We start from the raw sequence: 214183 nt of genomic DNA, 5'->3' as shown, positions 1-214183 counted from the left end.
CTCTGGGGGGAAAAAAGGCTGCAAATCTTTGCTCTTTTGAGCACTATCTTAAATCTGTCTCTCAAGTTATTGACTCATCGACCAGCGGAAATAATTTCTCCAGTTTATCTTGTCATCCCCCCACCGCCCCTTTTTAAAAGGTTTGATCAATTCTCCTCTCAATGTTCTTCATTCTATGGAATTAATTCTTCCAGTCTCTCTTCAAACATAAAACCGCTCAGCTTTGGTAGTATCCCGGTCAATTTTCTCTGCTCCATTCTTCTGTGGCCTTGGGGTGTCTAAAACTGATATAGAAAAAAAGGGATTTTATAAATTTGGTCGAGTAGCAATCTTTGTATTTGAAAACATAATAATAAAAATCCTCGCATTTGATTTGTGCCTTTGTGCCTTATGACTATGCCAAGATGTCTCAACAACAACAACAAGATTACATTTGTATAGTGCCTATCATGTCGGGAGGACGTCAAAGTTCTCAAAAGAGCAAAGGGAGAGGTTTGCAGCCTCCCCCCCCCCCCCCCAGAGACTTGTTAGAATAAAAGTAATGCTGAACCTAGAACAGTGTCATATTATCTTTTAAAAGGGAATCAGTTAATAATAAATGTTGCATTTGACATAATTGGAGTTGAGGTACAGACCAGCCATGATCTCAAAGCGCTTCACAAGAGAAACTGGATCAATTGTGCATTTTTTGAGCGAAAATGAAGTGAATTCAAGTCAAGCAATTGTCCACTGAGAATCACCTCTTAAGATGTAAAAGTATTGAATTGGGATTAGGTTGGATTCCTTGGAGTGTGCACCAGCATAGCCTCAAAGAACTCACAGGCCTCCTCCTTTGCTGTAATTTCTAAGCATTTGTGTCTGATCGAGTCCATTGATTTCTGCCTCATTTTGTCACTCCAGCAATACATGGCGTGACATTTTTTTCAACAAGAGAAATAAAATTGATCTGTTTTTTGACCCAGTTCATTTTGTTTTGTGTGCGACAAGATCAATAAAATGTTCTACATTTCCCATGATACACATCAATTCAGTTTTGAAAGGGAAATCAAAGAAGTCTTGGTGCCCGGCAATCAAATCAGCCCGCAGGGAACACCATGTTAATGGTGAGTAAACTCTGTATTAGTTTGGGTTCTCAGGCTCTGTGCCAAAGCCAATTTTGTACCAAAAATTTGGCATGCTTTGCCGACATGAAAACAAATTTCAATTATAATTTTCAACTTAAGTGCATTTTGAATCCAATTACATTTCTTATTCATGAACAAAATGTGAATTTTATGATGCAAAGACTTTTTTATTTCCATTGAAAGCCTTTTGATGCTCAAGTTGAAAATCCTTTGATAATGTTTCGCTGATAGTGAAAATTATTCATCAGCTCAGTTAAATTGGTTGATAATTAAAACAGAATTTGCCTCACGATCATTAAACTTGTACAACAAACTTCCTGGGTGTCTTCTAAGGGTGGGCCGAGGCCTGGAGTTTAACAATCTTAGCCTTAAGGTTGTTTTCCTAAAATTTCAGCTTCTCTAGAATTTTGGAAAAGTCTTAAATTCACTCTTAATTTTGAGGTTGGTTTCATTTTTTAAATATTTTAAAAATGTAATTGAACTACATTTAATTTAATCTGAGAACATAAGTAATGCTGGACAAAATAAGACCAAGGTCCATCTACTTTGCCTTCCACCTTCCTGGCGGTTGCAGGCAGATATGTCCCAACCTACCTATATACTATATCTCACAATGTTATTTCCTAAAAGAAAACTATCATATTGGAAGATTTGCTCGTTGCAGAGCCTGATTAAAGGGAAAGAAGCAGATCGTTGCTAGCCTTGCAAGCTAGGTTGAAATGGGGGGTTGTTTTTCTGAAGTGTTACTAGGACCCTCCTGTTCCATATATAGACTAATGGCTCTGTGTAAATTTCGCCCACAAAATATATAGTCACTACACTTTACAGTATAGTCTGTGAAGTGCTTTGAGACGTCTCGAACGACGTGATGCAAATGCAAGGATTATAATTATAAAATGACTGCTGGGTTCACCTACAAAAATACACAGCCAGTGAATGCTGTTAAGAGACATCCTCCTGATGTAAAAGCCACTGTATATCAATTCCTATTTTTGCTTGTGATCTGCCTCGACAGACTCGGTTGGCCGCAAGTTAATTAAATTTGCAGAAGACACTGAGTTTGGACAACTGTGGAATCTAAGGAGGCAGCCAAGATCTTAAAAATAGAACGTGACATGGTGTGCCCTTGCTCTGATCACTGGAAAATGAAGTTCAATACAAGCATTTACAAGGTACTGTACACATTAAAGTCCCGAGAGCTTATCACTCCCAAGGAAAAGGGCTCAGTGACGAGTTATGCGGAGTGGTGAGATAGACATATGGATAAATATATAAATAAATGCAGTTGAGATATTGACAACATGATGAGTTAAGTGGTAGTGACAAGTTAAGCCAGGGTGGAGTTGTCAGGAATTTTCTGCACAGGGTGTAAATACAGAAGACATGTGCCACATGGGATCATACATTCCCATAAATACTTCTTCCCAATTCCTTTCCCTTAAAGAAAAAAATGTTTGAACCCTTCTGCTTAGAGGGCTCACTATACTGCTATTAAAGTCTTCCAGGATCAAACTCTTCCCTTCACAAGCTGCAGATCATCCAAATCTCTGCAGCTCGTGTACTCTCACGCACCAGGCTCCGTGACCCCATCACTCCCACCCTCGCCCGACTCCACTGGCTCCCCATCCCCCAGAGGATCGAGTTCAAGATCCTCGTCCTCACCTTCAAGGCCATCCATGGCCTCGCCCCCTCCTACCTCTCTGACCTGCTGACTCCCTACCAACCTGCCCGTTCCCTCCATTCATCGGGCTCCGGGCTGCTCCATGTCTCCCGCCCGACCCGTTCTACCATCGGTGGCCGGGCTTTCAGCCTCTCTGCCCCCACACTCTAGAACTCCATCCCGTGATCCCTTTGCCTCGCTTCCTCCCTCGCCTCCTTCAAGGCCGGTCTCAAGACCCTTCTCTTCAATCGTGCCTTTGGTCTCCCTCCCACCTCTCTGCCTTCCCTCACCCCTACACCACCCCTCTCCCATACTCGGGCCCCGACACCTGACTGTTCAGCACTTTGGGACATCCTCCCGACGTGAAAGGCGCTCTATAAGTGTAATTTTGTTGTTGTTGTTGTTGTTGTTCATAGTTTGGTAATAATCCTGCTAGTTGATATAGTGCCTTATCTCATTGTTGGGACGTCTCAAAACACTTCACTATAAAGTATCGTGACTATATATTTGTAGGCAAACACAGCAGCCAATTTGTGCACAGCAGTGTCCTACACACAGCCATGAGGTGAGTGACCAAACCGGGGGGAATTGTTGGCTGGGGCACTGATACTTGCTAGATGCACAATTTCTGAATCTTCTACTCTATAGATTCGAATACTATGTTACAAAAGGATGCTCAATTTACTAGTACTTTGCCAAGAAAGGTGACTTGCATTGCTGATACTGCAAAAGATTTGACGCATAAGCAGAATTATTAATTTAGATTCATATGAGGTTTCATTGAAATATTTAGTCTGTGCTATCGCACAGATTTTTAGTTGATTGAAACATTCCCAGAACAAACGCAAATTGATTCTGTGGTTTGATGTATTATTTGTTATCGCAAATAACTTCACCTTTTCTTTCCATTCTTCATATTTCGCTGCAAGCATATGAAATATAATGCCAGAGCACAGGAGACTCAGGATGATTGAGTTTGTCTTCACCAGCGTGGGGCAATCATCTCCAGGCTATAATTGTAATAATCCTTACTTTTGAAAGCGCCTCCAATGCCAAAAAGGTCACAGTGGAGCACCGCACAGGGACTTGCCGTTAAGTGGAGTAACTATCTATTTGTAGGCAAACGCAGCAGCCAATTTGCACACACCAAGTTCCCAGAAAAAAAATCATGAAGTAAATAACCAATTAATCAAGAGGATTGTTGCTCAGGGCACCAGGCCTCTTTTCAAATACTGTAATAAGCACTTTAACGTCCAATTAACCTCCTGAATAGAATAATAATATTCTAATAATCCTTCCATTTGAAATGGCACCTTTCACGCCTTCGATACGTCTCAAAGTGAATTGACTGTATATTTGTGGATGGAAAATGGCGGTCAATTGCGCACAGCAGCGTCCCACAAAGATCGGACCTCGGTTTAACGTTGCCCACCTCTTGCAGAGAATCTCTTGCCCCCTCGCAGCCTCAGCACAATGCTAAGTGGAGTAACTATCTATTTGTAGGCAAAGGCAGCAGCCAATTTGCACACAGCAAGTTCCCAGAAAAAAAATCATGAAGTAAATAACCAATTAATCAAGAGGATTAGGAATTCCCTCAACTGCAATATGCCCCAACGGTGGTGACCTATTGCGTGCAGCAGAACAAGATATTGACCAAATTAAGTCAGTATCGTCTTCCGTTGCATTCAGTGTTCGGGGTGGTTGATTTGACTGAAATCCAGTGCCTGGAATCACAACACAGCCTCACAATGCTCCATTAACAGCACAAAGCTGTCCCTCCCTTCCCTCCCCTCACCCTGACCATTTCCCCCCAATGCTCGGGTCCTGACCCAACTGTACAGCGCCTTGGGACGTCCTCCCGACGTGAAAGGCGCTCAATAAATGGAATCTTGTTGTTGTTATCTCAAAGGAGGTGAGTCAGGAATGGGTTACTCCAGTCACATTATTATAGTATTGAACAATAAGAAATTATTGATGCAATAAATATCACATCTATTGTGTTATGGAATGGCACTAATTTCACCCTATTGTATCTAATATCGCTACCCCCTTCCTTCCTTTCTTCTTTTCTATTTTCTTTCTTTCATTTTGCCCACAAAAGTGGAGTCCTGTAGCTCAGTGGTTAGACTCCACACACATGCCTCTGTTTACGTAGCAGTAAGTAGGAACCTGGTTGTTAGTCGATTGGTGGAATGTTTTTCCGGGAATAATAATTCCTTCAAAATAAAAATAATTTGGTCGCTCAAACCACGACTGCCTGTGGGACACTGCTGCGTGCAATTGGCTGTTGCGTTTCGCCCACAAAATATACAGTCAATTCGCTTTATTCTGTGAAGCGCTTTGAGGCGTCTCGAAGATGTGATAAGGCACTGTATCAAATGCAAGGATTATTATTTTATTTATTTGGTTTCTTTTCTTTCTTTGTCTCTCTCTCTCTCTCCCTCCCTCCCTTCTGGATGTTTTACAGTCAGGAATATTTAATTGTCAATCCAGCCTTACCTTCAGCATGTATAAGTTGCTGTTATTTTGTCATATTTAAGATAGGTTCCAATTAGCAGCTCAGTACAGTTGACATTAAGGAACAAAGAATGGAAATAAAGATAATTACCATCACGGAGTGATATCCAGTTAGAGAACCGAATTGCAAATTTGTATGTTTTAACTAAACTTCAAACGCTGCCTTACCCTTTTGTTATTTTCATTCATGTCGAACTTCTGTAAAGTGTTGCTGACATTTTCATCTATCTTTCCATTTGTTGTCTAAAAAGGTTGCTGTTTCCTGAAACAATGACAAGTGCAAAGATAAAAATAATTTCAATTATGCTTTCAGATCTTGTCTATTGTATGATATTGAAATTCTATAATACATGCGTAAGAGCTGATTTCAAGGAGTCACGCTTAAACAGTGGAGCAAACTGTAGCTTTCATCTCCTCATTCGTGCGTTTGTTAAGAATTTAGTACCCATTTATTTTGTTAATCCCCAACAACCTTAGTTTGGGCTAAAGCTACGGTCTGCGTTCGATTTAATTGTATTGATTGTCCACTGTTTTTAAGATATGAATAATATTTCCAAGCATGCTGCAGCTTGGAGCTGAAAAAGTTAAAGAAGTGACTTAAGTGGGATTCAATGTTGATTTGACTGCAAAATCATTTTACAAAGCACATAAAGTACATTGAACTGTTCTGTATTCTCAGCACAAAATAATTGATCACATTTGTTGCCAGCAATCTGCGAAGGTGTTATTCTTTCAGTTGCCTGCAAAACAAATATGGTGTTCACTGATTACTTGTAATAATAGACTTAAAACCCACGCCTTATATTTCTGAACACTCAAAAGACTAATAATAATAATCCTTGCATTCGATATAGTACCCTATCACGTCTTCTCGACTGAATTGACTGTATATTATAAACCAGCAGAGGGGAAATATCTGGAATATCAACGTACGAATTCTGTTAGCTTCCTTCTTTTCCTACGTTTGTGTGTCTGTATGGAGGCCAGCAATAACAACAACTTAGATTTATATAGCGCCCTCCACGCCGGACGTCGACTCAGAGCGCTTTACAGTTTAGGATCCCGGGACCGAGCCAGCAGCAGCGTCACGTCACAAGATCACAAGAGAGGTTAAGATGAAGACAGCCCTTCAGCTAATTTCATCTCATCTGTCCAGAAATCCCATCCTACTGTCAACGTCCTACTGAGTTCCAGAACTGGTCAGATGGGTGACCTTGACTGCAAACTCGGATGCACACCCTTCTCTGTCCAGCATCTCGGGATGTCCTTCCGATGTGAATGGTGCTATATAATGCAATGTGTTGTTGTTCTTGTCATTGTTGATGCGTCTCTGAGACACCACCTTGTGTGGAAGATGCTATATAAGTGCAAGTTGTTGTTGTTACCTGAAAGCATTGTTCTGAGTTTGCTTTCTCAATCCCATTTAAAATCTTGTATATCTCTATAAGGTTCCCTCTGCGACAACTCCTTTCAAGACTGAAAGAGCAAAGCAGCTCAGAGATTTTTAACCCAGTGCACCTGCACACTGCAGCATTTCAGCTAACCAATGCTGAGATGCTGTACATTATATAGTAAATAATAATAACAATCCTTGCATTTGATATGGAGCCTTATCGAGCTCTCTGGGACCCTATCCTGCGTGACAGGCGCAAGATAAATGCAAAATGTTGTTAGTGTTATCATGTCGTTGAGACATCTCAAAGTGCTTCACAGGATTTTACTAATATAAAGCATAGTCGCTGTTTATCTGTGTACAAACATTGTTACTTATACGACCAGTGTTTATTTTCTCTGGAAGTCCCTGCCTCAATCTGTCTGCCTCTCCCTCCTTGCCTATCTTTAAATCCCAACTTTAGACCTACCTTTTTGACCACATCCACCCCTTTGATAAATTACACGGTTTTACACATTTAATTAGAACCAATATTAAAAAGTCTCAAAGTGCTTCCCAGGGAATTGATGTAAAGTGTAATGTCTGTTTATTTGTGGATAAATGTAATGGAAATATGACTATTGTCTTGATGGCTGGTTTACAGAATATAAGATAAATGTTTATATTTTATATCAGTTTGGTCAATAAGCCCACAAAGTACATAATATCATGTTTATTTTCCAAAAAAAACTTTGCAAAACAACATTACATTTGCAAAACAACAATACATGAAGTATTTATTCTTGAACATTAAAACTTAAATTCTGTTTGTAGTAGTTTTTGTAACCATCGCACTGCATGAAATGGATACATGTGAGAAATACAGCACAGTGACACTAACATACAGCTGTTCATCATTATATTGAACAATGATTTAATAAGGCATTTTATGATCTCAAAAAATATTCAGAAACACTGAACATGAAAATAATGCTCATACAACACATTTGAATTTGCCTTTCAATATTTTCAGCAATAATAAATATTAATAATAATCCTTGTGTTTCATATAACACTTTTACAGGTCAGGAGGATGTCTTAAAGCACTTCACAGGATATCCTTAAAGACTGTGTATTTTGATTACTTGATGGATAAAACTTTGGCAACATGTCTTTTTCTCTAAACCTACAATACCCACAAATATATCTGACGAGAAAATGGAACTCTATTTATAATTTTACAGGGTGTTTTTTTTACAATTTTGTTTTGCTGTGCTTTTAACCTCATTCTGTGACACAATTTTAGATGTTTCAAGGCATTACGCCTGAGGTGTGGCAATTTTATAATCATCTTGTCTACGTTTAAAAAAAATTAAAATAACAAAGGACAGCAGATCTTCAGAATCCATAATTGTCTGAGTGGTACTCACTAAAGTCTCATTCACAGTAAGGGGCGAAATAATTAATTTGATTAGAGTGTCCACTGGAAATACAGAACCAGCTGCAGTGTCAAATTTGTTTTGCTCCCATCTTACAAATTGAACATTTTGGACAGTTTCAAAGAGAATTAGCGCCACTGGATCTTTGTATTTTGTGGAAAAAAAACAAGCAGTTTAACCTTGAATCAAACAATAGACAGACGAGTCAAGTCGAGGACAGACAGAAACAGAACGAGAGAGAAAAGCAACCGTGACAAAGAAAACCTGTGTTTTAAAGGAAACTATTCTGAAACCTGGAACTTGGTAAACTTTGGTGCTCGTTTTATTTGTTTTTCATTCTATCTTTAACTTAATTCCTTTACACCCTGGGTTGCATGTAGTATTCCCTCTTCACAAAATGTATTGATTAGCATGTCGGAATGTCTCAAAGTGAGTTTTCTGTGCAGCGTAGTGACTGTGTATTTGCTGGACAACCTGGCAGCCGATTTGCACACAACAACGTTCCACAAACAGCCATGAAGCGAATGACAAATTTTAACTGTGGGTCAGGGCACTGAGAGGAACTTCTCTTTTCCGATAGTGTTGCAGAATCTTTAAGGTCCGTGTGAATGAAGATAGGCAAATGGGGACCTCAGTTTAATGTCTCATCCAAAGGACTGCACCTCGGACATTGTAGCTCTCCCCCCACCCGGTGCAGCACTGGACTATCCGTTTGGACCATGAGCTCAAAGTTGCTGATGATAAAACTGTTCCTCTCGAGTCTTACCTTAGACGCTGTCGGTCCTGGGGATGTGGCTGAGCGTCATGGACTCGGTGCGGGAAAGCGAACGGCGCGAGGTGTGGTGCAAACGTTGATTCCTCGGGTGGAAGGAGCCACCGATCGCCACTCCTCTCTGTCGGTTCTTCAGGTACTCCTTGTAGTTCTTGGTCAGCAGGGTGTAGAGGAAAGGGTTGATGCAGCTGTTGCTGTAAGTCAGGCAGGTCATCAGGTAGTTGATGTGACCTTGTGTCCTCTGGCTCATGGAGAGAGGCGGGTGGTAGAGCTGGATGAGTTGCCATACCCAGAAGGGCAGGAAACAAGCCCAGAAGACCAGCACAATGGTGAAGATCATGTAGAGCACTTTGTGGTTGGGGGATCTCTTGGTTTGGTTATTGTTTAAGGCAGTGGCCTGTGAGACCCAATAGGTCCTGGCCAGCCTGATGTACAGGTAACCTATCACAATGCCGGGGGCTAGGATACTGGTGGAGAACAGCACGCTCAGGTAGATCTTATTGTTCTCCAAACTCCAGGCGGGGAGGCAAATAATTTTGTCCTGGACGCGTTGCAGTTTGATGATGATGATCATGGGGGTGGCGAGGAGCAAGGAGCAGAGCCAGAGGAGACCCGCGATGGCCTTGCGGTAACCTTTGGGTCTCTTGACCGTGTCCAGCGGCCGGACTACGGCCAAGTACCGCTCGGTGCTCATGACAGTCAGCGTGAAGATGCTGGCGTGCATGGTCAACAGGTCCACGCTGAACAACAGCCGGCAGCCCAGGTCTCCAAAGTACCAGCCCTTGGCGAAGTAGGTGCAGACCACGAAGGGGATGGTGCAGAGGTACAGCAGGTCAGCCAGAGCCAGGCTGGTGATGTAGACGTACATGGAGGCGGTGGACCGCATGGAGTGACACATCATCACCAAAGTGTGGACATTGCCGGTCACCCCGGTGACCAGCATCGCCGATAAAACTGTCCCGATAGCGTAGGTGACCAGCAACTCATCCACTGACCTGCCCCCAGTCGTCAGCTCCGTCAACGAGTCATTATTGATGGTGTTGCTGCTGCTGTTGGTCCCCATCAATGCGACTCCTGTAGCCATCGCTGCCTCTTCAGTGGCAACAAGCTGATGAAGTCTCAATTGATCATTTAGCCTTTTTACACCGTCTCTCCTCCGCTCGCCTCTCCCGGACTAAGCGGTTTCAGCTCCTTCCTTGGAAAAGGGAGAGAGGGGAAGAGAGAAGGAGGGAGAGAGGTGGGGGGGGAAGGAGGGAGAGAATGAGAGGGAGAGAGAGGAGGGGAGTAAGAGAGAGAGGGGGGATGGAGGAGAGAGGGAGGGAGGAGAGAGAGAGAGAGGGATGGACGAGAGAGAGAGGGGGAGGAAGGCAGGAGGGAGGGAGGAGAGAGAGGGAGGGAGGAGAGAGAGGGGGAGGGAGGGAGGGAGGAGAGAGAGGGGGAGGGAGGCAGGAGGGAGAGAGAGGGGGGGAGGGAGGCAGGAGACAGGGAGGGAGGAGAGAGAGAAACTTCAAACCTTGTCAAATCCAAACCAATTTGCAAACTCTCCAGTTTCTCAGCTGAACTGGTTTGTGCCTTTTTTTTTGTTGGTGGTTGGTGTGTTATCGCCTTGAGATGGATGGTGTCTTTATTACTGTCTCCTCTTCCTTCCTCACCAAGGACTAAAGCAAAGATTTATCTTCTTCCTGGGGGGGGGGGAGTTAAAAAAAAAAACGGGAGAGAGAGGAGAGAGGATGGGGAGGAATCTTGTCAATCCAAGTTGCCAATTCCAACTCTCCCAATTTTGCTGCTGAACTTGTGCTGTTCGATGGGATATGGACTGCTCTGCTCTGGTCTCTGGTCACTGCTCTGGTCACCTCTCTGGTCTCTGGTCACTGCTCTGGTCACCTCTCTGGTCTCTGGTCCAGCTGCTCAGTTGGTTTAGGTGAGTGACTTTTATTGCCCTTCAGTTGGAGATGATGAACAGCGACAGATTGTGAAGCACTCTCTGGACCAGATGATGGAGGAAGCAGAGGCTGTGTGTTGTCCCACCTGCCCATCCCTGTGTGTTGTGTTGTGTGTGTTGTGGCCCCACAGCTATTTATGCTGTCGCTGACGTCCACTTTGATGTCTTTCTTCAGCCTCTGACTCTCTCAGATTGATGGGCATTTTGCAAATACAGTATATAACCCAATTCCCTCACTGTTCACTCGATTCGCATCCGACCCCCACCCCCTTTCTGAGTAATGTGGTGCTAACAGCTGATTTAGATTTAAATGAGTTAAGGTCGGGCTCTGACCACACTGCACTATCCACTAACCCAGAGAAGGCTTTACTCTCGTGTTCCACTGTTGTTGCTTCGTTCAGACCTCTTTTTAAATAAAAAAAAATCTAAATCTGTTGTAACTATGCAATTCCCGTTTACCCGAATTCTGATCCCAAAATAGGATCGTTTGTTGCTGTCTTGTTGCCCTGCACCAGTTAGTCACTGAGAGCATCTGCAGGACTGATGCTCTGCATCAAGCAATCACACAGACTGAGTTCCGCTTAATTAACTTCCCATCATCAGTAAATTACTGATTGATATGTATTGATATCTCTTTTGTATTATAATAATAATAATCGTCATCATCCTCGCATTTGATACAGCGCCTTATCACGCCGTTGAGACGTCTCCGAGCGCTTCACAGTAAAGTGGATTGACTGCGTATTTTGTGGGCGAAACACGGCAGCCAATTGCGCACAGCAGCGTCCCCACAAACAGTCGTGGATTGAGTGAGCGGCTTTGGAGCAGTGGGGGCACTTCAATAGGAACTAATAATAATCCTTGCATTTAATGTAGCACCTTATCACATTGAAATGTTTCAAAGTGTTCAACAGAATATTTTTTCCCTGTGATGTGTAGTGACTGTGTACTTGTAGGTGAAGACAGCAATCAATTTGTGCACAGAAACATCTCACCAACAGTGAAGGAGCTTTTTCTGAATCTGAGTCTATGAAGAAGGCTTGACAGAGAACGTTAAAGGTAATACCAAATACTTCTTTGACTTTTAATTGTTATGTAGTGAAAACATATCAAAGAAATGTTCTTTTCGACTGAAGGATCTGAATATCGTTCCACACTTCCTTTAAACATTCAGGTTGAAAAATTACATCTCAGAGGGACCTCATAGAAAATACACAATCAATCCACTTTACAATCCACTGTGAAGCACTTTGAGATGTCTCAATTAGGTCATAAGGCTCTATATCAAATGTAATGATTATGATTAAAATTATTAATATTGCATAAGACTCTCAATGGGACTGAGAAAATCAAACCTGATTGATATCTACAATTATGCTATCATCAGAACAACAGGAAATAGGTTCATGAATGTGAAGGACAATTTCAGGGCAGACCCTAGGAAGTATGTCTTTACATAGAGAGTAACTAACGGCTGGAAAGGGTTACGAAAAGCTGGTTTAGCCCAGTGCACTGAACTTCACAGTATACTCTGTGAAGTGCTTTGAGACATCTCGAAGATGTTATAAGGCGCTATATCAAATGCAAAGATTATTATTAATTATGCAAGCATTATAGGATTATTAATTCAGTTACGTCCCCAAGGAAAGGCAAGTGGCCATTCTGGAAGTATGACTTTAAACGGATATAAATGGCTTTTTCATTCAAACCATGACGCATTGATGATAGGTTCCCACATGTGTCAGACACCCCCCCAAAAAAATCATTAAAACCTTCTGATCTTGTGAAATTGTTTGCAGGAACTGGTGTCAACAGTCAAAAACTGCAGAGTATCAGTGCTCTCTGCTGGTAATAAAGCGGCACTGAAGGCAATTGTGGTACCTTTGCCTACCCTCTTTCACCTGAATAGATGCTGTGATGGAATAGGAGATTTGGGGTTGACAAATATCCTCGTTTTTGTTTCCTTTGTATTTTTTACACTCGACGATGTTAATCCTGGGGAATTTAAAGCACTCGCATGATACTGCCGCACTAGAGACTTTTCAACCCTAACTTCATAAGAACACCAATGAAACCATTTCACCAATTCCCGCACCAGCCATCCTCATTGCCTCTGTCGCTGAGATTGTGAATTCAGTACCAAATTGCGGGAAGCTCTGCGCCCACGAGTGGAGTCAGACTATTCAAATACTTTCGGTACAGGATTGTGGGAGCCAACAATCAAGATAATTCCACCCAGCAAACTGATCTGAGAGATTATTGTTTGCCTCTGCTGTCTTTCAAAGTTAGGAGACAGTGTGATATTGTGTAAATCAGGAAAACCTGTCAGTTATTTGCTACAAGTTTTGGTTTTGTGTCCCATTTTTGTTGTTGCTGCTCACTTGTAACTCTCACTTGCAACAACTAAATCTCCTCAGTTTCACATGCTTTGCTAACAGTCGGACATTTTTAATGCAATGCGCTGTGACACTGTTTCGTGGTAATCATAAGTATCGGGTTGATCCCAGTTCTGGTCATTGTAGGAGATTCAGCCTGATATATAATTAAGTCCACAAGTTAAAGACCATCTTATTTTCTCTTAGGCCCGGGGAATGTTCTGGAAAAACAGCGTGTCTACTAAATATGAGAATTGGATATGTGAACTCAGAGCAAACATCAGTTGAGAGGACTGATTACCCTTTGTGGAAATATCCGTTTCATGTCACTTCTTATATTGATTTTTTAATTTTTTAAATCTATTTATTGCTTTGTTCTTATATTCCTTTGAACATTATTCTCAGCACTTACTTTCTAGCTTGAATATCAGTTTGATTCACGAACAAGTAACAAAGCACCAACTCACCAATCAATAAAAGTATATAAATGTAAATTTGTATTGTACTAAGTAATACTTACATTTTATACAGTATCTTATTTCATCAAAATTATTTCAAGCGCTTGATAATATGCATTACTTTGAAGTGTGGCGCTGGTTTTGTAGCCAATGACAAATTAATTTACACAAACACCAAACAACAGTGAGAATAATCATTTTGCCGAATTTTGATTCAAAGAAAATATTAAGAATTCTCCATTTCAATACAGTGTCTTGTCAGGTCAGGAGTACGTCTCAAAATCCCTCATAGGATTTAATGTAAAGGTGCAGTGATTGTATATTTTATAGGCAATTGCAGCAGCCAATTTGTGTGCAACAATGTCTCACAAATAGCAATGGAGTGAATAACCAATTTTATTTGGGGGATTGTTGGCCAGTATACCCTCACTGACACCTCTTCTCCTCTCACCCTTCTCCACAACACCCTCTCCTCCACACTCGATACTCTTGTCCCCATCACCTCCTGCACTGTCTCCTACTCCCGCTCCTCCCCCTGGTTCACCACCCACCTCCGCTCACTGAAAAGCCGGGTACGGGCCGCTGAACGCACCTGCGTCAAATCTGGCCTAACGGTCCACCGACAAATCTGGCTGGACCTCCTCAAAATCTACTGCTCCACTCTAGCCTCGGCCAAGTCGTCCTTCTACTCCAGGATAATCCTGGAGGCGAAGAACAACCCCAGGCTACTGTTTTACCACATCCCGACTCCTCCGTCCCCCCCGCCACCCCGCGCAGGTCATCTCCTCCAACCTTCACTGCGAGGAGATGCTGGATTTCCTTGAATCCAAAATCAAGGGAATTCGCTCCGCGGTCACTTCCCCTCCAACATCCACCCACCCCCACCCCTCCCTCCCACACTCCGACTCCTACCCATCCTCCCCTACACACTTTCGTACCCGTTTCCCCACCCTCTGTCACCAAACTCATCCTATCCCTGAAACCCACCACCTGCTCCCTTGACCCCATCCCCACTCCACTCCTTATCTCCCAGCTCCACCTCCTTGCCCCACATATCACAGACATCGTCAACCTGTCCCTCTCCTCTGGCTCTGTTCCCATTCCCTTAAAAACTGCCACCATCACTCCCACCTTGAAAAAACCCTCCCTTGATGCGTCGCAGCTATCAAGCTACCGGCCCATCTCCAACCTCCCCTTCCTGTCCAAGGTCCTGGAACGAGTTGTCGCCTCCCAGCTGCGCTCTTTCCTCTCCACCCATTCATTATTCGAACCCCTTCAGTCGGGTTTCCGTGCTGCCCATAGCACAGAAACTGCCCTGGTCAAGGTCACCAATGACATCCTGACCATCTGTGACCAGGGCTCCCTCTGCCTCCTCGTCCTCCTCGACCTATCGGCAGCATTCGATACGGTCGACCACGCTATCCTCCTCCACCGCTTGTCCTCCCACCTCAACCTTCAAAGCCCTGTCCTTGAGTGGTTTAGGTCGTACCTCTCCCACCGGCTTCACTTTGTTTCCACGAATGGCTTTTCCTCCACCCCCCGCACTGTCTCGTGCAGCGTCCCTCAGGGCTCTGTCCTCGGTCCCCTCCTCTTCACCCTCTATATGCTCCCCCTGTGGTGACATCATCCGCAGACATGGGGTTAACTTCCACATGTATGCGGATGACACCCAACTCTACCTTTCCTCCTCTACCCTCAACTCCACGACCACCGATGTCCTGACAGCTGCCTGTCCGACATCGAGTCCTGGACGAGAGACAACTTTCTTCAGCTCAACGTGCGTAAAACTGAGGCCCTCCTGATTGGCTCACGTCAGCGCCTCCGCACCTCAGGCGCTGACAGCATCAGCATCCAAGGCTGCACTCTCCACCTCTCAAAGCCATCAGGAACCTCGGGGTTCTCTTCGACCCTGAGCTGTCCTTTCTTCCTCATATCCGCACCACAACTGGCACCGCCTTCCATCACCTCCGGAATATCGCCAGACTACGGCACTACCTCACCCCTCACGCTGCTGAAACTCTGGTCCACGCCTTTATCACCTCAAGGCTGGACTATGGGAACTCTCTCCTCGCCGGCCTTCCCGGCACCTCCCTCCACACTGCAGGTCATTCAGAACTCTGCAGCTCGTGTACTGTCCCGCACCAGGCTTCGCGACCACATCACTCCCACCCTCGCTCGCCTCCACTGGCTCCCCATCCCCCAGAGGATCGAATTCAAGATCCTCATCCTTACCTACAAGGCCATTCACGGCCTCGCTCCCTCCTACCTCTCCGACCTACTATCCCCCTACCTACCTGCCCATACCCTCCGTTCCTCTGGCTCCGGTCTGCTCCACATCCCCCGCCCCAACTGCCCTACCATCGGTGGCCTTCAGCCTCTCAGCCCCGAGGCTCTGGAACTCTATCCCCCAGTGCCTTTGCCGCCTCCTCCCTTTCCTCCTTCAAGGCCGGTCTCAAGACCTTTCTCTTTGACCGTGCCTTCAGATCCCCTCTCAACTCTCTACCCGCTCCCTCCCTTCCCTCCCCTCACCCTGACCAGTTCCCCACTGCTCGGGTCCTGACCCAACTGTACAGCGCCTTGGGACGTCCTCCCGACGTGAAAGGCGCTCTATAAATGGAATCTTGTTGTTGTTATACCAGAGAAACTCCCTTCTCTTTTCGAATATTGCCAGGGGATCTTACTGTCCAGATGAACAGTTTAACGCCTCATCTGAAGGACAGCACCTATGACAATGCAGCACTCCCACAGTATGCGATTGCAAACCCGGGACTGTCCAGCAGCTTGGGACATCCCCCTGACGCGAAAGGCGCTATATAAATGTAAATTCATATTGTATTGAAGTGTCAGTCTACACTGTATGTAGTTTGTAGTAACGCTGTAGTTTCAGCGCCTTGGGACGTCCTCCTGACGTGAAAGGCGCTCTATAAATGGAATCTTGTTGTTGTTGTTGTATGAGTTCAAAGCCCCACGGCCAGGACCCAAAGAGAGAGAGATGCCCTGTGACCCTTTCTTGGCTCCACAAGGTACCTGGAGATATTGTACTCAATAACAATCGAGTACAGGAAACAAGTTCAGAATTCATTTTCCTGGATAGAGTTACAGACCTTGAAGCAACTTGGAAGAGAACCTCACAGGCAGGAGAAACTTCATCTCTGGACTTCTGTGCAGGCTTTGATGCAAGTGATTTGATGTTGAGCTTCAAGTGCAGGAACTCTTGTGTTCCTGCTATAAGCGCAGACATCTGGCTTACGCAAATCACTTCATTTATATCTTTGTTATAATTTACTTCTGTTTTTATTAAACACGGTGAATCGCTAACACAGTCCCTGTTATGTTTGGAGAAAGTCAAATGAAGGGTAGCATGTGGTAAGACAGTTTATTATATTATTACAATAAGTGCAATAGAAATTTTCTATCAGATTTACAAAGCCCTATGCTGTTGAAAGGGCAGTGTTGAACTGGACAAGGCAAGGCCTTACTGGTTAAACAAGTTTAGATTTTGCAATGACTAGACAATTTTCACTGAACAGAGCAAATCCACATTCTGGATATCAACAGTAAGTTAGCTATCAGTCAGTTGAGATATGTTCTTGTCTGAGAAGTTCCCAGTGTGTGTTTTCAGAGCAGGTGAACACAAATCTTATTACAGCAGTACCAGTGAACTTAATACACACACACACACACACAGAAAATGAAGTAAAGCATCACAATACTGAAGGAGGCTGCTCATATAAAAGATATTCCAGACAGGTTAAAATATAAATACATTAAAGTAATACCGTGTCTGCACATAGGATATCCTTCGAGGACTGTGATAGCATTTTGATCACACAGCATGAAATATGAAATTAAAATGCATCCAAGTGAAGTAATGGTGTGCGGTTTAGTACATTTCAATCACCAGGGGAGTAATAAGACAATGCCCCTGGAGTGAGGGGGGGGTTAAAATGCCCCTGGGGTGAGGGGAGGGGGGGTTATTCTTCGCTCATTGACAGACTGGGAGAATCCACCTCAAATTCAACACCCAAAGACACATGTTAGGGATTGAAAGACAAGTGGAACAAAAATGATCAGTGACTTCAATTGAAATGGACAAAGAGACGTAGAAACATGACAACCAGGGAAAAATGGAAGAATATTCCTTAACTCGCCAATCATATTCCCAAATTACTGCACATTCCCCAAATCTATCAATCCTGATATCTCACAATGCTCCTTATATACCATTTGTTCCAAGTTTCAACAACTGAACAGACAGAATGTCTCACTGTTGAGTGAGCAGTTTTCTTATGAGTGGTTATGGATCAAGAGTGAAAAAAATCGCATGACGTTTACAATCAGACGTGATAAGGGACTGCGTCAAATGTTTGTTTTGTAAGTCAGCAACTGTTGGCGAGAGCATAAGCTGTTTATAAAAGAAGACAGACAGCGTGTGACCAGGAACTGCACAGAAGGTTGTCGCCCAGGGAGAAAGACAATTATTTGTGGCCCCCATAGAGCAAAATGTGACTTAAAACCTCATAGAATACAGTTACTCTTCATACTCATAGAATGCAAAGTTACTCTTCACACCCACATTCAACAGAGCTTTTCTCTTCTTAACTTGATTCAGATGCACCTGAAAGCTTTTCAGACATTCCGCATGGATTAATAGACATTAACACCATATATAAAAACATGTCAGTGTGAGGCATGGCACATGCTTCTGACCCAATCTACAGTCAGATGGCGAGTCCTAGAATTGATGAGAGAGAGCGATCTCTCTGTTGGTAATAACAAAGCCCGCTAGATGCTGAAGAGGGCCACTCGGCCCTTCAAGCCACCTGTACATAAGAGCCGTGGAATATGTGATATGTAAGAAAGAGCACAGTCACCCTGTTGTCCGTACATATGTTCCCGAGAAAGGCCAGAATTGAGGGCACCCATTTGCATGTTGAGAGGGAGATGAAGTTCATGGCAATGCAAACATTGAGCAACACGCTTCAGGAAAAACAAAATGATTCCAGAGCCTCATAGTGATCTCCACGCAGACCAGAAAACATCAATGAATAAATCACGGCACATCGAGCGGTGGTGAAGAGCAGAGCACAGATGGGAGCAGCCACACACATCATAGTAATTTCAACCATCTGCTACCATAATGATTTGGCAACTGTTACCATGTGTGAGCTGACAATAAACTGAAAGCCACAAAGTGATGACTAGCTTTGTAGCTCTCTCAATGATGTAGTTTAGCAAAGCAAATCTGCAGCAGTCGGTCCAAAGATTCCAGGCTCCATGGAATCAGGCTTCATAGAAGTTCCTCTCTACCTGTTTGGTGACCGTGCCACTTGACATCATTGTCCTCGTCATGACCTCTTTTGTGACGTGTTGGGTGACAGTACTTCCACTCTCCATTCTTTGTGTGGTAATACTCATTTCATCTGGAATTCATTCAAGGCAATTAGATCTAATAAATAATAATAATAATCCTTGCATTTGATATAGCGCTTTTCACGTCAGGAGGACGTCCCAAAGCGCTTCACAGAACACACTGTAAAGTGAATTGACTGTATATTTGTGGGCGAACGCGGCAGCCAATTGCGCACAGCAGTGTCCCACAAACAGTCGTAGATTGAAAATGACCAATTTAATTATTGTTTTTGGTTTTTTGGAGGGATTATTATTAGGCTCTGACAGATAATAAATAATAATAATCCTTGCATTTGATATAATGCCTTATCCTTCAAAAAATAAGAATAATAAATTGGTCACTTGGATCCATGAATGTTTGTGAGACTCTGCTGTGCACAATTGGCTGCCCATAAGATATAAAGTCAATTCACTTTACAGTATATTCTGTTAAGCGTTTGAGGCATATAAAGACGTGATAAGGCGCTATATGAAATGCAAAGATTATTATTATCACGCTGTTGAAACATCTCAAAGCGCTTCACAGAATATACTGTAAAGTGAATTGACTGTACATTTTTATGGGTGCAATATGAAAACATTTACATTGACTAATAATGGTGACAGTGGCAAGGGGATGCCCTTACCCTGGCACAAACTCAAAATATTGGAGAGATGAATATAAACAGGAAATACTGCCCTCAGAAAACAGAGTTGAATTTGGGTTTGTGGTTTCTATGAACCAAACAGAGAAATTCCAACACTTGGTTGTGACAATGCAGCTCGTTTTGAAAATTTCATGTCAAGACTTCCAGTTGGAAAACAACTGTTGAGGTGACACATTCAGAATTGCCCAGAACTCCTTATAGGCCCCAAGGTGTATGTATCTCAGATTCCTGTTAGGGTTGGGGTGGTTGATGTGCAAAGGAGCCAGGTTACATAAGAGAAGCACATCCACAGTGCCAAATTTAAAAACAACCAGAAGATTTGGGAAATAAATGCTGGGTACACACTGCCCCATTCTGACATAGATACTGTGGAATTATTGGTGTGGGCTGAATTTCAATGAGAGACTTACCTGAGAAGAAGGGGTCGAATGTGGTGTGCATCATACTGGTCTGTACGTTCATACCTCCAGGATACCCATCATGTCTCATTACCATCTCCTTTGTGTACTCTGTCATGTTACCTAGTAATCAGAGATGAAGCCGTCATAAGACATAAAGAGTGGAATGTGGAAATGCCATTCGAAACATCAGCCTTATTCTTTCCCCAGACATGCACTGTCTGCCCCATTCAGATCTCTACTCAACACATTCAGTCATCTGCTGAGGAATATTCGCGAATGTTTCTTCTTCCTACCTCCTCCGCCCAACTCACTGCGCCCCACCAGAGTGTATATACAGTATTTAATCATATTCCCCACATTACTTATCCCCGTCTGACTGGCGTCTTTGACGTGATTTTCTGACAATTCTAAACTAACAGTTCAGAAAGCATCGTGTTTCATGCAGCATTTGATCCACTCTATCAATATCTGTCCTCATAATCTTTAATCCCATTCTATTCCCACCGAGTGCTTTCACCTAAGGGGTCCACGGTCCTTACAGATGAAAAGTACTGATGATAAACCAGGATTTGCTCAGTGACTGCACTCGTTTCTCGATGTGAAATTGATTTAATCTCAAGCCCGTCCTCTTCGACCGCACCTTCAGTTACCCATCTACCCACCTTGCCCTCTACCCCAATCCCCATGGCGGGTCAAAATCCCTGATTGTCCAGCGCCTTGGGATGTTCTCCTGATGTAAAAAAGGGCTCTACAAATGTAATTTGTTGTTGTGTTTCAGAGGTCACCAGGGCAGAATAATAAAGTTCTTCTATCTCCTCACAATGTACAATAAAATTATCTTTTGTAAATCACATGTCTGATGTCAACTAATATAGCATTTGGATGCTTCAATTTTATTAAAAATGTTTTATGAGGTTTAAGATATTCGGTTCCATATTGGAAATGTACTCATTGAAGGTTGCAATTGATTTCAGTGTTGGTCTCGGGGCCGATCCCCAACATGTCTCTCCTCCTGGATCTCTCTCTCTCTCTGTCTATCTCTGCTTCTCCTCCCACATCTTTCTCTTCCCCCATGTCTCTCTCTCTCTCTCTCCCCATGGCTGTCTACCTCTTCCCTAGATGCTTCACAGAACTATTTTAATTTTTGACCTCTGTGACTCATTCAAAGTATAAAATAGTCATTGATTGACAGCTGGACCCAATGCTTGTAAGATGACTACAAAGAGTTCATTGCTCCTCCTTTACTCTTTGTTACTGCAATGTCTCTGTGACCCATTCCATGTTGCAGTTTAATTGCACTCACCTCCATCCTGAGACTCAATGGTGATGATGCCCTCTCGCTCAGGGCCGTACCCTTGAGTTGTCTTTGCTTGTACTTTGAACTTGTAGGGAATGTTTTCACTCAGGTGAGGAACCGTCAGCGTCATCTCTGCATCATCTCCCTCCACATTGTAGGTGTTGGTCTCACCTAACGAAAGAATTGCATACTGATGTCAATGATGGACTACACAGACCTCAGTACTCTGGTTTCTAACAGCTGATAATAAAAATGATAATAATAATTTGGACACTCAATCCACGACTGTTTGCAATGCGACACTGCTGTGCGCAATTGGCTGCCGCATTTCGCCCACAAAATATGCAGTCAATTCACTTTGCAGTATATTCTGTGAAGCTCTTTGAGATGTCTCGAAGCTGTGATAAGGTGCTCTATCAAATGCAAGCATTATTATTATATTGTTTCTGTAGTGCAATAAGAACAGTGAGCACAGGAATTTGCCACTGGAAGCAGAGTAAAACGGACACAGAGAGCCAAGTAGGGCATAGAGCAGGAACACATAGACTGTCATTAAAGCACCACACTGGGGTGTAAGTGTGTTTATAACACCGGTGTCCTATGAACTCAGAGTTACCGGACAGGCTGGCTTCCTACACACATGTCTATCTTGCAGGAAGCTGGATGGTCATTGAGCCAGATACTGCTTGCTCAATAATAATACTTGCATTTGATATAGTGTCTTATCATGTCGTCGAGGCATCTCAAAGCGCTTCACAGAATATGCTGTAAAATGGACTGCATTTTGTGAGCAGCCAAGTGTTTGTAGTGCTAGAAATGCTCATGAGAGAGTAAGAAAGGTTGTGGCTGACTGATCGGCTTCCTGTGTTCTCAATGCATTTGCCAGCATCAAGTTTTGTTCCTTTCAAGCCCAACTTCGATTGCTTATCTGCCTTGACCACCTCTATCAGACCTTTGCAGGACATGATGTAGAGTGAAAGCAAATGATGATGCGAGATTGCTTTGGAACCTACCTTCTCCATCCATTGGTTCACATGTCACTAAGTAACCCAAGATGGCCCCATTTGGTTTACGCGGTTTCTCCCAGCTCAGCTTCAGTACCTCGGAGTTGAGAGCTGTAAACACCAGCGGCCCTGGAGCACTGGGTGTGCTCAGTGTGAAGGGAGAGCCTGCAAGCAAGGTCAACCAACGAGAACTTAGCAAAGATTCATAGAAACATAGAAACAGGAGTAGGTTATTCGGCCCTCGAACCTGTTCCGACATTTTATAAGAACATGGCTGATCTGTACTTCAAGTCCAGTTACCCGCCCTTGGTCCATGTCCCTTGATACCCTGATCTAACAAATATCCATCTATCTCCGTCTTGAAAAGCCTTTTGGGGGAGGTTTTCAACATAAATGGGGAGGGGAGTTTGAAATTGGCTCACTGAGAAATCAGGAGATTGGCTGCATAGCTCTGTCCAACGCTAGGCATAATTACCTGGCACTGGGCTGAGTGGGCTCATGGGATCGACCTTGGATTCGATGGTGATGACGCCTTCTCGCTCCGGGCCCCACCCGTTCTCACTCATTGCCTTCACCTTAAACATGTAGGAGTGGTTGGGCAGAAGATCATTGATGATCATGGCGTTTTCACTGGATTCTGCGACATCAATGGATTTTGATTCACCTGGAGCAAGAGAAGAAACTCAAGTCAATATAATGAGAAGACCAAACCACCAGCTGTATAAATGCCATCTCTTTCTCTCTGTCTAACTCTCTCTGGATCTCAAGGGCTCACAAAACGTTTAAGAAAGCCATTTGGTCCAATTGTCTTCGCTTCACCAGTCAGTGTGGTGTGAGAGCTCAGGGACACTACCCCACGTGGCGGGTGCTGTATAAATGCAAGTTGTTGTTGAATGTGGGGGAACCTTTGTTGCCCAATAAACTAGGTGGAGTCATATCCAGGTTTGGGAGAGGAGGGAAGGCATTTTCTGCTGTGATGTTTTGTGGAAAATCAGGCCCTCTCACCCACCAAATGTTGTTATAAAAAATAAGAAGCAGAGAATCGTCTCCTAGGTGTACGAGTCAGACTGTAAATGCTGTGATTGTTTTTTTAAGGTCAGCCGGGTTTCTGTGCCCAGAAACTATCACCATACTTAAGAGTTTCCATATAATAATAATAATAATCCTTGCATTTGATATAGCGCCTTATCACATCTTCGAAAGCGCTTCACAGAATATACTTATACAGTGAATTGACTGTATATTTTGTGGAAACTTTCCTGGGATTAGGTTGTGATTTTGAGAGAGCTAATATTCCATGCTGTTATTGCAGGCAGGATCAATGCAATGAGAATAGATACTGACCTCCTTGGAGTGACTGATAGGTGACACGGTAGCCGTGTACCTCCTTGTCACACTGAGGCTTCTGCCAGCTTACTTTCAGGGAGGTTGGTCCCAGAGCAGAAAACACCAGGCGTGTTGGGGTATCTGGGACTCCAGGGGACAATCGATTGTCTGAAATGAATGAATGAAATGGAGAATTATTGCACATAAGACTTTTTCGGCTGTGTTCATTGCAAAAGATTGACAGTAAAACACGCAGTGCACAAAGGTTTGTCATTGATGCTTTTGGATCTGGAACAATGGTCCTTTTTCTAACTCCAGTCAAAAGCAATGCAAAAGGCCTTTACCCTCTGCTGAGATCAGAAATCCTGGATTAAAGGTTGACCTGAAACTATTCAGCACAAATGAGCACAGTGCTAGAGTAACTAGCTGGAGCCTGGAAGCTCTCTGGATGTCACTGTACTTTCTGGCAAATGCCTTTAATAATAAGACAGAAATCTAATTTTCAATGAGTTACAATGCAACGGAGCAACTGAAAACAACACAACAGCAAAGATTTAACACTCTTGAGGCATTTGTTCGCTTACTGACTCTGTACTAATGGTAAGGTACAATTCCAGGCATTTTCTAACAATAGTTTAAACTTCCCCTACAGATTTATGGAAAAGTTGGTTACTACTGTGGGAAAGTAAAAGGACTAAATCACGTGAAGTACAGAGTGTCTAGACTATGATAAGATTAGAGTTGTTTTTAAGCAACAGTGTAGATAATTAGAGCAGAACCAGTGTCCTTGTACTGTCTGCAAATTGTATAATCAAGCTTGTGATGACTGAATGTTGCTTGTCAATCAACAGCAAGAATTGTTTTGAGACATGAAGATGATCACAAATAATCATGTATATAAACTAATGGGACTGCCCCATTGGTAGAGGGAGAGTACTGACTCTTCTGAGAGACGTGCTATTGTATTGCCTCTCGCTTTCCCTCTCCTTGCTGCAAGTATTTGAATAAACTATATTTCTGAGCTAACTCTGTTTGTGAGTGTTCGTTTAATCCTAGCTATAGCGACTACATCCTGGGTTTGACACTACCAGCAATGTTTATGCCTTTCCCAACGAGTCGTTCAACGCAATAGTTTTGCTCAAGATGTGTTGCTTATGTGTGATTGTCCGAGCAAACGAGGTTCTGCTAAATGTATTGGAAGAGGACTAACCCTGGAGAACCATCTCCAGGTTCTCAAGTGCCTCATTCACGTCCTCAGACTCAGTGCGAGTTCTCCCTCCAACCATTTTCTGTCTGACCGTGTAGTTAACTCCCTCGTTCCCATACATCGACATTCCTGCATAAACAAACATCTCTCAGGAATTCAGGAAAATGGAACTGGGGCAATCAGTTGCTTTTACTAGTGAATTGCTATATTTGACCTCAAATGACATGGGGCACTGGGAGGAGGGTGAAGGCAAAGCCTAGGATCTGGTTGATCAGATAACCTGTCAATATTAAGGAAAAACTAGTTCTACAAGCAGATTCAAAGACAGAGTCCAGAGATTAAGTGCAAAAGAACAAAGATCTGAATCCACAACGTTACAGAGTATAGGCACTGTACAGCGTCAAACTGGAATCTCAGTGACATGGGGACCTGTGTAGAGTGAGAAATGAAACCTTAAGCACTGTACTGTCTAAAAATCATCCCTGATATCTTCCTGGTCTGTATCATGGCTCATTGTCATATCATATCATAGAGAGCTCAGACTACAATCCTGAGAGTCATCGTGGAGCTCAACTGGAAGAAGTTTCAACTGATATCCACCTGTTTATCTAAGAATCACAATAAAAATTATAAAGTGGTTGTATCGGCCACACATTCACGAACTACATTTCAAGCCGCTACTGACCTGATCCTGATTTGGTGGTGGTGAGAGTATCTAACGTTAAGGAGGTTCCACCCATCACCCTGCTCTGACCCGTTGTCATGGAGCTGAATTGATTGTAGGATGTCGTGGTGTTCTTGGTGAGGGTATTGCTGGCACTGCCAGAATAGCTCATGTCCCATCTTCCATTCATCTGCATGTCTCCTGGAGAGGCAATAATGAATGTCATCTCCAAAGAGTACAGCAAACTCGTCCACACTGAATCATTCACCTTGTTCTGGGCACTTGCAACACTCATACCAAGGACGCCAGTGAATATGCAAGGATACACTCTGCATTACATTCATTCCAGTAATGGCCACCATTCATCCCATGTCTGGACAATTGCATATTCAACAAATCATAGACCCAAGCACCATTCAACCCAGTGCCAGGTGAGTAAAAAACATAGTATGGGTACCAGTGCTATTCTTTCCTGAGCTGGACACCAGGAATGTGCAACCCAGCATATAAGTATAACAAGCACACCAGCAACGTTAAGCACACTTATGAGCAGCAGCAGCAATTTTAGGAAAAACGGAGTTGTCCCCCCCCAACATATACAGTCATCCACAAAATATACAGTCGATCCACTTTACTATATATTCTGTGAAGCGTTTTGAGATGTCTCAATGACGTGATAAGGTGCTACATCAAATGCAAGGATTATTATCATTAACAATATAATCTATATTATAAACATGCATCTCATGAGTCTGCACATTCAGGACTGGGTTCACTATTTTCCTGCACAGCAGGGAGTAAGGGTACCTTTGGTCCAAATGGTAGACAATGTTAGACAATGTTTTCTTTGGAGAAGAAAGAGCGACACAGTTTGTCTGAAAATAAGAATATTTAGGAGTAGGAAGAGCCCATTAGCCTGAGCGAAGTGAAGCCTTTATGATGCTGGACAGGCTGGAAAGTAGATAGTGAAGACTGAAGGATTAGTATACGATTGGTCCATTGTTATCTCCTGGGACTTTGTACATTTAGTAGGCTGATATATCAGGTCAGTGTGCCACACACATTGTGTCACACACCTCCGGACAAAGAAAGAAGAAACAAATGAATCAGGGAGAGACAACCTTTCCATCCCAGAAACTCTGTAGCTCATGATTCATTCAAATGGACCACTTTAGCCCATTTTGCAAAAGAGGTGGAGTGAAAATAAGGCACAAACATTCCTGCTCTAGTTGATTCCTACCCCCCTCGGATGTTCTGTGATAGGTTATGCACTGCTTGCTGACTGATTTGACTGGAGGGTATGTGGCCAGGAAGGGTATGTTACTCAGCCCATTGAAGAGATTCAGACAGTTAGTGAGACAATCATTGCGAGATCTTCACCTTGATGTGGCTGGGTTGCGTTCCTCTTCGAGGTGTCTGAATATTCAGATGGGGCGGTGTCTTCAGAAAGGAAGCTCTCTATATCTGAGGAAGCACGTGTCAGCGAAGAGCTGGTGGAGAGACGGGGAATGACTTCCACTGGCAGCTTCCACGTTACCATCCGCCCATCGAAATCATCACCCAACAGTTGGATATGCTTCCATTTGGAGCCTTTCAGAACAATTTAATGACTCACGTTGGTATTTGTGCCAACAAAGAGGTTGACAAAAAGTGAAGGATCTTCACTCTTCCTGGTTCCATGCCACCTCTAAGCCTATCTTTAAATGGCATGTAGCAAATTACAACTCAAACTAGAGGACTTCCCCTAAGGGGAACAGTGCAAGCACACAAGTCAGCTAAATCCTATCATACAACTTTAGATAATAATAAATAATAATATTCCTTGCAATTGATATCACGTCTTCGAGGCATCACAAAGCGCTTCACATAATATATTGTAAAGTGAATTGACGGCATATTTCATTGGCGAAACGGACCATAGATGGTCAATGACAGGGGTAGAGCTGAGCGATATTGACTGGGATGGTTTTGACTTAAGGGGGATAAATCTGTTGAGGATTAATGGGCATCCTTCAAAAACATTATGAAGCACAAGTATACAAGAAGAGCAGAGGGAGACTAATGCAGATGCTGTGAAACTGTTCAATTGCAAAATTAAAATAGATTAAAGAAAACCAAAGGATTAAGAAACACATCACGTTTATGTTGTACAATGTTCTGGTCAGGCTGCACTTAAGAGTATTGGTTACAGTCTGGTCACAGCATCATAAGCCCAGGCTTCCAAGGCAACACAGAGGAACGCTGAACCAAGTGGTAGAGGTTGAGCTGTGACTGATGAACAACTCAACAAAATAGGGCTCTTCACCATTGGAAAGAGATGTCACAAAGCAGATCCTATAAATCTATATATCAGATATTATAGAATAGTAAACCCAAAACAAGACTTTCAAGGCTGTAAAATACCCACTCAGAGTAGTGAAAGATAATTTTATAGCCAATACTAGTATGTATTTCTTCACACAGAGAGGTAAGTGCTTTGGGAGATGCTACACGGCATGAGAGGCGCTATATAAGTGCAAGTTGTTGTTGTAAATGGTAGTTGGTGAGAATTAGCAGGAAAGATGTTTGACTCGACCTTCAGTGCAATGTACTGCAATGTAAACATGGTAGGGTTGGTATTCTAGAAGATAAGATGGGTTGAGTGGCTTCTTCGACTGATTCATGTGACTTTGTAACCAATGAATGGGGCTGCACTTGTGCGTCAAACGCACACACACGCGCACATCATCACAGACACACACACAACACCATGCCATTAATGAGAATTCAACAGTCATAGTAATCACTTTTCAGACGTACATGTATCCAATACTTGCTACAACTCTAGACAGTGGTCATTTTATTAACAACATAGGTTACTAAAGTATAATGGGAGTAACTGCAGCCTATTTTCCAGAGTGCTCTATTGATCTATAAACACAGATGATAATCATCAAACTTGTACTCAATCAAATGTCACAGCTGCCAAATCATATTTTTTTTAAATTTGTAAATGGAATGAAACCATGTGCTTAATTATTCAGTCAGGAAACAGCTCAATGGGCTCAAGTCTGCATTTTCTCAAATCAAGCCAATCAGAAAGTGCTTTAGTGACAGGATTGTAATGAAGACAGATGTTCAAACTGAAAGTTTCAATCTCTGACTCATTTATCAAAAGATTTCTCCTGGAACTGGGGTCATCTAAGACTTGCACATGGAACGTTTGTTACAAACAACCCAGTCTAACTATTGAGAGGCAGGAGCTTTAAGTAAGTTCTCTCAATGAGTTCTGCTAGTGTAATAATAATAATGCTTGCATTTGATATAATGCCTTATCATGTCATCGAGACATCTCAAAGTGCTTCACAGGATACCCTGTAAAGTGGATTGATTTTGTATTCTGTGGGCGAAACGCAGCAGCCACTTTTGCCTACAGCAATGTCCCACCAACAGCCATGGAGCGAGTGACCACTTTTACTTGACAGAATTGTTGACAAGGAACTCCCTTCTCTTTTCAAATAGTGCCATGGGATCTTTAACGGTCACCTGAACAGAGTGAAGCGACCTTGGTTTAATGTCTCCTCCGAAGGATGGCACCTCCGACAATCCAACTCCATCCCCCCCAAGCACTGCAGCGGAGTGTCAGCTTAGACTCTGTGAGTACAAGCTCTGATGTGAGGCTTCAACCCACAATCTTCTGACTCAGAGGTGAGAATGATACCACTGAGCCAGGCTAACACAGGTGTAGCAACTGCCCTGCGTGAAACTGGGCCAGCATGGTGTCAGATTGTCTGTTACGTGAGTTATGATTTCAGTTGGAGCAGTGGTAACACCTGGGTTAGCAAAACAAAAGCTACTAGAAATCTCCAGGTGGGACTATGCATTGTGAGTTATGCTTTGATGTCAGATGAAGGCAGAACCAAACTCAGACCACAATGCTCCCCACATAACCTGGCAACACTTAACAATGAAGAATGGCCAGTCTGTAGGTGGAGAAAGTACCACACCTTGAGGTAGAGTTCCCGAGAGAGGAGAGGAAAAGAAAACACTTTGAAGGTGATAAATGTTCTTCATGCTTGGTGAGCTTTTAACCTTCTCGTTTTCGGGGTGGAAATGGGCTTAAAGAGTCGTGCCTCAAAAATGGCGAGATTGTCCACTAATAATAATAATCCTTGCATTTGATATAGTGCCTTATCAAGTCTTTGGGATGTCTCAAAGCGCTTCACAGGATATACGGTAAAGGGAATTGACTGTATATTGTATATATTGTGGGCAAAAATATGCAGTGAAATATACTAGACATGAGATGGTGTATTCTGATGTGATATATGTTGCCAGGACCGGTGCTCGCTGACAAAGAGGGGAAACAAAGTGTTTCTCAACTATTTCATTTCAAGCAGCCGATCGATATCCATTTAGAATAAGAGCTGCTGAAACAAAGCACTGATGTGCTATAAGGTGCAGGTGCGTCAGGTGTGAGCCAGTCAGGAATATGTAATACCGTACCTGCTTCAGAGGAAATGCTCGGTCTTCCACTCCTAGGCGATCGCAAGACATCACTGCTGTACATCAGGTAATTCTCATACTCATCGTGGGCTTCAGCGTCGATGATGGGCACATCAGGGATGATGGGGACTGCAGGAGACAGATGGATGAACTGAGCAACGTGACAAGGAATTGAAATGATTTATTGCAATCCTTTTTCCGCTGGGAGCTTCCAAATAATGTTAGCTTTGAAAATTCACCAATCAGTGTAGACATGATGGTGTATTACGGATCTGCCTGGCTCAAGAGTGGACTTTGAAGGTATTGATTTGATCCTCTGGAGCAGTCTCACTAGTATAATCCCTGAGCCAAGCAGATCCACAATGCTCTGTGAGACTGCTGGTAACAGACTAGCTCAATAACAGGACTTGGATGAAACATCAGTCCTTGGAGCCTGGCATGCTTTCTACCAGGCTCCTGTTAAACTCACAAAGCAAAGACGTAATGGGCAAGCTGGTCATAGCTGGACAGGCAGCGAGAATCTTGCCAGTGCTCTGTTGTGCAGGGTTCAGCGAGCTCCTATCTACGTTCAAATAAATGAAAACAAGTGTGTGATTTCCATTCATGGCACGTTACTCACTGGACATTGGTCGCTTTGGTTGGGTTGATAGGTTCATGGTGGCTTCTCGTTCTGGTCCCCAGCCGGCTCCATTCTTCGCCCGAACTGTGTAGCAATACGGCTGGTCTTTGTTCAGATTCTCGATGAGTATCATACGCTTCTTTGGATTGTTTATCATCACCGTCTTTCTGTGGCCTTTGGGTACTGTCGGGCAGAGAGCACAACTATTAAAACAAATTGATTCTCGTAGCCTTGCCATTGATCCAGAAAAACAAAAGAAAGGAAAACAGAACCTTCTGTGTCATAACAGCAACAAAATTACATGTGTATATCACCTTTCACGTTGGGAGGACGTCCCAAGGCGCTGGACAGTCAGTGTTTCAGACCCGAGCTGGGGTTTGAGATAACGAGGGTGGAGGGCAGGGGGGTGATCGAAACTGCGGTTGAAGAGGAGGATCTTGAGATGGGTCTTGAAGGAGGCAAAGGAGTGGGCAAGACTGAGAGACTGCGGGATGTAGTTCCAGAGGGTGGGGCAGAGTGACTGAAGGCTCACTCGCCCCCCAAAAGTGGGGCAGGCGGGGACGTGAAGCAGGCCAGAGCCCGCTGAGCAGAGGGAGTGAGCAGGTTGGTAGGAGGTTAGGAAGTCACAGACGTAGGGGGAGCAAGGCCATGGAGGGCTTTGAAAGTGAGGACCAGGAACTTGAACTGTATCCTCTGTGGGATGGGAAGCCAGTGAAGTCAGGTGAGAATGGGGTTGATAGGGTCACGGAGCCTGGTACGGGCTGCAGAGTTCTGGATGGATGGAGGAGTTGGGGAGGCCGACAAGCAGGGAGTTTGCATAATCAAACCTGGATGTTATGAATGCGTGTATGAGAATTTTGGCAGCCTGCGGTGTGAGACAGTGGTAGAGCCAGGTAATGTTGCGGAGGTGGGGGAAGGCAGAGTGGATCATGGCACGGATGTGGGGTAGAAAGAATAGTTGAGGGTCAAGACGCCAAGGTTCCAGACTTGCTTAGGAAGGTAGAGTGTGCATCCTTGGATGGTGATGCTGTCAGCGCCTGAGGTGTGGAGGTCAGGATTTGCCAGACAGAATTCACATCCATTAGCGTGCCCATTCAGTTAAGTGCACTAACCATTCAGTATAAAGCACAGACCAAACCACACTGTCAATAACAGGGTGTGAGAGAGTGTGAAAGGAGGGACTGACTGAGTGAGTTTGTGTGGTGGTTTGAGTGAGGTTTGTGTGAGTGTGATGCATGTGTTTGCATGCTGGTAAAACATTTGCAGAAGTGTTTTCACTTAGCAAGATATACTTACTGTTCTCATCAGTCACCATTGTGTAGGTCACTTCATAATCAGTGATTTCCCCATTGGATTCTGAAGGCTCTGCCCAGCTCACTTGTGTGACGGTTGGCGAAATGACATTGAAGGCCAGTCGACCAGGTTCATTTGGAACTAAATAGAGGAGATTAAATACCAGAGGTTGATATTGGTCCACACTGTGCTGCCATTGCACTGATCACAATTATCCCCATATTTTTTGCTGTGTTAATGAATTAAACTCCTTTAAACTTAAGTTATATTGTGTACTTATGCCCATCAAATAAATGCAAATATTGTTCGAAATGACTTACGATCCTCTGGTGTACGACACTGAATGATTTCGGAGCAGGGACCATTACCCAGAGAGTTGTAAGAGCACACGTTCATCTCATAGTCACAGTAAGGGTAAAGGTTGGTGAGTTCAGCGTAAGTATTTTTTGTATCTATGACTTCTGTTCTGTTCTCATCACTTTCGATCCAATACTTGACCTGAACAAAAAAAAAGTGAAAATCAGGTTAATTTCTTCCATTGTCGCAGAGCTAATCATCCTTTTTAGGTTGTATTTGATGCAATGCAATTCCTTTGCCAAAAGAGCTGGTTAAAGCCCTTGTTGGAAAAGGATAGGAAGTTGTATGGACATAATTGGTGAAAGCCCTTTCAGAAGAATATGGGAAAAGAACAGGGGAATGTTCTGATATGGGAGCCAGCCCCATTAACTGTATGATCGGCAACAAGATGTCCTGAGACATTTAAGTGCACTGAGACGCCATCCGGCCTGAAGGCCGCTATATAAATGCAAGTTATTGTTGTTGTTTTTCATAAGCAACAAAATGTGATTCTTATTTGGAGAGAGAAGGCCAGTCCTGGTGAGAGGTCAATTATAAGAGATTGAGAATTAGTTTGCTGGTGCCTAATGCCATTTTCTGTTCCTAAAATCTTCATGTTCCATGATGATCAAATCCTTCACAGTACATTGCTAATTCTTGTGTAGGGCTAGGAGTACAGAATGTGGAAAAGAATGTGGAATTCATCATTGCTGAAAATGCTCAATATTCTTGCATATTTCTCAATACCACTTCGGGACCAAAGAACATTTATGTAGAACTGTCCTTCGGGAGATTGAATGGGTGGGATAAGAATCCGCAATTGGGTAGATTCTACATGACGTATGGAGGGAAGAGGCTTGATTGACCAAATAATAATAAATAATAATCCTTGTATTTGATATAGTGCTTTATCATGTCTTCGAGACGTCTCAAAGCTCTTCACAGAATATACTGTAAAATGAATTGACTGTATATTTTGTGAGCGAAACACGGCAGCCAATTGCACACAGCAGTGTCCCACAAACAGTCGTGGATTGAGCGACCAATTTATTATTTTTCTTTTGGATGGAATTATGATGGACCAAACAACCTTTTTCTTATTCTCACCAGGTTTCCTCGCGTTGTTTCGAGCTGTTGCATTGCAAGTTTTCAAACTGTGGGAATATTCCAGTTTTAAACTGTGGAAAATTGAATGCGACCCATGATTTGCATTAACAATTGCCTGAGAGATCGGGCAGCATCATATGAGCTGGGCTGAGGAGTGACCAGTCTGATCTTGATCATGCAGTGTGTTCTAACTAGTCACCAGCAGCACTGCTGACTGTCAATCCATGCGGCTTGCAGCCTTAATAATAATAACAACAATAATAATAAGCCTTACCTTATATCCTAATGCCTTTCCGGGAGGCGGAGTCCAATTTACACGGATTGCCTTGCTGTTGATTGCCTGAGCTTTTACATTGAGAGGTGGGACGTTGATGGGAACCACAGATTGGCCAAGCAATGTGTCTGCTCTTGCTGTAATATTAGACACAGGGATACATTGATAACAGATTCTTTACTGAACAACCTTCCCCCTCCCTGTCCTTTCTCATATATGCACATAAACATACACACTCATGTACACACCCGTGACGCACCCATACACACATGCACACCCTCGACAGGGAGCTCTGTTATTGGAGACTATTAAATACCACATTTTTCTGCGTTCAACCGCTGGAAAAAGGTGATTTATTGTAAAGCACGGCCTAAGTGTCAGTCAAAATACTACTTTATTTTCAATCAATACAATCACTATCCATATGTGTGCATATGCACTGCACCAGAATATGTGTGTGTGCATCAGTGTAATTGTATGTCCTGGCATGAGTGTATATTTCCATCTGGCCTTATATTTGTGTATCTGGTTATGTATCGGTGTACAAGAGAGTGTTTCTCAGCGTCTGGTTATGCTTCATACGATGTGTATGTTTTATAGAGTAGGAGATGATCCTCTTCGTGGGTGTGTGTGAGAGTGCGCATGTGTGTGTGTGCGCATGTCTGTATACATGCATGTGTGTGTAGATAAAGGAAAGGGAGGTGGGAGACTGTGTGTTGAATAGAGCAAGGATGTAGCTCGTAAAAAGGAAGAGTGGGTAGGAGGTTAAATTAGAGTTTCAGAGACATAGAAAAGGAAGGTTCAGATAATCGCTGAATAATAAAATAAGAGGAAAATATGAATAGGCTCAATGGAGATAGAGACTGGAGGTGTAGGAAGGATCCATCATCTATCAGACATTTATTTTCTTGTATCTGTTGCTTCAAAGTGTTGCTTCAATATTGTTTCAAAGTGACTTACGTTCCTCTGGTGTATGGCACCGGATGACTTCTGAGCGAGGCCCAGAACCCGAAGCGTTGTAAGCGAGAACGTCCATCTCATAGTCAGTGTCTGGATTGAGGTTGGTGAGCTCAGTGTAAGGAGTTTTCGTATCTACGACCTGAGGGGAACTCTCATTCCCTTCAACCCAATACTTGACCTGAAAAAAAGGAAAGAAAACGAGGTTAATATCTCTCTCTTTTGCCTGCGCATTTAATCTACCTGCTTACATTATAGTTGATTGAGTATCTATGAATTCCTTTGCAAAAAGACCATGATAAATATCATCTCTTAGGAATGGGACTGAAGGTTACATTGCTATGAGCAGCATTGAGATCAATAGCTGGCTAAGACTTAATCTTAGGCAAAGTATTATTGGCCTTGAGAGAGTACAGATAAGTGACCGTGATGAAACCAGGTATTAGGAATCTAAGTGATGAAGAAAGGAAATTTGGGTTTGTTCTCTTTAGAAAACAGGACACTGAATTTTTTTTAAAAAACGCAGAGTTGTTACGGTCTGGAATGCAATGCCTGAAAGAGTGGTGCAAGCAGTGTCCTAGCAATTTTCAAGATGATATAGTTGGACCCCGAAACAACACTTCAAATGACACGTCCATAAGATTCATTGTTTTCGATTTTAAGATTGTGTGATTTTTTTTTCTTAAAACGTTCTTAAATTTGGTCACTCAATGCATGAATGTTTGTGGGACGCTGCTGTGCTCCATTGGATGCCGAGTTTCACCCACAAAATACACAGTCAATCCACTTTACAACAACAAAATTACATTTGTATAACGCCATTCACATCGGGAGGAGGTCCCAAGGCATTGACTTTACAGCATATTCTGTGAAGTTCTTTGAGACATCTCGACAACAAGATAAGGTGCTATATCAAATGCAAGGATTATTATTATTATTATCCATCCTCATATCCCGTAAGCCGTACCTTGTATCCTGTTGGCTTGCCAGGAGGTGGGGTCCAATTTACACGGATTCTCTTGCTGTCGATTGGTTGAGCTTTTGCGTTGAGTGGCGGAGAGTTGATGGAAATCATAGCTTGCTGGTTTGGCATTTTTGCTGCCCTCTCTGCAATATTAGATGCATTAATAAAAGACTTGATTTTTACCCTTGTCTCTAACTCTTACTAAGTTGTGGAATTAATAACAGATGCACAGTTGAGAGTAAAAGTCACCGTTCTAAACTTACCATTGTCATCAGCGATCGTGATGGTGGTGCGAGGATATTCCCCGAGCTTCGCTCCATTTCTGGGGTTGTACAGTTCCATGATGAATTGTTTGATCTGTTGGTTTCCGAGGAGGGAGTCGACCTCTGTCAGTTCAAGGAGTTTGACAGGAACCTCTTTGCGAGTCTCTTTAGGGAGGAATGTGAGCTCGTTCTCTGTATAAATGTAATCCTGCAAAGAAAATGTCACATAGTAGCACAGGCTAAACTGGGACATAATCACTACCAACTCAAATGCACTCGCGCACACACAAACACACACACAACCACTCCCAACCCTCAAACAACAACAAATTACATTTGTCTAGTGCCTTTCACATCGGGAGAATGTCCCAAGGAGCTCCCAACCCACACACAATCCCTACACACAAATCTGAACAGCAACATTTTCCAGCACACTATTATTCTCCCATAAATTACAACCCCTTCTGCCATGCCCTCCCCCACCCACCCACCCACACACACTCACTGCAGTGTGACACACTCAGTGTGAACGCTTTGGCATTCACCAACCTTTTCGCATAGTACCTTTCACCTTAAAGAACAGCTCAAAGCATTTTGACAAACGTAGGGCTTGAAAACACCAACACCGAGCAGGAAAATTATAGATTTAAAGATATTGACTGAAGGCATGGTCATAGAGATAGGTTTTTTACAAGGTTCTTGAAGTCAAAGGAGAATAGAATGAAGGTTAAGTGATTTTAATAGAGGATTCTAGAGGACAGGGTTGTAGTGTTTGCTGTGTCCGCTGCGAGAGGCAGAGAGACGTACTGTGCCATCTTTAGCGGTGAGGTCTCGTGTTCTGTAGGAGACCTGAGTCCGCACGTCTTCCATTATCTGCCGGAGGAGTGGGATGTTGGCCACCTTGTCCAGTCGACGGTACGTATAATTTGGCTTCAAGAACGAGACAATGCTTTTGGCTGTGGGGGAGAGAAAATCAGATTTTAGAATTTCTATAGTATTACACCTCTTTAAAACTAGAATAGTGAGATTCACTCTACAGCCTTAAAATTGGATCTATAGATCTAGTATTCAAAGGAAGGACATATACCTTTGACTATCCTCCTTTGGGGAAGTAAGTAAGATCTCTTTTTGTAGGGATCTCTAGGCATAGGGCGACTGGAATTTCAGACCCCAGGAAATGATAGAAAATTGGGAGAGGATTGTGGAGAGGGGAGATTCTGAGGACAACAATCAATGTACAAACATCAGGGAACAAGAGGCTGGAGAGCTGGAGACTGGCCTATACTATGAATGGGTCCTGGGTAGGCGGGACTCGCGCAGGTTTATGTGAAGCAGGGCGGAAGCTGAAATTGAGAGTAGAGGTCACAGACATGCGCACACAGACAGAGAAGGGGAGATTACCGTCTTCCTTGATGATCGTGATGTCAACAAAGCGCTTGCCGATCTCAGCAGTTCCCTCTGGAACATCCACCGCCTCCACCCGCAACTGCTTCTCATCATCGTCCTCTTCCTTGGTGAAGAGTGGAACACGGACATCCACAGTTTCAACATCTTCCTGGAACTCCACGAGCCCATAAGCTTCTGCCGAAGGAGGGCAAGAGGAGAGGCCGAGTCAGGCACTTGGAGAGAAGCTCCGAGCATACCTGCCGATCAACCACTGCACCTTGTCACGGGTTTTAATACTCAAAACGAGAAGGGAGTTTCTCCCGGCGTCCTGTCCTGGCTAACAATCACCTCAGTGTAACTGGACTTTTACTTCAAGGTTGTTTGTGGGGCACTACTTCGTAGACTAAAATTTTGCCCACAAAACAGTCAATTTACCTTACAATATATTATAATAATAATAATCCTTGCATTTAATACAGCGCTTTTCACATCTTTTCGACGTCTCAAAGCGCTTCACTGAATAGACTGTAAAGTGAATTGATCTGTGAAATGCTTCAAGACGTCTCAACGACTTGACTTGATGAGGTGCTATATCAGATGCAACGATTATTATTATTATTGTGAAAACTGGGATGTTGCATTTGCCTACAAAATTCATTCCATTTATAATGAAATCCTTGCAAAGCGCTTCGAGATGTCACGGCAATGACATAAGGCGTTATATCAAATGCAAGTATTATTATCAGGAGCCGGTGCCGTATGAAGGCAACGCCATTTCCTCAGTTACATTCCGCTGCCACTGACAAACGCAAAGACACAGTGGGAAGCGGCGGGAATTCATGTCCTCACACCCACATCCCAGAGATTCCAGGATGTTCCGAGAACCCAGCGAGACAACAACATAATTGTTGAGACCACTCATTTCGGTGCTTTCGAAAAACCTGGGACCTCACCTCGATCAGAGGCCACTGTATAATATCCAGGCATGACTTTCATGTCACCGAACTTTGATAGGTTGACGTGCTTCTCGGTCATTCTCAAAATGTCCGGCTCGGCAGAGCGCGGGCCGCTAACTGTGTGTCAACAATGGTTAAGTTCTGCCTGTGACGGAGAAACAAGGAGCCAGTGAGAGTGGGGAACACAAGTGTCAAGAGAAGGCTAGAGAAGCTGGGCTGGTTCTCCTTAGAGCAGAGAGGGTTAAGGGGAGATTTTATAGAGGTGCTCAAAATTCTGAGGGGTTTTGATAGAGTAGTTAGGGAGAAACTGTTTCCACTGGTGGGTGGGTCAGTAACAGGAGGAACCAGATTTAAGATAATTGGCAATAGAACCAGAGGGGAGATGAGAATTTTTTTTTGATGCAGAAAGTTGTTATGGTCTGGAATGCACTGCCTGAAAGGGTGGTGGACACAGATTCAATAACAACTTTCAAAAGAGAATTGGATAGATACTTGAAAAGGAAAAAAAATGCAAGGATATGGGGAAACCGGGGAGTGGTACTGATTGGGTAACTCTTCCAAAGAGTCTGCACAGGTACGATGGGCCGAATGGCTTCCTTCTGTACTGTAATATTCCACGATTCTAAAAAGTGCTGAGTTTGGGAGGGGTGGAGGCAAAGCTGTTGCAAGTGGGGGGTGGGGTGGGGAGCGGAGAGATTGGTTCAGAGGGACAATATGGCTGGACAATAAAATGCTCTGGGATGTTACCGTACGTGTGGGGCTCTATATAAACGCAAGCTTTTGTTAGTTTGGGAAGCAGCGAGACTGGTTCGGGGGTAGTGAGGGAGTGGCAAGGCTAGTGAGTAAGTAGTAAACACCCACCTCTTTCCTGAATTTGGTTGAAGTCTGAAAGAAAAAAAGATTAAAAATGTAATTGTTTAAGATCGGATCAAATCTCAACAAGGGTTGCAACAAAGCAAGAGAAACTCCAGCATGTCAGTGAGGGTTCACTGCAGCTCGAGGAGTCACAAGAGAGGTAGCAAAAACGAGAGAAGGAGAGTTAGTGAGGGAGAGAAAGAGGAAGCGAGAGAGAGGGAGAGAAAAAATTGAGAGATGGGAAGAAAGGAGAAACGGATGAAGGTGAAAGAAAAAGGGGAGAGAAAACAGAGGGAGAACATATTTATGTCGTGAGCGGGTTTACCTGAACCTGGTTTTCTGCACGGGCTGTATGCCTGGGATTTTCTGATACACATCATTAAGCTGCAGAGAAACAGCACAAAGCAGGTGAGCATTTCACCCAGAAACGTTACACGCTCTGCAGATCTCCCATGTACCTACACACGTCATGCTGTGGGATTGATTGGGTAGCTCTTCCAAAGAGCTGGCACAGGCAAAATGGGCCAAATGGCTTCTTCTGTGCTGTAATGCTGGATTCGATAGGGAGAGACACTAATTCAACTGGCAGGGAACCCGAGGACACTGATTTAAAATAGTTGTTAAAAGAAACAGAGGGGAGGTGAGGAGACATTTTTTTTTTACACAGCGAGTTGTTTAGTTCTGGAATGCATTGCCTGAAACGGTGGCGGAAGCTGATTCGATAACAACTTTTAAGAGAGAAGTAGATAATTATTTGGGGAGGACAAGTTTGCAGGGAGAGTGCGGGGGGCGGGGCGGGGTTGGGATTGATTTGAATAGCTCTTTTCAAAGAGCTGGCACAGACACGATGGGCCTAATGGCCTCCTTCTGTGCTGTATGATTCTATGATTCTATGCTGTAATGTCCACATACAGCGCTGTAACTCCCACATATCTGCTGTGCGCACTTGGCTGCCGTGTTTCACCCACAAAATATATAGTCAATTCGCTTTACAGTATATTCTGTGAAGCACTTTGAGACGTCTTGAAGAAGTGATAAGGTGCTGTATCAAATGCAAAGAATATTGTCATTATACCTAGCCCATGGTGGAACTTACATGTATACATACTGAGCTGGAAATAACCCCCACTGTGAATAATAATAATCCTTCCAGACGTCTCAAAGCGCCTCACAGAATATACAGTAAAGTGAATTTACTATATGTTTAGTGGGCGAAACTCGGCAGCCAATTGTGCACAACTGTGTCCCACAAACAGTCATGGATTGAGTGACCTAATTTTGATTGATTGAGTGAGTGAGTGATTGATTGATTATTACCCCTGGAAAAGCAATCCACCAATGGGCTAACAACCGGCTTCCTATTTACTGCTAGGTAAACAGAGCCGTGCAGAGTAAGGACACATGCCCAATGTTTCGCTGGGAATTGAACATAAGTCCTCTCGCTTGCGAGGCGAGTGCACTAACCACTGAGCTACAGGACTAAATCATCCGTTTACACAGGGACTTACATTCTCCTCCACACTTTTCCGCAGCAGGTCGTGGTCCATCGAGTCCGGTTTCTTCAGACTCTCACTGAAGTGTCGGGCCATTCGTAGTGATAGGTTGTACAGGACTGGAATGAGAAATATCACAGGAGGCATTGACTCACACAAATCACCATCAAATTAGCTGGATGCTATAGTCAGTGAGCAGTCAGTGAAAGAGTTTCAATGAGTGATAACAAAATAATCTGAGGTATAACGACACGAATATCACTCTAAAGTTGTCCACAAATTCTGTAGATTTGTTTCCACTCATTACAGCGGCTTCTCCTCGGCTAGCTTTGTAAGGATCCTCTCGGAGTGCTATTAACATTAATGTGCTCTCCACATAAAACAACTTTGCAAAATCAGCAGTGAGAACCTCTCCATCCATAATGACTTCCTGTGCACCTGCCCAACTGGACGTCATTCAGCTGTGTTTCAAGCCGCTCCATACCCTCGTTCCCTATCTATCTGAACTGCTTACCCCCCACTCCATCACCCGCTGTCTCCGCTTGGCTGGCTCCGATCTCCTATTCGTCCCTCGTCCCCTCTGCTCCACCATTGGTGGACTTGCCTTCAGCCACTACGCCTCAAAACTCTGGAACACTCTCCCTCAAGCCCTCCGCCTTGCCCCCTTCATCCCCTAAAGACCTTCCTCTTTGATCATGCCACTCCCTCTCCCCCTGGCTCAGTGTCAGACTCAGTGCCACTGTGCAGCGCTCTGGGACATTATATCAACGTACGTTGTTGATGTTGATTCATTGGCAGACAGTGGAGCTATTTGTGAAACCCCCTGAAGGTTTTCCTGTAAACCACTGAATATTCATCCATCCCTACATTCCACTGACCCCTTTTCTGCACATCATTGTCTTCCCTGCCCACTCTTCCTTCTCCATAAATCCTCACCATGTTAAAATCATTGCACTGTTGCTTACTCCAGCTTATTCTTCCCAGATGCTCAGGACTGTTAAACTACCTTCCCAAGTCTCCACTTCTTACTACAACTATCTTGACTTTAAATCTCAAGCTCAGCGTCATAGACCTACAACTTTTTTTTAATCTTGTTCCAGCTCTGCTCAATCTTGCTGATAAGGCGCTGTATCAAATGCAAAGGTTAACCTTCATTATGGTTTTCATTGCTTCCTCAAGATTACTCAATAAAATATAAAAGTAATCTATTGCAGTAGGGCATGGAAATCTTGCATCATCAGTAACTGAGAGAATAGCAACTTGCTATTTGCACATTAAATAGCTTTAGTGTCATACATCATTGAAACTGCACTGTACGGAAATGATGATTCAATCATAATTCTATCTGACACTGGTCTGATAGAATAGATGGTCTGACCCAACTGTGCAGCGCCTTGGGACGTCCTCCTGACGTGAAAGGCGCTTTATAAATGGAATCTTGTTGTTGTTGTCTCTGTAACTTACCAGTATCTTTAGGGTTGGGAGGTGGTGCGGAGAGAGGCATTGGTCGATGTACATTGTCTGTCACCTTCCACTTCACAACATCTCTTCCGTTCAGTTTGTTAGTCCGAACCATTGGTGTATCCACCGAATCAGACGTGAGCATGCTCTGACGCAACATGTAGTGGTCTTCCTTGAATCCAACCATTGTACCTGCAAAAAGGGAGAGCAGAACAGACACCTCTTAACGCCTATTAATAACCTGCCTCCAGACATAATTGGGAAACAAATAAAATACAATCACAAAGCCCGGGTTTGTTGAGTTTGCTGATTTCACTCAGATTGACAACATTAGGGTTTTAAGAGGGCTGGAAAATATCATGGTTCCTAATCACTATCTGATGAGATAACCTAACTACCGTAAAGTCTGCGTGTGTAGATATTGGGTGACATAGGATCAGGTTCAATTGTGATATTTTCTCCTTTGGTCAAATCAACTCACTCACTGCCCCGGGCTTACACATGAGAAATAATCACTTGAACAAGGTACTGGAGAGATCAGCCAATGCCAAAGGAACCTAATGAGAGCCCAATCTACAACTCACAGGAGAGGAGGGAAGAAATTTGGAGTTACATATAAATACATAGATGTTGTTACCTAGAAACAGAAGTAGGCTATTCAGCCCCTCGAGCTTGTTCTGCCATCTTATAAGATCACGGCTGATCTATACCACAAGTCCAGTTACCCGCCCTTTGCGCCATATCCTTTAATACCCTGACTTAACAAATATTTATCTACCTCCATCTTGAAAATGTTATTTTTGGGTGCATCCCCCCCCACCTAAAAATAAAATCAAGGATCTTCCCATTAGCAGAAAGTCTTCTTCAACAAGTGATTACTTTCAGGGCAATCAATCAATCGTAATATTTTACACAGATCCTAATATATTACCTTGCTTACAGCATGGCAGCATTGCACAGCATGGCAACCTTGCACAGAATGCCTGTCAAGAGAAATAATCATCAGTTGCCTTTATCAAAATTAGTCTGAAATAGACTAAAGTTTTTGAACATTAAACCTCAACATTTTTATGTTTTAATCTGTCTGAATGTATCCATAGAGACTGAGTTGCTAATTTGATGAGAGTCTACAGGGAGTACAATCCCAAATCTAAAGAAAGTTCCCAATATTTAATAATCCAAATGAAACACAATCCAAAATAATCTCCAATCGCCTAATAATTCACATACACAGCTTCCAACTAGAGATGACAAGAATATGATTGATTGATGGTAGGGTGGGTGTTCTGGGACGCTACCCTATGTGATGGGTGCTATATAAATACAAGTTGTTGTTCTGAAGTGATGAGATCAGATGGACCAAAGGGCCTTTTCCATCCAGACCAATCTTGTGATTATGTGATCATGCACTGGTCTAGTGTCACAATCATCTTACCCTGAGGGATTTCACTAATTGTTATTTGCACAATTTCCCTATGACTGAAAGTGTACTTACCTGACAACAAGCACAATACTTCCAACAGAGGAGGCCCAGGAGAAACGGCAAGAGTATTAGACCTATGATAAGTGGGATGAGCCAGAGGAAGCCACCTGGGGGACATTCTGAGAGAGGTGAAGAAGACAATTAGCACAGGCACTGCGTACAGCACCAAACCTGTTCCTGCAGACAGTCCTGTTGATGCATTATAACATCTAATTGCAATCTGCATCATCATCTCTTGTTCATTTTATATATCAAACTGTCAATGGCTTGTCAAACTTTCTCCTTCTCAATCTTTCTTGACAAAGTAAAAAGAACTAATTCCAAACTCATCGTTAAAGATAAAGGTAAAAGATAAATGAAATGCCAGAAATCTCACTTTCCTGAGCTCTGATTTCCCACTCACCTTTCTTGTCTAGCACCTGGATCTCAATCGTCTCGTTTCTGCCCGGATTACTTTTCACGGTGTAATGATACATGCAGTCATCCTCTTCATCTCGAAAACTGCAGTGATCATCTACCAGTTCATCTGCAGGAAGAAAAACCTTTCAGAAAGTGCGAATACAGTTCATTCCGATTTCCTCTGAAGAATCAAAAGTTCCACCATCCATAAAATTCAGGCCATGCAAACCTCCATCACCCGAATCTTCATCCACACCAAACTCTGTATATCTATCACCCCAGTCCTCACCAGGCTCCACCACCTTTCTGTCTCTTAAATGGACTGTTCTCAAGATACCCTCACCTACAAATACCTTCATGCCCTAACATCTATCTATCTCTCTGATCTCCTCCTACCCCACTTCTCTACTCACCCTTACAATTGTCTACCTTGGATTTGCTGTGCATCCAGGGAATTATTTAAATCTTTAAATCAATCTTTCCCCCCATGAAAATGCTCTGCTGCCTGTGGCCTGATAATTCTCATAGTGTAGCCTTGACCAATGCCTAAATATTTAAGGGTTTTGAAAGACTTTTAAATTCAAAAAAACACTTTCCAAATTAATAATGATCATTGGATTTGATATAGCATCTTATCACATTGTTGAAATGTCTCAATGTGCTTCGCAGGATTTTAATTTGTATTTATATGACTGCATGTATTTGTATACAAACAATTTGCACACAGAAATGTCCCATAAACAGTCACAAAGTGAAAGACCAATTTTATCTGGTTGATTGTTGTCCAGGATACCGGGAAAAATTCCCTTCTCTTTCCAGGTAATGAGATTTTGAATGTCCAACTGAACAAGCAATACATTAAGACTAAATTCCAAATTTTCTAAAATTCTGCACAATCATAAATTTGGAGACAACGGAAATTACTGATAGCATCACTAAGACTATAACTTTGGAACTTTGGGACCTTCTTGGATTGCACAGGTCAACTGTACACTGAGCCACAGTGCGAGCACTTACAAAATAGCTGACACTGCCTCCGTCTGAACTGACCTTTTTTCAATTCTTCCACCATTACAACCTCATTGGGACACTGGTCACATTCTTTTCCTTTCTTCTCCCCAGTCTTCCAGGCTTTGCACTGAACGCAGGTACGGATATCCTCACAGAGCCCCAGCAAACGCTAAAAAAAAGACAATAACATTAATCAATCAATCATACTCGATTTTGATATAGTGCCTCATCAGTCACACAGTCGAGAGTCTCAAAGCACTTCACAGGATTTCACTATGAAAGGTAGTAACTGTATTTGTACACAAATACAGCAGCCAATTTACACACAGCAATATCCTACAAACAACTGTGAAGTGAACGATCAATATTTTTTTATTTGGGGGGGTTTTGGCCAGGAGAAACTCCCTTCTGTTCAAATAGTTGGTGGGATCTAAGGTCCAGCTGAACAGCAGACGAGTCTTGACTTTAATCCCCACCCCCCAGATCACTGCAATAGGATGGAGGAGCAGATTATGAGTTCAAACCCTTGATGTCTTAATCCCACAATGTTTTACCTCAGAGGCAAAAGCACTGTCAAACAAGCCAGACTGACACATCTCCATTGGAAATGAGTAATAATAATAATAACTGTGGAGTCCCGTATCTCAGGGGTCAGAGCACCAGCCTTGCAAGCGAGAGACCTGGGTTTGATTCCCAGCGAAACCTTGGGCAATTTTCCTTACTCTACACTCCTAATAATAATTCTTCATGAAAAAAAAGCAATAACAATTTGGTCACTCAATCCATGACTGTTTGTGGTTCACTGCTGTGCGCAACTGGCTTCCCACAAATATACAGTCAATTCACAGTTAATAATAATCCATACACTTGATACAGCGCCTTATCACGTCTTTGAGACGTCTCAAAGTGCTTCACAGAATATACTGTAAAGTGAATTGACTGTATTTTGTGGGCGAAATGTAGCAGCCAATTGCACACAACCATGTCCCATGTCGTGGATTGAGTGACCAATTTATTACTTTTTTTGTTGAAGGAATTATAACCCCCAAAAAAGCGATCTGCCAATCGACTAACAACCAGGTTCCTACTTACTGCTCGGTAAACAGAAACGTGTGGAGTAAGGAAACGTGCTCTATGTTTCGCCCTGTTGAGAATCAAACCCAAGTCTCTCGCTTGCGAGGCGAGTGCTCTAACCACTGAGTTACAGAACTCCCAAGTAAACATTCATTCTGAGCATCTTCCTGTTTCTAGGAGCTAAATAGCAATCTGTGCGATTAATTCCACACTTTCCTGCATGTGTCATTGCTTACATAGAGGGTGATTAATGATCTGAGAAGAATCATCAGATCACAAGAGGAACAGAACATGGAAACAGGAAAAATGTCCTTAGACATTGTTTAGCTGCCTTTGCACTTACCAGAGTGTGAATAGACTCGCAGGTTTGACCTACATCCTTTTCATTACATTTACATCTTCCACATACACAAGCTCCTTTTCCATTACAGATTCCCTGGAACCAGGAAGAGCAGAGATTAGATATCACACACAGGCAGGCTAGTAACACAAAAGACAATCAAAACAGATTCAGATAATTGGGCAGAGAAAGGGATACAATTCAAAACTATAGCATTAACCCTGCACACTCATTTACACAACAGCTAAGTTTTCTGATTTAAAATCTAACCAGTTCACTTTCAAATAGTTCAGGTGCCCCAGGACTTGCTGTGCTATGCAGAATTGTTGTATGGGAATTCTACATCCCTATTCCGACCATGCAAAAATTCATTGTTAGAATTAAATTCAGCTCACACCTTCTCACGAGAATGTACCAGACTGAAAAAAATCCATTATTGATTTTCTGATCTTCTCCATTATCTAAAATCTCTTTTTCTGATTACTATTGCTTTTATGTCCACACAACTCCCACTGCCATCACATACCCATCTAATAATTCCCTCTTGGAACCCTATTCACCTCTACTGCCTCTCTGCGTCTCACTCTTTCTGTGGCTCTCTCTAACTGTTTCTCTCTTTTTTCACTGACTCTTTCTCTATATGTCTTTGATATGCTCTTTCTCTCTCTCTCTCTGACTTTTTTTCTCTCAATACTTCTAACTCTGACACTCTATGCCTCATCTCTGCACTGCACTGGAGCAAATTGTTGTATGGGAATGTGTTCCTGGAAACCTTTCATGTAACATTTTTTTTGCCAACATTAAAGTTCTGCATTGCAGACTGATGCAGATAAACATCAGTACAGAAACAGACCATTTCGCCAACTGGGTCTATCTGCTCTGGCTCTCGGAGCAATGGTTCATTCAATCTCACTGCCCGGCCTTACCCCCATACCCCTTCAAGCCTTCATCAATAGGAACAATCTCATGAAATTGAGAATTAAATAGTAGATAGAATGAATGCGAATGCCTATCTTTGCGCTGATTGTTAATATTGATGTCAATATTTCAGTCTTACCCCTTTGGAATCAATGCAGGTAGCAGTACTGATGGGACATTCACATGAATGGCCTTCCCAGCCACTTATACACTTGCATTTCCCTTCAGAACACCGACCGCGGTCTGTGGCAAAACAGAGACAGAAATGAGGTCCACATATGAGAGGAAGAAGGAAAGAAAGAGAGAAAGAGAATGTTTTTATCATCTTGAAACATCTGAACACACTTCAAAGATAATTACTGTCAATTGCATTGGCTTTATTCGTATTTTAGGATTTGCGCTTGGAAGGTTTCCACCAATAACCAGAGGTGAATGACAGTGAATCGCTTTTCAAATCGTATCATGGGATCTTTAAAGTCCACTTGAACAGGCTGAGGGGACCTTGCCTTAACACTTCATCTGAAAGACAGCCTTTCAAACAATGCAGCATTGCCTCAATATAGACCATGAACTCAAGTCCCAAATGTGGAGCTGAAACCCACAACCTTTTGAAGCTAATCTTGTTAGAAAGACCAAATATCTGAGCCTCAACTGAGGGTCAACTAAGCCATAGTCTTATCAAATCACTAGAACTCATGTGGCAATATCATTGGTAACATAATTCACCCACAAAATATACAGTCATTTCACTTTACAGTACATTCTGTGAAGTGCATTGAGACGTCTCAAAGACGTGATAAGGCTCTATATCAAATGTAAGGTTTATTATTATAATTCAGGGAATGGGTAGACAGAATGATGTTGTCAGAGAGGATAACACACTTGTTGAGGCTGAATCAGGAGAAATTCTGTAGAATCCTGTACTTAATTCTTGGTGTAAAATCAAAGCATGAGCACCATTTAGGTAACAGTGCCTATATGCTTCACAGCAGAGGCAAGCATCAAGGACATGATTATAGAAACTCACAGATATGCAGCAACTCAGCGCAAAATTCATCAGGCATTGATGTAATATGAGCAGCATATACCTAAACACCAATTAGATCTAAGCACTGGGGCTATCTGCAAATAATTCTCTTTGGCTTATTCCCTTTCATGCTGAATCTGTATATTATACTATATGTATTCTATGCTCTACTCTATAAAAATACTGCAGAAATATTTAATATTTTCGCCCATAAAACATAGTCAATTCACTTTACAGTATATTCTGTGAAGCGCTTTGAGATGTCTAGAAGACGTGATAAGGTCCAACATCAAATGCAAGGATTATTATTATCATTGGTATAACAACATGCTGTAACTGAAGAAGAATTGCAAGTAAAGGACAAATTTAAAAATATAAAAAATGTCTGTTGCTTCACTTACCATTACACATAAAGCCACCATGCCGTGGGCAGTTCAAGTTGCTGTGCTGACAGTATTTTCCGTCAAATATTTCCAGACTGTTCTCTGATTGATCACAGAAGCAAACCCCACAGTAGCATTTACCATTACCAGAGCAGGATTCGGTTGAGTTGCTGTCAGCATTAATACAGTCTTTACTGATATCCGTTGGCACTCCCGAACAGTTGCAGAATTCACCGTGCCTTTAAAGGAAACCAACAGTAGCAGCATCAATAAGACATAGCCATATCTCACAAAACACTTTATTTTATTCAGTTATAGTATGTTGATTGCAACACAGTACGATGGATGACAAATCTATGTTGACGCCAGAAATCTGTAAAGTCCTGAGGTACTAATAAATTAATAAATAACTCAATCCACGACTGTCTGTCTGTGGGACACTGCCTTGCACAATTGGCTGCCACTTTTCGCCCACAAAATATAGTCAATCCACTTTGCAGTATATTCTGTGAAGCGCTTTGAGAGGTCTCGAAAACATGATAAGGTGCTACATCAAAATGCAAGAATAATTATTATTACTTTGCTGGGAGCAGAGGCAAGGAAGCTTGAATCTGCAAGATGTTGCATGTTGCCAACGGGTGCTCAAAATCTTTTTTCATCCCTAACATCCCTCATCTCGATGAGCATAAAACTGACCAAAAATACGTTCATTATAATGAAAGCATAAGTATAGTGTTTTTGTGTTCCCTTACCAATTATCGTGGCACAAACAGTGTCCACAGCCATAGTCACCATTAAAATTACATTTGGCCGAGTTCTTCTCCGATTCCTGTGGATAAATGTAAAAGAGAGTTAGAACAAAGAGCAAGTCATAAAACATGAAAGTTGTGGTTAGATAACCTCAGTGAAAATTGGATTTTACCAGTTCACATTGACACTGATCACAGATCACGGAAGTCTTTATTTGCAGAGCACTTGTGAAGGTGCTGGGCTTGATGATTATTGTTCCTGCTTTGTCCTCCCATGGCCTCTTACACACATGTTCTCCATTAATGTTCTCCAGAGCTTTCAGCTTGACTTTAAAATTGCCCTGTTTTTTTTAAAAAAGTACAAAAATAACAATTTTTGACAGTGAAGTCAACATGTTGAAGTTCATTTCTGAAAATTCTTAAATTCAATCTTAATTTGGAAGATGATTTTCTGCATAAGTATACACTTATTTGAAAAATGCAGAAAGCTGGCTCCCAAATTAAAACTGAATTTGAAAATTTTTAGAAACTTCGCACCAACTTAAATTTAAGTTTAACATCTTAACTCTTAAGCTTAAGACCATGAGCAATTTCAGAGCTGTGTTTAAGATTGATATGCATTAAACTAACATTTCTAAAGTATTATTGGCTCTAGATAAATCGGTTCATTTAACACTTCAGAGCATTCAGAATTGTCAAATTCTTAAATACAGCCTTAACTTTGAGATTGGTTTCATGTTGTTCTTAAAATCAGTTAAGGTTGAATTTAAGAATTTGTCACATTCTGGACACTGAAATGTAATTTAAAATAATAATAACAATTTGATCACTCAATTCACGACTGTCTGTGGGACACTACTGTGCGCAATTGGCTGATGTGTTTCACCCCCAAAACACAGAGTCAAATCACTTTACAGTATATTCTGTGAAGCGCTTTGAGATATCTAGAAGACGTGATAAGGCACTATATCAAATGCAAGGATTATTATTATTTTAACAGAGTAAATCTAGACTCAGTATGAGTCTTTTATTCCTCATGAATATTACCCCAGCCGAATGATGGCCATTTTTTTGGCTCTTTGCCTCTCATCCTTACCACTTCCCCTGGGGGCACTTTGAAGGTGGATGATTGACTCTCAAGCTTGATGGATGACGAAGATGTGATTTCAGACTTAATTGTTTTGGGAACCCGTTGAGCTTGAATTTCCATCTTCGAGTGGATTTTCTGTAGCAGGCATACAAGAACAACTAACATTACAGGGAAGAGCAGATTGCAGGTCACATTGTACAATTAAATACCATAGTGCAGTCATCGACAGTCAGAGAACAATTACAATTGCCTGTGGTGCACATGGCAGAGGAGTTATTACCTCTGGTGGCAATGCTGGAAATATTGTGTGTCTCACCTTAAATGCACTCTTTAACAAGTCAATTATGTTGGATGAATCTTCCTGGAGCAGGCCAACATGAGACACAGGGAAATATTGGCTCAATTGCTGTGGAAAAGAAGATACACTTTAATATTAAATCAAACAAGGAACATTCCAGACTGCTCAGAAGATTGACTTTGGAGCAGAAGGCTTTGAGTTTGATGGGTTGATTTGCTACTCTTCACTTTTTTAGGTTAAAATATTTTTTTAGGGATGAGGGGAAGATTGCAGGTTCTCCATTGAACTGTACTGGCTCTGAGAAAATATACGCGATAAAAGCAGATAGCTCCACTCTCCAAGGCAGACTTGGTGATGCAGAGGAGATCTGAATCCTCGGTTTAAATTGTAATATTGGCAAAAGGATGTGTTAGTTGCAAAACCAGCAAGTATTTGGCTTTACCTCAGAAACTTGGACATCAATCTTACAAGTTTTTACTTTAATGGCACTGTAGTGCACTAAAGGAAGCTCCTTACACACAACAGGAGATTGGAGGGTTGGGCTGAGACACATAACCAATGTAATGTATTGAAACACATACCCAATGCAACCTCCATGCACATTACAGAGTCTAATAGTGACAAAGCCATGAGTATGTTACACATCTTTTGAAACAAGTCACAAAACGTAACATTGGAATATCAGAATCATGTCAAAAATACTGTACCTTATAGTAACTATAGGAATGGTTAGTAACAGCAAAGATCGGGATGATACTTTCTCTAGCCAGCAGCCGGATGAGGGTTGGGATTGATGGGTAATCTTGATCAGTATCATACGTGTATTTGCCACTACTGTCCAGATGACAGGCTTCGTCATTGCGTTTCAAGATCCCAGAGAGCACATTGGAGCCATCTGCCTCATAATGAAAGGCCGACTCCGTTGAGAACACTAGCAGGTGAGTGGTGTGGTCTCTCCAACCAATTTGATTCTGTAATGAAACACACCGTAAACTGCGTGTAGCGGAGCAGAAATAATTTCTTATTAAATAAGAAGACACGTTGATACACGGGATCAGGGCACAGATACCCCTCCTGTGCTATGAGGCCAGAAGGTACATTGTAGGAAGGTACAATCCCATAACACAAATTTGAAGGTCTAAACACAACAATAACTTGTATTTATATAGCGCCCTTCACGCAGGGTAGTATCCCAGAACGCTTGAATTCCAATAAGAATCACAAAGCATGGATCTTCCTTTTTTACAGCTACTCTTAGGGATACAAATGAAAAGAAATTCAAACAATCTAATTTCAGGACTATTTTCTTTAGCTGAGTTGCCTCCAAGGTGATGTATGTGGCAGTGGGATGTCAGAATCAAGTCAACCATCTGCGGCGGTGTCAGTAGTCTGGATCCTGAGGCAGGTAAGTCTGTAGCACTCCAGAGTAATGCTTATGGCAGACCAGCCTGTCTGACTCGTCAACAGGACTTAAATGGGTGGAGTGGATAGCTGAACAAGCTTGGGAAGCTGGTTAAGACAATGCTTTCAATGGCAAGCTATGTGGTTTTAGCTAGTTGAATTCCAGCAGAACACACACATTAGGGTGGCCAAGCATTGGCTCTCACCAACTTGCACCTCATACTCTCTGGAATACAGAGAGCAGAATACAATCTCTCCAAGGGACAGAGTCCTGCATTCTATTCCAAACATAGGAACATTTCTGAGGGTAGGTAGCATACACACGTGCAACTCCCAGTCTGGTTTGGAAACTCTTAAACATGGGGGTTTCCTCATGTATCAGACACCCATCTGACCAAAAAAAATTATACCCCACTCACCCTACATGCAGCAACCTGAAGGATTGCATCAAATCCACCTTCGGGTGCGTCAAGATTCCCAGAAATCCTCTCCTTCTCCAGTTTCTTAGTGAACTGGTCTGTATTTGGTGTCAATTGAATTACATTTATGAAAGAAAATGGGGGATCACTGTTGGGCCAAGGTTCCTTAAGCCTAGAAGAGATGAAAGTAATGGTTGTTATACATAATTACTCTTTATGTGGATACTATCACGCTTTGCACCAATTCTTGTTTAACATTCACACATGCAGTGGTCGCAGGAGAGTAATCAAAAGATCAAAGTCTCTAGCTTTATCCCAGTAATCGCAATGATTCAAGTTAAGGACTTTCCCTTCTGCATGGCATAGGACTTACCTAGAAAACTGAGCCATCATGAAGGGCACATGCACCCTCTTTTCACAGTTATCTAATTTGTTCTTCCACGAACTCACCTAAAATTAATTACCCTGCTCTGGGAAGTGAATAGCAAAATGTAATAAAGGATCAATTCCAGGAACTAATATTAACCCGGGAGTAATAATCCCTTAAAAAAACAAGAAAAATAATAATTTGGTCACTCAATCCATGACTGTTTGTGGGACACCTCTCCGCACAATTGCCTGCCACGTTTCACCCATAAAATATACAGTCAATTCACCTTACAGTATATTGTTTGAAGCGCTTTGAGACGTCTCAAAGACATGATAAGATGCTATATCAAATGCAAGGATCATTATTATCTGACTATACAGTTCTCCCTTCAGCACTGCATTGGAGCGTCAGCCTAGATTTTGAGCTCAAAGTCCTGATATAGGGTATGAACCACAACCCTGTGACTCAGGAGAGATTGCTAACAACTGAGACAGGCCGACATCATAGTTGTTTTAATTGACTATAAAGAGAGATTTATTTTGTGTATATTCATTGGGAAAACATCCTTGTCCCTGGGAGTATCTTGCATTCTTATTACTGCACAAGGTTAACAGTAGGTTCATTTATCGAGAGTGTGTTTCATTCTTGCGCTGTGTAGTTACAGGAGCTCTTTAATCAGTGTGAGAGATCCAGAACTGAGGAACTCTGCAGGCAAAAGTGATTGATAGCAACCTGTCACAAGCATGAATGAACACTGGGAGACCATTGTTACTGAGTTATCCTGCTCATTCCGTAGGTCTGTGACTCAGTGGGTTTATTTCATGGGAATGAGTGTAAGTGTTCAAGTCGGCCTGAATCACTCTGCCCTGTAACTTGCATTGTACTGTTCCAGATTATAATAAACCAAGTTCACAGTCTGAAATAAAAATATGCTTTTGTCAGTAATCTTACAGTAGGTGAAACAGGCAACCGCTGAAGTCGTATTATTATTATTATGTGCCTGTTTCATTCCTCTCCTAGCCACACCCTATTACATGGTAATCTATCTGCCCTTTATAAATAAATAACTCAATGTATAAAAAGGAACTGGTCCCAGAGACTGCACAAGTCCAGTTTAATGACTTGCTGTTAGAGCTGGCCTGAATGAATCCTGTTCACTATTTCACTTGGGTTCTCTCGATAGCAAGCCACCCCACCACCCATTTTTAAACAAAAAGATTATCATGTGCTGTTTAGCAGCTGTAGCTGAGCTTACATTCTCAGCTTACAAGGGGAAATCTCGCTTCTTCTGAACGGCGATTGATGACCACTCTTGGGATTAGGGTTAGCCCGAGGGTCTCATGTCAGTCTGTGGAACAGTCACTTTATCGACAAATTTCCCAAAGCCATCCTTACCTCGAGGGTCTCATGTCAGTCTGTGGAACAGTCACTTTATCAACAAATTTCCCAAAGCCAATCTGGTAGTTAGAGGACATGAAGGACAAAACGTCAGCTGCAAAAGATTGAGAGAAGCGAGCAAAATCAGAGAGAGCTCAATTACGTTGCTGAATCAAATTGAATCTGGATGATGACTTTTCACTGGGGCACCTGAGTTTGAATCAAGTCTGGATAAAAATGAGGGAGAGTCTCCTCGACCTGATTTTTGCTAAGTGTTACAAATAAAATCATCTTCAACTGTATCAACAATGGATACAAGTCCATAGTGCATAACGGACCTCAACTAATAACCCTATTCCACAGGATTTGGCTTGTAAACAACATTCAGCACAGTCTGCTCTTACCCAGTTTATTGCCCAGTTTTTTCAAGTTATCCAAGTCATCACTCATAGAGTTGGAGAAGTCCATAAGAAAATATAAATCTAAAGGAGCTCTCTTTGGGTGGAAGACCATCATGTTCAATGTCTTCTCATCGCCTGCCCGCAGATTTACAATGACCTCCTGTGGCGAGATCTGGGTTTCATTCAAGTTGATGTTAATACCCGTTTCCTGAGGAATGAAAAGACAAAAAGGTTTATTACCCAGTTGTATATCAGGAGCTGAAGTAATTGAGAGAAGTTCACCTTCTCAGAAGTTCATTTGGATTGTGAAAACGCCTCGATGAATACTTTAAGAATTGAAATTTAATAAGAATTTTTTTTTCACACAGAGTACAAAACCACTACTAACCAGAGAATGTCGATTGACATTAAATATATTTCTACTCTTCTCGATTGCTCAGTGGGTGAATGCACCATTTAATGTGGTCATGAACCATACAGATCAGATAGGTCCTAGGTTCAGTTCCTCGACTGTGTGAATCAACTGAATGCAGGGTGTTGGAGGTAGGGCTATAATTGGCTTCAGTGTTGGGTGAAGAACACTTAATGCCTTCTTGTGATGACAATTCTGTAACCAGCATCCAGGCTTACCCATGAAAATTGGCTAGTCCTTGGATGAAATACAAGAGAACACTGCTCTCATCCACAAAATTGTGTACATGGAGTCCTGTAGCTCAGTGGTTAGAGCACTCGCTTTGCAAGCGAGAGACCTGAGTTCAATTCCAGGCAGGGAGAAACCTTGGGCAGGATTCCTTACTCCACACAGAGCCTAATAATAATCCCTCCAAAACCAAAAACAATAATAAAATTGGTCATTTTTAATCTACGACTGTTTGTAGGACATTGCTGTGCGCAATTGGCTGCCGCGTTCACCCACAAATATACAGTCAATTCACTTTACAGTGTGTTCTGTGAAGCGCTTTGGGACGTCCTCCCGATGTGAAAAGCGCTATATCAAATGCAAGGATTATTATTATTATTATTATTACATTATGTTACTGCTTTCAGGAGAAAGGGGAGAAAAGAGAATGGAAGGGGGAGGAGAGGACTATTGTTAATATGTTTAATTCTCCAAGAAGGATACTTATAATGAGGTTTCCTCTTTGGGAAAATAAGCCTTGATAGTATGGCAACATCTTAATAGGTTATGGTGGTAAGACATCTTCTCATGAAGGGTGTTAAGAACTTAGCCCCCTTATATTATGTTTCCAGTGAAGAGGGTATGCTGCAGATTTTTTCAAGTAGCACTGATCTCTGGGCTCTTTTGAGGATATACTGTACCTTCACTATGTTAATCGAACTGTGCATTTGGACAATCTTTTTACAGTTTTGATCTTCCAGGTTTTTCTCAAGATCACATCTGAAGGAAGGAAATTTCTGTACAAAGAGAAGAGAATACTAATTACTCAACACCTCCTAAGGCAAATGACAATGTTCTTGGGAATATCAGAATTAATATCTGAATTAATTGGCACTGTTGTGACAGTTTACTCACCATGAAAGATATAGACCATGTATAATACTTTGAGCCCTTCAGCTTTATTTTAATCAGGTGCTCTTCTGAACTTTTCTCTTATGCTTCACTTAAACTACACATGTGCAGTCCTATTTGTTCTTGCTCATCATTGTGTTGAAATTAAAATTTATCTAAAAACTCTAACTAATCTAACGGGACTTGAACTCACATTATTCTAGGCTGACACTCCAATGTTGCATTGTTCGAGGTGATGTCCTCTGCATATAAACTTAATCTGACGTCCCGACTGCCTGTTTGAAGATCCATTCTAAAAGTACTATTCTAAAAGAGAAGGGATATTCTTCCAGTATCCTGGCCAACAATCCCCAAATAAAATTGGTCCTTCACTTCTAAATGGCCTGCCACGTTCGCCTACATATAAATACGCACTACCTCAAGACCGCAGATCTCCTCACCTTTCCCAGTCTTCTTTTCCTCCTAGATGCTTTTAAAATCGTGTCTTGCCATTTTCTAACTCTATTTTTTGATTTATCTCATCTTCTCTCCTATGATTTTTAATATTGGTGGTGTCCTGTATTATGTCTCAATAATAAATAATCCATAAGGGGTGTTATGATTTTATCCTGTAATATGAGAAAGTTGCAATTTTTGTAAGCCTTGAAGTGAGTTGAGCTTGTGAGGTATGTCATTTTAGAAGCTGTATGTTGTAATGATGTGAGAGCACAGCCATTACCTGTGGAACATGTGTCACATGGTCCTTGTATTATGGCTTTATTCCTAAGGGTATCTGGCTATAGTTTGTATGTAATTTCCCAGCGCCTTGGGATGTTCCTCCCGACGTGAAAGTCTCTATACAAATCTATATATTTTGTTTGTATATAACTTACCTCATCTGCACAGTAGGAACATTCCTTGGCTATTTGGATACATGCAGTACAATTCTTAGCTCGACTCGTCCAGCAACGATTGACTAAATATGAAAAGAAAATAGTGTGAAATTAGGAAAACACAAAACCAACCAACACAAAACAGGAAATCCAAACAGACACAGAAGAGGAATGACTATGGTGCAAATCCTCAACTGTTCAGCGCCTTGGGACTTCCTCCCAATGTGAAAGGCGCTACACAAATGTAATTTGTTTTGACTAAGATAGAGTGTAGGAAGTACTGCACAATCAGACATAGAATAGGGAGCAAAATGTAATTTGTTTTGACTAAGATAGAGAGTAGGAAGTACTGCACAATCAGACATAGAATAGGGAGCAAAACCAGATACAAATCAAGAAATACATTCAGTTATCAGGAGAGGCTAGAGAAGCTAGGATTATTCTGCTTGGAGCAGAGAAGGTTAAGAGGAGACTTAATAGAAGTTTTCAGAGGGGATTCAATAGGGTGAACAAGGAGAAACTATTTCCACTGGCGGGTGGGTCGGGAACCCGAGGACACCGATTTAAAATAGTTGTTAAAAAGAAACAGAGGGGAGGTGAGGCGAAATGTTTTCACACAGCGAGTTGCTCGGATCTGGAATGCTTTCCATAAAAGGGTGGTGGAAGCCGATTTCATAACAACTTTTAAGAGAGAAATAGATAATTATTTGGGGAGGACAAGTTGCAGGGCTATGAGGGAGAGAGCTGGGGAGTAGGATTGATTTTGAAGCTCTTTTCAAAGAACCGGCACAGGCACGATGGGCCGAATGACCCTTCTGTGCTGTATCATTCTATGATTCCATGATACATTCGGGTACAGATTGAGAAATATAATCCGATACAGGGAGGAAAATGAAAAATAATTTGAATTGCATTACCTATCTCTGTTCTTGTTTTGCAGACTCCATTACATTTATATAGCGTCTTTCATGTCAGGAGGACATCCCAAGGCACTGAACAGATAAGTGTTTGCACCTGAGTTAGGGGGGTTCCAGATGAGTGGAGGAGAGGGGGCGCCAACTTGGCAAGCATAAATTTAGTCCCTGTCTATGTTAAATAGTGAGCTATTTTCTCTGTTAGGTGTTAAAAAGATTAACGACCACCGAACAAATAGATAGAAAGATGAGGAATCTTACCACTCTGTCCCCGGCACACAGCTCCCAACAGGATAACTATCACCACTGAACACCATATCCTCCCGTGTTCCATCTCCTGGTTTAATAGATGAAGGAACTTGAGGTTATTCTTAGAGGTTAACCACAACAACGTGCATTCATATAGCGCCCCTCACCCAGAGAATTGAAACCCATCAGAGTTCCATGCATCCCACCTATACATAGAAATTCCGAAGATGTTTATTGTAAACCAATGCATACCAACTCATCTACCTCTCAACATTAACCAACTCATCTACCTCTCAACATTAACCAACTCATCTACCTCTCAACATTAACCAACTCATCTACCTCTCAACATTAACCAACTCATCTACCTCTCAACATTAACCAACTCATCTACCTCTCAACATTAACCAACTCATCTACCTCTCAGATTCACAAGCCATGACATTTCTTAGGGAGTTGAACTTTTTCTGGCTGGAAGTATGCCTTTAAACTGAACAAAAAAATCCCTATTACATAAACGTGGAGTGCCGATCTCTCTGCAGTGTTCTGAACCCTGGTGCTTTGCAGGAGCAAAATTCGTGCAGGATCCTTGAAGTCAGTAGAAAGCAGAAACTTTCAGCCGTTCCTGTCTGATTTTTGAATCCCTATCTCAGGGATAAAATGCCAGTGTAACAATCGACAGTGCCAACCTGTCCTCTTGCAGGTCAAGAATCTCTAGAGTACAAAACTGAACATCACTATAGAATTCATAACAGCCAGGGATCTGTATTGTGTTATACACAATACTTAATCTAATCAACATCTGCAGTAAACACAGTTAATTTTATTCTTGGAAATATAATTCCAACTGTTCAAGGTTCACTAGACTTAATATGTATTTAAGGGTTCTGAGATGCTACCCTACGTGGAGGGCGTTATATAAGTGGAAGTTGTTGTAATATATCTTTAATCATTCATCTCAACTAGAACTATTTTGAACTTACAGTCCAAGTGGAGTGCAAGTAGAGCAATGCATTGTCAGATGTGCTGTGTTTTGGATGAGAGTTTTTAAATTGAGATCTCGTCTACCTAGGATAGTAAAGATCTCATAGCATTATTCGAAAAGAGGAAGCAATTCCTCTTTAGAGCAATTCCTGTGAAGCATTTTGTGGTGTCTCAGCTACGTGATAAGACACCATATCAAATCCAAAGATTATTAACTTAATTAAACATATCTGACATGAGGCAATAAGATTGGAACTGATAAATTTGAATGAGTCATCATCATAAAGAACATTAGAAGGTCTCAAACCACAGAACACAGAATGATCTCAGAATACAAATAATGGCTAGATATCCAAAATCTCTGAATGAACTTGCATTTATTTTCGAATAGTGCCACAAGATCTTTAATATCCTAGGTAGACAAGATCTCAGTTTAAAAACTCATCCAAAGCACAGCACGGCTGACTATTTTGCATCCAGTAAAACGTCTCAAAGCCTTTCACAATAATTATTATTACATGAGGCAGATTTTATGAGGCAGATTTCTATCTAATCTACTAAATACTTAGAATATAACTGTTTTTCCTAGAACATAGATTAGCTCTCGTGACCTTGTCAAAGTTGGTGCTTGTTAATTGCTGTCGTGTTTCCAGTTGAAATATTGAAAGACAATAACAGCTCAAGTAGATATATCCCCTGCTATTCAGTCTGATCAGCGAGCGAATGAGAATTTTATGTTATCACAACGAAAACATTGTCAAAGTTGGTGTTTGTTAATTGCTGTCGTGTTCCCAGTTGAAATACGGAAAGACCCAATAACAGCTCAAGTAGATATATCCCCTGCTATTCAGTTTGATCAGTGAGCGAATGAGAATTTCTATGTTATCACAACAAAAACATTTCTCAGCTCTTTATTCTGGTCCAAAACAATCACTATTTCAAGATTGTGCTCAGCTGTTACCGCAAGAGATGGGCAAAACATTCACTCAGCCTTCAAATATTCTGTCCTCTTAGAAAAGTAGTCTACATGCTCCTTGTCTACGCTGGCACTTCAATGCAGGACTGGGGAAACCCTCCTATGAATGAGATTTTAAACCGAGGTCGCACCGGTCTGTTCAGGTAATAATAATTGATGTATGATATCTTATTGTGTCAGTGAGACGTCACAAAGTGCTTCACAGGATTTTACTGTGTAGTGACTATATTTGTAGGCAAATGGGGCAGGCAATTTACGTACAGCAATGTCCCACAAATAGCCATGAAGTGAATGACGGATTATATGTGTAGACTTTAAAGATTCCGTGCTCCTATTGCAAAAGAGAAGAGTTTCTTGTTTTGTCCACAAAATACAGTCAATTCGCTTTACAGTATATTCTGTGAAGCGCTTTGAGACGTCTGGAAGATGTGATTAAGCACTATTTCAAATGCAAGGATTATTGTTATTATTCTCCTCATGTTCTTACCAACAATCCCCGATAAAACTATTGGGCATTCACTTCATGGCTGCTTGTGGGACTTTGCTGTGTGAAAATTGGCTGCTGCGTTCACTGAGTCTTTACACTTCATTGCAAACTCTGTGAAGTGCCTTGAGAAGTTTGGACGTGAGAAAACGTTACATCAATTACAAGGAATATTACAGTATTAATCCTATTCACTGGCCCAAGTTTCAAATCTGTAAACCCTGATTCGAGATTCTCGAGGAATTGGATTTGAAAACCTATCCAGTTACACCTTGAGTGAGGAGCCCTACAGCACTATGACATTCTGCACAAGCTTTCTGAGAGGCTTATGTAAGGGGTTAAGAATAATGGAGATCAAAAGTCCTTTGTTTTCTTGCGAAGAAAGTCTTAACCTTTTCAGCGCTTTAAAAAAATCTTCCGAATTGAGATGCAACAGAGAGAGGGAGAGAGACCCAAACCTCCAGTTGCTGAATAATTATTAAGTGTTTGGACTGAAGTTGTTGAAAATGTTAGATTTTTGGGTGGGGGGAGGTTGGGGGTTGGGTAGGGGGAAAGGATCGTTGTCCTGTGCTTTAGCGGCCGAGGAATAGGAACGGTTTAACTGCAGACAACGTCTGCCTGAAATGCTTAAGTCTCCAGACAGAAGTTATTGCAAAACTTTGGCTTGGAATAACTTGGCGCGCAATACAATTTCAGAAGATATTTCCTCCCTCGCACCGGCTGCCCGCGTTTGAAAGCTGCAAAAAAAAAAAGCATTTGAAGAAAAAAGAAAGCTCAAGGTCAATAATCACGACTGTCAAAAGAAAGAGAGAGAGAAAAAAATATATATCACACAACATGAAAAGTTTAGAACAAACTGCTGTAAGTGTTTGTCAGCCTCAGGAAACCCCTCTGAACACAACAGGTCAACAGCCAACAACGACCCCTCATTCTCAAAGCTGCTGTGAATGCAAAACTACCTCGAAATACCTGATCTACATACAAGAACACGCACTTAACTTACTTACCCTCCACACAGACCGCTTTAGTTATGACCAAAAAAAACACACACATACACCCCCTCCCCACACACACCCCCTCCCCACACACACCCCCTCCCCACACACACACCCCCTCCCCACACACACACCCCCTCCCCACACACACACCCCCTCCCCACACACACACACCCCTTCCCCACACACACACCCCCTCCCCACACACACAACCCCTCCAACACCCCTCCCCACACACACAACCCCTCCACCACCCCTCCCCACACACACACCCCCTCCAACACCCCTCCCCACACACACCCCCTCCCCACACACACCCCCTCCCCACACACACCCCCTCCCCACACACACACCCCTCCCCACACACCCCCTCCCACACACCCCCTCCCCCACACACACCCTCCGCACACACACAACCCCTCCCCACACACACACCCCCTCCCCCCACACACCCCCTCCCCACACACACCCCCTCCCCACACACACGCCCCCTCCCCACACACACACACACACCATCCCCACACATACACACACCCCCTCCCCCCCCCACACACACACACCCTCCCCACACATACACACACCCTCTCCCCCCCCACACACCCCCCACACACACCCCCTCCCCACACACACCCCCTCCCCACACACACACACACATACCCCACACACCCCCTCCCCACACACACCCTCCCCACACACACCCCCTCCCCACACACACCACCCTCCCCACACACACCACCCTCCCCACACACACCACCCTCCCCACACACACCACCCTCCCCACACACACCCCCCTCCCCACACACACCCCCTCCCCACACACACACACCCCCTCCCCACACACACACCCCCTCCCCACACACACACACACACATACCCCACACACACCCCCTCCCCACACACACACCCCCTCCCCACACACCCCCTCCCCACACACACACATACCCCACACACACCCCTCCCCACACACACACATACCCCACACACACCCCCTCCCCACACACCCCCTCCCCACACACACACATACCCCACACACACCCCCTCCCCACACACACACCCCCTCCCCACACACCCCCTCCCCACACACACACACACATACCCCACACACACCCCCTCCCCACACATACACCCCCTCCCCCCCACACACCCCCTCCCCACACACACCCCCTCCCCACACACACCCCACAGTGGGGTTGAGGATACGCACCAATGCCTAAGAGGAGAGTTTCTAACCAAAGCAAAGTCCAAGTCTGTGTCTCATTGCAAATGACACTCAGAATCTTTTAAACACAACCCTCAGCCCTCAACCCTCAGCCCTCAGCCCTCAACCCTCAACCCTCAGCCCTCAACCCTCAACCCTCAGCCCTCAACCCTCAGCCCTCAACCCTCAACCCTCAGCCCTCAGCCCTCAACCCTCAGCCCTCAGCCCTCAACCCTCAGCCCTCAGCCCTCAGCCCTCAGCCCTCAACCCTCAACCCTCAGCCCTCAACCCTCAGCCCTCAACCCTCAACCCTCAGCCCTCAACCCTCCAGTTATCAGAGAGTCAGATTCCCTTCTGATCCACTCCATTTCCTCTCGAATATGACCTATTTCCCAGAGCCAAGTTTGACGACACTCGGCTCAGACTCGCAGTTCCCAGTGGGGGTGAACCTGACTTACCTTTTCTCCCAAACTTCGGTTCCTCCTCCGGACCAAACAGCAACTGCTCTCTCCCTCTCTCCCTCTCTCCCTCTTTCTTTCTTTCTTTCTTTTTTTCTCTCTTTCTTTCTTTTTTTTCTTCCTTTCTTTCCCTCTTCTGTCTCCCGTGTAGGTGCTGAGCGGATGGCTGAGCAGAGTTGGAGTGGCTGAGCTCTGGGGCTGATGAAGCTTTAGCTGTTCAGGTGTTAGTCACTGTGAGTAATTCTCGCATTCCTCCCTTATACCTGTACTGACACGACCGCGCCGCCCTCTCTCAGCTCAGGGCAGGGCAGGGCAGGGCAGGGCTGGCAGGGCAGGGCAGGGCAGGGCTGGGCAGGGCAGGCAGGGCTGGCAGGGCAGGGCTGGCAGGGCAAGGCTGGGCAGGGCAGGCAGGGCTGGCTGGCAGGGCTGGCAGGGCAGGGCAGGGCAGGGCTGGCAGGGCAGGGCTGGCAGGGCTGGGCAGGGCAGGGCTGGCAGCTCAGGGCAGGGCTGGCATGGCTGGGCAGGGCAGCTCAGGGCAGGGCTGGCAGGGCTGGCAGGGCTGGGCAGGGCAGGGCTGGCAGGGCAGGGCAGGGCTGGCAGTGCAGGGCTGGGCAGGGCAGGGCTGGGCAGGGCAGGGCTGGCAGGGCAGGGCAGGGCAGGGCTGGCAGGGCAGGGCAGGGCAGGGCTGGCAGGGCAGGGCAGGGCAGGGCAGGGCTGGCAGGGCTGGCAGGGCAGGGCAGGGCTGGCAGGGCAGGGCAGGGCAGGGCTGGCAGGGCAGGGCAGGGCAGGGCAGGGCTGGCAGGGCAGGGCAGGGCTGGGCTGGGCTGGCAGGGCACGGCAGGGCAGGGCTGGCAGGGCAGGGCAGGGCTGGCAGGGCAGGGCAGGGCAGGGCTGGCAGGGCAGGGCTGGGCTGGCAGGGCACGGCAGGGCAGGGCTGGCAGGGCAGGGCAGGGCTGGGCTGGGCAGGACAGGGCAGGTCTGGACAGGGCAGCTCAGGGCTGGGCAGGACAGGGCAGGGCTGGGCAGGGCAGCTCAGGGCAGGGCTGGCAGGGCAGGGCAGGGCTGGACAGGGCAGGTGTGGACAGGGCAGCTCAGGGCTGGGCAGGCAGCTCAGGGCTGGGCAGGTCTGGACAGGGCAGCTCAGGGCTGGGCAGGGCAGGGCAGGGCTGGCAGGGCAGGGCTGGCAGCTCAGGGCAGGGCTGGCAGGGCTGGCATGGCTGGGCAGGGCAGGGCAGGGCAGGGCTGGCAGGGCAGGGCTGGGCAGGGCAGGGCTGGGCAGCTCAGGGCAGGGCTGGCAGGGCAGCTCAAGGCTGGGCTGGGCAGGACAGGGCAGGTGTGGACAGGGCAGCTCAGGGCTGGGCAGGGCAGCTCAGGGCTGGGCAGGGCAGCTCAGGGCTGGGCAGGGCAGCTCAGGGCTGGGCAGGGCAGCTCAGGGCTGGGCAGGCAGCTCAGGGCTGGGCAGGTCTGGACAGGGCAGCTCAGGGCTGGGCAGGGCAGGGCAGCTAAGGGCAGGGCAGGGCAGCTCAGGGCTGTGCAGGACAGGGCTGGGCAGGGCAGCTCAGGGCTGGGCAGGGCAGGGCAGCTAAGGGCAGGGCAGCTCAGGGCTGTGCAGGACAGGGCTGGGCAGGGCAGCTCAGGGCTGGGCAGGGCAAGGCTGGGCATGGCAGGTCTGGGCATGGCAGGGCTGGGCATGGCAGGGCTGGGAAGGGGAAGGCTGGGCTGTGCGTGTGCAACGCCAGTCAATAAACCATTAAGACCCTCAAAAAAAAATGCAACTACAACACTCAATAACCCTCGTCACACAACCTCCTTTTAGGGGAAGCAACACAGCCACTCAGTGTGGAATTTAATACATCCCCCTCTACCCCCCCCCCCCCCCCCCACACACACACACACACACTTATTTAGAAGTTGTACAGTACAAAGTCTACCCTCAATCCACTTTACAGTTATGTCCTGCCAAGCGATTTGAGATGTCTCGACCATGCGATGAGGCGCTGTATCAAATGCAAGGATTATGATCACTGCAATTCAAACCAAATAGCACAGCGTCAAGTCAATACTAACACAACGGGCGCAGTGGTAGAGCAGAACTGCCACAGTTCGGTAATGTGCCAGCTCCCATAGCGATGAAAGCAAATAAACAACCCACCATCACAGTCATTACGCAACTCACGTAATAGACTGCTCCCCCCAACTCCACCTCCCACATCATGCAACAGCAAAACTTATTGGAACTGATTAACCCAGGAAACTGTTCCCCAAGCCACTCAGCGGCTAAACAACTCAATGCAAAAACTGTGAGGCTCTTCTGCTCCACTCAAGCCCTGAAGTTAGTGAATCTGTTGATTTGTTTGTTTGTGAAGCTGCTCCTTTTGGGAATTCATCCTCGTAGATGGAGTTTTAAGTATTTCGTTGGATTCTGCATTTACCATGTAGTTAAATAATGTAAACTAATCCTGAAATACTGTACAGGTAAGTGCATAGGGGCAAATTTACAATGGAAACAGGATAATGGTTAACCGAATCTTTGCTTCATGGCCCGATGGATGGTTAATAATCACCATAGGAGATGCACCATGAGTGATTTTGTGTTTGTTTCGCTCTTATAGAATCATAGAATCATAGAATCGTACAGCACAAAAAGAGGCCATTCGGCCCATCGAGTCTATGTCGACTCTTTGAATAGAGCAATTAATGTCAATCCCACTCCCCAGCCCTTTCCCCATAACTCTGCAAACCCGTCCTCCTCAAATACCCGTCCACCACGTTTTTAAAAGTAGTTATCGAATCGGCCTCGACCGCCCTTTCAGGCAATGCCTTCCAGATTCGAATAACTCGCTGCATGAAAAAAAAATTCTCACCTCCTCTCTGCTTCTTTCAGAGACTATTTTGAATCTGTGACCTTGAGTCATGGACACATCCACCAGTGGGAACAATTTTTCCCTTTCTAACCAAATCAAACCCCCTCATGATTTTAAAGAGCTTTATTAGGTCTCCTTGTAACCTTCTCTGCTCCAATGAGAATAATCCTCACCTCTCCAGCCTTTCCTCATCATCACGGTCCCTCATTCCTGGTACCATCCTCGTAAATCTCCTCTGTACCCTTTCCAATGCCTTAACATCCTTCCTATAGTGTGGTGCCCAGAACTGGGCGCAGTATTCTAACTGAGGCCTAACCAGTGTTTTATATCGGTTAATCATAACCTCCTGACTCTTGTACTCTATGCCCCTATTTATAAAGCCTAGTATCCCATATACCCTTTTTACAGCTTTATCTCCCTGTCCTGTCACCTTCAAGGATTCACTTACCTGCCCCCCCAGGTCTCTCTGTTCTTTCACCCCCCTAAGATTGTATTACCGCCTATATTGCCTCCCCTCATTCTTTCTATCAAAATGCATTGTCTCGCATTTCTCCACATTGAAACTCATCTGCCATGTGTCGCCCATTTTACCATTCTGTCTATGTCTTCCTGCAGTTGGCTACTATCCTTCTCACTGTTTACTACCCTAAGTAATTTTGTGTTGTCCGCAAACTTGGAAATGGTACTTACTATATCCAAGTCCAGATCATTTATGTATATTAAGAAGAGCAGTGGTCCTAATACCGATCCCTTGGGGACGCCACTGTACACTTCCCTCCAGTCAGAAAAGCAGCCGTTCACCACAACTCTCTGCTTTCTGTCTCCCATCCAGTTCTGGATCCATGCTGCCACTGTCCCTTTTATACCATGGGCTTCTATCTTTCTTACAAGTATTACAAGTCTTGCCAACCTGCGCCCAATACTTTCTGGAATTAGGTAAGCAGGATGTGTCCCTCCATGGAGAGAGTGTGCATTTCATTCCAAATCTCTGGGATTTCCATGTATAGAGGGGTAAATGGAAATCTCAGCTTGGTTTGGATATTCTTAAGCATAATGATGGGTGTTTCTGCATGTGTCAGACAACCCAGCTGACCAAAAAAAAGATTACACTCTTCCGTATTTCTCTTCAATACTTTGGTAACTCATTTGACATCACCGTGGTACAGTCTTCCCCTGTGCCTTTGAATCAGTGGCTTTGAAACCCTATGCCTTTTTCACACAAAGCGTAGTGGAAATCTGGAACTCTCTCTACCAACCATTCACAAACAGCAATATCATAGAATCATAGAATATTACAGCACAGGAGGCTATTCAGCCCATTGTGCTTGCGCCCGCACTTTGGAAGAGTTCTCCAATCAGTCTCACTACCCCGCTTTTTCCCCATTTTCTTGCAAATTTTTCCTTTTCAAGTACCTATCCAATTCCCTTTTGAAAGTTATTATTGAAAGTTGTTGTTACTGGCTCCGGTGTCCTTGTCCCCAGGGCCACCCACCCCACCATCAGTGGCAGTGCTTTCAGCCAATATGCCTCGAAGCTGTGGAACTCTCTCCCTCAATCCCTTGGCCTCACACCCCCCTCCCTAATTTCAGGTTGTGCTTGAAGACCTTCCTCTTTGACATGGCTTGGAATTGGGCTTTGACACTGTTAAGCGCTCCGAGACACTGTCTGGTGTAAAGGGTGCAATATAAATACAAGTTGTTGTTGAATCTGTTTCGAATTCCCTTCAGGCATTGCATTCCAGACCAAAGCAACTCTCCTCATCTCCCCTCTGGTTCTTTTGCCAATTATCTTAAATCCATGTCCTCTGGTTACCGACCCACCTACCAATGGAAACGGTTTCTCCATATCTACTGTATCAAAAACCCCTCATAATTTTGAACACCTCTATTAAATCTCACCTTAACTTTCTCTAAGGAGAACATTCACAGTTTCACTAGTCTCTCCACATAACTAAAGTCCCTCATCCCAAATACCATTCTGGTAAATTTCCTCTGGACCCTCTCCAAGGCCTTGATGTCCTTCCTATAGTGTGGTGCCCATAATTGGACACAATACTCCAACAATAATAATAATATTCCACAATTGATGTTACATACTTCGCTGGTGTAAATTGGCTAGCATGTTTGCCTACAAATACAGTCAATACACTTGATAGCAATTGCTTGAGCGATTTTGATGTTTGTAGCTAAATTAAAGTGATTTATTAAGTTTCAATGCAGAATTTCCTCAAATCTTTAAAATAGGTTATAGCAAAGACTGGTAAGAACTCATCATTTCAGCCCACAACATGTACTGGGAAGGATTCATTTAATATGATGTTGGAGTGCCCAGTACAAAGAACTTTTGGCCAGATGTGCCTTGGTTTCATGTATTTGCATGTTGTCCTGATAGAATTTCCTTCAGCTGTTTCCTTCACCCCTGCATTTTTTGCAGTGTTTGAGAGTCCTAGCAAGGGTGCTCATAGGAACGGAATAGCGGATGTATGGTTGTCCAACACGAGATGTCCAGGAATTCAAGACAAAATTACCGGTTAGCTGTGCAGCCAGTGCTGTTAAAAGATTACTATTGTTTCTGGAATAGAAATAAATGAAACAAGGATGAAGCTCGCCCTCAAATACAAGGGTGGCCGACACTGCCAAAGGCTGGCGTGCGGATGCTAAACCTCTGGATAGTCAGCATGTAATGCCTGGATATTGGACCAGTCAATATTTCCTGATGCATTCCATCATCTATTTCCCTAACAATGGATTTCTGTTTGTCTACTAAAGGGCTTCATAGCCTATGTGCAGTTTTATTGCAGGAATTCCAGGATCCACGAGTTTTGCTTTCTCTAACATCCCTTTGACTGCAGTTGCCAGTTACGAACCATTTCTCAGTAGCACTGCAGAGCCTCTGTGTAGGGTCACATTCAAGGTCATAGATGAAGTGATATATCAAATGCAACGATTATTATTTATTATAAATGTCTACTATTTTAGGTTGGACAGGATACTAAATATTAGATTCAGATAAGCATGGTTTATTTTTAATTGTACTTAGCATTCTGTGCCTTGGTTCAGAGATTGTGAAACCATTTTGTATCTGAAAATAAATAGAAAAGGAAAATGAAGGAAAATACTCCAAATCATGACCATTTCTTGACGTGAATAATTCTCGGGTTTCCAGTGTCTAATTTGCTGAGTTGTGTGTGTCCTTTTCCTCCTTGGTCACCCTTTTGCCTGCCTGCTGTTCCCAGCGTCTTTCTATCCAATATCATTAACTGTATCTCTCCTTTGTTCTACTCTCCACGTACAAAGGTCTCTAACTTGGAGTTTGCTAACTGCAGCAAAGTTTTCTTGCTACCCTCATGTTAAACACTGACAGCGCTTTTGCACAGCATCGCATTTCAGGGTTTGAAAGGGGAAAGAAGACCAAGGTCTAGCTGGTTCACCTTCCACCATCCTTTTTTCCTCCCTATACTAGGGCCATTGAGACCAATTGTAGAGCCCCAGAGAGCTACCCCAGCTAACGTCAGACCTCGATACAAAACGTGTGCATTAACGGTCCACACGATGGCCTGATGGATGAAGGCAGGTCATCGTGTGGACCGTTAATGCACACGTTATGATCTCAAATAAAAATGCTCTTTCAATCTTTTAATCAATTACAATCCAGTTTCTAAAGTTTTGTGTTTATAAGTTTGGTGCAAGTTTGAACTGGAGCTGGGAACCTGGCAACAGGATACATAATAGTAAATCATTTCACGTTGAAGGGAATCACAACCTAAGGTCACTAGTGGTTAGATGTCTCATTAAAAAAATTTAAATAATGAATATGAAATATTTTATTTCAGCTTTATGTAAACATGTAGAATAACAAACAACTGGAAAATCACTCCAGAGGATGTTTTGGAAACACATGATCCAGCTGCTCCCTCTACCGCCCTGGGCCACATCAGAAGGTGCTGTTCGGAGTCTCACAAGGCTGATTAGAGGCACAAAACACCTCAACCGTCACATTTTAGCACTCCAAAAATGGTTGACTGCTATTACCTGTAATAAATGAATCCTACCTGCACAAGTCATATTGTATGAAATTCCTGCATAGATCTTACTCTACACAATCACTGTATAAATCTGTTACTCTGCACAATTCATAATTAATGTACAAATTTGTTGCAGTATACTCGCTGCTAAGAGACAACTTTCAGTGGAGAAGAGGCAATGCATTTGGTCTCAGCATTTGGTCTTCCCTTGGGAGTTCTGAGAGCAATGGGCCTTACTGTTGTGTGGGATTCCTAGCTCCCACTCTACAAGCTGAGACAAGCTGATTGCTTGTGATGAGAGAGGTAAGTTCTTTCTGTCATTTTTTCAGTTGCTTCCATCGTTCTGAGATTTATACCAATGTGTTCAGCAGAGGCCAAAAATTACATTTGATCGTAGCCTTACAGCTTCAATATCGTGGAAAAAAAATCTTAAGATTGCACATACTGTTTAGTTCTGTGATCGCCTTTGTTTTGTACTTTATGTACATCGGCACTTTGGACAGGGGTGGCTTAAAAAAGCTAAACAAGACATTGCAAATACAGTTTGGGTTCAGCAATGCTGGAGCTGGCCATTAAAATCTAAGTACCCTGACCACAAAGTTCTAGGATCAATTTAAATTGCATGAAGTGAAAAAAAAATCATTTATTTCTGCTTACAAGCCGTTGCTAGCAACTACTGATTCAATATTATCCTGCTATTATGGTGCTTATGTGTGAGAACTCACTAACAGAAGAAACAGAAATGTACTGTAACAGAGAAACAGAAATCACCATTCACATGGTGTATGGGTCCAGTTTTCACACCTCAGTAACCCCCGCCGACAATGACCCCCTCCCCGTCGAAACCGCCTCAGATTTACAATGTGCCCATTTCAATGGCATCTCAGAGCAGCACATAGTGATGTGCTGGAAGCCACCTCCACAGCTCCCACCCCCAGAATTATTTTCGTTTCACAAGCAACTCTTCTGTGGGACAGTATCTTTCTTGATCCAGGCAATATACAACGTTCAGAAGCGGCCTCAGTTCATTGCTTCTGTGTACATCAGCGAGGATGCGTGAAGTTGGGAATGGCTGAAGATGAAAAGTGCTCCTGAGGTTTGAAGAGGTCGGCCCATTCCTCGGCAGCTCACTGCTTGGCTTTCTTCACGATGGTACCGACAGCAGATATGACTGTTGTTTTTGCCCCTGTTGCACTAGTAGTTACCGTGACTACCCCTGGCAATGTGGCTGTGGTGGTGATGATCGTCGGTTGTGCTATTGTGGTCACAGGCACCGCTGAGTCCCATTTGCTCTTCCTTTTTTGATTATCTGCGGAACAGGACACAGAGAGAGGGGAGATCAATAAGGACTCCTGACATTGGACCTCACATTGACACTGCATCTTCTTTCCAGAGAGAAAAGGGCAGCCCCCCTCTCTCAAGATCCTTCCCAGAGATAGGACGACACGCCCTAACCAGCTACCCCACCACCCAAATGTGAAACAACGCCACTTCTGCCTCCTCCCACCCACCCCCAAGAGTAGGCGACACTCCCAATCTTGAAGACGATTCCCTTCCCGAAAGCACACTACACCTTGCTGTCTGAGGTAGTGGGTACCCCTGACCACCGGACGTGTGGGCTGGAGGGGCTGAGGCTTTACCTGTCGCTGTGCTGCTCGCTGTGTTAGTGGTACCGGTGGCAGCACTAGTGCTTGTGCCAGTTTTTGTTCTTGTAACAAATTCAATCTAGAAAACACAACATATAAAGTAATAAAAACTCGAACAGAAATGGTCAATAGTCATTACAAACCACTTCCTGCACACAACGGTCTTGCCCCACCCACACCACACACACACACACACATTCACTCTCCTCAGACACATACACATCTGAAATACCCTCACACACACTTTAGGCACACACACTCATCCTCTTCACATATATTTCACACAAACACATAAATCATACACACACACACAGCTTTCATGGAGGATTAAGGAGGCAACCTCAAAGTGCTTCACAGTGGAGCATAAATCAATATTTATTTTAAACATTTACAGTATGTGTTGAACTTGGGTGTGTGGAGCAAGTGTTATTGTTGCCATCAATAATTTTACCCACCTTCGTCCTCTCCTTCTTGGCTTTCTCAATCTTGTCCATTTCTATCTTTTGTGCCTTGGCTGCAAACCGATAAGAAATCAGCAATTTACACGAGAGAAAAAGGACTAAAAACTGTGTTGAATAGACAGAGAGACACATAGAAACTGATAAAAAAAAGTCTCATTTCATGGCTGTTTGTGAGGCTTTACTGTGCGCAAATTGGCTGCTACGTTCACCCAACAAAATACGTAGTCAATCTATTTTATGGTATATCGAGTATCTATAATGATCATATATTTATTATCATGTGAAGTGGTTTGAGACATTGTGGTAAGTTGCTACATCAAATGCAAGGATTTTTATTATAAAAATTAAACTGGAGTGTGCAGTTCAGTATGCTCTGCTGTAGGAATTGTTCAAAGAAGTTTACCTAATGCTTCATAGTAGGAATCCTCCGACCAGCCATGGGGGTCGAACATATCCTGCAGGGAAATCCAAAGATATAAGACATCTGAATTATCCAACAAACGTGGCACATGTGTTGCATCCCCTTAGAGCTGCTGAAAGTAGGACAGATTTGTCATAAAGTTTGCTACATGATGCTTGGGTACATTCCCTTAACCACCAAGGGTATGATAGTTAATAAAATATCAGTGGTATGATATTTTCTATATAAACAGTTTTACTGGAGAGCAGTCTGAAAAGGAGAAGATTGAAGTGCACACTTACCTTGGGGTAATTGGTACCAAGTTCATCAATGCCACAAAACTGGATCAGTTTTTCATAAATGCTGAAAGAGAGAATAGTGAGCTGTTAAACCTTGCATCTTGGGATGTGTTATCTCATACAAGCGCATACCACATAGCCAACAGTACAGAGCAGGCACATAGCACTGCCCACTTACATCTTCTCCTTTTACCAGAACTGGAGGTCAGTGGCCCATTTCTCTCCCCCCAACCCCACCAACCAATCACAGTTAGAGAACCCGATGCTCTTACAAAGACAGAAAGTACAGACCTGGGGTTACGGAATTCCTTTTTGCGCTGAATGATATTATTCATGTCAAGTCCTTCATGCAGCTTTCTGTCATACAGCTTCTGAATCTTCTCCTATGGAAACAGAGTACAGGCTTGGGTACACATGCAGAAGGAACTAATAGTATTGATGGATGACAAAACACAGGTGGGGAATCCTAAATCTGTATCTTTCTGCAGGTAGGTGTGCCTCATGGTTGGTGTGCACTTTCCATCCATTCAGGGATCACGCATGCATTTTCTGACGGGGCCACCGGACAGGAGACAGGAACCCTGACCGATAACTCTCTCCTTAGCTCAGAGACGCTGAAGCCAATTGCAGGACATCTGCTGTAACTCAGGCCAAGATCAGTTAACTGATCTGGAATCAAAGATCCGGAATCAAACCTGGAGGTTTCCTGGTCTGTGCGACTCAGCCAGAGCCACATACTATCGAGAAATAGTATTTTTAAAAAAAATATTGAATATTGTAAGAAAAACAAAGTAGAAATTGCTCAACACTAAGGTAAGTCTAATCACAGGAAATCCTGGAGTATCCCTTTAATTTTTGTAATAGAGGCTACACCCCAGTTCCAACCCAGACGTAAAATGAGAAGAGCTGGCAAAGAGCCAACTGTGGGGCACGTCTGCACTTGGTAATCCCACACATAGTCAACATATACATTCCCTAAAGTTCTACAGGTGAATTCTCACCTCCAGACTGCTCCTCCACAGCTCTCACTGTCTCGAGGTGTGCTGAGATTAAGGGGGGCGGGGGGGGTGTGAGAGAGGTAGGGGTTGGAAGGTGGGGAAGTGGTTGAGAGAGGTGATCAGGTTGTGTCTGTATTTCCTTCTGTATTGGGATTTATGAAGGTTGGGTGCGTGTTGTGGGCAGGGATGTGTCTGTACAGTCCGTAGCAGTATGAGCTAGTCACACCTGGCTAACACATTCCTCACCGGTGCCCAATCCATTACTCAAGATAAATAATGCAGCCTCAGGCACTGGATGTGTCACTACAGGAGAAGCAGGCAACCACTAGACTTGTAAGAGCAGCATCACTCTCTCGCTAATAAGCAGAATTCTACTTGGAAAAGTGGGGAAAAGTACTATTAACACATACTCTGCAAACACCCAGTATATAAAATTAACAGAAGAATTTTTACCAGAATGCCGCTTTTCATTCTGTGAAGTTGGATTTTAAATTACGTGTTTAAATTTAGTTTTAGGCTCTTTGCTTTTTGTCTCAAGATCCAAATTCATTTTGCTGTTGAACTCGACACAGGGTTAACTCCTAGTTTATGCTGAGTTAGCTGAACTCGACTGTGGAGCACAATGATGTTAGTTCTCTGGACGGACTTCTACTATTGGTGATGGAAAATCTGTCGTGATATTCATTCCCAACTGTTATCCAGTGATTGCTGCATATAGCTGACTTAACAACTTACATTTACGTAGAGCCCTTTACGCAGAGTAACGTCTTGGAGCGCTTTAGACAGCGGCAGACACTGAGCAAGGTAGGGGAAAGCAGTGTAGGCACAGCTGAAGAGGCAGATTGATGGGCAGCCTTTGAATACAGATAGAGATTGGCGATGAGACGGATGGTTGAGAGGGGGAGTTCTCGACTTAGTGGCTGAATGCGTGGCCACCCACGGTGGGGCAGAGGAGGCAAGGAAGATGCAGGAGGCCCAAGTTTATTAAGCGGAGAGGAGAGCAGGAAAATGAGGCTGAAGAAGATAACAGAGGCAGAGGGGAGCAAGGCCTTAGCCTTATTTGTAAGGGAGGATGAGAATCATGCAGTTGATCCGCTAGGAGAAAGGGAGCCAATGAATGTGAAGGCCACGTGAGGCTAAAAATATGAGAGGCCGAGTTTTATTTGAGCTGGAGCTTGTGGATTTACAAAAGTCCAAAAGGAGGTCATTTAAACAGTCAAGCCTGGAAGTGATGAAGGCTTATTAGGAAGAGGCAATGCTTAGATTAAAGCCCATTCTACCTTTAAATATCTGACAATGCAAAGTAGCATTAAAGGGAGAGAAAGCGATGGAGAAGTAGGTTGGATAGCTACAGAGCTCATCCTCTCTTACAGCACCCTCGATCAGCCCTGGACTGGCCAAAGTGACTTGTACCTGCAAATGGTTGGAGCATCTTCCTGGAGGCTCGGGAGGGATTTTAATGTCATCTGGAGACATGTTTCTTACTTTCTCCGAAAAAGAAGCTATATAAAAGAAAATGTCCATCAGCACAATCATAGAATTATACAGCACAGAAGGAGGCCATTTCGCCCATCGTGTCTGTGCAGCGCAGCTCTTTGAAAAGAGCTATTCAAATCAATCCCAACCCCCCCGCACTCTCCCCATAGCCCTGCAAACCTGTCCTGCCCAAATAATTATCTACTTCTCTCTTAAAAGTTGTTATTGAATCGGCCTCCCCCACCCTTTCAGGCAATGCATTCCAGATCCCAACAACTCGCTGTGTGAAAAAACTTCTCCTCATTTCCCCTGTTTCTTTTAACAACTATTTTAAATCGATGTCCTCGGGTTACCGACCCACCCACCAGTCGAATTAGTTTCTCCTTGTTCATCCTATTGAATCCCTTCATAATTTTGAAAACTTCTATTAAGTCTCCTTTTAATCTTCTCTACTACAAGGAGAATAATCCTGGCGTCTCTGGCCTCTCCTGATAACTGAAGTCCCTCATTCTTGGTACCATCCTAATAAATCTCCTTTGCACCCTCTCCAATGCCTTGACATCCTTCCTAACGTGCGGTGCCCAGAACCGAACACAGTCTCTCGCTGAGGCCTAACCAGTGCTTTATAAAGGTTCATCATAACTTCCTGACTTTTGTATTCTATGACCTATTTATAAAGCCCAGTATCCCGGATGGCTTTTTAACAGCTTTATCCACCTGTGCTGCCACTTTCAAAGATTTACTTATATGAACCCCAGGTCTCTCTGTCCCTTCACCCCCTTTATGATCGTACCATCAGCTTATATTGCCTCTCCTCATTCTTCCTCCCAAAATGTATCACTTTGCATTTCTTCACATTAAACTTCACCTGCCACCTGTCTGCCCATTTTACCAGTCTGTCTATGTCCTCTTGCAGTCTGTTACTATCCTCCTCACTATTTATACGTTTCCTAGCTTAGTATCATCTGCAAACTTGGAAAATGTACTTCCTATACCCAAATCCAGGTCATTTATATAGACTAAAAAGAGTAGTGGTCCCAATACCAACTCTGGGGGACACTATTTAAAAAGGGTGGAAAGGGAAAGATGGGGAACTATAGGCCAGTTAGTCTCACATTAGTGATAGGAAAAAATTTAGAATCGTTGATTAAGGATGTGGTAGTGCGATATTTAGGGGAGCACAATATAATTAGGCCAAGTCAACACGGCTTTACAAAAGGAAAGTCATGTTTGACAAATCTCATAGAGTTTTTTGAGGATATTTCCAGTAAACTAGATAAGGGTGAATCAGTGGATGTGGTCTATTTGGACTTCCAGAAGGCATTCGATAAGGTGCCGCATAAAAGGTTAGTCCAAAAGGGCCCATGGAATTCGGGGGAGCATATTAACATGGATTGGGGAAATGGTTAATGGGTAGGAAACAAAGAGTAGGGATAAACGGGTCCTTTTCAGATTGGCGGGATGTGAAAAGTGGAGTTTTCAGTCAGAAAAACAACCGGTCACCACCACACTCTGCTTTCTGGCGCTTTAATTCCGTGGGCTTCTACTTTGCTTACAAGTCTCTTATGTGGCACTTTATCAAACACCTTTTGAACATCCATATCAACTACATCAGCTGCTCTACCTTCATCCACCCTCTCCGTTACTTCATCAAAAAAAATGAGTGCACAATGGATAGCAAACCCATCACCTGGCGCTATGTACCAGCCAGCAGCAACACTGGGCTTCCCCCCGCCCGATGTAAAAGGCGCTATACAAATGTAATTTTTTGATTGTATTGTATCTTCATTTCGCCCACAAAACATATAGTTATTCACTTTACAATATATTCTGTGAAGCACTTTTAGATGTCTAGAAGACCTGATAAGGAGCTATATCAAATGCAAAGATTATTATTAATATTATCTACAATGCTCCAAATATAAAACCTAACACCCACCCAGATCTGATCTTTACAAATGAACCCCACATCCCTTAGGTGATTCCACTTCCGCCCACCCCCCCACCTGCTGAGCGAGTCACTACATTACGCATGGAACAAGGCTCCACAATGACACGTCTTTTCATAGTTGTGGAAGTGATTACCGGAGGCACACTGGGCAATTATTGGATTTGAATGAAAAGCCCATGATAGACGTCCTCTCTGCTAACACTGATTGAATTGCTGATATCCTTGGGATGAATCGCTGGGCAAATAAGTAATTTCTCGGAAGAGCACCCATAATTTACTGAAGTGTAAAACATTTAAAACACTGGCATATTCGTGTCAATATCGGATCAGAAGAAGCACTTTTGATTCTCCTCTTGTACTTCTATCCAGCATTTCCTGGGGGAGTAAGTAATTAATGTGCATCATTTCCAATGTGTAATTAATCCTATGACTGTGCCTGGCTTGCCTAAGAACCGTGGTAAATTCTGAGCCCTACCTATTGTTGTGGAATACATACTGAAAAAACACAAATGAAGAGGGGAAGAATGTAGAATTTTCAATGAATTCCATTGATGAACAAAACAACTGATAAGTGTGCAATCAGCCATCTTCAAAAATAATATTTTGTGAAATAAATGCAGACACTATCAACAACAACTTATGATAAACCAAAAAATAAAGTGTTCTTCATATGGACAAATGTCTCAGACACCATCCTGTGCGAAGGGTGCTATGTCAATGCAAGTTGTTGTTGTGGTGGTTGTAAATTAGCTGAGGGTTATCACCGATCTACACCAGTCATCTTTACAAGGGTAAATTTGTATATAGAAACTCAAGAGGGTACACCTTTGTAACTCAAGTTATTTTAACAGACCACACATTAAGCTACATTTTTAATACAATTCTTAATCTGAAGATCACCCCAATGTGCTGAATTAGTTGTTAAATTACATGAACTTATCTGAGCATTCTTAAAAGGTTGTGTGTGGGTGTATGTCTCAAGTCCTTTATGACTGGTGAAATTGGTATCTCGGGATCTCCAATTCTACACATTTTTATGATCAGTGAAAGTAAGATAAATTAAACCACCTGTGTTTCACACATTCATACTTTTATGACTTCCTGATGATTAAGGTTTTATTCAAAGGTTTTGTTAATTGACTTTATTTCAACATGTATTTCCGAGATAAAGTTTTCTCTAGATTAGGGTAGTGGATTGTTCAGTCTTACAGCCTGTGCCAGATCTACAATGATTCCTCTATACAGACTGTAGATTCTACAGAAGAGGTCTTGCATGAAGTGCCATCAGCAATGTCCCCCTCGCCCACTAAATCTTTTGAGCCAAGCAGGTAACACAGGAAGCCAATAAAAGATTGCCTGCCTTCATCCTTCAGTGATTCACTCAACACTGTACAATGTTGATCAAAGTCACATTACCCCTGCTCCAGCCTTGATATTACTGTGGGCTGGATAGAGCACACAGCTCAGCCTGCCTTGTCTCACTATAAATGGAACACTTCCAGCAAAAGGCCGAAATGTTGAGTTTCAGTGTGGTTTAGGCAACAAAGAAGCAGTGTCTGAGCTTCTGTACAATACACTCCATCTCGCCCCAGGGGCACGTTTGGAACAGTGGGGCGTGACCTGGTAAAGATGAAGAAAAGGCAGATTAAATAGAGAATTCTGAGAGAGCCAGGCTGAAAACTGTACTCAAATATGCTGCAAAATCAAATCTAAATCATCAACATGTTTTGGGAAAGGGCAGAGAACAATGGAAGCTTCAGTGCATTGGCCTGAACTTTGATCCTGTTGAATGCTCAGACCTTGCAGTCACACTCTACACTGTAAATAATAACTGATTCAGCAATCAGTGTGCACTCGGACACTGAAATGCTCACACGCCACAGTCATTCGACTGATCTCTAATCAACCGGAGCTCTTTTCTTTGCTCATCTTAGTGTGGGCAGGAGACAGGACTCCACTGGTTTGCTGTGTATTAGGTATTCTGTTGAGTGCCACTCCCTGTAGCTTAACAGGCACTGCACACAAACTCAAACTCATATCCAAACTCAGAATAAGCTCACCTCCCCTCCACCTGCATAATAAGAATAGCCCCAGTGAGTGAGCGGCAGGCATCGTGTTCACCAGACTGTGGGAATTAACTGTACTAACTTACACTGTGATTGGATCTCTGCCAGGAACAATAGCTGCCTGAATAGAAGAAACCTTGAAAGGAACCGAATAAAAATACAGCAGCACAGTTGCAGACAAAAGCCTGGCATTTATATTGCCATGACAATGTGAATAAAGAGCTGTTCCCTGCTCGAAGGGGGCCATCCAATGCATCAAGCTCTTGCGTGCGCACACACACACACAGCAATAGATTCCAGCAGAGTTTACAACCTTTACCCACAGCAATAACACCAATAAACCACAGAGTGCAATCCGTTCAGATGGCCAAGTCACAGACGGGAGAAATTGCTGGAAGCTCAAAACTCACATCTCCAGCTGAATGGGCAGGGCTGTTCAACCACATATTTGGAACACTATGAGTACTCCAAGCAGTTAGAGCAGCATTATGAGTTTGGAAAAGCAGCAAACTTAGGCGAGAATACCAAGGTTGAGGAGGAGATAGCAAGAGAGGAGAAAGCAGCAAGAGGCAGTCAGCACTGCCTGGTCACTGTTACAGAACTGTAGGTACCTCAGGATAAATGTGTTGAACACTCTTCGGCCACCCTCCTGCTCTCTGTCCCCTCTGATAACACCCCAACACCCCCTGCTCGGATCCAAATCCCTGACTGTCCGGCGCCTTGGGACATCCTCCCCACATGAAAGGCGCTATACAAATGTAATTCTGTACTGTATTTATCCAAGCACTAGCTTAAACATTCTGACCACATGCAGCTTTTATTCACTTGTGCCCCAGAAGACTCAGATGGTCTTGGGTAAGATAAGGGGCTTTCCCTGGTCTGTGTTGAGTTATCTAACCACAGTTCGCTGCAATTGGTCTACTACAAGTGGCTTTACTGTGCTCACATATATTTTTGTTAATTGGGGGTGAAAGGAGAGAGGAAGTCATTAAGTCATGACTTTTGACCTCCCTTGCTAACCAGTAATCTTTACTGGAAAGTTCATACTCACATCTACATTAACTAGAAACTGGACTGAACTTAGATGCAATATCACTGTCTAGGCTGATATAAAGACGGGTGTGATACCAATGGTACAATATTCCAACAAGAGCTCTTGCTTTTAGGAAAGGAGCGAAGAGGCTGCTAATAATCAGTTAGTACTTGGCCAATGACACTAACTTTTATTGGGCTAAAGGGTTGTTGAAGTCGTCACTAAGAACCACACTCCCAAAGCTCAGTGTAATACATATGTCTGCTGCCCACTTGGACAGGCTGTTCAGGTATGTTGAGGAGGGATTGAAAAGCAACTCTCTTCTGGCTGGCATGGATAAGCAGGTTCCCCACGCTCTGCATGCCACGTTCCAGGTTAATAGAGGTCCTGGGTTCAAGCTTTTTAACACAAATACCGTATCAAAAAGATGTGGCAAACTGGCCAGTAAGCTCCAGCTACCAGTTTGTACTGCAACATATGCCTGACATTTCTACGTGGTGCCCATCAAACACTGGGCTCTCTGTCTCACCCACTACATTCATACACCAATAATACCAGACAGTCGAGTCCTTTTCTCCCCGGAATCCTTTTTGGCTATGTCTATCAGAGCAAGAATCTGTAAACAACATTCTACGTGCTAGATGTCTCACACAGACTGTGAGGCTTCTACGCAATGTAAAATGGGTTCTCGAGTCAAATGCAACAAGGTTATAAAAGTATGGCTTATTCACAATATAGCAACATCAGAAAAAGAATGAACTTACATTTTTATAGTCCTTTACATTGAAAAGTACTTTATAGTAATTAATAATAATCCTTGAGCAGAACATTATGGGTCTCTGAATTTGATATAGCTGCTATAACCCTTAAACATCTCAAAAGCACTACACAGCTAATTTGGTGGAATGACTTGTTTTTTGTAGGCGAATGAACCTCTTGGCTAGGGAACTGGGAGAAAATCCCTCCTCTTTTCCAAGTATGTCTTTAATGTCTACTTGAGGAACAAGCAGATAGGACCTTTGTGTAACATCTCAGCTGAAGGATCTCTTGACAATGCGCACTGCCACAGCACTGGACTGGAGTTTCATCCTAGAACCTCCCATCACCCACCCTTTCTGATTCAGGGGCAAAATGAAAAGGAGTCAAGCTGATATCAAAGATGGAATGCACCAGTACCAAGTCCTACGTTCAGCTACACACATGCGTGCATTTACATAATTTTGTAAAACCTTGTTCTCAATACAAGATGGTTGTTCTATAAACCAACATGTTCTTATACTGCACCCATGGTTGACCATAGTCTCTTCCTGATCACAGCTGACTTTGGTTTTGGCTATAAGAAAATTTCCTCCTCCGCCTCCCCAACTAAACTTCTTGATTTCTAAGGAATAGCCACATTACTTGAACCATCATTTTAACACCATTTCAATATTCAGCTAACCATTACCTGACTATACAGTGTATAGTTTGTGAAACGACATGTCAAGCGACTGCCAGGATGGTGGAAGGAAAACTAGATGGACTTCTTTTGCCTAGCAAATTCTTATGTTCTTATGATAAAATAATAATATGTTCAATTACTGATAACATCCAGAAAATATTTGGGTTGTTTTAATCAAGACATTACCTGTGGTTTAGCCACCATAGTGGCTGGGGGACTCAGCAATGTTTTGCAGGAACCATTGTTCACGCTAGGCCATCAACACAATGAAGTGGGTAAATCAAGCAGAAATAATCTGACAGGAACAGCAGCTAAAAACATTTAATTAGACGTAAGTGTGTGCAGTTAGAGAATAAGTCATCGACTTTAAGTCACTTGACTTTTCTGAATTCCCCGGTGTGCAAGTGAGTGCTTGCAGGTTTTGCAATACTTTTCCTTAAGACAGTTTAGCCCTTTACAAACTTTATATTTTGGAGGAATGATGCGAATGCAAAAATGGACAGTGTACATACCCAGAGGCAAATTCCTCAAAGAAAATAATTATATTTGGGCAGATTAAGCCTGTCTTTCATAACTGGTTGCTAGATCAACATTGTGTGCGTTGAACTTCTTTCTACAGAGCACTAACATTATTACAGGCGCACTCACCCTCTACCCCTGGCAGCTTCCCAACATCCAATCTTGCCAATTTCAACCTCAAACAGCTCTGAGGCATCACAAGGCTAAGCAATTCACTTCTCTGGTGACAGAGCAGATTAGCAACTTCCTGCCATCAGCATGTCTAACGCAGGTCACACAACAAAACTACAGAGGATATAGCTGCCACACCCATGTGAAAGACACGGACCCCAGATAGTGTTTTCACTGATGGTCCCCACCCTGACCGACTAACTACAGTAGGCTGAGTCATCGACAGGCTGCTACACAGCACCACGCTACAAGAATGTAAAGCTGCAAGGTACAAATTCAACTGTGTAACATAACAGGAAATGCTGCCGATAAGACTCCACATACATCAGGACACAGCTTTAGGAAAACCAAATCTGTGCAAATGAAGCCTGGAAAAAATTAGGGCCAGGTGAGCAAGAAGGGCCTCCAAGAGTGTGTTTTGGGCTACTGCTGGAGTTTAACCAGTTAAAACTGTGTAACTTCCCATTGTGAATGCTGTCTGGCAAGCTTATCACTGTTTGGCAAAGAGTGACATACAGTGCTGACGGTTGCAGCATAAGGACTCTAGAAGTGGTGCAGAGGAGATCAACGAATCTGATTCCGAGTATTAGAAGAACTAACTAAGAGCAACAATTAGACAATGAGAGAACGCGTCTCATTCTAGAGGTGCAAATTTTAAATGAAATTGAAAAAGTAAACCTAGAACAATACTTTAAGAATGCACCAAAATTGTAGAACAACAAGACTCAGGGCTAATCTTAGGATACCAGGAAGTTTTTCTTTACTCAGAGGATAATTAATGACTGTAACAGGATGCAAGAAAGTATAGTTGAGGATAAGATACTGAATGTATTATTTTGAAAAAAACACTTGAAAGCTGTGATCGGAGTATGGTAAGCAGTAACACCTTCCTAGTCATGTAAGTTTAGGGCAGAGCTTAAAGGTACACAGGAAAGGTACAAAGTGCATATCTGCACACAAACACACCCTCAAAAGCAGAAACGTTGCAAAGACGTTTACATTCTGCACACATCTGAGATGTTCCAGAGATTAGAAACATTTGAATCATTTGGAACTTTAGATAAGCATTGTTTATGATTGATCCAGAATACAAGAATCATATTTTGCACACTTGTCTGTGGCCAATTGTCATAATCCCTTCCTCCACTCCCGCTGAGATCAGCTCAAATCGGACAATAACATAACAACACGTAGGAGCAGAAGACCATTCGGCCCTTTGAGCCTGCCCCACCATTCAATCATGGTTGACCTTCTAATCTAACCCCAGCTAATAACATAACCCTGCCTTCTCCCCGTATCCCTTAATCCCTTTTGCAATAAGAAATCTATTTATCTGTCTTGAATATGTTCGCGGACTGAGCGTCAACAACCCTTTGGGGTAGTGAGTTCCATACATTCACTGCCCTTTGAGTGAAGAAGTTCTTCCTCAACTCAGTGCGAAAGGGCTGCCTCTGATTTTAAGGTTGTGACCCCTGGTTTTAGTTTCTCCAACCAGGGGAACAATCTCCCACTATCTACTCTATCTGCCCTTTGATGATCTTATAGGTTTCTATAAGATCCCCTCTAATTCTTCTATATTCCAGAGAATATAGGCCCAAATTGGTCAGCCTATCCTCGTAACTCATCCCCTTCATCTCTGGTACTGACCTAGTAAATCTACGTTGCACCCCCTCCAAGGCAAGTACATCCTTCCTTAAATAAGGAGACCAAAACTGCACCAGGGCCCTATATAGTTGCAGCAAGACTTCCCTACTCTTATACTCTAATCCTTTCATAATGAATGCTAACATACCGTTCGCCTTCCTAATTGCTGCTGCACCTGCAGACTAACTTTCTGCAGACATCACTGTCCCTCAACTGTACAAGCACAGATTATACAAGTATGGAATGGAAATACTCTTCCTGAAATAAGGAAGATTTCCCTCTGATTTGGGATCAAATACGTTGGACCTGTGTGCAGAATGTAAATTGAATTTGCATGTTGCAGCCATGTCCGTCCCTGTCCACCTTTTCCCCGCCATTTGTTACGTACCAACTAGCTCCTGAGGATTCTTCTTTTCCACATCAAGAATTTCCTGAAAGAAATGAAAACACTTCACAATCAGTGGACATACTGGATGGAGTCCATTCATCCAACAGTGCTATATGACACTGGGGAGAGATGCGCCCAGCAGTTTGTGATTGATATGGCTGTATTGGGATCGTGATAGAATGTATCTAATACTTGAGTGAGTGCAACAGCCTAAAATCATGTTTGCTGGCGCACAAAGTAATGTCGTTCACGTATTTTAATATACCAGAGCTTTTCATACGAAGATTTCCCTCTGATTTGGGATCAGAGGGAAAGATCAGGTTCAGAACAGGTGTGTGTGCCAAGAGATAATTGGAATAAGTCTGTGGCACATTACACAACCTACAATCTATATTGCCCACCAGGCAAGAATAACTAATGCAGGTTTGCGAAAAGGATTTAACCACTTTCACCTGGTAGCCCATTTATTAACCTTCCTCTCTAAATAATACTCTTCCCTCAAAACCCATTCATCAAGCTCCCCAACTCCATACACTGTTACGCCAATCATTTCAAAGGCAAGGAAAGTGCTCAAATTCCTCTAATCTTGGGTGCTTCTGCTCTGTGCATCAGATGTCATCCGAACACTCTCCCTGAGAAACACATCAAACATCACAATGAGGTTGTAGGGTACAGGGTTACACAGGTATTCTGTAGTTTTGCTCAATTTATATTTGAGGGCAAGAGAACTTTTTCAAAGTTCCTCAGGAGATGAAATGCTTTGGGTGGGGCCTATGGGAGGTCGGATTACATTCTGGCAACTGTGCTGGGTGAGGTTTTCTCATTCCATGTTTTCCTGCAATCTGACACTTTGAAAGATTGTGAGATATTGTTATTTCTACTTCTTTCCAAAAACCTTCCTCTCCCTAAATCGCTCTATCTTGCACCCTCCCTCTCTGCTTTGAAAATGCTTCTAAAATCCTAACTCTTTAGAGTATACCATCTGTCACCTCCCACTCCCACCTTCAACAACAACAACAAGATTCCACTTATAGAGCGCCTTTCACGTCAGGAGGACGTCCCAAGGCGCTGCACAGTTGGGTCATGACCCGAGCAGGGGGGAAATGGTCAGGGTGAGGGGAGGGAAGGGAGGGAGAGAGGAGGGGGGAAATGGTCAGGGTGAGGGGAGGGAAGGGAGGGAGCGAGGAGGAGGAAGAGAGTCGAGAGGGGAGCTGAAGGCACGGTCAAAGAGAAAGGTTTTGAGACCGGCCTTGAAGGAGGAAAGGGAGGAAGCAAGGCGAAGGCACTGGGGGATGGAGTTCCAGAGCCTGGGGGCTGAGAGGCTGAAGGCCCGACCACCGATAGTAGGGCGGTTGGGGCGGGGGACGTGGAGCAGACCGGAGCCAGAGGAACGGAGGGTACGGGCAGGTAGGTAGGGGGATAGTAGGTTGGAGAGGTAGGAGGGAGCAAGGCCGTGAATGGCCTTGTAGGTGAGGATGAGGATCTTGAAATCAATCCTCTGGGGGATGGGGAGCCAGTGGAGGCGAGCGAGGGTGGGAGTGATGTGGTCGCGAAGCCTGGTGCGGGACAGTACACGAGCTGCAGAGTTCTGAATGACCTGCAGCTTGTGGAGGGAGGTGGCGGGAAGGCCGGCGAGGAGAGAGTTCCCATAGTCCAGCCTTGAGGTGACAAAGGCGTGAACCAGGGTTTCAGCAGCGTGAGGGGTGAGGTAGTGCCGTAGTCTGGCGATATTCCGGAGGTGATGGAAGGCGGTGCCAGTTGTGGTGCGGATGTGAGGGAGAAAGGACAGCTCAGGGTCGAACAAAACGCCGAGGTTCCTGACTGGCTTTGAGAGGTGGAGAGTGCAGCCTTGGATGCTGATGGTGTCAGCGCCTGAGGTGCGGAGGCGCTGACGTGAGCCAATCAGGAGGGCCTCGGTTTTTCGCACGTTGAGCTGAAGAAAGTTGTCTCTCGTCCAGGACTCGATGTCGGACAGGCAGGCTGTCAGGACATCGGTGGTCGTGGAGTTGAGAGTAGAGGAGGAAAGGTAGAGTTGGGTGTCATCCGCATACATGTGGAAGTTAACCCCATGTTTGCGGATGATGTCACCAAGGGGGAGCATATAGAGGGTGAAGAGGAGGGGACCGAGGACAGAGCCCTGAGGGACACCACATGAGACAGTACGGGGGGTGGAGGAGAAGCCATTCGTTGAGACGAAGTGAAGACGGTGGGAAAGGTAAGAGCTAAACCATTCAAGGACAGTGCCTTGAAGGTTGAGGTGGGAGGACAAGCGGTGGAGTAGGATAGCGTGGTCGACCGTATCGAATGCTGCCGATAGGTCGAGGAGGACGAGGAGACAGAGGGAGCCCTGGTCACAGATGGTCAGGATATCATTGGTGACCTTGACCAGGGCAGTTTCTGTGCTATGAGCAGCACGGAAACCTGACTGAAGGGGTTCGAAAAGAGAATGGGTGGAGAGGAAAGAGCGCAGTTGGGAGGCGACAACTCTTTCCAAGACCTTGGAGAGAAAGGGGAGGTTGGAGATGGGCCGGTAGCTTGATAGCTGCGACGCATCAAGGGAGGGTTTTTTCAGGGTGGGCGTGATGATGGCAGTTTTTAATGGAATGGGGACAGAGCCAGAGGAGAGGGACAGGTTTATGATGTCAGTGATGTGTGGGGCAAGAAAATGGAGCTGGGAGATAAGGAGTGGAGTGGGGATGGGGTCAAGGGAGCAGGTGGTTGGTTTTAGGGATAGGATGAGTTCAGTGACAGAGGGTGGGGAAACGGGTACGAAGGTGTGTAGGGGAGGATGGGTAGGAGTCGGAGTGTGGGAGGGAAGGGGTGGGTGGTGGGTGGAAGTTGGAGGGGAAGTGACCGCGGAGCGGATTCCCTTGATCTTGGATTCAAGGAAATCCAGCATCTCCTCGCAGTGAAGGTTGGAGGAGATGACCTGCGCGGGGTGGCGGGGGGGACGGAGGAGTCGGGATGTGGTGGAAAACAGTAGCCTGGGGTTGTTCTTCGCCTCCAGGATTATCCTGGAGTAGAAGGACGACTTGGCCGAGGCTAGAGTGGAGCGGTAAATTTTGAGGAGGTCCAGCCAGATTTGTCGGTGGACCGTTAGGCCAGATTTGACAAAGGTGCGCTCAGCAGCCCGCACCTGGCATTTCAGTGAGCGGAGGTGGGTGGTGTACCAGGGGGAGGAGCGGGAGTAGGAGACAGTGCGGGAAGTGATGGGGGCAAGAGTATCGAGTGTGGAGGAGAGGATATTGTGGAGGAGGGAGAGAGGAGAAGAGGGGTCGGTGAGCCCAATCCTGTTTGGGCTCCCACTCAGTCTCATGAAACTTTTGAGATGTTTTCCTGTGTGAAAGGTTCTATATAAATACAAGTTTTTGCATAAATCATTATTGGGCTTTCAGAGGAGAGGATGGAAGCGCAGCAAAACTCAGACACTGAACAGCTGTGTAGAAACAAGTGATGAGTCACAAAATAATATAGTAATAATCCTTGCATTTGATATAGTGTCATATCACTTCTTCGAGATGTCTGAAAGCGCTTCACAGAATATACTGTGAAGTGAAATTAAATTAAATAATTTGTAGACGAAACGCGGCAGCCAACTGCGTAGCCAGTGTCCCACAAACAGTTGTGGATTAAACTGACCAATTTATTATTATTATTACTTAGGTTATGTACAACAACAAATTGCATTTCTACAGCGCCTTTTGTGTTCCGAGGATGTACCAAGGCACTGCTGAGGGTTTGCACTGGTATAAAGCGATAATCCATCAGGTGACGCCAAGTACAGCTCCACCTCCAAACTCATTTTGTTTAAAGAGTGTGTGCCTTACACCTTATTGAAATAGCTTTTGTAAACATCTGATTTAATTTCAGCAGCCATGCATGAAATTCCCCTCCTGCCAACTGTATATTGAATTATTACTGTTAATTCCTAGATATTTGCCTCCACGGGGATTTAAGAAGATTCTCAAGGATGCAATTAGATAAAGCTGACATCCAAATTGTACAGGGTGACCATAAAGTTATGATACGTTACAATGTCTAATAAGCCTTAAACAAATGAAGAAATAAAGTAATTATTCATTAAAATATAAATGATATCACAACATTTTGGGCACCCCGTATTTCTGAAATTGGGTAGACACCAAATTACCAATTGTATGGGTTGAACATCCTGACTAGGTCCTGCATAGGCTTGCTGCACAAAAAACTATACAGGAGGACTGCGTATGGTGGACTGCGTATTGCATTTCTAATTAATAAACTATATATACTTGTATATGCATTTCACTCACACTAACGTGAACTTTATTTCTGTATACCAAGTGTGACGAAAATGTGGAATGCAATGCCTCAAAAGACTGTAGAGGGAGAATTAATTATGAGATGTACAAAGATTTACTTGGGAGGTGAGGGGCTTGGACTAAAGTCAGGAAAATATATGAAAAGATCTGTCGTGGTGTGATAAGTTGGTGGAATAGGCTTGATAGGGTGAATGTCCCTCTCTTGTTCTTATGAGTGAAATAGTCCACCAGGAGAGCCCTATCTCATGGCATTTTGTCCAAATATGGAAGAAGGAAGAAAGCAGCTAAAATGGTGTTTCTGAATATGAAGTTCCTCAAATCAAGAATGTAACAGAAACAAAACCTCTCACATTGCAGCATAACAGACTAAAGACTCCTGGTTGTTAAGGCTATGTAATCTTATACAGTAACTGAGGGCAATTCAGGACATGTCCCATTACAGAAACACAAGAGGCAGAGGATTCTTGATCATAGATATCCTAATTTATATATATTTACATATTGCCTATCATTTGAATGAATATCTCATAGCGCTTCACACAACTGACTGGGAGCTGAAGCTGGGTGGGGCGAAAGGTGACCAAAAGTGCAGTTATAAAGAAGGCTTAACAACAACTTGAATTTTTATAGGACCCTTCATGTGGATAATGAAAGGTGGGTCGGGGGCAAGGTGGAGGGATACCAGGATGCAGTTCCAGAGTGCAGGGGCAAAATAACACAGTGGAGGAATTTGAACATCAGTCACTTATCTGCAGCCAAAAAATTCTTTTCACAACAACATATAGAGACTTGACTACAATCAGGAGCTAAGTGCCAATCACCAGAGTTATAGGAGCAGGCATTTGAAGGAGACGAGTGTTGTACTATTTGGGTTGTGCGTGATACTGTATTATCAGATTGTAAGACACGTTCCTGCTCGATCAGCACAGGAGACTTCACTCCACTTTTCAGCACTTTGAGATGAGCCCATTCACTTGCACGTCAATACTTGCACTTCAGTACGTTAGCACAGGAATGACAGAACAATTCAACACTGGACGGCACCTCATCCACTGCAGTGTTCAATCCAACTATAGCCCCATGCACCACACAACTGCCTTGGCGTCCGGCCATGGGGTTATGCCGTCCTGTTACTTCCAATTCCTGTCTGACAATTTGGGAGACATTCTATTGATAAAGTCAAAACACTTGAATTTTTCCTGAATGGAATCTTGGAACAGTTCATCTTGGAATGAACAATGCATTCTCTATAATCAGAAAGCTTCCCCCTCGAGGGAGTATGTAAGCAAAACTAGCAACAACAACTTGCATTTATATAGCGCCCTTCACGCAGGGTAGTGTCCTGGAGTGCTTCACAATGCCAGAGTCTGACAATCTGACAACGATTCAAGGGGAGAGGGAGTGGGGAAGTGACTGTAGGTCTGATCAAAAGGAAGGTCTTTAAGCGGGAAACTGATGGAGAGTGGGTACCTCTTGGAGATCAACTCCCACATCAATAATCCTTGAATTTGATACAACTTCTATAGAGTTGAGAACATTTGAAAGCCTGACTCAACTATTAGCACTCTTCCAAGAATCATTAGACTGTGGGCTTGAGTCACCTGTCGGGAATTTGAACTCACAGTTTAAGTGATATTCCAATACAATCCTGGGAGTGTGCCGAATTGTGAGAGTTCCCATCCCTTGGATGAGGCGTTAAACCGAGGTACAACCTTCTTGTTCAGGTGGATGTTAAAGATCCCATGGCACTATTCAAAAAGAGAAGGGAGGCTTTTCTAGTGTCCGAGCCAACAGTCCCCCAATAAAATGATTCATTTTATGACTGTTTGTGAGACATTGCTGTGAGAAAGTTAGCTGTTGCATTTGCCAACAAAATGGAGTCACTACACTTTGCAGCAAATCTCGTGAAGCTCTTTTGAGACATCCTCCTGACTTTTTTTTGACATAAAAGGTACTATATCAAGTGCTAGAATTGTTATTAAAGAAGTTGACACAGGTTATGTAAAGTATGGTAACTGTGAATTTGAAGTAGGAGTGCAATTGGTCCAGTATTCATAAAAATGGGCTGCTCTCATTGCTTCTCAGACTCCTGCTGGAAGGATGATCCATTGAAAGCATAGAGAATCCAGGACCTGGCACTCACTCTATTCACCTACAAAATACTCAGCCATTATACGTTAGAGTAAATACCGTGAAGCACTCAGAGAGGTCCTCCAAAGTGAAAGGCTGCTAGATCAAATGCAAGGATTAATCAACAGTTAAGAACAAATTTCTGGGAAGGGTGGTTGACACCGGGACATTGAGGTTATTTAAGATATAGCTTGATGTTGAAAAAGGAAGATAATAGGGTTGGTATTCTGAAGAAATTAGATCAAATAGATTTTATTCATCTGAACCTCTCTGATCTTGTGAGGTAAAGATAAATCTAACCTTGGGACCCAGTGAGTGACCTACCTCATCAAGAACAAACTAGTCTTTTATGGTAATCCTGAATGTTTGCTTTTTGAATCTAACTGTGCTGGATACCTTGACTTAATATACACTACCCTGTAAGTTACTGCAGCTGTTACCAGCCACACCTACAGCAACTATCTCCAGCATTGCCAACTCATGGCTGCAGGCAACGAGTTTTGTTTCAGCTTGTATGGATCCGGCAGGCAAGGAGAGGCTCACAGGGAATCATACACTCTGTACTTTTTAGGGATAAACATATATAGAACCAAACAACATTCACTGAAGAAAGTTCCCTACAAGACACATATATGCAGATTGGTCACTCACTGGATGCTGTGAGAAGAAATCTTTAATATGTCATTATACTTTGCAGTAAATCTTGTGAAGCTCTTTGAGGCATAGAATCATAGAATTATACAGCACAGAAGGTGGCTATTCGGCCCATCGTGTTTGTGCCGGCTCTTTGAAAAGAGCTATCCAATTCAACCCCACTCCCCCACTCTCTCCCCATAGCTCTGCAAACTTGTCCTGCCCAAATAGTTATCTACTTCTCTCTTAAAAGTTGTTACCAAATCGGCTTCCCCCACCCTTTCAGGCAATGCATTCCAGATCCAAACAATTCGCTGTGTGAAAACATTTCTCCTCACTGCCCCTGTTTCTTTTAACAACTATTTTAAATCAGTGTCCTCGGGTTACTGACCAGTGGAAATAGTTTCTCCTTGTTCACCCTATCGAATCCCCTCGTAATTTTGAAAACTTTTATTAAGTCTCCTCTTAACCTTCTCTGTTCCAAGGAGAATAATCCTAGCGTCTCTCGCCTCTCCTGATAACTGAAGTCCCTGATTTCTGGTATCATCCGGGTAAATCTCCTTTGCACCTTCTCCAATGACATCCTTTCTAAAGTGTGGGGCCCAGAACTGAACACAGTCTCTCGCTGAGGCCTAACCAGTGTTTTATAAAGGTGCATCATAACTTCCTGACTTTTGTATTCTATGCCCCTATTTATAAAGCCTAGTATCCCGGGTGCCCATGTTATCCGGACATGCTCCAGATTTATTTTTTTGACATTAAAGGTACTATTATCAAATGCAAGGCTTGTAATTAAAGAAGTTTACACAGGTTTTGCAAAGTATAGGAACTGTGAATTTGAAGTCACTGACTATTGTCCTATAGGAAGGGATTTTAATCCGTAGCTACAGCCACTCAAAATGAAGATTCACTGTTTGTCAAAGACACTTCCACCCTATATCTATCGTGCCTGGTGACTTACTATCTGTGCTGTTAAATAACATTGCTAGTTCTAGAGGTGCTGAAACCAACATGACAAAGTAGTTTTCTCAGTGCCTCCAGAGCAGCAAAATGAACACCGTCTCCCACAGAGCAATTGTTGTTTCTCCCCAGTCAAGGATGTAGCTGCAGAGATCAACATGGGATGTTTGAATCATAAATTTGTATCGACTTCACCAAACTTTTCAGGAAGTTCAGCTGCCACAAGCCTCAGGTCCACATTATCCTGGCAGAGGAGTGAGGTTGCAGAAGACCAAAGAAATAGGGAGGTGCTAGGGCGTAAAACAGATTATAGGTGATACTGATAAAGCTCAAAGAGCACAACAATAAAACTTCCTACATAAAATCAACACTAGTAATAAATTATTAACCTACTTAGATCAATTTAACCCTAACCCTAAGTGTGTAGTCCTGTAGCTCAGTGGTTAGAGCACTCGCTTTGCAAGTGAGAGACCGGAGTTCAATTCCAGGCAGAGGGCCAAACCTTGGGCAAGTTTCCTTACTCCACACAGAGCCTAATAATAATCCCTCCAAAACCAAAAACAATAATAAATTGGTCATTTTCAATCCACGACTGTTTGTGGGACATTGCTGTACGCAATTGGCTGCCACGTTCACCCACAAATATACAGTCAATTCACTTTACAGTACATTCTGAGAAGCATTTTGAGAAGTCTAGAAGATGCGCTATATCAAATGCAAGGGTTATTATAATTTGTTCCCCCCACATCATTCTAAGGTTCCAAACGGTGTCTCTCTCTCTCACACGTTTCTCCACACACACGCAGATACACTCTGTTTACATAGCAGTAAGTAGGAACCCGGTCGTTAATCGATTGGCGGATCACTTTCCTGGAGTAATAATCCCTCCAAAAATAAATAAAAGTTTGGTCACTCAATCCACGACTGTTTGTAGGACACTGCTGTGCACAATTTGCTGCTGTGTTTCACCCACAAAAATATACAGTCAATTCACTTTACAGTATATCCTGTGAAACGCTTTGAGACGTCTCAAAGGTGCTGTATAAAATGCAAGGATTATTATTATAAGAATATATAACTTTACAAGTGGCAATTGTATAAGAATGCCTCACACTTTACTGATATCTATTGAGGTGTGTGAGATTGAGTACTTTGTTGGTGACTCACTTTATGGCTGTTTGTGGGATGAAAGGTCCTAGATAAGATTGTGATAGCTGCCACTATCAACAGTACACAGACAGACGAGTTCTGCACCCTGAATCTACAGCGATTTGGCAATCCATTTCACCCAGAAGGATTGTATGAAGTCCAGATAACACTTTTCTAAAGTGCAGTAAACACTGCCACCTTGTGGAACAAACTGCTGAAATATAGAGTCCACTGGCATACAAACAAGAGTATTATTTTATACAGTAGTATCGCCTTATAACATGGTAGTTATAAGTGCACAAGATCCCAACCAGTTATAAGTTGGTGCAGTCATTGGTCAGTGTTTCTGCATTTACTGCATCTAGTCATGTGCCATTACCTCTTTCTGCACATTATACAACCTTCCTCAAACAACTGCTCAGCACTTTCCCAATGAACAAAATTACACAAGAAAAGTAAGGCTCAAAAGGATCACTTGAGCACTCAATTTCATTCCTCCAGTACAGTAACTCCTAGTGTGGCAACTAAATACATTTTGAACTCCACTGTTTTTGTTTCTATTACTTTGCATGGTAAATTATTCCAAATATGTATTAGCTTTGAGTAAAGTAAATTTAAAAGTCTGCAGCTGTCAAGATGTTTAATGGCCAACTAATGTCTATCCTCCTTGGGGGGCGGGGAGGAAAGCATGCACTTTGGGATTGAGCTGGCTTCAAGCTGACACAGTTGGCAATGAAATATCAGAATCAAATTGATCCTTGGTTGTGGTCTTGGCAGTCTGACCCTAGTTAGTAATTTTGTGGACCCTAGGTCCACACTACTGCAGGTAGTGATAATGGGCCAACCAGCCTGGTTCACCAACAGTACATGGAGTAGCTGGCCAGTGTCTGGGAGCTAGGATTGTTTGCTCTCAGTGATTGTTTAGATAAACCTCTCACAGTTCAATTACATTTGACATGTGTGCAGTTAATGGTCCATGTACAAAGTATAGGCTCAGAAAGACAGTAATCCAATATCTGAGCATCTGAAGACAATACTCAGTTGAAGAATTATAGAGATGTTCTAAAGATTGGCACAGTTTCTATACCTCGGTCCCTGAAACAATGCCTAAGAAGAATGAACACCAAATGTTTGCAAAGCATAAATAAACCTCAGCGAATTAGTCAATCTTAACGGAAGTTGAAGAACCTGAAAGATTGCCCGGATTCTCAATAAACAGTTGAACAATTCTGGCATTCGCGTGTTTTTTTTAAAATGCAGGGATATGATGCAAGAGACTAAATAAAACAAATCGTATACATGTATACAATGAAAGTGTAAATCTACAGGCAACTACATTGTGCTGATAATATTTAGTCTGAGAAAATGCAACGATTATTATTATTAAGAAAGACTGATTACTTGGTTTTAGATAGCAGGTTTCCTGTTTGTTCTTTCCTGTGGTTCCACTATATGCTTTATATGTTGCACATCAGCTGCACAAATGATCAAATACTGAACTCATTTGGAATGAATTTATAAGGACATGTTGCACTGTGTGATGAGATACCTCCTCAAATGCCGCTCAAAATTCTTTCTCAATTCTATTAGCCCACTTTAGGAACAGCAAGAGTACAGTCTTTTATTTACAATACCTGTTTCCCATTCTTTTCCACTACAATTGTAAAAAGAGCAGAAAGGGGTGAAAGAGAATTGATTGCAACTGCCCACTTTGCGTGCAAAGTATATTATGCACTTTCAGGACTGTTTGTGTGGCTCATTGGTTCTATGCTTGTTCCTGTGGTTTTGTTTCCAGCACTCTGGGATGTATTTCCGACGTAAATGGCGCTATACAAGTTTAATTATCGCACAGTGGTAGATTTGAATAGTACCTTTACGCCATCAATTTCCAGCAGCTCGGTTTCTGAATCTTCACCTTCCTAAAAGACAAAGAATTTTTACAAGGTTAGAGATCAGTTGATGGCCTGCAGTGAGTGTCTGACGGCTGAACTCTGCAGATCAGAATCACTCTCTCCAGACATAATGGCAGACAGTATGCGACTGAGCTTCACACTGTCTAAAACAATGCACATGCTTAGGTTCTAGCTTCATGAACACACCACCAACACCTTTTCATTCCCTTGCACATTACTTACCAGTTGGCTGCTGCTGTCATCATCTTCGTCTTCGTCCACCTCGTCCGTCTCCTCCAGCCGGCTGATATCGTCCTCTCCATATCCGGCTGACACCAGCCCTCCTTTCTCTTCTGCGAAAGAACAAACAGAACTATTCACTGCTCTCCAGACATATCTGGTCTGTGCAAGAAGCTTATCTGATCTCACCTTCAGAATATCATCTCCCTTCTTCCCATTACAGCAACAAGCTATTTTTAAATGAGTCAAATGAACTGAGAGGTTGTACCTATCAGGAAACGCTGAACATGCTTGGACTCTTTTCTCTTGAAAAGGAGGATAAGGGGTGACCTGATAGAGGTCTTTAAAATGATGAAAGGTTTTAATAGGTCAGACATAGGGAAGATGTTTCCACTTGTGTGGGGAGACCAAAACCAGGGGCCATCAATATAAAATAGTCACAATAGATCAAATAGGGAAGCTAGAAGAAATTTCTTCATAGAGAGTAGCAGGAATTTGGAACATGCTACCATGAGAAGTTGTTGAGGCAAATAGCATAGATGTATTTAAGGGAAAGCTAGATAGGTACATGAGGGAGAAAGGAATTGAAGGTTATGTTTGAAGGCTTAGTTGAGGAAGGGCAGGGGGAGGCTCCTGTGGAGCATATACACTGGCATAGACCAGTTGGGTCGAATGGCCTGTTTCTGTGCTGCATATTCTAATGTATTCTAAATGCCATTTTTCCTTTGTAATGTGAGATTCTCTTTTTAGGGACCCCGAACTGCTGCATTACAACATGGTTGGACTGTACATGGCACCACGAATGTCTTCCTATTTTTACTTCCTATATGCAGTACCTTCCAGTTATTCTATTGTATCTGCATTGAAGTTCATTTTACAGTATTCAACCGGATGCACACCTGGTCAAACTCCCTTTGTAAGAATTTTGTCTTGCTTCCCTTGATTACACAGGATCCCAAATCTTGGTATCACTTGCTTTAACTACATCGGTTGGAATTTCCAACCTGAAGTAACCTATGTGTACCGGGAACAGTACACTATTCTAAGGACTTGAGCCATCCACTCAATACGTTTGCCAACTTTGACCAAGCTTCCCATAAAACTTCCTCATTGTCTTCCCTTAACCAATTATTAATCTACACCATATTTTAACTTTGATGCCTAGATTGTCTAAATGTGGTACTTTCTCAAAAGTATTTTAGAAGTGTATCTACATTATGAGATATGGTTTTCGCCTCTGAGTCAGAAAGTTGTGGGTTCAAGCCTCACGTTGGGACTTTGAGCGCACAGTCTAGGCACTGTTGGAGGTGCAATCCTTCAGATGAGACGTTAAACCAAGGTCTCATCTGCCTGTACGGATGGATGAAAAAACCCCATAGCACCCCTTGAAAAGAGAAGGGAGTTTCTCCTTGCATTCTGGCCGACAAGACCTTCCTCTTCGACCCTGCCTACGATCACCAAATCCCTCCCCCTGTATCAGCATCAGGCTCCGCCACTGTTAAGTGCTCCGAGACACCGTCCGGCGTGAAGGGCGCCAAATAAGTGCAAGTTTTTGCTGTTGACAATCCCCCATGTAAAGATTGGTGATTCACTTCACGGCTGTTTGTCGAAGGCTGCTGTGTGAAAAGTGATTGCTGCGTTCAAGCTGCAAAACATAACAGTCACACCACTTTACAGGGCTACCCTGTGAAGCGCTTTGAGGTGCCTCATCGACATGAAAGGTACGATATAAAATGCAAGGGTCATCATCATCATCATCGTTATTATAATAATAATATTACGAAAGGCGATGAGGCAAAATCAATCCCCGAAGCCGCGTCATCAGATTATTTTCTCCCAACTTAACAACTCCTCTCCTCGCGGAGCGGAGCGACACCCTCCCACCTCGAGGCCCCGCGACACCAGGAGAGTGACCGTCAGCGACAGCAGGAAACCAGGCCAAGGCTTCCAGCAGAGCCTGAGCGCACCCGCCCCTTGCGGCCCCGGGGAGCCCAGCGAGGGGCCCGGAGAGCCGCCAAGTCATTTATTTCCGCTCAATGAATCATTGGTCCGTCCCCACTCCGGTCCCCCCCTACCTGGCTCGACGTCCGAGTCGGGCTCCGAATCGCCGGCATAGGCGGCGAGGGAGGACAAGACGTTCCGCTTCGCCGCCATCTTCCCGCGGGCGCACGCTGATGGCGTCGGAGGCTTGGCGCCGGGTGACGTCACGAGCGCGCCACATCGCCCCTTCCCCCCCCCCCTCCCTCCAGCGCGCGCGCGCGGGAATGACGCGGTTGGGAGGCGGTTGAGGCTGAGGCCCAGGCTGAGGCCTCGGAGCGGCGCCGAGCTGAGCTCCGCTCCCTCCCTCCCTCCCTCCCGGCCGGCCGGCATGTGTTTCCCCTTGGCCCCGGGCCCACGCGACAAGGTTCGCCGGGCACTGAGCGAAGTGTTCGGGTTTGAGTCTTTCCGGTCGGGCCCGCAGGAGAGTGCGGTTAGAGCCGTGTTTCGAGGTGAGGGCCGAGCGGGGCTCATGAGAACATAGGAACATAAGAATTAGAAGCAGGAGTCGGCCATTCGGCCCCTCGAGCCTGTGCCCCGCCATTCGATAAGCTGATCTTATATAATAATATATATAATAATAATAATAACAACACTATCAATCCTCGCCTTCGATACAGCGCCTTATCACGTCGTTGAGACGTCTCCGAGCGCTTCACAGAATATGTTATGAAGTGAATTGACTGTATGTTTTGTGGTCGGGGCAGGTCAGGTCGGGTCGGGGTGAACTTGCTTCTGTTCTCTTTGCAGGTGATAAGGACGTCTTTGTCTCCATGCCAACGGGAGCAGGGAAATCACTGTGCTACCAGTTACCGGCTGTGCTCGCCCCCGGCATTACTCTCGTCATCTCCCCGCTGATCGCGCTTATCCAGGTGCGCGTTTGACGTTCGGTTTGAGCTGGATATTTCTTACCTTCGCGGAATATAGCGGGAAGGGAATTGACTGCATATTATTCCGTGGGGCAGGTCAGGGTGCGCTTGCTCCTCTTGTTCTCTTTGCAGGCGATAAGGACGTCTTTTATCTCCACGTCAACAGGAGCAGGCACTGTGTGACTGGAGGAATTGTTGTTTGGTGGGCGGGTTGCGGGGGGATAAGCTACAGTGTGTTGTCATTTTCTGAATTATCTGGACAAAATTGTGTAGCCCCTGTCCATGCATGGCCTGTAGTTTACACGTAAAAAAAACTGGAGTGTAGATTTCTTTGGGGGTGGGAGGGCTAAGACATTCTGACTGTCAAAGCATTTGTGAGACAGAGTATATGGCACTTAGCAAGGTGTAAGACGTAATAATTGAGTGATTAAAAACAGAAATCGCTGGGAACACTCAGCAGGTCAGGCAGTATCTATGGAGAGAGGAAAGTGAGTTAATATTTCAGGTCGATGACCTTTTGTCTCACTTTCCTCTCTTCACAGATGTTGCCTGACTTGCTGAGTGTTCCCAGCGACTTCTGTTCTTTATTTCAGATTCCCAGCATCTGCAGTATTTTGCCCTTTGCTTAATAATTGTGTGTTTGCTTTTAGGACCAGATTGACCACTTGAGGGTCTTGAAGATTCAAGCATGCTCCCTGAATTCCAAGCTACCCGCTGAGCAACGAAAATCTATCTTGGTGGATCTAATGAGTGAAAAGCCTGCTACCAAACTGCTTTACATTACCCCGGAGATGGCTGCTGCGAACAGTATGCAGCCCATCATTACCTCCCTCCTGGCTCGTAAACTCATGTCTTACTTTGTTGTCGATGAAGCCCATTGTGTGTCACAGTGGGGCCACGACTTTCGTCCAGATTACTTGAAACTTGGGACCTTCCGGGTCAAGATTCTAGGTGTACCCTGTGTGTCTCTGACTGCCACAGCTACCCGTCAGGTACAAGAGGACATTGTGAGCTCTCTTAAACTAAAAGAGCCCATTGCAGTCTTCAAGACCCCCTGCTTCAGGGCTAATCTCTTTTATGATGTCTTGTACAAAGAGATCCTGAGCGACCCACATACAAATCTGAAGGAGTTCAGCCTGAAGGCTTTGGGAAAGATGAATAACAAAGGGGTGTGTAACAAGGTTATGTATGAGAATTTCTATGTGGTGTATAAACTTCAACTTTATAGCAGGTTTTGGATGAGAATGTCATTGGAAGATATTTGGAAAGTGTAGCCGTATAAGGGCTTCCGTCATCTTTTAAAATTTCCCAAATATGACCTTTACCAAATCTGTAACATTCGGTGCTGCAGTTGAAAGTGTCACAATCAGAAAGTGTGTTGTCTACAAGTAATTTCAGTGTTCTGGCTATTGCACTTGATAGGCACTGGAATCAGATGAGGATTCCCAGACATTTTTGTCCCCTTTTATCTGGGACATTTATACAACTGCATTCTGACCCAGATAAACTATAAATCTTTGATTTATCAGGCGATTGAATTCATTCCACAATCTGGTAAAATTGATATAATGACATGAATCGATTGTATATTAAAATAACTACTACTTCCATTTTACAGGTAATTTTAATTTGACCCACAAAAAATTGTGCGCAGTTGACCTCCGGGAATTGACGTTCTCACTCACTTTTAGAGTTCTGTAAGATTTTTTAGAGACAGTATCCCACTTACTTCCTTTTTTCCATATTGAAGACAGAGAAAGGCTACGCACCACAAAAATCCCAGCATTTGCCGTAATAGGAGGAATGTAAGGGATATTAGAAGGTCTTCACTCTGAGCACCCAAAGGGGGAAGTCAACTCAACTCACTTCAAATTTCTTTAACCCGTTACAATCCATAACTATGCCATAGAGCTTCCAGCCAATGAGGCAAACTGTACCCATAGCTTGAGAAATAAAATGTATGCTGTATTCAAAGCAATTCTTCTCAATATCAATTGGTGTTTCGCTCCACAAGGAAATTAAAAGGAGTCGAAGCATGACAGTAAATTGCAGTGAGCTCATGTTAATGGAAGGCTTTCCCTTGCAGCAATACAATGGCTGTGGCATTGTTTATTGTCGGACCAGAGATATGTGTGAAGTGGTGGCTGGAGAGCTGACCCACAGAGGGGTAGAAGCCAAAGCCTATCATGCAGGTAAGGAGTGTGGATAAAGGCAGGAAATATTGTTTGCGCTGACAGCTCTTTCTTCCCTGCCAGAGTTGTGCTTCCTTCGAACAAAAGCACTGATACCAAGCAGAACAGGAGTACTGTGTAACCTCACTAATAGCATTAGTGCAAGTGATAGACTGACAACATTCTATTTTGCTTTGAGTCCTCAGCTCACAGTTGAAGTGCAGCCATGGTTCTTGCTGCTTAATTGTGGAACCAGCTCCAGTATAAAGATGCAGAGTCAAATGTATGATAGGTTCTTTCTGTGTAGGAATACGGTAGGAGTCGACAGCGTTGCAGTGGTCAGGCAATTATGCTGAAGTATACAGCAGGCTGAAGATTGAGGCAACTTCAACCAGAAATGAAACTGTAGAAATTTTAGTTTTACATTTTGTTCTGGTGAGAATTGCAGGGATCACTGGATCTTTCACACGATTCTGCAAGCTGAAACAGACACATGGTTTGTGTGCTTGCAGGGTTAAAAACCTCAGAGCGTACAGAGGTGCAGAATGAGTGGATGCAGGGCAAAGTGCCTGTCATCGTTGCTACTATCAGCTTCGGCATGGGAGTGGACAAGGCCAATGTCCGGTGAGTGCAGATAAGTGAGAATCTCCCTCAGAATCGCCCTAGCCAGCAAAAGGGGTTGTTTGGTGTAGCTACTCAGAGGACACTATTGAATTTTGGGCTCCTGGCTGTACCGGATTGGTGGTGGTTGCCGGCTACACCTGACTGGTGTTAGGTGCTGGTTGTTCTCGGCTCTGGTGTCAAGCCTCAGTCAATGCCAGTTGCTTTTGCTTGATGCTGGGTGTGTCTGACTACTGCTGGTAACGTTGCTGTTATTATTTGTGTGTGGTTCTCCTCAGGTTTGTTGCTCACTGGAATATTGCCAAGTCTATTGCTGCTTATTACCAAGAATCTGGCAGAGCGGGGAGAGATGGAAAGCCTTCATACTGTCGACTCTATTATTCCAGGGTAGAGCGGAATCAAGTCAGCTTCCTGATCAAGAAGGAAATCACTAAACATCAGGTAAGATAATGAACTGCTGGTATTGTAGTAATAATAATAATTCTTGCATTTGACATAGTGACTTATCACACCCCTTTCAAGCCCTCTGCAGAAGTGTTTCTCATTGATGGCAATGTCTATTCTGCCAAACCAGCCTTTTCACGAATACCCCCTCGGTGTTGCCCCGGAGAATATGCAGGATATGAAGTGTGGGAGCGAATATGAAGTAAATCAAAAATAGTGGTCAGCATTCAGTTTGTCTTACACATGTTTCTAGCAGTTGTTGTTGCTACATTATACACTGCACTACGCATTATAGTAAATCCTGTGCTTTGAGACATTTTGATGGTGTGACAAGCTACTATAAGAATAAAAGGCTATTATTATTTCTAGTCTTGTCTGAATACGTAGATAGCCAATATGTGCCTGTGTTCATGATACTCAGCATTGTTATGTCTTTTGTCTTTCACAGACTAAGAGTGGCTCTCTGCAAAATTCTGACAAAGCCTCCATGGTCGGGTTTGAGACTTTGGTTTCTTTCTGTGAGCAATCTGTGTAAGTACCAACCTTGTCTGTGTTTTCTGCATCTCTTCCCTTGTGATGTGCAGTCCTGTAGTTTAGTGGTTAGAGCAATCGCCTAGCAAGCGAGAAGACCTGGGTTTGATTCCCGGATAGTGCAAATCTTTAGGCAAGTTTCCTTATTGCATACACCTCTGTTTACCTTACAGTAAGTAGGAACCCAGTTATTAGTCAATTGGTGGATTGGTTTTCTGGGGATAATAATTGCTTTTTAAAAAAAAATTCTGGTCACTCAATCCACGACTGTTTGTGGGACACTGCTGTGACAATTGGCTCCTGCAATTCGCCCACAAAATATATAGTCAATTCACTTTATTCTGTGGTTAATCAGAATAGATACAAGGATAATTAATCACAGAGTAAAGTGATTTGAGTATAGTGTATAGGCACAGATATCGTGCCTTTCACATCAGGAACGCTTAACTAAGCACTTCATAGAATATACTTTGTGTGGTGACTATTTTGTGGACATATATAATGAAACTAAAGTCAGCATATGAAACGTATGAAATATCCTTCACAATCAATCAGCAGTGGGAGACAGAAGAGTGAAAGAGAGGCTCGGCGGAAGTTAGCATTGGGGATTATGAGTGTGTGTCAAGAATGGGCAATTTGGTGAAGCCTAAGTTGCACATCATTCACTGATTCACATATTCAGTCATGAGTTAAGTGTGATCGTTCAGGTAATGAGTCTGAAAGCCGGTGCTTATAAGCATTATAGAGATTGACAAGAAACTTGTGGGGTAGGAAATGTTTAATGTACTCAGTGTTATTATGAATAACAAAACCACAAACTGCTTACATTGAAATGCTAAATGCTGTAGAAAGAAAGAACTTGCATTTTTAAAAGAACTTTGGAGAAATTACCAGCAAATGTGGTCATATTTTTGTATCCATTTGACTGACTGATGAACATATCACTTGCATGAAATTTTGTCGTAACAATAGCAATGCTTTAAATGGTATGGCACCTTTCATGTCAGGAGGACATCCCAAAATGTTCAAAGGATATTCTGTAAGGTGGAGTGACTGTTTTGTGGGTGAACCAGCAGGCAAAAATGTCACCAATAACAGCAAAAGTCAGGCACTGAGAGAGAAAGCAAATAACTGGTACTGGGTTTTGGATGTTTTTTTGCTCCCAAATCATTGTATTGCCTGATACCAGTGTTTTGTTTGTGGTTGTGATGTTGAGTTGGTGTTGGTTGTCGAGCCAGTAGTTACAATACTTGACTGGTACTCAGGGTGTCGTGCTGGTTGGTGTTTCCATAGATTCCAGTGACCAATGCTTTGTACAAGTGTCTGCTCTCGCCTGTTCAGGTAACTGCGTGTTTATTGACAGCTTAAGCAGTAATAATTTTGGGATGCTGGTCTCTTCCTCTATGAGCAGTCACATTGTCAGTTTGACTGATCTGATGAAGTCCCTTGTTTGGTTTGTCTCCTATGCTATGGATTGTTTCCAGTCAGCACACACAAGTCCCATGGTACTCAGCCACTAGTGACCACTGTGGATGGAACTTCATTCGGGACCAAGCTGTTATTCATGTGACACACAAACTATTCGGAAGCAATTGTTACCAGAACTGGCGGGGAATTCTCACTGACCCCACTTGAGCTCGTAGTGTTTGGTGGACATGGGCAGCTTCTCTCCGCTGTATGTGTCGGAGTCTTTGAGGGAATTCTTGCAGTTATGCCTTGGGCTGCAGTTTCCCTCTCTTTCTGCTCCAAAGAAAGCAAGTGAAGAAATTCACGAAGGCAATGAAGAATATCAATCCCATAATGCCTGAAACCAAAAGAGAGGAAAGTAAGCATTTGTACAGCCATGCAGTACTGTTGTGAATGCTTCTATTACACTTTTACTATGGTCACACTATCCTGTTCAGCTATTTGAAACACTGACAGACATAGGTAGTATCTATGCATTTAATATATGAATGCCCGGTACCTACCAATGAATATTAGTATGACAATCAATGATAATTTGTGACTCGCTCCGTAGAACGGTAAATTTTGGAGTTTGGTAATGAAGTTTTGATAAATATTCTTCAGATCAGTTATGATGAATGTGGTTGTCATTGTGCCAAACGAGAGGTGTGCGAATAAACCAGACCGCAGGCAAAATTCCGCTTCTCCAGAACGCAGCCGGTAACTGTATAAATGTATGGAAAATACATCAACATTATGTTACTACCATGTTTAAAGGACCCTGAGAGGCATTCAGCAGTCAGCAATCATGCCTGCTGGCTACCTGTAGTATCTTTATGTACTGAGGTGAATAATAACAATCCTTGCATTTGAATTCAAGATCCTCATCCTCACCGACAAGGCCATTTACGGCCTTGCTCCCTCCTACCTCTCCGACCTACTATCCCCCTATTTACCTGCCGTAACCTCCGTTCCTCTGGCTCCGGTCTGCTCCACATCCCCCGCCCCAACCGCCCTACCATCGGTGGCCGGGCCTTCAGCCCCAAGGCTCTGGAACTCCATCCCCCAGTGCTTTCGCCGCTTCCTCCCTTTCCTCCTTCAAGGCCGGTCTCAAGACCTTTCTCTTCGACCGTGCCTTCAGCTCCCCTCTCGACTCTCTACCCCCTCCTCGCTCCCTCCCTTCCCTCCCCTCACCATTTCCCCCCTGCTCGGGTCCTGACCCAACTGTCCAGCGCCTTGGGACGTCCTCCCGACGTGAAAGACACTCTATAAATGAAATCTTGTTGTTGTTGATATAGCCTTATACATCATCAAGACATCTCAGAGAACTTCACAGGATACACTGTGAAGTGAATTGACTATATTTTGTGGGCGAAACACGGCAGCCAATCGCTAATTAATTGAATTAATAGTTAATTGAATGATCAATTAACATGGAGGATTAATCTGGAGAACACCAAGAGAACCTCCCTTCTCTATGAACAGTAGAGCACAAAAATGCAAGGCTAGTACCATGGAATCTATAATATCCATTTCATCTAAAACACCTCAATGCTGAGAATATGGCATTCTAACCTGATGTGTTTGAACCAACACTCACTCTTCTGATCCAGATGCGAGAGTGCTATCAGCTGAGCCAAGCTAATGAACTGCTTCGGATTTAGAAATATTAATCAATGACACTCTGGCAGTCTTCAGGTGTTTGTTGGTGCTGACAGCACTGGTGTGAATGTTGTATTGTTAGACCAGCAGTCCTTATTTAGCTGTAGGGTAGTGAGAGACCTAGGAGACTGATATTGCTAACATAGCCACTGGTTTGCCAGGAGTTTCCTCAGATCCAGAGAGAAAATGAAATCACAACTGGGTGTATCTTCCCTCCACTATGAGCCTAGATATTACAGAACTGTTTCCACTCGAGCACAGTGTTTGAGAGTGCATTGATGCCATTCAGACATGAAGATCACCCCAGATTCTAACTCATCAGTTGTGCCCCTTGGCACTTTCTCTACCTCCTTTTGGCTTGCAACACATTATTTCTTGTTAGTGCTAAACTCACCACCACCACATTACTCTGAACCCAGAGACACTTGCACAGCCGAAGCTTGGTTTCCAGTGATGGTTTGACACGTTGAGTTGTTGCTTCTCAGAGATTTGTGCCATGTTCCCCTCTGCCATTTCGCTGCACGCGGGTCACTTATCAACTGGTTGTGGTGGCTAATGATCCAGTTAAGGAGCTGCGTTTATCTATGGACTCCTGTAGCTCAGTAGTTAGAGCACTCACCTCACAAATGAGAGACCTGGATTCGATTCCCAGCAGGGCGAAATGTTGGGCAAGTTTCCTTGCTCCACACACCTCTGTTTACCTAGCAGTCAGTAGGTCAGGGTAACTTCAATCCACAACTGTTCGTGGAATACTGCTCTCCTCATTGGCTGCCATGTTTAACCCACAAAATATAGTAATTCACAGTATTTTCTGTGAAGCGCTTTGTGATGTCTTGAAGACGTGAAAAGGCGCTATATCAAATATCAAAGGATTGTTGTTATTATTATTATTATTTACAATACTGTTGCGCTCCTGGATATGGTAGTAGAATAGAGGAACTGGTTGACTGTTGATTGAAGGATAAAGACAACTAGCAGTGCCAGCAGCTAAAGAATGGTATTTGATCAGCCTGGTTATCCTTGGATGACTAAACAAAAGTTTGTTATGAACACAGATGCACCCGAACAGGATAAAAAAACATTGTTATCTGCAATGTGTGAATGTGACACTACATTTAATACATTACTGTTATTAGAAATCCACTTGTTAATTATTTTCTTAACCAACAGAAAACATTTATTAACGAGTTGAGAGTGCTGTGGCTCAAGTTCCTTTTTACTCCGATCATACCTTCCAGACAGGCTTATTTTTCTTGATCCTGACACCAATGTTAGTTCAGATTTTCTCTGGGTTTTGACATCAGGACCAGATAATTCAGCCTGTGCCCGTGAACAATGCCATCCCTTCCACCCTGACACTCGTCACTTTGTAAGAAAATACTTGTCCTTTAGAAACACTGTGAGTGTGGCTGTTTTTGTTTCTTCTTGCCTTTTTTACTGACTTCTTTATTCCAGATCCTGTGCTCTCTGCACTGCTCAGACATTTTTTTTTTACTTTGTGTCACTGCAATTATAATGCGTTTTCACTTGCTATCACTTGACTGTATATTTCACACAAAATATACAGTCAATTCACTTTATAGTATATTCTGTGAAGCCCGTTGAGACGTCTTGAAGACGCAATCAGGCTCTATATCAAATGGAAGGATTATTTTATTATGTTGGGCCTTGGATTGCTTTAGAGGTTTCAGGGTAACCAACTCTAACTCTTTGCCTCTGTGTGTTGTTCAGGTGTCGCCACGCAGCCATTGCCAGATACTTTGGGGATTCGGTGCCAGCTTGCAATCGAGCATGTGATTTTTGCAAGACCCCAGAGATTGTCAGTAAGCAGCTGGATTCTCTCCATAGACTGGATCTCTGCAAGGCCCAAGCATCCATCCAAGAGCCTCAGGGGCCGTTCGGGTACATCCCTGACCTGTACGAAGGAGGAAGGAAGGGATATGGCTTTGCAAGGTGATTCATTGGGGTGCGATCTGATGGATGGTTTACCAATGCACAGTGTCCCCTGTGGGAGCATTATTATTGAAGAAGCATGGGAGCTCTTAAACGATACAGAGCCCGTATAGTGCCAATGTACCGTTACACTACAGCTTGTCTGTAGCCCATCTATGTATTAGCTACATATAGCACTGTTGGAGTCAGTTGTGAGGATTATACAAGGCCTTGCTAGTGCTGATCGCTGCATAGTGTATGTGCCTTAGCCTTGGCTAGGTGATACCAATCAGCCTTGCTGATACCGATCGCTATAGAAAAACACACAGCCCTACTTTGCTCAGTTGTTTAATGTCAGACATGGTGCTTTGGCAGTTTGGTAGAATTGGCCTCAGTTTCTGCTGAGAAGGGCACATTGATTAAGAACAAGACCAACTCTGACTGGTTTGGCTTCCACAGTTTCAGTTGGGAGACTCCGATAGCAAGTTGCTTTGAACTATTGGTTGGTTGGAGACTGAATTGGTCAATGCCAGGGAGCTGTGTCCGAGCTCAGTCTGATCTCTTCGTTACAGATATGATGATGAAGACCAGGGCGATGGATCGGATGAAGAATATAAGAGAAAAAAGGAATGGAACTCGTTTTACCAGCACCAGATGAAGATGCGTAAAGTAAGAGTGAGGCAGGAAGCAGCAGCTTTAGAAACAAAGCCATTATATAAATTAGTAACAGTGGCAGATCTGAAGATTGAGATCCGGGTGAGATTTGTACAGTCAGATACCATTATACTGTGGATCCACATGTAATGCAGTTGCACCAAGGACCTGCAGTATTTCGTCCACAGAATATAGTCAATCCACTCTACTGTGAAGCACTTTGCGACATCTCAAAGATGTGATAAGGTTCTATAACAAGGATTATTATTATGCAACTCTTCTGGCCTTTGGCACTGCCTGGCCAGCTGATTGTGCTTGATTCAGGAACGCAGAAGGTATCCTGTTGTCAGCTTTGTACCAGGAAATGCTCGGGAGATAGCCGTGACTGTCTCACACGCAAAGAGTCTCGGTGAAGACCGCGTCGACATTACCAACAAACTGATAGCATGGAAGAGCTGACTGGTGGCTAAACTATAAATGACGCATCATAATGCTCATTCTCACGGTTCCAAAGTACCTGATTATAACATGGTCCAACAGCAATTAGAACAGCACAGCCCCTGATCAGTGAATAAAATAATAATAATAATTCTTGCAATTGATATAGTTCTTTTCATGCCTTCTAGACGTCTCAAAGCGCTTCACAAAATATACTGTAAAGTGAATTGACTGTATATTTGTGGGTGAAATGCGGCAGCCAATTGTGCACAGCAATGTCCCACAAACGGTCATGGATTGAAAATGGCCAATTTTTTTGTGTTTTTTGGAGGGATTATTATTAGGCTCTGTGTGGAGTAAGGAAACTTGCCCAAGGTTTCGCCCTCTGCCTGGGATTGAACCCAGGTGTCTCGCTTGCAAAGCGAATGCTCTAACCACTGAGCTACAGGACTCCACGACTGTTTGTGGAATACTGCTGGGCACAACTGGCTGCCGCGTTTCGCCCACAAAATACACAGTCACTCCACTTTACAGTATATTTTTGTGAAATGCTTTGAGACATCTTGACGTGATTAAGGGTTATATCAAATCCAAGGATTATTATTATAATTAATATTATCTCCATTTTGACCTCTCAGTGAAGCTTATAACATCCCAGATCACAGCCTCTTTGTAACTCATTGATGAGACTGGTAGATGTAGCCAAGTTCTGTGAGCCATAGCTCCAGCTGATAGGGTAGTCCTGGGTGGATGTCTCAGTTACAATTGAGAACCTCCTGAACCTGGATGTCCTATCCTATGGGCTCCAAGTTAGGGCATTGGAGAGAAGGGACCAAGCAGGCTTGTGTTGGTAGCAGTTAGATTCTCTTCATTCACTCCTTATTTAATTATGCTTCCTGATAAACTGTATCTATTTTCTGTAGAACAAGGAAGCTGAGAAGGATAACTTTGTCTCACCAGGTTAGTACATGAGTGTTGACGTGTGAGTGTGTGTAGAGTGTTCTAATAATGCTCTGGTATACTTTGACTTGTTTGCTGAGCTAAGTCTTAGCTGTGAGAAACAACAGATTGCTTTACTTTCCTGTAATGTTTTCAAGGCAAAACTAAAATGTAACAGTTTGATACTTGCATTATAGTTGAAATGTAATGTTTGAGATTGTTTACAGGTACTAAAACAAGGATAGCTAAGGTTTGGTCCTTTAACAATGGAGTTGATAGCTCTTTGATACATTCACCCGATGTGAAAGAGTAGCATATAAATGTAAATTTATATTGTTGCAATCTTTATACTTTTGTCTGTTACCCTGCCTTCATGTGTGCAGTTATTCCTCTAAGTAGTGAGGTCCGGTTTAGACTTTATGGAATTATTATTATTATTGAATTTGGATTTTGTTTTTGTGAAGATCTTGACTGCCCTCTCCAAGATGCAGCCAGTCAGAAAATACCCAAACTTACTGTGAAGGTAAGACGTGGCAATATGTAGCAGGGGTGTGATAGAAGTGACCACTAGTAATGTCGGAACCAACGTGTAGTAGCAAGAAATATATTGGTTAATTTTCTGTGCTTCTGAATATACTCGGGATACAAAATAAAAATCAATGCAAAGCTAAGGAGCTCAGTACTCACATATGTCAACACAGTATAGGATACAACAATAGTCTTGTCATAGTTATGGGTGTTTCTGTGAAGTTCTGTTTGCTTCTGACTACAATGATTTGACTGTTTTGTGGTATTGGATGTAGAGTTAATCCTGCCCCAGAGAGGGCAATACCAATGTGGGGTGTTTGTGGTTGTCAATGGTCTGAGGGCTGATGGTTGTTGATGCGTATTTGTACATTGCCTTTATTGATAGTAAAAGTCCAGAAGAAACTTGCTCTTAAGGACAGGTTGTAGAATTGCCTATTTTGCTCTTATGCTTTCAATCTCCCTGCTTCTCCCCACCCTGCCCTCCACCCTCCCCCACCCCGACCCTCAGCTTGGGTCTGTAACTTTGTCCAGCGTCTTGGGACATCCTCTCGACGTGAAAGGCGCTATACAAATGTAATTTTGTTGTTGTTATTATTGCTGTTCATTTGAAATTGTTTCAATTTCAAATGAAAAAAACCAAACTGAAAAGGTGGCCTGAAAAATATGTTTCCTCATCACTGAGGTGTTCACAACATGAGGTCCCACTGTGCTCTGCTCTACTCTCAATGTTGGCTTGAGGGGTGAGTGTAGGTCAGATTACAGACTACTAACTGCTTTCTCTTTCTGTCTCGCTTGCCACTCACTGCTGCTCGCTGCCCCAGACACGAGAGCATTGCCTGTCCATGCTGGAAGAAGCACTGACCAGTAATCAACAGCAGGGAGCAGCAGAACTCAGCGGGTAGGTGGAGTGATCGGCAGTTGTTAGAAGGTGCTGACATCTGAGCCTCACACGTGTGTTGATCTTCTTCCTCAGTGTAGTTTGTTAGAGTTCTTGATGAATAAGAACAGATGTAGATAAACATAGTCAGACAAACATAGTTTGAATACGCAAAGCTAAATAAACACAGGCAAGCATGCACTTGTCAAATGCATCTATCTATGCCTGCTCCCTCCCCATCTTAAATGTCTTTTGATCACTATGTTGCAGTATGTCTTGTCTTTCCTGTCAGTAACGCTTCTACACCCATGTGCGTTCAGCAATGACCACCTTCTCTCTTTGGCAGAGCCCACCTTCTCTCATACGCAGTGGAAATGGAGTCCAAAGCTTTCAAAGCCAGCCGGTTAGCGAATTCATACAAAGCCACGGTACTGAAAAAGGTGCATGTCTGTGCAGGGAGATATTCACTGCATTTTTATGACTAAATGACAGAAAATGGCTGGAGCATTATCAGCAGCTGGATGTTCATTTGTTAATACACTTAGGGTATATAGTAATCTGGAAGATTGTCAGCAGAATAGTGGGAGCCTAATAATGAGGGTAGTGAGGGGACCACACATACAAGCTTAACAACTTTCATTGCGGCATTACTTCAAAGTAGTAAAATTAAACTTGGAATGTGTGTGTATATGTAATATATTTATAGCTGTACCTGTTGCAGCTTCACTTGCAACCAAAGGATCCAATGAGGAATGTAGATTGATACACGGACAGACACACAGACAGACATTTCATCTTTATACTGTGGAAGGACTCCTTTAACATATTTCCTCTCTCTCTCAGTCTCACTGCCTCAGTCTCTCTCTATTTCTCTCTCTCTCTCTCTCTCTCTCAGTCTTTCTCAGTCTCTCTCTGCCTCCCAGTCTCGCTCGCTCTCTCTCTGTTCTGTCCCACATGAGAGGACTCTAGCTCCCATGACAACCAGAAAAAAGTGTCATACATTTGTTGCAGAGTATAGATGGTGAATCTATGGTGTGTGCTTTCCTCTTTCGCTAAGTAGTTGCAGAATACGATGCATACCTCACTTTGGGGCTTAATTAAAGGAATTTTTTAATATAGCTCATCAACAATAGGCGATTCTCCCCCCCAAAAAAAAATATGGCCATGGTACTGCCAGATGCAAGACCTTTCCGATGAGGTATAAATCACGTCTCTACATCAATCGGTTATTGCACAATTGTCAGACATACAGACACGATACCAATCTTTATTGGTATAGATATATAGTTAAATGCATTTAATTGAATTATATGCACTTGGAGTCGTCCTCCCGATTTGAAAGGCACTCCATAAATGTAAATTGTATGTGGGCAAATATCATCTAACACCGCCAGTAAGATGCATCTTAATTCACCGATTGATTCTGTGGTGGGTGAGTGAGTTAGCTTGCTTCTAGGCTACATCAATCGGTGGCTTGGATCCGTGCCATTTTGAACACTTGTTAATCAAAGAATTGTTTCTGGCTGATTCCAGGTCGGAGAGATCCATAAATCAACCAAAAATGGGGAGTTGTTCTCAGTGATAACAGCAGGAGCAGACCCTACAGCCTCAAAGATGGTGAGGGTGGATAGCATGGAGGACTGTGAAGGCTTCACTTCTGCATCTCACCTCCACTGTGTGAGTTTATTCACTGCTCTGAGTGGGTTGCGATGGGAGGGGAGTATTTTATGATGTTTCCTGTTTCTGTTCTGATTTTTCCCTGTGTTGAAGGAGGATAAGTCCTTGTTATTAGCATGGTGACGTAATGTGATTCCCTGGCAGCATTAAATATATTTACACCAAGGAGTAACCTTTGTTTGACCCGTTTCTTCCTCAGCAAGTGATGCCTGCACTGTTGTATCCCTTGCTAACAGGTGATGAGGCACCCTGTGTGATACATACATAGATGCATAGAAACGGGAGTAGGCTATTCAACCTATCAAGTCTGTTCTGCCATTTTATAAGATCACGGCAGATCCATACCTCAAGTCCAGTTACCCGCCCTTGCCCCATATCCCTTAATACCCTGACCTAACAAATAGTTATCTCCATCTTGAAAATGTGACTGGATCCAACATCCACAACCTTTTGGTGGAGAAAGTTTCAGAATTCCACTACACTTTGGTAGTGATCCTTGTCGCTGACCTCCATCCACTGGTCATTTAACTGTGAGAACGGGACTAACCTTCATTCACTGATTGCTGCACCAGGAGATGCTAATACGTTTGTTTGCATTTCACGTGCAGTTTAAGCAAGAGCGATTTGGAGAGGGGAGTCTGATCTCATGCAGCAAATTCCAGACTGCAAGAGAAGTGCTGAAGAGTTCTGCGCTTGCAGATAGTGGCAAGCAGAAGGGAAATCGGTCCGAGGAGCCAGGTGACTGCCTGAAGAGAACTGGGAACGAGGAAGGTGTCGGAAAGACCAATGTAGATTGTTGTGAGGGACCAGCCCAATCTTCCTCTTTCTGTCCCAGTTTCGGGAAGAAGAAACTCACCAAAAAAACATTGCAGCTGGTGGAGAGTGCCAAGAAGGACTCGCAGTCCATTACCAAGTTCTTCCAGCAGAAAATATTAGCGAAGGTGGCAGAGGCTTCAGACGAGCAAGGCAGTCAGGGCGGCAATGACCTTGTTACTGACACACAAGCGAAAGAGGACCTTAAGAGAGGATCCAATTGCACTGTGACTGCAGGAAAAGCGACTTGCCCAGATCTGGATAAAGTAACTAAGACTGTAAGCATGGAGAGACTCAAAACCACTTTAAGATCAGCCCCACCAGTCGAGTGCAGAGAACACAGTGTGTCCCGTGAACATGTGGTGAGAGGCCTGAGGTAACTCCAAGCTGACAAGGCTCCTTCCTATCCTGTCACATCCCTTTCTTTTGTTCTATTTCTTTAAAACCTGAAGCTATTTAATCTAGCATTTAGCTGTACTATACCGGATGCCTCCAAGCATTAGTATGTGTTTCAGATATGAATTGGCTGGCATTCATTTTTGTAAAGCACTGAAGCAAAGATGTAGGTGATTCCAATCGGTACCTGTTCAGTTTGGGTGCCAGGTTCAGCTGGTGCCACTCTGGCATTTACTGCTTTGGCTCACAGAGGTGAGGACATGTTTTTCATTGCCAGGGTTTACTGCTTACTCAGTCAGCTCAGGTTTGGGAGATCCTCCTGTTTACTCTGCACTATTTAAAGTTGGGGAAGGAATAGATCCATAGAAATGATTGTACAAAGTTCATCAATGGGGCAAGCCTGTACCATTGTTCCCCTTCACTTCTATGTAAGGGCCGAGCTGGTGTGTTCAGAATAAGTGGGGCCAGATTGTATTTGTTCCTCCTGCACGTCAGTTTGTGATCCTTTTAAATTTGTTCAAAACTTCATATCAATGAAATAATAGTGCAAACTCAGTGAAAGTTTATATTGTTCGTCTATGTAGATTATTACAGTGATTTGACTTCAAACCAGCTGCAAGACTTTTAGTAGTTTAAAAAGTTAGCAACGATACAGTAGCTAGTTTATACCTGGTTTACAATTTACGCATTGTAAAGCTGAGCTGTACTCCCCCAGGGTCGATCGAACAAGGGTAGTTAATGCAGTTAGATTTTAAAATTCACCTACAGTCTAGAATCTTGGAATGATCTGGAGCCAGTAAATTGTAGCACATCTGTAGAGCAGTCAGTCACCTTCCCCTGATGACAGAATCAATGTTTACCGCTTTTCTTCATCTTCGTCATATATTCTAGATATTTTGCCCAATGTGCATAACCATGTTTTGTTATTTCACCAAGTGCCATAGGGAGCAGTATGAGGGAAGTTGCCATCGGTGTAGCCAGTGAAATGGAAGACACTTTCCCCTCAGCGTGTAAGAAGAGACGAACATCAACTGAAGTGAGCCCCTGAGCTGCCTGTTACTCTGACTTGCGCTCTGTTACTCTGACTCACGCTCTGTTTCATGACCAGGCCTTAATTTAACACCTCCGTTGTTTCAGGGAGTGGCAGATCCATGCCTAAAACGCCAGCGAACCGGAATAAATGGTTCCAACGTTTGTCCTGCGGTCAGTAAAGGCAGTCAAAGGAAGGTCACCTTTGACTTTGTTCAACCAGAAAAAGGGAACAGTTGTTCGGTGCCTGCAACTGCGCCTGTGCTGAAAGGGGAACAGCTCAAGCAGACAGCTGACATTGTAGTCAAATATCTGACCCCCTTTTACAAGGAAGGAAGGTTTGCTTCTAAGGTAAGACCCAGCTTTCAGTACAGCCCGAGGGGAGAGAGAGGGCAATGTTGATGACATCCTGGTTGTCAGTGGGACTTAGAAGTGCAGACCAATTCACTTTACTTGCCAGGCAGTGTTCTAATTGATTATGCTCAAGCAATACTCCAATGTGCACTCTGCAGTCCCCAGGCCTTGACTTGCCAGCCTACACCTCATACCTTTCAGAACTCGTTGGTGGAGTGTGTTCCTCTGGTTGAGAGAGTAAACACTCCATTCCAGACAAAGGAAATTTCTATGCATATGTGGAACTCTCAGTAGTTTAGTTTGGATACTCTTAAGCATGGTTTAGAGTTTTCATTGTGATTGATACCAAAAAAGTCCTCACTAGTACGATATTAACTAGAAAGGGCAGATCTCAGCATGACGTGATGATTTGGGTACATCTGAGTGAGTGCATCATGATGTACAGCGGAAACTCAATGTCCTGTTTTCTCTTGGTGCGGTGTCTCATTAATTAGCTTGGGATTTTAGACATGATCTGATTCAGGTGGGGGTGGGGGAAAGAAAAGACTGAAAAGGTGACCTGATCGGTGTGAGTTAATCGAAACCCAGGGAATTGTCCATTTATTTGTGTTCCATAGGAACTCTTCAAAGCATTTGCTCGACATCTCTCTCATTTACTGGCCGAAGAGAACTTGAAGAGAAATGGTATGTATGGCTCGCTCTTTTTCTCTGAGCTTCAGTGTTGGCCCGGAGAAACTTCAACGTGCACAGAGATGTCCTATTCTTTAGTTCTCTGTTGTATCAGCCTCTCTGCCCCCACCTTCTGGAACAATCCCACAGTCCCTCCGCCTCACCCCCACCTTTGCCTCCTTCAAGACCCTCCTTTTCAACCGTGCCTTTGGTCACAGTCCTACCCCTATTCTCCCCGCCCTCCACCTCTCCTGATCCCAACCACCAGCTTGGGTGTGAATCCCTGACTGTCCAGCGCCTTAGGACCAGAAGGGTGCTATGCAAATGTAAGTTGTTGTATAATGTTGTTTTGCTGCTCTTTTCTGTCAAAACTACAGATGCATTCCAGAGAAGGGGAAAGCAACAAAGCTGATTCCCTAGTTTTGGAAGCTCTCTATGTTAACATGAACAGTATTAATTTGCTCTATTAGAATCGCTATATATTGTGGGTAGATGTAGTGGACTTGAATCACTGTCTTGTGCTGGCCATCTCTCAAATCATCATGCTCCCTTTGGCTGCTTATAACCCATGTATTTAATATATTGCCAATAATGAAATGTCTCAAAGCTCTTCATCAACTGTAGTTACTGTATTTGTAAGCAAATGCGTTAGTAATTGTTTGTGGATTGCAAATGTTTCACAAGCAGCCAATAAGTGAATGAGAAATTGTATTTAGAGAATTGTTGGCCAGGATACTGAGAGACTTCACTTTTCAAACAGTGCCATGGGAATATCCACCTAATCAGGCAGACCAGAACTCGATTCAATGCCCCATCCAAAGGATAGCACCTGTAATAATGCAGCTCAAACTTAGCATGAGTGTCAGCCTGAATATGAGCTTGAAGCCCCAACATGGAGCTCTAATACTAGACTCCTTTCTGTCAGTGTGTCACTGTTGTGCTCTGGTATACTGACATTGTGCTGTTCTGGCTCTTCTCACACTGATGCTCTGCTCACTTCTACCCTTACGTTGGTGTAGTCTGTATCTGAAGATAATAAATTAGTTACAGCAGTGAGATTGATATTTGATTCCCTCTGTCCCTACAATCAGATTGCTGCTCAATTCCCGTTAAATCACCGGAAGATTACATTGCAAATTGCATTTAGATGTTGAGTACTTGTTAAATATCAAGAGTTCCCTGATTGCTAAACAAGCTTTGATTTTAACTTCACCTATAAATGTCTTACAGTTAAAGAAGAAGCCCAGCGACTCATCCAGGCCTTTTTTAAACGCTGCAGGAAATGTGTGAGTGAGAACGACTGGAGAAGTCTACAGTCATCATAGCCAACAGACACACTCAAGGCTGTTTGGAAGCTGGTTGTATTTTGTGTTAATGGTCTGAATGTTAAATTAAATGCCTTCAGCATTCAGTTGCTTATTCTCAGGTACTGAAAATTGAGATCAAGGTTGATCTATGCAGTCCAGCTAGTCATTTAATTGCTCTTTAACGGCTCTCCGCATTTTCTCTTTGGAGGGCTCTCCTCCGATGGATCAGCGGACATACTTCCTGTAGGTCCAGTATTATTGTTATTATTACTATTATTTGGAAATTAATGAGGCTGCTAATCTGTACCAAAATAAAGTTTATTTTTGAACAGTTTTGTTGGATAAGATGCTATTGAGTAAGTCTTTCATCAGGAAGAGTCGGAGACTTAAAGAGCCCGTGTGACCCTTTCCTTGTGTATTGTCAGCTCTGTGTCTGTGCTGTAAGCATTGTCTAGTCGCAATGCGTTCTGCTCCATGGTAAGATCATTCACCAAGACTGCTGGACCAAAGCTTATTTGTCTTCTCAGTAGTTTGTGCATTGGCCTAAGATCTTGGCTTCTATTTTAAGTTTCACAATGTTGTTAGAGAGTGTGGGTAAGTGCTTCCTGGCAACAAGCATTGCAATTTCAGGAAAGGTTTTTGTCGAAATCAAAGTGAATTAGGCAAATCTGGAAGGTGTGAAACTGAAGGGATGTGCCCAGAACCAGAGATCGAAATTATGGTGAGACTTGCACTCTCTCCATTTACTCTGAACCTTTCATAATTACAGGCGACATCGGATTTGGAAACAGTCACATTTGACCATGAACTTGTTCCAAAATAGATGGTGACTGTGTATCAACTTCCAGCAAGCAAGTTCAAGACCACACAGTGTTCAGCTTCAACTGCTACTTTTATTAACGACTATTGGTTTATTTTACAGTGGAGTTTGTCACAGCTGTTCTTCACAGCTCAATATTCCAGTTGAATCTCAATACAACAACAAATTAGATTTCTATAGTGCCTTTCACATCAGAAGGATGTCCTAAAGCAATGGACAGGCAGGGATCCGCACCCGAGCTGGTGGTTGGGATCAGGAGGGGTGGAGGGCAGGAGGGTAGGGGTCGGAGTGTGACCGAAGGCACAGTCGAAGAGGAGGGTCTTGAGACGGGTCTCAAAGGAGGCAAGACTGGGGGTGAGGTGGAAGGAGTGGGACGAAGTTTCAGAAGGTGGGGGCGGAGGCTGAAGGCCCACCCGCCAATGGTGTAGGAGCCTGGTCTTGTTCACAAATAAGACAGCCTCCTTAACCATCTCACACCTATTCCCATTGACTGAAGCCACTGAATGGGACTGGGAGGATAGAGGTAACATGAGTTGGAATGGTGTCTCAGGTTTTCTTTGTTGCTGCTAAAATTCATTGAAAACTTTTAGTAAATAATATTTCAAACAGTTATTAGGAATAAACTGGTATTTCTTTAAAAAAAAGACTTTGGAGTCTGGCTTATATTTTAGAAATTTACAGATAGACTGATGTTAAATGAGACTCGTACAGAACAGGACAGTGTAACTCTACATGATCGCATGTTGATTTGAGCAAAGCAAGAATCAGTTCAGCGTCAGCTTCAAGACTCCCAACGTCTTCAATCTCTGTCGATTGTGGTCACATGCTTGGATGAGATGAAACCGTGTCCAGGATCATCGCAATTGTGTGACACAGCTCTCTGGCCTGAAGGAAGTAAAATGATACTTGTCACATTATAAGCACATATATGCCCTCCCCCAGTTTCTCCCTCTGCATGCGAATATTAGTTCATACTAGCATACACTTCCACAAGTGCTGCCTTATGGTGCTTGACCCAAGGTTATCACAACCGAACCCAGGCTTGTCTTTGCTGAAAGCTCCTTTTCCAATTGGGCATTTGCTTAGAGCTCAGGGACGCTACAATTAATTGTTGTACTCTGTCCTTGTTCTTATTGAGACATTCAAACTTGAGCAACGTCCTGAGGATTGAGCTCAGGATCTGTCTGAACTGGTCAGCTCCGTGGAGCGCCACAAGATGTGGTATTCTAATTGGGGGAACTTGCAAACATTCTCTAAAATCACTGACTGCTTTAGTCAACTAGTAAGTGACTTGAAGTGGATAAATAGAGACTGTGAACATCCTTCTTGCTTGGCTTAACTTCACTGTGTTGACGTCATTTCCCCGAAACCACAGTGATTCTGAGTTAACAACCAAGGTTCCCTTCTAACCTCATAAATCAACATATCCATCCATCTTCCACCTGCGTCCTAAAAGTCTCAGAATCTTATTAACACAGAAAAATCTCAAGTTTGTACATACTTCCCATAATATGTGTCATTTTGCTACAAACCCATTTCCTACCTCTTTCAGTTCAAAGGAAAATGTCCGGGATATGCCTGCAGATCCGTAATTAACTTGCACCCCAGGTAATTTTGATGTTTCCGATGGGCGTAAGGTGCACATTGTCACGATTTCCTTCAGTGGGATTATCATGAGCTGGTCCTGTAAGACATTGTACAGATCTGTATAAATGTGTCACATTACCAACAACATCAATAAAACAACTGGATTAATTCCATATAAATAGGCAGTACAGGAATATGGCTGTGGTCTGTAATTACTTGTGTATGGCTGCCTTAATTCTTCAAAATTTGCCAGCATTACTGCAGTATACGTTGTGTAACTTCTGTCTTACTCCACCCCTTCCACCCCACCCACCTGATGTGCAGAAAAGGCTTTAATAGAGAGACTGAGATGCTGGTCATGTGAATGTTACTGTACCTTGGTATCCTTGTCTATGACTATGAGATGTTGCTGATTGATGGCCACGAGGCAGGGATTTGGAATTTGAGGGTTACTGGTCTTCTTCACTGTGAAGATATTGTAACCAAACAGGCTCATGCTGCTCCCTGTGGCTGAGTGGGTGAAAAGGAAAAGGTAAGTCTTAACGCCTGACCAGATCACTACTCTGAATGTTGTTTGGAATCCAAGGAACCCTCTCCTTGCACTACATTGACTGTCCAACTGATCATTGTGTTAGGATTGTCTATCCCGTGGGCACCATCTGGACTGCCAGAGTCATTGTCTCAGGCCTAGTCTGGGCTGCCCGATCCGTGAGGCTGTAAATTATTAGTAAATTAGTCTCAAACACTCTTTGACCATGCCTTCGGCTACCCTCTCTGTCCTCCACCCTCCCTGACCCCAATCCATCCTTGCTCAGGTCCAAATCCTTGACTGCCTTGGGACGTCCTGACATGAAAGGCACTATACAAGTGTAATTTTGTATTGTGTATAATTTAACTTCATTGAATATGAAATACTGTCTGCCTGGTAATTTAAGATATGTCCTCCTTGTCATTCAGACTTGGTACATCCTACAAACCTAATTTAAGTAGGCCATTCTACCTCTTAGCCCTTGATGGTTCTACAAGAGGACTATCAGACAATGAAAAACTACCATTAGCTATAACCTATGTTCAATGTCAATGGGCTCCCAAACTTTCTTTGACTGGGCATTTAAGCACTTCTAAATTCCCATTCCAAGAGCAAGGAGACTTTCCATTTGATGACTGACATGATGGTTTTCTCAGTCTGATATAAGGCCAAGTGATTTCCACAGGAAAGAGAAAACAGTAGTCATTCATATCAGTCTCTTGGGCATTTGAGAGAACGCCATTGTCAGAGTCCTAAGAGCAGGTCCCAGGCTCATTCACTGAGGCTGCAAAGGGGAAAATGTATGAAAAACCTTAGGGAAAGGAAAATACTATACAGATTATTATACAAAATAACAGCTTTTAATTTATAACAGGTATATTTATTGAGACCATCAGGCTTATCGGTCTTGCTGCCTATATAGTTGATTGCATGGAACTCAGTGTTGAATTAATAATAATAATGCGTGCATTATAATAATAATAAATAATCCTGGCATTTGATATAGACCTTATCATGTCTTCGAGACGTCTCAAAGTGCTTCACAGAATATACTGTAAAGTGAATTGACTGTATATTTTGTGGGCGAAATGTGGCAGCCAATTGCACACAGCAGTGTTCCACAAACAGGCGTGGATTGAGTGACCAAATAATATTTTTTCCTCTTGAGGGATTATTATCAGGCATGTGGAGTAAAGAAACTTGCCCAAGGTTTCACCCTGCCAGGAATCAAACCTGCGAGGCAAGTGCTCTAATCACTGAGCTACAGGACTCCACACTATATCACGTGATATAGCGCCTTCTTGTTGGGACATCTCAAAGCGCTTCACAGCATAAATGCAAAATTAAATAACAAAGTTAAATTAAGCTTTATTGGAATATTTTACTGAGCAAAAACTAGACAATAGCAGAGAGAGGCACAAGATACATTACAGACATTATACACAAACTGCAAACCCATAAGATACAACAGCTGAGTCAGTCGATCTTTCTCTGAGTGTCCTTCCCAAACAATACAAACAGACATGGCATAACAAGAAATAAACTTCTATCTAACTGATACCCTTACCACACAAACAAACCATGGTTAGCATTGGTAAGTAAGAAATAAATTGCATTTTGTTTTATATAAGCACCTTATTTATCACATTAAGACATATGGAGTGATCGTGTTTGCAGCCATCATGCTCACAGAATACCCAACAAACAACAAAATGTGTAGCCAATTAATTTTTTTAAAAGTTGGGTGAATTTGGATGAGGTGAGTGAGATAACAGAAAATTAGCTTCAAAATAAAGGCAGTATTTAAGCATCAAATTCTAAAATGATACACAAATAGAGTAATTCCAGAGTAAATAGAGGATTTTTCTCCTCCTGAGTGTTAAAATTCAAACATAATTTACATTCAGATTCTGTTACACAAAAGAGTTGCGTCATTCAACAAATGGTTTAAATTGAAGCTAATACAAACCAATATTCTAGAAAGTGGGAGATGAAAGAGCTATTATTTGTTACAGCTACCAAGGGGGTAACAAATAGTAGCTCTCTCATGACTGAAAGACTAGAGGAAGAGACCTCTATACTATGGCAGAGGGGCTTTCTCAAGAGATTCAGACCTTGTGTTACACTACTGTATAGGAATTGGAGCAACAGTAAGTACAACACTCAGAGATTTCAAGACCTTAGTGAGTGTGACCCGAGTGGTAGAGGATTCACTGTTCAGTGCTCTAAGGAAGTAATGTGTTAATGTGGATAGCATTTCACTGAGTAGCATTCTCAGATAATGGGATATGAGATAACATTTTTCTTGCTTCGTCATTCCAGAGGCACTTACTTAGGAAGCGGATCTTGGCTTCGATGGGTTTAAGCTGCTGCATTGTGTTGAGTTGATGGACGATTTGTTGCTGGATTGATTGTACATCCAACTTTGTTGCTCCAGTTTTAGGGAGATATTCCTTAATTTCCTGCCTGCAGAGTAAAGCAACCACATTATAATTCAGTCTTTAAACTACCTGATCTCACTACCATATGGATGGATGGTGTAAGCTATCTTACCAAGCGCTATTCTCTAACTTCACCTTTTTCCCTGTACCCAGTAGTTACTTGCTACTACAGTTCCTTATATAATTATCCATCGTTTCCTCTGATGCTGATAATTTCTAATCCTATTTGGAGGACTTTTCCTCCTTCACTATTCTAGCTTCTCAATGTTGTTAGACTACTCTCCTGTGCGAATTGATTTAAATTAAAATGGACTAAATTAAAATAATTTAAATTATAAAATAAAAAATAATTAAAATCTGGTTTCATTTGAAATTAAAATAGACTAATCTTCTGTGCCAATTGATTTCTCTTAAATTGGAGTTGAGGAACAGATCAGCCATGATCTATTAGAATGGCAGGAACTGGCTCAAGGGACAGAATGGTCTACTCTTCCTATATTCCTATTTATACAAAAGCATTGCTAAAATTTAAATACCTCACCAACACTCACTGCCACTACTCAGACATGTATAATGGTCAGTACACATGAAATCATACCCCAATAGAAGGAAAAATGCCTTTTAAAAAACTAGAACGGGCAATGGAAATTGAAGCAGAAAAAATGGCTGTGGTTTTGTGAGAAGGAGTTTGGCAAATAATTTGTGTTCAGGGAGTAGATGACAGATGACAGCTAGCACAAATTACACAGTAATGGGTTATAGTGCAGTGTGAGGATGTAAACAAAGGAGCTAAAGGTTTGCAAAGAGGTAAATACCTCTCGAAGATATCGGACGAACACTTGAGAATAATTTTTCTTACAAACACAGTATTTGAAATAATTACAACTCCGATCAGATAGAATAATAATAATGATCATTGCATTTGATACAGTGCTTGAAATGTCACAGAGCCTTTTACAAATAATTCCTGTCTTGTGAAGCCATTGCATATTTGTAACATTTCGCCCACAAAATATAGTCAATTCACTTTACAGTATATTCTGTGAAGCATTTGGAGACGTCTCGAAGATGTGATAAGGCGCTATATCAAATGCAAGGATTATTATTATTATTTGTGTATTGTAGNAAAAAATCCTTCGTTAGAGATCCTGGAGAAGACATCATTATAAATCAATGGACTGGCCTCTGTGGTTACAGCACTCACATGGATGGGTTAGTTCCTGCTCCTCCCGATTTGTGCTGACAGGCTGCAAGAGTGGCAATCATTTCTTCCATCTCATTGATGTTGTTTGGCAATATAAAGTTACCCTTGAGGTATGTAGGAAGCATCTGAAAAGCAACGAGAGCACCAGCTTAGGTTAAAGAAAGCAAGAGCACAAGTCACAAAGGAGGTGGAGGTACAGAGTTCCAGACCTACCTGATTATAATGGACATCGACATACAGGTCATTGTAAAAATGGAAAGGCTCTGACCACATTATGCGGTGAAAAAAGAGATTGACTGAATTGTCATCCAACAGGAAATCAAATAGGTATTCTTCCAATCTTAAGGGTCTCATAGAGCGCCCTGCAAAGAGAAAAGGTGGACACTCATAGATGTAATATTTATTTACTAGATAGATATTTGGGGAGGACAAATTTGCAGGACTATGGGGAGAGCGTGGAGGAGTGGGATTAATTTGGATAGCCATTTCAAAGAGCTGGCACAGACACAATAATGGGCCGAATGGACTCCTGAGCTGTATAATTCTATGATTCGAAAGCAATCTTATTTCTGCATGGGAAGGTGATCATAAGATGAGCCACACTCCACCCGCTCTCTTTTTCATCAGTGAACAGATCTCTGTTAGGCCTTCCTGATCGGTCACATACCTTTCTTCTTCTCAGCAAAAATAGAAAATTCCTTGGTTTCCTCAATATCTTGAATCCCCAGCGTGGAACAAATCTCTAGTACAACGTCATTCGCTATCTATAACCAAACACAAACACATTAAGCTCCTTTATCTACTCCAGAGCCAGGTTCCCACCAGCTCTGTAACAATCACTCTCTACCCATTTTGGCATGATAATTTTCTGATAACATAAGAAATTCCAGAGGCCTTTCTTTAATGTCAAATATAAATTTACAATTATATAGCATCTTTCATGCCAGGAGGACATCCCTAACCTTTTCAGATCTTAGTTCAGGCAGATCTCACAATGGCACTTCCAGTACGAATCCAGAAACACCAACTGGTTGGGCCGAGTTGCCCATTTCCATGCTGTACGTTCTTTCTAAAAGTAGTAGTGCACTCTTTAACAAATGTATCCCCATTAGGAGATTAAAACTCAATCATACAAGTGATAAAGAAGATAGAAAACTCTCAATATCCTTTGATTAGTGTACCACATTGATCGTGGTACAGCTATTCCTTCTCGCACAGTGGAAGCTATAATGGAACAGTTTCGGCCACAATATATACGGTCAATTCACTTCACGGTATATTCTGTGAAGAGCTTTTACGCATCTCAACGACATGAAAATAAGCTATATCAAATGCAAGTATTATTAATAATAAGCTTCTCCGAGAGGCCGTCAGGCGTGAAGGGCGCTATATAAACGCATGTAATGGTTATTATATAATGGAGTGGCTTGCGCGCAGGAAGAAAGAGGTATCCATCCCCAAAACCCACTCTCCTGCCCTCGGCTTCTAGTTATGTAGACGTACTGAGAAGGGTTTGATCCTGGCAGTGTGCTTCAACTCCCCCGGCAGCTGAATCGCAATCCGCCGTGAGCTTCGTCCTTTCTGTTGGGCAAAAAACACCATGGTTTAAAGGGTGCACAACACACAATGCTGACAGGCTGTCAAAGGTGAGCTTGGTGCCTGATAATCCGTAGCCTGAAAATCCAGCAAATGATGAAACCCCATCAGCAATATTCAATGATCAAAATATCCACTCACTCTGCATCCCATTCATAGCCGGTGCCCAGCCACTCAATCCTTTGTTAAAGTTCATCATCTGAACCCTGAATAACTAATGAGCAACTACACATCAATGTTAGGTCTCCGGTTCTCTGTACTTATGCCAGTGTTCTGTCCCTTGCTTTGACTGCATTGGCCACCTTCCCTCTTCCCCAAGACAATGTGGTCAGTCACAGTACCGTATGGCACTTCAACTCACCATAATGGCATCCAGTTCCAGGGTGGATGGCATGTTTCGGCGGCCCCCAAACTGTATTGTGCGGTGCAGGTTTTCCTCAGTGGCCTTCGCTACCTCTGTAAGAAGAACGACACTCGGTATTTAGCAGTAGGAATGGAGCAGCGTCTCTTTATGTCACCTCTGTAATACTGTTCCTTTACCTCCCCCATTGAATACAATATGTTAGAGATCTCATGTAAATGCTGTGAATAAGGTGAGGCAATCCTCAGCCTCCTCACTGTACCTTGGTAGTTATGGAGAGGGTTGGAAACGATTTCCTGCAGGTATTTCAAGACATAGGGTCTCAGGTTTATGGATAAGTTGTAGAAGCCCAAGAAGATGTAGAGTGCTCGCCAGCCTCGGATGCAGCTTTCTCTGTACAAAGAAATGAGCCACGTCACAGCCCTTCTAATCATATTTAAAGCCCAATTCTGTTCAAATTCCAGTGCAGAGTTGGCCAGCACCCAAGGAAATATATCAGTCAATATTTATGTGGAAAGTGTATTGCGTGGATCCTCTTGGAGTTGAATGAATGGGTCTCTAGCCCCTTTTTCTGTCTTTCATATCTATGTATGTGATACATTCTCCTGACTGTACATTCCAACAGATTAATTTTCCAGACTCATGCCCTTCCACACTTACCATAATAGAAAAGAATAATAATCCTTGCATTTGATATAGCTCCTTATCACATCTTTGACATGCCTCAAAGTGCTTCACAGGATTTACTGTAAAGTTGATTGTGTATTTTGTGGGCGAAAAGCGGCAGCCAAATGCGCACAGCAGTGCCCCACAAACAGTCATGAATTGAGTGACCAAATTACTATTATTATCCCTGGAAAGCGATCCACCAATCAACTAACAACTGGGTTCCTACCATAGCATTCATTAGATCTATTCTCACAACTTTGTACTGCTATTGTATTGTGTAGCACTTGCTAATTGGAGCCTGGCTACACAGGTTCTCCTCAAGTGTCACCAAGAGGAATACAAGAGTGGATGATGATTAAATCTGTTCACTCATAGACTCTTTGATTGAGATCAGGAACCCATGGGAAGTGCAAGGTGCTGAGACAGTACGTGACTGATTGCTGCACTGAGCTCAGATTAGGGAGTGGCTAAACCACATTAATAGAGAGCCCTGGTGAAGCAAGTGTGAGACAATTACCTGCTGGCAATCAGCTATTTACAAGACTGAATGATTGAATAATTGTGAAATGAGTGTGCATAATTTACATGCTGATTCAGAGCTGCTGAAACAGTGCATGAGATGCAGAGGGATACCCCTACCTTGAAGGGTTATCTGTGACCTGCTTAATGAGTTGACAGCAAATCTCGTCCTGAAGACTCTCTTTCTCCTTACACAGCTACAAGGAACAGAAAGAGGACATTGAGTTTCAACAACAAATGAAATCTACGTCAATTACAAGAGGAAATGATTTCAGAGATGAGGACTAAACTTTCTATTCCCCTCACTCCTCCAGAAAATGACAACTGGTAATGTATATGTTATATGTTACGTATTAGGCATTATGGTTCAACAGGTGACCCACTAGTACCTCCTCCCCAAAGAGACATTACTTCATGTGAAGTGTAAGGATCACAGCCCAGCCTAATCCTGACCTTTTTTAGTCAGCCAGGTGTCTGATACATGTGGAAACCCATCACAGTGCTAAAGAGTATCCAAACCAAACTGAGAATTCCATACATCCCACCTACATGTGGAAATTCCAGAGATGTTTATTGGAATTGAATGCGCTCTCTCTCCCTGGAGGGACACATCCTGTTTACCTAATCCCAGAGAGTATTAGGCGCAGGTTGGCAAGAGCCAAGGCTTGGAGACACCAGAGTGTGAGTTGGGGTAACTGCTGGAGCTAAAACTGCAGGGCTTGCTTGCCATTGATATTGCTGCCCTGACCTTGACAAAGGGACACGGGAGCTTCAGCAGGAAATATAGTCAGGGAACAGAGATGTAAACCTACAAGAGGGAGGGCGAAGGAGCAATGAGTTCACCTGAGAAATAATCCAATTTCACAAGAGGGAGACTTACCCGCAGCATGTTTTGTACAAAGTCTCTTTCAGGCTCTTCCTTCTGAGATTGCTGATCACCCATAAACCTCATCAGATCTGCAGAAACAAAGCCAGGCGAATAATTAAAACCTGACAAACGTATTTTAGCGAAAGGGCTATATTGAGATATCACGTAACATCAAGGTTGTTCGTCAAAAATATCATCTGCTTTGCTTCAATACGTTGTTGGGCTCTAACACAGGGGAGGAGAGTTGGTGCAATGAAAGGTGAGGGGCAGTATTACTAGTGGTCCTTTCCACAGTTTGGGTATGGTCAACGCCTTGGGAAGTCCTCTCGATGTGAAAGGTGCTATGCAAATGTAATTTTGTTATGCACGTGTGTGTAAGTTGCATTACTCTCTCACTCACCATTGAAATTCTTTGCACCAAGTTCACTTAGTTCCTTGTCAGTGAAATAAATGAGTGACTCCTGGATTGGAATCTGTAAAAAAAAAAAAAAAAAAAATGTATTTGTAAGAGATCAAAGATATTAATTGTATACATTTTTCACTCCTGATAACATTACCTCCTTTCAGATACAGGAGCCATGGACAGTGACAGACCGGTAACCTATCTTGGAGACCATCATTTTAGCAACTGAAACAAGGGCATATACTTTAGAAACTATTTTGTTGGGCACTTTAGCAAGGACCAAATCGGATTAGGGTATTATCCTCACTGAGGTCAAGCTTAGTACTCCTAGTACCTCTTAGACATAATAGACCAAGATCAACTAATTCAGAAAACATCTGCAAGGTTTCCTGATCTGTATAACTTCATATCCCATCATTTACCCTCTGAGCCATCAATAGAAGTGCGCCTACAGTATACAGTGTCACCACACTTTACTGCAAATCCTTGGAAGCACTTTGAGACATCCTCCCAACTTGAAAGGTGCTATAACAAATGCAAGAATTATTATTAATATTGTTATTATTATAGAACCTGCTACACCTTCTTTCTGAACAGGTGTGCGCACATGGGTCTGTACTAGACTGTTAGTGACAGATTAATTCAGTTTTAACTTTAAAGCTCATTTTCTGCAGTTTAAAGAATTTGTAGAAAAAAACGTTTGGAAATTAAAAGACTTTTTAAGACTTTGACAAATTCTGAATCCTCTGAAATGCTCCATCAATCGAGAAAACCTAGACCCAGGTGGGATTTTAGCCCAATCGACGCTTAAATGAAGTTGGTTAAATCTTAAGAGTGGATGCTGCTGCTTTTCCCCCCCCATAAGCAGCATTGTGTAAGCATGTGAGCAGCTGGCTCTACGCAATCTGCTGAGCTCACTTCCCCCGCTTCCAGCCCAACACCAAACTCAGCTCCCACCTTTGTGTGCTGCACCAGTTGGGCAGCTTTCTTTCCTTCAGCGGCCATCCCCTTCCAACCAAGCCTAAAATCAGACGAATAATAAAAGATCAAATATTACGGACTCATAATCCATGTGCACCAAGTGTTTAAACAGTCGGATGTCTAACCCATGCAATGTTTGAGAGTCTCTAATTCTGGACACTGAGAACTCTTGAGAAGTCTCGAAGATGTGATAAGGGCATTATATTAAATGCAAGGATTACTATTATTAACTTGGCGAGGACAAGTTTGCAGGGCTATGGGGAGAGAATGGGGCAGTGGGATTGATTTGGACAGCTCTTTTCAAAGAGCCGGCACAGACATGATGGACCAAATGGCCTCCTTCTGTGTTGTATAATTCTATGATTCTTTTAACTCAGTGAAGCAGAGTTTCAGTAGGTCAATTCTCTTATTTTCCATATGTATAACATATGCATGACTTGGATTAGGTACAGGGAAGCATGGTATCTAAATTTGACTTATGGAACCTTAGTGTCTCTCAGTTCATAGCATTCTGTGTCTCTCACAGAATCTGTGTCAAAATCTCTCTTTCTCTGATCAACATCAAGATGCTCTACCAAAACAGAGATTCAAAAAGACAAAACTGTAAATTTCGCCCACAAAATATGCAGTCAGCTCACAATATATTTTGTGAAGTACTTTGAGATGTCTCAATGACTTGATAAGTCTGTATATCAAATGCAAGGATTATTATTTATTTGATAATGAAGGTTTATACGCTTTGTGGTGTTTTAATTTGACCGTGTTGCAGAGCGTCCTGTCTGGAGCTAAATCCTACCCATCCTAATACTTACGTGGCTAAAGGCTCCCGGAAGTACTTCATGCCAAATTCTGTCATTAGGTATGTGCTGCCCCCAAAAGACGTGAAGGAGGAGGAGGAGGAGATTCTTGATTTGATTGTTTCCGAACCTCCAGTAGATATTACCTTCTGAAATAACAAACCGTGCTGGTTCCATTAGCACAAAGCCGCCAGAAAAACATCATGAGCAAAGCTAGTCTCAAATAGACCAACTTATTCCCCCCCCACCCCCCTCCCTCATGGGAGCATAATTGTTAGTTGGTCATTTGGACAGCTAACAAGCCCACGTTCAAGCTGTTTGTAGATGCCTTCGGTCACCTTCCTTTCCCTACCCTCCTCGGCCTCCACCCCTCCTGATTCCAACCACCAGCTCAGGTTCGGACCTCTGACTGTCCAGCGCCTTGGGACTTCCTCCTGACGTGAAAGGCACTTACACATGTAATTTGTTGTTGCTATTGTTGTTGGATAGCGGGTAGCAGGAACTCCTTGCAATTTGCATGATTAGCAGCTGAACCAAGCATCGAGTGCATGAGAGCAATGCCACTATCTTCCTGCATGGACACACACCACTACCCACTGAGCAGTGGTTCCACCGATTTGAGATGTGGAGCCACGCAGATGCTTACTTGTCTCCAGACCAGTCAAGATCAGCACCAGACTCTGCATATAGCAGTGTGTGTTCAGAAATCCCAACTCCAGTTTATGCCTTACAGCAGTTGTCATCCCTTGTTTCAAGAGTGTCCTCATCAATTATTTGATGGACACCCGCCTCACACATAGGGGAGCGAAATGCAGGCTCACAGAGCAGCTCACTGCAGTCCTGCTGGTCTCGACCTATTTCTCTTATTGGTTCTTTTTTAGGAAATGCAAATAGTTATACCACAGTTACTCTCCAGGGTCCATGTTAGAGAACAGGCTGCTGCTAGTTATTCGACTCTTGCAACCCTCTCTATCGTTTTGCTCCCTCCCTCTCGCACTTTCCCCCGACTCGGTGTGAACACTTTTGCAAGATATGGATTGGGTCTAATAAATAACTTGCATCAACCTGTCCTCTCACAGGGACCATGAAAGATAACTATGGTATAACTAGTTGTGTTTAAAACAACCTTATCTATAGGTTGCTGTTCAAAGCTTCTTACCTTTTCAATGGATATCATGCTCTTCCTCCTTGTTGCATTCTTCATGTTGCTGTAATCCGGAGGCACTGTTAGCTGTGCGTGATCAGTAGGGAACAGTCCAGACCGGCCACCAATCGACCCAAACTGCCAGCCTACAACAGAAAGACTCTGCGTTAGAGACTCTGGGGTGACAATCAGCTCTTCTGCAAGCTCGCTCTGGAAAGGCCTCTTTCTATCCAGTCAGAATCAGTTGTTGGGATTTCCTGATAAACACCCACGTTGCTGTTCTGTTCTTTCTGTTGTGACGTCTCGAGAGTTGATAATAATACTAATAATAATCCTTGCATTTGATATAATGCTTTTCACATCTTTCACAGAATAGACTGTAAAGTGAATTGACTGTATATTTGTGGGTGAAACGATATAGTGTTAATGGGAAAACTGCCCTCTGGGACTCGACACTTTGCAAATACATATTTACTGGCATGCAAACAGGGCACAGGTTAAACTTAATTAGAGAGTTTTCAATAGGTCATCTTATTTCAAAGACAGAAATAGATAGGGACTTCAGTGTTAATATAATTTTGCTTCAGTTTGCTCAAATACTCAGTTTACTCAAATGTTAGTTTGCCTGTGACAATAATCTCTGTCAATGGATAGAGAAAATTGGTGTAAATCCATTGAATTGCCTGGCGGGGTTGAACATGCTGTTTACTGGTCCTATTGCTTTTACATGTGCCGCCTATCCACTACGATGGATTACTTGTTGTCTTGTCAGCACCTGACCTCCTGTCTTTGATCTGCAAATTGCTGACTGACCTGGTTCCAGACTGTCCATGTGTAGCAGTTTGATAACATCGCCCTTCCGAAAATTTAACAAGCTCTTCTCATCGGTGATGTAGCTCTTCACAGCCCTGACATAGTTGGAGTCCTGTGACATAGACACAGTGTCAGTGTAACCAACACATTACAGCAGACCAAAGATACAGAATGTCGGTGTACCCCTATATCTTGCAGCACACCAGAGATGCACAGTGCACCTCCATACGTCACGTCAGGTGAGTCACTCAGACAGAAAGCAAACATAAGAATTCGGAAATATTGCCGAATATTTGACATCAGAAGCTGCACCACACAACTGCCCTACAGATCAGAAGTGGCGAGGAACACTCAGCAGGTATGGAGATTTCCAGATTTCCAGCATCTGCAGTATTTTGCCTTTTGTTCCAGTAAGGAACAGCTTGGTACCTAACGCACTGATCAGTCCCAGTGTAAGACATGCCACCACTGCTCCACGTACAAGAGCTCATTCCGTACCTTCCGCAGTTCAACCAGGAAGAAGTTGACGAGCGCCTGCACCTGGGAAGCCTTCTCAGTAAACAGAATCAGTGATTCGTTCTTCACCATAAACTCTAGTGTGGACTCGTCCACGATCTTCACACTCAGCACATCCACATAGCTGCCAGGAACACAGACAGTTGTTACAGTAAATACCGGTTAATCTAATATCTATAGTGCTAGGGAAAACTGGGAAGGTACAGGCTAGGATACTAGATTCCTTGAAGAAACAGTTTAATGCTGTAATGGAAGATTGTAGGGGCAGCATTCTGGAACCTATAGAGATCTTGATATGGGATGCTATGCATGCTAATCTACAGAGCATTAAAAGGGAATTGGATAACAACAACAACAAATTACATTTGTATTGCACCTTTCGCATGAGGAGGACATCCCAAGGCGCTGGACAGTCAGGGATTTGGAGGGCAGGGAGGATAGAGGTAGGTGGGTGACTGAATAATAACAACTTGCATTTATATAGTGCCCTTCACGCGGGGCGCTATATAAAGCAAGTTGTGTAAGCTGTGGTGATAATAAAAATAAAGAATTTACATAGTGCCCTATCATGCAAAATAAATGCTCTGAAAATATGTATTTTATAAAATATAATTGATTAGAAATGAAATGAAGGTTGCTCGTTAAGAAATGACTCACCCAGACACATACTCAATCATACAGAAGAAATATCAGTCATACACGGATAGGCCCTCATCAGTCTCTCACCTGTAGCTCTGCAGCACCTTGTAATGTTCTGGGCTCATCCCTGTTGCTTTTGTGGTCTTTAGCAGTTTGATGTCTCGATGGGAGATGCTGAGAACCTCCACTTTGTTGTCAATCTCCCCCTAAAACATACACACAGAGGAGCGGCTACATTTAGCACATTTTAGTCTGACACAGCGACTGCATCACAATTATCCTGTTGACTCCCTCTATCCCTCCCTCTGCCTCACCCCTTCCTTCCCCATCTTCAGGTTGCATCTGAAGACCTTCCTCTTCTACGGTCACCTCCCCATTCTTTAGCATAGTGCTGGGTTTCCACATGTGTCAGGTACCCAGATAACCAGAGGAAAAAAAATTATATATTATACTACTGTATGCTGTGTGTATTATGTATAAAGTACATATTACCATGCTCCTGCCTAAGTATGTGCTTCTGATGGAGACCCTCTCATACTTACACAAACAGGGAAGAGTCGTGAGAAGTACATGACCCAGTTGTCACGTGCAGCCACCACAATCCTCCTTTTCAAACCATCGTCCTGCACTGACCTGATGTTCGTCCCAACCTTCAGTTCAGCTGTTGAGAAGAAAATAAAGGTTATCCAGACTCCACTGTAAGCTGCACGTGTGTCTGTGGTTGTGTCTGTGTCACAGATCTGTGCTGCTTTGTAATGGTTCTATCACTTTGTCCGTATAATACAACAGCAGTAAGTCTGTGCAACTCACTCTATGTAGAATCTATACTGTACCACTGTCCATCCATCATGTAAGCACAGTGCAGATTGCTGAATTGAATACTGCTGAATAAATGCCCCATCTCTTAATTTATGCAGTAAACATAATAATAGTAATAATCCTTACATTTGATATAGCGCCTTATCACGTCTTGTAGACGTCTCAAAGCGCTTCACAGAATATACTGAAAAGTGAATTGACTGTATATTTTGGGCGAAACGCGGCAGCCAATTGTGCACAGCAGCGTCCCACAAACAGTCGCGGATTGAAAATGACCAGTTTATCATTGTTTTGTTTTGGAGGGATTATTATTAGGTGTGTGGAGTAAGGAAACTTGCCCAACATTTTGCCACTGCCTGGAATTGAACCCAGGTGTCTCGCTTGAAAGGCGAGTGCTCTAACCACTGAGCTACACACTACTTGTGGAACGTTCCAAAATTGTCATACATTGCTTACAGAACACAAACCAAAGCCATTTCATATATTCAGTAAGCCCTTCCACCAAAGTCCTGGGGCAGAGATTTCTACCAGATCTTGTTCAGTTGATGTATTTACCCATTGGGAGATCGCCCCTGTCCCCTGTCTCTACAGACAATAAGCTTGTAAACAGAGCCAAGACAACTCCGCAACCCCACCGGCCTCATCCACCCATCAGTTACAAACATTACTCTTGTCCAGGAGACAGGAGCCCATCACAAGACAGCCCATCACATTGTAGATGGTGTCACTGAAGTGCACCCACTCCCTTGCTCAATGGCATTTAACATGTGTAGGGATCCCTCTCATCTGATAGACACGCATGCATTATACGGGAATGTGGAGTCTCCCTACACACTTACTGAGCAGATCACGCATCTTCCGCCGCTCATCCTTTGAGATACGCGCACAGCTATTGGAATAAGTGTCCCGCACGATCTGAGAAGAAGATAGTTTGTTAGTCACAAGCACACAGCAGCTTGGAGTGATACAATACAAAATGACACTACAACATTACATTTGTATAGCGCCCTTCATGTCGGAAGAATGTGCCAAGGTGATGAGTGATGGCCAGATTGCAAGGGCTTTCTCCAAAGGCCGAGCACTCTGGGACTTTACATTGTGTGTGGGACGCTATATAAATGCAAGTTGTTGTTGTTATTTCAGCAAAAAAAGGTTCAGGGCATTTTAAATCATTTAAAGGAACAGCTCGCTGGTGTGAAGGGAAAATGGGATTCCTGAAGGATGAGATCAAAGGTCTGAAGGGCTTTCTTATCCGACCTTTCTTGTGATCTGTCAACCAGGCCAGACAAACACCAAGCCCTCAGTACAGATGTGTGTACGTAGTCTTGTTACACAGACATTTGGACTCTCAAGGAATCTATGAGGAGGATTGAAGGCCAGCAACCAACAAGTAATTTAAAGTAGCTTCTCTGGTATCGCACTGTCCTTTCACGACTGTATCGGAGCTGATAGGAACGCAAGTCTACTCTATCTGCTGCCTGAAAGGGACTAATTGGAAATCATCCAACCCAGCTTCCAGGTGGCACAAGCCCACAACACAAACCCATTCAGACAGCTGGCCGGATCATCCGCCAGTATCCCCCCCTTCATTGGATCCTGCTCCTTTGCCAGACTGTGTACAATGAGAGTCTAATGTTCGATCGTTCTTACCTGTTCACATATCAGATTCAGAATGTAGGGATCATTAAACTTCTCTCGTGGGTAAAACAGCTGCAGGGAACAAGCTTGGAGTTAGACAAACCAACATAGGAATTGCTAGATGAAAAAACACCAAAATCCATCCAGTTCACCTTCCATCATGCTACAATAATGGAGATGCTGATAGCAATCAATTCTGTGTGGATTAATCTATGACAGAGTGGAAAGATTTGGGAACCTTAGATCCTGTACTGGTACTTCCAATCATAGTGCACTAACTTATATGTCATCTCCGAAATTACTCATATATTGTAAAATATTATTTTCTGAAATAAATTCTGCAGACATTTAATAGACCCTGCAATCACTCGATTATTTCATGAATGTAACAGAAACCTTTTGGAAGTTGGAAGTAAATGAAAACTGCTGCTCAGGAGTGCAGAGCAGCTAAATAATAATATATAATAATAAATAAATAATAATAATAAAGATGAGCAGATTCACCACCCTGCCTAACCTCAGCACCATTCACTGCATCTTCACTGTCTCAAGGTAATTATTGCTGGTTTGGTGACAATTAACACCAACTACAGCTAGGCAAGGCTAACTCGTATCAGGTAACATTAAATCTAAGCATTTAACAATAAGCATGAATGTAATTAAAGAATTACAAACAGATAACATGAACTGCGATGAGCAAAATGACTTTTCATGTGTCAATGGTAATAATAATAATAATCCTTGCATTTAATATAGCGCTTTTCACGTCGGGAGGACGTCCCAAAGCACTTCACAGAACACACTGTAAAGTGAATTGACTGTATATTTGTGGGCGAATGCGGCAGCCAATTGCGCACAGCAATGTCCCACAAACAGTCGTAGATTGAAAATGACCCATTTATTATTGGTTTTGGAAGGATTATTATTAGGCTCTGTGTGGAGTAAGGAAACTTGCCCAATGTTTCGCCCTCTGCCTGGAATTGAACTCAGGTCACTCGCTTGCAAAGCGAGTGCTCAACCACTGAGCTACAGGACTCCACTATAATGTATCTTAAGTGTACTGCACTATGGGGGGGAATGGGATTGATTTGGATAGCTTTTTTCAAAGAGCTGGCACAGACTCGATGGGCCAAATGGCCTCCTTCTGTGCTGTATAATTCTATGATTCTATTCGAAATTTTACTCAGATCCGGTGTGCACTGTACCTCTATAGAGGATATTGACAGTCAGTATGTGCTACACCAGTCAATGTGGATTAAAAGGGTGAGGGGGTTCTTTGTAATAACTTTGCTATTGCTCTGATGTTACAATTCCTCCTCTTAACTTGGTGTCATCTGAAAATTCCTGCTACACCAACCATAACAACCGTAGCAGTACTGTACCTCTTTGCGCAGATAGAGTTTCCAGTTGTTGTTAACGTAAGAGAAGTAAACGCTGGCTGTCCGCCTGTACAGCTGGGTTTTTATATTCTCATCATCCAGAAATACTTTTGGGTGGAAAGGAAAAACAACAAGAAAAGTTTCACTGACGGCAATCAGAATAGCCTGAGGCACAGAATGTTTACATCAACAACAACTTGTATTTATACAGCACCCTTCACGTGGGGTAGCATCCTGGAGTGCTGGATCTGATTTACAATCAGGTACAGGATTAAACCACAAGATCACAAGAAAGTATCATATAAATTTCCTAGTCACTTCCTCAAAGTGTCTGTCAATGCTTCTTGATTCTCCTCCCTTTGGCTTCTAAGAACCCCTGGTATACTGTCTTTCTACCTTTGGGGGAATTTATTGGCTTTCGGCTACCTAAACATGAACTGAAAGCTATATGAAGTTACAATTGATTTTCTTTACTGTAGACATCTTCAAGAAAAATATTCTTTTCCCTCTCTGACCTGTCTGAAATCAGCTAACATAGCACATGTCATGAATTGAACCTGCGATCTACCTGGTCTAGGTGGCTCATTTTATTTACCCGTTGAAGGGAATCTGATGTGCATTTTGACCTGAGCTTTGACCTTATCCTTACCTTGAGGTGGGGAAAAATCGTTGGACAAAACAGGTGCAGGAAGTGAGGGAGGAGGAGGAGGAGGTGGGGGAGGCGCAGGAGGAGGAGAGGCTGTCTGTGAGAGTAATAGCGTCAGTTCATTGTGAATTGTGGATGATGAGATGCGTTGTGGTTTTGGTGCAACCTTTGGACCAGAATTGGGCTTGTTATCTGTGGAAGAGTTAGAGTCATTCTGAAAGGAAGAAGAGAACATTTTCTTATCAATTCATATATATATGCTTACAGAATATACTTTAAACTGAATTGACTGTATCATTTATGGGTGAAACATGACAGCCAATTGGTCACAGCAGAGTCCCACAAAGAAGTCATGCAATAAGTATCAAATTATTATTTGTATTTATTTATTTTTGAAAGTATTATTACACCCAGAATGCAATCCGCCAATTGACTAACATCCGGGTTCCTATTTACTGCCCGGTAAACAGAGATGTGTGGTGTAAAACAACATGCCTAATGTTTCATCATGCCTGTGAATCAAACCTAGGTCCTCTCGCTTGTTCTGTCCGCCTCATTTTAGAGAGAGGTAGGCAGGCATCTCAAAGATCTCAGCCTGTCACATTTATACAGCAACATTCACATAAAATGAATGTTTTGAAGAAACTGCTCACAAGCCTCATGTCACAGGCCTCAGTCTTTCCTATGATCAGACAGGGAGAGTCATAATAATAATAATAATAATAATAATCCTTGCATTTGATATAGCGCTTTTCACGTCGGGAGGACGTCCCAAAGCGCTTCATAGAACACACTGTAAAGTGAATTGACTGTATATTTGTGGGCGAACGCGGCAGCCAATTGCGCACAGCAATGTCCCACAAACAGTCGTAGATTGAAAATGACCAATTTATTATTGTTTTTGGTTTTGGAGGATTATTATTAGGCTCTGTGTGGAGTAAGGAAACTTGCCCAAGGTTTCGCCCTCTGCCTGGAATTGAACTTAGGTCTCTCGCTTGCAAAGCGAGTGCTCTAACGACTCATGAAGCAATCATAGAAACATAGAAACAGGAGGAGGGCATTCAGCCCCTCAAGCCTGTTCTGCTTTTCTATAAGATCATGGCTGATCTGTACCTCAAGTCCAAATACCCGTGCTTGCCCCCTATCTCTTGATACCCTGACCTAACAAATATCTATCCACCTCAGTCTTGAAGGTGTGAATGGATCCAGCAGTCAGAGCCTTTTGGATCATACACATATTTGGTGTGAGACAGAGACAGAGCAATCACTGAGAACTATAAAACTCCATTAATTTAGTTTACATTTTCTGTTTCTCCCAGGTAAGTGTATTGGACCCCAGTGCAGATACCTTGTGGCCTTTCATTCCCAATAAGTTCAACGCTTCTTCCTTGGGGGTGTTTTTCTTCAGGAATGGTTTTGCTGTCCTCCTGGAAAAAATGAATGGAATATGTACGGTAATAGGTCTGGACAAGAAGCAAAGTTTACTAATGATGACAAACTGTACGGAATTCCAAATAGCAGGAATCAAGGCTGACGAAATAGTGAGGAATTTTCGGATAGATTTAAAGTGTGAGCCCGACAAGTGGGAAACATTAATTATCGTGAATCAAACTTTAGTGATGATAATGGGAAAGTAAGCATTTAAACTAAGCAAGCGTTAATCCACAGGGGACAAGCCAAGTGAGAGATTTCAAGGAATTGGGCGACAGATCGCTGGGACCATCTCTAAGTACAATGTACGACAGTAGAAAAAATAATAAAATAAGATATGGGGGTTTTACCAAAAGGGAAGTCACTTGGAGTGATATTGAATTGAGAGGATACTAGCCCATCACAGAACTCCTCCAATACTGGTGACAGTGAGGAACACCCCAAATTTGTATTGTCCCTTGCACAGGGTGTCCACAAAGTCCTCTCACCCCCTGTTACAAAACAGCGGTCTGAGACTAGGGAGGAGCTGAAACAAGCTGTCGCCTCCTCACTAATATCAATGTCACAGAAGAAGTCGCAAGGAACATGGCGACGAATCATTATCTGCCATAAAAATGATGGTGCTCACACACATACCGATCCTCTGGACGTCTAAATAAAGCTAAGCACTTCTGAATGCAATTATCATTATTTGTTGGTCAATGCACTGAAGAGAAAAAAATGGGGGTGACAGGACTTTGTGGACATTCTGTAGAATCAACAGAGAATCTTCTGTGTTTGGACAGAAAGTTCTCAGTCTGTAAATCAAACAGGTGACATCAATGCCCAAGTACTGGGGAAGTGGATTGATTGGGGTCTAACAGATGGAACAGGTAGGCCTTCCTCAAGTCGTTTGCCTGCACAGTGGATCTGAACACATGCAATTTTCACTGCTTTATTTTCAATAATATTATTGTTTCAATTATTAGTGTTTGGAACACAACTTGACCCCCTTTTTTGGGGGGTTGGGGTGTGCGGGAGGGAAAGTATTCCTACTCATTGCTCTTACCTGATCGGTTCATACTCTGTAGGTGGGGGAACCGGGCGACTCTGGTAGATTTTGATTATTTCTCGAATGTTCTGACTGGGTTCCACTCGTTTGGGAGGTGTGTACAAAGAATTAATTATCTCTTTATTCCTATTTTCGCTCTTCTTCGTTTCATCTTCTTTCTTCTCTTTATTGGCAGATTTCTCTGGCCCAGGCGGAGGGGGAGGAGGGGGAGGCGGAGGAGAAGTAGATTCTGCAGAGATTAACATTAATAAATGTCAGACTGTCAGACTGTCAGAAGCATTTGTGACTGTCAGTATTTGAGGTCAGTTTACAGCACTCATCACCTCTTGAGAGATTGTAGTCAGGAATTTGAACTCATAGCGGTGACCAGGGTGGCATTTGTCAGGATTAACCATCATATTTAAAACAGGTAAGAATACAAATGAACCGAGGCCGGGAGTTTGGTCCGACTTAACCAGCGTCCGAGATTTACCTACATCCGGCTTAAGCGGCTTCCACTGTACCTTTCGGTTTCTCTGGTTGAGTCTCTGGCATCTCAGTCTTCTCCTCGCTTTTTGGGCGGTCAGGTTTTGGAAGCCGAATCTTGGATGGCACCCTCACAGGTGCCTCTTCCTTCCCTGTGAGGAGCCGGGGAGTGGGAGCAGCAGAATGAGAAGATCAGAGAAGAAAATCACACACATCCAGCCCAGCCATGGATTAACAACTATTTTCCCCAAGTCAATGAGGGTTGGAAGAATTTGGTGACAAAACATCCAAGGATTTTTTTTAGCTCTTTTCATATTTATACTCTGCTCCACCACTGTCAAGCGCTCTGGGATGCTACTCTGAGGGGTACTATATAAATACAAGTTGTTGTTATTCTGCTGTGCGTAATTGGCTGCCGCGTTTCGCCACAAAATATACGGTCGGTTCACTTCACAGGATATTCTGTGAAGCACTTTGAGACATCTCAAAGATATGATAAGGCACTGTAACAAATGCAAGGATTATTATTACTGTTAAAGCAGCTGATGCTTCATCACCGTGATCCAACAGCCTCCTTGCAAACACTGTGACTAAAACATAACTCAGAGATAAGCAACAACAACTTGCATTTTTACAGCACCCCTTATGAAGGGTAGAGTCTCAGAGTGTTTAATGTTAGTGATCACTATTGATAATTCAAATAACAAAACATTCACTGAGGAATCAATTAAGCTTTAACATCCAGAATACTGCCAATATATCCCACAAGTAGTTCATCCCATAAATGCCTCAATATGTTAGTGCCATGAATCCCAGTAGCAGGACCATATTTATGCCGGTCTATCTAGTTTTCTCTCCAATTTCTTAGTGATTTACTGTTTTATACTGCAAAGATATTTAATTTTAAAAATAAATAAATATTTCATGAAAACAATCACCCAGGAACCATACTTGTCAGGAAATAATGGCATTATAGGCCCTTGGACTCAGAACCCCACTAACAAGGAGACAGACTGATATGGAACCACACTAACATGGAGCCAGATTAACATGACACCACATTAACATGCAACAATGTTGAATCCTTTCAATACCTTTGATGTTACAGTTGTAGCATTCAACAGTGCAATGAAAGAAGATAGAGACACCCACACTCACCTCTCGTCTGGAAATATTGTCGTTTTTCCTGGAAAGATTGTTTTTGTTCTAACAAAGTCTCATCGTCACTGTTATCAACATTCTCAGGCACAGAAACCTACAGACAAAAACATGGCTTCAGAGAGGATACAGGTTGCCTGATTGCCCTCAAAACCTTTTTGAAGAGTTGACATTCCAAGTTGATTAAGGGAGTTTATATGGTATTGGTCTGTGTTAAAAGACCATTATTTTGTGAAGAGCATAAATAGTTACAAAAACTAACACAAAACAAAAAGGCGGGATTTGGGAGAGAGTTACAGAGTGCAAAGTGCCTCAAAGCTTATCCACTGATAATGGGGTAGGAGAAATGGGTGACATGAAGCAGGAGGGGAAAGAATGTGGGAGAAGGACCACAGGTTAGTAAAGCCAGAGAGAGGCTCAGGGGAGAAATAGAATCATCTATCCTACAACAAAAAAGTCAAAGAAGAAAATCAGACCCAACCCGGGCTTTCTCTTCTGAGCAAAAGGAAGCACGCACAACTGACACTGGCTCTCCTGCACTCTGAACAGACCAGAGAGCTGATGTGACCCCGAGGGTTAGACAGGAAGCACGCTGGGGTCAGAGGATAATAAACACATACCTTCTCTTTGGGTGGCTTATTCAGATCTATAATAGGTATTTTGATGACTTCAGGCTCCCTGTTCACACTGGGTGTTTTTGGCTGAATGGGCGGAGTAGAGATGACGGGTTGTACTGGAGGTTTAGGGGTGTGTTTTATGAATTTCTTTGTCCTGGAATTCACTGGGGCTGCCTCCTCTTCCTCATGTGGCTTCTGCCACTGGTGTTGCTGCTGCTGTTGTTGTTGCTGGGTCATTGACATGGCCTGAATGGTCATCTGCTGGGCCTGAAACAATACATCACATTGTGCAATAGGATTAGAGTTTTCAGAATTAAGTGCACTTAATCGTATAGTGATACATATCTGATTCATCCCACCATTTTCTTTATTAAGAGAAAAAGACAAGAAATTCCTAATGACAGGAAAGCAAAGGACACAAGTTCAGTGTTCTAGACGTTGGATTTTTACACATTTTACACATTTCTTATTGAGGAATCTGTTAAGAAATCAAGCAAATCAAACCCCAGTGTCTTAGCTGGAATGTTTCTGCTGCTTCTGAGCAATATTTTTCCAGAATTTCGTTAATTTATGTTGCGATTAATTTATGAGTTGCTTTAGGTCAGGTAATTCTGCATACAGTTGTATAACCCAATTATAAGACAATTGTATTTTGTATGATTTCTAATTATCTGAACTGTTTGCTTAACACCACCCCTCTCGTATCCAATCCCCAGATCCTGTGTAAACCGTCCAGTGCCTTGGGACGTCTTTCCGACTTGAAAGGCACCATGTAAGTCCAATTTGTGGTTGTTGTTAATTACAACAGCTCTGGTTCTAATTATTACAAAGGACCAACTCTTTACTATAAACACTGATCTGCCACTGACTGATGCACTCACCAGTAGAAGTGCCTGCTGGTTGATGAATTCCTGCTGCTGTTTTGCTGTCTGTTCCTGTTGTGAAAAGTGAGATCTTGAGTAACGACTTGGCTGGTGCATAGGCAGCATCTCAGGCATGCTGGAGGCTTGTGGCATCATCATCGCTGCAGAGAAAGTCCTTACAGTCAGAGGCTTATAATTCAATCCATTGCAAACTATTGCACAGTGAGGCTAACATGTGGGTCACTGTTACTCTGCAACTTGACTTGACTACAACTTGAATGTTGTAGTAATAATAATCCCTGCATTTGATTTAGCGCCTTATCATGTTGAAATGTCTCAAAATGCCTCAAAGATTTTCTGTAACAAACAGTGATTGCATATTCACACAGCAATGTCCCACAAAAGCAAAACTTTTTTTTAATATAATGGTGGGTGGGGGAAGGCTGTTGCCAGACAATCAGAAGAAAATCGCTTCCCTTTTCAAAGTGCCATTGGATCTTTAATGTCTATCTGAACAGGCAAGCAAGGTCTGGGTTTAACATTTCATTCAAAGCACTGCACCTCTGATATTGTAGCAAAGTAATTGAACTCCCAATTTTCTGACTCAGATATCAGAATGTTATCGACTGAGACAGCCTAACACCTGAAAACTTTTGATTCACAGACATCCTGGAAAGGGCCTAAGGGTATGCTAACGCTCACGCTTACCTGGCATAGATGGGTGCATCATAGGCATGGTTGGCATAGTTTGCATTGGCTGCATTGTTGGCATTTGTTGCATTGGCTGCATCACTGGCATGGCTGCAGGAACACCTGCCCCCATGTAAGGCATTTGTTGGTAATTTGGTGCAACAGACATCTGGGGCATTTGGGGCATCCCTGGAACATGCAAGCAAGAGAGAAGGTGACGAAAAGTTTAAAGACTGAAAGTGATTTGCACAAAGTGAGGAATCTAAACTTGATCTTAGACGCTATACATACCCATAGGGTAGCTGGGAATCAGCGGCATACCTGCAGATAAAGAAAATGCAATGAGCAGCTGCCACGTCACAAAGTGTCTATCAACACCTGCCCCAAATTCCCACCATTACACTTCATTCATTGTCTATCAACTGTGCTTTGTTCCGAGTGCTTCCAGAAAGTTTAAACAGAAACTGCAAATGTGACAATTCAACTTACATTCAGTTATGCTTCACACCAGAGATCACACTCAGCCCACGCTGTACACCACAGCTCACACTAAACACACCCTGCACACCACACCTCACACTCAACAACAACAAATTAGATCTGTATAGCGCCTTTCACGTCAGGATGACGTTCTACTCAGTCAGCACATAGCACACTCAGCCCAAGCTGTGTATACACTCCAGCATACACTCAGCTCACCCTGCACACTACAGCTCACACTTAACAGATCATTGACCTGGACTCATGTAGACTCCTGTCTGTGTTGGGCCTATTCCTCCACCTCCTTTCATCCGTCGATTTAGATCTGCTGATCGCTCCATTTCCTACAAGGACCATTGGAAAAATTACATCAAGACTGAACAGTTTGAAGAATAACTGATGCAATAACTCCGTACTACAACCAATGAAACATTTACAGATTACTGGTCAGTAACAAACAGCACAATTAACACACACACTCACCCCTCCTCCAAAGGTAAACACTGGATTGAACAGATTGTCCACATAGTTTTCTAAGCCTGGTGTTGGTCTTTCGCTATAATCAGGAGCTGTGGAGAAAAGCCAGAAGATGAAAACTAACAGTTCAGCAAGTTTCCCCATAAAGGTGTTACGTAAACATTGATATCTCTAACCAATTTGAGTTGTTCTTATTGTTCTTTTTAAGTTCCATAAAACATTGCTGGAAGAGNAAAAAAGCCTTCTCCTTCCACAAACTCAATTATAAACTCCAACTTCCAACAGTATCAATACATCTCCATAAAACTGCCTGATACCAAAGGCAATTCTCCTGAGAATTCATCCATTCCTGTGATAAAACCAGTTCCATTGAAATTGTATTTCCTTCTTTCCTTTCTTCCTTCCTTCCTTTCTCTTACTTTCTGTAGACATGTGCACTGAGTCACTTACCCCCAAACTGGGACTGATAATAACCAGCAGAAGCATTTTCCTGGGGTATCAATGGCGGAGGTAGAGGAGGTGCCTGGATGTTGGGTGCTGGAGGAATTATTGTCTCAGAATCCTCAGATGTTGCCCTGGATGAAATACGAAGAGAAATTGAGTTGTTGAAATCTCTCAGCAATTCAAATGTGACAAAGGTTCCATTAAGCTCAAAACCTGTGTGGGAACTGGGTTCCCTCTCCTGGATTTACTGCACCAAGTTGGTCAAACACTTAGTACTGACTAGAAGTTCATCCAACTGGATAAACCCAGGTATCAAATCCTGATCTCAAATGGCTCAATCACACTCTGTGCATTGATGTTACTATGCAGGAGCTCAGGTTCCACACTGAGTATTGAGCCATGAGTACTTTGCATTGTATAACGTAGATAAGGATAGCAGATGGTAAGAGGCTGTATATATTCTTTATATTTGCCAATTTTTTCGACCTCGATCATTTTCCCTCCAATCCTCCCTTAAAGAGACTCAGAGACTATTCTAGAGTTTTCCTTTAAGCACCTCATGTCCTCACAATGTGAACTGAGAAACATGTATATGTTGCACCAACCCATAAGACCTTGTCTCTGAACTAAGGTCATCTTGGAGGAGCCAGTAACACAGCAATTTTGACTGTCAAAGTGCTTCTTCTACTGCTAAGTGACTGACCCTATTTGACAGCCTTTAAATAATGTGATGATTCGCAGACTGCATCGAGTTACTCACGAGTAGATGTTTTCAGAGCTGTACGTAGATCCGTAAATATTCCCACTCATCCCTGTGTTGAATGGGGAGCTGGAGTTCTGGGCTGAGAATACGCCAAGCATTTCAGTCTCAGCAATAAGATCCATTATGAAGTCAGAGCCGGGAACATCTCGCCATTGCTCACCAGTGTGCAGGGACATTGACCAGCCTTTCTGTTCAGTCTCCTGGCCCCTGTGGTAATCAGTGAGAGGTTGACCACTCAGGTACATGCAAAGCAACTTATATTATTTTATGAAAGACATTTGTTTCACAAGTGTATCTGTTACATACCAGAACTTGAAGATCCAGCTGGCCAGCTCTTCAGCAGTTGTCCATGACTCCACCTCCGTGACCACAGCTTCATCTGGAAAAGTAGATTTAAGATGTTATTTGAAATGTTGAGTCAGAGGGAAATCACCACGAGGATTGGAGGCTCGGGTATCCTGTATAAAAGGTGAGGGTACCATGGGACAAGATGGGGCTTCTCTGTGTGAGGGGTTACATTTTAATCTCACTGTGAAATCTCCTGTGCGCAATTGGCTCCCGCGTTTCGTCCACAATATACACAGTCAATCCTCTTTATGATATATTCTGTGAAGTGCTTTGAAACGTCTCAATGAAGTGATACGGCTCTATATCAAATGCAATGGTGATTATTATTACTATTATTCACACAGGACTGCCAGAAGAAAATCTGGGAATACTCCAAGTTATGCTACAAAATAGCCACACATCCTTTTCAGAATATCTTATCATTATTAAATATTGTGCTTGTAAAAGCAAACGTAAGATGCGTTTTCAGAAATAAATCATTGGACATTGCAACAAGCTCCACTACATGCTTGCTAAGAACCCTAGAAAAGAATCCTTTCCTGAGCATAATGATTCAAATTTATAGTTTACCGTGTCTGCTGTTATTTTTTAAAGTCAACAATCGCAAATACAATGCAAAGTACTCATCAATAATTACAGTACTTTTCTTTGGAAACAGATTGTTGCCTACATAGAATATTACAGCACAGAAGGAGACCATTCGGCCCATTGTGCCCGTGCCGGCTCTTTGGAAGAGCTACCCAATCAGACCCACTCCCCCGTTCTCTCCCTGTAGCATTGCAATTTTTTCCTTTTCAATTACCTATCTAATACCCTTTTGATAGTTGTTACTGAATCTGTTTCTACCAGCCTTGAAGGGCAGTGCATGCAGACTAACACTATAAAGTGAATTGTAAAACAAGTGAATAAAAGTCGAGGCAATGATAAGAGATGGGGAAATACCATTAAACAAGTGCACATCCAGCACCATCTGTCCTCGCCTCTGGTTTGCTGTCCACTCCAGCTGGGAAGGTGGAAAGGATCTCTTCTGGCTGTGCTGCAGGGCCGCAAGGGCTTTGTGCTGGCACAAAGGCCTATAGCCTTCCACGCCATGATCCGACACATATCTGCGGGCAGGAAGGAACATGGCACAAATGGCACAAACATCAGCGCAAACGTCTCTTTCGAAGTTGGAGAAGAGAGAGTAAGAGGCAAATTGGGATGTCACAAAAAGAGATGAAATGGCAGTTTCAAGTGAGGAACAGCGGCAAATTGACTGAAACTGGTAAAGTGCCGATTTGAGATTGACAATTGGAGAAGATGTTGCGAATGTCCCATGGGGAGAGTTGCTTACTTGAGCAGAGGCTTTTCGAGCTCAGGGAAGGGCTGGAAACTGTTCAGGCAGGTGGCCATCAGCAGGCAAGCTCGCTGCCACTCCTGCATGTCAGGGTTCTTCCACATCTGATTGGCCAGCTGGCAGAAGATCTCATTGCGCAGCTTGGGGTATGATATGCCCTTCTGCGCAATAAAGTTCCCAAGGAATATTTCTTCCTTCCTTCCTTGAAGCCATTCGTCTCCCTGAAAACGAAGAATCTGTCAAACAGAAAGGTTAAAAAGATGTTAAAATGAGTACAGATATGTACAACAAGGGCCAACATGACCGACACACATATAATAATAATCCTAATAATAATCCTTGCATTTGATATAGTGCTTTTCACATCTTCTAGACGTCCCAAAGCACTTCACAGAATATACTGTAAAGTGAATTGACTGTATATTAGTGGGCGAAACTTATAAAGGGATATAAAGGGGTCACACGCTTGTGTAAGTGATATTGAAAGAGCATAGATTGATTATTATGGGCATTGGTTAAGAGGGAATGTAGAGCAATTTGCAGGGAATCTTCAGTACAATACCCTCCAGTATGGCGCAGCCTTGCTTATAGCGTGGGTCTACTGTGCACTATTGTACCTGCACTATCTGAAAACATGGTGTGCCCAGCTTCCAATGCAGATACAATGCAATACAAATGCCAGCATCCAGGTCATCATTTCCTATGTGCGATGGAGGCCACAGAATCAGTACTGACCAGTTTGAAGATGTCTAAGGCCAGTTGTCTCTCTTCTCCCTCCAGTTGTGTGAAGGGCTGTTGTATCGGTTGTTTTTGTACCTCAAACTGAGGGACCTAGAGAAAGGAAGAAGTGAGAAGTTTAGTTGCCTGGGAACACCTTTAATGAATCAATGGAAGTATAGCAGCTGAGACCAGCAAGTTCCATTACAGTCTTCAATGTGTAACTCTCTCCCCTGCCTTTCATGGCCAGTTGCAAATCACTCTGGTGATGTTGACTTTACATTAATCTGCAACAAAACAAGTTATGCCCTTCATATTTTGCATTTAGATTCAGGAAAAAATAACTATTCCTTCACACTTCATTCATTTAGTCAACTTTCAAACAGGAATTAGATAGATACTTGAAAGGGAAAAATTTGCAAGAATATGGGGAAAGAGCGGGGAAGTTCAACTGATTGGGTAATTCTTCCAAAGAGCCAGCACAGGCACGATGGGCCGAATGCCCTCCTTCTGTGTTTCAATATTTATGATTCTATGAAGAGGTGGTTGAGAGGGTTCCTGATTTCCTTTGGAAATCTGAAAGTATCTTCAAGGAACTTTTCCCCAGGAATTGAATGGGTGGATGGAGTCCATGGTGGGGAAGGTCACGTATGTTTGTTGGAAGGAGTTCTAAAGTGCTTCCCTTTGCCCATTTCCAGAGTTTATTTGGAGATTGCCATTTATTAAGAATAATCTTTGATGATTTTGTACTGTGGTCATTTCGAACTTCCAACTCCACTTATTGTTATCAATTTAAGATTGGCTTATTACATCTATTCACTCGCAGGGGTGTTGTTTAGTTTTTGATAGGAGAATGTATGAAACATTTATAATACATTCCACAGACCTCAATCCTAGAATAGACATTTACAGTTGTTCATGGATCAGTAATCTACAGGAATATTTATATGATAGTTGTAAAAATCTCAAGGACTTTAACATTTTTAAAGTGTAGATAATGCAATCATGAGGTCACATATCGTAAAGGTGAGCCTTGCAGTTTCAAGTCAATCTCCATATGGAGTCCTGAATATAGTTCTGGTCACTACACCCTGAGGTTCTATGGTCAGTGCGAAAGAAGACAATGTTAGAGTGAATGATATCAGGAGTAATTAAATAATATAATGCTATTCAGCTTTCAAATGTTCAGAGGGAAATTTATATAGAGGCATATAAATTGCTAAACGAGAAAAAGAAAGTAAACTCAAATCAATACTCGCTGACACAACAAAGAAGCAATACAAGAGATCATGGTTTTATGGTCATCAAGGGCAAGGGTTTGGAAACATGAGATTAAATGGCTAAAGAGGCTTCCTCATTTGAATTTCTCTTGTGATATGTTTCTCATCAGCCAGATTTCTCCTACATTAGAAACCAATCATCATTCTTAAGACAGAGTTTCACATATACATGGAAATTTTGGTTTTTTTGACTGTTAATCTCTCCCCAGATGTGATTTTTTTGGGAGTAAAAATGTCACAGCACCTTTGGCACTGTGTAATTATAATAGGAGATACCATTACTGGTGATAAACAACCGGACAGCTTCTCAGAGCACTTACATTGCCAAAGGTAATTCCTGTAACACTTTATGACATTTGTACCTCATGCTTTTAGTTTTGGTCACCATGTTCATCCGGAAAACAAACAGTCACTACACTTTCCAGCATATCCTGTGAAGCGCTTTGTTACATCCACCTGAAGTGAAAGGCCCTATACAAGTCACTGACTACAATGCCACCTGTACTTGTGCTGACCACCTCTTACTGACAGGGACCCTTTTCAGGACCAGTCAATGCTAATGGGGCCCAAACGTGATGATTATTATTATTATTAGCATGTTAGTACACCAATAGCACAGTCGGTTTACACAATTTCTGTGTCAGAGTTAATGCTGCCGGCACCGTGCTCGGACATTTTGGAACTAGGTTCAGCGCTCGATTCTCTCTTCCCCCTCCCCCCATGCTATGAGTGTGTATCACTGACCTGAAAGTGTTCATTGATGAACTTGCTGAAAGGATGTCTGTCGATATCCGGAGGAAGCGAGTAATTGATGCATGCCTTGATTTGAGGTGGGCTTACTTCTGAAACCTGGTTTTCAGAGGCATGACCTGGAAAAGGATAAGAGAAATTCTGATAAGGATTTGATCAAGTGCTTACTGGTATTTCGCAGCTGAAAACAGTGGCATTGGAAATCTGCAAGTTTCAAACTATACAAGTAGGGCAACTATCAGGTTGACAATGTGACATTCTGACATTTCTCCTTCCATTGTATGAATAACTGAATAGCTGATGGTTATGACTGCTAATATAACTGGTATGATTGCTAATATTTCTGACCCATTATAAGTAGAACACACATCAACCGCCAACCAAATATATGAATATTCTATGAACAATCCTCTAAGTGCTGATACAACAACAACTTGCATTTATATTGCACCATTCTGGTAGGATAGCATCTGGGAGTGCTTTACGGTGATGGGGTAGGGTAGCCGGAGGAGCAGTAACCACCAATATATATATACCCATTTCCCTCCGTTCCGGAAATACAGACTTCCATTAACACATTAACACATTACAGTCATTTTGGCAATTCTCCTCTCCCTCATACATACATTTTCCAACAACCTTCTTGAAACAATGAAATATTCCATGAACCCACCCACAAATGGACATTCCATCAATTTGAGATGAGATCAATTTGTCCTTTTTCATTTCTTATGATCGTATCTCAGTGCTATGAGACACTGCCTCACGTGAATAAATGCAAGTTGTTGTTTTTCTGTTATTCCAAACATTTTCCAAGCATGATAACCACAACTGGATATAGTGATCTCATTGGTGCTAGTGTGAACTTAGTACGATATTATTGTCTGATCAATTTAGATAAAAGTCTTAATTGTGATTACATTTCTGCAAGGTCTCATAAACGTTTACCTCATTCCAGGCTGGGTGTGGCATATTTCTAAAACTATTGCAACATGAAAAACAGAACGTTGAACAAACAGTTTTCAGTAACTTTTAGAATTCTAGGAACTTTCAGGAAGTGTTCATCTCTTCGTATTCCACTTCCTCTGGTGCTAACACAACTGGAGACTTAGAGTGAAAACAAACCACCTAAACAACATAAATTACCACAACAATTATCGAGCCATTGGGGCTTGATAATTAGAATCATTCAGAAGGGAACTGGATTGACACCCAGGCAATAAAAACCTAAAAAAAATTGTATGAGAGTTTGAAAGTAGAATTAATTTTAAAAAAGGACGATTTAGAAAACAGGTTGCAGTGGCACAGACAGGATGGGCCAAATGCCCCCTTCAGCGCAGAATGGTTCACGTCTTATTTGATTCAGAGTAGATTTTGGAGGTGACCCTGGCTTAGTGAAGCATACTTGCTGAGAGCAAATGAATTATAAAACTGTTCAATAGCTGTATTGTGTATTTGTGTTGCAAATGCCTAATTGGGTAAGGCTATTAAATCCTGTAGAACATTTTAGCCCCTACGGAGACTGGTTTCTGTTTTGCCGCAGCTGAAAATGTTGAGTCAAAACTTGCTAAACAATTCACACCCTAGCAGGAGAGCATCCAAAGGGCAGAGTATTGATTTCTACAAGTTTCTGTGGTGTTTCCCTGATATTCTATTACTGTTCATCTAGATTCTCTAGGATTATCCATAATTTTATGGCATTTATCTGGGGAACCTGAAACTCATAATGTTTCAATTACAATCTGGGATTCATTCACTGTCGGAATGTGTTCTCTAAATCAGTAATGACCTTTTAAGAAGGTATATACTATAAGGTACAAGAATTACAGTCTAATAAATATCGCTAAGTGCCACACTGAATCAGCCTTCCAGCAGAACTCCAATTAAGCAAGATATCATAGCATTGCACACAGTCATCATTCCTCTGCCTGCAATGCCACATAACAACGACAAAATTACATTTGTATGACACCTTTTATGTCAGGGGGATGTCCCAAGGCGCTGGCCAGAGTTTTGGACCCGAGCTGGGGTTCAGGGTCGGGGAGGGTGGAGGGCAGGGGCAGAAGCAGGGAGATCGAAGCACGGTCAAAGAGTAGGATCTTGAGATGGGTCTTGAAGGAGGCAAGGGAGGGGATGAGGCGGAGAGACTGTGGGACGGAGTTCCAGAGGGTGGAGCAGAGTGGCAGAAGGCCCACCCTCCAATAGTGGGGCGAGTGAGGCGGGGGACGTGAAGCAGGCTGGAGCCTGCTGAGAGGAGGGAGCGAGTAGGATGGTAGGCGGTTAGGAGGTTGCAGAGGTGGGGGGGAAGTAAGGCCATGGAGGGCTTTGAAGTTGAGGACAAGGATCTTGAACTGTATCCTCTGTATGATGGGAAGCCAGTGGAGTTGGGCAAGGATGGTGGTGATAGGGTAACGGAGCCTGGTGCGGGAGAGAACACGGGCTGCAGAGTTCTGAATGATCTGCAGCCTGTGGAGAAAGGAATTGGGGAGGCCGATAAGCAATGAGTTTGCATAGTCGAGCCTCGATGTAATGAAAGTGTGTATGAGGATTTCTGTGGCCAGTAGTGTGAGACAGTGGCGGAGCCGGGCGATGTTGCGGAGGTGGGGGAAGGCAGAGTGGGTCATGGTGCAGATGTGGGGTAGAAAGGATAGTTGAGAGTCAAACAAGACCCCAAGGTTCCAGACTGGCTTAGCAAGGTGGAGTGAGCAACCATGGATGGTGATGCTGTCAGTGCCTGAGGTGAGGAGGTGCTGATGGGAGCTAATCAGGAGAATGTCGGTCTTGTAGACATTCAACTGAAGAAAATTAGTTCTCATAACAGAAAACCGTAACTGAATACATGCGTGGCAAATGTGGAATAGCAAAGTAGATCGTCAGTATGCTTACAATGAGACACAGCCAATCTTTACCAAGCGGTAGAACATTCTGAAAATTTTGCACTGAAGTTGGAATGGAATCAGTTTCACAATTATAAACATTGGAGTCATGGGAAGTACAATGGATTAGTCTTGTCTCTGCCATAAAATTATAGAAATGACAGCGTAGGTGGAGTCCATCAAACCAAAGATGATGCTACCTCATCAGTCAATCTCCTTGAGCCTAATGATGCAGGTCTCACACCCACACCTCACTGACGACTGAGCTGTCATCGTTACATAATCTAGGGTTTAGCTGGCTGTGGTTACCTGGAATTATCAGTCACATGGCTATAAACCTGGGTAATAGTAACACGCCTGGAATACACTCAATCAAATGCCTACCATGACAACAACAACAACAAGATTACACTTGTATAGCGCCTTTCACGTTGGGAGGATATCCCAAGGTGCTGGACAGTGTACAGCATTTCAGACCTGAGCTGGGGTCAGGGGGGGAGAAGGGAGCGGAGAGAAAGGGGGTTGACTGATGGCATGGTTGAAGAGGAGGGTTTTGAGGCGGGACTTGAAGGAGGCTAAGGAGGGGGCGAGGCGGAGTGATTGGGGGCTGGAGTTCTAGAGGTTGGGGCCAGAGTGGCTGAAGGCTCTCCCGCCAATGGTGTGGCGGGTGGGTCGGAAGACGTGGAGCAGGTCGGAGCTGGCTGAGCGGAGGGAGCGGGCGGGTTGGTAGGGGGTTAGGAGGTCACAGAGGTAGGGTGGGGCGAGGCCATGAAGGGCTTTGTAGGTGAGGACCAGGATCTTGAACTCCGAACACTTAGGGCAAGGAGACCTTGGGACCTCACAATCCAGCACCCTCCAACATCCACGTACCCTGCACAACCAATCTATGGGGAGAAATTTCACCTGGAGCTGGATTTATTCTATTCATATAACATTTCAGTGTCTGGAATTTGACAAAGTGTTAAACACAACCTTAGTTTTGAAGCCAGTGTTCTGTAAGTTTCTTTTAAGAACTGCAGAAAACTGACAAAGATTGAATTCAACAGTTCTACCCCTGTATCTTTGCACACATGGCATCCGGCATACCAGAGTATGTGCAATCAAGTTTTCCTTAGTCTCTTTTTAGATTACTTACTCAAAAGAAAACAACAAAGTTGATATTATTATAGAGCAGGTTTCTAAGACCAAGGAACATGAGTTAAACTTTAGAAAGATTGGAGCAGCCTTTTTTTTGATATTGGGCTACTAAAATTGTGGACTAGGTTGTCAGGATAGACTACTGATGGGGACTATATAAATAGATTTAAGAGGCAACTTGATGTGTTTGGAAAGAGAAAGGCTTGAGAGATGAGGGAGGGAAGGAAGGGAGGGAGAAAGAAATAATATTTGTCATACTCCATTAATGCATATTAGACCTCATTACCTACTTACTGACCTACTTCACTACCAGTCACTAGTGGACTAAACTTTACCTAATCATACAGACACTGTCATTCTCTCTTTGACACACACTTACCCTCAGCAAGCCGTAAGAGTGCAGAAAGTTCAGCTGGGATCTCCAGCAAGCCAACATCCTGCAAAAGGAACAGAAAAGAAGATGAGTGAGAGTTCACCACGTGACGTGAAGCTTGTGCATTTAAAGACACGGGGTTCAAGTCCAGCAGAACGAGAACAATGGGCCCCGTTGCGATTGACTGGTCCTGAAAAGGCTGCCTGTCAGTGGGAAGTGGTCAGCACAGGTATAAGGTGGCATTGTGGTCAGTGACTTGTAATAAATTGTGGGCGACCAGTGTATAATCAGGCTTGCAGACACTAAAAACAGGGATTTGAGGGCAAATTTTTCTGACACACACTGCACTAACAACACCACCTTTGTCCAACAGGAAGTGGAACATGAGAAATATTCTGTGAGCTTCCTTCAACTGAGAAGTTTACTTCAATGATGGCATTTTCACCCTAAAATAAAGTACCCAAGGGAATAATGTGAGGTGAATAAAGCCAGCTTATTAACTGCTAACCTGACGTTGATTGGTAAAAAAAAATTACTTTTACCCCCCACTTCAATTATTCTGTATATAGAATTTTCCTATTATAAAATTGTTTTTCCAAAAACATTTCTATTTTTGGAACCAACGTTTTTGCATGTTTTGTTTAAACCAGGAAGAGGGGACAACAAACAAATAAGCGCATGTGTGTGGGAACTTGTTTAGTGAATAATCTAGATATATCAGGAGGGAGGTTACTCAGTGGATGCTTAAGTGTATGTTTACAAAGATGTGTACAAAAAGATAAGTATGAGTGAGAAGATAATAAGTGGCAATGAATTAATAAGGGTGTGCATGCATGTGCTATGTCATGATGACACTGACTGAGTAACGTAATAAACATTGGGGTGGGTGAAAGTGTTTGTTATTTTTACAGCACCCTGTTACAAATATTTCCTCTCTTCCACTTGCTGCCCAGACTCGCACCGAATCACTTGGGTAAGTTATCCAAAGAAGATCATGGTTACATTAAAGAAGTGGAGACCTTATTAAAGTTTTCCAATACCAGAGAGCTCCCGTGGGCTGGACTTCAACAATATCAAAAAGTCCATAATAAGAGGTTATGGTCTTAAGGTTAGAAGGAAAAATGTGAACAGATTTATTCAGTACTTTACTCAGAAAGTACTGAATATATCGATATTAGCCCAGGAAAGCAGTGCAGGTAAACAAAACTACCAATTTCAACAGGAAATGTGTCGTGATTAATTTTGCTGGAAGATGGAGTAACATGAGAGATAGGATTGACATTTAGAAAATGTGACTTGACAGACATTCCGTAATGATCTTTGTACGGATTTGCACATTCTGATGTCCAAAAGTCCTAAATTACATAAATTTACCTACAGTACAGAAATTGACCATTCAGCCGAACTAATCCTCTCTCCTATGAATACTCTTCTTCTCTCAGCCTCACCCCTTCCTTCCCCAGGTTGTGCCTGAAGACCTTCCTATTTGACTGGGTCTATGGTCATCTCCCCTCTCGGCGTTGTGCTCCCCCACTGTCAAGCACTCTGGGACTCTAACCCAGCATGAGGGGCGCTATATAAATGCAAGTTGTTGTTGTTGTTTATACTCCTCTATTATCTTCTTCTCATGTGTGCAGCTCGTGTACTCTCACGCACCAGGCTCCGTGACCCCATCACTCCCACCCTCGCCCAACTCCACTGACTCCCCATCCCCCAGAGGATTGAGTTCAAGTTCCTCGTCCTCACCTTTAAGGCCATCCATGGCCTTGCCCCCTCCTAACTCTCTGACCTGCTGACTCCCTACCAACCTGCTCACTCCCTCCGTTCAGCGGGCTCCGGCCTGCTCCATGTTTCCCGCCTAACCCATCGGTGGCCGGGCTTTCAGCCTCTCTGCCCCCACATTCTGGAACTCCATCCCACCATCCCTTCACCTCACTTTCTCCCTCGCCTCTTCCAAGGCCGGTCTCAAGACCCTTCTCTTCCACCCTGCTTTTGGTCTTCCTCCCACCTCTCTGCCTTCCCTCACCCCTACCCCACCCCTCCCCCATGCTCGGGCCCCAACACCTGACTGTTCAGCGCTTTGGAATGTCCTCCCGACGTGAAAGGCGCTCTATAAATGTAATTGTGTTGTTGTTATTGTTTCCTCTTAAATTAATTGATGTTTCCAATAGCTTCTGGCAGTGAGTACCGCATTCTCACAACCCTCTGCATATAAAGAAATTCCTTCTCAATTCCCTTTCAAATCTGTTATTGACTGTCTAATATTTTCAGATTTTAATTTAGTTAAGTGGAGTCAAAACATTTTATGGAACAATTTTAAAAAAAAACATAAGCAGTTGTGATATGTTAAGAATGTGAGTGAGCAGTTTAATTGCATGCAATGTAATTATAGTTGTGATAAAACCATATTTTATTGGGGAATTGGGTGAAAGGTCAAAAGAAGAGGCAGGATTATGTACATAAAAGAAAAACACAGGAGGTAAGGAATTCAACAAACATAACAAGAAGAACAACAAATTACATTTTATAGCGCCTTTCACATCGGAAACATGTTCCAAGGTGCTGGGAATTCAATTTGAGATGAGAACAAAATAAGATTGTTAACAGATGAAGAAGGGTTATGAGTAGATCAATCACAAGGAAGAGGCTAGTTGTTGGATAGACTTGCAAGAAGAACTGAAGAGTTTGAAGAATTGAAAGAGTGAACATTTTCATTAGATCATTCAAAGCATATGTAGGAGATTAAGGTTTTGAGTGGAATCATCAGGAATTGTAGATATGGTTGAAGATGACATCAGTGTGGTGATTGGAACAAAATGAGTTGGAGACAGGGAAGCAGGGGCATCAAGGCTCCTGTGGAACCCTGGTGGTAATGGAAAAAGGGTCAAAGAATGAACCATCAATGAGTCATCACTGCCTTGGTATACGAGGTGGGGTCTCAGTACACAAGGAAACCTCACAGTTACTCACCATTCCCACTGCCACTCCTTGGGACCTGGTCCGTGCTGTGCCGTTACAGACCTCGATTCTCTGCAAACACAGAAAAGTCATGAGTGTGAGATCCTTTGCCATCACTGGTTGGCCATTCCAGTCACACAGAAACCTGCCACAGGGCAGCATTTCCTACCACCTTCCTTTTTCCTCCCTTCCTTTCCTGAAGGAAGTGCCTCATTCCTCACTTCAATGCCCAAACCCAGTCCTGTCCTCACCCAACATCCACATATATACACCTTTGAAAGAAGTCACTGGAATAATAATAATCCTTCCATTTGATATAGCGCCTTACCACATCTTTGAGACGTCTCAAAGCGCTTCGCAAAATATACTGTAAAGTGAATTAACTGTATATTTTGTGGGCGGAAATGATGAGAAACGTGAATTCTGGCTGAGATTTTCCCTCCTTCCCAGCCTAGTGATATACAGATGAATTATATTTCCCTCGCGCTGCTCTGACTGAAATCTGGTTGTTTCACCAAAGACAAAGGATAGTTCAGTACCACACCTTGTGGTACATTGATGCACTTAGCAATCAGAAGATTTCCCTCCCACATTGCTTTCAATCTGCCCAGCTTCAAAACCCATTTGATTTAATATCATTTCCCCATTTCACTGACAAACCACCATTATTTACTGTCACTTTTTAAAAGCCCTCTTGAGAGCATTTCAGTGTAACTTGTTTCGCCCACAAATACACAGTCAATCCACTTTACGATAGATTCTGCGAAACGCTTTGAGACTGCACAATAATGTGATATCAAATGCAAGTATTATTATTATCATCATCATCATTATTATTATTAACTCTGAACACAATCCTCCATGGGCCTCCTCTTTTGTTTGAAAGCAAAAGTCAAACAAATCTTACTTTCAAAATGATTTTGAACAAAGAAACAAGAGAAACAAAACAGCTGCGGTCTGAGCTGCCCAACCTGGAGTCCCCACGCCCTGAAAGCTCAGGAGCCCCACTGCCTGCGTTAGTAAACAATAGCTGCACCTAGACCTTAATAAACATACCTGATTCCTCTTTCCTTCTCGATTGAATACAGATGCTGTTTGGATTTAGTCTTTCTCCACGCAGCACACTGCTTAACTGTAGAACTGCCTCTGAAGCACGGCAGGATAATGTAGACACGATACTCGTTTACCTAACTGTACCAAAGTCCATGGAGGAAGGAATCGGTACACTTGAAGTGAGAGGAAAGCAGAATTTATTGCTGCTGAACTTTGCCCAATCAAGAATGGGAATACGTCACTGCAGGTAATTGCCAATGAACCTCTGCTCACCTACTAGAACTCTTTACCGCACCCTGATCCTGTACTAAAGAGTATGTTTGGAGGATGGCTTTACTTGTTACCTGTTTCCTGACCACATCGCACCTGTTGAACTAAGGCACAGGTGCAGTACAGCACAGCCCTTCTCCCGCCCCCTTACTGTTACAAGACGGTTCACAGATGACAGGACTCACAGTGGCCAAGGCTGCCACTAACCTACAATTTTAAATGTATCACTTTGAAATATTTAGAATATAAGAACATAAGAATTAGGAGCAGGAGTAGGCCATTCGGCCCTTCGTGCCTGCCCCGCCATTCAATAAGATCATGGCTGATCTTCTCACCTCACTCTGATTACCTGCCCTCTCCCCATATCCCCTAATCCCTCTATTTTTCAAGAATATATCAGTCTCAGCCTTGAAAATGTTCAAGGACTGAGCATCTACAGCCTTCTGGGGTAGTGAATTCCATAAGTTCACTACCCTCTGAGTGAAGAAACGTTTCCTCAACTCTGTTCTAAGAGGCTGATCCTTAATTTTCAGACTGTGACCCCTGGTTATAGATTCTCCCACCAGGGGAAACAGTCCCTCTGTGTCTACTTTATCAGCCCTTTAAGAATCTTATAAGTTTCAATAAGATCCCCCCTAATTTTTCTGTACTCTAGATAATACAGCCCCAGTTTATTCAGCCTATCCTCATAGGTCAGTCCCCTCATCCCAGGAACTAACCGAGTGAATCTACGTTGCACCCCCTCGAGGTCAAGTATGTCCTTTTTTATATAAGGAAACCAAAATTGCACACAATACTCTCGGTGCAGTCTCACCAAGGCCCTATACAGTTGCAGCAAGACTTCCCTACTCTTATATTCTAAACCTTTCGAAATGAACGCTAATATGCCGTTCGCCTTCTAAGTTGCTGCTGCACCTGCAAACTAACTTTTTGGGACTGGTGTACAAGGACACCCAAATCCATTTGAATACTAACACTATCTAACTTCTCCCCTTCCAGAAAATAATATGTTCTTTTATTCTTGCTACCTAGGTGAATAATTTCACACTTGCTAACATTGAATTCCATCTGCCACCTACTTTATAACATCTAATATACCTTGCGCATATACCTTTCTATCTTGCGCACAGCAGTGTCTCACTACAGTTTGTGGGACACTGCTGTGCACAATTAACTGCCGCTCTTCGCCCACAAAATAAACAGTCACTACATTTTATAGTATATTCTGTGAAGCGCTTTGAGATTCTCCATGATGTGATAAGGAACTATATCAAATGCAAGGATTATTATAGCAATAGGTGGATATGAATGGGATATGTTTCCAAAATGGGAAATGTATACAAAATGAATGTGGATGTGCCCAACTCAGCAGTGGTATACACAGTGAATGGAGTTCATAAACAAATTATTATATTTTTTCCAAGAGGTCAGTTGTAGGGAAATAGGTATGAAGACTTTTTTCCTTTCAAGAGGGTTAGCACCAGGAGAGTCGTGTTGCTGAATATCATGTGGTATGTGGAGTAGTGGGATGCTCCTGGGGGCGATGGTGATGTGACCTGTATGGAAAAAGTTGACATGAAATGATAACTGCACAAATGCAGAAAAATGGCCATGGGGAAGGGGATGGGAGAGGGGAGAAAAAGGACACCACACCTGAACTTCTTAATTTCTTCACACCTTTTTTACCTTCAAACAATTTTTAGTAGGGTTCACTTTCCTTCTTCCTAGCCTGAGGAAACTGAAGCTTGGTCTGAGATTAGTTACGCTCGGAGTTTCCACATCTTTTTGGCTCGGGCCCACTACAACAGTGCATTTTCGAACTGTGCCACCAATGGAGCGTCCAAAAGATTCTTCCATCGAGTAATACATTGTCTTAGTTACTACAGACATAGTGTTGTCTGCAATGCTGTGTCAACCAACAGCTTGAAAGCTGCCCTCATGCCACAGCTGGACAGGAGCCACAGCCAAGCTTGTCCGCAAGCTCAGGCATGTCCAGCTACACAGTGTTCTTCAGCCACATAAACAACAGCAGTTCCGATTCTATCGCTTGAAGCTGCACCCAGCCTGCATGAGGAGTTTGAGCGACCCAGCGGTCGATTCCTTTGACCGACTGCAACTTTTCTGTAGAAGACCACTTTGATGCAAGAGCCACTTCTCCTGGTGCTTTGACGTTGCTGGCTGAGATCATCATCTTGCCGGAGTTCCAAATGGAAAGTGATACCTACAGGCTGTGAAGCTGTGTCACACACTCTCGCCATAATCCAGCTGACCTTTCAAGAGCTGAAAACCTGAACTACTCACCTGTATTTCTGTACACTGCAATGATGTCCTGCCGGGTTTTGGTTGAGTATGTGGGATGGTGCTCCAGGCACTCTTTCCCACCCTCTTGTACGGTTGCTATGGCAAAGTGGTTTGTTGAATTGCCTAAGTACCTGTCTTCTAATCTCCCGATTGGCCGAGATAGTGACTTACTGAACACTGCGTTCAATAATTATACTCTGTTCGGAACATGATTGCGCCAAACACCTGTGCAAACAATTCAAAACATTCCTTACTCTCCCAATGCTTAGCTACCAGGGTTTCAACCTATGTGCATGTTGGTGTGTGTTTCTGTATGGTACAGTGTGTTTTGGGTGGAGTACTGCATGTTTGTATCTGCATGGTATGGTGTATTCTGCTGCATGTTTCTGTTGGGTTCTGTCCATGTTGGTGCATGTTTCTCCCAGAGTGGCAGGTTTATCTGTCGCTGTATATTTTGTCATCTCACTGGCTTTATACCCATCCTTTATATAAATTGTATTTCTATTGGTTAATTCTATTGGCGATGAAACACATCACCACAGGCCTTTGAGCTTTGTTGCGGTTGCTTGGAGACATCATTTGTATTGAATGCAGCAGCCATCGAAGGTGAGTGGGGTTGTTTTTCATTGTCAGTCGCAGGAGCTAATATTCCAATCACAGGCACCTGAGCCTGACCTGCCATGACTAGTGCAACACCAATCTTGGCACTGGGATTGCCACACATACTGCGGAAGGTCTCTGCGCACCTCGTCAACAGCTCGGTCAGTCAGGTTCTCTGCACGGTTCGCACATTTCCTTACACCACACACACGCCTCTGTTTACCTAGCAGTAAGTAGGAACCCACTTGTTAGGCGACTGGTGGATCACTTTCTGGGGGTAATAATCCCTACAAATAATAATAATAATAATCTGGTCACTCAATCCATGACTGGTTGTGAGATACTGCTGTGTGCAATTGGCTGCCACGTTTTGCCCACAAAACACCCAGTGACTACACTTTACAGTATATCCTGTGAAGCGTTTTGAAACATCTCGATGTCGTGATGAGGCACTATAACAAATACAAGGATTATTATTGTCTTGAATGTCCATATCTTGAACACGGTGTTCATATTAAAAAGGTCATGGACGATTAACCCTGCAGTTAGTATTGCCACTGAACAACCTCCAGAATTTAAGGTGTTCAGATCGGTCCCAACAATAACCCGCGAGTGTGCAAGAGTGCATACAGAATCATTTTTATTTGGTCAGCTGGTGGTCTGACACATGTTGATTTCCATCACCACTCTTAAGAATGTCCAAACCAAAATACTGAAAGCTACATGTATATATGGCTTTGTTTGTCTGGTATGAACAAATTCTCTCCAGAGGGATGTACCTTGCTCACCAAATCACAGAGCTTAAGCACGGGTTGGCAACAGCCAAAGCTTGAAGATAGTTACAAGGCAGGAGGATAGTCAAAGTTAGTCATTAGACATCTGATGAACACAGGTCTGAACCCTAGTAAGTTGTCTATTAAGTACCAGAAACTCCTGAAGAGCCATATGGTGGCAGTGAGCAGTGTAAAATGTGTGAGAGCATTGTGACCACCATTCTGATCACAGCCAGGACATATGACCCTATCAAGAATAGTGATTCCATGTTAGTTGGAGGTTGAGCAGCTGTTTCTCTCTGGTACCAATCAGGCCCTGGATATATGAGAGGGTCTTCATAAACCTGGACTCCTTCCAGCAGCTGTTATCTGAAGGCTCATGGTTCCCTTTCTAACTATTTGATGGAAGTCTGCATTCATATTGGGGAAAGGACTTATGTAACATGCCAACAACTAGACGTTCTAGAGGTCCAATACAAATCTGTATACCAGGTTTACCCATCAACTACTACATCGTGCAAAAACCAGGTCCTCATAAAAGGACACCTGGTAATAGACAGGCTGCTGGAAAACAGGTTAGTGTAGACTGGAACCTTCCCTCCCTGCAGCCTCTTCCCTTTATTTCCCACAAATTCACCCTACAGCTGCATTCTGGTCTCCACATCTGGACCAAATCAAACCCTTCCATTGTATGTACAGCAACGGCAACTAATGCAGGAAAACAGACTGAAGACACTGACCTGTGAACACTGACCTTATTCAACTGTCTTTGGGGTATGGTGAGCCTCATGTGTAAAACTCTGACAAACATGTGATACAACAGCTACTTGCATTGATTTGGTATTTTTCAAGGAGGATGACTGATGATAGGGAGACACCAAGCAGAGAGGAAAGGAGAGCGGAGTTTGAGGATGGTGACCAAAAGCACAATCGTAAGGCAGGGATAGAGGGCACTGGATGAAGGGATTTTGAGAAACCGTACCAGAGAGTAGTTGAACAGTACTTGAAGGTGTGATGGTGGGAAGACAGAAGGAGTGAGGAATGAGCAGTAAACTGGTGCTACATTGGGTTAGTGCACTCACTGCAGCACTCCCCTGCCCCATTCAACAACAACAAATCACATTTGTATGGTGACTTTCACGTCAGGAGGACGTCCCAAGGCACTGGAACAGACACAGGCAATGAGCTCATTCTATCCTAAACAAACGCAAAACATTGCAGATGCTCGAAATCTGAAACAAAAACAGAAGTCGCTGGGAACACTCAGCAGGTCAGGCAGCATCTATGGAGAAAGGAAAGTGAGTCAATGTTTCAGGTCCACGACCCTTCGTCAGAACTGAAGCATGTTGGGAGGGAGAGGCTTTTAAGGACTAACAGACAGGGGGAAAGCAGGGCAAGGAAGACAAAGGAGAAAATGGGGTAGAGGACAGAGGATGAAGGGTTAAAGAAGTGTTAATAATACAAAACAAAGGAGGGGAAAGATTGCAACAAAACAGCAGACCAAAGAGAGAAAAGGTGTGTCTGGGACCCAGGTGATGTGGTAATGGTCACAGAAGAGGGGTAGCGGGAAGGTAAGCTGTTATGGTCTGAAGTTGTTGAAATCAATATTGAGACCAGAGGGCTGTATGGTCCCTAGCAGATAGATGGGGTGCTGTTCCTCGAGCTTGCGCTGTAGTTCATTGGAACAGCGTAGGAGAGGTCAGAATGCGAGTGGGAGGGAGATTTGAAGTGCCAAGAAACCGAAAGCTCAGGGTTGTGATTGCGGACAGAACCGAGGTGTTCGGCAAATCGGTCGCCCAATCTGCGTTTGGTCTCCCCAATATAGAGACCACATCATGAGCAGCGAATGCAGTAAACTACATTGGTGGTAGTACACGTAAATCGCTGTCTCACTTGAACACTGAGTTTGGGGCTCTGGACAGTGGTATGGGAGGAGGTGAAAGGGCAGGTATTGCATCTCCTGCGCTGGCATGGGAAGGTGCCGGGGGGAGGAGAGCAACTGTTGGTGGTGATGGAGGAATGAACCAGGGAGTCACAGAGTCATTCTGTCCTACCTGATTCTGTCTCCTGTGACTGATGGAGCGTGTGATGACCACTGCAGCCCCAAACCGTAAAAACATATGCTTCAACTTCTTATAGCGTTTCCTGTGCAGAGAAATTAGACACCGTGCTACTCATGTTAGGGCCCCTCAGTAAATACATTCACATTGTCCCAAACTCACTGATGGCAATTAAAGAGATATACTTTTCTTTTCTACTTCTTTCTACTTTTCTTCTCTATTCCTCAAATTTCAGTTTGGAGTGATGTTCAAAAATGGGCAATTGTCGCTTTCCAGTACCTCAATCAAGTGGCAGGTGTCAGCCTGGCTCAGTGGTAGCACTCTCGCTTCTGAGACAGAAGGTTGTGGGTTCAAGCCCCACATTGGGACTTGGAAGCAAATAGTCTAAGCTGACATTGCTTCAACAGACTATAATTAACATAAAGAAAATGGAAAAGGAGATGGAAGAAAGAAAAATATCCGTGGAGAGAGACTGCCTAAATATTTCACTGATTTTATTTCTGTATACTGTGTGCGCTCCGAGACACTACCCTGCATGAAGGGCGCTATACAAATGCAAGTTGTTGTGTCTGTCGACAGCACAGGAGGAACAGATACTGGGAACATGTATGTGAGAAACAGTGAGGGAGGGTCAGTCTATGGCTCTGGCTCTGGTATAGGCATTGGTAATTTGCTCCTGAAATCATGCTGTGATAGATAGCCTCAGGGGTGTGTGCCCATCACCTTAGGCATCACAAGAAACGGTGTTGAAACACCGTGCACCGATCTCAGATTGAATCACCGCTTAAATACAATTGTTTCCTGCCAAGTGGCTGGCCTGAATATTCCACAGGACTGAAAGCTGTTTGGACACTAGATCTTACAAATCCCACCCCTTCTTACATGAAATTAACTGGGCAAGAACACTGTTCCAGGACTGGGTTACCAACAGATCGTATCTCTCCAGGACATATTTTAAACTTTACTGTCACTGACAGTCTTAATTTTCTTCAGTGCCATTTGTGAGTCATCCACATTTGTATCCACAACAACTTTCCTAGGAATTAGCTGATACCATCCCTTTATTGCAATAAAAGGAATTTAATCTTCACGCAGATCAGAGCTCCACTGGACATGTTAATGATTTACTTTGACGCACTGCTGTGTGGTTGAGCAACCTACTGGCTTTGTGAGGCAATCCTGGGTGCCTCCAAGAGGCTGGGCAGCTGTAGGTTCCAGCAAGATTTGCCTGAAACCTCGACCAAATCATCGAATGGCTGATCATTTGTCAGTTTCCAGATATGTTCTTTTCATCCCATAGAAACAGAAGGAATTACATTCATTCTCTGGCTACAACAGCAACTAGCATTTATATAGCACTCTTAAAATTTTAATAATCCTTGCATTTGATACAGCGGCTTATCAAGTCGTTGAGACGTCTCAAAGCGCTTCACAGAATATGTTGTAAAGTGGATTGACTGTGCTTTTTGTGGGTGAAACATATAATACAGTTTCGGAGCACTTTACAAAGACAAGGTCGAACCCAGAGCAGGCTGGAGGGCAAGAGGGAAGGGGTGGTGACCTCAGACATGGTCAATGAGGTAACAACAAACAACAAAATTACACTTGTATAGTGCCTTTCACGTCGGGAGGCACGACAGGTAAATTCTAAGATGAGGTTTGAATCCAATAGAGGGGGTTGTGGGTGGGAGTCAGAATGGTAGAGGGATGGAGTTCCAAAGGTAGGGGTGTAGAATCTGAAGGTTCAGCCTTAAATGCTGACACGGAGAGAGCTGGAAACTTGTAGCAAGCTTGAGTTAGCCAAGTGGAGCAGAGGAATGGGGTAGGAGAAGATGACAAAGAGATCATTATATTTCCTTGGCACCTGCACGGATGCCATCACAGCTTCCTAAGCCTCTTCCCTGTTAACTCTTTACTGAGGACTGACAAGAGAGCTTGGATGAAAAAAAATCACCCTTCCAAAATACTTACCCTATCTTCTTAATTCTTATCATTACAACATTAAGTCTTCTCTTAAATGACTTAATTGTACTTGTTTCAACCACTTTTCTCAGTAAACCATTTAGAGCTGTTGATTGCCTCCTGAGCAAGGAAATCTTTTCCGGTATCCGTCCTAATTACACCTAAAAGCACATGGTCACTCCATTTTGCAATGTATCCTGTGAAGCATGTTGAGACATCCTCTTGATGTGAAAGGTGCTGTATCATATGCAGAGATTATTATTATGAACCTGACCCTCCCAACCATTTACCTGTCATCTTGTCCAGCAACCTTAGTACATTTGAAAGTATTGTCTGTAAAGCTCTCCCCGTCCTGCTGATCAGGATGTTCAATGACTACTGGTAATGTTACAGATTTTATTGGCTTTCTAACCTGGCTTGATGTCCCCTGATGTGAGACTGGATAACTACTGTCTTCTCCTTGAAGTACTGGAAGTTCCTTCTGGTGATGAATCCACGGATATTCTTCTGGATGGTAAGGGCAGCCCAGCTCTGGGTTTGCATCCGACAACTCTCAAGCTGTGTGAAGATCGTCTTCTTCAGAAATATCTGACACCAGAGAGAACAGAATGAAGCTCAGGATCACTCCCACTTAACTCACAAAATAGACAAAATATACCAAATCCTTCACATGCATGATAGGGAACAGCTGCTTTTCCAGTCCATCTCCTTGCATTTAGCATAGCTCCTCTAACTTCAAGATCCTCGTGTTCAAATCCCTTCACTCCCTGGCACTTCCCTACCTCTCTGACCTCCTCATTCCCCAATCTACCACCTGGCACCTCCACTCGACTTGCACCAACCTCCTGCTCATCCCTCGCACCCTCCGCCCCACCATCAGAGGTCGCGCTTTCAGTCACTACGCCCCAAAACTCTGGAACACTCTCCCTCAATCCCTCTGCCTTACCCTCGCTCTGCCCTTTTTCAAGTCCCACCTGAAAACCTTCATCTTCGACCGTGCTTACGGCCACCTCCACCCACCCTCCCCCACTGGCTCAGAGTCAGACTCCACCACTGTTGAACGGTCTGAGACACTACCCTGCGTGGAAGGCGCTATATAAGTGCAATTTGTTGTTGTTGTGTAACTGTATATTCATCCACAAAATATATAGTCAATTAACTTTATAGCATACTATCTGTACCCGTTGCAGTTATGCTTGTAACCAGTTTAATTTAATCGTCCTCTCTTTATTCTGGCATTTTTATTTGTCCTTGAAAGGCTTGATCTTCGCTTCTTAAAAAAGATTAAAAAATGTGCTATTGAACTTGTTAGCATTGCTTGTTCACATATTTGCTCACATATCCTTTAGGGGGACTCCTGTTTGGAGGAGTCAGTGGGAGGCCTCAGTGGGAAGACTCCTGTGGGAGGACTCTTGACACACAGACAGACATTCTGTCTTTATTAGTATAGATTCTGTGAAACACTCTGAGACGTCCTGAAGATGTGATAAGGGACTATAGCAAATGCAAGGAATATTATTATTATTATAACATCAAAACCCCACAACGTGCTTCCCAGGTAATTGCTGTCAAGTGTAGGGTCTGTATTTTAGAATTATAGAATTGGGGAGGTTTCTGTGCCTCAGCCCCAATAGAAAAAGAGCAGAGATAAGCAAACCAGAAATGTGTATAATCTCCAATTCATTTACAACTAATCAAGTTTCAAATGTTAAAAATTCCTAGATTGAAATCTGTTACTTAAAGTATAAAGCAATGGCACACAACGAAAATAGCCAGATGCAAAAACTGAGCCATGCAAATTCTTGTGTTCCTGCTATTCCCCGATGTTCATATTTGATATATAACACTGTTCTCTAGCATGTGCCTTTTGTGGTAAAACAGCAATTAGCCGTTTATCAGCATCAGAGTCCGATGTGGAAGTACAGGTAAGAAATACAGGTAAAAATAATCTGCTTGCCCACATGCTTGCCATTTTGTGGAACATGATTTATGTTTTCAAGTAACCATGTGCACTATGCACATCCACACAAACATTTTTTTTGCCATAAAGCAAAGGTATATAAACTATTGAGTTCTTATCAGAGAAAACGAGATAGAGAGCGAGAATAACAGCCTATCCTGACAGTGCCCCTTCAATGTACAGTATCTGTAATAAAACTCAATCCAAATCAAGGGTGTGTTAGTAGCTTCTTTATTTGTCAATCCAAACATTCTTAACCACCCTTTTGACCCTCTCCCAGTCTCCTTTTGTACTTCATGCCCTTCTTCTTATTGGCCCTTGTGTTAATTGTCAATTTATTCTTAAAGGAGTATCCAACAGTATCAGTGTAAAAGTTACAGACAGATTACCTTGGAGACTCCAATCTGATAGTCGTCTGCTGCGCTTTCCACGACCTTCTCCAGAACAGCAGTGCACAGTTCACTGTTGGATGGATATTCCTTGTTGCTCCGCAGCAGAACGTTATACCTGTAGGAAGACAGACCAGTGAGTCGCTGGGTCATGGGAAATTTTATCTCTTAGGAAAAATCAAAGATCCCTTCCTCTAAATATAGATACGTATCTGCTGCCTTTCTGAATCCTGGAATTTCTAGCCTGTTGATTTTGCAGGTTGTACACACTCAATAAAGGTTCAAAGATGCCACATGCTTCTGTGTTGAAGGTAAGGGAATCAGAGCAGGGAACGGGTACACAGAGTGTTACAATACTTGTCATTCTAATGTATCTAACAGTACCTGTTGGCAAATTCCTCGATGGTGATTCGAATTGGATAACCTTCTTTCCTAATGTGGATTGCTTCCATTATGCCAGAATGTCTGAGTTGGGCTCCAACATACTCCACATCAAAGAGACCAGGGATCTGCAACAGGCAGCAGTTAATGGAGATAATTCACTTTACAGTGTGTTCTGTGAAGCGCTTTGGGACGTCCTCCCGACGTGAAAAGCGCTATATCAAATGCAAGGATTATTATTATTATTATTATTATTATTATTGTTATTATAGTTGTTGTTTGAAAGCAGAAAGCACATTCACTCTATCCCAACATGTTACCTTGTCCCCACAGAATCTCATTTGATAATAATCCTTGCATTTTATATAATGCCTTATCATGTCTTCAAGATGTCGCAAAGCCCTTCATAGAATATACTGCAAAATGAATTGACTGTTAATTTTGTGGATGAAACGCGGCAGCCAATTGGGCACAACAGCTTAAATTGCTGTTTCCAAAACAGGCATTTCTTACCTTTTTAATGTTGGGCTTAATACATCGAATGAAAAATGGGTCACATCTGGGGAAATGAAAGAAAATCGAGATTTGCATAAGGCAGTTTAATCATCTGATAAACACATCGAAATCAATGAAGAGTACAAATGATATTCCAGTGCAGTGTCTGTAATTTTCTCATGGATGCTACATAGATACTTGGATTGGGAAGAGGGTAAATCAGCCAACCATCGCTCTCTAAATCAATGTCCAGTCAGTGCAGGTAGTTTTATTTCAATTACCATAAGGTTTTGTTTTGATCACTGCCAGCTGAGAAAAGTCAAAAAACTGTAAACTTACACAAATTAATTATGTGACTTGATTATCAATATTACTGGGATTAATTTTGACGCATGTTACAAGAATATCTTACCAATTAGGATACATATCAAACTTGGATTGAGATACCATACCTCCCTCCTCTTGCTCCTAATTCTATCGGGGGTTTCCGATTCAAAGCACACAGGCTGCCAAATGGCCACACTTGGCAGCAAGACGAATCTCGATCATAATTAATTTAAATCTTATGATATGATTACAATAGTAATCCTTGCATCTGATATAAAGCCACAGCACATCGTTGAGACGTCTCAAAGTGCTTAACAAGATTTATTGTAAAGTGACTGTGTATTTGTAGGCTTGGGCGCTGGGCACGTTGCTCACCTTTCCAGTCTAGCAATGAGTTCCAGCAGACTCTGCTGGAATTTGGCAGCTACTGTTGACGATTGGTAGCTATGCCCCCTGCCCCTCGAGCCAATCATTTTCTGCTGGCGAAGACCCTCTTGTGCGTTTTTGAACAGATCTGAAATCATCTGCAGAAGAGCATTAAGAAAGATTGTAGCCTGATAGAGACTGGAATATCTGGTTTTAAAAAAAAGGTTCAGTGCAAAACAATTAAATGCTCCATTTAAAACAACCATGTGATTGATAGCAAGATAAGACTTACTTTCAACTTAGACTTATCAGCCTTTGAATATAATAAGCCCCTCCACATACAATAGGATAGCTTAATTTTTGAATCACTGCAGTCTTGTGATTTTTCTATTGACTAATATTACAAAAGAACCCAGTTATAAGACAGCCCAGCAGTTAGGCATTTTGGCTCCAAGCAACATATTATAACTGGGTTTTTCTGTATATTATATGTGGAAGATAAGTTTGTAAAGTTACACAAAAAATCCAAATGATTCCAGGAGTACACTGGAAATTGTAATTAAATCAAGGCTTAATAGTTTAAACCAAACTGAAATAGTCAAGAATTCTGATCTGGATAGAATGGAAGGTAGCAATTTACGGACCCCATATTAAACTTTAACTTTCAAAAGTTATGTGCTCAATATTTTGTGCTGAATTCATGTTATAACCACATGCATATCATAGTGAGCCAATTCCCTATTAAAATCAATGCAATATGTGGTTTACCCAATAATGCATAACTGTGTACACGTGAGCACTTGGACACCAACTGAGAATGATGATCTTCATTCCTATCTACTCTTTCTGTGATGAAAGTTCTCCTTCATTCTTCCTGCAATTGAAGCTCTTCAATACCAACCTTATTCCTGCTGTGTATAAAGAGTTCCATCACGTCTGGTCGGAGCTGGTCATAGTTTTTATCCAGGAATTTATGGACCTGTGTATCAATATTATTCATTACACATTATTACATCAGCACACTCACTAATATTATAAATTTGATCATCACACTTTTTAGCTCTTTAACTGAATAATCTCAACAGGAGACAAATGGATCTCATCAGTAATGAGAACAGATCTATTCAGACACCAGCAAAAGCAAAGATGATTTGTGCTGAACCCATAACTATTCAATCTGTTTAGTTATAGCTCCAATGAGATATTGGATTTGAGGTTATTTCCAAGAGAGCAATGTTGGTTTTTAGTCTGGATTTGTTAGGTTGGATATAGCTGTAATTGCACATACCTGATAAGTCACAGAGCCAGCGTAATGGCGGATTGTAAATACTGGCAGGGGCAGCTTTGGCTTCACGTACCAAGGGTTATTGCTATGGTGATAGTGGCACTTCTGGAGGAAGGTATGATCTGTTGCCTTAAAATAAAAATATGAAACAAGTTGGACTCGGCAATTATTCACACAGCAGAACTCGACACTTATAATCTTCTCGCTTCTTTACATTGTTCGCTAACATTTCATTTTCATTCTGTGTTTGCATAGTTCTGTGTAAAAGTGGGGTCTAATTTGAGTTACTTAACAGATTTCTTAAAAATCTTTACATTTGAATAGTGCCTCTTCACATTGAAAAATGTTTATTCCTTAGAAATTGTGTTTATTTAATACAGTATTTTCCCCTCAAAATATACAGTCAATTCACTTTACAGTATATTCTGTGAAGCGCTTTGAAACGTCTCAAAGATGTGATAAGGCGCTATGTCAAATGCAAGGATTATTATTATTTCTAGGCAAATGTGACAACCAGTGTGCATTCAACAACGCCCCACAAACAGCCATGAAATGATTGAATATTTTGAATGGGGATTGTTGTGCAGGAAATCAGGAGAAATTCACTTTCCTTACAGAATCTATAGCACCACTTTAGCAGGCAGACAGGATCTTCGTATAATGTCTCATTATTATCTGTTTTCATTATTCAGTTAAAGAGTTAAAAAGTGTGATGATCAAACGGATGCACCTCTGACAGTGTGACACTCCCCCAGCACGACATTGGATTATCAGCCTATATGGGATTTGAACTCGCAACTTTCTGACTCAGAGGTGAGAGTGCAACAAACCGAGTCAAACAAAGCTCGAGAACTTTGATTGTGCTGAAGAATAAATTTGATAATACTTTTTGAAATTCAGCCCATTTGACATTTAGAAAAAAATGACAATTACATATGTATTTCCTATTAAGAAATATCACAAATTATAACCCACAATGTGTTACTGATTCTGATAACTGTAATATCTTGCATTTATACAGCACCCATCATGTGGGGTAGTGTCTCGGAGCGCTTAAACCATATTTACTAGACCACCTTTATCTGCTGCTTGCTGGACCCTCACAATATGGTTTTGTGATGCACGTTTCATCTCTGACCTGAGGCAGGCTGGTCTGGTCGTCCAAGATACAAAGAATTCCATGTGGTTTGGTTGTGATGAGGTTCAGGCAGTTCTGACTGTTGGAGACAGGAATGAAAGCCCAGCTGATCTGCTCCCGAGCATACTCCTCCTGAGTGGAGAGGGCCACAGTTCAGTGGAGGTAAGAAAGAGGAATCAGAGAGAGACTAACATTTAATTGTTCAGTATTAATATTTCAGGACTTGTGTCATGTGGGCTCAGAGGCCACATGACACAATAATAAATAATAAATAAAATTATTTATTGCAAACCGTAGTGACTGTGTATTTTGTAGGCAAACTGTGAAGTTCCTGCAGTTTTCAGTCAGTTTGGTTCAGTTGGTAGCTTGCTTGTGGGTCATAAGTCTGTGGGTTCAAATACCACTTTGGGTATTGAGCTACATAGTCTGGATTGACATTCCAGTGTAGTCCTGAAGGAATAGTGTATTGCCTGAGGTGCTGTATTGCCAGTAAAGGTGAAATGTTTAACCGAGGTCCCATCTCCAGGGATATTACGGTCCATGACAGTAAAAGTGAAGAGAGTGTCTCTCAGTGTCCTTGGCCAACAAGCCAAGTCTCCAGATTAATTGGTTTTCACCTCATATTTATTTATATGACTGTGACACGAAATGGCTGACAGTCAATAATTACCTGTGAAGTGCTTGGAGACATTTTGGTGAGATAAAGCGCTGGCAAAATGCAAGTTCTTTCTTTCTGTTACCTGCTCCTGTGTCAGCACAGCCCTGGTGAAGAAATGCTGCAGCTGCTCGTTAGCAAAATTAATGCACAGCTGCTCGAAGCTGTTCACACCCAAATCCTAAGGAAAGACGTAGAAAAAAGTTGTTAGACAAACAGTGCACTCAGGTGTTCTTATATGGGTTCACTGGTGGTGTGCCTTAAGAACTGCTTTTGGATTGTCCACACATGCAAACTGGCCTTTGAATGCAACGTTAACCCTAAATCCTGCCTGCCTATTCAGGTGGATGTCACTATTCAACAAGTGAAATGAGTCAACAAACCCCAAATAAAATTGGATCATTCACTTTTCGCGGCTGTTTGTGGGACATTGCTGTGCACAAATTGGTTGTTGTGTTTGCCTACAAAATACACAGTCACCAAACTTTTCAGTAAATCCTGTGAAGCACGCTGAGATATCCTCCTGATGTGAAAGGAACTATATTAAATGCAAGGATTATTATCGTTATTATTATTGCTTAGCACGCTTAGAGTTAGTAGAAAGAGAAGACATTAACCCCATCAAACCAAGAACCAGAGGTGAATTTCTCAACAATGTACTACCCCAGTCTTTCATCAAGAAGACCTGTACAGTCTCTGGATGCAATGGACTTGAGTTGAATGAGCATAGGCTCAAGATAGGCCCAGGGCAGTTCTAATAGATGTAAAACGGTTTCTCCCACTTTTGTGTAACTCTCTTTGCAGCCACATTCATCAGTAGCACACAACATGGTCCAAAAATAGAGGTACATTAATAAGCAGCCATTATCCATGACACTGCAGCATTGGATGAATTACAGTCTACTCCACATCTTGAAACACCCAGTTCTTTTTTATTTTACCTCAAATCCATAGATATCGACAATCCCCACAGAGTTGTCCATTTCCACTGGAATCAGCCACTCGTTGATTTGCTGCACCAGCCAATCAAACAGCAATGAGTAAAGAGCTTTTGCGATGGTGTCCCTGAGCAATTAAACAGAGAATTACTGAGACCATAACCATCTGGGAGCATAACACCATCAATCTGGGAGCATAACAACATCAGCCTGGAATCAAAACACCATCAGCCTGGGACCATAACACCAACAACCTGGGACTATAACAACATCAGCCTGGAATCATAACACCATCAGCCTGATAGCATTAATGGCAAGCTGTGCAATTTTAGTTGGTTAGACTCTAACACACATTCTCGGGGTCCCCAATCCTTGATTCTTGCCAACCTGCACCTAATACTTTCCCGAACAAGATAAGTAGGATGTGTCCCTCCAGGGAGAGAGTGTGCTTTCCAACAATCTATCTCTGGAATTTCCATTTGTAGGTGGGATGCACGGAATTCTCAGTTTGGTTTGAATAGTCTTAAGCACAGTGATGGGTTTCCGCTTATGTCAGACATCCAACTGACCAAAAAAAAAGTCTGAGAGTGTAACACTGTCAGCCTGGGAGCATAACACCATTAGATCAGGACTGTAAAACCATCAGACTGGGAGTATAAAAGCATCAGGACCAGGATTAGGAAAACAGATGAAGAGAAAGAAAAGTGAAGTAACCGACTTAACATGACTCTACTAACTGTTCACATAGCTTTAAGAAGATTTGTTATGCTTTTGAACTTTGGCTACAATATTCTGAAGGCCTGTTGGAGATGTTCAGACAGTATGTGCTATACTTTACAATTTATTTCTGCCTTTGTTACTGATAATTGATCCATATTTTTCTACAAAACACAGGTTAGATCCCAGGAAAGGCAGTGACACAGTAATTCAGAAAACATAGGCAGCGATCATTGAGAAGGACGCAAAGCAGGTTTATTACAAGCTCTGTAATGGGAGTTTGGATTACCTGGCATCTATAGAGCTTTCTACTGACAGGGGGGAAAAGATCCGATCGTAACTGGTTTCCTAGAATGATAAAAATAATTATATTTGAAGCACTGATCATTTACACACACAGACACTCAAGCACATCAACAGATACATGGGTATGTGCACAACAACTCCCTCCATAATATTTGCCAGACCATCAAAGCATTTGATGATCTTCAGGCTACACAATCTTATTGGAAGAGGTTACTGGAAAACCAGGTTGACAGGTTGAGAACAGAGAATCGTCCATTTAAGGAAGACAGTAGGATGGGTATTCTGGAAGGATGAGATAAAATGGGCCGAAGTGCCTATAGCCTGTGATACTGCATGACCAAAGAAAGCACTTAAATCAAGGACTGTTTTAAAATTGAAATATTTAATTGAAAAGCACATGCACACACCTTCAGGCCTCATTATATTGCGGAGTGCGCCATTGCCATAAAATTGAGTTGTGACAACAAACAGTACAACAAATGGCTGCAGGTCAACATGTGTTATCAAGACTCCAATGACATTACTTCCTTTGCCACACTTACAGTCCCAGAAAGTTCCAGTACTTCCTGGGACACCGCTTAGCACTGAGAGGCGAACTTCGTACACAGGAAGTCAAGCAGTCAGCACCAGCAGGCAGAAGGTAACCACATTTCCAATATACAGTGGCACCATGGTAAACCCGCATGTATCCATGCTGTACTGAAAACTATTATAATACAAAATACAATACAAAATTACATTGGTATCGTGCCTTTCATGGCGGAAGGACAGTGGCTGCATTCACATGCAACATTTAGTGTTGCACAGGTTAATGTAGAGTTGGCAGCAGTCTATTTACGTAATGGGTTCCAACTGGAGATGCACGGGCACAGGCATGCATCACAAACCACCTACATGCATAGACATACGCAAATACAGACATGCACAGGAAAGCACTGATACCCAGATATGCAGTTGCATATCCACACACACAACACATGCACGTGTGCACAGAGTAGTCATCTGATGCAAACTCATCGCGTTGATCAACAACAGGCCAACTCACTGTCACTCTGTGTGTGATGACACTCTGAAGCATGTCGGACGAGATTTGCAGTAATTTGGCTACAATTCGTATTTCGGTGTCACTCACAATGGCAGCCAGCTCTTGAAATCCATCCTAAGAAACAATGACTGTCATGAATACCATTTCATAATGATACAGTGACAACTTTAAGATTATATCCAACCTGTAATCAGGGTTCAGAGCAGTGCCAGACTGTAACCATAGTGCAGCCCAAACACACTGTATTATACTGAGCTGTATTATTCATAGATTCATAAATTCATAGAATGTTACAGCACAGAAGGAGGCCATTCGGCCCATCGAGTCTGTGCGGCTCTTTGACAGAGCAAGTCACTTTCACTAACTCCAATCACCAGCTTTCTCCCCATAACCCTGCAAACCCGTCTTCCCCAGATACCTATCCAGTTCTCTCTTGAAAGCTGTTATCGAATCGGACTTCACTACCCTTTCAGGCAGATCATTCCAAATTCGAACATATATTATACGATATTATATTTCCTTTATCTTTCTTTCGCTACCCCCTTCTCTGCTTGACCTTATAATCTGCTCCCTTCCAACATTCCCCCAGTTCTGATGAAAGGTCACCGACCTGAAAGGTTAACTCATTTTCCTCTCTCCATAGCAGCTGCCTGACCTGCTGCCTGTTCCCAGTGACTTCTGTTTTCATTACACTGTATAATACATTCACACACAACATTTAATGTTGCACAGGTTAATATAGATCTGCCAGTAGCCTATTTACATTTAGACAAGTTAATCTTTGAGTAAGTTTGACAGGACCAAGAGGAGCAGAACAGTGTTGAATGCACCAGGACGGGAGTTCTCAGGATTCTGACCAACCTCATATGATGTGAAGCAGACGTTGCCCAGTTGTAAAATAGAGGACAAGATGGCCCACATCAACCACCGCTGGTCCTCCAAAGTCCTATCTTCTCCAGAGAACCTAACAGGTGCACAAAGTCATCGTGGTCGTGTTTGCCAATGATCTCACAGGCCCCGCCCTATACCAAAAATAAACAGTTATCAGTAGATACTCATCTCCCAGCCTTGTTGATGTCTTTGCCTATAAGCCTTCATCCAAATTGTTTGTATACCTGGCAACTCTTACGTTAATGTGGTCTAAATTTACAATATAATATTGGAGATTAAAATAAGAGGAGAGCAACAAGGATGGTCCACAGTGCTAAAAGGATGAACTATGAGGAATGAGTATATCAACTGGAGCGCTTCAGGCTTGATAAGACATGTCTCAGAAGTATCTTTGTAGAGATTTTGTAAACCCAGAGCAATACTTTCAGAAACTCCAAGGCAGCAGGACAAGAGAGCACAAACTCAAGGATACAAAGTTTAAAATAGACTCAGAGAATAATCTACAACTGGAACAAATGACCATTAAGGGTGGTTGAGGGAAGGAAGAACTCTGGACTTATTCAAGGAACAGCTTAATGCTGTATTGGGCTGGTGATCAGGTTCTCCACACACCTTATTAACCTCAGGATCATTAACAGCTGAAAGTTTCAGTTCAGGTGTGATAGTCTGGGAATGTGACAGTTCAGGCGCCACTGTTTAATGTGTGAAGTTCTGGGAATGTACATTTTATACTGAGATCCAATCCTGGTTATAAGTAGTGACGAGGACTTTTGAAGCAGACAGCACCTGGCGAGCAGATTGCTGAGGATGATCTTACCTGGTTCAGGTAGAAATAGGTCTCAGAATCCTGCAAGCTCAATTCCTCCTTCTGTTCCTCATCCAACCCAGCCAGCAGCTCATAGAACACATGGTAGTTACGTTCATTCCATGCCTGAGGAACAGAAGGGAAAAAGCAATCAGCCAGGTAAGAAACTATTCGGAATCTAGATTTAGTCTATTAATGTAGCATTTCAGGACTTCCTGAGTTTGGTAAATTGCTGAATATAATCTTAACTTTGAAGTTCCTTTTTCTGTGGTTCTTAAACGGAATGTGCATAAAACCTACTTCAAAGTTAAGACTGTGTTGAAGAATTTGCCAAATTCTAGATGCTGAAATTTTAAGTCAATAAGTAAATGTAGACCCAATTTAAATTTCTACTCCAAGGGGCCTAGACAACATTGCACTGTGACTGTGAGGCTGAGATACATCAGCATTGCTGGATCAACAGTTGAGATGTGGATACTGAGATAGTATTCCAATTGCTTCATGCCCAGATCGTGCCTGGAATTGGAATATGATATAGAATAGAAAAGCCTGAATATATAATACTCAAATTTTTTCTCTAATTTTAACATTTTTTTAAAATTAACGGGTATTTCTGTATATAACCACAACAACTTGCACTTATATAGCACCCTCACATGGATTGGGATTGCTCAAGGTCTACTAAAGATCACTTCTCAATCACATTCCTCACTTTGGGAGTGTCCACTTTTCTATGCTTACCTGAAAGACTAGCCTGGACTTTTCCAACAGATAGTGAGAGATTGAGGTTCCTACCACCCAACCCCTGAAAGATGGTGCAAACAGAGATTCATGTTAGGTGCCTGAGATTCCTCTTTGATCCAAAAACATCAGACCATGGCTATGATTTCTCCTTCCCAGAAACCGCAGTGAATGAATAATAATGTTTCTGCTTGTGAAATCATTTTTTCCCCTCAGTAATGGACATCAAAAGTGTAAACATAGTCATGACCAGCAAATGGCTTTTCTAAGGGAACCATTTTTAATAATAATAATCCTTGCATTTGATACAGTGCCTTATAAGGTCTTCGAGATGTCTCAAAGCGCTTCACAGAATATACTATAAAGTGAATTGATTGTATATTTTGTGGGCGAAATGTGGCAGCCAATTGTGCACAGCAGTGTCCCACGAACAGTCGTGGATTGAAGTGACCAAATTATTATTATTAATAGTTTTTTTTAAAGGATTATTAACACTTTTATACTTTATACTCCAATAAACCTTACCATGTGCAGTCATTCCACTGGCACATGGGTAAAGTTTCTCCTTTCCAGTTCTTATGTTCTTATGTCAGGTTTATGGCAGTATAATTGGGCAGTGGTTTGAATGTGTTCTTATATAGCTTCAGATGGAAGTGGGATCATTTTGAGAACATGGCACCATGAGAGATGTGTTACTACTACACTCCAACACCAGGAATGCAGGCTCTCTGGATTCTGTGCACTGATTAATAAAAGATAATTTTCATCCCATTCCTTTTTCTAATGTTCTCCCCTCTTCTGATGGGAAACTGTTGCCAATTCTTGTGAGTCCACTGCTACCGCGTGCAGATATCAGGGAACTCCTGTAGTGTAGTGGTTAGAGCGCTTGCCTCGCAAGCGACAGGACCTTGGGTTCGCTTCCCGGCGGGGCAAAACCTTAGACAAGTTTCCTTACTCCACACGCCTCTGTTTACCAAGCAGCAAGTAGGAACCCAGTTGTTAGTCAATTGGCTGATCGCTTTCCGGAGGTAATAATCCCTTCACAAAATAAATAAATGAATAATAGTTTGGTCACTCAATCCACGACTATTTGTGGGACACTGCTGTGCAAAATTGGCTGCAGCATTTCGCCCACAAAACACACAGTCATTACACTTTACAGCATATTCTGTGAAGGGCTTTGAGACGCCTTGAAGAATTGATAAGGTGCTATATTAACAACAAGAAGAAGATTACATTTGTATAGCGCCTTTTATGTCGGAGGATATCAATTGTAAGGATTATTGTTAACTCAGCCCAAACCAAGAATTGAACCTTTCTGGTCTGTAAAGGCCTTAGAACCACAATCAGGAGAAGTCATCTATAATTAAGTCACCTTCATATCAATCAACTTTTGAAAAGCCTGCAATGGCGATAAAACAGATTATCATGCTAACACTAGCAATCATTTTGTTTTGCATGTATAATGGGATTGAATGTGTTAGTGGTTGGCAAGGGATAAGACCACAGAGCATATGTTTAAAGATATTTTTACACATGGGATGCATCAGGTTTGTGGCATAACTGTGAACGAGATGCCAGGCCCAGAAGAGATTGGCTCTCTGCCTGTCCCAGTAAAACTGATCACAATAGCAATAAAATAAGAGTCAGATCCAATGTTACTTACTCACGGACATGAATCCATAAAAATTTTCCAAACCTACTGGAGTTATTGTTCAGGACAGTTTTAGCATTCCCAAAGGCTTCCAGGATGGGAAACACCTCTGCTGTCTGTGGTAAGAAACAACACGGAACATCTTTCACTTGAGGTGGAGAATAAGTAAGCACCAACTTACTCTCAACTTTTTGAATACTCTCATACTCATCAATAACAACTTGGACTTATGTAACAGATTTTGCATAGGAAAACTTCTCAAAGGGTTATGGGGAAAGAGTTGGGGAGTGAGATTGATATTACATTGCTCTTTTCAAAGAGCCGGCACAGACTCGATGGGCCGAATGGCCTCTTTTCGTGCTGTACGATTCTATGATTCTATGAAAGCATTTCACAGAGATGGAGTGAGAGCCTGTAGGGTGCAGTCTAGGAATTAAGGGGAAAGAAGGAATTAGCCAAAGGTATAGTCAAAGAGGTAGGTTTTAGATGTGTTTTGAAAGCAGAGAGGACAGGTGTGAGGTAGAGGGATTTAGAAAGAGAGTTCCAGAGAATGAGGGCAAAGTGGCATTCATTCTGGACCCAAGGCAACACCAAGCATTACTTTGAACAATTATTCCATGTAACAACTAGAACCTAAAATTTTAAATACTTGGAGTTCAAGACTAGTCTCAGTTGACACTCCAGTGTTGTGCGAGGAGAGAGCTTCAGTGTCAGAGATGCTGTCCTTCAGGTGAGACATTAAATCAAGATTCCGTCTGCTCATTCTGGTGGATGTTAAAGATCCCGAGACACTCTTTGAAAAGGGAAGGGAGTTTCTCCCAGTGTCCTGATCAATAATCCCCTAGAAAATTGGTCATTCACTTTGTGAGCAATTTACTATCATTCTGTGACAATTAAGTTACTGTTATTACTGGGATTTGAAGCAAACATTAGTAGTCACATCTAACTAGAATCACATGGCTCTCTCTGACCTGACAGGTTCCTTCGTCTCTGGCTTCCTGATAAAGTGTAGTCAGGTAGTGAATGATCAGCTTAGCTACTTCAGTCTTCCCCGACCCACTCTGACCACTGAACAGGAAGAAACAGAGGAATTAGCTTCACCAGCAAAGGTGTCAGGACTTGAACTTACAGTTGAACTCGGCCGGAACTCTAATTCAATAGAAGGTATTGCATTGTTGAACGTGCCATCTTTAGGATGAAACACCAAACTGATGTCTTCTCTGCATGTTCCATTGGATTTTAATGATTCCTTAACACTATTCTCCCCGGCCCTACAACCTTCCTCATTAATTTGTCATTTACCTTGTATTTGTGGGATTTTTATGGTCAACCAAGTATCTGAAATGTGCAAATCCATCATCGTGTTTAAGAGTCTCTAAATTTGTAATAGTTTCCCATTTGTATAATTTCAGTTGGTTTGGAATGGAGTGTAAATTCTCTCCCCTTTCAGTGTCCAACGCATCATTCAAGAATGCTTCCAATAGGGATTGATAATGGTAAACAACTTTGTCTTATTTCTCCTTCAAGAGAGATCGGATCAATGGGTCTCCCAATGACCTTTACACGGATCTTCAAACTGAAATACATATCCTGGATGAAATGCAAGATTTGACCAAGTTCGTTTGAGTTCTATTTTTCAGCAACAAGTCCACAACAGCCTGAGTCACTGAAAGATGCAACACTCACTTGACAATGATGCACTGCTCCTGCTCACAGGCCTGGCTCACTGCGTACACAGCATCCGCAATAGCAAAGATATGGCTGTAAATCGGAGTACAAGAACATAAGAATCGCTAGGCGAAAGAAAATCAAGGTCCATCCAGTTCGCCTTCCACCATCTGAGCACTTGCTAATACATGTCATATCCCAAACTATATATTGTATTCCACAGTATTATTTTCTAACAGAAATCTATTTAATTTGCTTTTGAAAGAATACGGTTTTGAAAGAATATGAAAGAAGAACAGATACAGTTACCCGCTTTGATTCATTTCAATGCGGCCAGTGCAGCTCACAATGTACTCTCCACCACTTTCTCTTGTGGTGCCCATTTCAGGCTTGTTATTCTCAGTTAATCGGAACTATCAAATCAACTTCAAACAGAATAGGCTAAGCCAACGGTCTCAGCTCTCATGAAATGTCACTCTGAGACCTGTATGTCAAGGGCATAGCTTGGGTCACCCCAGTGTAAGATTTAAAGGATGGTTCAGATCAGGGACTGTTCCATGGTCCATGTAAAATGATACTTGGAGACCAGCAGGTAGGAGATGCACTTCTTCAATACAGGACTGCTCTATCAGCTTCCCTCGGGCGTAGAGCTCTCTGCTTGCACAAGCCACTGTCAAGCAGCCAGAAAAAGATGGTTAAGCTCTTTCAATACACTAGTCAGTTTCTTTCTCTTGATTTTCTGCCCTTTTTCTTCAACTGCATTCTATCACCAATGCACACACCACTGCAGCCAAGAAGGTAGTAAAAAGAGGTCTTGCTCCCAAGTCCCTGGTAATACCATTCTTGAACTAGGCGATGGAAATTTGTGTAAGGGTGAACTATTGATGACAATCTTTTAAGGTTCCCTTCCCAATATTGTGGGCAATATCTTGGGCATTTCCACAAAACAATACAGATGAAGTTTGGGAATTCACTAAGTCAGAAATGAAGGTGTTAGCCTGGCTCGGTTAATAACAGCCTCAGCTCTAAGTCAGAAGATTGTGGGTTCAAGCTCCATGTGGGAGTTTGATCTCATATTCAAGGCTGACACCCCAATGCAATGCTGTGGGAATACTGTATTGTTAGAGGTGCCATCCTTTGGATATGTGAACCAAGGTAATGTTTGTCTGTTCAAACATAATTATTTGGGGAGGACAAGTTTGCAGGGCTAAGGGGAGAGAGCAGCAGAATGGGATTGATTTGGGTAGCTCTTTTCAAAGAGCCGGTTCAGACACGATGCGTCGAATGGCCTCCTTCTGTGCTGTATAATTCTATGTTCAGGTGGACGTTAAAGATCCCAAAACACTATTAGAAAAGACCAGGGAGTTTCTCCCTTCCTCGTGATGCAGATAACATCCTGGAGAGGAGACTTACGGTGGATTTTCTGAGGGTTCTCTCCTCATATACTGTCTGATTGCATCCTCAGAGTATATCCCAATATGTTTGTAGGGATTCACAGACACCAGGATGTTCCCTATATAGGTCTGTAAATTAAAGACAAATTAAATATTCCACACCTCTGTAGGATGTGAGAACATCATAAACATTATCACCACATCCAGAAAAACATACATACATTGGCTTCTCATTCGAAGCTCACATCAAACTTACATAAATGATGTTTCTGTGATATCTCCTCTTGAGACTCAGCAATACTGAACTCTCACAGACTTCCCTGCAAATTAAATACATAGAGAGAATGTCCACATGACATAGTGAATGGGATAGTTGCATGCACATTGAAACTCTCCCTCCTCCATCAGACTGATACACTCTTAAACCCCCTAATCTAAGAGTAACTGACACCAATAAAACCCTACTCCAGACTGATTTAAACCTTACAGATTAAACCAAATTAAAACAGTTTCATCCACAAAATATACATACAGTCAATTCACTTTCCAGTATATTCAGTGAAGTGCTTTGAGATGTCTCGAAGACATGATTATTATGATTAATAAACAACTGCAATTGTATTATCCCATCACATTTTATACCCACTGTAACCCTACAATACCCATAGTAACTATTACAATATTGTTCCCATTCTAATAGCATCACATTTACTGTATTCATATCACACCCACTATAACTGCATTAAATTCACTGGAACAGAATCACATCAATTGGATGTCTAGCACTCTCCATCCTCCCTCTCTCCCCACCCCTTTCCCCATAATTGTAACACGGCTTCTGAGTTAAGTGAAGAATATGAAACAAATATCTTACTCCAGTTTAGACAGGTCCTCTATCGTCTCAATCTCCGACAAATGATTGTCATTGGTGACATGCTGAAAATTCACCAGATAAAATGTTTTAAATGTGCCCGCTGAATAAAGATGATGCAAACACTTGTATTATTTTCTTTATATGTAATCCACCCCCGCCACACCACCCCCCACCCCCGCCTCCCCCCAACCGCACATGGAAATAAAACATTCAGAATTCTTTATTATTTTGTCCTCTGTTGTGCTTTAATAAAATGAAAGAGGGAACAAATGGAAATTTCTTACCTGTTCAAAAGTGAAGTCTTTCTCAAGGATACCTTCAACATTGTCCTCAGCCTCCCAAACCCCAATCCTTTTTGTATTTTAGAGTTATCCGGCTCCTTGTACATTGTCCATTTGCTGAGATTCTCAATTGTTGGGTGTGGAAGCAATGTCTCAGAGTCCAACCATGTCATGGAATTCTGACTAAAAGACTTTGTTTGTGCCCAGTGAATCTCACTGGAATCTTGAAAATATTCATTATCCTCCTGGCCTGTTGCCTTCGCAGGAGTATTGATCCTCAAATAAGAAGGGACTGACGGACCTGATACCAGAATGGCTGGCTTTCTTTGACGCTGGTCTTTCTCCAGTAATTTGTTTACCAGAAAAGTTTTAGGGATTGTACCCTCACGCTCAGAAGCATTTCTACCTGCCCATGCCGTGGCTTCCTTGAATTGTGGATGTGTACGTATCTTCTCTAAGTTGGACTGTGTTGTGTCTCTTAGAGTCTGAATTTTGTCCGCAAGATTTCTCTGTGGTTTGCAAACAATATCATTGTACATGTGGTCAGGAAGGACAGTTCTCATGTGTCTGTATGGTTGTGGGTTTTCTTTGTGCATGGTTTCATTGCTTCCGCTTGTTGCTGATCCAGATCTTTTTGATTTCACCATACGATGGACTCTTGGTAGCACAATTGCATATTTTGCATCAATGTTGCTGAATTTCTCATCAGCTTCATTCTGGCCGTCAGTGTGTAGAGAATTGTTCTGTGGTCTAGATTCCACATCTGATACAAACCTCATCTCTGCAGACTCTGTTACTCAACAGCAACCAAATCATCTGCTTCCATCCGACTCTGACTCACAATGGAACCTGTCATTCTTCTGGTGGATGAACCCAGTCTGCTCGCCACTTCAGCGGTGCTGGCAATTCTGATTGCCATACGCCTCCTGAAACCAGTAGCCCTCCTGCTTTCCTTCTTTCTTCTGGTACTCAACGTCTTTGAAAGCCAGTCTGTAGTTCCAATCACTTTGGTCACTGTCACAAGTTTACTTCTAGGTTTCAGGATTCTGGGAATCTGGTGGGAAATCCAACCAGCAAGCCTGCGGATAGCAGAGAATTTACGACAAGTGCTTCCCTTCACTTGAATCCCCGTAGGTTCAGGAACAATGATCTCTTCCTTTGCAGTGACTAACTCTGTCCTCTTGCTCTTAGCTTCACATTTCCTGATGGATGCGAGCTTCACCTTCCCTACCACCTTTGCTATTTTTTTCTTTCGGACGAGTGCTCCGAGATGTTGGGCAGCCTGACGCTCTTCCTCTGTGTCCAAGCCAACCCCAGAGCCATGGCCACTACTCTTAGACCTTTGCTTTTGAGGACTTCTCTCAGAATCTTCACCTGTTAGTTTTTCTAGGGCAGGTACAACTTCGGGTGCACTTTTATTCTGAGTTTTATCAATCAGCATAGCTAAGCTCTTTAATTGAGAGTCGGTATTTTCCTCTGAAACAGTTTTAGCAGGCATATTTAATTTTGCTTTGATGTCTCTATGCTTGCTCCTCAGAGAGAGAATCACATGTGACCGTTTGTAAAAACTGTTGGGAGCTATTTCAAGATGATTTGATTCCCCAGAAGTCTGCTCAACAGCAGAGGCGTTGTCTTGCTTTGTGTAACTGTTTTTTGTAATTTTACTTTTTGCTGCCTCACAGAACTGAGACTGAAACTTGTGTTGCCTCTGAACTTTGAAAAATGTTTCTCCAGTTTTAGACAGTTGTTTATCACCTTCTGTTTTGTCTATTCTCTTTGGTTCCTGGTTCATGTATTTCTGTTTCGGTTTGACTTTAACACCAACCAATAGTTTTTTTCTCACGTTCAGCTGTTTGGCTTTTCGCTTGATAACTTCTTCCTCAATGTCAGCATTATTTCGAGCCATCTCAGATGGTTTTGCCTGTTTTGCCTTTTCACTGATGTTATTGTCATTGTTCCCTTCATTCTCATCTTCCTGTTTCTCCTCATTACTTGTATCACTATCTGTTGAACTGTGAACAGTACAATTGCTTTTGTGATTGTTTTGTTTCTCTGTTTTGGCAGCTGTTGAAATGTGATCATTCTCACTCTCCTCACTACTGCTTCTTTTGTCTTCCTGTGTGGCTGTTTTATCTCCCTTGACCACTTTCTCCTCATCTGACTCTAGCTCCTCTTCAGTCCCAGTGTTTGCTTTGCCATTGTCTTCTTCTTCCTCTTCACTCTTACTATCGGTGGTTTCACTCTCTTCAGTGCTCTGGTCACTAGTTTGCCTATTTCCTTTTCCTTTATTAGAGATGGTCATTGCCTCTTCACTGTCAATCTCATCTTCAGAAATATCTTCACTGCTGCTCACTTCCTCAGTTGACTCCTCTTCGCTGTCTTCAACACTGGAATCGTCACTTGAAGTTTTTTCGTGCTTTCCATCGCTCATCACTGACGATGAACTATCTGACTCTACACTTTCGCTTTTCCTCTTATCTTCCAACCTGTTGCCCTTTTTTATAGGCCTGTGTCCCTTTTGATCAAACTTATGGGTATCATTGATAGCTTTTCTATTAATCTGACGTGGGTTCATGTTTTTCTTCTTCTCTCTGACCTTTTCATTCTTATTATTCTTTCCCTCCAATTTCTGATCTTTCAGCTTATCCTCACCAGCTTTGCAGACTTCCACATCTTCTGAACTCTCCAGCCTTGTCTTAATGGTCTTCTTTGTCACAGATTTTACATGGCATTTTTGCTTTTCTCTCAGATTGGATTCCTGACACCTTTTCGGTATTTCCTTTTTGTCCANTTTTTTCTCCATTGGTTTAGTTACCTTCGCATTTGTGTTTCCATTTTCTCTTTTCCTCTCTGCCTGTGATTTTGTGTTTCGCTTCATCTCAATTGCCTTTCTTTTCACATCTTCTCTCCCGTCCGGTGGCTGCTCTCCTCCTGGACTCTTCTTGGTAGCGGGGCTCTTCTTGTTCCTCGTTCGGTCCTTCATATCGCAATCTTCATCACTTCCACAGCGTCGACCCTTCTTGAGTTCTGAGTGTCTGGGCATTGGTCTCTTAGATGGTTCATGGTGGCTCTGTGTGGAACATATGCCTTGGAGATTGTCTTCTCTATTTCGGGGATCTCCTTTGGAGTCTATCACAGAGCCTGAGACACAGTTTCTCTTCTGTGCCTGTGTCACATGCTTCTCGCTGGATGTTCCTCTGCCTTGGGTAGATCTCTTGGTCTCTGCTTCCAGGTTGTGTTTGACTGGTTTCGGAGGTATACGTTTCTGCCCCTTGACCGGCATGGCTGGAAACGCGAGCTATGGAAGTACCTGAGAAGAACTGATTGAAAAGAAATATTGATGGAACCAATACTCATCAATGCATAAAATGGCTTCGAACTGACTTCCATGCTGTTCAGAACCTATGATGTCCAGCGACCAGAACAAAGAAATCGTTTTTAGATAAGTCTATCCTGGTTCCTGCCACAGGACCTCTATATTGAAGCTCCTAATTCCATTCATGGAGATAGTTAACTCTCCCCATCTGTATTTACCCCCTGCCAATTAACCCTTGTATAGAGGTAACCCCATACCTAAGATGGGGTATGTAAGTAACAACACAGCCTGTATAACTGCAACCTCCACATTTTCTAACCAGATAAAGGTTAATTCATGGTTAGATTTGGTTTCATCAATATTTCTGGTAGAGCGGTTAGAACAGTTTTCAGTCTGATGAAAATGCTCTGGTTATCTTTCTCAGGGTGTAATGTGAGCCCTCCAACATTCCCTGAAGAGAGCTGAAGATTGTAATCACAATGAAATGTTCCCAGCAGTTTGGTCCAGCATGGGACAAGGCGAGCGGACAAAGCAAGGCTTTTAATACTGAAAGGATAAGATCCATCGAATTGATCAAGTTACTGTTTATTATGAACAGCCTATTGACCAGCTAAATCCCTTACATTGATGAACTTCTACCAAAGGAGGTGGATGAGGGATCATATACGTTACCTACATCCTGTGTTGTTTTTTATCTAGATGATGGAGCACTGGGGAAATAAAGAGCCAGTAGATGGTTTGAGACTCCCAGCCTAAGAGGAGATACTGGAGACCACTCTGACCTTCCCATCGTGTCTGCTGCTTATACCGCACCTTACATAACTATAGTAATTTCCCTTTAGCATTCCTTTTCAATGGGAGTGTTAGTGGCTTCAGTGAAATCAATGAAACATTTCTCAATGAATAGAGTTGTGTTCTCATGTTTAGAAAATAAACAAATTACATTTTAGCCATAAGTTGATAGATAACATTCATTATCCTTTCATCGCAGGTAATACCACGTCCCCTGCTTCAGGTATAATGGCATTTCACCTGCAGCAACTCTCAATGCATCCCAATAAAAAGGGTTAATCACATAATTTTCAGATAAAAATCACACACCATCTGACTGTCTCCCTATCCCTTTGATAAGCAGGATGATCACTGTAACATGTACAGTAAAATCTAATCTCCGAATTGCTTTACTCATGCTGGTCTGTAAATTACAATATGATCAGAATATAACGTTCTAACCCGGAATTAATCTGTCCTATGAGCTTCTTCTCATTTTGAAAAGCAAAAGTTTACTGTTAACTCAGTATCTGTCTCTCTCCTGAGAAAGGGGATTATTTTTTTTTGAGGACTGCCTGATAAAGGAGACTTTTCTTCTTTAATATTCACACTTTCTCAAGAGGTGGAACCCCACTCTCTTTGATAATTGCACCACTCATTCACTAATAAAAGGGCCACTTCCTTCAAGTCATTTTGAATTGGCTTGAATTGTCCAATTATGCACTATGCGCAATTGGCTGCTGCTTTTCATCCACAAAACATACAATCAATTCACTTTACAGTATATTCTGTGAAGCACTTTGAGACGTCTCAACAACATGATAAGGCACTATATCAAATGCAAGGATTATTATTATTTTCCAATTAAAAAGAATACTGATTGTCTCTGATAAGCAAGATGCTACCTTCCTGATAAAGGGTAGATGTTATCTTGTAAATGGAACTCTTAACATGTCTTGTAGAATTCCCATTCTTTCTCTAAAAAATGGTCACATGGACTTGATAAATACTCTTTTGTTACCTGGATTACTTTGAAAGTAGATGGGCATAAATCCTTACTTGACGTTCAACAGAGAATTCCATTTTAAGTTGCCATCACACTTTGTCCCGAGTAGTTTCTTTCTTTCTGTGAGTTTTGCAACTTTGCTTCCAACTTGCCCACCTGCAGTATGTTCACACCCATGTGGCTTAACGATAGGCTCTGCTGGCAATATAATAAAGGGAGGCTTCTGGAGGTAAATGATCATCTCCCAGTGACGAAGCTGAATAATTCAGATTCATTCACAACTCCCCACCTGCAGCCAGTTAGAACAGATGGCTGGCCCAAAAGAGGAAAGGAATTATTCAACCAGGAACACAGCCACAGATATGAGGCTCGGATAATATCTTGGTGGCGATGGGTGATTTGTTTGAAGCGAATTTTAATTCTGTATGAGTATATTTTCACAAATATATTTGCTAGTTAAATTGGGTTTCAATATAAGATTTAAAGTGTCTCCTTTCCTCTTAGAACAATGCGATGATAGCAAGCATTCATACCATACTTTAATACCGACATAAGAGCAGCTGAGATCAAATATTTATCAGTCAGAGAAAAACTCTATGAACCGCATAGTGATGGGGTAAGCATTAATATTGAATGGCCTTTTTTGTTCAGTAATTGGCCACTGTTATGCCGGCTTTGGTGATTGGGAAACCTGAGCTGTAGGAACGTTTAAGAGAGACCTTATAGAATGATGCAAGAGCAAGCCAGACAGCCTCTAATTTCACATTCCAGTACATCAGCATGTATCTCCAGAGTCAACAACTCAGGCAGGTTTAAACAATGCACACAGCACATTAGCAGCAAAGTCATCTGAATGTCCAGTATCAGATAGCAGGATCAGATACATGTCTTGTGCACAGCATATTCTAGCTCATTGCTTTACCATAATCAGAGTTGGTGCCAGGGCACGTCCCACATCTTGGATATTGCACATTCACCAAATATTGGCTCAATAATCAGTTTAGTACCGGAGAATGACTCATGTCTTAGATGTACTGTAGCCCACGAAAACACTTGCAACGAAACCAAGGCTCAGCACCAGGGTCAGCTCCTCTGCTCCACAATGAATTGCAACAAAAGCTCAAACCCTCAAAGAGTTAAGCCACACTTTGTTTATTGTCCATAGCATGAGATCACCATCTAGAAAACTTTGGGATTTGTCACCAATTGAGCTTCATAAATATTCGTAAAATTGAGAGATTGATTGCTAACCCCGGTTATTCGAAACACAATGTTATGTGGCCTTCAATAAAAACAGACGTCGCTGGGAACATGGAGCAGGTCAGGCTGCATCTACAGAGAGAGGAAAGAGAATTAACGTTTTAGGTTGATGATCTTTCATCAGAACTCTTTCGTCTTTTGTTATATAGCCTTCATTAGATGTGGTGCATAAGTGCTCTGGGAAGCTACCATTTGTGAGGGTAGCTGTGTCGTTGATCTTCTTTCAAAAACTTCAGGTGACCTGAGGAGTTTCCTGAAGAATTTTAGGCTACTGGAGTACTAAGATCACACCTAAGATTTGTTCCCATCTACATGCAAAAGGAATTCCATTGTTTTGTACATCCCACAGACACATTGGCTCAAAAGGAGGAAACTCTGGTTAACTCATATAAACCGAGCAAGTTCCCCCCAAATCCCTCAGACCAGGTCTGTCACTACATTTCTCTTGGCTGCCCCTTGGAGTTTCCCACATTGAGCTTGACTCTGAGCACGGGTTGCAATGTGCCTAACAGCTCTGCTCTTTCTCACCTTGCCACACCCTAGCTAACCACAATCCCACCAGAAAATTAACGTCCCAGCTGACTCATGCCTTCCAGATCTCAGTCACCCTCAGCTCAGCCAGTGGCGTGACCTCACAATTATCCCCTTGCTCTCAGAGACGGCAAAATCTGCCAACGTTTCAGCAAAGCGCTGCTGAGCAACAAGCATCAAAGACCGACTCAGATCCCACTCCCAACTCAAGTGACATCTGCAGAATTCCTGAATCTAGGAAGCACAGCGAGAACAGAAGCAACCCACAGGCAGGAACCAGATCCGGGTCTGAGAGCCACTGATATCAGGGTCGAAGTCTTGGCTGTTCATACAGCTGTCCTGGGGGGAGCAGAAGGTAGTGGTGTAAAGGGGGCAACTGTCCAGTTCAGAGGATGTGACAATCCCCAAATAGCTAGTAGTCCTTGACTCACTGCACCCACAGAGCAGATCAGATCTCGGTGACACTGAGATATCTCACCCCATTAACCTTAAAGAAGTGGGGAAGAGACCGGAGCCATCTCCTAATCAGATGGAAAACAGGGATTGCTCAGAATTTCCTGCCAAACAAAATCTGGTAGGGAGGTTACCAGTGAAAAAAAGAATCCGAGTGGATATGGCCCCCATATCATGATTATCTTTGTCACCTGCTAACACAAAGCTGGCAAGCAAAAGTCTGGCCAAAAGAGGCGCAGACAGCCTCAGGGAGCAGATGGGGATCTCAGATCGGCTTCTCTGGTTGCAAGTGGCAGGGAAGATTGCACAAGATAGAATTCTCACAGGCTCGGTTTTCTGTACATTTCAGATCTCATCTCAATGTTCTCACCCAGATCCCAAGGTAGGCATTTATCATTGTCTCTCCCAAACTTTGAGAGGTCCCATCTACTATTGCCAATAAGAAAAAAGATGTATTCCCATTTACTCTGCTTTTTCACCCATCTGCAAGTGGCCAGATAACTCAAACCCTCCCAAATCAGCTACATAGATGGGAGTTTAGATTTCATTGAGATCAAAAAGCCATCAGATTTGTCCCAAATAGAAGAGATTTACAGGAGACTCCGACCTTGGCCAAGAAGGATCTGGTCTGGCCTGGGCAAGTTGAGGAACCCTATGACATTGATCCGTGTCAATCAGGAGCCTGCGGCTTGCACCCGGTCGACTGACAATCTGACATTCTACCTGCTCGGCCACAAACCTATACTGTACGGTCTGGTCACCGAACAGCTCTTTGGGTTTCCTGGGAAAGAAGATGGAGAGACTTGGGTCTGATGGAGACAGAACTGCTGATGCAAATACTGAGAGGAAAAGGGCAAGAAGTTCAGGTGTCATCTTCCTCCCATGAAGCGCTGTTTCTATCCATGGAGAAGACAAGTGGAGTGCAACATAACCAGAGGCCTGAAATGTAATTATTCGATAGTTCAACAAACCAGTCTCAACTTCAAAGAATTATTTCCTTTGGGTTATCTAGTATCTCGTTGTCCAGGATGCTATTGATACACAAAATAAAATGTTTACAATCATCATGTTGTATGGATAAATTCAAGTAACAAGGTGATTTCCTACAGTATTTATGTCTAACAATGAAACCTGCGGTCTGGTTTTTTTAAAAGATCGGGGTATGCATTGCCCACCATTTATAATTTTTTTGAACAACAGTGCCTATGTTGGTTTAAAGTGTGCAGTATTATTCAAATACATTTCTGCGTATGTCAATTCAGTGTATAATAACTCCTCTTTTTCCTCAACTGAAGAAATTAAAACAGTTGTTTCTACAAAGAAAGCTAATCCCCAAATATGTTTTAGTCCAGCAGAGAACCTTAGACTACAACCAATTACAGGTAGTTAAACACGTTCTTTTTAAATGAATGATTTAGTAACTTACTGCCTCAAAGGGCTGTTGACACTCAGTCCTTGAACACATTCAAAACTGAGATAGATAGCTTTCTTATTGCAAAAGGGATATGGGGATAAGGCAGGGTTATGGTATTAGCTGGAGTTAGATTAGAAGATCAGCCATGATTGAATGGCAGGGCAGGCTCGAAGGGCCGAATGGCCTACTCCTGCTCCTACATGTTATGTTATGTTATCTTCTGGGCAAAGTGGTCCCCAATTTTCCAATGGTCTCTGTAGACAATTGTTCAACCTCTGATCAGAAAGTTTCACAGTGGGTCTAAATTTACATGTAATTATTCCATGCACTAATGAACCCTATGATCCAATGCGTAGGTGTGTTAATGCAATTGGGTTACGTGGGTGATTTGTTCTCTGCAAATGAAAACCGCATTGTTCATTGGGCTATAAAAATGGATAACTCAAATACAATGTACCTCAGTCTGCCATCAAGCTGTAGTCACATTCATTTTCAAAGTAATCAAAACCCCAGGGCTATGATTTAAATCATTTGGAACTTGCTAAAAAGACTTTGGTGAATTAACATTTTTGGTAATGGATTTAGCGTCCTCCAGTGGAAATGTGCATTAATTGCACACTGCAGCTCTGGTCTATCTTCCTTTCTGTGTTTTTCTTTCTCTGCACTCTGTTCTCAGTCTGTCTGTCTGTCTCTCTCTAGCTTGACTGCTCCCAGCATCTCTACTCCTCAATTGCTCTCCACCATTTTCATCTCTCTGTCATTTCACATAGAGGGGGATTTTAGGATTTTTATGCTGTATTTCTCAAGATGAAACCATGGAAAGTGGTTACTTTTAGATCATGCTTCTTGATCAAGCACTGGACCTTAGCTTTCCATATTATAGTTTTCCATTTTACTTTTATCCATCCTCTTATTTTCTTCTTTTTCTTTGCTGGTGCAGACCGGCTGAAGCATTTGCCTACATAACACTACAAAAATGCAATTTTATTATTTAGTTCCAGTTGATTATCCCAATCTTTCATTGTAATTAGTTTAGAATCCGTTGACTCAGGTGGATGCAAAGGTTGATACTGCAGTATCTATTGTGAAGAGACCTTCTCCTGGTTGAATTGGTTTGTATTCCCTACCTAATCTAAATTTGTTCCCAAATTATATTATGCGACATAATATCATCCCATTGACATTTATGGAACAATGGTTGCGCAGATTAGCTGCTGAGTTTGCATATATAACATTCACTTCATTTCTGATCAATAATATTTTATGAAGTGCTTTGAGCCATTTATTTCTACAGGAAAACTACTGCATAATGTACAGCTGCTTCGACACAGTCAACCACTCTATCCTCATCCACCGCCTCTCCTCTCACCTCAACCTTCACAACTCTGTCCTTGACTGATTCAGATCGTACCTCTTACACCGTCTCCACTTCATCTCCACAAACGGTTTCTCCTCTAGCCCCCTCATGCGGTGTTCCTCAAGGCTCTGTCCTTGGCCCCTCCTTTTCAATATCTAAATGCTCCCCCTTGGCGACATCATCCGCAGACATGGGGTCCACTTCCACATGCATGTGGATGACACCCAACTCTATCTCTCTGCCTCCACCCTTGACTCCAGGACCCACTGCTGCCCTGATACAATGTCAGACATCAAGCCCTGGATGAGAGCTAACTTTCTTCAATTAAATGTCAACAAGACCGAGGCTCTCCTGATTGGCTCCTGTTAGCGCCTCCACAGCTCAGACGACGCTGCCAGCATCACCATCCATGGATGCACATTACACCTTGCTAAGCCAGTCCAGAACTTTGGGGTCTTGTTTGACCCTCGACTATCCTTTCTATCCCACATCTGTGCATTCCCCCACCCCCGCAACATCGCCCGGCTCCGCCACTATCTCACACCGCAGGCCGCCTAAACCCTCATACATGCTTTCATTGCTTGTCGGCCGCCCCAACTCCTCCCTCCATGCGCTGCAGATCAACCAGAGCTCTGCAGCCCATGTTCTCCTAACCCCCTACCATCGCGTTCACTCCCTCCACTCAGCGGGCTCTGGCATGCTTCGCGTCCCCCGCCTCAACCACCCCACCTTTGGTGGGTGGGCCTCTGCCACTCTGCCCCCACCCTCTAGAACTCCATCCCGCAGTCCCTCTGTGTCGCTCCTCCCTTGCCTCCTTCATCTCAAGACCCTCCTCTTCGACCGTGCTTTCGATCATCATGTTTCCCCAACTGCCCTCCACCCTCCCCGAACCCGACCCCCAGCTTGGGTCCAAAATTCTGCCTGTTTAGCGCCTTGGGACGTCCTCCTGACGTGAAAGGCGCTATGCAAATGTAATTCTGTTGTTGTTATTGTATACATGCACGTTGTTGTTCTCCTTGAGCTCCTGTGTGAACTTCTTTGCAAGATAACAGTGGGTTGGTTTGCAAATATTGTAATCATTTCATTTGAGGTCTTTTGCATTCCTCTGGTGGAACACAAAACCATAGTTTGCTTTCAATAGTTTGACCGAGAAACCTGATGAATCAGTCCATGCTTGGCTGAACAGTGCAAACTAAATGCCCGGTAGTTGTACACACACTCTGATTTTAATCCTTAGTGCTTCAATGCACCGCCCAAGTCATTGCGGTGATTAAATTGCACATTCTCCAAATTCTGTCTTGCAATCCAGCGATTTTGTTTTGGCCAATTATTTACGTCTGGCAGTAGCTTGGCAGCACTATAAAGCACTGGCTGTATGTAAAAGTTATTCTACTTGTCAAAAAGCGACAAACAGACTTTCTGGGGAGACAGCGTGTTCTTGAATGATTAGCTCAGTGACCTGGGACCCAAAATTTGTATCAGTTTGACCGAGCTGCCACAAAAACTTAAGTGAGATTCCAGTTGGCTCTGAGTTTTCCTCAGAGAAGCATGAGTGTGGATTTTTCAGGAAAGGTTAAGTGGGTTGAGATTAGTTGTAATTCCCACCTCCCCACCTTCCATTCTAGCACTATCTGGGCTGAGAGATGAGAAAGACAATTTGGGTGAGGTAACAAATCAAAGATAACACACACCTAGTACCTTAGACACTGTACAGTCAGCTTGGCTCAGTTTGTAACACTCTCAATTCCGATCAGAAGGTTGTGGGATCAACAATAATAATAATAACTTGGTCACAATCCACGACTGTTTGCAGAACACTGCTGTGCGCAATTGGCTGCCGCATTTCGCCCACAAAATATACAGTCAATTCACTTTACAGTGTATTCTGTGAAGCTCTTTGAGACGTCTCAAAGACGTGATAAGTGTCAATATCAAATGCAAGTATTATTATTATATATCAAGCTCTTTGTGAGAATTCTGAGCTCACACTCTGCTGCATTCTTAGTGTAGCTGTGTCCTTGCTCCCCTTTTACAAATATAGTCACTACACTTGACAATTACCTGTGAAGCATTCTGGGATGTTTATCAAATGCAAGTGTTATTAATACTTAATATGTCAGCAAGATTCAGTGTTTTTAAGAGAGGGGAGAACATCGATAGTGAATTTTTTCAAAGTCAAAGGAAAGCCTTAGAATCTTTAAATAAAAGCTTTTATGTGATCATAAATATTGCAGGAGTCTCTGTATCTGCTCTATCTTTGCTAAACCAAGTCAGTAATTCTGTTTGTAAACAGGAATTTCTGTTCCATAAGCCAGATGTAATTGAGGTATAATTATGTCTCTGCGGTTCCTGTATCTGACTGTACACACTCACGAAAGGGCAGCTTCTGAACCTGATCGGTGTCGGCCCATCTCCCAGCATCACACACCCATGAGCGAGCGAGCAGTATGTGCCCAAGGGCTGCATGCTTCCAGCAGTAATTTTATTCTGCCCTCCTTTCCCCCTCTCCTGCAAACGTCCACAGTGAGAGACCTTCCACCCCACACACTGAATGATCCACATTATCTCCACTAGAGCACTCACCTCACAAGCGAGAGGAACTGGGTTTGATTCCCGTGCAGGGCAAAATGTTGGGCAAGTTTCCTTACTCCACACACCTGTTTACCTAGCAGTAAATAGGAACCCGGTTGTTAGTCGATTGGCGGATCACTTTTCTGGGGGTAATAATCCCTCCAAAAAATAATAAAATAAAATAATAATAATAATTTGGTCACTCAATCCAAAACTGTTTGTGGGACACCGTTGTGCCGTGTTACACCCAAAAAACAGTCAATTTACTTTACAGAAGATAAGGCGCTATATCAAAGGCAAGGATTATTATATTATTATCAGCTAATTACTTTTTAAATGATCGTTTCAGTTACGTTCTTATCAGTTAAAGGTTTTCTCCTCCTTCCACTTTTCAAAATGTTTTTTGACTCCTTTTACTTTCTGTCCTCTGCGCAGGTGGTTTTCGAGTACTTTGTCTGATAGCAACATGTGAGTCTGCATCGTAAAGATCAGCAAGCTGTTCAAATGTGGTGTACATGATAGCCAAGTTCAATCTAGCCTGGTGCCCAAACGTTAAGTATTCAAATCCTGTTTCTCTACTCTTTCTTCATTCATCCCAACATAAGCGGAGCCGTGGGTTAAAGCTTCTGGTGCTCTGACACTGACCATCATTGCCCAGGGGCACAGTGAGTTACAAAGTCTATGAATCTTGTGCCCACAATTTGTTGTGCCTTGTAGAAATGCTGAATGTATAATGTCACTGACAGCCACTTTTCATAGCAAAATCGTATCTGATCACAAGTACCAAATAGTAGGCACACTGTACTTGGTATCATTTCCCCTGTGGAACTATAGTAGAAACAGCTAGTTGTTAAATGGAAGCTAGCTATAGTCACCTTGACCCCCTCCCCACCCCTCCCCCTCCCACAGTCTATTAACAAGACAACAGGAGGGTTCACATTTGAATTCGTCACAGCATTCTCCAGAGGCAACAGTGGATGTAAAAGTCTGCAAAGGCTGGGAGAATAAGAGCAAATTGTAGCACCTCCCATTATATCTGTAACCTTCACAAACATATGTAACCTTCATGCATTACACAGAAACAAATTAGTTTATTACTTTTAAAATGTATTCTTCTGATCCTTCACAGAGAGAGTGCTTTGTTTTCTCATCCCCTTTCTTCAATGTCATATTTGCCTTTCTGTGCCAATACTTCACCTTTAGACTGGAGGCCTTTAGCTTGTTGGCTGTTCCTCCTGGGAATAGTTTCTGGAATTTTTACCCCATAGCCCCTGTAATCAAGATATTCATGAAGAGGGTATAGTGACATGTGTCAGTTGCAACAGAGAAATTATTTCTTCCATATGAATACTGTAATTGCATTTATTTGACTGTATCCATTCAGAATAATATATTTCACCCACAAACTATACAATCAATTCACTTTCAAGGATCATTATTTTCTATTATTATTAATCTGAATTTCTTATGAAATGTTAGTTTACACCATGTATCAAAGAAAAGGGGAGATAGGGTCAGGGGGAACAGGACAGGACCACAAACTCTTTCACAATAATGTAAAAATCACACAAACGCAATCTCAGCATGCTCCACACTTTCGCATGATATTCCTTTACAATTGATTGTTGAACTTGAGTTGCTAGACCTGAGTTCAATTCCAGGCAGAGGGCGAAACCTTGGGCAAGTTTCCTTACTCCACACAGAGCCTAATAATAATCCCTCCAAAACCAAAAACAATAATAAATTGGTCATTTTCAATCTACGACTGTTTGTGGGACATTGCTGTGTGCAATTGGCTGCCGCGTTCGCCCACAAATATACAGTCAATTCACTTTACAGTGTGTTCTGTGAAGCGCTTTGGGACGTCCTCTTGACGTGAAAGGTGCTATATCAAATGCAAGGATTATTATTATATTATTATTATACATTTTCAAATGGGAGCTGGATAAGTACTTCAGGAAAAAAATATTAACTGTTATGGAGAAAAGTACAGTGGAATGGGATCAGAGTAAAATGATCAAGGAAGGGGAGTGAATAGGCTGATACCCTCCATCTGTACTGTAAACGTTCTACAATACAATGTGAGCAGGCTGTGAAAAGGTTAATTCCTCACTTATGTCACTGTAATCCAAATTGTGTCCATATTGTATCCAAGATGATTTAAGATGAGTAAATTTCTAGCACAGATTAATAAGAATGGGGAATGCACTGCCCTAGAAGGCCATAGTTGAGAAATTGGTTGAAGGATTTAACAATCATAGGCTTTACAACACAGATGGAAGCCTTTTGGCACATCATGCCTATGTTGGCTCTGTGAAACAGCTATTCATTTTGTCCCATTCTCTAACCTTTTTCTCAAAGCCATTTAAGAGATATTTGAGTGTGAAAAATATTAAAATATTTGGCACGTAAGCCATGAATTGAAATATTGCCAGACATGCTTGGAATACGATGCATTCCACTTAATTTGCTTATTGAATAATTGCACTCCACTTAATTGAATAGCAATTTCTAGGTACAAATAAATTCGCTATTTATTTGCATGGTATGGCACTTCGCTCAAATGTATAAATTGCATAATTCCCTTAATTGCATGAAAGATGGCCAGTTGATTTCATCCATACAAGTATAATTAATCTGGATAATTGCATTGGTTGAGGAATTGACAGAGCGAGGTATATGTACAGTGGAGAGGCATCGTAGAGAGCAATGGGAAGAGGACCGGAGAGGGAGGTATAAAGAGAGGGTGATGGGAAGGGGGCTCCACTAATGAACTGCCGGTAATTGCATACTCTGTATAATTGCATGGCAGTTGTCCAATCCCGATTCCATGCAATTATACAGAGTGCAGTCAAATGCGAATCGTGTCAATTCTCCGTGGTGGTCAGTCGTCAGGTTGCTCGACTTCAAGATCCTCACACTCGACTTCAAATCCATTCATTCCCTGGCAGCTCCCTACCTCTCCTACCTCCTCACTCCACCAACTGGCACCTCCACTCAATTGGCACCGGCCTCCTGCTCGTCGCTCGCACCCTCCGCCCCACCATCAGAGGCCATGCTTTCAGCCACCACACCACAAAACTCTGGAATACTCTCCCTCAATCCCTCCGTCTTACTCCCTCTCTCCCCTTTTTCAAGTCCAGCCTGAAAACCTTCCTGTTCAACCATGTTTATGGCTACATACTCCCTCCCCCCGGCTCAGTCAGGCCCCGCCAGTGTTAAGCGCTCTGAAATTTAAGCTCTCTGAGACGCTAACCTGCGTGGAGGGCGCTATTTAAGTTCAAGTTGTCGTTGTAGGAGTCTGGTATTCTGAAAGGAAGAGATGAAATCAGCTGAAGCGTCCTCCTCATTCCAAATTTCTCTTGAAGAGCAACATTCAATGATAATATTTACATTTATATAGTGGCTTTCACATTAAGAGGATATCTCAAAGCGCCTTACAAAGATGACTGTGCATCCTGAGCTGGGGGGGAACGGGTCGGGATAAAGTAGCCAAAGAGGGTGGAGGAGATTAATTACCTTCTTGGGGAAAAGTATAACTTAGGGTGGAGAGGGTTGAGAGAGAGTGGAGCGGGGAAAGGGGGATTGAGAAGGGAGTAGAGAGAGAAAGGGGCGTAAAACAGAAAGAGGGGGGAAGGAGAGAGGTAGAGAGAGGAGGGAGGGGTTGAGAGAAATAATAACAATCCTTGCATTTGATATACCACTTTTCACTTCTTCTCGACGTCTCAAAGCACTTCACAGAATAGACCCCAAAGTGAATTGACCGTATGTTTGTGGGCGAAACGCGGCAGCCGATTGGGCGCAGCAGCGTCCCCGCCCACACACCGGTGGCTTGAAGTGACCAAATGATATCACTGTTTTCTTTTCGCGGGTTGTCAGGAGAGTGCGCGGAGTGCGGAATACTTGGCCGAGGTTTCGAACTCAGGTCTCTCGCTTGCGAGGCGAGCGCTCTAACCACTGAGCTACAGGACTCCCTGAGAGGCGGTAGAGAGAGAGAGAGAGAGAAAGGAGGTAGAGAAGTGGGGGGGATAGAGAGAGAGAGAGAGGGGGAGAGAGAGAAAGGAGGTAGAGAAGTGGGGGGGATAGAGAGAGAGAGAGAGAGGGGGAGAGAGAGAAAGGAGGTAGAGAAGTGGGGAGAGAGAGAGAGAGGGGGGAAGGGGAGGAAGGAGAGATAGATATGGAGAGAGGTGATGGCGGTGGGGGGGGGGAGAGGGGGGAAGCGGCCATCTTGTCCCTCTGGCTCCTCCTCTTCCGCCCTCGGCTTCCGGTGGCGCGAGCTGCGCTGTGGTTGGAGGGCTCGGCGCAGGCGCGGTGCGGCGCGGCTCCTCCCCAGCCTCGCAGTCATCCCGGGCCGAGCGGAGCCGAGAGAGAGGCAGAGAGTGTGTGTGTGTGTGTGAGAGACACACACAGAGCGAGAGAGAGAGAGAGGGGGAAGCGGCCGCCGCGTCCCAGAGCCACAGGCCGCGGCCCGAGAGAGAGGGAGAGGGCGGGACAGCCAGAGACAGACCGGGAGAGAGAGAGAGAGAGAGAGCGAGCGACCGCCGCACTAATGGAGGCCATCGCCAAGTACGACTTCAAAGCCACCGCCGAGGACGAGCTGAGCTTCAAGCGGGGGGATGTGCTGAAGGTGAGGCCCCGGGGCCCCGCCAGGAGCCTGCGGTCAGGAGCCGGAAGGAGAGAGAGAGAGAGAGGGCAGGGCAGGGCGGCCTGGAGTCTGTCACTGTCACTGCCCCCCCCCCTCTTGCCTGGCTCTCTCTGCTCCCGACTGTGTGGGGTGGGGGGTGTGTGAGGGGTGGGGGGGTGAGGGGGGCCGCCGAGGCCGCCGGTGTGACAGTCACCGGGTGAGGGGGTTGGAGGCGGCGCCCCCACTCCGCTCCTCTCACCTTGCGCTCCGCCGCCGCTGTCCCCGCTTCCCTGTGTCACTCGCCGTGCGCGCCGCCGGCGGGGGGGCGGAGGGGGGGTCTGAAATCCCCAGCTGCTCCCTCCCGCTGGGCTCCCTCTCCCTCTCTCTCCCCTCTCTCCCTAACCCCCCCCTCCCCACACACCCCAACCCCCCGTGTGTCTGTGCTGGAGGGGGGAAGCGGCAGGAGGAAGAGAGATGGGGTGGGGGCGGGGGGTGAGGTGGGGGTTTTTGTCCGTTGTCCGGTCTCTGTCAGAAATACTGGGAACTTCCAAACCAGAGGGGAAAATGGGGTGTTAGCCACAGCTTTATCCTCTTTTACCCCCCACCCCAGCCCCCCCACCCCCAGCCCCCCACCCAGTCCCCCACTCCCAGCCCCCCCCCCCCCCACCCAGTCCCCCACCCCAGCCCCCCCCACCCCCTATCACCCCCAGCCCTCAGCCCCCCCGCCACCCACCTACCCCCCCACCCCACCCCCACCCACCAGCCCCCCCACCCCCAGCCCCCCACCCCCAGCCCCCCCGCCACCCACCAGCCCCTCTACCCCCCACCCCTTATCCCCCCCACCCCTAGCCCTCCCCCCCCCCAGCCCTCATCCCCCCCCCACTCACCCCCCCCCCCCCCCCCCCCCCAGCCCCATGTTCTCCTTGGGAAAGCTTTAAGAGGCGGCTGCAGATTTCCAGAATATGTTGATCTGTTTCGGAAGTGTGAAATGCAGTTGATTTTAGTATTTACGTACGTATGTCACTTCACGGGTTTCTCTCCTGATGATGTCTTTCTTCACCCACGTCGCCTTTTCTCCAACCACCCACCCCCCCACCTGAAAAACAATTGCCGATTGACGTTGGCGGTGGTGGTGTTATGTCAAACCCCCCCAAAAAAAACCACACGCATATGGAGTTATGCCATTTGTTTGTTTGATGGCCATCCTCATGATACAGCTGATAAACATCCCTGTGCCTTCCGGCGTTTCTGAAAGCTTACACTGGGAGGAAAAATACCCGTCCATCAGCAGCATTTTACATCAGAATCCTTATGATTGATATACCACCTTTCGGGTTGGGAGGATGTCTCAAAAGTGCTTCACATGATTTATTGTGAAGTCACTGTATTTTTGTGGGGAAGCATTATGACAGACTTTTTTTTCCGTTTCCTCTGGCATTTGTGTGAAAGCAAAAAAAAATATTTTTTGCTGCACAGATTGTTCATAGCGCAGTTACATTCATGGGGATGAACAGGGATCGCTGCACTAATTTATTAGTGTAGTGAATAGACCTGGACATTTTCCATTTCTTCCCCCTGATACCTTGTCCAAGTAGCCATGCGTTCTATTCGATATAGCGTTGGCATCGCTATCAAACCTGTTTCTGCTCCCAACAGATGTGCAAATGTGCTGTGGTTGCCAGGTGAGAGGAGCATAGGGTTCAGCTGTGAAACCCTCCACAGTCAAATGTCAGTATCTTCACTCACTGTCAAAGATCACATGTTGAAGGAAAACGCCTTCAGGAGGGCAGAACACTGTGCACATACTGCTCCACCTCAGTCCACCACAGAGTTGACATGGCTCCACTTCATCACTATGGAGCCAGAGGCACCACTTCCCCTCCCCCTGTCCCCAAGAATATTTTTTTAGTTAGTAGCTGACAAACGGGAGGTTGATGTCTCTTGTTAGATGGATAGTTGTTGTCTGGAACCTTTATGGTGATCAATAGCTATTAGATATCTATCAGTAAGGAAACAATAAACAAAAGATTGATGGAAGGTAAGCGAACAAGCCACCAGAGCCAAATATGTTTCATCCCAGAGTGCTGAGGGAGGTTGAAGACCAAATAATGGGCGCTCTGACTGAAAATTTTCAGAGCATTCCAAGGAATCGGAAGATGGCTATTGCTATGCCATTGTTCAAATGATGGGCTTGTGGAACCTGGTGTACCCCGTGCCCTCCCTCTATGCTTTCAAGGTCCTACTAAAACCTACCTATGGGCTGTACCTTCAGCTTTGGAGGTCTGGATGATCTGAAGCTTGTTGAGTTTTGAGCTGGGAAGGAAAACTTTGGAGAAATAGTGTGGAGGTCACAAAGTGCAGTTAGGTTGTTGAGCAGAATGGCTTCAGTTTGTCAACAGTCAATTCAAGGAGATTTGAGATTCCTGCAGAAGTCTATGTTTGTTAGTTCGTCTGCTGAAGTGGCAATGGTCATGGAATCATGAGTGGTGGCAGAAAGATGGAGTTGGGTGCCCTCTGCAGTCATGTGGAAGTGGTCCTCAAAAGAGGAAAGGGGGTGGAGAAAGAATAAAAATGTTGCTGCAAATGCTTGTCTTGTCTGTATGGCTGGTTATATCTTAGTTTAGAGTTTATTATCCAGACGTAATCAAAGTTCGAGGTAATCTCAGTTCATATTGAATTGAAAGTGAAGAATTTCTTTGAAGTTAATATTTAAGTTCTACACTTTTGCAGGCAGCTCATGTGTCAGGCTGACACCAAAACGTTAGTTCATCTGTCAGAATTCAAGCCCTATGTCACATAGATGACACTCCAATACAGTGCTGGGGGTGTATTGTATTGTTGAAGGTGCCATCCTTCGGATGAGATGTTAAACCAAAAAACCTTTTGCCTGTTTAGATTAAAGATTCAACAACACTATTTGAAAACAGACAGGTCTTGGCCAACAGTCCCCCAAAATTTGGTTATTCACTTCATGGCTGTTTGTGGGACACTGGCTACCACAAGCAAATACAAGGATTATTTCTAGTGATAATTAGCCCTGTTCTCCTCTCGTCTTACTGTACTTCCTTTAGAGCTCCCAGATTTCCTGCTCTCCTTGTCTGAGAGCTGGTTAGCTGATTCATACGCAGGATCTGGACAGACATGCTCATCATCTGCTTGTTGAGAGCTGTATACGGTGACTCTTCACACATCCTGTGTGTGGTGTTCACTTTTGTTGGTGACAGGCCTGAACTCAGGAGCTCAACTTGTTACCGTTTTTGTTGCAGCACTCTGGTGCCACAGGGCCTACATTGTATGACATGAATGGGATTAGTGATGGACAGCTGTAACATAATCTATCCTTGCTTCTGATATAGTGCCTTTCGACACAGTTGATCACGCCGTCCTCCTCCACCTCTTTTACTCCGTCATCCACCTCAGTGGGACCGCACTCGCCTGGTTCAAGTCCTACCTCACAAACCGCCAGCAGTACATTTCCACAAATGGCTTTTCCTCCCGCTCTCACCCGGTTACCTGCGGGTACCCCAAGGATCCATCCTTGGCCCCTCCTCTTCCTAATCTATATGCTCCCTCTTGGGGATGTCATCCGCAGACATGGGGTACACTTCCACATGTATGCGGACTCTATTTTTATTTTTCTACCACTCTTTGCGACCCCCAGTCCCCTGATGTTCTGTCAGCCTGCCTGTCAGACATCAGGAGCTGGATGAGCGTGAATTTCCTTCAGCTAAATGTTGACAAGACGGAAACCATACTCTTTGGCTCTCGTCGACATCTTCAATCGCATGGTTCTCACCTCCTCCACCTACCTGACCTGCCCCTAAAACTCTCCGAACCCATACACAACCGAAGCGTCAGGTTCGACCCCCAAGTATCCTTCCTCCCCCATATCCAATCCCTCAACAGCACCGCTTTCTTCCACCTCCGACGCATCGCTCATCTCCGTCAATATCTCACCCCAAAAGCTGCCAAAACCCTGGTCCATGCCTTTGGCAACTCTCGGCTGGACTATTCAAATGCCCTCCTCGCCGGTCTCCCCTCCATTACCATTCATAAAATCCAGGTGATCCAGAATTCTGCCGCCTGCATTCTTACCTGTACAAACTCCCCGATTACCCTAGTCCCAAAGAGGATCAATTTATTTATCAGTTTAAAGGATCAATTTCAAGATCCTCACGCTTGTTTTCAAATCCCTGCACTCCTCTGCACCACTCTACCTCTCTGACCTCCTCTCTCCTCGCAACAGTGCCCGTTGCCTTCACTCCATCGGGTGTGGCCTCCTCCTTGTCCCCTGAATTCCACTCCATCATAGGCGGCCATACCTTCAGGTCTCAGCTAAAGACCTTTCTTTTCGACTGCGCCTTTGGTCACCCTCTTCCACCTCCCTCTGGCTCGACCCCAGGATCCATTATTGTGAAGCGCCCTGAGACACCGTCCGGTGTGGAGGGCGCTATATAAATCCAAGTTGTTGTTGTCTTATCATGTCTTCAAGCCGTCTCAAAGCGCTTCACAGAATATACTGTAAAGTGAATTGACTGTATATTTTGTGGGCGAAACACAGCAGCCAATGTCCCGCAAACAGTTGTGGATTGAGTGACCAATTTATTATTTCTCTTTTGCTTGTACGTTATTTCTCTTCTGCCTTACCAGACTGAGTAAGGCAAGGCTGGAACCTCTGCAACGCAGCGTCGTTTCTCCATAGCTTTCAGCCTCCAGGTTTCGTTACTGGATCTTTTAGGCTTGTTTTAACGATGGTTTGTCTGAACATGCACAGAAGTTGGCACCTCAGTCCTGGCGTTTCCTGTTCTGCTTTTCCTCTATTAGTGAAAACAAATGAACCTTCAAACAGTAAATGCATCCAACAAAGGGAGCTGCATCAGGTGAATTTGAAAATTCTCTAATAGGAATAATAATAAAATTGTATTTGATATAGCGCCCTATCACTTTGTCGAGACTTCTCAAAGCACTTCACAGGATGTACTGGAAAGTGGATTGGTTGTGTATTTTGTGGGCAAAACGCAGCAGTCAGCACAGACAGCCATGGATTGACTGATTGCTTTTATTTGGGAATTTGTTGGCCAGAACATCAGGAGAATCTCTATTCTCTTTTCGAATAGTGCCTTGGGATCTTTAACGCCCACCTGAACAGGCAGATAGGATCTTGTCTCATCCGAAGGATGGCACATCCAATAATGCAGCCCCCCCACCCCCTCTATTGTTATGACATTACATAACAGTGTCATTTTAGTGATTCCAAGTCCTGACGTGGGGATTGAATCCACAGCCTTATGACTCAGAAGGCTGTCTGACGCACTAATGTTTAATTTATTTGTATTCTTAATCTGATGATAATGGTACATTCAGCGGGGTTTCTGTGTCATGTTGGAAACACAAATTGGCAGTGTAGTGCGAAAACAGAAATGTTAATTGTTGTTCTCCGTGTTTTAGCTTTTTAAGTGCCTTGTAAGAAAGGAGAAGCATTTTGCAGTTTGAGGGAGTTTTTTTGAGTGGTTTCTGGTTGGATTTCGAAACTTGTTTTTGAACAAACTGGTCATATTTAAAAGTTGGTGTGAAACTGACACAGCTGTTGAAAGTGGTGTTATTGTGTCTTTCATAAATACTGAAAGGATTCCTACCATCTGAAGATAGAAAACACATCTTGTTTTCTAAGATGGGATGGAAATTATTGGATTGTTGGGCCTTTTGCTATATTAATATAGTCTTTTATGTTATTAGTTCGGCATAAATATTCTCTATCGACTCTGTATAGTCTTGATTTAAATTCTTTTTAATCTCTGGTTTGGGAACCATTTGTGAAATGAACAGTGGAACATGTCAAATATCTTGCCCAAACATTTAGCGTCTTTTCCATTGGCTAGGATTGAGCTCGCTTGCCAGCTGCTAATTCTAGTGACTTGATCTATTGTTGCATTTAATAGATGATCTTTGAATCTGGCTAATTAGAAAATAAATTAAGTTTCATTTTTTTAAAGGAGAAATTGAGCTTAAGAAACCCTATTGGCTGAAGATCTTGGCACAACCCAGTGTTTTAACAGTTTTCTAAATAATATTGTGATTTAATGTTGGCAAGTTTTTCCAAGTTGACAGCAGATAAGATTTAATTAAATGTCGACAGGGCACTGAATACGTGAAAAAAAACAAGCGTGACCTTAGTACGATAGTTAGGTGTCTTTTGCTACGTTTGGGAGGTCCAACGTCAAACAATGGAACCAATCGATTATTTTTCAGCATCACAACCAGTGTTGAAACAAACCAGAGCAGCTCAGTTATGCAGCAAATTTAGTATGAATTTGCTTGTGGTATTCCCGAAAATAGTTTGACCAGTTATAGCAGGAGCATGCAAGGACTGTTTCTGATATCACTCAGACCCCTTGAATGACGTTGTCGAGTATATTGAAGGTCAGAAATATTTTTCTGAATTGTTGTCCAGGAATGTGGAAGATTGTTATCTGAATGAGGGTTTTCTAATGCATTGTGGCTATAAGCTACCATATTGCTTTACTTCTAGTACTCTAAATTCATANTTTTTAATATTTTCTCCACTCCTTATCTCAATGTGGTGACTCATGCAGGGATCAATTCCACTAGTGCTAGTTGTCTTTTGTTCTATTCCAAATGGATGTTCCACGTGAACCTCAGAGAGAAAGCGAGTGAGCGTGTGAGCGAGCGCACGTACGTGCATACTGGCTCTCATGTGGGTGATCACTGCTGTCAATCTACTCCTGTCTTGTTCAGTTCTATTCATATGAACTTTTCAGCAGGAATAGTAAGACCAACCCTTGCGTTGTAAGTCCTGCTCTGGTTGTAGGTATCTTGCTCAATACATACCAAAGGTTCTTTCATGGTTCTTCTTGATCCGTGCCCTGTACCATGAAGTAACCCAGTTGGGCTCTATGAACAATTACTTGGTAATTTTTTCCCACCTGTTAAACACACAGAGCTGCATTTGTTCCTTTTCTTTAGCACTGTTACAGGTCTGTGAATTGCTGACCCTGCAAAGTAGGTTCCATTTGGGGAATATACTGAGATCATGCTTGGATAGAGAAGGAAATGGCAATTTTAAAAAAAACTTGAGAACTGTTGTATTGCAAAACTGAGCCCTCAATACTGAGAAGAGAAGTGACGCCCATTTTCTGTGAATTATTTTAAATGGAGAGACGTGTTTATTGTCTAAAACACTGGAAATCTTCACTTCGTCATCTTTTTAACGATGTGATAAAATGGTCGTGTGAGTACACCAGCAATGGACACACGAACCACTTTGGTTATTACAGCTGGGCGAGGTGTTCAGCTTAACATAGAAAAACAAGTTCATTCATTACCATTTGAATAATATTTGTTGCTTCCACAAGTGAAGGGTCTCTTCATGGAGTAGAATTAATTAAACAGAAGTTCATTTAACCCACATTAGACATGTGACACTTCCTTCTTTGGTTGGGGAATATGCAGAGTGATCTTGGGTAGAGGGAATTGGATGATAAACAAATAACCCACTTGACATAACGTATATTCAGCCTGGGTGTGGATCTGTACTTTGTTACAGAGACTGCTGTTGCAAGAACAGCCCGCGCTGAAATGTATTTACCTTTTAGAAATTGACTGGATAAAGTCAATCCAGTGCACAACCTTGGTGTTCTATTTGTCTCAGCTCATTATTTCCTTGCATCCAAAATCAGTTTACTTCATCTCCACCACATCATCTGCTTTTGTCCCTATCCTGTGCCCAATATCCTTTGTTTCCTCCAGACTAGACTTCTCCAATACTCTTCTCGCAGGCCTCATCAGTTCTACCAACGATCGGCAAGCTCTAGCTCATCCAAAATCCAGCCACTCGCATCCTTATCCATGCAAATCCTTCACATGCTTGTCATCACAGTCCTCATCATGCTCCCTGTCTTTCTACCTTCTCCAGTGTTCGCCTCCTACTCGTTCCTTCTGCTCAGTAAATTACTGCTTATTACTTGCGCCTTCTACCCCACCGTCAGCAACTGAGCTTTCAGCCTCCATCCCCTACTTCTGGAACCTCATCCCTAAATCCACCCACCTTACACCTCTATCTTGTCTTCAAAAGCCTCCTGGAAACCCACCTTTTCAACCATGTCTACAGTCACCTTCCTACACTTCCCTGTTTGGTGCCTGACTCATCTGTAAAGCACTTTGAGACATTTCCTTTGTGAAAGGTGCAATGGTGATGCAAATTGTTGTAGCTCAGCTGGGGTAGTTGAGTATAGCAATATGAGAAGTAAGAAATGGTCTGTGATATATCTTAAGTTTTTTTTTGTACCCAAATCTTGTGTTTTCTTCCCTGTTCTCTGCCATGGATAATGTGGATAGTTGAACAGCTAATTCAACTACCAGCACTGAGTGAGGGACAAGTGGAATAGGAAAGCCATAAATTTCAGCCAACGACAACAAAATTATATTTGTATAGCGCCTTTCATGTCGTGAGGATGTCCCAAGGCCCTCACAGTATTTAGCACCTGAAACTTGGGGTGGGAGGAATTTGTTTGTTGCTTACTATTGAGTACCTTTCCTTTATGATGATCTTTAGAAATTAATCACTGAAATATGTTGCATAATTAACGTTTTCACATTGTGCACTGCTGCCGCTTGCTACATAGAGGAAACACTTTGCAAGTGGGGAAACGTGGTAATGCCTACACCATCAGTAAATCTATTTGCATTTGAATCTGTTTTTTAGCGTTTAGCTTCCAGACTAGCTGCATTATACAGATGATGGGATATTTCCGTCAGGCAAACGTACTGTAGTCAGAACTGGCTTTCTTGGGGGATTTCTGCTCTGACTTCTCTCTCTTGTATTCAGATATTAAATGTTTATTGTCCTATTTCTAATGATCTACCTGTTCCATTCTTAACATTTGGTACTGCTGGTTTTTATAGAGCAGAAACAATAGTTAAATACAATTTAATATGTATTTTAGAGTGCCTTTTTCATCTGAAGGACATCTTCAAAGCGCCTTAATGTTGCTGGCTGTGGAACCAAGCTGCCATCTGCATACATATTGAAATTATAATCTGCAGATGAAACTCAATTTATGCAGGAGTGAAAGGGAATAAAGGGCTATGGAAGCCGAATAGGGAGATTGATCGACGATGATGTATAAACACTGGACAGATTAGTTAGGTGAAATGGTTGTACAGTCTATAAAATCTGTGTATTTTGATTAGTGAACAAAATTTGTATGGTTCAGATTTTGGATGTGGCTGTTTTTACTGGGAGCCATTGTTTTGTGCTAGAGGGTAACGGATTTTAATTTGAGAATATTTAACATTTAAAGCTTGATTTGCTGAAAATGAACTAAGCATTAGATACATTGCTACTTGGTTTATTTTTATCTCTGCTCTTCTCTGGCGTGAGTCAGCTCACTCCTTCCCCCTTTTTGTCTTGCTGGGACTATTGCTGAGTGTGCGAGACACAGATCCTCCTCAGAATGTGACCTCTATCACAAAGGGTAGCCTCTCTCAGGATGGGGGTGGATATTCCCAATCCCTTAGGGGATCTAAACATTGAGTGGTCCTGTGTTCAGTTGTGGGCACACACATTTAATGTACAAGATTGCTGATTGCATTGTATGTACCAGGAGTACATCCTCTGATCTGTACTCTTCATTGCCTTTCATTTCATTAATTTGAATTTATTGAGCCTGTTTCTGTTTTTTTCTGTTTTTTTTCAATCAGTTTTTTTTAATGAACAAACTGTAGGATCAGAGATGTATGGTGTCTTTTAGGAAAAGCAAGACCGAAAGAACCCAGTGTTTATCAGTTTTTCCCTAGTAGAGGTTCCATAAGGCTTCGTAGGTTTTGTTTGTGTCAACCTGCGCTTATTACTTTCTTGAATTAGATAAGCGTGGCATATCCTTGCATTTATGCATTGGTGGGAGAGTTTTTAATAAAAACAAAGTGATTTGTGCCTCATAATTTGAATCATTTTTTTTCCACCCCAGCTGTACCAATCAGTGGAACATCAATTGACATTGAACATAAGTGGCACAGAATACGTGGAGTAGCTTAATAATAATCGTTGCATTCAATATAGCACTTTCACGTCTTCTCGACGTCTCAAAGCGCTTCACAGAATAAACTGTAAAGTGAATTGACCGTATAGTTGTGGGCGAAACGCGGCAGCCAGCAGTGCGAAAGTTGGGCAAGTTTCTTTACTTCACACTAGCAGTTAATAGGAACCCGGTTGTTAGTCGATTGGTGAATTGGTTTTCCGTGGGTACTAATTATTTTTTTTTAAAAAAAATAATAATTTGGTGACTTAATCCACGATTGTTTGTGGGATACTGCTGTGCGCAATTGGCTGTCATGTTTTGCCCACAAAATATACAGTCAATTCACTTTACAGTCTATGCTGGAAGAGCTTTGAGACTTGAAGACTTGATAGGGCTCTGTGTCAAATGAAAGGATGATTCTTATTATAATCTTCCACATGATATTATAATAATGCCTATGTTTGACATAGTGCCTATAATTTCTAATATCTTAGGAGCCACACAAAGTTTCTGTAAAGTATAGTGACTGTTTATTTCCAGGAAACAAGTGCTGCCTGCTGAAGCATTCCATTCCTTTGTGCTGAGACGTCAGACTCAGCAATGAAATCTATAGAAATGTAGAATGAGAATAGGCCATTTGGCCCATCAAAATCCATTTATCTCATCGGCACTCACACGCTATCCTGTTTGAAGGGCACTAGCAAGTTATTGTTAATTCTAGTTCATGTGCAACGTAATGAAGTGTAGGCTAACGTTTTCCCCCCATCCTCATAGAGGAAAGTTCTTGCTTAACCGCCCTCTGTTTCCCAAAGATAACAAAGCAAAACTGAAGATTATCTGTTCATTGTTGTATCTATATTAAGCAATTTTGTTTTTGCTCAGTAGGGTATCTGACACATGCGGAAAACCACCACCAGGCTTAATGCTGACATGTGTGATCATCCAGAACTCTACAGCTCGTGTCCTCTCCCGCACCAGGCTCCATGACACCATCACCCCACCCTCGCCCAGCTCCACTGGCTCCCTATCCCTCAGATGATAGAATTCAAAATCCTCGTCTTTGCCTTGAAGGCCCTCCACAGCCTTGTTCCTTTCTACCTCTGACCTGTTGACTCAATATGAACCTGTTCTGCTCCCTTTGCTCAGCAGGCTGTGGCCCCGGCCCACTCCACCATTGCCGGGCAGGTCTTCAGCCTTTCTGTCCCCACTCTTTGGAACTACATCCCACATTCCTACTCTCCTCCACCCTCCCCGATCCCGACCCCCTGCTTGCCTCCAAATCCCTGACAATCTAGTGCCTTGGAACGCGCTGCAAGGTATCAAGAATCAAGACTAAAATACTTTTAAATATGTCATCTGGTTCAACATGCTCACTGTAAATAAT

General features: G+C 43.1%; 6 protein-coding genes across 7 annotated transcripts in view; 2 read left to right on the top strand and 4 right to left on the bottom strand.

Moving 5' to 3' along the window:
- Window positions 1-8879: 8879 nt before the first annotated feature.
- LOC103175719 (urotensin-2 receptor) lies at window positions 8880-9968 on the bottom strand. Its single transcript, XM_007888892.2, has one exon. The coding sequence runs from the start codon at window positions 9966-9968 to the stop codon at window positions 8880-8882; it is 1089 nt and encodes a 362-aa protein (XP_007887083.1).
- Window positions 9969-17021: 7053 nt separating this feature from the next.
- itgb4 (integrin, beta 4) lies at window positions 17022-63783 on the bottom strand. Its single transcript, XM_007888477.2, is given in 43 exon segments — window positions 17022-19082; window positions 20129-20239; window positions 21423-21587; window positions 22430-22585; window positions 22896-23084; window positions 23765-23914; window positions 24957-25082; window positions 25639-25818; window positions 30103-30231; window positions 30722-30904; window positions 32018-32155; window positions 32335-32512; window positions 33732-33868; window positions 34692-34869; window positions 35656-35795; window positions 35916-36123; window positions 36723-36871; window positions 37317-37496; window positions 38255-38371; window positions 38374-38402; window positions 39119-39142; window positions 39438-39496; window positions 40621-40724; window positions 42070-42258; window positions 42998-43049; window positions 43562-43668; window positions 43953-44075; window positions 44999-45128; window positions 46377-46469; window positions 47431-47534; window positions 48720-48940; window positions 49454-49530; window positions 49624-49791; window positions 50547-50675; window positions 50857-50946; window positions 51546-51809; window positions 52659-52830; window positions 54424-54520; window positions 54810-55014; window positions 56127-56222; window positions 57210-57292; window positions 58385-58460; window positions 63468-63783. Coding segments are annotated over 42 exon segments (5643 nt in total). The 5' UTR covers window positions 58458-58460; window positions 63468-63783; the 3' UTR covers window positions 17022-18942.
- A 7201-nt stretch (window positions 63784-70984) lies between these two features.
- On the bottom strand, window positions 70985-98329 carry sap30bp (SAP30 binding protein). Its single transcript, NM_001292138.1, is given in 11 exon segments — window positions 70985-71664; window positions 71996-72080; window positions 72457-72515; window positions 72866-72917; window positions 73165-73225; window positions 73453-73544; window positions 75573-75661; window positions 84849-84891; window positions 95893-95940; window positions 96157-96266; window positions 98229-98329. Coding segments are annotated over 11 exon segments (900 nt in total). The 5' UTR covers window positions 98308-98329; the 3' UTR covers window positions 70985-71482.
- A 99-nt stretch (window positions 98330-98428) lies between these two features.
- Window positions 98429-117889, top strand: recql5 (RecQ helicase-like 5). Of its 2 annotated transcripts, none has more exons than XM_042342329.1 (19): window positions 98429-98642; window positions 98941-99062; window positions 99710-100228; window positions 101146-101251; window positions 101743-101854; window positions 102130-102292; window positions 102744-102826; window positions 107666-107887; window positions 108439-108535; window positions 109882-109918; window positions 110362-110420; window positions 111247-111323; window positions 111649-111742; window positions 112836-112979; window positions 113588-114168; window positions 115125-115224; window positions 115326-115568; window positions 116189-116255; window positions 117471-117889. In XM_042342329.1, the coding sequence occupies exons 1-19, from the start codon at window positions 98522-98524 to the stop codon at window positions 117563-117565; spliced, it is 3042 nt and encodes a 1013-aa protein (XP_042198263.1). In that variant the 5' UTR covers window positions 98429-98521; the 3' UTR covers window positions 117566-117889. The 2 variants fall into 2 exon arrangements, with proteins under 2 accessions (XP_042198263.1, XP_042198262.1); XM_042342328.1 differs by having other exon boundaries at window positions 99710-100240.
- A 531-nt stretch (window positions 117890-118420) lies between these two features.
- On the bottom strand, window positions 118421-159333 carry myo15b (myosin XVB). Its single transcript, XM_007888480.2, has 44 exons — window positions 159187-159333; window positions 158143-158202; window positions 155179-155236; window positions 150781-150905; window positions 148775-148870; window positions 148037-148275; window positions 147646-147809; window positions 146662-146734; window positions 146353-146562; window positions 145599-145723; window positions 145155-145240; window positions 144928-145015; window positions 144483-144512; window positions 144210-144380; window positions 143520-143662; window positions 142642-142905; window positions 142022-142118; window positions 140902-141015; window positions 140396-140627; window positions 139265-139343; window positions 137920-138130; window positions 137274-137377; window positions 135904-135963; window positions 135093-135168; window positions 133977-134095; window positions 133522-133640; window positions 132778-132919; window positions 132280-132391; window positions 131482-131612; window positions 130338-130471; window positions 129502-129565; window positions 128542-128614; window positions 128154-128230; window positions 127394-127470; window positions 126348-126478; window positions 126086-126180; window positions 125632-125709; window positions 124796-124892; window positions 124342-124490; window positions 124129-124253; window positions 122816-122949; window positions 120331-120464; window positions 119911-120051; window positions 118421-119252 (listed from the first exon to the last, which is right to left on the bottom strand). The coding sequence occupies exons 2-44, from the start codon at window positions 158143-158145 to the stop codon at window positions 119187-119189; spliced, it is 5046 nt and encodes a 1681-aa protein (XP_007886671.2). The 5' UTR covers window positions 158146-158202; window positions 159187-159333; the 3' UTR covers window positions 118421-119186.
- A 43097-nt stretch (window positions 159334-202430) lies between these two features.
- grb2a (growth factor receptor-bound protein 2a) overlaps window positions 202431-214183 on the top strand; it is a 71557-nt gene continuing 59804 nt past the window's right edge. The window contains exon 1 of the mRNA XM_042342349.1: window positions 202431-202765. Coding sequence (XP_042198283.1) covers window positions 202688-202765 — 78 coding nt within the window. The 5' untranslated portion in view covers window positions 202431-202687. The remainder of the gene's footprint in view (window positions 202766-214183) is intronic.

This window comes from Callorhinchus milii, unplaced genomic scaffold (assembly GCF_018977255.1).
Source record: "Callorhinchus milii isolate IMCB2004 unplaced genomic scaffold, IMCB_Cmil_1.0 Scaffold20, whole genome shotgun sequence".
NCBI lineage: Eukaryota > Metazoa > Chordata > Chondrichthyes > Chimaeriformes > Callorhinchidae > Callorhinchus > Callorhinchus milii.
The sequence above is the reverse complement of the archived record's forward strand: the minus strand, read 5'-3'. Positions and strand labels throughout refer to the sequence as shown.

Bases quoted from the DNA above. Each gene is read 5' to 3' on its own strand.
- LOC103175719 (XM_007888892.2), bottom strand. From the start codon at position 9,968: ATGGCTACAGGAGTCGCATTGATGGGGACCAACAGCAGCAGCAACACC.
- recql5 (XM_042342328.1), top strand. From the start codon at position 98,522: ATGTGTTTCCCCTTGGCCCCGGGCCCACGCGACAAGGTTCGCCGGGCA. The intron at 115,225-115,325 runs GTGAGCCCCTGA...CCGTTGTTTCAG, and splicing joins AGAGACGAACATCAACTGAA to GGAGTGGCAGATCCATGCCT. The intron at 115,569-116,188 runs GTAAGACCCAGC...TGTGTTCCATAG, and splicing joins AAGGAAGGTTTGCTTCTAAG to GAACTCTTCAAAGCATTTGC.
- myo15b (XM_007888480.2), bottom strand. The intron at 148,871-150,780 runs GTCAGTGATACA...TCCTTTCTCTAG, and splicing joins TCATCAATGAACACTTTCAG to GTCCCTCAGTTTGAGGTACA. The intron at 131,613-132,279 runs GTCAGTCAGCAA...TTTCTGTTGTAG, and splicing joins CATGGACAGTCTGGAACCAG to GCTGGCAGTTTGGGTCGATT.